At 39.5% G+C, this 288,358-nt stretch overlaps 1 long non-coding RNA gene and 1 other non-coding gene across 2 annotated transcripts; both read right to left on the minus strand.

Annotated features, from left to right (window-relative positions):
• Window positions 1-3,588: 3,588 nt before the first annotated feature.
• Trnas-aga lies at window positions 3,589-3,661 on the minus strand. Its single transcript has one exon. It is a non-coding gene; the product is annotated as a tRNA-Ser (tRNA).
• Window positions 3,662-36,648: 32,987 nt separating this feature from the next.
• LOC110675652 lies at window positions 36,649-172,597 on the minus strand. Its single transcript, XR_002499677.1, has 6 exons — window positions 171,513-172,597; window positions 119,117-119,815; window positions 96,135-96,178; window positions 74,018-74,047; window positions 46,958-47,417; window positions 36,649-36,795 (listed from the first exon to the last, which is right to left on the minus strand). It is a non-coding gene; the product is annotated as an uncharacterized LOC110675652 (long non-coding RNA).
• Window positions 172,598-288,358: the final 115,761 nt, after the last annotated feature.

A 288,358-nucleotide genomic window follows, 5' to 3' on the forward strand; every position in this document is an offset into this window, starting at 1 on the left:
AACAGGACTGCTAGGAAACCTTATAAAGGAGTGCTGCTGTGAATTCAAGAGCGAAGAAGAACTGGGAGACGCGCTAAAAAACTGATTGACATAGGCTGTTGAGGTGGATGAATATTCACCGGGTGAAGGACCGGGAAAGTGTTCGGCTGCTCACAAGATTAGTCTGCTGCTTCCGGCCGTGCAGTTTGGCATTACTACTGAACAGGCAGAATATCTTGAAGGAACATCGTTATGTACAGGAAACGAGTTCCCCGCGGATGGTTTTGAGAACCGAGAGAGATCGGAATTTGAAACGGGTTGATGTTTGGTTGAAGAAGTCTTCCTAGTAACGGTTCCGGAATTCCCAGGTGAAATCCGCGTTGAACGATTGTAACGAGCTTTGTGTAACAGATCATAAAATATATTGAAAATTGATCACTGTTTCGTTCCCGATACTAGTCGATCGCGTTCATATGAGCCCAGAATGACAAATACACTTGTTGAAACCCTAATGAACATAATTGCAGAAGGTTGTATCTAGATTTAATCTCCTTTTCATAACCCTTACAGTTGTTGAAAGTTAGGCTTAGATCAGCACTCCCGTACAATCACTTACATGCATGCGCCTTGTGCAGCAGCTCGTCCAGCGTCATAGGTTACTATAGTGCGCTTAGTGGCTACCACCAAGCTGTTTTTGAGAAACACTAAGCAATTTTCCTGGACCAAACAGTAAATGATGTATTGTTTCCTTTATGTTTGAGCTGCAAATCCCATATTAGTTTCAATTCAAATGCACCAGCTCATATAACGACCAAATGAGCTGTTTTTTTTTCAGAAAGGCTTCCTCTAGCGCCAAGCAATAATCCTGGGGGTGCCCCGTGGAATCTTACAACTTTATTTATCTCCCATACTAAGCTGGGCCAGTGTACTGTCTAAGCTCCTGGACAATGTACGGACAACAACGGTACAACCATCCAATTCTCGGAGTACCTCTAGAAGCTCACCAGCGGAACCGGCTTTGTGGTAGCCGGCGAACTCAACGCACGTCATACCCTATGGTGAAACCACATCTGCAACAGGAACGGCAACCTCCTTGCCGACCACCAGAGCGTTTTCCTTTCGAACCTGGACCTCTCGAGGCCAGTCACCCACCACGACCTGAGTTCCGACCACTATCCGGTGGTATGTGAGCTCGACTGTAGCCCAACACTGGCCGCGCCGACTATGAGATGGGATTATCATCGAGTCGTCTGGTTGACGCCCGTCCTCCTGAGGATCCAGAGCTTCAAAATTCCGAAGCGATCGAGCACCAGCTCGGCTTGTTCAAGGAGGCCGTGCCACAGAAGACGCCTGTATCCGCTGGGTACCGATGAGGAGACAATTCACCACGATTGACGCCCACACAGCTAATCCAGCAACGCAACACTGTGAGGGGGAAATTCCAGCTTAAAGGATGCCCCATGAAGAAGCGCGAACACTCGCTGCTCAACAAGCTGATTGGGGACCGGATGACCACAATCCGGAATCAGCAGTCACCAGCAGTTCATCAACAATTTCTAACAGATGAATGACCACTCACGGCTGTTCTGGAAGGTGGCGCAAATCCTGAAGAAATGGCCAACTGCGATACCTCCACTAAATGACGACGACGGTGGCATTCTGGTATCACCATGTGAAAAGGCAAGCGCTATCGCTGCACAGTGGCCCAAGGCTGGCCGAAACTAAAAAAAAAAAATAAGTTTGCAAATTCCTTCTCGATTTTTTTTTTTTTATTTCTTCAGTATTGAATAACAATTCCCCAAAGTTTCAGATCGATCGGTGTATTTACCGTTTTTTCACAGCATGTGACCTGGAGAGATGTCAGCTGAAATTGACCCTTTTGAATTTTTCAAATTTGGTGAAGGTTGCTCTATAGCAATTGCAGTTTCTGTACTAAATCATGACCGAATCTTTCTCAACCGGTCTCATTCGAAAAAACATACTTTAGGCTTTATTTTTAAGATATTTCGAATCATATTTGACATGTTTGCCATTTGAGAATTGCTTCAGAGCTCCTTTTCAAAGGTAGAGCAAGATATCTGGGAAACGTTCTAAAATGATCATTAACCCCTCAATGTGTGGCAAATATTCCATAGTATTCGATGTACTATGGCTTCATTTGCGCTCTCTTGCGCCAAGAAAAAAATAAACATATTTTTTAGTTACACTGCGAATCAGCTCATTAGGTCATCATACAGTCAACCCTCAATGAGTCGATATTGAAGGGACCATCGACTCATGGAAATATCGAGTCATGTAACAGCAATGCCATACAAAGCTATCTGAAGGGACCATGATAGTAACCATGAAATTTGGTTTCTAGTATGGTTCCATGAGTGGAACATCGACTCATGGAGGTTTAACTGCACTTGTTATATATATTGCCTTTTTTCTATTGTATGCTCTCCAATAGATTCAAAAACTACCTCGAGCTTGCCCACGATATTTAAATTCAAATTGGCATGGAAATAATTACGTTTCATTTGATTTTAAGCTGGATACGAATTTAATTGATTGAATTAAGAAAATGTGCTTTTTTAAACTAATGCTGTCAAATGTACCTCTATGTTATCTCTACAAACATGTTTTGTCAAATATTTAGCATTTTTGAACTTTTTTATTGAGAATTGTACTTTTGTCCAGCATTTGTATGGGATGCGATCACTGTGCGCTGGCAAGCTTGTTCAAGCGCACAAACTCGGCGCGAACATGGTAAGCCCGCATGAAGCCACGGTACAGAGAACCATCAACCAGCAGGACGAAGTTAACGGCGTCCCGTGCACCGGCCAAGTCACTGAAGACGAAGTTCGCTCGGCGGTGAAGCGAGGAAAGGATATGAAGGCCCCCGGAAACGATGGCATATTCAACCTGGCTTTGAAGAAGCTCTCCGGTAAGGCATTCCGGCTCCTGGCAGCAAGCTTCACGAGATGCTACCAGCTCAACCACTACCCGACCAGGTGGAAGATAGGGAAAGTCATCCCTATTTTGAAACCTGGAAAGGACCCAACTGCCCCCACGAGCTACCGGCCCATATCAGTGCTGTCGGCAGTCAGCAAACTCTTAGAGGGGCTCATCCTTCAACGACTGATGGTGCACATCGAAGAGCATCAAACCATTGTCCCGGAACAGTTTAGCTACCGGAGAGGACACTCCACCGTCCACAGGCTGATCCGGGTGGAGAACATCATCCACCAGAACAAGGCACTCTCCAACAACACGGCCATGGTACTCCTGGACGTCAAAAAGGCCTTCGACAACGTCTGGCACGACCGTCGCGACGGGCTTATCCATAAGCTGGTGCAGGCGAACGTCCCAGACTACCTAGCGAGGATGATAAGAAGTTACTTCGCTAACAGATCGTTTCGAGTCCATCTTGCAGGTTCATCATCGGACATCCAAGAGATTGCCGCGGGCGTGCCTCAAGACAGCCTCCTAAGGCCCATCCTGTACAATCTGTTTAACTGGGAAAAGTAAATTTATTAACAACTACCGAAAAGCTAAACATTACATATAATTTGCAATTGGATTAGATGGACAAATTGATGTGAAGATTTGCGAAAAAGTTACACGTCTTCTCAGTGAGAATCGAACTCACGACTCCCCGATCTCTAGTTGGGCGCGTTAACCACTACGCCATGAGAGGAATCTTCACATCAATTTGTCCATCTAATCCAATTGCAAATTATATGTAATGTTTAGCTTTTCGGTAGTTGTTAAACTTCCACTCGGCTGGTTAGCCGTAAACCACGATTCATAATTAAAAACAAGTATGTAAATTTATTGCTGGAAAATATGACTCCTGTAATCTAATTAAACTTGTAAGTTTAGAAGTTGACTGCAGATGTTTTCTTGTCTACCCTTGACAAGTACTGGAGAAACATTTCAAAAGGGCACATAAATAAACCAAAAGGGGGTCGTCCGTAAACCACATGATCATTCATGGGTGGGAAGGGGGGTAGGGCTCATTCGGGCCATAGACCATTGAACAGATAGCCGTAGCGGTAAACGCGCAGCTATTCAGCAAGACCAAGCTGAGGGTCGTGGGTTCGAATCCCACCGGTCGAGGATCTTTTCGGGTTGGAAATTTTCTCCACTTCCCAGGGCATAGAGTATCTTCGTACCTGCCACACGATATACGCATGCAAAAATGGTCATTGGCATAGTAAGCTCTCAGTTAATAACTGTGGAAGTGCTCATAAGAACACTAAGCCGAGAAGCAGGCTTTGTCCCAGTGGGGACTTAACGCCAGAAAGAAGAAGAACCATTGACCATGCAAATTTGGATTACAGTCGACTCTCCATAACTCGATTTTCATGGGACCTTCGACTTATAGAATAAACTGACGCAAAAAATCCCAAAATCAAATTTTCATGTTCTCAATACATATATCATTACTTCTTTAAGAATACAGCATTTTATTTGTTAATAGTATTTTACAAACTATTATTTGAATTTTCTTTTGAAATGCTTGAAAAATCACGTTATTTTTACTAACAATATTTGTTTTTTATTAAAATGTTTTTCAACTTTTATTAGAACTTGCAAGTATTTATTCACCTCCTAACATGAATCACTACAAGTTTATAAGAATAAGAAAGATTTTGAAAGGGATAGAAATTTACCTTTCACGAGGCATCGACTATAGTGGTGATATCGAGTTGTGGAGAGGGAAGGCTGTGGTCTGAAAATCAAAAAAAAAAATGAACTCGTGATTAATGGACAGCCTCTTTTTGGATAATTTGGTTCACAACTTTGTACCAAAATCAAAACCTGCTTAATCAAGACCATTTTTGAAACACCTGCTAGTTACGAACAAATATTCATTCTCATACCGGTATCAGAGGATTGTAAACCAAAGCGCGCAAGCTTCACAGACTAATACCTTTGTAACGGTCAGCGAAGCATAATGATACAGGGCAGCCAAATGTATTATACCCTGTTTTATTTTTCATGCCGAAAATGGGAAATAAAATCCTCTGTTGGCGCTATCCATGCGCTATCAGCGTCCACATAAATAACACTATCATCACAGAAAGATTCATGATCTATGCTGGAAAATTTTCGCGGTTTTTTTTTTTGGATTCAAAGTGTTTACATGCTTTTACCCTTCGCTACATTATTCATCACCCGAATGGAATCTAGTTCATGATCTCAAGACAGTTAAAAACGCCATTTGTTACATTTATGTCGGAATCTTGCGCAAAAGATTCACAATGCGAACAACACCGTGAATTAGCCACTTGGGCAGTTTCCATCCGACAAGCTCGATAAAGTTTGAAAGTAATGGGCTTATGGCGCTCGGTGGTCAGGTTGGAATTTTCCTAGGCAGATTGATTATGTATTCGAAAGGGTATGATGTTGTTACTTTATTAAATTCATTTATTTACTCGTCGGTGTTATAAGTTTTCTGTGCATGGTATATTTGGTGCAGGAGTGAATCTATTTTGAACGCAGTTTCTTCTGGATTCTATTGATAGAAAACGTGTGCCAGTTTTTCGGGATTTTATTCATATTCAAAAGTTTCTTTGCTAAATCGTCTTTGGAAAATCTCTGCTATAATTCATTTGGACATCATTTTTCCGATTCTTCCAGGGCTTACTCCAGGGTATGCATTATTCCAATGTTTGTTCCTGTATTTTTTTTTTGATTCTTAAGCAGTTTTTTTTTTCTAAAAATATTCCGGAGTTTGTTCTTTACAAGCCTCTCAAGTTCCCCAAGTAATCTCAACATAACTATATTATTCTCCGTGTACTTCAGGAATTCCAGTTGCTGTTCTAGGATCCTTGTGGGATGCGTTATAAAAAATCTGGGAACTCGTTGTTTTTTTACGTGATGAAGTCAATTACGCGCCGGCCACGTCCTTACGGTCATCGGGGAAGGGAAGAATTGTTGATGTGACATCCATTGTTACTAGAGACCTGCATCTCCATGGCTGCCACGGGAAGGAGTTTTGGTAGTGGGGAGAGATGAACTGGATTCACCTTGATAAGTGATGCGATTCATGCAAACTCAGTTCAAAAATATCCACTATGGCGGTACACTGTTTACATATTTCGTCAATTGAAATAATACAAGCAAAGTTCGAAAATTTCCACATGCAGCAGTTGTTAGTTTCATGACAGATATGATAGTTTCAGCGATAGGGTAGGTGTACCAATTATTGGATTGATTCACTATTTCGCAATACGTGATAATTATCAAATTGTCTATTTCATCAGATTCACAAAGCTTCAAACTAGTAATTACCATCAACAAGTCATGCTTACGTTTTAAAACTCGGCCTGAACTTTTTCATCCATAATTTGTTCACCTACCCTACCTACGACATCTCCACAACTCCCAACAGCATCGAGAAAATTGTCCCGAACTCTTCGTGTCAGCTCGATCAAGTTCGAACACTTTCGACTTATCTCGCTCGGCTTTCGATCAGTTGCTGGACCCAAAAGTCCAAACCTTCGCTGCCCATTGACGCGCTCAGATCGCAGTCACGAAATTTATTAATAAAATATGATAATTTTATTTCGAAAATATTTAAATACCTAATGAGTTTAACCGAACTGCTTGCGAGAAGAGAAAGATGAAAAAGTAATAACAGTAAAAAGTAATGATACACAATAAAATATGAATGAGATGATAAAGAAGGGAAACAACAACAGCAACAGGTCAGTCGCAGTGATTGTAGACGTACGGGAACGGCCTAGTCGGTGGAATTGGACGAGAAGTTTCCGAAAACAAGACAACGAATCGCCATTCGAGGCGATGGCTTCTGCAGGCGAGAGCGAAATGATTAAAAATTTATGACCCAAATGGTCCCTGTCTCTTTTTACATGCACGAAACTGATAACGAAGAAAGGCTGTAATGTGGCCAAATATATTAAAAAAGACTGAACCTGAACTTGCTCTCTTGCTCTACGCTGCGGGACGTTCTAATCAGTGGCTAATCTGTTTTGGTTCAAAATTTATGGCTAGTTAATTCGGCAGCCAACGTGCGCTAATGGGAAAAGTGGGCCTATTATTTGGACGTGATTGAATGTTCCTACTATGGTAGTAGGGGTAGATCCCCCAGTACCGGACAGAACCCAATACCAAAAGTTGTTGAAAAATGCAAAAATCTTGATCCAAACATGATGGAGTACTAGACAAACAAAGCTATTCTGAAGGACAAAATTACTCATGTTTTTGAAAGAGTAGAGGATTTTGGAAAACCGATAGAAAATTGGTACCATTCATTTTGTAATCATAAATTGATTGTCTTAGGTGTCCGGTACTGGGAGATCTCCCCCCATACGCGATCACTCCAAAGGCAGGCGTCGTCTCGGATGAACCGATATCGGTAATAAGATCCATTCCACTTGGCAATCAAATGCGCCAGATCATTGTCGTTCGTCGCATTATTACCTATTTGACCTCATTCCGGGATTGCATTCCTTTGCTGGGCAGTGCCGAAGAGATCCCAATCGCCCTCCGTCAAGCCAAACAACCATCATCCATCAATGATTCACGGGGCGGTCACCGTCAGGGACCATCGGATGAACGTGAACGCAAACAAATACACAAGTGCCTCGGCCCAAGTCACAGTGGTTTGAAATGCAAAAAAAAATACAATAATAATATTTTTTGCTGTCAATATATTAAAATATTGCTATACCATGTGTGGCAAATTAATTGCATATCTTAAAGTGAAGATGAATCGAAGCCAAAGTTCAAATTTTCATGAGCACGGATCTGGAGAACCAAACATCCGTTAGAGCTGAAAACAAAATCGATTGGTCACTAGCTGGTAATGACCAATCGATTAGGTTTTCAGCTCAAACGGATGTTTGGGTCTCCAGATCCGCACTCTTGAAAATCTGAACTTTGGCTTTGATTCATTTTCACCTTAAGGGGTAAATATTGTATTTTTCACGTTTTTTATTGTTATTTTTCTCCTCCTCTTCTTCTTCTTATTTTTCTTATAATTTTTCTTAGCAAAATGTCCCCACTGGAATTGAGCAGCACTTACAAAGATAGGGGTCGCTCATGAACCTGGTGATAATTTTTGAACACTTTCTCCCTCCTCGTGGATCTGCGTAGCTTCCCTTTCCTCCCTCTATGATCATTTGGTTTTTACGAAAGAAATATATTATTCGAAAACATAGATCAACATTCACTGTTAGCGTCAATGATTACAACCACCAGAGTCCAATTTTTTATTAGGGTGACCATTTCCGAAATAGAGTGACCAGAAAAACAGCGATCTTGCAAAAATTTAATTTTAAAAAAAATTATAGCTTTTTAACCACTTGACCGATTTTCAATTTTCTGGCACAAAATGGAAGCTAAACATTTTGACTTTAAAAAAGTATATATAAAATTTCACAAAATTTGTTTGTTTTACATGAAAAATAAAATAAAAATTTTACGTTTTTTTCGTGTTTTGAAGACCTCGGGACAAAAAGAGCTATTAATGTTCTAATTTTATCTTGAAAATTCAGAAAATTTTACGTTAACTGCCAAACTTTCAGCGATTTATGATTTTTAGTTCTTTAGATATATTTTTTTAAAAATAACTGATTTTTTTTTATTTTAAAAAATATATATCTCAAAAATTAAATAACATACATCGCTGAAAATTTGACTGTAAACGTAGAATTTTCTGAACTTTCAAGAAAAAATAAGAACAGAAATAGCCCCTTTTGTCCCGAAGCCTTCAAAACACGCAAAAACTGTATTTCTTTATTCTTTTTTCATGTAAAACTAAAACTATTTTTGTGAAATTTTAAATTTTTCTTGAAGAGTCAAAATTTTTAGTTTTTATTTCGTCCAAGAAAATTGAAAATCGATCAAACGGTTCAAAAGTTATATTTTTTTTAAATATTCAAAATTTCCAAAGTCCGACTTTTCTGGTCAACCTATTTTGAAATTGGTCACCCTAATCAAAAAAATCCAAAAACACGTGTATCCTTATTTCGGATAAGGAATAAAATAGCAAATTTTCATGGAATTTGGTGACCCACTAGATCGGTTTTTCATGGAATGGCTGCATATCTAGAATAACTTGGCTGCGGTTATAAACAACCTGGTTCTCCAGAAAATCCAAATAATGAAAGTCATCCTGGACAGCAAACTCAGCAGAATTAATTTTCAAAGAACGTACCTAATAGATAGTTTTATTATCGACATGAGTGGAAATTATAACGGCCTCTGGAAGATGCGGAACATCCGTAAAAATGGTAATTTCGTGAGAAGCATCCTAGACCACCGAGGTTTTTTCCAATGATTTAAGAATTAATAATTTAGAACATAACGGATGACTTTGATTGTTCATGTACATAATCAGACATACGGAAGGCCGGTTTTGTGGTCCCTCATATCGATAAACAATTTTAATCTTCTGTTACATTCTTTTAAAATATATTTTGATGAGTTTACAAAAAAAAAAAACGCAGCTTTCTAGAATAACTTTTATGAGTTAGCCATTTTTACTGATATTCCGGATTTTCCGGATAACTAGGTTCTTTACTATCAGATCCAAGTTGTTCCCGAGATATGTGTAAGAATCCCTTCGAATTATTTGCATCTGCAAAAAAACGGGGAGCATTCCTCCTCAACGCTTAACATTATAACAACTATTCCCTTTCAATAAAAGCCAAAATTTTCGAAAATAGGTTGGAGTATTGCTAAGAACGAGCATTTTAAAATTTGTAGGTTCATCCCGACAATTTACGGGTTAATTGTTTGCCAAAAACCAAAATTTAAAGTAATGACATGTAAATTCATTGGCATGAATTTGATTACAGTAGTCCAGAGAATACAGAAGCAGAGTAGCAGAAATTCGTGATCATACTATTTTTTTTATAAAAACATTTCAGGAAATCTTAGTTTTTAACCTGATTGCATAGAAATGAAATTCCAAAGTATGTACTTTTTAAGCATAAACTAGTTTGTACGAGAATAAACCAGTTTGTAAGCGTTCATATGTTTGAGCAAGAGTTATCACACTCAAAGCTTCTCTTAGCGTACTTACGGTATACTTCGTAGATTGGATACTAACGACATTCATGTTTCTTTTTGATAATCTCATTCAAAATGCTTTCAAAAACAATGCTGAGGAATGAAGCTTGATCCAATCATAAACAAGAATACTAATAGCATGAACATCGCTATTCCCGGCCACAGCCATCTTTACCGTAACTTGGGATAGGGGAAGGAATTTTGATTCAGCCTTAACTTAATGAGAGGCCACATGGAGTGAGCTGCCCATAAAAGCATAACTGTTTTATACACTGAAATGAATTTTATTATAGAAACTACTGAATCAATGGTAAAATTAAGAACTGCACCAACGATTTTCAACCGACTACATTACTCTGTCAACTCTACGAAAACATAGTCAACATCACTACACAAGAAAATATATTCTGTTTATTTAACCAGAGTTGCAGTATTTATGACTAGAAATATTCTTGATTTGACAAGTTTTACATTGTACTTTTGACCACACTGTGTTGTACGGTGGCTGTCACGGATTGAAATACAATGCTTTGCAGTAGATGCTACTATGAACATGGTCACATTTACTGCACTGCTTAGTGATCTTTACCAGATTATAGTAAACTTTTAGGGTAAAGGTATTCAGTATCGGCAGATAGAGATATGTTTGCCAAATTAAGTGTAATTGTGGCAACATTGTGCTAAAAGATTATGTAGCCGGCGGGACTTGAACCCACAATTTCCATTCTGTACACGGACGCATTACCAATTATACTACAGCTGTGTACGGCAGCAGCCACGCACCTATTCTTCAGCCGAATCGACAACCCGTACATTCTTACAAGTTAAATGGGTGCGTTTTATATAGGCGCACAATACAGACAGACAAAACATACCGTTTTGATTCATATTACGCACACTTAAGGCCTCAGTGAAGAATAACTCACAAAAAAGCATATAAAATAAATCACTCCATATGATTCCTCCTCGTTATCGAAACTTCAAGCCTTTTAACTTTCGAATGGTGAGTGAAGATTTCGATTGCGAAACATGAATAATTTTAAATAAATAGAGCTTTACATGATTCTTATTCCGGACGCTTCCTTACTTTTGCCTCATATTTCGGACACTTCGATTCGAATTCCGGACAGGTCAAACAAATCATAAAGAGAAAAGTCAAATCATCAAATGAAATCGTTAAACCACTAGAGAAACGCTTAAGGAAGTTGGATAGTATAAATTTTCATTGATATCTATAGAAAATTCTTGTTAAAACGAGCCTTGAAATGAGAACTTTTGAACGGCGAAAATTGAAACATTTCGTATGAAATGTTTCCCATACAAAGTAGAGTGTCCGGAATTTAAAGCTGTCCGTAATATGAATCAAAACGGTACAATAGTTATTCATTACGCGCGTTCGCTTCTCAATACAGTTTGGCGCGCTGTTGGGCTGGCGCCTACTGTAGAGGATGCACGATGACTGGCAGTGGATTATTCCACAGCAGCCATCAATGGAACAATAGATATCGTCCCTGAGTGTTATACAGTTGATTGATATTATATACATGCAAATACTTTACTGTATTCTTCTAAGCTACAATTAGAATTTATATCAAACTTCGTCTTGCCATCAAGTAGGCTGTTGAAAACCGCTATGAATCGTTTTTCCTACTTTCCCGGTGAACATCCTGGAACTTTTATACACACAAACACGTCGGAACCCTTGACGAACAAAATGGAAAAAGAATCATCCAAATCCGTTGCCCCGATCGTGAGCCATTTCGTGACATACAAACACCATTCCATTTTTATTGTTATAGATAAGCATTGCTTTCAATTAAAGACTGTTAGTCTCAATGGTAAAGGTTACGAACAAAGGACATACAAAACACCCAACAGACCAATGGAGAGTGCTCCAATTGACGAAAAGCTTCTTCTGACTGGAAAGGGAAGGATGGGTTACTGCGTTACACTTACAATGCGTGTAAATTACTGCCGCCGTTAGCGCACGGTTATGAGCTCCACAATAGAACACATTTTCCTATGGGAAGCGCTCGGGTGGTCATCGGTTTTTCAGTTCTGGCGCCTAAACGGTAAAAGATACCACTTTGGCGTCTATGGACGGAAGTTAGAGTATGGATTAATGAAACAAAAAATATTTTTTTGAAAATTTTTCATGATACAGACGATAGTTTTTTTGCTATTTTTCCGACAATTTTCTGCATGGTGAAAAATTTTCCGGGAAATGTTTTTATTTTTATATTTTTAGAGGATTGCTGAGAAAATTTCCTTTCGATTTTACTAAAAGACTTTTGTTCTACAATGCATAGTTCAGGAGATATGAATTTTTAAAGTTTGAGGTATATAGGAAAATCGTGAAAATTCATCTAGAGTTTTCCGGGAAAATAGGCCACTATGATTTTTTTGAATTTCACTTTTGGTCATATATCCACAAGCTCTACCTCTGGTGAAAATTTCATACAAATCGGAGGACCTCCGGCCCAAATTTTCCGATAATCAAAAAAAAAATCCCCATATATTACACTCTAAGCATCTTTTACTTAAAAAACTTACGATTAATCTCAAATTTTTATCCCGTTTGCTCATAATATAATATTGAAAACAAAGACATGCAGTTTTTGTGACATGAAGAAATAGTAATTTTAAAATTTTACGAAAAACCTATTTGTTTCAATTGTGTGCCCTCAAACAAGTTTCACAGCGTTGATGTGTAGTTTTACTACAAAAAATTGATTTTACTAGAAAATTACCTATGTTTGAGCAGAAAGAAAAAACTTAAACTTCGTTTTCTTGAACAAATACGAAAACCTTTAGTTTAAGAACTTGTAAATCAGAATCGGAATCGACTAAGTATAGTTTTTCCAGCATCTTGCTTCTAGTATGGATCTAGTGAACATGTTTAAGATACAATAGAAATGTTTGATTACACTCAAAACTTCTACAAATATTTTTTTTTCTATCTCTGGAGACAACCAGCCATCGTCTAAAATTCTCGATTGTTAAAATAATAATATTATTTTTTCTATCTTTATTAACGCAATTTTTAACCCTGGGCTACGGGACTAATGACTTTATTTTCCTTCCAAAATAAGTCATCACAATGACTTTTTACCTCATAAGTGACTATCGTGTGGGTGGGATTCGATCCCAGGTCCTGGGAATGAGAGGCGTGAGTTTCTACCACTACACCAGGCCCGTCCTCACATTCTACAGCTATAAAAAAATTGAAAACCCCTTTTTATACCTGAACATCTAAATTGAAAGTTTTTATTCGATGAAGAGTAAAATAAACAAATTTCTAACTTTGATAATGCATGTACTGTTTTGTCTCAAATTTTGAACAGACTAATATTCCGAACATTCACTTTTTGTATGGTGATGTGGTTGAAATGTTTCGCTGATATATGTCATCAAATTACCAGGAAATGGGAGTTCAATTTAATCATCTTTTATTCCTCGGGAGAAGTGATGATTTTCTAGTTCGAGGCCAGTAAAACTAGCTCAGATAAAATAATCTGCGAAATTATTAATTTAAATACGATATATTCGTGCTGATCGGAGTGTCAATCAAGGTGTTCGGAATATGAAACGAAATTAATGCAGGGTTCGGCATTTGTACCAAAACATTGTTCCATACTTTTACGAAAACAAAATGCTGAATAAGTTTAAATATACATTTTTATCGGCACACTTAACAGCTAACAGATTGCGAAGAAATGTCCATCAAATGCATTTGAAGTCACTTTTGGCATTAAGTGTTCGGAATATGAATCAAAAACGGAATACGCTTAGAGGAACAGTTTTCCAAATCCTTACAACAAAAGAATCAAATACGATTACAAAATCGACGCACACCTGAAAGTACTCGAAATAAGCAGTCTATTTAAGTTATGTAACTAAATACACTTTCTGATATTATTCGATACGCTGTTTTTCACGCAAAAAATATGGCATTTTTTAGTAGTTTGAGAACTCAAATAAACAGGTTTAGAAAAAGAAAAGAAATTTTTGACTAAACTCGCTTTACTAAAAAATCCACTAAAAATTATCTCTTTCAAAAGTGGTTGCCTATGAGTCAATCTTCAATCCGATAACATGAAGTTTTATTCAATATAAATTCAATTGAGGAATCCCAGTGAACATGTTTGAACAGAAATAGAAATATAACAATAGTGGAATTAAAAAGTTTAGTACTGAATTCGATTTTGAATTTATTCAATCCAAATTCATTCTTGTTAAAAAAAAAAACTACGAAAACCCCTAAATCATTAACCAGATTGGTTAAATTTTCAAATTTATAGGGGTGTAATATGTATGTCGTTTACTGAAATTAATAAGCATAGCATAGCATAGCATAGCATAGCATAGCATAGACTGACTGTACATGTCAATGTTTGCTACTTCGTGATTGATCGGAACTGGTAAGAATTGCACTTAGATCCAAATGAATAAGGGATGGGAGTTTCCGCTTTCTCTCGAAGTGCAATTTTAGCAGATCTCATATTATTGATCCGGCCAAGTCCTCACAGTCAGTTGGGATGGAGAAGGAATCTTAGGGTGTAATGATTGTTGCTTCTAAGGACCGAGAATACCTCTACATCTCCACAATCACCACGGGAAGGGTGTTTATTGGTGATAAAGGAAAAGATCTGGGAGTCACCTTTGGTCGGTGATACGATCCATGGATAAGGAGGGAAAACGCGACTTTTACTTAAAACTATTCTCGAATCTTATCCCGCGATGAAAAGATATACTAATAAGGAAGATTAGGAAATTACGTAATTTTTAGTAATGACAATTGAAGAAGACTAGGTGCAACAAAATTGTATTCAATAAGAATAAGCAAAATAATAATAATAAAATAACAATAACAAAACTATCATACTCCTAGAACCTGTTGCCCTTACCCACAATAATATCTGAGGCCATTATTTCTCGCGTTCAGTTATTTACTTTTTGAAACAATATTTCGATGAGAGGCTTTTTTGAAAAAAATGAAACGATTCGGTGTAATCGTTTCTGAGATATGAGCATTTATGTTTCTGGTACCACTTTGGCCGTAGAAAGGCCTTAAAAATTAAAAAAAAATCATATCATAGCTAAGAGATTTCTTGGAAACAACTCAACCGTTTTGAATGATTTTTTCAGAGAAGCTCCTTTTTACCTAACATTGTATAGGCGTATTTTAGTTTTTTGGTGAATTGACTGAAAAACAAAATCAAAATGACGGGAAAAAAATTTTATTTGGGGAATGTCGGTCCCTCAAGGAACAAAGGAATAACTTCAAAACCAGATGACCAGATCGATGCAGATTCTGGAAATAGAAGAGTTTTTTGAGAACTTGTGAAAAAATGGTGCTAGCTATATGTCATTGCGTTGAATTTTCGTTCATTGGCAACAATGAAGAAAAATGATATTTTATGGATCTTCTCAATAACATACATTTACAATCAATACAATACATTTGTATTGAGATAATTTGAACACCTTCAAGAACAAATTTTTCCTTCCGTAAGAAACGATGGAATATGGTCAAGGGAAACATAAGAATGGAATATGGACATCGATAGAACCGTTATGAATGATTGAAATCTAAGGTACAACGGGGCCTCTAACTCTTTAACACTTCTTACCACTTCTCTGGCAACTGTTCTGTTTCCCAGATCCCAGAAGCTGTATATTTCTTGAGCAGGTGAACAGCTCTTTAACCTCCATTAAAGTGATGGCTGATTAGGTTTCATTGCCCGCAGTACTGGCAAAGACATTTCTTCCATTGTGCTCGTGCATTTTCGCCTTTCAAACCACTGTGCAAGTGTGGGTCATGTCCACCACAAGTCGAGGCAGAGATCGCGAGCCCCTTCGCGCCATAATTATTCATCTTGTCATTATTCGTTACAGATGAAAAAGACTTTATCATCCGCGACCCATCGGGAACTGGCCACGGCGGCGCAACGAGCTGACTACTGCTGCTGCTGCTGAAGTCAACGCGAGGAAAATGACCATCCGCAGTCCTATCTGAAAAACGCTTTGTACGAGATAAGTTTAAATTATTATTTCGCAGAATTAATTAACGGCTTGTCTTGCGAGAAAAGGGTTTTCGTCTTTCCTCTTGGGGCCCTTCCAGTAGCTCCAAGCCAAGTCGATCCGTTCCGGAGGCCAGCAAAAACAAACAAACAAAACAGTGGACGGCATTATTAGCGTTTTTGTTTCCTCTCGCAGTTGAATGTGCAATTGTGCAACAGCACGAGGAGGAAGGTAGGTCAACCAGCACTACTGGCGGTGCAGTGCAGTGCAGTAATGGAAGGAATGAGAGGATCGTCCATTCGGAGAAAGCAATTTGCAGCCAACATGCAAAAGCGACTAATCGCAAACAGTTGTCGGTTGATCATCGTGTTCATCTTTGGCCACGTCACGCCACGACACGGAGTCGTTAGTCAATCGGGATACGGTCGGTGTTGGGTGGCGAATCCGAATGATGAATTGGTGGTGCCGAAGCAGGTTACAGAATGTTCAATTAGGTACTCTCTGTAATCACGGTACCTTACGGATGGAATTGGAATGGACCGAAAGTCTATTGATTATGAGTGAATGCGAACTTCCACAAACTTGCAAACCGATGAAATGTGAACAAGTTATACCCTCTTAAGGTTTAGCATCCGAATTACCCTCCTTCTTTTGAGTCTTCTTTTTGGCAGCTTTTCTGGTATACTAAAATCTATTTTCACGTAATGGGTCGGGAGTACGTAAACACAACTAAGCGTAAATGAAAATCATTGCATAAATTACATACATAGAGACTGCTTCTCAAAGTACAAACTGAGCGCTTTGTTCGCCAAAGTTGCCATTTTCACATTCGTGTGTCGTGTGTCAGGAACGATGATACTTTATGCCCAGAGAAGTCAAGGAAATTAATATAATGAAAAGATCCTGGATCGACCGGGAATCGAATGCAGACACCTTCATCAAGGCTTCGCTTTGTAGTCACGGATTCTAACCACTCGGCTATGGAAGGCCCCTAAGTCTAACATATATCCTTGTGTTTGATGATGAGATGATGGTCCTGTTGAGAAGCAACTGAGTCTAAGAAATTATTTTTTCTTTGCTACCAAAGTAATCCTTGTAATTTGTACCCAGTACCAGAACTACTTGCTACTCGTCTACCATCTCAACATTTACTTTCCTTCGGAAAAATTCTGCGCTTCTTCGTAGATGAAATCTAAACAATTTCATGTTCCCCTCTCCTCGGTCTCGGTCCTACCGAGGAAATTGAAAATTTATCACATCCACTTTAACAGTCATCGCTTTAACAACCTCGAAGTACCAGCCATGTTCTTCAACGCTCTACTAGGCAACCGAACCAAACCAACCACGGCGAATCTTATCAGCAATATCATTCTGGAAATAAGTTACCATCTGAAATGGCTTACAAGAAGTTGTGTGGGTCCCAAAAGGACGGTCTGCGTTCTAAGGGGGGAAAGGGGAATGGGGGTTCAACGAGTGCACACAGTTGCATACATTGTGCCTTCGAAAAACCGTACTTCCTTCGGTGGTGCTGGAATTCCCTGAAAGTCGGAGGCAGTTATTTTTTTGTTGCCATTTTTCAGTTTCCTACCCTACCGCCGGGCCCTGAGCCGCCATCGTGTAGCCACGGTGCTTCATTTACCGGTATTATAAAAAATATATTAGCCAACAAAACGAAAACCACCAGATGGAAGAAAATAACGATGCCAGTTCCTGTCAAAATAAACAGATAGCAACAGTTGTGTATTCAAATTTACTAGGAGATTTCTTAAATGAATTTACCCGTAAATGACTTATTGAAGTCTGATAAAGATTAACTCATAAAAAGTGGAGAATATTTTTTAATAAGGATTGTAACATTTAAAAAAAAAAATAAAAATTGAGAATGCACTTATTTTAAATGTACTCTTCATTATTTTTTGCTGCTCCAATCAAAGCCAGAGAGACAATATTTGACATTTTGTTTAGCGAATTCTGATAAATGCTTACTTGCTATATCAAGCATTGACTCTGAGTGAATCGGGTTGTTTGATTAGTATTTTTTATAAAAAGTATTTTGAATGAAATCTTTCAAAAAATGTTTGTTTGTGAAAGAATCAGAAGAACTTAGAAGAGTGGATTTTGAGACACACATGCGTAAATTCTTGTTATCTGGGTGTTATTTTTCTTCGAAAATACCGGAAAATAAAGCACCGTGATATAGCATCGAGAGATTTTTTTTCCGAACTTATTGCCTACCATCAGCACACTTTCTTGCGCCGAGTTGCATATGTACGAACAGTACCAACCAACATACAACATTAATAAGTGGATGGAAATTATATACCGCACAAATCTCGTGTTTATTGTTAATAAATTATACACCCGTAACATGTATCAAAGGTATTTTTCATAATATTTTTACTCCACTTTTTTTTCCTCTGTCGAACGAAGCAGTTCTTTCTTTTCTCTCGAGGGGCTGTGTCGTTGTCGAGTGGCACTTTGTAGCTGATGGCCCAATCCCTTCTCCTCTAAAGTGCATATGTAATGTATAAAGGAACGTCGTCGTACACGAAGCGACAAAATGTTTCTCTCGATTTTCGGCGGTTTCGTTGTTGGGCAGTCTCCTCAGCGCTGACGAAGTCGAAGACGATGACCTGCCCATTTTGTTTTATTTGTTGCGAATATGCCGGCAAAAGGCAAAACGAGGCAAAAATAAATGCACTTTCGTGAAGGCAGCAGCATTACCACATCCAACAGAGAGTGCAGTGGCCGGCAGCCCCAAAGGAAACGAAAATGATGATGATGCATCTGATTTGCACTTACTGGTTGTTGTACTTCGTCCACTACCTCCTTCTCCTTCTTCCTCTGTAGGTTTCGCTTTATCAGCCATCCTTCGTCGTTTCCGCCTCCTCCCACCAATAATGGACGATGAGTTTATCATATTTCTCCTCTTTTTGCAACTGAGTCAAACCATTTTATAGTTGGCTGCAAATTTTCGGTTGAAAGATATATTTGTTCGACTGTATCGTAGAATGTACATATGTAATGAAAATAGCCAAACGCATTTCCAGTTTTCTACTATTTTTTTCTTTTTTGGAATTGTAGATTTGTGTCTATAAAAATGCACCGATTTTTAATGACCAACATTATTATTAAATCGTGGAATAAAAACATACAACTTAAATATTTAAGATTTAAGGATTTAGAAAAAATCCTGATGGAGAATACTTAATGCGAAACCCACTATCGAAAACAGGCTATCTTCTATGGTGACAGAGAGCCCGATTAGCTTATTAGATGGATTGGGTAGGGACATCCTGTCTACTGCGAATCACTGCAGTTGATACAGTCCACAGTCTGATCAAAAACGTACTTCGATACTTGCTTCAATATCCTCTGGAACACATATGACATAGAAGACGATGTTGTTTTGGTCAACTTACGATTTATTTTGACTTTTTTTTTCTGAGAAATTTACACCTCTAACAGATAAAAGGGTATCAACTCGATCAACTAATGTTAAGAGTTTTTGGAAAGAAGCATGAGCATGAGCATTGATAACCGTACAATTCGTAGTTGCTTCTCCGTGATTGACCAGAATAATCGAAATTTTTACTAGGAATCATCAGATGAAGCTTGGGAGTAGCTTACCATCTTCAGTAAATAATTTTAAGAATTTCAAATATTATAATAACGGCACTGGCCACGTTCTTACGGTCTTCGGGGAAGGGATGGAATGTTTGTGTAAATCCATTGTTACTAAATATACATCTGCATCTTCATGATCGTCACTGTAAGGAGTTTTTGTTATTGGAAGGATTCAGAAGATACACAATCTGGATTCACATAGGTAAGTGATACGATTCGTGTAACCTCAATTTAAAAAGCTATCATTTACATTTACATATTCTTCTTCTATTCTTTTCTTCTGTACAATTTGTACATTCAAAGAGTAGATTACGTTTGGCAACTGATCAGATTAATGAAACATGAACCGAAATTATCTTGCATCAGTTTATGAAAAAATCATCGACACTTCTTGTATCGAACTATTCAAAGGTTTGTTTTGTAATTACAAACAGAAGTAAAAGTATGTGTCATGCAATATTTATAATATACAATATGAATTATAGTACGACGACTCTTGGAGTATCGAACTATTCATTGTTTTGTGAACAAATTCCTAAATACAACATACGCACCGTTTTAACAAATGTGAAATAGAAGCATGAAACGAGCTCACCAATTAATGGTCCATCGTTAACATCACTTTAAATTCATCACCAGCAAACCTAAAACATATGTGCTGAATAAATAACGAGAAGCTACCAAACAAGATACGTGAAACGAAAAAAAAAAATTTATTTTCTGTGACGCAAAAGCGAACCGCTCTGCTTGGGCTTCACGAAATACTCATTGATGGTAATAGTTTATGAAAATCAACCTAAACTCTTGAATTATATCTGAAAATCTTTGGGATTCATCAAGTTATTTTTTAGGGATTACTTTCCAAAAATGTCAATCTTTTTCATTTGAAAATGATTTTAAGCTTTGGTGAGAAATCTCAAAATTAATTTTAACAGAAATTCTACAAAAATCTTACGCCTGAGGTTGCTTTTCAAAAATGTTTGCGGGTAAATTAATAATAAAGAAAACCGATAAGCATTTTCCTTTAAGATTCAATGAGAGTTTTCCAAAGCCTTTTCAATAGGTTTTTCAAGTAATTCCTTCATACACTCTTCGAAGGATTCCTACCGGATTTCTTCAGGGATTACATCCGAAACCCATCAAGGACACTAACCAATCTTTCCATAGCTTCGCTAAGAATTTCTACCACAGGATTCTTCAAGAATTCCTCAAAATTAATTATCTAGTAATTTCTTTCAGACTCTAGAGCTTATTACAGAAATTTATCACTAGAAAACTTGTTCAAAACGTTTCCATAATATTGACTATATATAAACTATCATATAACGTTTAATAATGGAAGCCATAAAAGACGATTTAAGGAATTCCTAAATCTTGAAGTTTTCAAAGAGATAATCTAGTTGAAGAATTTGTAAAAAAAAACTACCATAGAGAAATGTATATAAAGCATGAAGAAAAGTTTTCCTAAAGAAACACCTGCCAACATGTATGAATAACAATTGAGTCAATTTCAGGAATTTCCATAAATATATACTCTAGAAAGTCATTGAGGAATGTTTTGAGGATTCCATAAGGAAAATTCGCAAAAGTGTGGTTGTAAGAATCATGGAAAGGGTGAATATTTCTACTCTGGTCCTTTTGGAGCACCGGAATGGCCACCGGGAAAACCGTAATATGGGACCACAACAACAACAAAAGTAGGCATGCGACGGCTCAATCTTCATGATTTTAAATACCTGTGACTTTTCTAGTTTAATTAGAGATAAATGACCACTCTGACTTATTTTGACCATCGAAATAAATCAGAAACTGATTTTTGCGAGCTGTTTGAATTTTTCGGGTCGAAAATGACCCTAAGTCACAATTTGTAACTTTTTGCTAGGGACTAAGGAAGGTATATATATGCTACATAAAGTAACTGTTCAAATGTCTAAATGGCATTTGAACGATAAAAGTTTTCACTTCTACATACCAAAGTCTGTAATAATCATTTAACGCTTGCATGGTCAAACTGGGTGCATATATGGTCGGGGTTCTGCTAAACCGCACCAAGTGCCATTTTTTCTCAAATTGAGTTTTATACAGCAGAGGACTCAAATAATCATAACCCTTCTACCATAAAAATATCAAGTAATTTGAACAGTCCCTCGTAATCTTAGATCACGAATTTTCTTTGGAAGGACACGTAAAACTGAAACTTAGTTTAGCCAGAGCGAACCATTAACCGACGCACGTCATCAGAGGGAATTCATGTTTCAGATATAAAACTAGATTTTTCCTATTTTTTCAATTCAATTCAATTTCCTTACAATTTATCAATTTCAAGCAACTCATAGAAACAGAGGCCAGTAGGATTGGGCAGCAATTGGCTAATTAAAATTTAATATTTTTTCGGTGGCGTTGATCTATTTTATTTGAAATTTTATCCAGCCAAACCGCACTAAGTACTGTTTACCTGGAATTCACATTTTGACATGAAGTGAAGACATTGACATGCAATAAATAGTTACATTTGCTTGTTATATAGTATGTTAATCAAACAACACAAAAGCCGTAATGAAAAAACGAAATAATTTAATCTGATACTGTGTGAACAACTGAGGTGGACTTGGTGCGCTTTAGTTGTTCTGAAAATTGCATTATCGCCATCAAACCCCGTCAGACAGAGTGCACATAACTTGTTTCAAGTTTATCACTATCAATATAACAAGTGAAGATAACCTAGTGGTAGCACACTAGATTACCACTCAGAAGGCACGAGTTTGAATCCTGATGAAACTTTTTGTCTGTTCTATCCGATGGTAATGGCAATCAAACAACTTTAAGATTATCTAGTTATTTTTATATTGCAGTAAAACATCAGCAGGTTAATGTACAGCTGAAATGATGGTCATTCCTGGTGAACACTTCAAGCATTGAACTGTGAACTTGATCAGAAAAAATGCATCAAATGGGAGCAACTTGGTGCACTTTGGCAGAGCAAATTCATGGTTTTCTTCGATTATTTAAATCTTTGTATGAACACGTGAGGACCTTGATTCAATGCAAACGATTCCTTCCCAATCATAGTACATAAATACTTGTGACATGGATTCAAACATGCATGGTGATGATAAATATAATTTGTCTCTAATTTTACTAGTGTTGTTGAAAACTATGAAACACATCCAGCCATACCGAACCAAGAACCCTATTTTTCAATTTTTGTTTAGCCAGAGCGAACTGAGTGCTTCATATGTTTTAATGAAATCCAACTACATCGATAATTTATGATGATTTACTTGTATATTTAATTTCGGTTTACTTATTGGACACTGTTAATTGCATGTGAGCGATAAAAAAATTAAATTAATCGTCCGCGATTATCTAGTACAGGAATACTTTGAAGTAAAATATCTCGGAATAAAGTTTTTGGCACTTGGTGCGGTTTAGCAGAACCCCGACCATATCTAAGTATCGTTAATTCTTCAATAATCCAAATCGTCAATACCGAAATCAGCGGCATTACGATAGCTTGAAAATTAAGGTTATGCAGGGGATTGAAGACCAGAAATATTGCTTTTCAACAGTTGTACTATGGGCCAGAAATCAAAATTTCGCGACAAAAGTCCAAAAATCTTTATTCAATAAAATTAATTATTGAAATGATTTTTTTATTATTGGGAACATGTGTGATTGTATACCAACTATCTTATTTGATTTATTACATTATTTCATTGTACTCTATGGAGGTCAATTTTGTTTAAACTGAAAAACTTGTATTTCAGCCTATTATTAGAAAATTTGGTTTGAGGGGAAAAATGGCAAGAAAAATAATTGTGTGTTCATTTTTCGGAAGTGAATTGAGTGCATTTCACATGTGTGATATAAAAATAATGGTAATTTTAAATTTAACCATTGATTTTACATTGTACCATTAATGTGTACTATATTTTTACTAGTTCGCCTTAAAAGTTTAGTTATTCCACCGATTTCGGCTAGCAACCAGTTTGAGGTGGAAGCCTAGACTCCACTCTTTCTTGTGGTACCAAAAGTTTTTGCATATATTTGCGGATGGCCGAGATACAGCGGTTCAAGTACAAGCGATAATTTAGTCAATTTTTCAACCCTATATTTTAAACTTTGCTGTTGGTTGGGTTGTAAACCAATTGAATAAGTTTGATTGGTATAAAAAAAACTAAAGCTGTCATAATTCATTACTTTTCAGCAAATGTCCATTCATGAGCTAAGTGACATTCAGAAATCTAGGTAAAGTCGGTAGAAAAATCACACAAAACTTATTTTTTGTAATTTCCATAACAGAGGAATCTGTTTGAGGCTCCCATTATAACGACTTAAGCGTGGTTTCTGGACAACCTCCATGTTAAGATAAAAGGCTTTTGAAGAACTATGAAACGGCTGAAATTGTTGTATGTCTATGTTTTTATACAAATCGCAATGGCATCAATTTAATATAGACATTTAGTGAAAATTTTCTATAAATAATCTTCCAACCCTGCTGATTATTTTTCAACTAGGTTTGAATCATTGGAATAACATTTTACAAAAGTTATAAAAATAAAGTAGAAACATCCATAACCTGCCCGTTTTTAAATTTGATGGTTCACTAAGAGTGAATTGATATTAGGAAATAAGAGATAATAAAAGAATTAGGCAATATCACGTACTATCCTCCTATTGGCGATCAAAAGTGAGGCTAGTTTGCGAAAGTTTCTTAAATTTTAATGAATACTTACGGTATCCTGTGCCTTAAATTGCAAAAATCTTGTCATTTAAATAATTGTGGTGATTTTTCTTCCAAAGTTATCACTCGAAATTTTGATTACGGTGCACTAATTGCTATTCCAGACGAGTGCCATCTGCGCATTTTCGCTTTCCCTTAAATAACCAATACTACGTTGGAATATCAGAAAAAAGGAAAATAATAAAAAGATCAAAAGAAAACAACACTTTAAACCAGGTCACAGGCCATCAATGAAAAAAAGTAAAAAAATCATTTGAATCCTTTTAAATTGCTGCCAGATATATTGGCAACTTAAGCGTAATATTTTCGGGAGAATGTTAGTAGTTTCAGCATACCTACCTTGATACCTTGATGGCTACAGCGTGATGCACGCCATTGCCGGGCGTATTGTGGAGCTCAATCTTCGTCGGTCTTGGGCGAAACTTCTTCAGTTGCCCCGAACGTTTAGGGTCGCAAGGTCCTCTTCCACTGCGTACAGCCAGCGTATTCGTGGTCTTCCCCGAAGCCGCCGACCTCTACCTGGTTCCCTGCTGAATATTATTTTCGCAATTCTTTCTTCCGACATTCGCACTAAGTGACCAGCCCACTGAAGTCTGCCGTATTTTACACGATTGATAATATTCGCATCTTTGTACACTTGATACAACTCGTGATTCATGCGTCTGCGCCACACACCATTTTCGAGTTTCCCACCGAGTATTGTCCGCAGCACTTTACGCTCGAAAACACCGAGAGCTTTCCGGTCTGACTCTTTCAACGTCCATGCTTCGTGCCCGTAGAGAGCCACCGGAAGAATCAATGTTTTATACAGGGCGAATTTTGTTTCGGTTTGCAAGCTGCGGGACCTAAGCTGGTTACGTAGTCCGTAAAAGGCCCTATTCGCAGCCGCAACACGTCTTTTCACTTCGCGGGAAACGTCGTTGTCACATGTCACAAGTATTCCAAGGTAAACAAATTCTTCAACAACTTCAAACACATCCCCATCAAACACTACTTCAGCACTTACACCACCATGCCTGACTTTATCTCTACCTGCAACCATGTACTTCGTCTTGGTAGAATTGATGGTCAGGCCTATCCTCGCTGTCTCCGTCTTCAGAGGCACGAAGGCCTCTTCCACTGATCTGCGATCGATTCCAATCAGGTCTATATCGTCCGCAAAGCCAAGGAGCATGTGCGACCATGTGATAATAGTGCCATTTCTTTGCACGCCAGATCTCCTAATAGCACCCTCAAGTGCAATGTTTAACAGTAAATTCGAAAGTGCGTCTCCCTACTTCAATCCGTCTAACGTCACAAACGAGGTTGACACCTCGTCTGCGATCCGAACACTTGATTTCGAACCATCCAGCGTAGCACGTATCAGCCTAATTAGTTTCGCCGGAAAACCATTTTCAGATACTTGTTTTAATTATGAATCGTGGTTTACGGCCAACCAGCCGAGTGGAAGTTTAACAACTACCGAAAAGCTAAACTTCAGATATTATCTGCCAAAGCTCATTTCTTTTCACTGAGTCGTACGCCACCTTGAAATCAATAAACAGATGGTGAGTCTGCAAGTTATACTCCCGGAATTTGTCTAGGATCATTCGCAAGCTAAACATCTGGTCCGTTGTCGAACGGCCCTCACGAAAACCAGCTTGGTATTCGCCGACGAAGGACTCTTCGAGCGGTCTCAGTCTGTTAAACAGGATGCGCGACAGAATTTTGTACGCCGAATTCATCAGGGTAATTCCTCTGTAATTGGCACACTCCAGTCTGTGCTCTTTCTTGTAGATAGGGCGGATGAGGCCATCCAACCAGCCGGTGGGCAATTCTTTGTCCTCCCATACCTTCAGAAGAACTCGGTGGATCGACTGGTAAAGCTGCTCGCTTCCGTGCTTGAGAAGCTCGACCGGGAGTAGTTTCAGCATATGAATAATTAAATTGAACATAAACGAATCATCTTATTTCGTTTAAATAAATGAAGATTAAGAATTCTGCATGATTTATTTCAATTTAAAATCAATCATATATTAAGGGGCCTATTTTGTAAATCGAGCAGATTCATGTGACTCGTCTATATTCATTGTCGATCAAAGAATGCATGTATATTTCAGATGTCACCTGTCGACTCTCAAACTGTCGGAAAACTAGAGTGACAGAGCTGAGTCGAGCGATTTTTTCGGTCGACAGTGACTCCAGTCGAGTCATTTTGATCGACTCGACTTTTAAAATAGACCCCTAAATCTACACAAAAATTCATTATTATCATATAACAATTTCCTGCATGTATTAATGTAATGATGTCCAAAATATGATGTGAATCGGATGCTCTGATGTTTGAACACATCAAATAAGGCCTTCATTACAGCTAAAGTATTTCGGACCATAATGTTTTGAAAGTGAATTGGTCACCATTTAAAACAATATAGCACCTAAAAATATATAATTCAATGAATTATTAATTATTAATTCATATTAACTTGTTCCATTTTGGACAATGCCTTTACGACTCTCTGATGGTTTTATGGCTTTATTTTAGGTTATGTACAGTGAAAGCAAAGCGTTATAAAAATTTATTAGTTTATATGATGAATTAAATGCAATTATACTGTGAAAGACTAATAAGTATGTTGAATTAACAGTTGTCAATGCATTCCAAACAACTATGACTTCATGATCACATTTTTTCAGGCATTTTCAACTGTTCTGAGAAATTAATAGTGTACCTTCAGAATACTTTTAAATGTATGAATCATGTCTTTGAAAATGTACAATGCATTTTGTGATATGATGTACAAGCGAATTTGAATATGTAATGCCTTAATTAACATATTTCTCCAAATATTCATAATCATTATAAATATTCTCAATTTGATTTAAAATGCATCTTAGTCGTCCCAAACACGTCTTTTCTATGTTTTCTCAAGTTTGTTTTACTTTTAAGTTGGTTTTTGTTCTTTTTTAAAGTGTTTGGAATTTTGTCGCGAAATTTTGATTTCTGGCCCATAGTGAGTTGGTCCGCTATGTCTGCAAAGAAATTGTTGCAATTTATGACCACTCATCCAAATATGGTAAATGGTCAAAAATCAATATCAAATGCATCGAATTAAGTAATATTTATAAATTTCTATTTATGGATACTTATCCATTCTACTTAAAAAAATCATTACATGTGGAAAAATCTGACAAATCTCTTGAAATGTTTTTCATTTCCTCGCGTTCCTCAACGCGCTGATCTTTTTCACTGTTATGGTAATATGTTATGGTTTATCGATGTTTATTGATCATCCAAAGTAAATTTGTTCTATATCTCTCGCAGTATACAGCACATATCAAATCTGATCAAAGTGAATCGGAGGTAAGGTAATTTCGCATCTAATGAGAGAATAATCCATTTTTCCCAAGTTTTGTACTTGGTCCCCTCTGACTTAACGCCGTCTATTTGAGAAACTAAAAAGTAGATTGGGGTACCTTGTACCTTTTAATTCCGCCCTAAATTCGTATTTTTGACAGATACGCGTATTTCAACTACCACTTGCAGATCCACAGTGGATACGAGTTACTGACACTGAAGAAGATCGCAAGTGGTAGTCGAAATACGCGTATCTGTCAAAAACAAGCAATTAGGACGGAATTAAAAGGTACTCCAATCTACTTTTTAGTTTCTCTATTGAGACTGCTCAGAGGGTTCGAATACATTAAAAAGAGTATTTATCATTTTTGTAATATTCATACACACTCGATCAATGTAGTACTTATTCTTGTCATAATGGAAGATGGAAGAAACTGTCATGTCTACCTATCTGAAGTGATATTCCAACCATTGACATTGATACCTTTTACTTGTTCGTACCTACGCGATTTCTGAGCTATAAATTCTGGCTGCTGTAGGCACAGAAGATAGACTTCTCCGACTATGGACTGATTAACATATTGTTTTAGTCTTTATTTGCAGGATATAAAAGAAACGATATGGTTTTCCATGGTATTCTCCTGGTAAAGTGATTGTACATGACCCCCAAAGCTCGTGAAAGTGCTCGATTAAGAATATCTAATTGCTACAAGAAACTTCTTCAACCGTTAGACAAACAAATGCCTTCATGACATTTCTGAATGAGTCGATGGATCGTTTTTTAAAAATATCCACGACCAACCCTTATGTTTATTCTCCGGGACAAATTGCCTTGAGAAGTTCCCAGAGAATTATCATAAGATCATAAGATAATCTATGAACGAAGTAATGGATTAACCTAATACCACCCAGACAACCAAAATGTACGTATAACGAAATCACCTGGAGGCTTTGTATGTGCAAAATTTCACTCATAAGATGTCGCGAAAAGGCCTTCTACGTACAAAAGTGGAGGCGATATGCGTGCAAATATTATGTGATGAATAATAACATACATTGCGAGTGTATACATATTCTACCGAACTAACCTGTGATCTTATGGGACTTAACTTATGATAACAAATGTTGATTTGACAGCTGCTACGATTGATTCGACTTACTTTGTACGAGTGTACGAGACGAAGCAAAATGTTCAAATGAACTCAGAAAAAAAGTATTTTATGCGAGGAAGCTCATCAATCTGACGAGTTTATCCACGGTGTTTTGCGGGTTTGATATAATTAGTATGAATAAACGAGTTATAACGTGAACTTCCATGCGATTTCTGGTTGTCTGGGCAGTCGTTTCGTGTTATTCACAGCATGAGCGTGATGGTGCTAGCGTTCACTCTGGATATAATCTATCTAACCATTGCTGATTCTTTTGACAGCACTCTCTAAAAGTTCATGACTGATTCAGAATTGTCGTAGAAATTCCTGGACGAAGTTCTTAGTTAATTCCTAAAAAATGATTTCATCGAATTTCGGCCGATATTTTGTGAGATAATTCATAAGAATATTGAGCGAAGATTATGACGATTTCTTAAAATATTGTTTTTTTTTTCCGAATTGTTGAACAAATTCCAGCGAAATATTTGAAGGAGTTTCTGTGCGATAAAACATTTTTCTAGCATCTTTAGTTTGCCCTGAAAACTTCTGCGATTGCCTGGGTCACTTCGGTGCAAAGAGAAAAACTACGAATTTATCGCACAATTTTTGCTATTTATCCATTTATTATCAAGAAGTAGATGCAGAAATTACGACAACTTCATTAGTTGCAGAAGTAAGTAGTTCGGTCTTCTTCTTCTTTCTGGCGTTAGTCCCAACTGGGACAAAGCCTGCTGCTCAGATAAGTTGTTCTTATGAGAACTCCCACAGTTATTAACTGAGAGCTTTCTTTGCCGATTGACCATTTTTGCATGTGTATATCGTGTGGCAGGTACGAAGATACTCTATGTCCTGGGAATCGAGAAAATTTCCTTTACGAAAAGATCCTCGACCAGCGGGATTCGAACCCACTACCCTCAGCATGGTCATGCTGAATAGCTGCGCGTTTACCGCTACGGCTATCTGGGCCCTATTTTTGTTAAATTAAATTAAATTGATTCACAAAGGACACAAATATAAAAAAATATTTATGTTTTTTTAATATGAACAAACCACTAAATGATCCTAAAGGCAGGGCCAGGTAGGTTTTTCGGTGATTTGGTTTCTATTTTAATGCAAGTCTCTAAAAATTTTCTATTTTTAATTGCAGGCCTCTAAAGTATATATTTTAACCAAAATGGCCTCTAAAATCTCTTTTTTCCTTATTCTGTTTGTATTTGAATCCTGACGCAGAATTGTAAAGGCTCCAAATAAACCTTCAGAGACTTATTTCTCTACCAATGCTCCCAGAAATTATTGCAACGATTTTTCAAAGAACGCTTAGAACAATTTCTCTACAATTCGAAAAAATCCATGAGAACTCCTGATGCTCCTAGTAATTTCCTGAGTTTTTGCCGTTATATTTTCTTCCAAAACAATACTATAAATTCCTCAAAATATGTTTACATTGATTCTTCTACCAAATTTTTCAGTTGTTACTCTAGGAAATCTTCTAAAGATTTCTATAGCATTTCTACCGATGGAATTTGTGGTTTATTCCGGAGTTTTTGGAAAAAAAGCTTAAGATTTTTTTAAGAAACTCTACAAGAATTCTTCCATCTGTTCAGATTAATTCCTTCAAGAACTCATCCACGTTTCTTTCTAGAAATCAAAAATACCTTGAGCGGTTCCTCGAATCTATTTTTTTTTTAATTTTCTACTCCTGCAGTTTTACAAATTTATTAATAAGGTTCTCAATAAATTCCCATGCAATATTCAAAAGATTATTTAAGTTCTCACTCCACATTATTCTACAGCAAATTTTCCAATAATTCCTCCGATCCGAATTTTGGTTAGAGAATCTGTCTTATGTTTTTCGAGAAATTTCTTTAGGAAATCCTGCAGAATAATATCCCGGGATTCGATTCATTTTTTTCTCGATAATCTTAGCAAATTATTTAAAAACCGTCTAAAACTTCCTCAACAGTCCAAGACTTTTTCAGAGATCCTTGTTCATTAAGGGTGACTTTAAAATTTAAAAGTTTTATCAGAGGTTACTTTATGGTTGCATTTTCCATGGAGTTATTCCTGAAAAAAAATCAATGATTACCGTTTTCATTCATACAACGGACACTTAAGGCCTCAAGGAAGTAACTCAACAAAAAAGCATATAAAATAAATCATTTTGTATGATTTTTCCATGTTATTGAGCCTCCAAAACACTTAACTTTCAAATGGCGGGTGCAGATTTTTATTCCGCAACATGAATAATTTTAAATAAATAGAATTGTGTTGATTTTTCATGATTCTTATTCCGGACGGTTCCCTACTTTTGCTTCATATTCCGGACACTTTGATTTGAATTCCGGACAGATCATGTATATCATAAATATAAAAGTCAAATCATCAGTTGAAATCGCCTGATCTCTAAAGGAGCGCCTAACGCAGCTAAGCATTAAACATTTTCATAAATGTTCATGGAAAATGTTTAATAAAACGTGCCTCAAAAGTAAGAACCTTTGAACCGCAAAAATTGAAACATTTCGTGGGTAATGTTTCCCATACAAAGTGCAGTGTCCGGAATTTGTAGCTGTCCGTAATATGAATCAATACGGTACTTGAGAAAATATCAAAGAATCTTAGAAGGAATCTCTGGAGCAATAACTGAATGTATCTTCAAAGAAATTCCTAGTTGAAATCTTTTTTAAATGAAACTCAATTGTGAAGGAAATCCCTAGAAATTTCTGTAGTCATTTTTGATTGAATTTTAGAAGACGTTATATTCGGGGCTCCTAGGGAAATTGATGGATAAATCACTGGATAAAATCTTAGCGGACCTTTTTTGAAACAATTTTCGAAGAATTTTTGGACGAATTACTTTGGAGAAATTCATTTGTTGTGGCTCTCCTTGGGAAACTTTAGGTGTAATTTCTGAAAATTTGGGTAAATTCCTGAATAAATTTATGATGAAATTCCTAGAGAAAAAACAACATACAGTAATAATTGTCGTAATGTCACGAGGAATTCTCAAAAAAGTTTAGAATCAAAGAGAAATGTCTGCTCTGATTCTGCAAAGAATCAATTTTTTACTCTTGGCTGCTATTAGGTTTCGTTTGTTTTCTTAATCCCTTTTTGGTTTCTTTTCGGCCTCTTGTTGGTTCCTTTTAGGGCTCTTGTGGGTCTTTTTTTCGGGCATGAGGTTTCTAATCTCGATTTTTTAAAGCACACAGTCGCCACCGGCCATGTAAAGACGAAAAGCTTTCTTATGGGGACTATATACCTTGAAAGAAAAGTAATTCCTTATCTCCATGCACGGGAAATTTCTTGCCACAAATTGTTTAAAAAAGCATTTATCTTTGATCGCAGTATGCAGTTGAAAAGCAATGTACTTTTAAATGGAGCTCACTGTAGATAATTTCTTACCCTTTTCCTTTAAAGAAACTTTTACTTTTCTTGAGCAGAACATCAAACTTTGCTTTGGCTAATTTATGCCCACCATGTGCATTTGAAGTCCCTGTTGGCCTTAAGTGTTCGGAATATGAGTCAAAACGGTAATAATCTACTTTAAAGTTTTCTCAATAATTTTTCATTTTATACTAATTGTATGTGAGTCGAAAAACAATCCAGTCTTCTGAGACTTATGATTTTTTTTATCTATTCAGTGGAAAAATCTCCTGAAAATATCATTAGAACGCTAAGAAACAGTACAATTTTCTTAACACAACCCCTATACACAAAATATATGCCAACTTTTATCCTGCCCTGATTTATCAGCTTACTGTTCAATTAGAACTTCCACAGTTATTAACTGAGAGCTTTCATTGTCAAATTGCCATTTTCGTATTCGTTATTCATGTGGCAGGTACGATGATACTCCATATCCTTCGAGGGTTTCTGAAGGAAATCCCATAGAATTATCTGCCACCAGAATAATTATCAAGTCAATTTCAAATCAAATCAGTTAAATGTCCATGTTGGTAATCGAACTGTTCATTTCCAAACATTGAATTTTCAATGATACGAAACATCTGTCTATTAAAAAAAATAATTTCAAAGAATTAATTCGACTAAACGTCAGCAAGAAATATCGGCAAGATTACAATCTGGTTTTAAAATTTACCTTTTTTCATGAAAATATTCCAACTGAAAACATTTGTTGATTATAAATACATAATAAGACTCATCGCCGTCAGGGGCATTCAAACTTTTATTTTTTTTAGTTATATTTCTCACGCCTTCAAAGTTAGTAGCCCCGGAAATAATTACTTGGTTGAGAATGCTTTCGGAATCCTCAGAAACTGAATTTTCATTTGTACTAGCGTGACCTATATTGAAATTATACAAACTCCATAGGAAGTTTTTCAGATTTTTTACTTTTGATGAATATAATTTGGTTCTCCTGATTTTTTCGGGAGATTTTTTTTTTCTGGAGACCCAAAACATTGTCAAAGTTTAGTTTGCTAAGAACTTTAAGATTCTATGTGGGTATTGCGACTGAGAGTAGTAAGTAAACTCTCGGATTTCCCATAGATGGATGTCGGATAGATCACCTTTTTGAGGTGCGTTACGGGGTAAGATCTACCATATTGTACTCTTCATCTGTTCATGTTAATACTTATAAGTTACGGTCGAAAAAGTATAATAGGGAGTCGATGCCGGTTATGGACCCTTTGCGTATTATGGACCCCCTACAGAAAATATAAAATTAACACTCAAAGCGACTTTATTCCTATGAAAATCCACCGGGGGAACTTCGATTACATTGTTAGTCAGCAGTTTCAGGCAAAATATTTGGTTTGAGACGCATAAATACAGATATTTGAACAGTTATGTAAATGAAACCACACAAGAGGGTCCATAATACGCATTTCCAGGTGGGTCCATAATAGGCTCGTCGGCAGCGAGCCGGATTACATGGGAATCAAATGGAGGGTCCATAATACGCAACGTCAAATTTGTAAACAATCCTATTATGGACCCCGGGAGGGTCCATAATAGGCATTCGGACAACAGTTTTTCAAATGCATATTTCGCTGGAAAAATCGAATGATTTTGTATGTTTCATAAACGTACTATGAAGTAAAGACATTGAATTTGTTGTTAGACTCCACAAAACGTATATGCGTCTGAAATATCATTGCGGAAAAGCGTCTAGAATGAATTTCAGCTACTAAGGGGTCCATTACTAGCATTAAAACCCTAGAATAACTAGCCATCAAGACCCACCTATTTGTTCTAGGTGATGAGGAGGTTCTAGTGGAAAAATAACTCAGTCAACATTTGAGGCTGTTTTCGATTCATGAGAAAAGTTGTTTACGAGTTCAAGTGCTTATCTTTCGATAACTAGGAGGAAAACGATTCCGAATTAGTGGAGTAGCAGACCTCATACCTTCTAAAATAAGCTTCTTGTTTCAAGGAATCTTCTTCTTTTCTGGCGTTACGTCTCCACTGGGACAGAGCCTGCTTCTCAGCTTAGTGTTCTTATGAGCACTTCCACAGTTATTAACTGAGAGCTTACTATGCCAATGCCAATCGCATTGACATACCAATGTTGCTTTTTAAGTTAGAAAAAATAGGATTTCAACCGGACCTTCTTAAATGGGTAGAGTCTTATCTTACTAATCGCCAACAAATAGTTAGATACAAAGGAGTAAAATCTATTCCAATTAAAGTTACATCGGGAGTTCCTCAAGGGTCTCATTTAGGGCCATTATTTTTTATTTTATACGTTAACGACATTTCCTTCATTCTGAAAAAAGTGAAAGCTCTCATATATGCTGATGACATGAAACTGTTTCTTGAAATAGTAAACGATGAAGATATACATACTTTTCAAAATGAAATTGATATGTTTTACAAATGGTGCAATAAAAGCCTTCTTCAATTGAACGTGAAAAAATGTAATTCAATATCCTTTAGCAGAAAGCGTAGTATACCTAACACAACAGTCTACCTAGGGAATCAACTAGTAAAAAATGCGTAAGAATAAGAGATTTAGGAGTGATTTTAGATTCCAAAGTTACTTTTATAGATCACTATAATACAATTATCAACAAGGCAAATAAGATGTTAGCATTTATAAAACGATTTAGCTATAATTTTCATAGAGAAAACACGGTACTCCATCTACTTTTAAGTTTCTCTATTTGAGATTCTGCTCAGAGGATTCGAACATTCATTAAAGATTTATAATTTTCATGATCCATACACTATAAAAACATTATACATAACCTATGTGCGTTCAATTTTAGAATACTGTAGCATAGTTTGGTCACCATTTTTATCAACCCATGAAAATCGTATAGAATCAGTTCAAAAACAATTTCTGTTGTTCGCACTTCGAAAATTAGGTTGGACAAGGTTACCTCTACCATCTTATGAAGCACGATGCATGCTCATTAATATTCAAACATTGAAGAAACGTCGCGAATTTGCAATGGTCTCGTTCGTAAACGATATAGTTTCGCATCGTATTGACTCGATGACACTTTTATCAAAATTAAATTTTTACGCTCCTTCAAGACAACTGCGAAGTCGTAGTATTTTTTATACAAACCATCACCGCACAAATTATGCCAAATTTGAGCCTTTAAATCAAATAATGTCTGTTTACAATAAACATTGCGAAACCATTGACTTTACTATGACGAAATCGGAACTAAAACAAAAATTTATGTCATATTAAAATTCGAACTAGATTAAGAAAATAACGTTTTCAAACTATATAATATTAAGTGTAAAATTGTAACAAAATGGTCTACTTCTGATTGACGACATGAAATAAATAAATAAATAAATAAAATGACCATTTTTGCATGCGTATATTGTGTGGTAGGTACGAAGATACTCTATGCCCTAGGAAGTCGAGAAAATTTCCAACCCGATTAGATCCTCGACCGGTGGGATTCGAACGCACGACCCTCAGCTTGGTCTTGCTGAATAGCTGCGCGTTTACCAATACGGCTATCTGTTTCAAGGAATCTAGATGTCTAATGCGGTGAAACCTGTTTACAGTTACAAAAAACGGCTTTGAACCTTATAAGTAGAAGCAATAATTTGATACTCTAGAGTACAGATGCATGGTCAAAATCAGTATCATTCAACAAGGTTAGTGGCCAAACTTGGATGTGGGTCGCGCTTTGGTCACAAACTGTTTTCTCCAAAAGGTATTAATAGCGGTATCTATAGAGGCTCTATGCAAATGGTAAAGAATGATAATTGTATAAAAATCGACTACTTTATTATTTCTCAATAGTAATGAAGTAGAACGACATGAGTTAAACAAAGGTTACGGGTATATCACAAAAGATTAAAGAAAACTGGTCGCAGTGGTGCATCCCGAACAGAAGAAAAACCGAAACAGAAACTCTTGGATTTGTAGCTCAGTTTTAGATTTGAATCGAATAATGTTGTTTAACCAGAAGTTTCTGCCGGTTGAGGCTTTTTTTTCAAATAAAAATATCATTTTTGTCCTTACTGATTTAGAGGTTTTGGGTTGAAGGAAAGTTCGGATTTAACAATATCAACAGTTGTGTTGCAATGTTTCAAAATATTTCTAAATTATCTGCAGTGCACTTTTATTTTCGTATTCAACGCTTTCACGTGTTCAACTACCGGTGTCACGACATCATTTTTATCACTTTCAAATTTTTGCATTTCACTTTGTCACATTTGTCGCACTATCGGATGATTCACGGCTAGCCAAGAGCACGGTATGAAGTTCCTACCAATTTCGCACACGCAACGTAGGAACTCTATACCTCGCTGATGGCAATCACCAGTTTTACGCAGGTTATAACTGGAAGGACTGGATGTCACTCTCTTCGCCAAGTTGTCGTCCATCGCACCGGGTATATTAAGTCATCACCGACTCGGAAAGTCTCGCACGAGCTGCGTTTGTGGACCATTTGGGCTTAGTTTTCGCAAAGCTGAAAATAGAAAAGAAACGACTCACGATAAATCTCCGCTGATAATGATGATAATGAGCCGAACGTGGATCCACAGTTCCATAGTCTGAGCGACTCCAGAGTTAGCAAGCGGTTGAGAATTAATTATCTCCAATTAGCGGTGCGAGTGAAAGAGTCGGAGAAGAAACGGCCGAAACGTTAATCGATTTTCAATTTCTTAGGGGAGCTTTGGTGAAGCGTCAGAATTGTGTGGGGCTGATGGTAATGGAGACTTTGATAGTCGGTGCCAATTCCGGGGGACTCGGATAACCACTTAACCACGGTTTGATGGAGAGATGCCGTCAATGGATGAGATTAAAACGAGTTTGGGCTTTAAACTTTTGATTCAATTAACTTCATGCTTTGCAGAGCGGCACGAACCTGAAGAAAAATAGCAGCAACTTGCAATAATATGTGTAAACTATTTTGTTCATGAATCCGCCCATTTCACTTTGGCCCTTCAGACAACCAGTACCTGTATGGATTTTTCTAGCGATTCACAATTTGTTCCAGAAATTATTCCGCTTGAACAGGAGTTGAATTCAGATAAAATTTAGGAACAATGACATTTCTTACAGGCTCAAGTGCCTTTATGAATTACGGAGCCGAATTCGAGTTAATTCTTCTACAGATTTATTTTTTGCATATTATGAAACTATGTTTAGTATTTTGCTTGATCAAGTTTTGAGAATAAAATCATTATAAACGAGTTGGTTTAAGCTCAAACAATTGTTGGAATAACTACCGCTAATGATTATGATATTGTGCACAAGCCTAGATGTAGCAAGATAGTGCATCTCAGTGTAAACACAAAATACGATTTGAAATCTTCTATTTAATATTCAGATTCAAAGAGCCTAACAGCTAGCATTCAACTGTAAATGACGTCAAAGCATAATAAGTACTTTATAAAAACGACTCATTTCAGGCCCAATAAATCCAAACTACAAAACAAACCCCAAAGCCCACAAATTGACTAATTTCCCCCAAAAGTTCCTCTACGGCTGCCGGCATGCAATCCAAAAATGTTCATCTCGTTACCCCGGTTAATATCGTTATAATAATTTATTCGAATTAAACTAGAGTCGGAACAAAACTTTCGACCTCACGGCAGCCCAGCAGACCAGAGCCGAATCCGTGCGTGATCCCTCCGGTCCTCACGTGGCAGGGATAGGAACACCCAACGACGACGGTCTCGTTTTGTAGCCATAAAACGGTTACCGTCACGAAAGAAAAGAACCCGCCAAAAAAAGAAATGACTTCTTGCTCATGAAACACGGGTCATTGACCTGCAAACTGCTCCTCCCCTGCACACGGATGACTACGGATGATGAGTCCGTAATTGAGTAATTACTATCTCCTCCTCTTGTTTTCGCCTTCGTTCTTTGAGCACTCGGAAAGTCAATAGACTCAAAAGCCTCGCCTCGGCTTATGACAGAGGGGCGCATCATCGCGAGGATCATCTTTCTGGAGGGAGAGGTCACCGAATGATGTCACTGTTGTTGTTTACGTTGGTGGTGATCGCAGAAGGCCATAGTCAACATAACGGTTGCGAATGGCTCGCTGAGGCCTACTCCGATGAAAAATTCAACGATGAGATCATTAAATTCATCAGCTCATCAATCTCCGGCTAGGTTCGAGTCGCAGCAGGCCGCGCCGCCGCCGCCACTTCTCCGACGAGACCATCGCTCATTGAGTTGAGTCGGAGCGCCGCAACAAAAGGCGACCTGTTGGAGTGTTTGTTTTTTGAGTGGCGATCGCGCCGACCGACCGATTGTACCACCGCAAAGAGACGCCTATCACACCGCAATTAGCTCATCCATAGTAATTTTTTACGACTTACAAAAGGAGGGTCGCGTGACTTTACAAAAAGGCCTATCTGACATTGAGAGTCGCTCTTTGATTAATTTCTCTGTTTAACCACTTACAATTACAATCGGAAGAAAGCGAGAGAGGAGAGAATCTCTCATTGTTACATAGGTCCTTTTGAAAAGTGACGCGAGAAGTCGTCTTTGAGGTCTGCTGATTCGCGGGTGCGAGGGACGACGACGACGGAAGGTTGATTAGAAATTACAAGAGGGTTGTCTCTCGTTTCGAGTTTTCTTTGATGAGGAATCTCCAAAAGTGATTTTCAACGCAACAAAATTACTCTTGCGGACAACAAGAGTGGCTTCGGCGGAATGTGATTTCGGGCGCCAACGGAGGCTACGGTTTTCACACCTAACGGGCTGCCCGCTCGCGGCTTTTCTTAAGGGGCAGAGAGTGGAGGAGATGGATGGCGTGTTAAAATTCCATTCCGAGCCCGAGGCAGGGCGGTAAGCTTAATGGGGCCGTTCGAGCGGTCGGTCAAGCATGAAAGCTGGGCTTTCGGGGCCTAAAATCGTATACATCATTTGAGGCGGAGGCGGCATGCTTGATGTGCCCAAACAGGGGGAGAAAAGTGAACCAGGCGGACGATTCGATGATTGATTGTGTTGGTTTGAATTTTGATTAACCGTTTGAGGAAAAGCTCGTAGCGTCTGAAAAGGTCTTCTCCAAAAAATTCTGACGATAATCATTCAAGCGATTCCTTAGGAGAAATTCTCTCAGGAAACCTGTAGAGGATTCCTCAGGAAACCTAACGAAGATTACATTCAGGAAACCTGAGGATGACTCCTCTCAGGATACTTGAGGAGGACTCTTCTCAGGAAGCCTTAGGACTCATCTCGAGAAACCTAAAGAGGACTCCTCTCAGGAAATCTGAGAATGACTCCTCTCAGAAAAACTGAGGAGGACTCCTCTCAGAAAACCTGAGAAGGATTCCTCTCAGAAAGCCTGAAAAGTACTTCTCTCTGGAAACCTGAGGAGGACTCCTCTCAGGACACTTGAGGAGGACTCTTCTCAGGAAGCCTAAGGACTTCTCTCAGGAAACCTGAGGAGGATTCCTCTCGGGAAACCTGGAGAGGACTCCTCTCAGGAACTTGAGGAGAACTCCTCTCAGAAAGCCTGAGAAGGACTCCTCTTAGGAAGCCTGAGGAGGACTCCTCTCAGAAATCCTGAATAGGACACCTCTCAGGAAGCATGAGCAGAACTTCTCTCAGAAAACCTGAAAAGGATGCCTCTCAGGAAACCTAAGAAGCACTTCTCTCAGGAAATCTAACGAGGACTCCTCTCAGGAACTCTGAGGAGGACTTCTCTCAGGAAACATGAGGAGGTCTTCTCTAGGGATACTGAGTAGGACTCCTCTCAGGAAACCTGATGAGGATTCTTCACAGGAAGTTTGAGGACTCCTTTCAGGAAACCTGAGGAGGAGCCTGATGAAGATTCCTGTCAGGAAGAAGGAAGAAGGATTCCTGTCAGGAAGAAGAAGCCTGAGGAGATCTCTTCTCAGAAAGTCTGAGAAGAACTCCTCTCAGGAAGCCTGATGAGGCCTGGGGAGACCTGAAAGACTTCTCTCGAGCAACCAGATCAAGACTCTTCTAAAGATCCTAAGGAGTATTTTCTGAAATTCTGAAAAGATTTTTCTCGAATATCCTGAAAAGGAATTCTCTCAGAAAATCAATTTTTCTCATAAGTTCTGTAACAAATTTCATTCAGATATCTTGAAATGTATTTCTCTCAGAAGTTCTGAGAAAAATATTGTACAGGAATCCAGCGAAAGAATCCTTTAAATAACTCATTTCAAAATCCAAGAAGGATCGCTTAACAAATAAGAGGAAACCTGAAGAGAACTGCTCTCAAAAAACCTGAGAAAGACTCCTCTCGGGAAACCTGAGGAGGACTCTTCTCAGGAAGCATGAGGAGGACTCCTCTCATGAAACCTGAGAAGGACTCCTCTCAGGAAACCTGGGAAAGATTGCTCTCATGAAACCTGGGAGAGACTCCTCTCAGAAAACCTGAGGAGGACTACTCTCAGGAAACTTGAGGGATTTCCACTCTGGAAACCTGAGGAAGATTCCTCTCAGAAAACCTAAGGAACACTTCTCTCAGGAAATCTGAGGAGGACTCCTCTCAGGAAACCTAAGGGCTCCTCTCAAGAAACCTGAGGAACTCCTCTAAGGGAACCTTGAAAGGACTCCTCCAAGGAAACATGTGCTCGCAGGAAATCTGTAGGGGACTCCTCTCAGAAAAACTGAGAAGGATTCCCCTCAGAAAACTTGAGAAGGATTCCTCACAGGAAGCCTGAGAAGTATTTCTTTCTGGAATCCTGAGGAGGACTCCTCATAGGATAATTGAGGAGGACTCTTCTCAGGAAGCCCGAGGACTCCTCTCAGGAAGCCTGAGGACTCCTCTCAGGAAACCAGAAGAAGATTTCTCTCAGAAAACCTGAGGTGGATTCCTCTCAGGAAACCTGAGAAGAGCTCCTCTAAGGAAGTCTGTGGACTCCTCTCAGGACACTTGAGCGTACTTTTCTCAGGAAAGCAGAAGAAGACTCCTCTCAGGAAACCAGAAGAAGACTCCTCTCAGGAAACCAGAAGAAGACTCCTCCCAGGAAGCCTGAGGAGGACTTCACTCAGGAAGCTGAGAAGGACTCTTCTCAGGAAACCTGAGGAGGATTCCTCTTAAGAATCCTGAGGAGGACTCCTCTCAGGAAACCTGTGGACTCCTCTGAGGAAACCTGGGGAGGACTCCTCTCAGGAAACCTAAGGAGAACTTCTCTCAGGAAACCTGAGGAGAATCTTCCTCAGGAAATTTGAAGTGGATTCCTCTCAGGAAACCTGAGTAGGGCTTCTCTCAGGAAACCTGAGAAAGACTCCTCTAAGGAATCCTGAAGAGGACTCCTCTCAGGAAACCTGAGGAGAACTCCTCTCAGGAAACCTGAGGAGAAATCCTCTCAGGAAACCTGAGGAGAACCTTAGAAGGACTCCTCCATGGAAACATGTGGCTGATTATTCTCAGGAAATCTCTGCAGGACTCCTCTCAGAAAACCTGAGAAAGATTCGTCTCATAAAACCTGAGAAAAACTCCTCTCACGATCTGAGGAGGCTCCTTCTCAGGAAATCTAAGGTGCATTTCTCTCAGGAATCCTGAGGAGAAATCCCTTCAAAAAACCTGAGAGAAACCTTTGTCATGCAACCTGAGAAGAAATCCTCTCAGAAAACTTGAGGAAAACTCCTCTAAGGAAATCTTAACAGGACTCCCATCAGGTAACATGAAGAAGAAGGACTCTTCTCTTTGGAAGCCTTAAGTTGTTTCCTTTCAGAAATCTTTCGCAGATTTCCTCTCAGGAATCATGAGATAATTTTCTCTTAGGAATCCTCAGAAGATTTTTTCTCAACAACCCTGTGCTGCTTTTCGCTCTTGAGGAGGTTTCTTCTTATTAATCTTGAAAATGTTCAATCATAGATATCACTAGAAGGTTCCCTCCCTGGAGTCTTGAGATTGTCTCTTATGAGAAATCCTAAAAAGGTCTCCTCTTAAGAATCATCTAGAGAGTTTTCTATGATTCTGAAAAGATTTTTTCTTGAAAATTCTAAAAATTTTAGATTATCTTAAAAATTCTTAGATCTCTTTTTCTTATACGACAAATTTTTTTTTTTTTTTCCTTTCTTTATTTGGTAGGCACTCCGTGTTATTCAACCGCTACTGTGCCGAGGCTTTCTATAGGTATCTGTCTGATTACTCCTAGCCATACAGATTCTATTATTAGATGCTCTATTGCTTGTGTATACACTATTGTGTATTTACTTTGCCTACTTCACAATCCACGCTCGATTTGAATTATCGAGTAGGTAGGAAGAATTATTCGAGCTGTTTTTTGTTTTTGCTGATGTTCGTTCCAATCCATTCGTCCGTATGCATTGCCAGCGTTCATAGCGTGAAGGTCCATATCCATAGTTCGGTGTGATGAGGATTTTTATTATCCACGAAGAAATGCCAGTGTCGCAGTTACTTCCGATGCGTTTTTCGAGAGGAGATTCTGTCCCATCCATACAGTGTCTATCCTTCGTGATGCATCTCGAGTAACCGGACGAGAGTTTTTTGTTGGAGGGGCTGGGAATCAAACCCATGACCATCTGCTTATCAAAGCAGAAGTGTAGCCAACTACGCCACGTGACCCCCCTACGACAAATTTTATTCAGAACTCTTCAGATGGATTTTTTTTTCAGCATTCTTAGAAAAGTATCGTTCAGAAATCCAAAGAACGAATTCTTCAAATAACTCAAAGAGAGAATTCACTCAAAAATCAAAACGGAGCTGACTGACATTCTTTAAGGGTTTTTCCTGGTAATCTTGAGAAAGTAGGAGCCGGCTTGTCAGAAGATCCTCTGCGATGCAAAAATGGAGGGATTTCGAGATTTTCCTGAGGAGTGAAAACTAAACTCAAAATTTACAACACAAACCCTCAAACAGAGTGTCGTATTTCTCATGTATACCTGAATGAGCTAGTGTGCCATGTGATATTCCATATCGCAGCTCACAGATTATGTGAGACACGAGATGCAGATACGTACAAAATATATCCTAGTGAGCGAGTCTCATGAGACATCTCGTGAGGCTCGTCACATGCGATTACTAGGAGTACTTTCATGCAGTTATGTTTGCCTAGTACAATGATCCCACTGAAGCATACGAATTCGGTCTAAGCCTATGCTTCTTCGGTGGCCAGCCCAAGTTTTTCAATTCAGATTCTAGAATCTTAACCGCGTTGAATCACGTCAGTCCTTTGAAACAGGCAGTTTGATCCATAGTTTATTCCCTTTTCCTTGCTTCTGAAACCTTCTCCTGCGAGGCTCAAATGCACTGTCACATTGAGATTTTCTCATGAGACGGCGCATGAGCCAGTGCAGATGTGATCGTTTGAGCTAGTACATTGCTACATGAGATCTAAAAAAATGTGTCTCACCATAGCACGTGCTCAAGCGCGAGGTTATTTTTGTGCGCTCATGGCAAGCTGATCTCAAGCTCTTGATGTGAAGCGCGTATACATGATGTCTGCCCTCAAACGATTATCTCTTTGCGCTATGCTCACTTTTACTCATGCTTTATAAGAATTTTTGAGTGACCCGCCTGAACAAAACAGGCCTCGCGGAGTTCTGATGGCACTCACTTTTGATGGAACCTTCCTCTATTGTGTATTGTGCCGCATCTTCCTAAGCCTCTCTGCTTCGTATGCTTTCGCTCTCTCACAAAGAGGCAAAGACAGCACACTGCTCAAGAGCATGTCACCGAACTCTGTTGATGTTGAGGAGTATTATCAAGCCTGAGTTGGAGTCTCGAACGTTATTAGTATCCAAAGAAACGTATCACTCAGATTATCTGAGCAAAATTTTCCTAAGATATCACGAGGAAAGTTTCGCTCGCAAATTTCGAGAAAGATTCCGTATACGAATTCCGAAGAGTTTTTCTCTGAAATTCTGAATGTCTGGATGTCTCTCAGTGGAAGGATTTGATCGGACACATTGTTAAGGATTTTTCTAAAAGAGATCTCTTTCATAAATACCGAGAAAAAAAAATCTCAGAAGCTCAGTAAAGAATTTCTGTTAGACATTCTCCTTAAAATATTTTCTCTCTGGCTTCATGATCTAGAAAATCATGAGACATATTTCTCTCAGAAATCCTGAGATGGTTTTCTCTCAGTACTCTCGAAAAGCATTCTTTTCAGAACGATGATTTCTTTCAGAAATCCAGAGTAGGATTTCTCTCAGAATTACAGAATAGGATTTCTCTCAGAACTCCTGAAAACCACTTCTCTTAAAAATCCTAGGAACGATTCCGCTCAAAAATCCTGATAAGGATTTCTTTCACAAATTCTGAGTAAGACTTCACTTAGTAGGATTTCTTTCATAAATCCTAGGTAGGATTTCTCTAAGAAATCCTGAAAAGGGATTTCGCATGGAAATCCTGAAAATAATTTTATTTGGAAATCCTGAGAAAAACCTCGTATAAGTCCTGAAAAATATTTCTCTCAGAAATCCAGAAAAAGATTACTCTTTGAAATCTTGCTACGGATTTCTCTTAGAAATTATTAAGAAGTTTACTCTTAGAAATCTTGAAAACAATTTTGATAGAAATTTATTTAAGAAATCCTGAAAAGCTTTTCTCTCTGAAATGCTGGAATGAAATGAAATAAAGTAGAAATATTACTTTCAGATATCCTGAGGAGTGTTTGAGAAATCCTGAGTAAGATTTCTGTCAGAAATCCTAAGTGTCATTTCATTCACAAATCCTGCATAGGATTTTGCTAAGATATCCTAAAAAGTAATTCTTTCCGAAATGCTTGGGAGGATCAGTATCAGATATACCGAGGAACATTTCTCTCAGAAATCTCAAAAAATTCTCAGGAAAGATTTTGCTCCTGATGAGAAGGATTTCTCTAAATAATTTTTATCAGGAATTCTAAAAAAGATTTCCCTTGGAAACCTGAGAAAGATGTCCCTTTAAAATTCCGAAAGGAATCGCTCCAGAGTAAGATTCCTCTTAGATTTCCTGAGAGAATCCTGAAAAGGAATTGAAAGCGAATTCTTGACCCCCAAATATTATTCGAATCATATTCAAAAGAGTCCTAAGACTTTAAAAAAAAACTTTGTTTTTTTTTTATATATATATTCACACGATAAAGTGTGTCCTTGCTAATACTTTGGCAAATACAACGGCTATGTCACATTTAAACTTTAATTTGAAAAATGGGTACACTTTTTATCACGTTTAACGTTCGCTTAGTCGACAAAAACGCCACAGGGGTTGTCCCTATCTGGCATTTCGGTAAAGGCACGAAAAACAGAATACACCCGAGTAAGATTTCTTTCAGAAACTTGAATAGGATTTCAATAAGAAATACTGAGAAGGATTTCTCTCAGAAATATTGGACAGGGAATGTCTCAGAAATCCTGAGTAGGATTTCTTTCAAATAGCAGGGTTTTTCTTAGGGACCTGAGAAGGATTTCTCTCAAAAGTCCCAAGAAGGAGTTTTTGCAATTTCTCTGAAAAGGATTTGTATCGGAGATGATGACAAGGAAAATTCCCAGAAATGTTGTGAAGGATCTCTCTTACAAATTCTGAAAAGGGTTTCTCTCAGAAATCCTGAGTAGAATTACCCTCAGAAATCCTAAGAAAGATCACTATCAGCAATCCCGAGAAAGACTTCTCTTAGAAATCCAGAGATAATCCTGCACAGGGTATAAGAGCAGATTCCTGACTCCTAGATAATGTTTGAATCATATTCAATAGGGTTCTAAAACTTTTGATAAAAACTTGTTTTATATAATAGTACGATAGAGAGTGTTCTAGCCACTACTTTGGCAAATTTTCTCGCTCAAATAAGTGCTTCAATTTAAATAAAATGTGTACAAATTTGAACCTTGACACTTTTAATCGTGTTTGCCATTTGCTTTGTCGCCAAAAACGCCACAGGGATTGTTCTTATCTGACATTTCCGAAGGAACACGGAAAACAGAATACACGCAAACTTGAGTTTAGACCAAGGTGTGTGACAAAATCACAAAAATCCGAAAAAAATGGGTTTTGGACTTAAACAAACTTTTCAAAATTGAGTAAACATGGGTCTTTAGTCTGAACATAAACGTTTGGTATCCAAATTGTGACAAGTCTTTAGGACCCTATTCTATAATTCGCTCGATTATAACGCTCAACGACTTCTACATTGTACTGTTAGACCCACAACCGGAAATACATACTTTGTTGGGCAAACAAATCGATTCACCACCCAAACTCAATTACTTTCCCATTCATTACCAGCCGCAAACGACAACACCAACAACCATAACTGATAAATGTTCTAGGAAACGTTATAGATTAGGTTTGCGGTGACACTAGGTACCAACTCGACAGCAAATTCGATTCCAATAATGCAAATAATGCAAACCCGATTCGAAACTGCGGTTCGCAAATATTTACCCGCATTCGGGATGTTGTTTCATATCCCCACCCTCTACTATCGCTGGGCATCCTATCCCTCAACTCCCTCCTATCATGTCAGTTTTGAGAGATCAATGACAATTCGAAATCATGGCTCACGTGCTCTGGAGCAACGCACACTCGGATGGATTTTAGGTCACATTGTAACCCTTTCGGGTCACTTCGATTCAGTTTTGCACGATGTGGAAGTCCCGAGCGTATCTGCATGGTTTTCTTCTGCCAGACGAGGGGGTAACGCGAACGGGGGGCATCAAATTTATAGAAGTTATGGTCATAAATTGCTTACATTTTTTCGTTGCTGTCCAAGCTCGTGCGCGCCCGTAATAGAGAGAGAAACAGAGTGAGTCCGTAGTCATCGGCACCGGGACCGATTTTATTTACGACTCTGCACATTCGGGGAAAAGGAGGAAAGGGCCCACTCGGCGTGGCAATAACCGGCAAGAATCGATTTCGGGCCCCCAGGTTCGAACGGCCATCAACGCGCGGGCAAGCGTGGAGGATCATAAATTTTGCTTTTATTGCCCTTTATGACTTAATTTGTAACGGTGGGTAAGGGCTCGCGTCGTTCCAGAGCCCGCAGTTCCGGACAACGAGTGCGAAAGTGAGAATTTGAACGCTTTCGAAGTCAATTACCGCCCTGTGTGGCGTGGGAGGGTTAAGGGCAGCGTGCATGGAGGGAGAACCTGCCGTCATCCCGGCCGCCAGATGTCAGCTTGCGAAACATGAGATCACCGCACGTGTTGCACCTGCAATGGAAAACAGAAAACGAAAACCGCCATTAGAGAAGAGTGCAAAAGGCGTAAACAAATATATCAAATTAATTGTAGCATGCTCGGGCATAACACATATGGACAGATATCAACAACATCGACTGAAACAATAACAACAACAACAGTCAATGCAAAGGCTGAGTCAAGCGCGCGTCATGTCAGTGAAGCCGCGCGGTGCGTCAAGTGCTTGCACTGCAAGGTAATTGAATTACTGCACTCACTCCACTCAACGTTTTAACGCGCGGGCGAAGTGCCCCCCGTTCCGTTCGTGTCCCCCGTCAAAGGGAGCAGCTAGGGAGGGCAATAACAATAAATTAGAGCTGATCTTCGAACGGGCGGCAGCAGCAGTTAGGTAGTTTCGCAAAGAGGTCTCGCGTTACGCGCCGGGTGCGATTATTTATAAATCAATAACAATAAATATATTTATATGGCGGAAAACAACCAGGCGGTGGCGCAGTTATGCACAGGGCTAGGCTGCGGGAAAAGGTCGTTGCGAATCAAAACGAGCGGTATCATCGACACTGCTGTGTAGCGTTGATGATAACACAGCTATTGCGCTTCGTTCCATTTGAATGCGACCGTTGGAGCGTAAAATTTCCTAATCGTTGCGCTTTGTTTCGATGCCGCGCACGGAAAGCTTAAGGCGCGATGACACCGCTGAAGTGAAAGTTTGTTGCCGAATGGGTTCAGTTGCATTCGTACATCAGCTTTAAACATATCATTCGTATTAAAGCTAACAAAAATCATTTCAATCCCATCATTTTAATAATGCACATCTGCACTTCCGTAGCAAAATATCGATTTTGCGTTGGCAAATTTTGTCATTCGCTCACGGTACTTTTCGTTCCATTCATTCGAAATGACGCGACATGGTTTTTCATATTTTTGAATTCGCTTTTTTTATCATTTTTGTGTACCACAGCCATTGCCTTACACATCCACACACACGCACTTATACCGGTTGATGGAAGCGAAAAAAATGCGGCTCTTTCACTCGATCTGCTTTCGTACTAACCCTCTTTCCGCGTCACTTTGCAGCGATACAATAAAAATTGGTGCATTTTTTTGAAGTCAGATACCAGGAACGCTCACAACGATTCGTACTCTTTGCTGAGCCGTTAAACCGCTATCAGACGTCCACGCCCTCGGAACCACCGATTTACCTGCCCACCTCCTTTCTATAGAGTCGGATCTACGGGTTCCGTTAGCGAGTTGAATACTTTATTCGAGTCAGAGCTCCAACCCGGCAGCGATTCCCTTATTCATCAAACCGCGCCAACATGGAGTAGATGACCCCTCAACCGAATTTCGATGTAGTAAAACTATTTATACCGCACGGATTCTAGTAGGCGAGTCCAACCGACGAATGACGACGGACGGCACGTAGATTCCGAGATTCGCCACGATGAATCAACCGGTGGAGCGTACGTCAGCCTAATTAATTAGCCCCTTCGTCGTGTCGGTGACATTTCGCACAGTCCCACTAACAAGTGACACCCTGCTTACGGTCCGTGAATAATGGCGGGGTTAGCTTAGGGAGAATGGGGCTACGCAAGCCAACGCTAATGCGAAAATGAAACGTGTCGAATGAGTGCGGTTCTGGCTCGGTTCTGACTACGATTGGTTGTGTTGAACAGGGATTGCACGATGATTTCAACTGTCAAACCAGAAAAATTGATGTCATCAATCTCAGTTGAAACAAAACTGATCTATAAATGTCAAATGATATCGATTCACAACACGAATCAACTTTGACAATACTCAAGTTGATTTGACAGATTAAACACAGACAAACGGCAAAGCTGTTCTTTCATGATCTGTCAAAATGAACTGAGCACGTGTCTAGTGTGAACGTTGCTGAATGATGCAATCTTATTTGATGGCATGAATTTAATCCTTATTGAAAATATATCGATTAACTGTCAAATTTTCTCGTTTTTCAAAGAAAACAATGAAATGAGTTCTAATTCCAGTGTAGACAACGCCGTGAGTCATGGCGGTGCGTTGCAACGTGTCCATTCAACGGGGTCACCGTGGCAAAGTGACCGGCTCGCCTGTGAAGTGAATTCTAATGCGTTCTTATCGCATTAAGGCGAATTTCGAACGCTATTAGTCATCGGCAGTTTCATTAATATTCCACTGGTGGTTGGAACGAGGCGGAAACATTGTAGACGGCCAACAAGTTGATTAGTATCCAGGCTTTTAACGGCGATGTCGAGCTTTGGAAGACAAATTGATCGTATCGCAATCTTTCGCCGTTTACATTGTTTCTCGAAGTCAGATTTAATCTTTTAATCATCTTCATCCTGAAACAAACTTATTATTTCAAAAGAAATATATCGTTTGCTTAAAACAATGGCTGTAATAGCAAAACATGTAATGAAACTCATCATTCAACGGATTATGACAGTGGTCTTTCAATTTATCTCATGTCATGTCATGTCAGTAGCTCTTGAAGAATTCCTAGTGGATCTCCAAAGGATTTCCAAGAAATAACTGAAGGAATTCTTCAAAAACTCATGGAGAAACTGTGAACTTGACGGAAATCCGCAGGAATTCCAGGTGGATCTGAAAGGAAATCCGAAACATTTCCATGAAGAACTCTGAAGAAATTCTTGGAGGACCCTGAAAAGAATTTCTGGAGCAACACCGAAGATTTGATGAAGGAATTGCGGAATATTCTCTGGAGAAAACAACGAAGAAATTCCTGAAAGGAACTATGGAGGAATTTCTGGAGTATCTCCAAAGGAATCCTGGAAGAACTCCGAGGAATTTCTGGAATAACTCCGAAAGCATTTCTGGAGGATCCATAAAGGAATTCCGGTGAAAATTTTAGAAGAATTGTTGGAAAATTTCAAGAGAAACTACGAAGGAATTCTTTGAGAAACTCCGAAGAATTCCCTGGAGAAATTCCTGAACAAACTCGGAAGCAAATCCTAAAAAGGACTATGAAGAAGTACTTGGAAGTACTTACTCTGAAGGAATTCTCAGCGGAGTTCCAGAGGATTTTCAGGAGGGTGTCTGGAGGAATGTTTTCCGAATGAAATTTCCGAAGCAACTCAGAAGGAATTCCTGGAGGAACTCTGAAGTAATTTCTGAAAGAACTACGGAATGATTCCAAAAGGAGCTATGAAGGAAAATCCAAAGAAATTCCATGAGGAACTTATGTAACTCCGTAGTAACTCCGGAGGAACTCTGGAGAATTTCTCGGATAAAATCCAGATGAATTCCCGGAGTAACTCTAGAAGAATTCCTAGTGGAACTTCGAAAGATTTCCAAGGAATTACTGAAGGAACTCTGAAAAACTCATGGGGAAACTTCGCACTATGGCGGAAATTCCCGGTTGAACTCCAAAGGAATTCTCGGAAATCTGGTGAAACTTCTGTAGGAACTGCAAAACATTTCCATTGAGAACTCTGAAGAAATTCTTGGAAGACCTCCAAATGAATTTCTGGAGGAACACCTATAGATTCGATGAAGGGACTGAGGAATATTTTCTGGAGAAACTTCGAAGAAATTCCTGAGGAAATCCCGGAGGAACTTTCTGGAAATTTCTGGAGGATCTCCTAAAGAATTCCTGGAAGAACTCCGAGGAATTCCTAGAGTATCCATGAAGGAATTCTCGGCAAAAAAATCAAAAGGATTTTCGGAGAAATTTTTAAACAAACTACGAAGGAATTCCTGGAGAAATTCCGAAAGAAATTCCTGGAGAAACTCGGAAGCAAATCCTGGAGGGACTCTGAAAAAAAAAAACACTTGGAGGAATGTCCGGAGTAACGAAGCTATTCTGAAGGAATTCCCGGCGGAGCTCTGGAGAATTTCCAGGAGGATGTCTGAAGGAATTCCTGGAGGAACTCCGAAGGAATTTCTGAAAGAACTACGGAATAATTCCAAAAGGAGCTATCAAGGAAATCCAAAGGAATTCCATGTGGAGCTCTGGAGGAACTCCGCAGGATATGCTGGGTAAAATCCAGAAGAATTACTGAAAGAACTGCGGAGGAATTTCTGGAGCAGCTCAGGAGGAATTACCGATGAAGCTACGAAGGGATTCTCGGAGGAACTCAGAAGGAATTCCTGGAGGAACTCTGGACAAATTCCAAGAGGATCTCCAAAGAAAATCCAGGTGGAACTACAGAGCAATCCCTGGAGGAACTCCGGAAGCGTTTGTGGAGAAACTCTGGATGTGTTTCTGGAGGAACTCCAGATGAATTCCTGGAGGAAGTCTAAAGGAATTCCCGGAGAAACTCTTGAGACATTTCCTTATTCCTTAAAAAACAAAGAAATTCCTGAAGGAAGAATTGCTGAAGTAATTTCTAGAGAAACTACGAAGAAATTCCTTCAGAAGCTCCGTAAGAATTCCTGGAGAAATTCCGACAGAAATTCCTAGAGAAACTCGGAAGCAAATCCTGGAGGGATTCTTGAAGAAATATTTGGCGGAATGTCCGGAGTAGCGAAATTATTCTGAAAGAATTCACGGTAGAGCTCTAGAGCATTTCCAGGAGGAATTTCTAGAGGATTGCCCGAAGCAATTCTGAAGGAATTCCTGAAAGAACTCTGGAGGAATTTCTGAAAGAACTACGGAATAATTCCATAAGGAGCTGTTAAGGAAATCCAAAAGAATTCCATGTGGTGCTCTCGGAGGAACTCTGAAGGAATTCCTGGAGGAACTCTGGACACATTCCAAGAGAATCTCCAAATGAAATCTTGGAGGAACTACAGAGCAATTCCTGCAGGAACTCCGGAGGCGTTTATGGAGAAACTCCGGATGTGTTTCTGGAGGAACTCCGGATGAATTCCCAGAGGAAGTCTAGAGGTATTCCCGGAGAAACTCTTAAGACATTTCCTAAGGAACTCTGGAGGAATGCTCGGATTCAATGTATGGAATTTTTCGAAGGAATCCCATGTGGAACTCTGGAGGACCTCCGGAGGATATGCTGTATAAAATCCACAAGAATTACAATAGCAATTCCTGTATGAAATCACCGGATGAATGCCAGGAGCATATCCCAGGAGGAATTTTATGAGGAATCCCCGGAGAAATCCTTTGAAAAATATCCGGAGGAATTTCTGGAGGAAATCTATGGAGGAGTTCTTGTAAAAAAATCCATAGGGATTCCTGAACGAACTCCCCGAAGAAATTTCTGAACGAAGACCTCGAGCAAATCGTTGGAGTATCTGAAGGAAGTTTTCAGATGAATTCCTGGAGAAAATCTTCGTAAGAATTTCTGGAGGAAATCTCTAGAGCAATTTTTGGGGAAGAATTCCTTAAGAAAAGTCCCGGAGGAGTTTTTGAGGGATATCGCCGGAGGAATCTTTGAACTCTTCGTAAGAATCTCCAGTGGAATTCCTGGAGAAATTCCCGGAGGAATTCCTGGAGAAATTCCCGGAGGAATTCCTGGAGAAATTCCCGGAGGAATTCCTGGAGGAAATCCCCTAAAAATATCCTGGTTTGAAGCCCAAGAAAATAATCTGGTACTCTCTGGATAAATTCTCTAAATAAATCCCCGAAATAATTTCTTGGAAAATATTCGGAGGAATTTCTTTATGAATGTTTGAACGAAATCCCAAGAAGAATTCCTAGACAAAATCCCCCTAGACAATGCTATTGGAAACCTCCTGAGGAATTCTTGGTGAAAATAACCGGAGGAGTTTTTAGTGGAAATCCCCGAAGGAATTCTTGGAAAAAATCTCTGGTGCAAATCCCCAGCGAGATTCCTGGAGCATATTTTTAAAATTCTCCTCTTTGCTTCAACTTTTGCACCTCCACCTGTTTCAGAGAGAAAAATATCGATCTGGTAAATAAGCAAGTGTCAAAACTGGATGAAATTAAGATGAATCAACACTCATCGAGCTCAAAACACAAAACATTGAGTTCATAACTTCAGATCATAAGACGAGCCTCAGAGCTCACAATCTCATTTCTGTTGAACTTCTCGATAACCTCATTTTCCACGGCACAACCTTCCATCAAACAACGATTAACCTAGAAACTTTTGCATCCCATTTCAAATCGCTGAAGTACCTTCCGCTTCTTCCCTGACCGCCGTCACCACTCCGAGAAAATATCGATTTCCTCCGCCGAAAATGCGCCCTAATCTCTCGACTCGAAAGGTCGAAAACCGTACGAAAGCAAACACGAAATGACGACGCGCAGTAATACTTCCACCTTCTTCAAGGTAACAAGGCCAAGCGCATCCAGCAAGACCGGAGACCGGAAAACAATTCCATTCGGATTAGTTCCCTGCTTGATGGACTTATCCCACCCCTGCCAACTGTGTTGTTAGAGATTCTTTAGGTTGGGAACCACTATTGTCCCCAACCGGGCTTTTCCTGGGCCTCAGGGTCGTTTATAAAATTGCTCCAAGAGGAAATTGGGGGTATGGGCGGAAAAACTTCCCTTTAAAAAAAACCTGGACGTAGTCCTACGTCAAAATTTATTACTCAAAAGAGACAAAACAAAATGGGAGGAAATTCATGGCTTTGCTATCAATATTAAAAAAAAGATTCAATTAGGTAATCAGATTCATTTTAATTAGAGCGCATTTTGAATTTTACAAATACAGGCAAATTGGAAGGAAAAAGGGATTGTCTTGCTACATTACCACACAGCTTCTTAGGGGGCCTGAACCGTCTATCAAGGCGTTGTGGGTCTCGGCACTATTCACCGCACGGTTGGCTTCGTTCCTGATGTCCTCAATGGCGGTCGCAATCATCGGGCGGGTCAATCTTCAGCTGATAGGTCGTCAAACAGCCAGCCGGGCCAAACGCGCACAGGGCACACCGGAGACTTCTTCACTTTCACACGGCTGGCTACACACCGGTCACCAAATCGCGATGAACATGCACAATCTTGCCGGAAGAACTTTATCCGGTTTAGCGACACACGGGAGGCTTTCAGGTCACCACTTGGCTTTTCCGTTCACTGTTGGAGGAAAGAACAGAAGCGAATAAAGCGCGCACTACTTTCGTCGTGAAATTCGTTCACCTATTAGAGACCGTTCGTCTGTTGACAAACGGTTTTATTAGATCGCTGCTGTCGAATCGCTACCAACGTCATGACAGTTGTCGCTGGTAGCGGTGGTGTGTAGTAGTAGACGAATGGGAATAGGGATGGTAGTAGAATGGGAATAGGGATGGGGATGTTCATGTTGGGTTTATTTCGATGTTTTTTTTTTGTATAATTCATTTTTTTGTAATTTCATTTTATTTTAGGTATAAGTATTTCAATTTCAAATTTTAATTCATATTATTTTTAACCAGCCGTAATTTTAATACAAATGATAATAATAATAAGGGTAGTAATAAGAAAAATAATAATGACAAGGATAATAATAAGAGCAATAATTAGAATAATAATAGAATAATAAAATAATAAGAATAATAATGAACAAGAAAAAACTATTTACAGGGAATATTTACAAAAAGACAAATGTAACCATTTTGAGAGGTTACATTCATCCCCCACTACAGAATAAAAAAAAACGTTGTTTTTTTTTTTTTTTAGAGAAGTTGGGAATGGGAATTTCAGGATAAGGAATTTTGTGGCCCTCCTCTTGTTAAGTGTTAGATTGATTTTGTGCAATGATTTGTCCATGGAGAGGAGCTCTTTTCCACAAAATCACGTAACACTTAATAATAGAGACTGTCCACTGAAAAGGAAATCGGTCAGGGAAAAAGGTCAGTGTGGCCCTCCTCTTGTTAAGTGTTAGATTGATTTTGTGCAATGATTTGTCCATGAAGAGGAGCTCTTTTCCACAAAATCACGTAACACTTAATAATAGAGACTGTCCACTAGAAGGAGAAGGTCAAGTAAGGAGTTCTTATTTGGCAGCTCTCTTTTAGCTGAAGGTTATTTTGATTTAGTGGAATGATTTTTCCGTGCAGAGAGGAGCTCTTTTCCACCAAATCACCTAACATTCAACCATAGAGTCTGGCTGCCAAACTACGAATCTTATTTCTTCTTAGGGTGATTAGTTCGCAGTAAACCTTTTTCTCTTGTTGGTGACTTCCAATCTGGAAAAGTGATTGTTTCCTCGGCGGGAGCTCTTCTTTTCGAGATTAGTAGTCACTGTTTAAGATCGAAGGAATTACCGGGAGAAGCGAACTTTCACGATCCACGATCAAATTAGAGAAGCAGGAGTCCTACTTCTCGAATTCGTGATAGATTCACTGAAAGCTAGTTCTCCTACAGTGGCTCTCTCCCCTGCAATTTAAGTGATAATTTGAAGCAATGATTGATCACAAAAGGAGGCTCTTTTCCTTCAAATTACATAAAATTGCAGAGTGAGCCTGACCACTGTACTCTCTAATTACCATAAGCTGAAATAAGAGGACAATAATTGAGTTGTATCGAAACAATAAGTGAATCTGGAAAATACAGCCTTCCAGAATATAGGTTCGTCAGAATAAAAGCGTTCTTATCCATCCTCTCATCATCAAATCTTTATAAATTAAACTTTTATTTTAAACTAACTCAATTATAGCCTATCTTAAAACTAATCTACTATTAGGAGAGAAAATAAACTTTTCGGAAATCTCTTCTAAGAATCATCACCGAGATTTTCTCGGAATTAAAAGTACGCATTCATTCCCCCCACCTTTCATACAAATTCATTCAAACATTCATCTCATTCATACGGTTGTCTGGGATAAAACTTTATTTCCCAAGACAACATGCAATTCATTCACACGCTATATATGCTAAACTAAGATTCTAGGGTACCCTATTCTAAATCATTCTGAGGAGGCTTAGCAAAAATCGCTGTAGACCCCTCGGTTGGACCGACGAACAAATCGATCGAAATTCGCCACTTGGGGGGCGTTACGAAAAAGGAAAACATTCCCCTTAGTTCGACCCTGGCAAAAAAGGTAAACATGGGGAACGGAAGAGGAAGGAAAAAGAAGTGGATGATGCGAACTATGTCGACGAGGAGGACAATCAAAATATTATGGTTCTGACGACGACGACGGACAGGCATGAATGAATCAGAAACAAAACAAAGCAAACAGGTGAGTATTCGGATGTTTTCACCGATTTATTGAATCCTGGTTAGGCGATTTGAGATTGGAGGTCAGGGAAGAAAGGCGATGCAGATGATCACCCGGGTTTGAGATGGACGGCTGGCCAAATGCCCAGATTTTTCCCACTGAGGTCTTCCAGCTCGTAGGAAGACGAGCCAATCTTGGCCTTGACTTTACAGGGTAAATACTGCCGCCCTAATTTGGCATTGTAGTTTTCAGCAGCCGAAGACTGCTTCATGTTCTTTCGGTAAACCAATTGACCTACCATGAACGACTTCGCGAAAGTACGGTTTCGCAGGTTATAGCGATCCCTGGAAACCTCATGAGATTTTTCAAGGTTCTTGCGAACAATCTCATGGATTTTGGTGAACATCTGCTTGCGTCTTTCCTCCCTGTCTTCCGCAGAAAGTTCCTCACCGTGTCGAGAAAGACGATGGTCGGATCCCTGTTCCGCTAGCTCTTGTCCGTGGGTAATGAAATACGGTGTGAATCCCGTGGAGGAGTGAACACTAGTGTTGAGCATCAGCTCCACCTCCGGGATCTTGGTGTCCCATATTCGCTGGTCCTCTTGGACGTAACTGCGGACGGCCGCGTTTATACTACGGTTCACGCGCTCCACGGGATTCGACTGGGAATGATAGCGGGAGTTCAGCCAGTGCGTGATCTTGAAGTGGTCTATGAGTTCCTTGAACTCTTTCGACACGAAAGAGCTGCCGTTGTCTGTGATAATGATTTCAGGGACAGAATTCCTATAGAACCACTGATTTTTCAAAATCACACACATGGCTGAACTATCCAGCTTCTTCACCGGCTGAATCATTACCCACTTTGAGAAGTAGTCACAGATGACTAAGATGTGCTGATTCCCCTTACGACTACGTGGCAGAGGACCAATGAAGTCCATGGAAATAATCTGCCACGGTCGGGAAGCACAGCGCATTTTACCCATTTCCGGGGTAGTTTGTACGTAAGAGGGCTTAACCTCCTTACAGGTTGAACAGGCCTGTATATAGGCTCTAATATCTTTGGCCATTTTGGGCCAGTAATAGCGCTGTTGGACAAGAGCTAGCGTTTTGTCGAAACCGGGATGAAACTTATCATCATGAGCCTGTTTAAGCACTCCGAAAACTTCCTCTGTTGGCAAAACTTGCTTCCACTCAAACCGAGAGTCGTATGGCACATTTTTGACGGCGATAAACTTGTAAAGTTTGCCGTCTTCGACCTTGAAATCGACATAGTCGTCAGGCCGGCGGGTAACCTTCTCCATCAGAGAAGTGTACCATACTGAAGTTGGTGAATCTTGAACTACAGCAATGCTACGCGACAGGGCATCCGGAACGACATTCTCCTTTCCTTTCCGGTGTACCACTGTCATGTCAAACTGCTGAAAGTCCAAGCTCCACCGACTACATCGAGAACCGACCTTCCACTTCGTTTTAAGAATGTGGGTGAGGGCGGACGAATCCGTCACCAAGGTGAAGTGGTAGCCCTCGATGTAGCCCCGGAATGCTTCGATGGAGAGGAGAGCGGCCAGAGCCTCTTTTTCAGCAGCGTGGTAGTTCTTCTGCGGGGTGGTGAGCTTCCGGGAGAAGTAGGATATCACCCTCTCACCATCCTCCTGCTGCTGAGTGAGAACTCCGGCGACAGCTACATCGCTAGCATCCGTCTGGATAGTAAACTCCCGGGAGAAGTCCGGGCTACCCAGAATCGGTGCACTGATGAGCTGCTCCTTGATGCGACAGAACGCCCCCTCTGCGGCTTCATTCCAGCCGATGATTTTGGTTTTCGACTTCAGGAGATCCGACAAAGGCCCACAAGTCTCGCTGAAGTTTGGGATGAACCGCCGGTAATAATTCGCCATCCCTAGGAATCTTCTAAGTTTAGTGATCGTGGTGGGCCTTTCGTACTCGACGATGGGTCGAATCTTGTCAGGATTCCCACGAAGACCCTCCGAACTCAAAAGATATCCCAGGAAGGGAATTTCCGGCACCCCAAACTGAGACTTCTCCATGTTTATCATTAGGTTGGCTCTGTTTAATCTGCGTGCAATTTCCTGAAGGAGCTGGACGTGATGCTCAAATGTCTCCGTTACCACGACGATATCGTCGAGGTAAACGAAGACATAAGGCTCCAATACACCGTGGCCCAGAACCCGGTCCATCAGTCTAGCCAACGTGGCCGGACTATTGACAAGGCCAAAGGGCATTCGGGTGTATTGAAACAACCCCTTACCTTGCACGCTAAAGGCCGTATACTTCCGCGAAGCCTTTTCAAGTGGAACTTGAAGGAAAGCTTCCGACAAATCAATCGTCGATAAGTACTTCGCCTGCGGAAGTTGGCCTAAGATTCGACAGGGGTGCGGCAAGGGGTAAGCATCACGAACAGTTCTTTCGTTAATCTTGCGCGCATCCAAACAGAGCCGAACCTTATGAGGTTTGACGACTGGTACACAGTTTAGTGACCAATCAGAGTTACTGGGTTCGATGATACCCGCGTCGAGCAATCTTTGCAGCTCTACGGACACCAAACCTTGAGTTTTTGGAGACATGACGTACGGGAACTGTCTAACCGGAGGCTTATTCCGCCATTCTTCAGCGAGCTCAATTTTGTGCTCCGCCAGTGGAGTGGTGGACAGTTTTCCCGGACGAGCAGGAATAAAAAGGGATTTTATATTGTCGATTGTCTTCTGCTCGGAAGCAGAGAGGACAGATGGTGTACGCAACGGAGACGGAGTGATTTCTGCCCCGGTATATTCAACCATAGCGCACCCTACAACGGTGGGTTGGATCCGGAAGGTCTTCCAGAAATCCATTCCGCAAATGCAATTGATAGCTAGGTTTGGAATTACTAGTGTTGGCACAACCCGAACCACACCGTTCCATGAAAATGGTAGATAGACCTTCCCACGGATCGTGAGCGCTTCTCCGCTCGCCGTTCGCAGGTTGGGTGGGTCTGGCAGTGGAAACAGTTTTTTGGGTTTAACTCTATTGTACACTGCATCATTTATGAGTGTGAGATTACTTCCACTGTCTAAAAGGGCAGAAACAGTAATCCCATAAATGTCAACCGATATGTAAGGACGGTTGTCGTTCGCACGTGGGTACGTAATGGTGTACGACGCCGGAGTCTCCGAATAAAGATTCTCCGAAGCCGGTTGAAAATACGAAGAAGAGTTTACGCTTAGTAGTTTGGGTTCAGCGGGCGGCGGTTTTGGCTCGCTACCAACGCGTTTTTTTACGCAGTATGGACAGTTGTTTGACGGATAGCCTCGAAAACCGCAGTTTTCGCACAGTACCCCTCTCGGGAGCCTGCATTGGTCCATCCGATGCCCAAACTTGCCGCAATTGAAGCAATGTCGGCTTGATAATGGTTGATGAGACTCGATCAAGTCTTCCAAAGTGGTTGGTGCCCGTGCTGATCCGCGAGGAGTATCGGTTCCGGTTTGGGAACCCTTACGACTCTGATTGGTCTGTGTAGGAGGAGTGTGGGCCTTTGAATTTCTCGACGAGGCTTGTTGATGTGGAGTGGGTGGCTTATTGGGATTATCCTGAGATGTACCCTTTTTCGGTTCAGAAAACTCAACCGTGTTAACCGACTTCTCAGGTCCAAACACTTTGTTGTAGACTGAGAAGTTTACGGCATCTATTTTCTGGCCTGCGGACACAAGTGTCGGAAGGTCAGCAATAGGGATGAAATTGAGCTGCTTTTTATAATCAATCCTCATATTCTGAAGAAGGATTTGGACCTTATCATGTTCCGGCAATGGAACACTCATTGTTCCAAAAAGCTCTTCCATTCCGTGGTAAAATTGAAGGAAGGTTTCATGGCGTGCTTGCTGACGCTGATAAACCTTCATTTTTATTAAGGTGTCTAGGTCGGGATGCATAAACGTCCGCCTAAGCTCTAGCACCAAATGCTGCCAGTTGACTAACCGGCCTGTAGCGCGCATGGTCATGTACCATTGCAGTGCTGGACCTTTGAAAAGGTGAATCGCTGAATCAAACAGTTCAGCTTCCGAAGCATGTTCAGCAACAGCCATCGCATGAACCATTCCAAGGAACTGGTTCAACTTCAGCCCTTGATCTTCACCATCATATTTAGCGATTGTCCACTTGGACATCGGCAAGGTGTGACGCACCTGATTGCCAGACGGAACTGGATTGAAAGGAACGAAGCTAGATGAAGGAAAGGCAGTTGTAGTTGAAGCCGAAGTCCCTATAGGATTTTTCCATGGATAAGCTGGCTGACTGACGCTTGGAATCGGATTCCCTAGCCACGGATTCGAAAACTGCCCACTATTCAAGACCGAAGTCCCGAGGCTCGGATTTGAAAATGGTACTGAACTTGCAGCTGGATATCCTAACCACGGATTGGTGGTTTGCGGATGAATGGAAGGATTATTCTGCAGATAGCTATGCCAGGTTGAAGGCGGCTGCGGCTGTGTTGAGAGATGGCTCTGCGGTAACGAGAAGGTTACGCTAGTGATCGGCCTAGAAGGATCGACCGCCCCCGAAGAACTCTGACCCTGTGAAAGGTTCGGGTATATCGGAAGAGAGGGGAAAGAGGAATGAAGAGTTGGAGGAGCTTGACTAGCCAGCGGCGCGCTCACTACAGGCTGCCGACTTCCACTAGGAAGCTCGGATTGTCTGCGTTGAGACTCTTCCTCGCACTGTCTTCCCATTTTAGCCATCTCCGCTTCTAACTCTTTAATGCGAGCTAGTAAAGAGCGCACACAGTCACTGCCTTCAAAACGAGAAGCCACCGAAGTATTTTCTGAAGTAGTATTCACACCAGAAACTACTGTACCTGAATCTGCAATCGATCGGGGATGGGCATCAGGAACAAGCTCAGTACGGAACAAGTCCATTAAGGTTTGATCCACCAGTCCCTCTCGATTATGAGATTCAGGTTCAGTTGTTTCAGTGTGGAAATACTGCTTCAGGAGGTTCACCACATCAACAAGCATTTCCTTGAGGAAGCTTTCTGTTTCCCCCGAATCCCTAACCTGATTCAAAAGAAGGACTATCCGATGACCGAAATGCAAAAGCTTTGCTTGTCCCCTCACCCTTAAGTTTTTGTCATTCTGTTGTAGGCCTGCCGACAATTCGTCGAAATTTTGTCGACAAAACTGTATTGTCTCCTCCCAGTTCACCTGTAATTCCACTGCTATTTGATTCTTATCCTCTTTCTCCAGCTTTAGGTGATCCCTAAGACTCCTACGCTTTCTAGAGTAGGTGGGATCATCCCGAATAACGATCGAGCGAATTTTCAACTCGAAGTCCAACTCCTCAGGCGATAAGTGGTCCACCCTTAAGCTGTGGTACCACTCCCGAATCTTTTCAACAGCGTGTGTGAATTGGATTTCCAGTGATTCAGCCATTTCTCACTTGAGAATAAACAACAAAATCGAAAAAAATGCTTATAAATAAAAATTCAATCAAAAAATATTTACAAAAATTTTAAACCTACCATAAACTAAATCAAAAGCTACTTTTTGCTTAAAAATGCAAAAAAAGTAACAAAAAATCAGAGCTTATTTCTAAAAAAAAAATTGAAAAAATGTACAAAAAGCAAAAAATTTCAAATAAATTAAGCATATATTTATGCTTTATCATTAAGCTAGGCACTAATAAATTAAAAAATAAAAAAATAAAATAAAATAAAAATTAAAAAATTATAATTTTGGACCACTGTGTAAGACACAAAAACATTTAAAAATAAAAAAAAATAATAAAATAAAAATTAAAAAAATAATAATTTTGAACCACTGTGTAATATAAATTTCACTAATTATTTATTTAACTCTACTATTCAGATTAATTTATTCTTTTGCTATAAAGAGATAACAAGGTTAATTTGTAAAGATGAATTGAAAGGAAAAGAACGACTTACAGCAGCAGTTATCATCATCCGAACGATTCCACGAAAAGAAAACACTTTCACTTATCCCTTTCTTATCCCGATACAACTGAATACAATAAATCCTGTATAATAGAACAATTGGAATAAAGGATTCCAATTCCTCCCGGAGCTTATCTGAAAAGGGTTCCACTTCAGTATTGAAGTGGAATCCTTTTCTTATTGTTTTTGTTGGGCGCCAATTGTTAGAGATTCTTTAGGTTGGGAACCACTATTGTCCCCAACCGGGCTTTTCCTGGGCCTCAGGGTCGTTTATAAAATTGCTCCAAGAGGAAATTGGGGGTATGGGCGGAAAAACTTCCCTTTAAAAAAAACCTGGACGTAGTCCTACGTCAAAATTTATTACTCAAAAGAGACAAAACAAAATGGGAGGAAATTCATGGCTTTGCTATCAATATTAAAAAAAAGATTCAATTAGGTAATCAGATTCATTTTAATTAGAGCGCATTTTGAATTTTACAAATACAGGCAAATTGGAAGGAAAAAGGGATTGTCTTGCTACATTACCACACAGCTTCTTAGGGGGCCTGAACCGTCTATCAAGGCGTTGTGGGTCTCGGCACTATTCACCGCACGGTTGGCTTCGTTCCTGATGTCCTCAATGGCGGTCGCAATCATCGGGCGGGTCAATCTTCAGCTGATAGGTCGTCAAACAGCCAGCCGGGCCAAACGCGCACAGGGCACACCGGAGACTTCTTCACTTTCACACGGCTGGCTACACACCGGTCACCAAATCGCGATGAACATGCACAATCTTGCCGGAAGAACTTTATCCGGTTTAGCGACACACGGGAGGCTTTCAGGTCACCACTTGGCTTTTCCGTTCACTGTTGGAGGAAAGAACAGAAGCGAATAAAGCGCGCACTACTTTCGTCGTGAAATTCGTTCACCTATTAGAGACCGTTCGTCTGTTGACAAACGGTTTTATTAGATCGCTGCTGTCGAATCGCTACCAACGTCATGACAGTTGTCGCTGGTAGCGGTGGTGTGTAGTAGTAGACGAATGGGAATAGGGATGGTAGTAGAATGGGAATAGGGATGGGGATGTTCATGTTGGGTTTATTTCGATGTTTTTTTTTTGTATAATTCATTTTTTTGTAATTTCATTTTATTTTAGGTATAAGTATTTCAATTTCAAATTTTAATTCATATTATTTTTAACCAGCCGTAATTTTAATACAAATGATAATAATAATAAGGGTAGTAATAAGAAAAATAATAATGACAAGGATAATAATAAGAGCAATAATTAGAATAATAATAGAATAATAAAATAATAAGAATAATAATGAACAAGAAAAAACTATTTACAGGGAATATTTACAAAAAGACAAATGTAACCATTTTGAGAGGTTACAGTGTGGAAGCCATCCAACCGGAGGATGGGGTAATCTGTTCGGTCAACAGTGACCCGGACCGGTTGAAATCAAAAAAGACCGGTTGAAATCAAAAAACGAGGACACATTTTAAAGTTGTCGAAAAGTTTTGCGGTTGGGACAAAGACAAAGCCCATGACAGCTCGCTGTCCAGCGACCGGGTACGATTTGTCAAAACGAGGGGTATCGCATTTCACGCATCGGGTCGGTCGATCGGATCAGTCAGCAGTGCGCTGGTCAGTCATTACCGCTCCGGATCGCGCGAGGTTTAGACTATAATTTATGGCTCAACGGTGCGCTGGGTTGTGCATTGTTATACGCGTTTTTATCTCCGCGACACGGAGAAAGCACTCGGGAAAAGCCCCTCGTTCGCTTTGTTCTCGTTGTCGGGACGTTGCGTGACGCTTCGTTCGCCTTTAAAACCCAAAGGTTGCTTGGACGCATTTCCAGAAGTTTCTTTTATTATTCAAAATTTGTTCGAAATTGATTGCGCGCGGCAATTTGGAGTACGGGCATCTAAAATTCAAATTAGTCCCGGCCAATATATCTTCCGTCCTTCTCGGCCTTTGCGTGTGCGTGTGTGATGCTTTCTCCCGAAGCAACAACCGCATGAAATGCGCGCATAAATTCTGGAGGTAGACGGAATAGCCCCCCGCGTACCACGACGGGCATTCGGGAGATTATCAGTTTCCTTTTCCCGTTTTCTACGAGTAGAACCCTAATCACCATGAAAAGGTTGGCATCAAACGAGGATAGAGAGAGAGCGCGCATTAAATGACGCTTGGAACTGGGTCCGGAGTTTGTTCGTGTTATTGAATTTTAATGACGTGAGCCAACCGATTAGAGATCTCAACGGGTCTCCTTATGGTCCGGGTTTATCTGGACACGTCCAGAGTAAATTTAAATATTTTATAGTTTGGAGAAGGCTCGTAAATTTGGCTGAAATAACGAAGAAAATACGAGCGAGATTCGAAGGAACCAATCGAAGAATGGATTAAGGCTATAACATTTATTGAACAGGTTTTTTTCCGGGCTAAATGATTGCCTTTGACGTAAATTTGTTGTCGAATGGCGTGAGAAGAACGGTAGAGAATTTGGGAGAAATGTGTCTCAAGAACGCAGAGTGTGTTAGTGTGCGGGTGTCACCTTTCATTCAGTGCCCAGGAAGTCATCCTCTCGCAGGCAGCTGCCCTTCGGCTCGGTTGAGATGTAATCGATATCCTTCACTTGCACAAACCGTGATTTGTGTGAGCGTGTGGGAAGACCTAGAATCTAGGAATTTGTAGAACACACGCAGCAAGCGGTGAAGCAGTCTCTTACCGTCATCATTGCTTCGTTGTTGTTTTTGTTGTTCTGAGGTTTCCCAGCTGTCAACGCGCCGCAAAACGGTGACAGCTGCGGTGATTGATGTGTGAAAAGTTTCGACTGTGCATCGGAATTTGTACGGGTTCGGGACTTCCTTGTTGTGCTATTCGTTTTCGTTTTCTCTCAAAAGGGGTTAATTGGATGGTTAGTGAATAGGGAATCGTTGGATTCGCATTTGAGGTAAGTACGAACAATACAATAGATGTAATTCACATGTCTGTCAATCTGTCAACTGTCGATCTGTCAATATGTCGCTGAGGTTTGAATACCTCTACAACAGCCCAAGCTCCACGCTGAGGCGTCAACGCACTTCGAAGCTTCTGACAATCGGTAATAAAAATGTAAATAAACCACTCCCCTGTCTGCAAAATAAGAAAACAGCTCAGCCTACGACTGGATGTCAAACGAGCGCGAGACAACGTGCGGAGATTCTCTCGGGGACAACACAAATCATAAACCTGTTCCGAGGCCGGGCCGGGAAACCTGCTTCTAACCTCAAAAGATCGCAACGACACGCGCGTGCGATCTCCGAAGAAACGGGTTCCAGTATGGAAACGAGAGTCAACAAAATTTATGCTTTTGCGTCGTGCAAAATATCACATCTACCTGCCAAACCGAGGTCAAAAATCGATAAATTTATGTGCGTCCGTCCGCGGTGGTCCGTCAGGGGACTGGAATGCGTGATTTATAGTTCCCTTCTCAATTATCCAGCTCTCAGCAAAGGTTAACGACCCACTCGAGAGAAACCGAAAAAAAGAAGACAAATCCCAAAAACAAACAAAACAGTAGCAATGACCCCGAAGACCCGAAAACAGAACAAATAACACAATGAGCAAATTGCAAGAGTGAGACCCCCTGCCAGGGGTCGCCACTTGAGGACAGAAAAAGGAAACGGCTCCGGTTGTGCCTTTCTTTCCATTTTTTTTCCTTTTTCGCTACAGTCGTAAACTGTCATTGATACAATTGTTTACTTTTCGCTCGGTTGGCAGAAGAGGATATTGTCGATTGTCGTTCGTTGTCGTCGACGACGTCGTACTTCGGCACACTTTAGGAACCGCTCGGCAGCCACGCCGAGCGAACGCAAATGGAAACAGAGATCGAAGGTCCCGAATGCCGGAGAAGGATCGCCCTCCTGCCGCTCTCGATGCTGCTCTTTATTAATAATCGATAATAAAAACATAAAGAAATTAAAATGTATTAATCGAATCGGCCCATTGTGTTGGCGAGTTTCCTTTTGCGGTCGGTTTTTCTTTCTGGGCGACGAAAATGGCAATAATGGACGGCCGCAATTGTAAAACAATTTGGTCGGGGCACGTTTGACAGTTGCAGTTATGGGCAGTGCAATGGCGATCGCGAAAAAGGGATGCACGGTGAGCTTTTTTTCAATGTTTTACTCTAGGAGAGAACTCTGAAGCCCTATCTTCATTTTTATACTAAAAAATGTGCCTGTGTTCCGAGTTTTTTTTTGTGCAATTTGGGGTGAATTATGTTTTCCGTGTACCTTTCGAAATATCAGATACTAGGTATTCAAAAGGGAAGTAGTTCAATCTGTCATCTTAGTATTTCATGACAGTTAGTGACTTTGAGTGATGCTAGAGAAAGCAAAGTCTCTCAAATATTTCTCGAGTTAAGTATCATTCAGGCGTATCTGCAGTGAGCCATTTCTCTTCGTCGATTTACTGTTTGTAATTTACGTATTCTCGACAGTCTAAGCCGATGCCGCGCTTCTTTTGTAGTTTCCTCGGACATCAAAAGACAAATTACGTGTTTGTCTGTTTACATTTATGCGCTGCTCAATCGTCTATCGATTCACACCGACAGGATTGTTACAAGCTTATTGGAAACGTTTTTACAACGCTTCAAACATCTCTTGTCAATGTGACTATTTTCGGCATTCCGTTTTCTTCGGCAGCTTTCCCATAAGAACTGCAAGCAAATCTCTTCAGCAGCTGCAAATCAGCCGCATTTTGAGGCGTGTTCATTTGAAATGATGACATCTTAGGCGAAATTGTTTGTTCAGTTTCGGAAAACTTGTAGTGGGAAACTGACAGAACGAAGAATAATCTAAATGTTTTCATTGGTGTGGTTTGATACAAAAATACTGTGTATGGTGCCGAAGTTGTAAATTACCCTTCTTAAATTTCAATCGATGCAAGATGGTGAGGAAATCTTTTAAAAATTCTTTGATGACTCCTTTTGGAAATTTTCTGAGAAAAAAATTCTCAGGGTATCATCGGAAAAAGTTCTGGTTGAGTTTTTCAAGGTGCCTCAAATGAAAATTCTGGAGGAATTCCTTAGGAAATCTGTGAAGGAATCTCTCAATGTACTCCAGAAGAAATCTTCGAATTGATAGTTAAAGCAAGCTACTTTCGGATGGCTTTCTCAGTCTGGAAGTCGAAAAACGATGTTTTTACAATCCTGACGTTTCGGCCGATGGGTTTTGGCCTTTTTCAAGGGGTGTGAGGTCTATCGTCTCCCGTTATAAATAGATTGTCGTCTGATTGGCGACGGAGAGCGAAGAGCCTGCATTTAAATTTTTAGGTTTAACAACGGATTTTATATGTACAACACAACACGACACTGCAAGGACTTTTTGCAAGCTTCAAACAAATACCTGAATTATATTCTGATGCAATTTCTGAATAGAATCCTTTAATCCCACAGAAACTTATAGAAAGATTGTCTGGTATTTGAGGAATCCAGGAATCCTTATTGAAATGTGATTCTTGTTCAGTCTCATTTTGGTTTAATTTTTCAGCCATGAGGTCTCCAAAGTTCCAATTTTAGACACTTAGCCGTTATGAGCCCTGAAGTGTTTGTTTCGATATATTACTCTTCATTGATTGACATTTTGTTTACTAAATAAAATTGAAGACAACTTGAACAATATATGAACACAAGGTTCATTATTTTCAATCCCAAATAATAATGTTGATTGAAAGTATATTATTGTTATGATTAATAGATGAAGAAAGATCGATCACGCGAGTAAGGAACGTAAGTAAGGAAGTAAGTTCACACCTGCCTGCTCGGGAGAACATTTCAAAAGAAATAGACAAAAGTTCGTGAACATTTGCTCGCAAGTAATCGAACAAGGTGTGATTCATCATGGTTTTGACAGACAAAAAATTTTATATCCATCAAATCGACAGTAAACTACCGGTTTGTAATAAAAAAACACATGAAAACCACAAATTTCGAACCTTTTTCCCCAAAAGCGCAATTTACTCTGAACAGCTTCCGAACACGGCGCGGTAAATGGCTGGGCATGGCGTACCATTGGTACCTCGTGTACCTGCAGGAATAAAATAGACCCCTTTGTGCGGTCCTTAGCCTCTTGCCCAGCAACTCCTATCCCTACCTCCTCGTGGTACTGGCCGGGGTACGAGTAACCTTGGGGAAGATCGGGTAACCAACCCCCGGTGGGAACTTTGGTCGTATGCTGACAGGGAAGGGGGGGTTTGCTTCTGCAAACCTGGAGCGTCTGTACTCCACGTTAGGAGCGGCTCACAACAGCGTCTGTTCCCCATGTCAGGGGCGGCTGATCATCGTCCGAGTGCCAGAGAAGGACTCTAAGCTAAACTGCGCACTATGGCCCTCCGAACATTTAGGGGGAATGGTCCTCCGGAAATCTAGGGGGTTGGTGTCAGGCCCTGCAAGCCAACCGTAAAAACACATCAGCACAGGAACGTCAACGAGAGAATACGGACCGGAACAATCGGCAAAGACCACAGCGACGAAAATGGACTAGCGATTGGAAACTCGGTACGTGGAACTGCAAATCTCTCAACTTCATTGGAAGTACTCGCATACTCTCCGATGTACTGAAGACCCGCGGTTTCGACATCGTAGCGCTGCAGGAGGTGTGCTGGACAGGAGCATTGGTGCGAACGTTTAGAGGTAATCATACCATCTACCAGAGCTGCGGCAACACACGCGAGCTGGGAACATCTTTCATAGTGATGGGTGATATGCAAAGGCGCGTGATCGGGTGGTGGCCGATCAATGAACGAATGTGCAAGTTAAGAATCAAAGGCCGATTCTTTAACTTCAGCATAATCAACGTGCATAGCCCACACTCCGGAAGCACTGATGATGACAAGGACGCATTTTACGCGCAGCTCGAACGCGAGTACGACCGCTGCCCAAGCCACGACGTCAAGATCATCATAGGAGATTTGAACGCTCAGGTTGGCCAGGAGGAGGAGTTCAGACCGACGATTGGAAAGTTCAGCGCCCACCGGCTGACGAACGAGAACGGCCTACGACTGATAGATTTTGCCGCCTCCAAGAACATGGCCATTCGTAGCACCTATTTCCAGCACAGCCTCCCGTATCGGTACACCTGGAGATCACCTCAGCAGACAGAATCGCAAATCGACCACGTTTTGATCGATGGACGGCACTTCTCCGACATAACCGACGTCAGAACCTATCGTGGCGCCAACATTGACTCCGACCACTACCTGGTGATGGTGAAACTGCGCCCAAAACTATCCGTCATCAACAATGTACGGTACCGACGCCCGCCCCGGTACAATCTCGAGCGGCTAAAACAACCGGATGTCGCCAATGCGTACGCGCAGCATCTTGAGGCAGCGTTGCCGGATGAGGGCGAGCTCGATAGGGCCCCTCTTGAGGACTGCTGGAGGACAGTCAAAGCAGCCATTAACGACGCTGCCGAAAGCGTTGTCGGATATGTGGAACGGAGCTCAAGAAACGATTGGTTCGACGAGGAGTGCCAGGAGGTTTTAGAGGAGAAGAATGCAGCGCAGGCTGCAATGCTGCAGCATGGTATGCGGCAAAACGTGGAACGATACAGACTGAAGCGGAAACAGCAAACCCGCCTATTCCGGGACAAAAAGCGCCGCCTGGAAAAGGTGGAATGCCAAGAGATGGAGTTGCTGTACCGTTCTCAAGAAACGCGGAAGTTCTATCAGAAGCTCAACACATCCCGCAAAGGCTTCGTGCCGCGAGCTGAGATGTGCCGGGATAAGGATGGGAGCATCTTGACGGACGGACGCGAGGTGATCGAAAGGTGGAAGCAGCACTACGATGAACACCTGAATGGCGCAGAGAACACAGGCACAGAAGGTCAGGACAGCGAAGGCGATGGCTACGTCAGCACAGCGGACAGCGGAAATCAACCATCTCTCACGATGGGGGAAGTTAAGGATGCCATTCAACAGCTCAAGAACAACAAGGCCGCTGGCAAGGATGGTATCGGAGCCGAACTCATCAAGATGGGCCCGGACAGGTTGGCCACTTGTCTGCATCGGCTGATAGTCAGAATCTGGGAAACGGAACAGCTACCGGAGGAGTGGAAGCAAGGCGTTATATGCCCTATCTACAAAAAGGGCGACAAACTGGAGTGTGAAAATTATCGTGCAATCACCATCCTAAACGCCGCCTATAAAGTGCTATCCCAGATTCTCTTCCGTCGTCTATCACCTATAGCAAACGAGTTCGTGGGAAGTTATCAAGCAGGTTTCATCGACGGCCGCTCGACAACGGACCAGATCTTTTCCGTGCGGCAAATCCTCCAGAAATGCCGTGAGTACCAGGTCCCTACGCACCATTTGTTCATCGATTTCAAGGCGGCATACGATAGTATCGACCGCATTGAGCTATGGAAAATCATGGACGAGAACAGCTTTCCCGGGAAGCTCACAAGATTGATCAGAGCAACGATGGACGGTGTGCAAAACTGCGTGAAGATCTCGGGCGAACACTCCAGTTCGTTCGAGTCTCGGCGGGGACTACGACAGGGCGACGGACTTTCGTGCCTGTTGTTCAATATTGCGCTTGAAGGTGTCATGCGGAGAGCCGGACTTAACAGTCGAGGCACGATTTTCACGAGGTCCGGACAATTTGTTTGCTTCGCGGACGACATGGATATTATTGGGAGAAAATTTGAAACGGTGGCAGATTTGTTCACCCGCCTGAAACGCGAAGCAACAAGAGTCGGGCTAATGGTGAATGCGTCGAAAACAAAGTACATGCTGGTTGGCGGAACTGAGCGCGACAGGGCCCGCCTAGGAATCAGTGTTACGATAGACGGGGATACCTTCGAGGTGGTGGACGAGTTCGTCTACCTTGGATCCTTGTTGACGGCTGACAACAATGTTAGTCGGGAAATACGAAGGCGCATCATCAGCGGAAGTCGTGCCTACTATGGGCTCCAGAAGAAACTGCGGTCAAGAAAGATTCACCCCCGCACCAAATGCACGATGTACAAAACGCTCATAAGACCGGTAGTCCTCTATGGGCATGAGGCGTGGACTATGCTCGAGGAGGACTTGCAAGCTCTTGGGGTTTTCGAACGCCGAGTGCTAAGGACGATCTTCGGTGGCGTGCAGGAGAACGGCGTGTGGCGGCGAAGGATGAACCACGAGCTCGCTCAACTCTACGGCGAACCCAGTATCGTGAAGGTAGCTAAAGCTGGAAGGATACGCTGGGCAGGGCATGTTGCAAGAATGCCGGACAACAACCCTGTAAAGATGATGTTCGCCACGAATCCGGTCGGAACAAGAAGGCGTGGGGCGCAGCGAGCTAGGTGGATGGACCAGGTACACCAGGACCTGGAGAGCGTGGGTCACAGTCGAGGATGGAGAGAAGCGGCCATGAACCGAGGGAATTGGCGAAATATTGTTGGCGAGGCTTTATCAAGATAATTGATGTAAAGCCAAATAAGTAAGTAAGTAAGCTTCCGAACACGTTCACGAATTACTTAAGCTTCGTTCACTCGCGAGCACAACAGATGCGAGTAAATCAGCAATCTGATCACAAGCATTTTCTTTTGGCTTAGTTACGATTTAACAGACATGATATGACCAAAATAGCTTTCAACTTCATTGCTGAGAGAATTATTGGTATTTTTCAAGCTATTTCTGTTAATACTTTTAGCTATTTAGTTGCTTAGCTATCCAGCTTTTTACGAGCGCTAATGGCTGCCACAAACAAGCTCGCTTTCTGGTAATGATCAGGCGATTTGACGATCGGCGATTTGACGTTCGGCGAGATTTTTTTCAAGTGTACCATAACGGTTATTTTCAAGAAATCCTTCTAACGTCCCCTACAAAATTGTTCTAAAAAGTCCGCTAACACATACTCTAGTAAGGGTTTATTCATAAATTTCATAACGATTCAGATATCTTTGAAGGTATCAAAATATTTCACGGATTGCTGTGGAAGTTACCTCAGAAAGGAAGTTTCGCGACAAGTTTCGAAAAAAAACCCCAAAGGTATGCTTGGGCGAACCTGAAGGATATTGACATATATATTGATGGTTTCCTGCAGAAGTTTTATGACCTATTTTCAAACGAAATTTTGAAGGAATCCAAAAATTTATGGAACTCTGGAGGAATTTAAGAAAAATCCTCAAAAAGAGGAGAAAGATTTCCCGAAAATACCGTGGAAAGTTCTTCAGGAAACCCTTTGAAGAATTTCAGAAGCCATTTATGTAGGAATCCCAGGAGTAAAACACCCAAATATATGTGTGGAAATTCTTTGAAAATTTCAACAGGTCATCGAGAAGAACAGCACTGAGAATGATTTGAGGAAAATCTTCTTAGGATTCCCTGGATGACTTCTTAGGTTGACCTTAGCAACGGTTTTTTTTGCAATTTTTAAGGCTTTTTTGGCCAACAGCAGCGATGGGCGTGAGTTTCACTGTCTTCACTGACCGTGATTGGCTTTGCTTGGCTACTCTTGAGTGAATTTCAGAATTTTTCCCAACCCTGATCGAGATACCGATTATCTAGTAAGGAAGAGTTGATTATGTATTATATTTCAATAGAAAATTGAAAAAATATCATCTAAATTTCTGTACAAATTCTTAAAAAGATTTTCCTTTCATATGTCTTCCATTCCATTTCAATGTCATCCTATGAATGACAACCTGGCATCCCTGTAATTCTCATTGCAACCGTCGATACCGGTGTGAACGAAGCTGAACCCAGCCGAGAGGGCAACGAACGATCTCACCACGACGCAACTCAGCTTAGCACTCGCGAGCAAAATATTTACATTCTCGAAGAGTGAGCCAAAGCACTTATTCGATATTTACATTTCATAAACGTACGGCGTCCGGGATTCTAATCGTCCTCATCGTCGTCGCACCCAAAAGTAGTGAATAAAACAATCCCCACGCGGCTCTGCTGCTGCTGGCTGGAAAGGCAACGTAAACAAAACGCCAAAACGAGTGTAAACAATTTGGACGCGCAGCAGGCGGAGAAACGAGAAACAACTTCAAACAGTCGTAAAAGCAAAAGTTTTTTTTTCGGTAAACTATTTCGTCTAACTTGAAACGGTCGGTCGATGATCGTTCGACGTCTCGTCTTAGAAGTGGGAGGGGGGCAGTGTTGTGTAATAATAATAAAAAAGTAGAATTAAACTGAAATATAATAATAACAATCAAAGAATTAAAATAAATACATGTGGTCGAATCGTAAAGCAGCCAACTTGGATTCCGAAGTCGTGAGTTTTATAGCACGACACAAGTACTGACAGTTGGGGAGAGGGGGGCCCTACGGTTGGTCCTACACATTTGAGCTCTAATAGGAGACCCGTGTTTGGAAAGTTTGGCCGTCGTTTAAGGCGCGCGAGTGGGTGGATGCCGTGCCGTGCAACGAAAAACATATGCGTGAGAGTTTGAATAAACAATAAGTTTGTTGCCGAGAAATGGAAAAGTTGCTCCATGACCGGAACGTTCAAGCTGCATCGCCAGAAAAAAAGATACGGTAAAGTTTGTCTTTGTTCGTGAGTTGTGCAAAGCCATCGTAAATTGTTTGAAAGATTTTATCGTCTATTGAAGTGAAATGTAAACAAAAGTTGCGTATTCGTTTTGGACGGAACATGTTAAAAATCGTTGATCAAGTGTTATGGAAAACATACCTGTTTGACAATAGACGGCCATTATCCGATCTGAAAATAGATAGAAAACAAAAACACGTTAGATTCTACGATAATTTTCGACTCCAAGACAGCAATCTTCCTTGACCTACACGGAGAAAATGAAGTACTCAAAAGTGAGTTCATTCCACTCAATTCCGGGGGTTCGTGCGTTAACCTAATTTTGAGTTGATGGGGTAGAAGTTGTTTTCATTTGCAGCCATGCAAAAAAATACCTTCCGGCTAAGTTCTTTTCACTCAACTGGCAGATCAAATAACTCAACTTCCAGTACTACGCCACTTACTCAAATTTGAGGTAACGCACTAAGGTTCGGTTTTTGGGTTGTTTTGCTCTTCGCTCTCTGACAACAATAGAAGGAGCGAATGAAATAGGGAGAGAAAAATAACTCAAAAGTAAGTTAAAAAATACTCATATATGGGTTTTTCGTTTTCTCCGTGTAGTCAAGTTGAGCATGCACCCCTTGTAAGTCATCTGTCAAAATGTATGTTTCGCTTCGTGCTCGCTTCTACCGTTGCGTCACGGGGGGTCCATCAACCCTCCGCAATCGCCCAACCTCTCGATAAACATCTCTACACAGCACACAATACAACCTTTTCCCTTCGAAAAGCTAAACATTACATATAATTTGCAATTGGATTAGATGGACAAATTGATGTGAAGATTTGCGAAAAAGTTACACGTCTTCTCAGTGAGAATCGAACTCACGACTCCCCGATCTCTAGTTGGGGCGCGTTAACCACTACGCCATGAGAGGACTCATGAACGCAGAAGTTAACCTGAATTCGATTTCAGCTCAATAATCACGTGGTCCTCTTTCGCAAAGTGCACCTCTTTCGGAAGAATTAGATGCCCATCCAAACACAACGCTTTCTATATATATCCAATGCCTAGCCCGAGAGCGCATTGTTTTTTAGATATAGGAATAGCACACTACACTAGCCAGCAACTGCGCTGGCTGAGGTTTCTATTGTGTGGGCTTCCAATGGGTCGCGACGTTCTCAAACGACCGGTTACGGAACATGAGTCCGTTGCTCGATAAATACTTGTTTTAATTATGAATCGTGGTTTACGGCCAACCAGCCGAGTGGAAGTTTAACAACTACCGAAAAGCTAAACATTACATATAATTTGCAATTGGATTAGATGGACAAATTGATGTGAAGATTTGCGAAAAAGTTACACGTCTTCTCAGTGAGAATCGAACTCACGACTCCCCGATCTCTAGTTGGGGCGCGTTAACCACTACGCCATGAGAGGACTCATGAACGCAGAAGTTAACCTGAATTCGATTTCAGCTCAATAATCACGTGGTCCTCTTTCGCAAAGTGCACCTCTTTCGGAAGAATTAGATGCCCATCCAAACACAACGCTTTCTATATATATCCAATGCCTAGCCCGAGAGCGCATTGTTTTTTTAGATATAGGAATAGCACACTACACTAGCCAGCAACTGCGCTGGCTGAGGTTTCTATTGTGTGGGCTTCCAATGGGTCGCGACGTTCTCAAACGACCGGTTACGGAACATGAGTCCGTTGCTCGATAAATACTTGTTTTAATTATGAATCGTGGTTTACGGCCAACCAGCCGAGTGGAAGTTTAACAACTACCGAAAAGCTAAACATTACATATAATTATATGTAATGTTTAGCTTTTCGGTAGTTGTTAAACTTCCACTCGGCTGGTTGGCCGTAAACCACGATTCATAATTAAAACAAGTATTTATCGAGCAACGGACTCATGTTCCGTAACCGGTCGTTTGAGAACGTCGCGACCCATTGGAAGCCCACACAATAGAAACCTCAGCCAGCGCAGTTGCTGGCTAGTGTAGTGTGCTATTCCTATATCTAAAAAAACAATGCGCTCTCGGGCTAGGCATTGGATATATATAGAAAGCGTTGTGTTTGGATGGGCATCTAATTCTTCCGAAAGAGGTGCACTTTGCGAAAGAGGACCACGTGATTATTGAGCTGAAATCGAATTCAGGTTAACTTCTGCGTTCATGAGTCCTCTCATGGCGTAGTGGTTAACGCGCCCCAACTAGAGATCGGGGAGTCGTGAGTTCGATTCTCACTGAGAAGACGTGTAACTTTTTCGCAAATCTTCACATCAATTTGTCCATCTAATCCAATTGCAAATTATATGTAATGTTTAGCTTTTCGGTAGTTGTTAAACTTCCACTCGGCTGGTTGGCCGTAAACCACGATTCATAATTAAAACAAGTACTTTTCCCTTCGCTCGCTCAACAGCGAAGCCGAAGCGTACAAAAACTCCCACCACCACCGCAGCGCACTGAAATTATGTCAGAATTTATTAAAGATTTTATTTTTATGATTTATTCAACTGAGCGTAAACGAAACGTTCAAGACCCATAGCAATGCGCTCCTGTCCGCAATTCGCTTTTCATCTTCTTCTTTCCTCGGTAGCCTTCTTCGATGCACAGCTTCATCTTGGCATCTCGCATCACGGCCTACTGTTTTTCTGCCCGTTTCGCTTCTCTGCAAATTTGTTTCGCTTGCGTTCCCTATCCCCCAAAAACCAGAGACTCGCCCCGTACCGCGCCAACGACCGTGCAGTGGTCTGACATTTCCAATTCTGGTCGCTTCGTTTTCCTCTGATTCTTCATTACGATTGCTTTTTGGTAACAAGTTAAGGTAACAGTTTCGAGAGGAGCCGCGCCGATAAGAATTCCCCATCGCAAAAATGCACCAGCCCAAACCGGTCGGTTGTGATAAATAATCGACCGAGAGAAATCGTTGGTCAGGCAAAGGAGCAACCGAGGTTTGTGGGGCAAAGAGATGGAAGGGCGGAATGGGAGGAAACTGGAACAGAAGCTTTTTTCGGCTGGTTTCTTGGGTTTGACGTGAATTTGGATGCATCGATAAAGCGACGTTGAAATATTGGTTGCTTCATCTGGGAAGTGAGTTTTTAGGGGGCTTCGATTGCGGAGATAAAGACAAATTTATGTTTGTTCAAAAGTTGGAAGAGGTATTCAGCGTGAATGAGGCAATCAAGTGTAGATAAAGTGTAACATACTTGTTTTTAATTATGAATCGTGGTTTACGGCCAACCAGCCGAGTGGAAGTTTAACAACTACCGAAAAGCTAAACATAACATATGATTTGCAATTGGATTAGATGGACAAATTGATGTGAAGATTTGCGTAAAAGTTACACGTCTTCTCAGTGAGAATCGAACTCACGACTTCCCGATCTCTAGTTTGGGCGCGTTACCACTACGCCATGAGAGGATTCATGAACGCAGAAGTTAATTCCGAAAAACATATTCAGGGGATTCCGAAGAAAATTCCTAAGGAAATTTCAAAGAAAGTTGCAATGGAAATTTTAAAGAAAATTCCTAAGGGAATTTGAATGGGAATTCTATAGGAAATTACTAAAAATTTCAAAACAAATTTCCTAAGGGAAAATTTTGAAGAAAATTCCAAAAGAAAATTCGGAAGGCATTCCAAGAGAAATTCCGAAAGAAATTTTGAAGGTAATTCCGGAGAAAATTCTAAAGGAATTTTCGAAGGTAATTCCAAGCAATTCCGAAGGAAATTCTAAAACGAATCCTCAAATGAAATTCCGAGCGAAATTCCAAACGAATTTCCAAAGCAATTTAAAAATAAATTCCAGATGAAATTCCGAAGCAAATTCTGGAGGAAATACCAGAAGAAAATTTCGAAGGAAATTTCAAAGGAAAAAAGGAAATTATTTTTAAGGAAATTCAGAAGAAAATTCGGCCAAATTCCGATGGAAATTCCAAAGGGAAATCCGAAGGAAATTGCGTGAAATTTCAATGAAGATCTGAAAGAATTTCCTAAGGAAATTCTGATGAAATTCTTCCAATTCCATTCTCATGCATGAAAAAATGTTCTGAAGAATTTTCGTAATAACTTCTGCAGGAATTCCCGGTAGAGTCATGTGGGAATGCTTCGCAAAATTTTCTAAAGAATACTTGAAGGAGTTAATGGAGAAATTCCATAAAGGAACATAAAGGATGCCATGAGAAATTATTGGACGGATATTCCGAGGAACTTTTAAAGAATCTTCCGTGAATTCTTGGAATAATTTTGTGGAGAAAATTACTAGATGAATTCCTGAAGATATTTTCGAAGCATTTTCTGGGGAAATCGCGGAGACATTACAAAAATGTCCTGTATTATTCCTGAAGGAGAAATCCCAGAAGCAAATCGCGCAACATTTCGTGCGTGTAATTGTTAGTCGTGACCGCAATATTCTCACCGCTACTGGTCCACTGCAATTTTGCCCCGAAACACTCTTCCCGATCCGCCACGTCAAAATCGCACCGACAGCGCGAAAACAATCCGTAAAATATTGCTACTGGTTTCGGTTTTTGAGGCCGCGCCGTGTCATCAGCGAAAAGCGCAATTTCATGCGTCTTGCAGCGCAGCGAGAAGGCCCGGGGCCAAAAAGCCGTGTCGTTCTGCATTGACCGAACTCTCTTTCGACGAAACTCATCATCATATTTTGCGCACGAAGACGGACGGACGGCAACAGAGGCCACTGAACTCGAACTCCGATGCAAGTGTAGTCGGAGCTGAACCCCCCTCGTTTTTCGATGGTCGCAGAAAGGCCGCGCGTCACCGCAATTATAGCTCGAATTTCTGCCTTGTTGGCAGGCAATCAAACGATCCGGAGGCATTCCTGCACGCCAATAGTAGTCCCTTCGGCCGGCAGTAATTGCAGGGTTGGATTCGGTTGACAACTGTACCGTTTGGCATCGGTTTCAATAAAAATGATAATTTTAGGTTCGTCCGATCCGAGATGGCCGCCGTCGCAGATGGCTGCGAACAACAGCTAACGGCTAACTAGATCGTGATGGATTACTCACCGGGACGATTGGGACGCGCTCGGGCTACTATGTGATGAGTTTTTGGCCGAATGCCACGGGGAAACAAGAGACAATTACAAGCTAGGCAGCGCGGTTTTCGAGGTTAGGTGTCAGTTGTACGAGCTTGAGCGATCGAAGCGACCTCCAACCCCGAATCGAACCGAATGTCAATGTCAGAAATGTACCCGAGACGTAGTCTGGTGGGCCCACCAGCTGCGCTCGGATCTTAATTTGTTTACTCTCGTGTTCGACTTTCAATTGTTTCTAAATCGGATGAGCGAAAGAGCCCGCTTTGGGGTAGAGAGAGAGAAGGGAGACCCCCAGCTGCAGTTTGATTTACGACTTGTGAGTCATCTCCGCGTCTCGCTCGGGTTTCTGTCGCTGCATGCCGACGGAAAGGGGCGAGACACATTTTACGAGATGCAGGCGAACAAGCCAGAAATTTGGTTAAACGAGGTAACAAATGATGATTGAGTTATTTTCCGATCCCTCTACAGGCGATGCGTGGGAGCGAAGACAATGGGAAGGAACGCTGTGAGCGAATGGTTTATCCCAAATTAATTAAGACAAATTCGTTTGTCACATTAACTCGGCAAGGGGACATCCGAGAACGGAATGCAATTCAATTGATGCAGAGAACTTCATTCGGTGTACCATTTGTCTTCGGTTTCCGAACTGACAGTCATCAATTTTGTTTCGAACGGTGAAAGCCCATTGGCTGACCCCTCGTATTTAAGCCTCTTTAACATTTCGCAATTTTTGGCGCGAGGGGTGATTCGCCATGTTAAAAGTCATTCTCGCGATTTTTGGACATCTGCCAAACTGCTCTCGCCGTAAACACTGTTCCTTGTGCACAAACGACGATGCGTAAGGCACGGCGCTCGATATTTTTGGCACGCCGTGTGATGAATGAAAAACGAAATGAAACTAATGAGCTGCTCTTCTTGTCGGGCTCTCTAATGAAAAACAGCTTCTTAATTTCCACACACACTCATCCGTCATCGAAAACCCATTAAAAACGCCATTTATCAACCCAATGGCCTGCTTGGTTTGCGAACAAATTTTGGACTCATTGGACCGCCCCTCGAGCGTAACTACCTGTCACACAAATCGCTCGCATTTGAGACCCTTCACTCGATGATCGATTTTTGAAACTCCTCCCTTTTCCCTTGTTCGAAACCGTTGCGACGTATTTTTGCGTGCATGAGCATGATTGAGGCTTTTCGTGAAAAACAACGAAGGCGACGTCGCGATCGTCATCATCATGATGAAACTCCAAAACAAAAACCCGAAGCGGAACCGAGGGGTAGGAATGTGAGTAACACGCGAGGGATAGACCCCAATCTTGGGGCAATCAACTCTCCGAGAGAGAAGGCACGAACTGATGATTGGGCTGGACCGGTCCCGACTCGGCAGCCAGGAAAATTTTTAGGAGCTTTCAAAATATTTGCTTTTTTGGTTTGGCATCTCTCGGGGACCATCTCCGAGGCGGACGAGAAATTAACTCCATCCCGAAAAGTGCCTCATAAATTCATAAGATTCGTGCAACACGATTTTCCCGTTCGGTTTCTTCTCTCTCTCAGGCTCCATCACGCGTTCGGTTCGGATGAGGCGGATGAAATTAAATCGATTTCGAACTTCGGTCTTCACGGAGTGGGTTCCGAAGGGGGACGGGACGGCCGAGAGGAGCGGAACCGCTCCAGGGAACCAGTTTTTGTCTTGGATGAAATTAAATTTCGGTCCGTAAATGAGGAAACACGACTCTCGGAGTCGGCCGTGGCTGCCGCGGACTGCTCCCGAACGGGTGGAGCAGAGTTTATGCAGATCAGCGCAGTTTAAAGAACCGGTCACAACGAGCAGTCCGATTTGAATAAATTAATTGAAGATTCGAATGAGCTGATAAGCGGGGGTTTTAGGTTTCAGAGTGGGAATAGCGATGGTTTCGGTAAGCGCGGAACGTGGAACAGAAAATAGAATAAAAGGACCCTTCGGCGTGGAAATTCGAGATGTTAAGGTTCGTTTACACTTTTTTAACGTTGCAGTTGGATGCAGCGTATAAAGGCTGTTATCAACATCCAAAGTACAGAGTTCAAATCAAATTTTCTACCATACACCTTGTAAATGGGGCCCAGATAGCCGTAGCGGTAAACGCGCAGCTATTCAGCATGACCATGCTGAGGGTCGTGGGTTCGAATCCCGCTGGTCGAGGATCTTTTCGTAAAGGAAATTTTCTCGATTCTCAGGGCATAGAGTATCTTCGTACCTGCCACATGATATACACATGCAAAAATGGTCATTCGACAAAGAAAGCTCTCAGTTAATAACTATGGAAGTGCTCATAAGAACACTAATCTAAGAAGCAGGCTTTGTCCCAGTTGGGACGTAACGCCAAAAATGAAGAAGAAGGCACCTTGTAAGTACTGTGTAAGAGGATGTGAGAGGTAAAGGTCAAGAAATGCTTTAGTTATCTAAATCATTTGGGCTGTATCTAGTTGGCAAGTAGAGACATTTGATGGAAGAAGTTTGAGAACTTACGAAGTTTGATAAACGCGGGTCACGAACTGAACGCCCTGGCTATGGTTCTGGAGAGCATGTCAGAATCCTTCGATCGCCTCATAACTGCGTTGAGTTATTTAACTCAACAGCGGTCATGCCTTCGGACATCTCCAGCATCACCACGCTCGGGCTGTGTATAGCAAGCGAGCTATTTTCATGGTGCTTGTACTCAGTACACGATACTACCGATCTTGGGTATAAAATAAGTTGTTAGAAGAAGTATTGAAAAGAATGGAGAAGATGAGTAATTTCTACACGTTGGTTTCGTGAAGAAGATTTCTTGTCGTTGATGTCGGAAACCGAGTTTCGAACCGACCTGAAAAATCCTGGATCCGATAGAGCTAGATCCTAGACCAACCGGAAATCTAATCCAGACACCTTCAGCGTTGCTTTGCTTTGTTACCGCGGACAAAAGGTCAGGCCATCAAAATTGTGACGCTTTTCTGGATTTACGAGTACTGTGCTGAGGCAAAGATTGCATGAAAGCCTCATCCACGAAAAACGGAGAGACAGCCGACAACGATCCTGGATCTGGTACATACGAAAATCTGTGGTCCCATGAAAACGGTGACACCGGAAGGATATTTCCATACTATGATAGATGACTTTAGTTGCGACATGATGGTTTCCTGAAGCAAAAATCGGAAGCTGCAGACGTAATCGAGGAATACGATACCCTGATCTAAAACAGTTTACGACAGGTTACTCTTAGCAACAAAACGGAGTTCTTCTACTTTCTTCTGTCGTTACGTCCCAACTCAACAGAGCATTCTTCTCAGCTTAGTGTTATTACAGTTATTAACATAGAGATTTTATTTCCAATTGCCAATTTTTGCATGTCACATCCCACACATCCCACGTTATACAGGAACAAGTACGAAAATAGTCTATGCCCTGGGAAGTCGAGAAAATTTCTTGACCGAAAAGTTCCTTGACTGGAGGGATTCGTCTTGGAAAGACATCTCCAACTCCAGGATAGCCTATTCCAACCACAAATAAAAAAATCTAGTCCATTATCTGCAGATAGCTACTGACTGATAAATCAATTAGCAACTGCCGTTCCTTTTTTTTCATCTAGGTATCTACAATGCATTCTTTTTCTCTAAGCATATAGAATACCTCTAAAAACTACCACCGACGATACCCGTACATTCTACCTATAAGTGCGACACTGATTGTAGATTGACACTAATTGGGATTACCCAACACTCCTCCTTAGTGTACTCAACTACTAATCATCCAGATTGCTCATCCAGTCGTCAAACTTCTCGTCAAGATCCCCAAAGTTCTTCAAGTCGTCAAACTCCTCGACTAGATCCACGAAGCTCCTCTAGGTTAAACTTCCTCGTTCACCAAAAAGCCTTTCCGGGTTCTACCTCCTAACTGATCACGAAGCCCGTTCAGGTTCTACCTTCCCTAGATTATTATATAGGCCACTTGCCTCGTTTTTAGATAATACGCGAATGAATACTGGTTTCGAGCAAGTACCAAGGCCCCCGAAGTGGAGTACATCTAGGGATGATGAGGCGTTGGTATAGGACAGTCAGACAGACGGGACAAACAGATGAGACAGAGAGATGGACAGAACAGTAGACTGGACAGATGAACAGAACGTACAGACGGGATAGAAAGATGATACAGACAGGACAGAGATGGAACAGATAGCTGGGATAAGCAGAAAGGACAGCAATACAGGCAAGATAGATCGACAGAATAGGCAGGCGGGACAAGCAGGCAAGACACACAGACGGGACAAACAGAGACGAACGGATACGTCAGACAGACGGGACAGCTAGACGGGCCATACTGATGGAGCAGAAAGGCGGTATAGCTAGACAAGACAGACAGATGGAATAGGCAGACGGGATAAGCAAACAAGTGATCCGACACCGATGCTTGTACATGCTCCGATTAGCCAGTAGCTCCTCATACGGGTAAACTCACAGATGAACCGTTTCTGGGCCCACGACCTGTTGGAAAAGCACGAAGACAACCCCAACTCCAGGATAGCTTATTCTAACCACAAAGAAAACAAGATAGTCCATTCTCCTGTAGGCAGCTTCTGACTGACCCCTAAACACTACCACCGACGATACCCGTATATCCTACCTACGGTGCGACACCACAATCTTGCTGAATAGCTGCACGTTTACCGCAGGCTATCTGGGCTCCATTATAGAACGGAGAAGCGGAACGTAAAAATGAGATATGCTGACAACCATTATGCCTTCTGGAATATAGATCCCATCACCGACTAGATTCTTGGAGAGCAGAACATTACACATCCTGCAGCGGAGATGTCTGGATTGTAGAATAGAGATAACCAAATAAACATTATAATATAAAACCAGACATTGAATAAAGAAGAGGTGCTGACTTGGTAACGATAACAGTCAGTAGTCTGTGATTGGGACGAGTTGCTTGACTGTTTATGTAGTTTAGTTTTTCAACAGGTTATGGGCCCAGGAAAGCTTGGAGGACGCTGAGGCCACTTTGACGAGGGACTTGGACGAGGAGACAGAATCTCAATGAGGAGGCAGAATCTCATCGAGGGGGTAGAGTCTAGATGGGAGGTGACTGAAGCGTAGCCAAGAGTCGAAGGCCAAGGCTGGGCAGGTTCGGACGCTAGCTGATCACACGACGAGCTTGAAAGAGCTGGAGGAACTCGAAAGTTAGGAGAAGCTTGCAGGATAGCGCAGTTCAGCAAAAAGATGATGGTACAGCTGACCAGGAGAAGCTCTAATCTAGGAGGATTTCGGATGCAAGCCGGAGCTCGATGCCAGAAGAGGTATAGAGGACAGATGGAGCTCGGTGGCAAAGGAGAAAGCATCTGGTTGGGAGGTAGCTTGAAAGTGAGTTGAAGGCCATGATGCTGGTACTCATCGGACCGATCGGAGGACGAGCTTAGTAGAGCTGGAGGAATTCAAAAGTCAGGAGGAGATTGGAGGAAGGAAAGGAATGAGCTCAAAAGACATCTCATACATCCGAAGGAGGCTTAGACTGCGAAATGATGATGCCATGTGCTTTGGGGTAATCCAGTTCAGTTCGCCTCCGAGCGCCGGAGCAAAGACGAAATAAAGACCTTCATGTCCCTTGCAGTTGTCCAAAATTTTATGGCACTTAAAGCAATAGAGTAAATTCTAGAATAACGTCGAAAGTGTACTGCGATCTATCAAACTTGGGTACTGTGGTACAATAAGCACGCCAAATAAAACTAACAGCCACTCTGTTTGCACACTGTATTTATTATGATCTTCTCTGCTCATAGAGCTTTCCCATAGATTAGTTACAGACGTATCACCACATCTCCCCTTGTTTTAGATACAAGATTTCACGGTTAAAATAATGTGACATTCAAATAAAATCAATTCACACAACCAAAAGTTATACACTACAAAAACCGACTTGGCCGTTTAATAACACGTTGCGGTCGATTGCGTCCTGCTGCATCGTGTTCGCTATGTTTCGGTGAGGCAACTTGTAGGCTATCCTGCTCGATTTCCGCTTCATTAGAATCTCCTTCTTCCTGCTCGATCTCGCGAGTCTCCCTGTTCATTGTAGTCTCGTTGGAGACTGTTTCGTTCGCATTGGTACTGATCCTTTTCAGGTGGCTAGAATTTCTGTCGTAGGTCTTCCCAGATAACTCATCCTGCACCGTTACACGTGGGCCTTGTTTATCAACAACGGTCATAATAGTGGGGCTGAACGTCGCAGTAAGCTTGTTACCGGGAAGGTTATTCTTCATCAATACCTTGTCTCCAGCAACAATCTCCGATTGCTTTGCCTTTCGGCGGTGATCTTCCGCGACTCTTCCTTTCTCCTTCATTTGCATGTCTTTATCCCTGTAGTCTGAAAAGGTCTGTGTTGCGTCAGTGGTAAAATCTTGCAACGATGGTAATTTAGTCCGTATAATTCGTCCAAACATCAATTCGCTAGGAGTTTTTCCCGTCGTGGTGTGGGGCGTAGCGTAGTACATAGAGAGATAAGCACCTAAATCAGCCTTCCAATCGCTATTTAGGGTTTGGCTTATTTTAAGCCTTTTCACTAGCGATCGGTTTTGGCGCTCCACGAGGCCGTTTTCTTGCGGCCAGTATGGAGTCGTTTTATTAAGTGTTATTCCTCGCTGCTTACAGTACTGGTCAAAATAGGTACTCACAAATTGCCTTCCGTTGTCGAGAGTAATTGTTCTCGGATACCCAAGCCTTACAAATATTTTTTCCAACCGCTCAGCTGTCTCATTTGCCGTGATCTTCTTTAGTATTTCGACTTCCTTATATCGGCTAAAATAGTCGATAATCACCAGTAAATAATCTCCCGACGGAAGTGGCCCAAGGAAGTCGTTCGCTACGTCCACCCACGGCTTCTCTGGTAGAGCCCTCCTCATCATAGGCTCTGGTCGATCTGGCTGACTCACTAAGCGACAACCCGTGCATCTCTCCACCATCCGAACAATAGCTTCGTCCATTCCTGGCCACCAACAGGTACATCTTAGACGTTGCTGCATTTTTGTTCGCCCGGGGTGCCCTTCATGACCTAATTCAAGTAGTCTTTGACGAAGGCTTCTAGGTATAACTAACTTGCTACCTCGAACGACCATATCTCCAACTGTCCCCAATTCCAACCGGAACGCGTGATAAGGCTTCAATTGATCGTTTGCATAGTTCCAAATGCCCTTATCCAAACATTCTTTCAATGCTTGCAGTTCTGGATCATCGCCAGAGGCGATTTCAACTTCGTGAACGTCGACAGCCGTATGTTCCATCACGTTTCTTATGTAGACGTCGGAATCCGGATCGAATTCTTCAATTTCTGCGGGACGGGAAAGACGGGATAGCGAATCTGCAATATTCGATTTCCCTTTCCGATATACGATGTCATAACTAAATGCTTGGAGTCGAAGGACCCATCGCTCAATCCGCAAACATGGAGAAGAAGTTGGAGTGAAGATCGATTCGAGGGGTTTATGGTCGGTTTCAAGTTCGAAACGTATCCCGAAAAGATAAATCTGAAATCGTTCCACGGCCCAAACAAGCGCTAGAGCCTCCTTTTCCGTTTGCGCGTACCTACACTCCGTGCTGGTTAAGCTTTTACTGGCATATGCTACAAGCTTGGGAAGATCTCCATGGAACTGAAGAAGAACCGCTCCTAGTCCCACTGGAGACGCATCCGCTACAACTCTAGTCTTAAGGTGCGGATCGAAGTGGGCAAGCGTCTCAATATTTCCAACCAGACGGATGAGTTCATCAAAAGCTTGTTGCTGATCATTTTCCCAGACAAACGTAGAATTATTCTTGGTCAGTTCACGAAGTGGAAACGAGATTGTTGCTAAGTTTGGAATAAAGGACCCAACGTAGTTAACAAGTCCCAAGAAACTGCGGACTTCCTCACTGCTTTTTGGTGGACGAAAACTTTGTATGGCTTCAATTTTACTCTGAGACGGTATCATTCCATTTTGATTGAATCGCTGGCCGACGAATTCAATTTCAGTGAGCTTGAAAGCACACTTCGATTGATTTAAAAGGACCCCATGTTCATTAAGCTTCTTCATAACTTTCTCCAGAGCTGCATCATGCTCTACTTCGGAACTACCCGTCACTACAATATCGTCGATAAAGTTCACCGTGTTTTCACAATCCGCCAAAATCTGCTCGAGGATTTTCTGGAACATTTCCGGCGCGCAAGAAATGCCAAAAACTAAGCGCTTATACCGGAAAAGTCCACGGTGGGTTATGAAAGTTGTTAGATGTTTGCTCTCATCGTCAAGCAGAAGTTGATGAAAAGCGTCTTTTATATCAAGACGAGAGAAAAACTTCGCCCCATTCAGTCTCCAACGAATCTCCTCGATCGTGGGCAACGGATGTGTTTCACGAAGTATTGCCCTGTTAAGCTGTCGCATGTCAATGCAGAGACGAATATCTCCGCTGTCTTTGACTACTATGACCATCGGAGACACCCAGCTACTTGGTTCATAGACCTTCTCGACGATATCCTTAGAAAGCAATTCATTCAGCTTCTCATCAACCTTGTCTAACATTGGCAACGGTAAACGTCGGAGACGTTGGGCAACTGGTTGCACCGACTTATCTACAGGAATACGAATTTTCACTCCTCGAATAGAAGGAAAAGATCGGCAGGCTTCCATATGATGAACCGTTTCTCTCTGGCTAGGCAATCCGACCAGCAACACCCCTAGCTGCTTCGCTGTTTCCTTTCCAAGGAGAGGCTGAGGACCGTTTTCCACAACATAAAACCGTGACACAGCCTTCAGCTGTTTGTCCCCATCCAGAATGGTTATTTCTGCATCAAACATAGCGATTACTTTCAAGCAATCTGCTTGAGCGTAAGCTTTGAACCTAAGAAGAAAACACCGAAACTGACTTAAAACCATTTTTTTCAGCCAGCTGCATTTAATTCATACCTTCGATCAGTTCCTGTTCATTGTTTCCCACGTACGATCGTCGATAATGTTAGATTGAACCCCCGAGTCAATCTGCATCTCAATTAATACACCGCCCACTTTCGCCCAAATCAGCTCATCCGAATCGTTACCAGAAGAAACCATCTCAACAAGTTCGAACTTTTCTTCATCATCTTCGATAGCATGTATCTTCCGAGCGAACTGCATTGCTTTCTTCTTTGGAACGGAAGTCGAAGTCGAGTGAAACGTTTGATCATATAGTCGTTTGAAGGAAGGTTTGTTGTGTTTGCTGCTATGCATCGGTTTGCTAGTTGATGGATAAACCGGGGAAGAATAACATGCCACGGCGAAATGGCCTCGCTTTCCACACTTCGCACATGTCTTATCCCGAGCTGGGCAAGGCTGCTGTCCGTGCGATCGGGCGCAGAATCTGCAAGATGCCGCAACGTATTGAACATTATCCGTAGGTCGACCTGCTTGCAACGGGACAGTCCTTCCACTCATTTGATCGTTGGCTACACGTGATGTTTCAAACGCATTTACTTGCTTGATCACCTCCCCAAGTGTAAGATCTTTTTCCTGGAGCAACTTTGCTCGGAGTTGGCTGGGCACGAATTGGAGCATTTTGTCGACAATCGCGATACCGGAGCTCTCTGATGCTGATTTACCAAAATTGCATTTGGATCCATGCGCTTGAGCCCGCATCAAAATTTTTCCAGTGTCTCTTCCGGCTCCGGTGTCATGGCCCAAAAGAGAAAACGTTCATGGGCTTCATGGCGTTGGGGGGCAAAATAGTTGTCCAGCCTTTGCATCGCCACCTCGTAGGGATCAATTCCTTGTTCCGCGTCGGCAGTCACGTCTGCACCAGGTATACTAAAGAATATATCTTGGAGCTCAAATGAACCGCACGCCAAGAGCATGTCCTTTTTTTCCGTCCCGTCTTCCATTTTTGCTGCCCGCAAGCAAATTTCAAACCCTCGCTTCCATGTTGTCCATCTATTCCTGCGGTCTGTCAAGGGAACTCCCACGATAGAAAACGGGGGCAGCTTAGCAAATAATCTGTTTTCATCCATCGCTTCGTTAACGAAAGTTTCTCCTCTGTGGGTGCGTGTTTACTCAACACTCACTAGCACGAATTGTCTCACCTAAAACATAGTTCTGTTAGTACACACCATACAACAGATTTTACTGTCTTTTTTCTTCTGCTTACCAGACGCAGCGCAAATAAACTCGATGATCTCCTCAGATCACAATTCTGTTCTCTTGACACAGAGCCGATTCTAAACGGGTGGATTATCCGAAACCGCCAATCGCTTCTTTTTTCACCGCTATCGTGACGCGGACTCTTCTGTTTACAAGACACAGAGCTTTAATTGCGTGACCTCTTCTGTTCACCAAACACAGGCCTAGTCGCAACTCACTCGCAACTAGTGAGTTTTTTCTCCTCGAGCTTTTTCTCTGCTTTCTAGACGCAGGCCTCACACACACCTGTAAAATAACTATGGTGTGAGCTTTTTTCACTACTGAAACGCTTCGGCGCTGAACATGTTTAGTTCAGATTTTCTTTTACAGATCGTTTTTATTGGTATTACAACTTACCGTAACTATTCCTTTGCTATCGAAAACAATTTGACGCACAAAACTCGGCAAAAATCCAATCCTGTCGCCAATTTGTGGTACAATAAGCACGCCAAATAAAACTAACAGCCACTCTGTTTGCACACTGTATTTATTATGATCTTCTCTGCTCATAGAGCTTTCCCATAGATTAGTTACAGACGTATCACCACAGGTACCTTTTGCAGTACCAAGGGACCAAATGCAGTACTAGAAGTGATACCCAATCTGAACCCGAGCACCTGGTCGGAGTCTCTCAAGGGGCTTTGCAGCTTGAAGCGCCCATCTAGCGAATAGGGAGTCGTGGGTTCGATCCCCACCGGAGCATGTGGTTTCTTTTTGCTGTTTAAATTTCAATTTTGACATTTTACACGTGTTTGCCTTCAAAACCTTACAACAGCAAAACTCCTTAGTCTGGGATTGCCTAGAACTTGACAAATTTATTGCTGTTTGCGTTTGACGTGCAAATCCAATCTAACTGGGCTTCAAATGCGGCAACACAAAGCAACCAAAGGATACTTAGCAATAATGATCAAAATCACCGCCGACCTAGCAAAGAAAATCAATCGGTGACATCGCCTTCCTTGTTAAAAATCTTACCGCGTTTGGTCTTCCCGCATTTGATATTTGCATTTCAAACGCACACAGCAATAACTGTGAAGTTAATAGATAGTCAGCCTTTAATGACTTGTGGTGTTCAACAGTTTCAAAAGAAATCCGACATTCATTCACGTATGCTGGTCGAATGGCGAATTAAGGTATTTTATATCTGAGATTGTGTTCACGATTAATTCTATTAATCCACTAGCAATTTTCCACCGCAAACATTTCGGTTAATAAATCAAAACCGAAAGCTACTTCTGCACAAGTCTCCAGTATTCTAAACATTGACGGAGCTTAAAGCTGCACCCCAATCAACAACCATCCACACAATTTGCGACTCCAGGCTCGAAGATTGTTATCGGCAACACCTCCTCGACCTTCTTCGGCAGAATGCCTCCCGTTTCGAGCCAGCTGATAATGGCGATGATTGCCGCACATGGGAGTCGTCGACTCGTATCGTGTCCAGCAGATCCGATCAACACATAATTCAAATCCTACACGGAACCACACTCTTCGGCCACACCTCGAAAGCGCGTGCTGAGTGACGCGGCGATGACGTAACAAGCACCCATAGAGTCCCCTCGAGGGGCGAGACACCCAGAACGGTTTGACGTTTATATTTCGGGTGGGAGAGACACAGAGCGGGACCAGCGCTGGCTGGATAGAGTTCGCGTAGCGTGCAATTTATAAAATGATGATTCCTCATCGCATGCACGACCGCCGCGGTCAGGCGGCTTCTGTTATCCAATCTGTGTGTGCGGGTAGCGACCCGGCGAGGGGGTCGAGGGGTTCTTCCATGCAACATCGCGCGCCGCCAAATCCCCCCGCCATGAAAGGAAAATCGATCAATTGAATTGAATTGAATTGAGAGATAAGCCGCTTCGGCCGAGAAGCCGTTGTTGCCGTCAAAATAGAGTCTGCTGGTTGCGAAAGAAAAGGCAACCACAATCGAAGAAGGCGGCGAAGACGTGGGACGAGGGGACGCAGAATGGCAGCACGAAAGGAAATAGTGTAGTAGTAACTCCGCGCGCGCCCCTCGGCGCTGACCTTTTCCGCCTTCGTCTGGCGCGGTATAGATTTTCGAGAACCGGGAGAAAAGCCGAGAGCATGATTATGCATAATATCGACCGACCGTGTTGAAAGGAAACGAACGGAAAAGAATTACCTCGCAATTGAAGCATACCACGTAATTTTCAGCCTGTAGCGTCGGTTCGCGACTTGTGCCCCCCTTCCCCAAAGGCTCGCCCCATCGTTGGATAATAGAACCCGAATAGATAGATGTGTGAATTAAAACCGGTGTACGCGATTAAAGTCGTTACGTAAATGGAAAGCCGCCCGTCTAGCTAGAAGAGTTCGGTCTTTCGGCAGCGACGCGTCAATGATTCCGAAAAATGAAGCGAAGCGGCGTCAACGGCTGCTGGGGAGAATCAATCGCCCGAGAGCACTGCGGAACGAAACTGACCTCATTTTCGGCTTTGGCGGCAACAAAGTGGGACTCGGCCTGCCGAAAGGCTCCCAAAAAGGGGAAAATTCTGCCTCTTGCCTGTCATTATTGCTGCCCGACTACGGTGACGGAAAAACGTTCCACAGCACAATCAATGTCTGGAGGGGGTGTTCCGATTAGATCAGGGAAAAAAGGCCACAAAAACCCGTCCAAGGAAGCAATCGAAATGTACACTCGCTTCACCACCAATGCTGAAATGCATATCTTTTGGGTGCGCGTTTGTGTTCATGTTTTTTATCCTTGGAACGGTCGAAGGACTGGACGCCCGAAAATGGATTAGAGATAGCGATCAGCGGTGCACCCCTCGGTTTCTTTGCCGAGCGAACGTTCACCTCGCTTTTCATATCTGGCTAGTCATGATCCCTGCAGCTAATGGCGATTCATTAGGCAGGATAACACACATGCAAGCGGAATTGTCTTAATTTTTCTCTGTCAATCGACGGCGGGGAAGATCGTTATCGGTGATCCCCTCGTCGTCGTCGTCATCGCAGCAGGCACTGAGCTCATACCAAGACTGGTTACCATATTTGGCCTACTGAGAAAGCGCAGCGTAGAGAGGTCGGCTTCCCAGAACTGTCACCAGCTGTTGATCCGCAGGCAACTCACTCACACACATACAACCCCATCCGACAATCAGTCTAATAACGTTTTAATGACCTCATTAACAACAGAGCGCGGCCAAAGCGGCATGTTTTCGAAGAAAAAAAAACAACATGAACGGCTGCAGCGCTCGATATACAAGGAAACGTGAAACGGCGTGTGTTGTTTCCTCGGAAATTGACGGAGCGAGAGAGAGCGAAGTGGCGTTGCCCGACAAGTGTGCGTGCAGATTTCCCAGAAATCGCAACGGCCCCATCGGTGGATCGTGAGTTTCATTTCACTTTGAGGGACAGAAAATTCCCTCGGCAAACGGATTCTCGGAACTCAGCGCATACCGCCGTGTGATGATTTCAAGATGTTCGAGTGATACCATCTCGAAAGACTTCCACGCGGGAAATGACCAATTGACGGAGCTTCTGCACACCCCTCGTTGCCAACTGTCAAATCGCAGCGGAATCGATTAGGAAATTCCCACACTCGAATCGACATTGCGTCACACTCGCTCCAGGTGCACCGAATTGCACCAAAATCATCGTGGGAAAATCGTTCACCTACCGAAAATTTGAATAAATTAGGATCCATCAAAGTAAGCCGGAGTCGCGGCTCGCGCAGCCTGCTTCGATTTGAATAACAAACGCTTCTGCTGGCAGAGCAAAATAATAAGAGCACTCTCAGCACTCTTTCACTCGGCGCACAATACGCTGGTGAAGCGTTTCTTTTGACAGATCGTGGCCGATTCGAGGGGGTTAATATGTTAAGTAGATTCCTGTCAATGGTGGCAGCGACGAAGACGACTACGGACCGGAATGTGTGCTGAATCGTAAACATACGAGGCACTCGGTGTTGTCTTGATTTGAATATTTTCCACACGGGGTACATAACTTTCCCGGCGCAAATCGAAACCCGGAGGAATCCGGGTAAAGGTGCTGCCGTCACATAAATAAACGAAAAATCAAACAGATACAAAAAAGATGAATGGGCCGAAGAGAAAACCCAGCCGTAAACTTCGGCCATTGTGATGCTAATCGCAGGGAAATTAGATGCATCTATTCCCGAACGGAACGGCACGACTACGGACCGAAAAAAAACCCTGCAGGAATTTTGACACGTTGCACCTTTCCGGGTTGTAACTGTCACGGATTCCCGGCCGCACCGTCACGGATGAATAACGCTCCTCGGTGGCGGCCGGTATCTGTGTGTATGTGTTAGTGTGACCCGGGCTGAGGGGCTAGCCGAAGAGGTAATTTATGCATCCGATAATCGTGTCCAACTACGGCGACCGTGGCGGCGTCGGTTCTTTCATCCTCCTCCGCTACTTGTGCCGGTCCGTGGTCGGCCTATTTGACGGTTCGAAATAGGAACCATCCAGCGGTCTCTAGAACCTCCCGAACTCCGACCGGTTGTCGTCGCGCATTTATTATATTGTTTCGATCATTAACATTTTGCGGGGGTTTCTCATATTTTATACCGACGGCCGCGTGGAAAGATCTCGTCCTGCTGATAAGATTGGACGCGACGACGACGGCTGAATCTAGAAAGAGTAGGCGAGTCGGCAGCGACCCATACCACAAGTGCAGTGACACATAAATAGAGCGCACTTGTCGTACCCCTCAGCGAACGGGGGACACTTTTGACAGATGGGTTTGTTTACATAGCGTATTGCAAACTCCAACCATATTGGTGAAGTTTGCTACATTTCAGCGCGCAAAGCGGCGAAAACCGAAAAACTGCCGCTGGACAGAAAGTAATAAATCCAATTATCGTCAGAAAAGTGCATCCAACTGACTGGGTACATGTGTTTTCGTCAGTCGACCAACTATCATTATTCTTTCCGCAGTTTTTCGGCAATTGAAGTAACTGCGGTAAGTACGAAGCATTCTCAAACTTCACGTGTGTCGCTCCCTTCTGGTAGCTCCTGTTAGCTTTCGAATACCTCTAAACAAAAGGTGTGTTATGCTTGTGCTTCCCTTCTATTCGTTCGGGGAAAAAACCTAGCTGAAGGGGAATGCCTATCGCTACCATAAGCCAGAGCCAGACTTCGAAGGTTAACAGTAGATAAATCTAAATAATAGGTTGTTTGCTTCGATATGGCGCATATAGGCGAGCGCGCTCGTTGGCCTTTAGGGCCTTTTGCGCGGGGTGAGTCACTGCAGCAGCAATGTGCATTCAGCGCAAAAATACCGCTGCATGATGCCGCTGTTTTCCTCGTGATCTCTCGCACTGGCATGATTTGGCATTCACAATTCAATGAATAATAGCCGCGCCAAAGGAGCACAGATCGCGCGCGGCAGACAGACGTTCCAAACTGTGTCGGAACAAATCACCCGAACAGCATCATGCGTTTTTTTCTGTAATTTGCTTCCTTCCGAAATCCCTTCGGGGCTTTCGCTTCGACTTCTCGCCTTCTGACGAACCTATCGTTTGCTGCTTCTGAGGAGCCATTTTCATCGCTCCTCGGGCGCTTTCCACATCGCACTAATGATTGCGTTGCAGGAAATTTGAAAAGTGTTGAAAAATTAGGCCTTAACTTACGTTTTGTGGTGAAAAGCGACAATACAGCTGTCAAACTCAGTAACCTGACCAATTTCATGTTGCTCTCAAGTCCAAATCGCGGCCTACTTCTACAAGAGACAAAAGCAAACGCGGTGAGAGCGAAGCTACACCAAACCAAACAAACTCCGAAGTCTCGGTTATTTGTTTATCAATTTACGCTTGCGTCCGTCCCTGCGCGCTGAGCGTGTGATGACGATACACGATAAGGACGCTAACGATGACGGTAACAAGTGACAGCACGACTCTTCCGGCCGTCCGTTCGTGCGTGCTTTCTCGCGTTCGAGTGCCCCTCGTCGCGAGCATCGCCAGGGAAAGGAAAATATTTACTTTTCAAATTTCAAGTGTGTCTATCCCTTCCCTCGCTTCCACCCTCGCCCCGCTCGTTGAACAGGTCTCATTGTCTGTTTACAGTCCTCTTCGCGCGCTATACGACGCAGAGAATACATGCCTTTCTCCTAGAGCTTGCGTTTTTTTTCCTTCCTTCTCCGCACACAACTGTTTGCATTAGAAATATTCTCGTCGAAGCGTAAAACTTGCTTGCTTTTGACAGTCCTCCTCCGCTCCACCATTAAATTGTGCACTAAATTGGCAGTTTCCAGCGCGGCCACTTCACTCCATCGGTATTCGAACCACGCGGGAATCTTTGGCTATTCAGCCGTTTCAAATTAGCACTTCTGCGAAGCTCTTCGGCCACGGCCGTCCATCCGTCAACCACTTGCTATGCACGGCGCAACGTTAAGCCCCGTATCCCTCCCTCCTGTAGCTGTCAAAAGCGACGAAAATTGATTCTCCGGCGATGGCCGCGAATGTGCCGGGAATGACAAAATATGAATAATAAAAATATTTTCTTTCTATCAAACTGTCAACCGGGTTCTGAGGCCCGGCTTTGCGTCTTTCCGCCTGCACAATCGATTGGCCATAAGGTTTCTTGGGGAGCCGAGAGGGACTGGTGGCAACGGGACTGAACATAAATCATTATTTTTCAATGCGTGGCACGACGCGACGCGAGCGCGTTGACCCTTTTCTTCGCGTATCGGCGATGAAAGAGGAAGATTCACGGAGGATAGGTGCGAAGGAATGCCGCGAAGTGCCTAATTTGCATACAACAGACACCACCGGTTAAAAATGCTTATCTAATTAATTTATCTAGGCATTTTTCTTTATTCACACTTTGGCACTCGCGTTTGGAGCGCCGCCGAATGTGGCGGGAACCATTTTTGGGGAGGCCCCCGAGTATTATGGGCCCTCTAAGTAGACAGTGAGAAATGGGGGAAACGGCCATTGCCGGCCGTGGATGGAAGCTTGGCAGAAGCGCTTTGTTTTCGGGTTAGCGAATGATGGTTTTTTTTTCTGTTAAGGAGAATGGTTTTCATTGTTTGGGTGAGAAATTACCTACCTTTTTGGAGTCGAGGGTTTGTGAGCCGAAGTTGATGGGGGATTCTGAAAATGGAAAAAGAAAAATGAGACATTAGTATAAGTTGTTTGGGGAATAAAACAAAAACGAATATATAAAATGTTTGTGGACCCCTCGGTGATGGGACGTCATAACTGTTAAATTTCTGTTTTGCTACACTGATAAAAATCCACACGCTCGATCTGTGTGTTTAAAATTATGGATCGATTCATGAACGTTCATATCGATTTGCTATGATTTTCTTGCAAACTTCGTGTGTGTTACACATTAAATTCCTGTGTTTTGCTTCATGGATTAATTCATCAACCGAAAACAGGGATTCCATATTTTTTCCACATAAGTTCCCGAAGCTTTCTCTTCAGATTCGTATGTGTCAACCTATGGACGCATAGATCATCACTCCAACACGGATTCAGTGTGTTTTGCTTATGGTTATCTTGTGTCATAATTATCATGTTCAAGTTGGTCGATTCATTGATTTGCGCAATGAGATTGTTATGATGGAATACATGAGCTATGCTATCGCTTTCCATGTTCAAAGTTTCTAAATTGTTTGGGATCAACCCATGGGATGCATAGTGATCTGAATTGCGGTTAGACCTCGTGTCGAACGACAGTCATCATCATGCTTCCAAAGAGAAGAAGCAAATTTTGAAGCTGAAAGTGTTAGATGAAAATTTGTGAATTCTACCTTGATTATAATGTATAGTTTAGTAGAAAAATCGGATTCCACTAAAAGATTTTCCTGGCTTTCAGTTTCGAAAATAAATGGAATATGCTTATCCCTGGCTTCCCAAATTATGGATTTGCGGCGCCTCGCTTGTTGCTGGCTCAAGGGTTTGAAAAAAAAAAAATCAAGAGAGCTTGCGACAAGCAGAGGAGCCTCGGATCCATATTTTGGGGAGCAAAAGTTTTTCTACCAAATTTCTTCTTTCAGTCCCATGACATTTATGTTCTATTACACATGACTATCTAAAGCTACTACATTTCGAATTCAATTAGCAAAACAGTTGGTTTTCATGATTTAATATCTGGAAATTCATGTTTGTTTCACATGACAACCTAATGTTGATACACATGTTATTATACCGTGAAATCAATGATGAAATCCATATGGCTACCACAATCAAATCATGTGGTTTTTCTCATTGCGCAAATCTATAAGTAAAACGCAAGACCTTGACGTGTAGATTTTTCTCAGTGTAATAAATGGGAAGGATTCACATCGTAAAGCTACGACAAATATTTGGCTTGAATTGATAAAGAGCTAAACAGATGTTTAACATCGTAATGATTTAGTTAGAGCTGAAACCGATATTTCAAGCGTGTGCTAGAATCAGGGCGTAAGTCGCATGATCGATTTCTCGCGTAACAATTCAAAAGGGCCAATCCTCAGATCGTTGACTCTGAGAAAATTCGATTTCAATTTTACTCACCACATTTTCAATTCCTATTTCTCAGTATTCAAATCAATCAATGTGATTTCTTGCTAGTTGAGTGACGATTTACTATTACTACACGCTAATTATTGCTTTGTTTTTGAAAACTGACAACAATGTGGAAAAAATGATGGGTTTAAATGCTTGGCCCATTTTCGATTTTCAACAAGGCCTGGGCCTTTTTATTGGCCAAAATTGAATTTTATTAGCGTTCTTGAGAGAGTCATTGGCCTCTCAATATGTTAAGGTCAATGACAGTTTGCGAAATTTTTCGATTGTAGGCCCAAGGGTGGTACTGGCTGCTCTTTATTGCTACCCCAACGTGTCGCTGGTTCTAAGCTGTAAACAACCATACAAAATAACGACCAAACAATGATGATAATCAATTTTCGCGCAAACATCTATTCTGGAGATTCATCAGAATTTTAATTTAATTGCTTGCAAACAATTTCTTTCAAGCGCATTGATTACCTGTAATTTTGCGAAGAATGATTATTACTCTTCCGCGTTAAGCCTTAAAACTGGTTCTGGACTTAGGTTGGCGGCTTTTCAATAGGGTCCTAAAATGTTCAATGAAATCTCGTTTTTATTTATTAACACGAAAAAGCATGTTACCACAACTACTTAAGCAATTTTCCCGCTCAAATAACGGCTATATTATGTTTAAACTTCAATTTAAAAATTGGGTCCATAAATGAACCTTGACACTTAAGATCATGCTTGACGTTCGCTTAGTCGACAAAAACATCACAGGGGTTTTTGTTTCAGCACTGGGGTTGTTCCTATCTGACATTTTGAAAGGAACACGGAAAACAAAATACACCCAAAAATTTGAGTTTAAGCCAAGGGGTGTGTCAAAATCTCAAAAAACACAAAAACAAACTTTTCGACTCAAACAAACGAAAAGCATCAAAACATTGAGTAAACATGTGTTTTTGGCCTAAACTTAAGCGTTTTGCTCTAAAATTGGGACAGGGCTTTAGGACCCTATTTTACTCCCTGTTGACAGCCACTCTCCACCCTTGTGTAGGCCCTCTTGATAGAGCAAGAACCGATCATTGGCCGTTTCAAGCAGTGGGCCAATGAACGATTTGGAAAAAAGCGATTATTGGCCGTTTTGAAAATCGTGTTCATAACGTGTGATGACTAGATGCAAGTTTGTTAGTATTTTTTCACTTTAAACCATTTGGTAGCGATGCAACCTTGTGAAAAAATGCAGACGAGTTTGCATCTTGTCACTTTAATTCACAGACGAGATGATCGAGAGAGAGAAATCGATCATGCGACTTACGCCCTTATTCTAGCACACGCTTGATTTGCACATTCGGCAAAGCGTGTACTGATAGCTTAAGTATTGTGCTAGGGCAAGTGATGTTCAGCTGTCAAAATTGTTTGCGCTGTATCCAGTTTGGTAAGTAGAGCAATTTTCGTAATGTATTCCCAAGTGACTCCAAGCAATATAACATTGCACGTATTCTACTGTATATCAACAATGCTGATACGACATTGCTTTTATTCGACAAATTACAAGAGCTGTCAAGCAAAAGCATTAACGCTACATTACAAATGTATTAATGAACTAATATTACTTTATGAATTTCTTGGTTGCTTTATAATCATTCTTGCATTAGTTCGACTATATCAGGGCCTTTTTCAACTTTTAAACTGGTAGGTTTATGGCAATAAGGCTATCCATGAGGACTTTCCGTGATTGGACTGACAGCTAAAAGTGTGCATGCAATCGAAGCGAAGGGGTAAACAATACATGCGAGTGTAATCAGAGCTTTACTTTTTCTTTTGTAATCGAACGGTCACTCCAATCGCGAAAAGTCAAAAACTCATGGTAAACAAAAAACCAGCTGATCGCAGCTGTCTCATGGATTGCCTTATACAGCTGCTTCATAAAAGAAATTATATAATGCTCCATGGTTAATTGGGTCGTTACGCCTGTTGTGCAATTCAAATGGAGCTTTTACGTGCGGAAAACCAGAGAATTTGTTTATATAGAGAAGCGCGGATTCTGAAACCAAAGGTTCCAAATGAACCGTCAAACGTAGTTCCAGTCGAGCAAATTCAATGAGACTCAAAGTGATGTTACGCAAAAGAGACGTTGGATATGTGTAAGTGAAAAGTGATACGAAAGTGACGTCATTGATAAGCTTGGTTTCTTGTAACGACTGACAGGATGACACGCACACTGAAATATTGTTTGAATGACCTCAATTATTGATAGTCATTGCAAATATTGTTTATAAACAAAGTCAAAATCCTCTCCGCGTTTCTCTAGTACAATCAAATTCTCTACACTAACAAACATGTTTCGTAATAGAGCGCAGTACAGACTTCAAAAATTAAGCGCTATAGTACAATTTCTCCTCATTACCAAAGTAATCTTGATCCAGTATGAACGAAATATCACTTTTACTTACGAAATAATTGAGCGGAACTCGTTTTTTTTTTCGGAAAAATGAGAGCTCCTTTTGAATCCAACGGCAGGCGTTACCGACGTTACGAAATCAGTTCCACTTATCCACAGCTTACAGCTCAAGTAATTCCGATAGCGTAATCATTCCTCAACCGTTTCTTGTCCTATCTTTTGCACAATACTTATAAACAGCGTATTATATTTGAACAGTAAAAGTTACATTAACTTTTTTGGCTGTCAAAAATACTTTGGTAATTAGTAGAAAATTATACTTATTGATCAACTTGGGATCAGGATATCACCTTTAATCCCAGGTAACATTGATATCTGAATAACAGCTTATCCAGGCGAAACAAGGCTGTATAAACAGAATTTTAGCTGAATAAGCTGCTATTCAGCTACCAATGTTATTTGGGATGTGTTCACAGAGCTCTATTCAAAGTTTGAACGCAGTTGTATCACGAAGATAATGGGCTATGGGATATGGGACAAGAATCACCCTAGGAAAGCCTCTGCTACCAACAGTACTTGAACAGTCCAGAGCTTATAAATGTAGCGTTTAGAGTAAAGTGATTATTCATATACTTTTCACGGATGTTTTGTAAAAGTTACATATGATGTGGATGTGTACTTAGACTTAAATTTGAGAGGGCTACTAGTAGCATTAGTCTGCGATGGAAAAAATGCCTCTCTGAGAGCCTATTTTTGCATTTCAGCAGGTTATGGGCCCAGAAACGCTCTGTAATAGATTCTGAGGCCTATTTCGACAAGGGATACCATAAAGGAAGCGAAACCACCTAAACGAGAAAACCCGACTTTATTAAGGAGCATAGTCTGGACAATGAAGTGTAGTCAGGACAAGTAGGTGACTTGGAGAGGAACCAAGCGATGGAAGACAAAATGCGGTTGTTGAGGCTGTAGAGATTCAGTTTCTGAATGAAAGGAGAACGAGATCGATACTGCTAGAAGGAATTCGGTCGTCAGAGGTAGCTTTATCCAGTTAGTCCAAATGAAATAAAGACATAGTATTCGGGTTCAGAATGGGTGTCACTTATAGTACAACATTCGGTCCCTTGGTACTACACTAGACACCCAAGATACTTTTCACAGCATTCTAGCTTCTGATCTATGACCTAATATGCACTGTGAACAACGTCTTTATTTTGCCTTTGGTTGGTCAGAATGATCTCAAAGCTAGAAGGATTTCTGTGCCAGAAGAAGTTCAGAGAACAAAGAGTGCTTTTTGACACATTGTGTATTTCAGAGGTTATGGGAAGAGTAGAAGCGTTAAAGTGTAGTCATGTAGCACCAGAGAACTTGGTTACCATATAGTGCCTTGAACAGTTTTAAGAGGTGGAATAGATGAGTTATTGAGTGGATGGAGAAGACAATGACTGAACAACGAGTTCAGAAACCTCAAGACAGTCGACGACTCCATAATAATTTCTTTTTCTCAAAGTTCGTCGACTGAAACGGGCAGAAATTGAAGGCTAAACTTAAGAGTTAAAGCGAAGAGTTGTTGAAGAAGAGTCAGAACAACGCTGATTCTGAATAGTATTAGTAGACCGAGTTCCCTGCGGTGTCCCGGTGTCCGCCAAAGGGCGATCCGATACCGTTCCAGTCAGACCAGGACACGCAGTAGATCTAACATAGCCGGAAGAAGCGCTGTGGTTCACTTATTTAAGTGCGAGAATTTCCTGGCCACGAGTTGTATTGGTGGGCGTGCAGACTCTGAGGGTTTTGAGTCAGTGAATCTCTGTGGTACGCTTGATTTACTTATCCGATAATTACAGTCTAGGCCAGCTTAGAAGGATTTTTTTACTTTATCGGATCAGCCCACGTTTAGCCAAAATCTTAGCAGATACCTATCTTTCTGCATTTTGGAATACAGTCAACTTTCGTTCGTTGCACTAAGCTTGTAGCCCATTAGTGAAAGACTTTCACTAATCGGGCTGAGTTTCGAGCTGTCAAATATCAAAGAATAAAAGAAAAACAGAGCTACCAACATTGATAAATTGCGTCTTATGTCAGAAAATGACGTTTGCCTTCGCTTTAGGTGGGCTATAGCCCAACTAACGGGATCACAATTAAAACGTAGCCCACTTAAAGATAGTGCATCGAACGAAATTCGACTGTTTTGCGATTACTGATCCTCAGTTCTGGATTCATCAGAATGGATCTGAACAAGAGAATCAAAAGTGATTGCGCGAGATGTTTCAAGGATTGATCATTCGATTATTGATTCAGAGAAGTTACCACAAACATAAGAATCATCTAACAACAAGAGGGCATTGAATGCAGAGCGGTTCAGCGAGCTAAACAAACATTGATCTCATCGTTTCCGGACTAGAAAACGCCACATGTAAGAGTTGGAGTTTGAACAAATGGAACATCTGTGTTGCTCTCAGGATACGCGCTAGTTGCTCCAGGAACTTATGAATCCCATCAAAACTTCGTACCGCAAGCTGAAATGTATCCGGATAAGGATGAAGGTGTACCAGAATTGATTGAAAGGTGGAATCCGTGCTACGATGGACACTTGAATGGCGTGAAGGAAGACCATAAAGATGACAAAATACTTGGTTACACACACTAAGCTCTTACGATGAATTTCACCGTAATCTAAACAGCTGAACAGTTCGGTGAAATAAAACACCGTAATTCTGTCGGAATTTTACGGATACCGGTGAATTTTTACCGAACACTGCAAAAAATTACCATACTCCGTTAATTTATTTTACCGAACCGTTCAGCTGTTCAGATTTCACAGGAATCCGTAAAATAATTTAAATGTGCAGGATGCTATCATACAGTTCAAAGGTATTTAGGCAGGCATATTGTGTTTGATGTTGTTCATTTATGTTGTTGAAGATCAACTATCAACATATTGTTATACGGAAATATACTGAAAGTCATCATCAAATTGGATGATTTTTGTTCAACATTTGATGATATTGTTTAATAACCATTCAAAATGAGGAATATGAAGATTTGCAACCATGTGAATTGCAAATCATTTAATTTTAGGCAGGAGCTTTTGTTCAGTGTAGTTTACTGAGGAATCTTCATTATCTTTATTATTATCTTCAAACTGGATTGTCCACTTTCAGCGTGCTTTCACAGCTTCGCCCAGCTTGAAATGCAACTTTTTGGAAAACTCCCAAAATTTCCAGCCGCCCAGACTAACCGGTTCAAGTGGAAATTTTCCTACCTCTTCCAAACTAAATTGCCCGAACAGTAGTAGTGGCCATTTTTTATGGTAATTCATCGATAAACTCTCCTCCCATAAAGTCGATGACGAGACCCAGAGTGGAGGCCGCCTCACGTCCGAATCGGGTTGTTGGCCGCTGCTCGAAGAAAACAACTATTATGAATTCAACATCACAACAATTTATATGTAAATTCGGGACATCGCTGGCTAATTTATGCCGGCTCCGTACTCCGCGTAGAGCTCTCGGCTGGGTCCACCACCATTAGAGAGCTTTGGAGCATGCGAACGGACGGATCCCCTGAGCTGAGCGTTCCTTTGATTCCGGAGAGCTCGGAACAACTTAACGCCAGCGTTAATAATTACCCTTTTAAGTGATGGAAAAGTGGCGAATGAACAACGTTGGTGAAGCGGTGAAAATGCCGACGAAACGAAACGGCTTGCATCTCAACACACTTGTTGAACTTCACTTTACTACAATCTCAAGGACACTCGTCGCCGTCGTTTTTTGTGGGATCAAGTTTTCTGCGGTTTCCTGAGGAGGGGCAGGGCGGTCGAAACCACACGAGAGAACGACCTCGACCGCTTCGGGACCTCTCTAAGCGCGTTTGGCCGTCCGTTGATCGGGTTGTGAACTTCTAAAAATAAGAGAATCCACAAAAAAGAACGCAGCAACATAACCTCTTCTTGGGTTTCGAAACGGCAAGAACCACCACCAGCCACACACGAGAAGAAAGATTGCTTTGGAAATAACGCAGGAGGAAACGACGAAGATGACGACCAAGAAGTGGATGATGAAAAAATGTAATAAAATCCACTTGGGTCTGTGTCTCGCCCCTTCTCCTCTGTGTCTCGACTCCGGCCGCGCTCGCGTATTCTCGTGGAGTATTTATTTTTTTTGGTGTGTCTTACCCCTCGCCTGCCGGGGCGTCGGCGAGGGGTAAGACACACGCTGCGGTAGAAAACGGCTTAAATTTCTTCCCGCCGTCTTCGGGGGCTTCACAGGCTTTTAAATATTGTCGCACCGCCACCAAACCGGATCGCGCCAGTGAGACTCGCGATGCGCCTCAACTCGCGCGATTTTGAAATCAGTTTTTTAGTGTGGCGCTGCATTCTTACGATTTTTATGAACACAGCGCACTATTCACATATTAGCTGCGACGCACGGGGCCCGAGAAAACAATAATTATAAATAAATGTTGGTCTTGATTTCTACCGGATACATAATAGAAGGGAACGAAGCAGACTCGCTCTCCTCCGGTCGGCGGCTGGATGTCTTCTTGGCGGAGGAGTTTTGGTCTTCGCCGCCGTCGCCCGCGTTCGTTGTGGGATTCCTCCCGCCGAGAATCTCCGACCGCTTCAACAGTGCCCAAATATGACGCGCAGTCTGATGGAGGCGTTTCGATTTTCGTTCCCCGAAAAATCGAAACGCCAATTTTTGACAAATCGCCCGTTAATAGAAATGATCTGGCTGGGCGAGAGCCAGGAGGCAGATGTTCGATTTGAGATGGGAATTGAACGTCGATATGGCTTCCGAGCGAAACACAGACCAGACTAGATAGTGCTTGCGGAGATGCGGCCGTTCGATGCAACACTCTCCGAATTAAGCTTAATTAAAATTAAATTAAATAATAATAGACCACTGTTCGTTTGCGGCCGCCGCCGCCAGCTCTGTTTGCTTATGCCGTCGTCGACGAGTGATTAAGTTCAGTATCAACAACAACCGCCGCCGACGTTGCCGCCTCTCAGTTTCCTATCCCTCACCAATAGTCTGAAACATGTGTTTCTGACCCCCCAGCCTTCCTCTGAGCAAGAACAGGGCACAGAATTTCTTGTAATAGCGATCAATTCCATTGATTTGGACAACTTGCTTGCGTACTCCGCGAAGACCTAGACACTTATCGGTTAACTCGACCCAGTTGGTCTCCATCTATATCTGACGGTTGTCTGCGGGTCAACCGGTCCCATCAAACCACTCCGCCTTTCGAGTAAATGATTGTGTTACACACAAAATATTGTTGTTGATAACAATCGAAATACGATAAATTCAATATCTACGCGTCAACTTCGTTCCACAACGACGACGTCTGGTCCCGTCCTCTGACTGCTCTGCAATGATGCTGTAAACTTGAAATCCATACGTCTGGCACCCTTCGCGCCTCTCCACCGAACCCCGATAATGAAATTAAATAGGAAAATAATTTAATGACTTTTCGTTGCGGCGCGCCTTCCCCCCTCGGTCCGTCCGTCCAGAATCCGCTCCCATCTAGACGCTTCGAGCTGGCCTTCGACCCCGACCGCGACCAAGACCCGAAAACAGTCAGTCAGCAAGCAGCACCATCAGCATCAGCCTCTGACTCTCCTCGGATCGATGATTAATGTTGTTGCCATGGCTTGGAATGGCTGGATGGATGGAAGTCGTTGTTTTGTTGCTCCCCAAAACTGAACGGTGGGAAAGGGGAGATTATTCCGCCTCCCTGAAGGGTTTCTTCTTGCACTCAGCGTTCGATGTTTGGGGGGTTTTGTTTTGACGGAAATCGATTGCACTCGAGCAGAATTGCACTTCACTTGTTGAGATGTTTGGCCGGTGTAGATAATGGCGGCAAGCGTTTGGTGAAGGTGGATTCATTGGATAGCCCCTCGCTAAACGAATCTATGACAAAAGGTCGAAAGGACAAAAGGTCGAAGAACAAAAAAAGGAGGGACAAAAGGTCGAAAATCTTTTTTCAAAGAAGGAAAAATTTCCCACCAAGCAAATCAATTTCAACCTTTTGTCCTTTCGACCTTTTGTCCATAAACCATTTTGCAGTGTAACCAGAGCTGAATTTGGAGTATTATGTACGTGATAGCGTTTTCGTCAAGTTCAGAAGACTGGCTATTTTTTTCTTCTCTCTGGCGTTACGTCCCAACTATAACAGAGGTTAGTGTTCTCATGAGCACTTCCAGAGATATTGAATGAGAGCTTTCTTTACCAATTGACTATTAATGCATTCTAGTATCGCGTGGAAAGCGCGAAGATATTTTATACCTTGAGATGTTGAGGAAATCTCAGCAAACCAAATTGCTGAGTTTCAGTAAAAACCTGCTGATTTTTAAGTGTACTATAGTTCAGGGATCAGCCATTTCGTTTACTTAAAATGTCAGCTCGTCAAATTCCAGCAAACATTTGATAATTTTAGCTAACAACCCAGGTACCAGCAAGCATTGAAGTAAGCCTTACAACATGTTGTTCACAGCATTTGGATTGCTTACAGTCCTATTAATGCTGTTGGATGGCTTAGCGGTTGTTGATTTACAGAAGCATTGCAATTCAGAATTTCTCTGTTTTTATAATCATTTCCACAGAATGCGTCGTTTTCAAAATGCTTTTTTGCGGCTTTACAAGAAAAGAAGAGTTGAGATAATTTGTTACTATTAAATAGCAGTTTTCATTTGTTTCACACTCATGCTTCGTTTGTTGAACTTTTTCTGACACCTGATGAAACGTATAAAACCAACAAATCCATATTTGGCTTGCTTTGGTTGATATTGGCTTGCTTTGGTTGATATTGTAAATTGACGCTTATATTGATATGCTGATATTGATTTCGTGTAAAAATCTTCAGACTTATATGTGTCGACCATCTGTCTTACCTTGGCGGAGCATTATTTTAAAACCAGGAGCTTTGTTTTGCTGAGAGTATCTTATGGCTCGAAGAAATCATCTGACTGCTTCATTGAGTTTGGAATCGAATGAAACATCATGAAAATGACTCACTTTGAATTTTCCTGTTCAATTCCTTTCAGAAATTTTATCGGCCTTATCAGTCTTGAGGCTGCTAAAACGACTTTTGCTTCTACTTCTCCGACGTTTCGGCGTATATTTCACCTTCTTGAAGGATTTAAAGGCTGCGTTTAACCTATAAACCCTTCGAAGAAGGCGAATATATACCGAAACGTCGGAGATGTCGAAGCAAAAGTCGTTTTAGGTGTCTCAATATTGATAGAGCCAATAAAACTCCAGAAATAAATTAGTTTTCTCAGTGGGAAGCATTCATCAAAACAGTGCAGTTCTATTGTGATGAACTTTGAACAAAACAACAATTTCTCTAGACCACTAAATGATTTCATCCAAATTCAGTAGCATGCCTAGAATATATTTTTATCAAACTTCAGATCTTCCTATCACGCCAAAACCTTAGGTATCCAATGAAGTCTTATGTTAAGCTCTTTGTGTACGCTCGAGCATCCCTGAAAGATGGCATGATTGTTTTTCAACTAGCTGTAACAATCTTACTCATCTATCATAAAAGTCAATGGAAAGTATCAGAATTCACAGAAATTCTTGGGATTATGTTAAAGCCTTGAGGTTTTTCCGAGTGTTCGCTGAATAAATCTGCTACATCCGAAAAGCACAAGCTACAGTAACATGTCTATCCTAATTTTATTGGTTTAAAAAGTTATATCTGTTGAAATTCAAAACGATCGGCGAGGCTTCAGTTTTATCGAAAGATAACAGCCAACCTCTCTTCCATTCAAACCTTTATAAAATCATTCAATTGATGGCGGGAGATTTCGTTCAGTATTGTTTGAACAGTAGCCAAACCAACTGATCATATTCATCAGTCTGGTACAGTGAAATGAGTATGCCGTGGGCTCTCATTCAATCATCAAACATATGTGCAAGTGATTGATCTTTCAAAGTCGTTTTAAAAAAATCGATGGTTTGACATTATGTAGAATTGGAAGCTATTTTGAATGCCACATAGTAGCCTCAGGTGAGCTCAAGTTCGGCATTTACTGCGAGTTATTGTTTCATTTTTCCCGGATCCCATTTTCTTATAAAAATTCGTAATAATTGTAAACAAATTTGAACAAAACGAGCCAGACGAATATCATGGTTGAAACTATATAGATTTTTTCTAAAAAATATTTAATCATTAATCGAAGACTGAGCAAGCTACGTATATTCCACTTCAGCATTGGAGGGTCCATAGGCGTAAAATTGAGAAGAATCATGGCCCCTTCTTATTATAGGTAGTAGATTGTATAGGATAACTTTATAATCCTCCAATATAACTTGTGAACCGATTATAGTAGTGCACTTTTACACAGAGGTAGATGAAAACCTGCAAAGTTTCTTAAATCGTTTGATAAATTATGCCTCTTTCCCGGGAAAAAAGTGAACGTAATTAAAAAAAAATATGTTGTGGTAGGGTAGGTGTACCAATTATGGATGCAATATGTCAACAGTAGTAATAAAAATCAAGTTGTAACCGCGTTTCTAAAACGCATGCATGACTTTTTGGTGTCAATTACTAGTTTAAAGCCTTGCGAATCTGTTGATTTAAACAGTTTTAGTACTAAATTTACTTTAAGCTTCTAAAAATGGATTTTAAAAAGCGTTGTCTTTGTACCAATTATGGCAATAGCGTTCCTAGCATTCGACATAAAAGTGTACCAATTATGGACTATCGAATATTTGCACGAAATGAACTCAAACGCCATGAAGAGCGAATGATAATGCAACGCTAATATGTAATGAAGATATCGCTCATAAAATTTTCCAAAAATTTTGGGTTAAATAGATGTTAAATCATTTTTTTGCAATGGGTTCATGGGAGAAAATTAATTTTCGAAAAAGAAGTCAAAATGTAGTGTAAATGCAAATTATGATACAAAACAGCATTAATGATCTCACATTACCTTTCCAGTGCCAATTTTTAACGAAAAAAGAGGGAAAATTCAAAAATCGAGTGTCGCTGAAAACCCCTCTCTATCATGAAATTAGCATCTTCCGCTCGCGAACGTTTTCGAACGTGTGATTGAAAAATCTTAGTAATTGAGTACAAAACATGAAGATAATGCCTTACCGAACCGTCCCGTCGTGGAAGTCACCCGTAAAATAGCTTTAATTCTTTTATTTTACTGATCAAAATATGTAAACAAACCGCCTCCAGAGTATTGCCATAATTGGACTCTCATACATTCTTTGTACCAGTTATCGACATAGTGGAAATAACACGATTTCCAACTTAAAACAGTAGAATTGATTGCATACCAGCTAAATTTATTCATTTGTTCTCACTAGGTAACATACATTCATCTGTTGAAACAGTTTATCCGGATGAAAACATACATTTCGTAACGGAGGTCCCTAAGCCAACTGCTAAGAAGGTGACATGTATGTGAGGCAAAATTTTCAAATGTTCATTTTTCGAAGCTTTTTGCACGAATGTTCTTTTCAAGGTTTAGTTACCATCAAAAACAAATAGTTTAATCATTCCTGTGAATATAAGCCATTATAGTCTAGTGAAACAATAAGAAAAATCTCTTTTTGTTCCCACTATTGCCATAACTGGTACTATAGCCATAATTGGTACTTCTACCCTATATATTTTTTATGCTTTTACTGGAAATACAAAGATCTAAAAAAAACTTAAAGCAGGACACAAGTTTACCTTTTCAATTCGGTTTGAACCAGTAGAATTATGAAACAGGATGCAATTTCAAATGTTCGATTGGTTGAATCATTAAATAAAGTAAAAGATCAATGTGAAATTTTAACAATTCCAGCCTCTTGAAGTCAAAAACAAATGCCCTTTTAAAAACATGAATTATTGTTGGCCAGCATTTTGGTAATTAAAGTGAGTGATTTATTACTGAAAACCTCAAAGGTAACTAATAAAATTTTTGGAATTTTCAAAATGTGAACATGAAATTGAGGGCCCTATTTTATAAGTCGTGTCGATCAAAATGACTCGACTAGAGTCACTGTCGACCAAAACTTTCACTCGACACAGCCCTGTCACTCGAGTTTTTCGACAGTTGTCACTTTATGTGACTGGATTGCTATGGGAGTCGACGGGTGACATCTGAAACATGCATGCTTACTTTGATCGGCAGTGACCACAGATGAGTCACATGAATCTGCTCGATTTACAAAATAGACCCCTGAATATTTTTTTTTGCTTCAGTTAAACACTCGCATTGAAGAATTAAAACTTTTATCAAATGAAGCTGTCAATATGTAATTTGTACGGTAATTTTAGTGGCTTGATTTTTGGGCTACCAAATATCGTAAAAGAAGTCTGTTCATTTTTAAATTATAAATGTAAGACTGAGAAATTTATTTTTACTGAAAAATACATGAGCTCATTCTAACCAACGTCTGTTTCATTGGACTTGGTTGAATAAAGAATCTGAGTCGAGAGAAATTTTAGAACATTTCACTATTTTACATTTCTAATATTAGCGTGACTTGCAGAAAATCCTTTATGTCCACAGATTAGAGACAAATGCCAGAGTTGTTATACCAAATTAAGGGCCTTATTTTATAATTCGAGTCGATCAAAAACGACTCGACTGGAGTCACTGTCGACCAAGCATTTCGCTCGACTTGGCTCTGTCACTCGAGTTTATCGACAGTTGTCACTCTATGTGACAGGATTACTATGGGAGTCGATGGATGACATCTGAAATATGCATGCTTGCTTTGATCGACAATGAATACAGACGAGTCACATGAATCTGCTCGATTTACAAAATAGGCCCCTAAAAAATGTTTTAAAAATGACTCCACAGCGTTACAAAGCAATACACCATCGATATCCCGTAATCAATCTAGAAGCAAATTTTATATATATTTCTTACAAGTAACATCACGTCTTCTAATTACAGACAGAACAGAATGGATGTAAAGTACAGTCATCTTTCCCTTACTCGATATTGAAGGGACCATCGAGTTAGGGAGGTATCGAGTTATAGAACACAAAACCAGTGCAACTGCGATCTAACGGACCATCGAGTTAGGCCCCAAGCACAATGTGAACGGCAACGCGGTACAACGGCAAAACGGCATGCCCATCTTGATCTACACTTTACTTTTCAATCCAATGTTGACTAAATCCTTTTCAGCATTGACTTGACAAGTAGAGTGTAGCTCAAGATGGGCTTGCTGTTTTGCCGTTGTACCGCGCTGCCGCTCACATTGTGCTTGGGGCTTTAGCCATGAAAACCAACTTTTACTATGGTTCTCTAACTCGATATCGAGATACGGAATATCGAGTAACGGAGAGTTAACTGTATATACACAGATAAGTATATATAAATCTGATTCACATATTGCCCATATTGATCACAAAATATCGATGCTTGTTTTAAAACTTGTAATTATACTTAAAAGCTAAAGAAAATTAGATTTTAGTATTAACAATACAAATACAAATGGATCAAACCTGAGGAGTGTGGTCTACAACATTTAGGTCATTCAATTTGACCAAAAAAAATTCTACCAGTGCTAACCGTTGTTTGTTTGCTTGTCCCGCAGGAAACTATTTTCAAGATGCACTCTTAAAATACTTCACACAAAGCTTCTGCAGTTTTATGCAGGCAATTAGTTCAGAAATCAGCTTAAATAGATAGTTTCTGACCGTACGTTAGTTAAAAATATATTTCACAGAAGTTCTGAAAAGCTTACGCAAGTAAACGTATTTCAACAATTGATAGTTTTTGTGTCACATAAAATGTATAGCAGTTTTTAGCGTGATGATCTAATGACCGCACACCTAGGCATACCTAAGACAAGACGTGTCAGGTCAAAGTACAAAAACGAAACCAATTGCCTGTCAAAAAAGACCACTTCTCATTGGTCGTATTGGCAAAGGCCTACTTTCACATCGTTGCGTTGGATTGCAACAAGGCACTTTGACGGTTTTGAAAATAAACCTGATTTTTAAAACCGCTAGCATCGTCTATTGCACTAAATTAATAAAGCGTGAAAGAAACAACAAAATTATGAGCCTTGATATTTGAATTTTTTCACAAGATTTGCCTCAAAAGGATACTGGTAGCACTGGCTTTCGTATCGTCAAGGTTATCGATTGAAAAACAACGGGGCAGTCTCTGTTGAGCTGTCACGTCCTGTCCTAGAGGCAGACTCGGATCATTTTGATAAAAATTTTTGCTTGACAGCAGCCTGGCTGCTTGTTGATATCCAGTTCGCACCCCAGGATCAAACCAATCCCGCCAATCCTTAAGAGGAAACATCTCAGATTCCAAAGATGGCTGCCACAATGGCCGACTTGTGCCCCTGCTCACGTTTTCAAGGGCACTAAACTGGGGAAATAGTTAGCAAATGTTTCTGATGTTCTTATTTTAAGCTTTCTGTTAGTGCACGAAGCCAAAATAAAAAGTACATTGTTGTTGGATGCTTTCTTCGCGAGGTTTGGGCCTTTGAAGTTTTAGTGCAATCTCAGAAGTGGACTCCAAACTGGTTTGATGAATTTTAGCATCGAAAACATAAAGGATTGAACATAGGCAATATGGCATTATTAGACGGGACTTGTAAATCTAACAGATTTGTTTGGCTCGTATAACAAACAGATAACAAACATTTAAGTTCGACTTCAAACTTTGTAAGTCAATTAACGGTCATTTTAAAAGGCAACACAGGTAACAACATCGTGGTGGCGCTGTTATCGCTAAGTTCCCATGACGATGTAAGTGGTGAATATGAAATACATCAAGATTTTCATATTCACCACTGCAGTGCACTGTTTGACGCAATAAGCTGTGGGGCAGCGCTAATGATTTCAACGTGTTTCAATTTTAATATTCACACAGGTTTTCAGAAGATTTTTGTTCTAACATAACAATCTGTGACTCAAGTGACAGAGCATTGTCGAGCGAATTTTTTGGTCGACAGTGACTTAAAAAATAAGGCCCTACGTTTTGCTATTTCCTGTCAAAAAATGATCATTCAGAAATTTAGATGATTCATATTCAACATGAATTTCTCGCGTTCTGTATCATAAGGGCGCAACTGCAGTGATCGAGTTCTCTTCATCGATTTTCTCTTTAGCTACTTATCGGATTAAATATTTTCGACTGTTATTTTCGATTCACTTCTCATGGTCCCTAGATCGTAAAATGTTCCACAAATCTATTCATTTTCGTGTACTATTCCAAAGAGAAAATCGATCACTGCAGATACCCTGTATTAAAGACGAAATAAAAACCTTGAAGTACCTTGCAGTTGTCCAACATTTTATGGCACATGAGGTAATGGAGCAAAATCTAGAATGCTATGTGAAGAGTGTTGTACGATCCGTCAAACTTGGGAACCTTTTTCAGTACCAGGGGATCGAATGCAATACTAGAAGTGATAGAATAGTGCCCGATTACTTTGTCTTAATTGGTCTTTACCTGTATGATGCGAAACGCGAGATTTAAACTGTGCACTCATTTCTTTTCCGAATTTCTTTAGAGGGCAGCAAACACACGTTTAGAGAGTGCCATGGAACCCCACATTCCCCCTTATTTAAGTCAATGGGAGCTGCGATAGCAACTTTTCCCTTAGAAATGGGCAACTTTTAAAGAGCAACATGATATTAATTAAAAAATTAAGCTAATACCCAAGTAACCAGCCAGCACTTAAAACAGCACTCGTTCAGCATTACATGCGCCTTCAAGGCAAATCATTTAATGCTCTTAAATCGTATAGCTGCTGGTAGTGCTGCTTCAGAGCAGGTTTTGGCGAAATAACGTGCTACTCCAATGCTGCACCTTCACAAAATGTTGATTGTCGCTGTCAAAATATGTAACGCCTACAGGAGGAACAAAACAAAACAAAAACATATTTCATCTCCTCTCGTCTTTTGTCTGTTGTGATCTGCGAATCATTTTTGCCTTCCATTAGGTTTTTGCGATCCAAACTGATGATCTGGTGATTTCCGATGGTGAGGCTCCACGCTGCAAGCTCGGCTACAGCTGATGTTGTTCCAGGCTCTGATTTCATATCCTACATAAGGTACGTTCTGCTCAAAAGTTCACCCAATTAGCTGTCAACGAGCAGATACGTTGCGGAAATTTCTTATGCGAAACAATCATACCAATGTCTGATAAATCTGGAATATAAAATCTAAATCATTTGCATCATTCACTTCAATAAAATCAGCTGTTGAATCTATCGCGCGTCGTTCAATGAAGCATAATATTATTGCTTCATTGAAAGAATATTGCGGCCTGATTTTCGTCGCGGAAATCATGTTTGCAATGTTTGCACGGGAGTATGAGAGGGACAACAAGTGAAGTCAAACGAGTAACACATAATCTGCACTATTCTTTCATTGCATTGGAATAGCAAGGAAACAGCATTTGGATTGCTTGGAAATAAAAGTTGCCCACGCAGTTGAAATAGTTATTAACAACAAGGAGATTTTGACTAGCATTACTTCTTCTGATTCATGGCAGCTATGTAATCAAACTGCTTCCATAAGGCAGCAAGCAGGTCAAATGCTGTAAGCAGTCTTTCGTGCGGCTTATTTTAGTGCTTGGTGGTTACCTCGGTATGATTACTAATAACCTACAGTGTGACTTAAGTGAATTATTGTATAAGAAATTACCGAAACGATTTTAGTTGTTTTCTTACTTTTTTTATTTGTTCAAGCAGCAATCAAGTAACTCCTTAATTTTTTATGAGCAAATAATTACTTAGGCACTTCCATAATTCACTTTGGCTTTGCTCGGACGAACTTTGTCAAACTTTGCAATAAAAAGCACATCAATACACAAATTGTGGCCAAATATGAGCTTTGTAGCTTTTGAATCAAGAATTCCACCAATAGGATCCGGCTCCCTATATCGAATATTATCGAACATATTTCTGATCAAACCGCCAATACATTGGAAAAAAAACGAAAAGATACTCGAAAATATATTATGATTCACGTAACGTCAGAAAATTTCATTCCACTCAGAACCCACCTGTTTTTTTTTTCTATTTGTATCTAAAATCATACAAATAAAAAGAAACAATAATTTCGATTGATTAAGGACTTTCGAACAATTTGTTGAAATGCATTTGGAGTAAATGTAATAGAAAAGTTTCTGGTTGCAAAGTTTGTTTCACCGTTGTGTGATAGTTTTGCTAGAACTGTGCTTGCCGCTTCGATATCACGATGTCGTCTACAAACCCTGACAAACTTTTCAAACCTGAAATCTCTCAATTAGGGATCAAAAAGCAGCAGAAGGAAATACTCGTTTTATATTCGTATCTCAAATATGATTCGCGTTCAGTATCATAATCAGTGCAGTTAAATGTCATGAATCTCACGTAACTCTGACAATTGAATGCTGCGATTATCTTCCTACTCCGTTAAAAATGTCATCGAAAAATGTCATTTTCTGTGACTATTTCTCAAATACTATCAGTTAGTAATACTAGCTTAAGCCATATTCCGCTTGAAATTGTGTGATTGGTTTTTCAACTTTTCCAGATTTTGAACTTCAACCGCACCTGTGATCGGCAGCATCGCAATTTTAAAGCACATTGAAACCATGTGTAAAACACTTTGCTATCGGATCTAAACCAAACTTTATCACAATTACGGAATCACACGTTGAAAAGGATTTGGATCGAACTTGTGGATTATTTCCAGTGCAGTTTGACTTCTTAATGGTAGTAGAGAAGAATTGATACATCTCTAAATTTCTCTATAGAGATCATTAATCCCACTTAACAAAAATATTCTCAACATTTATTTCCATTTAGATTGTTTTCCTTAAGAATTGTTTAATGTTTTTAAGAGTTCAAAACGTTGATTCAAACTTCGTTACTCTGACTGACAAAACTTGTTATGACTCCTTATATATTTTTATCTTTTGTTTCAATGCATCTTAAATCGATAGAACTAGAACCTCCCGGTTTTACCTATAGATTACTCCTTTTTGAATTGATCGCCTTCTTGATCGCAAACTTTTGATTTTTATCGTTGATTACTGTTAATTTTACCATATAAGTATCTTCGTCGATCTATGAAACCTAATGAGTATCTTTTTTTATCAAACATACTATATATATCTTCAACCAAATGGTACTAAATTTCGTTCAACCATGTTTTATCTTTAGGACTATATTAACCCGCATGGATATAATGCAACGACTGATGTTAAAGTAATGTTGCATATTGACAACAGAAAATGAAGCTTGGGATCGAGGGATCTTTTGCACTATTTTTTTCGTATAGCTGGTATTCTGGTACATCAGTTGACAGCTCTTGATGTTTGGATTCTCCGAAGATCGGAATGTTTGATACCGATACTTATTGCTCTTCCCCCATATTGACTAGGGAGACCATTTCAAAGAGATTCAAAACCAGGAGATTCTACAATTTTCACAACTTCTCTTATCGTATCATTTTTTCGAAGACACTGGGTTGTTTCGATTACGCATGTCAAATGAAGTCGATAAAAACTCGTCAAAAGTTCATCCATGATGTTGGGTATCTGACAAGAATTTTCTCATGGTTATTGTTTGAAATCTATAAAAATCCACAGTAGCACTCCTTTTTTCAGACTCTTGCTTAAAATTACATCAAGCATCTTGCCAGAAACTCACCAAAAGGAAATCTTTAGAAATCGGTCGAGCACCTCAACGAATCCATTTAGATATCCCAAAAAACCCTGTAACAATCCCGCTAGAAATTCACCGATGAATTTAAAAAAATCTGATCATTGCCTCGCTTGGAAATTATTACGAATATCAAACTGAGTTTATTTTATAGAATCTAACAAAATTTTTGGAAATTAACTACAAACCTTTACGGAGACTTACTAGAGATCATAAAAGTAGTTGCCGCTAAAAATCTGCCTAGATTATTTTTGGGAATTTCACAAGGAAGCTTCTGTTAAGTTTCCATTGAGATCTCTTTCTAGAGAGAGAAATCTGGCAAGGATCTTCACAGGGAACCATTGAGAGTGTTTTCTGATAACCATTCGTTAAGGTTCTAACATGTTTAATCATGATGAGGAGTGCAAGATGTTATGTGGTAATTAATTTATTTTAAATTCATCCAAACTTCCCATTGATACTAGACTGAAATTGTCAGTTGTAATCCTTGAGAACATCTTCAATGCGATGCATAAAATATTGGAAAAAGTTCCCATGATTGCCATCATCTGAGCTGAAAATCATAATCGGTGTTTCGGAGATCTATATTTACATGACTTTTTAAATTCAAATGCCAATCAAACAGGTATTGACAAAAAAGTTAATAATATACATCGATAAATGGACGATGTTCCCATGGAACCTTACAAATGTTTTGGTACATGATAAATTCAAATGCCAATCAAACAGGTATTGACAAAAAAGTTAATAATATACATCGATAAATTGACGATGTTCCCATGGAACCTTACAAATGTTTTGGTACATGATATTTTTTGCAGGTCAAATAAGCAAATGAAACCCACTATTTTGGTATCGAAAGTTTTGATAATATTTCCCGAGGACACAATTTCTAGACGATTCGATAACGAACGCCATCGATTTGTTACATGAGTGTTTTTAAAACTCGACATAACGTAATGTGAACAAACTTAAAATATTGTTTGATCGGGTTCAGGATCGGGACAGTTTTAATGATAACTTCAGAAAAAAATATCAGAAAGTTTTCTTTTATACACAAAGTTACATTTTCATACTCCAAGAGAATTGTACAATCACAAGTACGTTGAATCTCACAGAAACTTGATAGCTTCACCAATTTATTGAAAGTTACTATCTTACCATTCGCTAGTGGAAAGGTGATAGTGGTTTTCAATATCACAAAATCGCTGTGAATGCATGTTATAATGCAAAAATTACTGCTATAACAAATGATATTTGCAATCTACGACACTGATAGACCTAAGCTCGAAAGATTAACACCTAATTCTTAGAACTGTTTATCGCATTAATCATTTTGCAAATGTTATGACGGGTAGCTGTGCTCTCACTTGGCTGTAACTTACTCATAATAACTTAGTAAACTAGCGGCTGTAACACTATCAGAATGAAACATTTGATTTGTGGCGATAAATTATACGATTCATTACAGAAGGAGAAAAGTAAACCTTCTGACATTTTTTTTTTCATCGATTTTAGAGTCGTAAATTCTTGGTTTGAATGATTTCTTATCAAAACCAAGGTCTACTCGCCAAACCTATTCAGCAATATAACGCTGAAATTCGCTGAGCTTAAGCGTTCAGCAACAATTTGGCGAAAATCGGCAAAAAAGTTGCTAAAATTCAGCATGCTGACAATGAGCATCATTTGCTGAAAAATTCATCAAGGCGAAATACAGCAACATTTTGCTGAATCCACTAAAAAAAATTTTGGTTTGAAAAACAAATCCATACTGCTACAATATTTAACTCCATTTCATTCACATCGTTTTTTTTTTGCCAAACTGTTATGTGCTTCCGTCGGCTTTTTAGCGTCTACACTTTGAACACAGCTTTTCGAGTCCAATTAGCACCTTTTCACAGATAAAACGAAAATATCATTTGCCCTCATGGCACAAAACAACACTTTTTCAGAAATAAACCACAACTTCTGCTAACAGCTTCAAAACAATTAGCCTCACTTCGTTAGCGCTCGTCACTGTTTTTTCCCTCCTCATCCCCGTTCCTCATCGAAAAACACTAGAAATTTTACCACCAGTCGTACGTCCGCGTCTGTACTGCGGCAAGGAACCCCGAACAAAAAACCACACTCGAAATTACTTTCACCTTTCCCCCTGGTGGGCTTCCTTTTCGGCTAAACTCAAGAAGCCTTGCTGCACTTTTTTGTGGCTTTTTGGCCGCTTCTTCGCTTCCTTCGTCCGACCGATCAACCGACCCGAAAAGGTGTCAATTTTGATCTTCCTCGCCCTTCTTTCTAGAACACATCTTAAAGGTCGAGGAGGAGACAACCGAGTCGCAGTCCTCATCGCCGGCATGTGTGACAGGTGAAAAGTTTTAATGTTGCATTTTTTTTTGTTGATTGGTGACTCAATGACAGGTCCTTTTAATAGGGCTGATTTTGATAGGAGTGGATAAATTTTAGAGCAGTGTCACCTGCTCGACTTTCGGGGGAAGAAATTCTTACCGTGGATGGAAGTTGTTCGATGAATCACATTGCGCTGGATTTTGAGTTGTCCATGATTGAGACTGGAACACCTCACTTTGGATAATCCCAGTAGGCCGGGGTGTACACCGTAATTATCACTGCACACTCAGTCACATATCACTTTGATCGATTTCAACGCAGAGGATTGTCATTTGAGGCGCGCTAACTCAGGAATCGGATTCGCGATTTTTTTCCATGGCGTACTCGTTAATGACGATCAAACGACTAGGGTTCACGAATTTCACGATTATGTATTCTTCTAATTCAGGCTAGCGTTTCGCCAAGCCTTCCGATGCACACTGATTTTCGTTTTAGTTTGCTTATTTTTCACTTTTTCCACCGTGGTATACTTTCAGGAGCGACGACAGCGAATGTGACGTTTTGCACACCAGTTTCGTGTGTTGTAACCAGGCACAGTAGGCTAGTAATAGATATATAGTTCTTGATGGTGGTTCTGTTCCACGATCCACACTTGCTGCGCTCCACCGAGCAACTGCCAGAGCAAAAACGACGTTGACTGCACGAAAGGCTCCACCACACTCAGTCCAGTTCTCCGAGGGGTTCCGGGGGTCGACTCGGCGCTCTCTTTCTAGCCATTTCCGACACCAAGTGTGTGCTGGTGATCCAAGTGCACGCGATCCAAGCTCCAACCAGAAACCGTCCACCCGGTGCGAATGTCTGCGAACGAATGAAAAGGAAAATTTCTGTTAAAATGCTGTTTTGTGACGACGGTGGCGGCCACCGACTGCCGCCGCCAACTCACTTCGGCTGGCAATCAAACACTCACACAATCGTGCAACCGTCGATGCTAAGTGCAGGAGGGAGAGGGAGTTGCGGTCGGTTTGGTGGGCGCGAGCGCGAAGCAAATATGAACGGTTACGCGATAAAGCGAGAAGGGAGACAGGCACTTGCCAGAGCGCGCGTTCGAAGTAAAGGCAATCTAGCAATCGTGGGGTTCGTAATGCGTTGGTGTGCGCTTGTGTTGCTACACGACTTCGTGTACGGATACGGGACTATTCGTACGTGACTACACGTCGTGTCCGTACACGAAGGAGCGCCTGCGCTCTGGCAAGTTGAATCGCAGATGGCGGTGGCGTTGCGAGGACCGTTGGAGGGGTCGCCCGATTGGGAGTGTGAGTAGTCGAGCCTCGCACATGTTCGAAGTTCGACGAGAGCGACAGAGAGGGGCCCGTAGGCGTTCGGAGAGAAGAACTTGTATGACTTCATCCGCATTTGCGCGTCGTCGTGGCAGAAATCGTGTGTGAGGGATTTTTCCACATATCGGGATGACCCCTCTACCCACTGATTCACACCCTTCTCCGTGCCCGCAGCTCGTGTAGATTTGTCCCACACCCTAACCCGAGGCAGAAAATGGAAGTTCCAAAATCTCCTTGAACCCCTCGCATCGATTATCCACACAGTTTAAAAACAGACACTTTTTCCCGTTCCCTCCCCCGACCCAACCCCGACCGAATTATTCATATTAAATTTACTAATTATTCAGCCGAATACGGGTCAAACCACCCCGCCCCTCTCGCCTAGCGACTGTCTGGAGGAACCGTCTCTAACTTGGTTTGGTTCCGATTTGGCACGCATAGTGAGGATGACGTAGTCGCAGAAATTTGTGCACGCACACCGGAGTCCCGAACCTTCGGCACGCAGATCGCAGCCGAAAATAAAAACTCGTGATAATTATGTTAATTAGCATTCATTGCCCCCTCGGCACGATGTGAGTGAGGCACAGCACTACTAGCCCAAATCGAGGCGGTAGCGGAAATTTGGCGGTTTTTTTCCGTTCGATGTCGTGCTTGCAAAAATCTACAACACTGGACTAATTGATGTGATTTTGGTTTTCGGTGTTGTTGTACCTTGCTCGAATTTTATTATGGTTTTCTTTTGCCGCTTGGGCTGCAGCGATGCCAGATCTACGGAATTGAGAAAAATACTATGAATCAACTCTATCGAAGCAGTCTCTAGCTATTCGATTCAAGTGAGGAAGCAAAGGGTGCCGCCAATCGTGGTCAGTATTTTTGAATTTGATAGATATTGACAGAAAATACCAAAATATACCAGCAAGAATTTTGCCAGAGATTGTGCTGTATAAATTCGTTTGAGTTCCTTTAAAAGTTTTTTTTGCAATTTCTCTTCGTAATAGTCTGTTTTTCATCACGCCAATCTGTCATGAAACGGCCTACTTTCCTGCACTTAAGAATGCAGTGCGGGAATAGCCATTACGCAATTGAAACCAGTGCTGTAATGATTCATTACGCAACGCTTTCTCATTACGCAACTGTTTAGAGTTGCGTTATGAATCATAATCATAACAGTACAAATTTTGATAGAAGTCGATTTTTACAGCACGAGTCGTAAATTTGCGACGACATCATTCTGCAACTTGTTCTGTAAACTACTATCACAAAACTATTGAGCATTTTGCAGAAAATTTTTACACAGTGAATATTTGCACACCTCACTCATCAGTCTAACAGCATGCTTTGATAATAACTTTGTTCGTCTTTGTTTTGATTCAGCGTTATTGAATTAGTGATTAAGCCCTTACATAATTGACTTATCCACCGGTGAACTAAATTCGATCGATCCAGGAGTGCAATCCGAACATTGCCAGAAACGCTACCGAAAGAATGCTATAGTGCATTCACACCTTTTGATGACGAGTTGAGTTCGTTCCTCAACTAGACTATTTCAATGAACTGTTAAACAACGACAAGATCAAGTTGATGAAAGTTCTTCCGTCAGGAGGAATGCCGATTCAATAATCGATTACATCCTGAATCTGTTGTAAACTGATGCTGGATACGATTTAGATGATTCTATCATTTTAGATCCAGAAACAATAGTTTTCCAAAGGAAAACTTCCCAATGAGCCTTACGACTGCTGACTGTTGTAAAATGCTTATCCCCTTCCCAAATCTCCCGGTTGCCTTTCGCGCTTTCAAGGGCCATGTAAAAGGAAAAATGTAAAAGAATTCTGTTAGTGGGGTGTAGCTGGCAATACGGTGGAGACTTTTTACATCAATGCTGGTTGCTTTCAAATAGGGTAGAAGCACCGGTTTTGGCGAGCCTAAGAGAAAATGTCGATAAAAATTAAATGGGAAGCCGTTTTTATACTACAAATATGTCAAATGCAAGCTTCCAATCCATATTATGTGTATAAAATATCAAAACTGAGCTTTAACCATTTTTTTCGTTTTGAAAATCCCGTTGGTTAATATAGGCCAACGGAACCAGTTTCGGCCAGAGATTTAACTTCGGTTCCTAAACTGGCCATTCGCATTGATTTCTCATAAGAGTGGCTAAATTTGGAGTGCCCTGGCCAAATTAGGTGTATGGGAGTTAAAATTATAAGCAAAATGATTTGTTTTCCTTATGTTTTGAATCAATTTAGACGAGTAAATGAATGTAGCTCTATCATGTGAATGTGATCTACTGAACACAAAAGGTTTCATGCTGATTGGCTATATATAACGGTGTATAATCCTCTATGGCTACAACTGGCGTATGGCCAAAACCGGTGCTTCTACCCATACCACACCGAAGTTTTCACCTAATCTATTTGACTGTTTTGAATTGATTTGAAACGTCATGCAAAGCTTTCAAACCATACGCCTGCTGATGTCAATGAGTGTGCAAATTGCCTCCAGCTCATGAACAATTTCATTAGAATCTAAAAATTCGTGCAACGGTCAATACATTCAGGAAGTCTTCTAGGCATTAGGTTTCTAAATTTTTCAGGTAGGTCTGGTTATCATGCATATTCTTGACGACACGCCAAGAAAAAAATAGTGAGGATATTAGTGAGGGCGGGATTCTAACATAAGTGGTGAAAAAGATTAGACATGCATCCAATTCTACTCAGATGTAATTCAGAGGAATATAAACATTTTTAAATTCATGTTGAAATAATCATTTATCACAATAAAACAACTTCTTACGGTAAAACAGGTTGAAATCCAATTTAAAGGCACAAATCTCACAAAACAAGCAACAAGAAAAATTAAATTTTAATGTAAGCTTTGGGCATTACATAAAAAGCTTCAAATAAGAATAGCAGGAAGATTTGTTTACTGTTTCATCATCTCCACACAAGTCGGTCATTTTTGGATTACTTATTTTTTCTCCTTAACTTAAATAGGTTTTCAATGTAACTCTATTGTTTGTTGTAAACATTTTCCACATTAAGATTATTCGAATTTTCTCAGCAACTATTTTGCTAACTTTTGTCGAGGAAAAAATTTCAGCCAAAACTTATTCTTATTTCTATGTTTGTAAGAACAATAAGTGTGGTGTCCAGTCTCGCGTCACGTCTTGTGAGTGTATTCTGCAAAACTTCTATTATCACGAAGTGCAGTAATATTTTTTTTCGAAATATTACATTGACCACACTAAATGTGCACGTTTTGCTTTCTATTAGAAATCTGTACTTACAATTTGATTTAAATGTGAAAATAATCCTTATATTTTCGCATAGTTTTTGAAAAATGATGTATAAACTCGTTTTGAACAAACGAATTTGGATTTTTTGTTATTGATATTTACATTCCATTTTCCTTGATTGAATTGTTAAATAGATTTTTTCGCATCCCACCATAACCTTGGCTCTCGCAACCCCCGAGCTGTCAGCGCCTCGATTTGAATATACTGTAAAAAGCGAGCTGACGAGACGTTGTGGGGTCGCGAAAACCAAGCTTGGGAAACGATGCTTTAAGGTGAAACATCTCGAAATCCAAAGATGGTCGGCACAATGGCCGACATGTGCACCTACTCACGATTTCAAAGGCACAACACTGGAGAAATAGTTGGTAAACGTTTTTGATCTTCTTATTTTAAGCTTTCTGCTAGTGCACAATGTCAAAATAAAAAGTACACTGATGTTGGATGCTTTCTTTGTGAGATTTGTGCCTTTAAAGTTTTAGTGTAATCTTAGAAGTTGATTCAGAACCGTTTCACCTTAAGATGTATACGGAAAGAAGCCACGCATGGACTTTTTATGAGCATTAATCTAGAACATCGGATTGGGCTCTGCGTTGAAAATGTTAAATAAATCTCGCGTTAAAAATGACCCAAAATTAACTCAAAATGACATTGAGAGGCTCTCTTTGTCTACTTCATCTTTAACCTTTGCGTCCCTCACCCATTTTTACAATCACATTTTTGTGATCGTCTTGTGATAATTTTCAGACGATTTCAATATAATTTTGACACAACACCACACTACTATTCAAGTTTCGTGACCTGTGCTTGGAACCTCAGTCCAGGTGGTTGATTTTGGATTTATACGTATGTTCCGTTGAGTCTGTCCGAAGGTCATTAGAGACATTTCCATCACTCTTTTGCACAGATCAAGCAAAACTATAGTGTTTGGAATCGAGTTATAAACCATTAGTATATTTCAACTCTTTTAATTCATTCTGGCCGGTTCTGGAATCCTTGGAACCGGTACCTGGGGCATCCATTGGGAATCTAAATTTGATCAGCACAAACCATATCATGTGACACACCCGTTTGCAAGATCTACAACTCATATTGAGTAATTGTATGTAACATAGAGCCAATTCCGGAACCCTGGAAAAGGACTTCAATACGATTGCAAATACTATCATGCAACTTATCAATGTTCAAGATTTTTCGCAAGAGGTATAATACGATGCGGATTGAGTAATTGTATGCAACATAGTATCATTGACAAGTACTTCCGGGATGTTCTGGAGTCGATTCAGGGACCATAATTCGATGATTTCAAACCCTATCATGCGATGATTGTGCAATTTTTTCCCATATGTCGTATCCCCGAATACAAGTTCTCCGAATGACCATATTCCCCGAATGACCGTTTCCCCGACAAGTGGTGCAGTTTAAATAGGTGCTATAATAGTCTTCAGTGGCTGGATGGTAAACGAGAAAGAACGATTAGCAATCAAAAGAAGGAGGTGTTCTGTCATTCTCGACTATACACATGTTTGCAAAAATACTGGGGACGGTAAAACTCGAAACAACCGTCAATTAAATAAAGAAGGGTGCAGTTCGTTCTTCTTCTTCTTCTTTCTGGCGTTACGTCCCCACTGGGACAGAGCCTGCTTCTCAGCTTAGTGTTCTTTTGAGCACTTCCACAGTTATTAACTGAGAGCTTACTATGCCAATGACCATTTTTGCATGCGTATATCGTGTGGCAGGTACGAAGATACTCTATGCCCTGGGAAGTCGAGAAAATTTCCAACCCGAAAAGATCCTCGACCAGTGGGATTCGAACCCACGACCCTCAGCTTGGTCTTGCTGAATAGCTGCGCGTTTACCGCTACGGCTATCTGGGCCCCGCAGTTCGTTCACCACCCTCAAATGTATAAAGTTATAGCAATTATGAGTGCCAAAAACTTTTTGTGGGAATTGGGCTATTCGGGGAAGCGGGATATTTGGGGAACTGGCATTCGAAGAACTAGCATTCGGGGTAACGACATTAGGGGAAAAGTAGCACAACCCATCCGAGTAACTGCAGTCATCGATTTCTATTTTCGCTGATAACTTGAGCAGATCAATGTTATCGATTGCCAACCTTTTGTCAATTTTGATAGAAAAAATATCTAAAAATATAGCTCCAAAGAACAGCCTATGCATAAAAGAAGGTGAAATTTATTTAAATTTTAAATCAACAGTTTTTATCCCTAACCAAACGATTTCATGCCAAATGACCATTACGCCAAACAACTTTATGCCAAAGAGCTTTACGCCAAACGATTTTATGCCAAATGACCTACCACCGTAATAACAATAACTGGTTTTGCATCATGTTAAAAAAAACAATATTTGAAAAAAGGTTAAATTTGAGATGAATACAGTCATACCTCAATATAACGTAATCTCCTTATAACATTACTCGCTATTAAGTACCTTTTAGCTCAATAGAACGTAATTTTTGTTTTTGGTTCCCATTTATTTTAACAATTTTTATTTTAAACATTCTTTATGAAGTGAAACATACATTCTTCACGATTAAATCACCAACCAATATCAAATCAGATCAATGCCAACGTTTACTATCGTGAATGTCGATTGCTTGAAGCTTAACAATTACAAAAAAAAAATCAATATTTTCGGATTTAATGATACTTGTAGTATAAACAGTCCAAAAACAGTGTTTTACAAAATCCGTCAGATGGCTGTTTACGACTAGTCCAAAACATTAGTTTTATTGACGCGGAGAACGAGAAGTCGGAAAATGAACAACTTTGCAGGAGAAAATTTTTTTTTTGCTAAGACGCCCCTCCTATCAAGAGGTAAAACTGATCTCACTCAGGTTTATTTTATCTAGATCGAATCTGAAGGAGTCAAAATGTAGTTAAAAATATTCCATAATACTTTGTCGAAAACACCAAACCACTAAGATGCATATCTAGAGTACTAGAGGTTTTGACCGTCTTAAACAGCGATTTTTCCCAGTGTTGGACGCAAGCCCATTAAAATTGTTGAGAAATCCTCGGAGGAATTATAGAAGAAATCTGTTTTTTTGAAAAAAAAAGCATGTTGAAGAAGCTTCAGAAGTCTTTGTCAGAATTTCGAAATGAATTTCAGATGTACATCTTGGAAACTCTCCAGACAAAAATTAGAAAATATCCTAGTCATTTATTTTTTAAGAAGCCTGAATTAATCCCAAGATAAACATTTAAGTTTTAGAATTCTTGAATCTCTTATTTACAAAATTCTATGGAAGCTACTAGCGTTAATTTGAAAAACATAATAATGGTGATTTCGAAAAGCGTCGTTTTGAGAATACGGAATTGATACGTTTTGAAAATGAATACCGGGTACCCCCGTTGGTTTGACCACATTTCTCGCGGAACATTACTAAAGGACCTATCTAACATTGAGAGGCTCTCTTTGTTTACTTTCTCTTTCATTAATAACTGAGTCACATTAACCTCTTCTGTTGCGTTTTTTGTATGAAACGCTAGTCAAGGGAATTGACTTTCGATCTATAGTGAAAAACTTCCCAAAATCATTAGTATTCCACTGTTATAATCGAAAGAGAACGAGAGAGGAGAGAATCTCTCATTTGTACATAGGTCCTTTAGTAATGTTCCGCGAGATTTAATCTGAACACTTTTTAATTCGTACCCCGCTAATTTGCACATCGTTCAGATTAAAATAGTTCAAACGTCATTTAGCTCATGGAACGGAGTAAAGTGGAATGGAACGCTGTGGAACGGATCGCAGAATCAAAAAAAAAACAGTGAAAGAGGTAACCAGAAATACGTTTCTAGGGTGACTAGATGTTCAAATTAAAAATGAACCCCGATGGTTTGCATGAGGTACCGTTCAAATAAACGGGGGTGTACGGTACCTAGCAGGATCAGAGCGGAATGTCTAGAGCTTTGTTTATGAAATACGATGAATCGATATTCTAAGTTTGTTAACTTGTCAGAGCTAAGTCTGTTTGAATGCTCATTCGAGATCTCCAGTGTTCTATCAAAATTATAAACTTCTTTTTACATTCCTAGCTAGGGTTTCGATCTAACCGTTATTATTCGTCGTTTCAAGCTTAAAACTTTCCACTTAGGCGTATATTCAAACTAACCATGTTGCAGATTCATTTTCCAAGTGTGTTTATGAAAACTGTTATGGTTAGTCCATTTGTACATATGCCAAAAATGCACTAAACTATTGCATTTCGATAAATAACTTCAGTTAAGTTATCCACTTTGCATTATATTTCATTTTGCTGAAGGAATGGAGGGAGATTCCCGTAAGTCTTGATATTACATTTCAGAACATTTTTCATACTGTTTAAGGTGAAGATGAATCGAAGCCAAACTTCAAATTTTCAAGAGCACGGATCTGGAGAACCAGGCATCTGTTTAAGTTGAAATCTTAATCGATTGGTCACTAGCTGGTGGTGTTGTATTTTGACCACTCACAATAGCAACGGTTTGCGACCTAAATGAAAAAAGATACGACGAATAGAGGCAATGGTAAGCAGTAATTTCTGTGCATTATTTTCAATAAACGATCAAGATTTACGAATATATTATTGCTCAATACGGAATCCGTCTTGGGAAACTATTGTTTAGCACCGGTTTGTAACAGCAATGAGTAAATTGCAGGTTCTTACTGTTCAAAGCTTAATACGATGGATATTAGCACATCACTCTACTTCGAATTATTGTCCTCTGGCTATAGAACCTCAAGTTCAAGATCAAGCTAGTGTGATTTTTCAACATAATTTGGATTAATTCCAATAGAACATATATCATATGCAGTGTTGGGAAAAATTCAATTTCTCATAACTCACGTTTGAGATTTTTCATGCGCGAGTTGTCAATCACGTAACTCAGCAGTCAAAAAATCATGGATGAGTTGGCTCACCTGTTTGGCTCATTGTCTCGTATTTCCACAGTTTACTCGTACGTGGCAATAATTTCTTGTTAGTCTGGAGCATTATAGTAATCCTTTCTAACCTAAACAACAACATTCGGTTGTCACGAGTTTTTGACGGGTTTTGTGACTGAATCATTTTTTTACGGTTTGAGTTGATTGAGTGATTTTGCATCAAAATCTCAAGCGTGAGATTTGCGAAGCAGATCTGTGATGAGTTTGCACTTACGTATTGATTGAGATTTGATTGTGAGTCTATCAACACTGATCATATATAGTCAAAATTTTCGTAATCAAATCTCCAACAATCTGGCATCGCTGGATGGCTGTCTCTACTCTGTATTATGAGGGGAGCAACAGTTCTCGAGGTCGCGGTCAAATTAAACACAACGGCTAAAACAGCGCAAATTATTCAGCCATAATAAATGAGCGAATGTCACACGCAAACGTCAACTGTCAGGTTGACAGTTGTTGTTGTTTGCATTGGGTTTTCGTTGATTGTGAAAAGTGCAAATGCGCTCCTAATTAGGGCCCGGTTGATTGCTTGTTTTATCGGACCTCTTTTGCAACATTTGACCAAATGTCGGACCGAAACTGTGCCACTTTCGGAGCATTGTCATCTACGCTTTAACGACCCATGTCCCAATTCGAATTGCGCTCGGTTCGCTGACCTCGCGCTGATTAAAAGTTTTACGATGCCGCCGCGCGCGAGAAACCCTTCAGCGCTCGCAGGAACCGCTTCCCAGTATGTAGGTATGCTGCGACGTTGCGACAGCTTCCTATTCGCGCAACAAGTGAAATTCGCGCGCTTCCAGAAATAATCGCGCGGACATGGCGAACCCTGCTGGCCCGCGGGCTGCCGATGACGATGGCGGTGTGATCGTATAATTTTTGGACGTGCAATTAATTGAAGATTAAAGCTGCTGCAGTGCCAAACGGCAATGGCGGCATCAACAAAGTTTTGGCGTGGAACGAACGTCGTTGACGAAGACCGGAGTAGACGCGGAGATGACTCCGTGGATGACATTTGGCAAACTGGCAGAGGCGGCGGCGATTACCCCGGAGCAGTGGATATTGCCCGAAATTAATTGCGCTTGCGGTTTTATTAGATATGAAAACGACCGGCTGTCGAGAGCTGACACATCTGGGTTGGCTACGTTTGGATGGTAAGCGGGGATGGACATTATGAGGAGAGAGGATTATGTTTGCTTACGTACGTGGCAAATGTACATTACAATTTGTGCTGGCATGGTGGATAACTGTGCCAAAATTAGGTGATTAAGCTGGGCATTATATGATGGTTAACAATGTTGTTCACATTTGAAACAAGTCAATTGAAATCTCTATAGGGCATTGAATCAGAACGATAATTTCAAATTTCGAATCTAAAAGAAACTCAACGAATCCCGCAAAAGTTTTGTGCCGCGAGCCGAAATGTGCAGGGATATGGATGAATGTATTTCGACAGATGAACGCGCCATCTCACGATTGAAAGCCGGAAGCAGCACTATAATGAACACCTGATTGGATGAGAGGCAGAAAACCAAGATAGCAGGAAGGATGGCTTCATCGATGTGGTGGATGAAGAAAACGTGCTAATTCCTTCAAAAAGTGAAGTTTAGGGTGCAAGGTGTAGTTCAAAGTGGTAAGTTGAAATGTGAGAGCGAACACTATTTTTAACTACATACAAAGGTATCGACCGTGATAATTATATTATTGAAATTGTTTACCGGCATATCGGTCTATTTTGCTCGAAGTAAGAGGGAGCATGGAGACGAAAGCAATGAATACTAGATGGATAGGTACCGTAAAGGAACGGCGAGAGAAATTGGATTAGATGTTGAAGAGGGCATACCATATGAAACAGTATTACTTGTGGCTAACATCCCCTATGGGAACGGCTTGGTGTGTTTTTGGAATGACACTACCAATGCGTTATCGAACTCGTTTGAAACTTTGTCCTTTTCTCTGTCATATGTGCAGCATTTCGCAAGAAGGTGCCATGAAGAAGTGGTAACTTTGTTGGAGCAGAATCTTTGAAGGTGAAATGCAATGGTTTTTAAAGTGATAGTACAGTCAAATTTACATGAGTCGATATCTGAAGGGGCCATCGACTCATGGAAATATCTAGTCGCGGATCAGAACTATATAGTTGTTCAACCAAATGTATTTTTTGCTTCTAGGGCTCATCGATTTGGGACATTTTTCACAACGTGTATACTGCTGGAATTGATTACCTTTATTTTTCCCCTTTCTAGTGTTTTTTTTTTAAATATAAATAATATTACTTTGAAAAGTTATACACTAGTTGTATCGTTGCGAACTTTCCGTTACGGTTCTTACCAGTTTTATTGATTTGATTAGGTCGATTTTATACAATTTCATATTCACAGCAACGGAAGAGCGAACAACATTTTATGGAATTTTTAATATTGTACATCTCAAAATCCATCAATCCCTCGACCGATTTTTTTCGTTATGGTTGCAAATGAAAGGAGCCGATGTTTTTGTTTTAGAATTGTACTATGCTTTAAGAACTGAAGTGAAATATTGAATTTCAAAATTGTTTCAGTCTGGCAGAAGTTCCAATTACATCCAGCTTTTTACGCTGGCTATAAAACGAAAAGGGGTGATTAGATTTTGACATTTCTTGCCTTCGATTTTATAGCAAAGCCATAGCAGGCCATGATCTAAGTTTATTAATTGGATTGTCAAAAATTTTCACAATTCTTGTTATGAAATTTTCCACATTAGAGGTTTACAATTAGTTTTATGTTTTAGCTATTTTAGACACTATCTATTTTTATATTTTAGGTAACCAGAAGATCAAACATCTACAACGAATGACGATAAATGTACGAATATGGGATAGTTGATGTATTCAAATTAAATTAAATATAGGGAGTAGGGAATATGTTGCAGAAGATGCTGGTTTTTTTTGGAGAACCCCTTTTGATGTTTATTATTTTATGCACACTAAACTATGATCATACACAACACCTAGCTTCATGTTGTGTAATTCACTAATGGTGGTAAGCTCCATCGAAGTTAATACGCCAATCGCGTATTAACTTCGATGGAGCTTACCACCATAAGACCACAAAGACATACTAAGAGGTTTCAAGCTTCTCCAAATTCGGCCAAATCATATAACATCGAATCAAAAAGCCAAACTCTACTACCTACAGATTGAATTGGCCATCGCAAATTCTAAACATCCGATGAAGATGTTACTATTATTATGCCAGAGACAATGAGTGACAAGAAGATATAATTTTTCATCGATCTATTTTGACCTGATATTGCTCTCTACATCCTTAAGAACCTTTTTAAAATGGCTTTTTAAAACGGATATTTACGGTTTGCTTTCCAGCCAGTGGCATCATTAGAAGTAACTCGCCGATTAGTGATTGGAAAAATGTCCGAGCATATAGTCGCTTCAATGGGTCATTGAAATAAAACACCGCTATAAAAAGCACAGATAGCGCCACCGTAGTTTTGTATGTTTGACATAAAAGCGATGCTGTCACAATGTCACAATGTTAAACCACATATACGACAGCGCCACTCTTTTGATGCGGTGCCAAAAGATTTACCTTCAATGATCCATTAGCAGTTCTGGTTAGCAGCTCCTACTCCCAAGCTAAAATGTATAGACAAAAGGTTACATTTTTTATCTTAATTTTTCGGGTCAAAAATTATGACGTTTAATCGTCAACAACAAAAACTTTCATCATCACAAAGCATGCTTTGATTAAACTATACAAATTATAAGGTAGGCAAGAAATGTCAAAAGGGGGTGATTTGCCATTTATGGCGAGCTAAGCGCAAAAATATGGATAAGTGTGTACTTCGTTATGATCAATGCTGTGAATGGTAATAGTAGAAGGCTTGAATTTCGCGAAAATCACGTAGCGTGAGAGAGCAGTAGTTTGAAATCGTGAATCTCATCAAGTAGCCTATATTGGGTACATGAATTTCTCTAAATCAGTAGTGTCATTGAAGGCTCTAAATGCGGGAAATGCAGCGGGAAATAGAACATTTTTATACAGTAATTTTGGGTTGCCCTTAGCAACGGGTGTTTTGCAATTTTCAAGGCTTTTTGCCTACAGCAGCAATGGGCGTGAGTTTCACTGGCTTCGCTGACTGTGATTGGCTTTGTTTGACTACTGTAGAGTGAATTTTTTTTCCCAAAAAGATTTTTTCCCAAATCTAGTTATGATAATAAAAGCTGTAGCATTGATTTTGAAGGAAGTTGTCCCAGAATTTAGGTCTGTTTGTCTGTGTCAAATGTTTAGAGCAGATTTTGCACTTATCGTAGAGGAGCTTTCATTACAAACGACAAATAATAGAACGCAAATTGGAGCCGAGGAACAAACGGCGACCAGCATACTGGTGAAATGACCCGCTTAGCACGCTTCGCGATACTTGTCTCTGAGCCAGAAGGTGGGCTCAGAGATCAGGAACGGAATTGGAGAGAAGGGAGCGAAGGACGGCTTTTGGAAAAGCTGGGACTGCACTCAAACGGGAGATCTAGATTAGTAAATCTAATTGCTATAAGGAGCTGCGTCGCGATGCAGACACCAATCCGTGGGGTATCGAGTCATTATGGCAAAGATCAAGGGCCCTTCGACACCAGCTGAGATATGCCCAGACAAACTGAAGTTCATCGTGGAAGGTCTCTTCCCGAAGCCTTCTTCCCGTCCTGGCCACCAACGCCGTACGGTAAAGACGCAAAAGTAATCACTGAGGAACGGCAAGTGTCTAACGACGTGCTTGTCGAAGCGGCGATACGACTTAAATCGAAAAAAGCCTCTGGTCCAGAAGGAATACTGAACGTAGCGCTAAATATCTGGACATGTTCAGGAAGGTGTTGCAGAAGTGCTTTTCCAGGAATATGGAAGATCCAGAAACTGGTACTACTGCCAAAGCCAGAGAAGCCACTGGGAGAGCCAGCCTCGTTTAGGGCCATTTGCCTGCTGGATTCGCTTGGAAAACTCCTGGAAAGAATCATCCTTAAGATGCTGACGAAGTGCACGGAGAGTGAGCGCGAGTTGTCGTAAATGCAGTTTGGATTCCGCAAAGGTTTATCGACGGTAGATGCAGTTCGAGCAGTACTCGAGTGCAGTGCCGTAGCGTGCTATTGGCCAGGTTGGCACCCGCCAAGGGCGCCAGCCTTTAGGGGGCGCCAAAATGCGTGCCATAATTTGTAAAAATTTAGAAGAGACATATTTCATTAGGGGGTCTCTCAAAGAGACAGTTAAAAAAACTCTAAACATGACCATGCAAATTATGGGACCTAGATAGTCCTAGCGAAAAACGCGCAGCTACAATGAGGGTTGTTAGTTTAAAACTTATATTCTCCTGGGCATAGAATATACGAATATACGTGCTTGCCACACGATATCCAATCCAAATGCAAAATTGGTCAATTGGCAAGTATAGCTTTCAGTAAAAACTGCGGAAGTGCTCATAAGAACACCACTTAGTTTAGGCAGGTTTATCTGAAAAGCAGGCTTTGTCCCAGTTAAGATGTAACACCAGAAAAACAAGGTGAAAAATGAGAATTTGAAAATAGTGTTACTCAATTGATTTTAATAAAATATTTTTGAAGAATCTTGAAAAAATGCAGAAAAATTAAAAATATAGTTAATTTAAAACTCCTGTGACAAACCTCAAACTTATCAATGTACATTAAATAAAAACTTTCCAATTCCAGCAATGATTTGGAGATCTCTACACAAAAATAAAGGTAAAGGCGAAACAGTTAAGAAGACAAATGAAATATTGAATCAAAACTTTAAAGGCACAAATCTTTTGAAAGAAGCCGCGAACAACAGTGAAATTCTAATTTAAGTATTTTGTGCACTAGCAGAAAAAAAGGTTTGGTCAATTAATTTACTATTTCTTCAGTAAAAATGAAACAGTAGGATTCCACATAATTATTACTCATATTATCACACAAATCAGGACATAATGTCCATTAAAAAATCTCTTTTAAAATTTCCACATAGGTATACATGTATGCAGTGCCGGATTTGGGATTCATGGGGCCCGGGTCAGATCTCTTGAAGGGGGTCCTTGACACAAAATGTGCAGGAAACGTTTAGTATAGGCAAGTTTAGTATTTTGAAAATGATATATTAGGAAAACTAAAAAAATGTATTATCACTCGAACATGACTATACCCACATCACTTCGTTAAGGTTGCGCAAAATTAATCATCAGCATAAAATACTTGCACATGAAGCAATGAGAAAATCGATAAGCTATTTTATTTTATTGTGTAGAAAATTTCTGATCTCCCACCATCACTGTTATAAAAATATGATCCTAAAACGACTGGATTGAACTATACGCTTCAAAAATCAATTTTATGTTCGTAACGGAAAAGGAACAAACGATTGTCTAGCGTTGCTTTAATCAGATATACAACTAGTAATTGCGGACAGGAAGCAATTGCTTTCAGAAAAGCACATGAACTTCACTTTTGGTCAACTAACAACTTTCAGAATTAGCTATTTGAGCCTTCCCCAAGGCTCATGTCTTCAGAAGGCAGGCTCAAAAGGAATGTTTATAATTTTTATGGCCCAGATATTGACAACAGTTAGTCCTCGAGCGGAAATTTTACAAACACCATATCCAAATTACCTTGGGTTAGTAATTTGGGGATCAGGGAAAATATATAACTAAAAATATAACTAAATTTAAATAATGTAGATTTGGGTCAGACATTTTGGTAAATTCTGAGCTTTGGTAAATATTGATATATTTAAACAAAACTATGAAAATATTAAAACAAAATTATAAATATATCACAAGGGTACAGTAGAATAAAGAAATATCGAATTACCGTTTGAATTTTGAATGTTTTTGATAGAATAACAGCTTCAGTACCCTGGTAATCAAATACAAAAAAAATGTGAATTACTTAGTGTCTTAGTCTTTTAATGATCATTCCAGGACATAAAGTACTGTAATTATGACAGTATCTTTCCAGAAAACTGTGACAGTTTGCTGTATAAGAAACCAAAAAGAGTTTTAAAGTTTTCGATATAACTTCGATGATTTTCATCAGAGAATTGCAATGTTTTCATTGATACTGAAAAATTCAGTTACATGCGATTTAATTTACTACTTACTTTACAATAATATAATTTCATGTCATAATACATCTGTTAGAAATCGTTTCCGATATGTCTTTAAATTTAAAATCATTGATGTAGAAAATATTTCATTAATTTGTGTTTCACTTTTTTCCCTTCTCTAGGGGTCCCCTTGATCGGGGGGCCCGGGGCATTTGCCCCCTCGGCAAACACCCCCCCCCCCCCCCAAATCCAGGCCTGCATGTATGTGGGACTTTGACAGAATACCATGCGAGTTTTTGACAAAATTTTAAGTAGGATCCCTAGTCAGCTTTGGAGGGCGTTTTCACGTGATTTTGAATCGAATAGTATCTTATTCAAGAATCAGATCGAATATTCAGAACAATTCTCACATCATTCCGTATCAAGCTATTAAAAAAATATTTGACATTGAAATGAGAACAGTAGTGAAAAGCCATAATACTAAGTTTTACTCTATTGGACAAGAATTTAAGAAACTTAAGCAAAAGTATATGGGTCAGCAATTGTCAACAAGCATTTCTTAGGGAATATACACTATACTGATATTTCAATAGATCCCAGTGGTTTTAACAGGAAATGTATTAGAAAATTCAATAACTTCCGGGCTATCAGATAATCCTCCTGAGTATAAAATTTGGTATGCTGTGTATTACTTCTTACAGAACTTTATTCCATCATTGAATGTCTGTATACAAAGTTTTAATAAACAGCAATATCATAATCCTTGAGAATTTTGATGAACCATTTTTACAGAAGTCGCGCTAGAATTTCGCGTATTACAGGTAATATAATGCTTTCTTAATATATTTAAAAACAACTTGAGCTTCAAACAAGGGGCGCTCAAATGTCGGTTCGCCAAGGGCGCCATGAGACCGCGCTACGGCTCTGCTCGAGTGTACTGAAAAGGCGTCGAAGCAGGAACGAAGAGAACATCGATACTGCCCCATTGTTACAGTATATGTGAAGAACGCATTTAACAGCGCCAGCTGGGAGGCTATCGCCGCAGCAAGTGACAGCGGGCGGCGTCCCTCAAGGTTATACAGTCGACTCTCCACATCTTGATGTTCTACATCTCGATATCTCTCCCTATGTCGATGATTTCATAAGTCCCTTCAGTCTGCATACATTTTCACTCTCCATATCTCGATATCCTCCTTATCTCGATATCTCCATATCTCGATGTGTTTCTGTTGATTATTCGTTCTCAATTTTCTCTCCGTATGTCGATATGATCAATATCGAAGGTTACTAGACCAAAGTTTTGGGATTCAAAACAAATTAGGAGTGCAAAATGACGGTTGTTTGTGTATTACTTTCTTGGCAACGGAGTGTTTTTCAATCTAGTATTCATCAAAAATTTGTTCTTTGTCTCGATTAGAGTTACATATTTCTCAGGAGCACATAAATGTACTGACGAGCCTCCAACCAAACCGTCTCTCAGCTCATCGGAATCCTAGTGTGCTGCGCTAGACTGAGGCTCACGAAAATTCTAAAAGCGCGCGCTAGGTGATGTGCTCTCGGGGAGACTCGTCTCATGCGCTGCTCGGCGCTATGGCTCGCCATCGGTATCCAAGTCGTGAAACAACTGCTTAGTAACGAAGAACCTCTACAACTATCTTCGCCTCGTTATGCAGGTGTTTAGATGGCCTACATGATATGGTCGAAGAATCGAGATCCAGGTGTTACAATTTAAATCCTCGTTGAACTCTTTTATAATCACTTCAATTATTGCGCTGAATTTTAAACAGCACATGTGACGGAGCGCATGAGACCGCAGTGAGACACATTTCAAGCAAAATGAGGCGCACTAAAAAAGGTCTCACGATGTACTGCACTCCCGTGCGCTGGCAAGCAAAGAGGCTCCTGCACCTAAGGCGACAGCACGTGCACAGTAACTCTAGTCTCGATCTCTCCCTATCTCGATGGTCCCTTCGATATCGAGATGTAGAGAGGCGACTGTATTCTCGGTTCAACTCTTTGGAACGGGATGTACGACGGAGTCTTGATACTGCGGCTACCCAGGAAGGTGAGGATTGTTGGTTTTGCGTATGATGTGTCACTAACGGTGATGGGTGAGACGCTAGAAGAAGTGGAGATGTCAGTGATGGATTGACGCAATCGAGGGCTGGACGAGTGGAGTCAAACTGGGGTACTGCAAGGCTGTTCAGCAGATGGAGGTCAACGTCGGAAGGTATGTGATTTCACCGAAGCGCCTTTGAAGCACTTGGGAGTTATGATCGACGATCGGCTGAATTTCAACAGCCACGATGATAACGCATGCGAAAAGTCCGAGAAGGCAATGAATGCAACAGGGAGAATCATGCCAAACTTAGGCGGTCCAAGCAGCAGTTCGAGGCGTCTACTAGCTAACGTCTCGTCATCGATACTGAGGTATGCAGTTCCTGCTTGGAACCAGGCACTATAAACAAAGCGGAATCGCGAAGAGCTGAACAGAGCGTTTCGGCTGATGACAGTGCGAGTTGCGAGTGCATATAGAACGATATCGTCAGATGCTGTATGATAGATAGCCTTGGTGGAGGATATCGAGTGCTACGAATGAAGAGATCAATGGCGAGGTGGCAGCACATGTGGGACCGCGCGAAGAAAGGAAGATGGATCCACCGGCTCATCCCAAACCTATCGACGTGGATAAATACGAGGCATAGAGAGGTGAACTTCTACCTGACACAGTGCCTATCAGGCCATGGATGTTTCAGAAAGTATCTCCATAATATCGAGCAGCGGAATCACCACAATCGCTGAACCGACTTCGGCACTCTACCGGCCAACAACAGCATGAGAACAGCGCGTAACTTTACCGATTTCGGTAGATATTCCTCCGTCGGTGAACTCTCTATCGGAGTAGGCTAGCCGAGTAGTATCGATCACAACGAATCGCTGGCGTTGGGTCGTCGAGGCACTTGCGCACTGGAAGTCACCCCTCAACCGGAATCGCAAGACCGACCTCGGCATCCAACCGGTCCGTCCGAAGAGCATGACGAGCAGTGCAGAAAAGTCCAGAGAACCATCAAGCACAGGAGCATCTAGCATAAAAGTATCACATGGCCCAGGGGTGTGGCCTGCCTCTAAATGTAAGCGACGGAGCAGAGACAAATCGCGGCCAGAGCAAATAGAGCCAGAGGTGACGAAACGGCGTGGAGGCATCAAGCCCTCAGCCCCCTGAAGTAATACCATGAGTTAGTTCCCGGGGGACATCGGACTGGAGGTGTATTACAGAGTTGTTTTCCCCTTTTTTTTCTCTATACCACACTCGAGACGTGCAAAAGGCAAAAACAGCGCCCTAAAGAGGGCACTGCAAAACGCATGAGCGCGTTAAGAGAACCTATACATCATCACCACAGCGGGTTAAGAATAACATAATGTCCACAATACCTGAAATCAGTTTCACTTAACAAGTGTTTACCAAGTGATTGAAATCGGAGTTGCGTTAAAAATGGATAGTTACATATCAGGTGATTCGAAGTTCCATAATAGGAATCACAGCTATCATACACACATTAGCCGCCAGCACGCTGAATATTTGCCATGTGATAGTTGAGTCGGAAGTGGCCTGTCAACGCTCTGACCAAAAGAAAGCAAATTTGCTTTGACAGATTTGTAAAATTCTTTGCCACCCTTGGACATGGCTCAGTTTGTTTGATGACACGACTCTAAACTATTCCATTTTTGCTTGTGCTGAGTTACCGCCCAAGAATTTTTCTGAAGATTCAACCAGTACTTCGAAATTGGAATAGCTGGCTCAGGACCAATGAAGTCATGCGATGCTCCATCGCGAGCTAGCTCATCAGCCAATTCATTTCCAGCGATGGAATGTGTACAGAGTACACTGAATTCAGTTCCTCAAATTGAGTTCGACATGCGATAACAAGCATCGAACTTGAGTTGGGCGAAGCAAGAGCCTTTATAGTAGCCTGACTATCTGAACAAAGATATATGGCTTTGCCCGTTACGTTGAAGTGTTGATTGCACTGCACACATAAGATCAAATATTTCCGCCTGAAAAATGGTGCAGTGTCTACCAAGTGAGTAAAACTGATTCATCCTTAGCTCATGAGAATATACACGAGCACCAGTTCTACCTTCAAAAAAGAAGCTATAAGTGTAACATACTATATTGTTTGATATACTAATTAAATGTACTGTAAGGAAAGTGACAAACAATTGTGAGATCACTTGGAGCAAGGACAATTTTTCCTCAATTCACTTAAAGTGGAAACAACGAAGTGTGTGTAGATCTACAATTCACTGGATTTTTCTCTAGTAGATCCAGTACCCATAAACGTTAAGAGCAAGAAAGTGCTTCGTGTTTGAGATGTATGTGTAGTGGCTTAACGTCGAAAAGAGACTCAAGCGCTGCCGTGGGAGTCGTAGAGAACGCACTAGACATTGCCATAAAGCCCAATTTTGATTGGATTGTTCTCGTTTTGCCCTTTTGCCACCACACAAGACATCCATATGCCAATATTAGTCGAGCAACTGTTGTGTAAATCCATTTGATATATTTGGGTTTGAGGCCCCAGGTTTTACCAAAGGTTTGCCGGCATTGACCGAATGCCATGCAAACTTTTTTAGACTTTGAATAAAATGTGAGGTGTTCACGAAAGTTTGGAATCTAGAACGATTCTGACATACTTTACCTGATCAGTCACATTTACATCAGTGCCAAAAAGAAGAAAAGGTTGAATCCCAACGCGATTTCGTCTTTCCATAAATATTACTATAGATGTTCTGTTTGGTTTAACCGAAAGGCCATATTCGAGACACCAACTCTCGACTACCTGAAGAGCACTTTGCATCAGAGTCGAACAGGGTTCTTATGCACATACCAACTACCAATATCCAAGAAAACACCCAAGCAGTATTGCTTCTGATCGAATGCTAACTCGATATCGTATACAACTTTGTGTACAAGAGTCACTGTGAACTTTACAGATTGTTGATGCATATTGAGTCACATGAAAAGGCATGTTTGCCAAATAAACATCACTGATGTGATGATCAATAAGGCGCTCCATACATTTCAGAAGAAAAGAGGTCAGACTGATTGGTCTAAATCACGCCACGATCTGGGAACATACCAGGTAACAAAACTGTTTACAAGTAGCTTTTTCAAAACATGTTTGATAAACTTAAATTCCTTCTGGAGCAGAACAAGATAAATTCAATCAGCTCATGGAGTTTTGTAAGGAGCAAAGCTATTGATTGCTCATTGAATTCAGCAGTCATGAAGTTTTATCGTTAAATTGTCAATGTTCAACTGTCAATGTTCAACCTTTGATCGTTAAATAAAGTATTTTGATCAAAATCTGAGCTCCATTATGGCATTATTTGAAAAAAAAAAAAATGGGTCAGATCCGTTGATCCCTCTTCAATTAGAATGAGTTACATGCTGATGTTTGTTCTGTGAGATAGATAAAAGAATTATCATTCCAAACAAAACCCGCGGAAATGGAACGCTAGAACAATTTACAGGCACGAGCTTTGAATATTGCATAACAAAGTCCATCCAGAGACCCCGTTTGCTGCAGCAACAACAGCTGCTTCACCCAGGCAACTTTTGACGAATCACCTCGCGCAACCCATCAAATAAAAAAAGCAATACAAATTATACATAGGTATAGTTGTCGACATCACCCGAAAAAAAAATTGTTCAGCCAAATCCAAATCGAGCAAACTGGTTTAACCGGTTCCTCTTTCCCCGATCCAGCCCACCGTTTAAACCGACGGCGACGACTGACGGATCGGCCGCTTGCACATTGACTTGTAGCGCCAGCCAGTTCCCGCGCCACAATGGTTCGAAAGTGGCCAAAATCTCACAAATTCCAAGTTGTGTCATCTGAATAACTTCCTTAACACTTTTGTGGTTAAAATACGAAATTTAAAGCACATTCATTAGATTTTGAATTGTCAACATCAAGATGTATGTTTCATCCAGTCGGCTCAAAAGTAATTGAAAGTGAAGTTGATAAGATTGAGAATCTCTTCATGGGATATTTGAAATGTAACAGGGACATCATCAGAATTAAATGCAGCGTGAGTAACTAGTTGGCTATAAAGGTGAGTAGAGTCGATTAAGACCAAATCAATCGTAGAAGGGTTTCTGGAAGCAGAAAAACAAGTAGGGCTATCAGGGTATTGAATTGAGAAATATCCTGAAGAGTGCTCATCAAATAAAATTCTGCTTTTGGAATTGATTTGCGAATTAGTTCTTGAGCGATGTTTTGCATTAAATTCACCAATTGCAAAAAAATTGACATATTGCGAGTCAATTTCCGAAAATCAGTTCGAAGCAAATTAACTTGCTTCTCAGTGCATTGAAAAGGCAAATATTTAGCTATGAAAGTATATTTACCAAGCTGTGTTCCAACAGAAACATCCAAAGTTTCAAAAACTTTGGTTTATAATGACGAAAAATTTATGTTTTACACGCCAAGGAATGATGATTTCAACTTCACCACATGCTCCATCCAGTCGATCATTACGATAAACAAAGAAAGTTTGGATCTCTTATGAGTTTGGATCCAGTTTTCAAATAATTTGCAGCATTTCAATCCCACATATATTGCTGTGTGCGTTTGAAATGCAAATTTCAAATGCGGTAAGATTTTTAACAAGGAAGGCGATGTCAAAGTTTGATGTTTTTGATGGGTTGGCGGTGATATGGGTCATGGTTGCTAAGTATCCTTTGGTTACTTTGTGTTTCCGCATTTGAAGCCCAGTTAGGCTGGATTTGCACGTCAAACGCAAACAGCAATTTAAATATTGGGATCCATTAGAGTAATGTAATCCAATAACAATTTTATTTGTAAATTTTACACTAACTTGGACTGCTTCAGCCCATGTTTTGAACATTGCGTCAATCATTTGGTTCAATTCAAACTAGTTATCAAAAACTTCTTAGAACGAAATCATAAATTAAGCGAGAAATCTACAATTTAAGCCATTTGAACGACAGTTTGATGCCTTGACCGAAATTTGCTCCAAATCGAACCACTGTGCATCCATCAGAGGAAGCCCACCAGTAGGCAAAGGCAGATCGCCCAATTTGCCTATTTCCCTGTTCCTGTGCCACGTGCCAAAATGTGCCACGCCGGCCGATCAGAGCAGCCTACTTGGTTGGGTGACCGAGCGAGTGAGCAAAATGGAGTTGGACAGATTTGGGATTTTTTTTTTCGGAAACGGACGAACCTGAATCGATTCAAGGACGACATCACTGAGGAAAGCAATCGTAAGACTGTCATAAGATTTGCTTATGGAATTACGACACAAGAAAAATCTTTGAAATTCATAAGACCATCGTATGGTTTTCGGCAGATGTTGTTTCCATAATACACCTCGAAGGAATTTCGTAAGATGATCTTATGAACCAGCATTGACTTGATAACAAAATCCATAGATAGTCTTATGAATTACGTTCTGATCCATTCTTGGTTCCATAAGACTGTCTTGTGTAATTTGAGCTTTAGATTATAAATTTCAATGAATGAATAATACTAATCCGCGTTGAAAAATAGGTTAAACAACTTGGGAAAATCAAATTTTTATCCATTTTGTCATGTCGCAATTCGATTAAAGCACTTTACTGTAAGCATTAGAATCGATTTGCGATACGATAAAATGGATGAAAATTCTATTTTCTCTAGTTGGCTAACCTATTTTGAACGCGAAGAAGTATATTATAGCAGCGAAACATTATTGAGAAAAGTTGTGAAGAACGCCTGAATTGGTGCAGGTTTACGTTAGGGGCGGATTAATGGATGAGGGGGGTTTGTGATTTCTTCCGCGTCATACAAATTGTTTTGAATTTTCATCCAAAAATCTTATTCTTTGGATCCAATTCCTTAATCTGATTGAAAGAAAGTGTTAGTTACAGCGGAATTGATGATAAATAGAAAATGTTTACCCTTTGATGCATTAAAAACGGAGTCAGCCAGCGACAAATCAGCAAACACGTCCATTTCGGAAGCCATATTGAATTTATGATACACTGAGGCAAAAATCTCGCATGATTTTCATAAGATCACACTAATGAACGCGTTTTTTATTATTTTTTTGTTGGTTCATAAGACACTTGCGTATTTCATTCGACGAGATTGAGATTCATAAGACAAGTGTAATTTTTTCATAACAATCAATTGTCAATGTCGTACGAACGCTTATGAACCCCATTGCTCATCATTGTGAAGAACCACGTGAGGCAAATTTTCTCGGTACAGCCATTTCACTATCATAAATTCAATATGGCTTCCGAAATGGACGTGTTTGCTGATTTGTCGCTGGCTGACTCCGTTTTTAATGCATCAAAGGGTAAACATTTTCTATTTATCATCAATTCCGCTGTAACTAACACTTTCTTTCAATCAGATTAAGGAATTGGATCCAAAGAATAAGATTTTTGGATGAAAATTCAAAACAATTTGTATGACGCGGAAGAAATCACAAACCCCCCTCATCCATTAATCCGCCCCTAACGTAAACCTGCACCAATTCAGGCGTTCTTCACAACTTTTCTCAATAATGTTTCGCTGCTATAATATACTTCTTCGCGTTCAAAATAGGTTAGCCAACTAGAGAAAATAGAATTTTCATCCATTTTATCGTATCGCAAATCGATTCTAATGCTTACAGTAAAGTGCTTTAATCGAATTGCGACATGACAAAATGGATAAAAATTTGATTTTCCCAAGTTGTTTAACCTATTTTTCAACGCGGATTAGTATTATTCATTCATTGAAATTTATAATCTAAAGCTCAAATTACACAAGACAGTCTTATGGAACCAAGAATGGATCAGAACGTAATTCATAAGACTATCTATGGATTTTGTTATCAAGTCAATGCTGGTTCATAAGATCATCTTACGAAATTCCTTCGAGGTGTATTATGGAAACAACATCTGCCGAAAACCATACGATGGTCTTATGAATTTCAAAGATTTTTCTTGTGTCGTAATTCCATAAGCAAATCTTATGACAGTCTTACGATTGCTTTCCTCAGTGTAGTGAAATGGCTGTACCGAGAAAATTTGCCTCACGTGGTTCTTCACAATGATGAGCAATGGGGTTCATAAGCGTTCGTACGACATTGACAATTGATTGTTATGAAAAAATTACACTTGTCTTATGAATCTCAATCTCGTCGAATGAAATACGCAAGTGTCTTATGAACCAACAAAAAAATAATAAAAAACGCGTTCATTAGTGTGATCTTATGAAAATCATGCGAGATTTTTGCCTCAGTGATCGGCAACATCGACAACGACGACGACTGCCAGGATGAATTGAGAGGCATCATCGCACTTTTTATTTACCCCGTGGCGGAGATACACTGAGGAAAGCAATCGTAAGACTGTCATAAGATTTGCTTATGGAATTACGACACAAGAAAAATCTTTGAAATTCATAAGACCATCGTATGGTTTTCGGCAGATGTTGTTTCCATAATACACCTCGAAGGAATTTCGTAAGATGATCTTATGAACCAGCATTGACTTGATAACAAAATCCATAGATAGTCTTATGAATTACGTTCTGATCCATTCTTGGTTCCATAAGACTGTCTTGTGTAATTTGAGCTTTAGATTATAAATTTCAATGAATGAATAATACTAATCCGCGTTGAAAAATAGGTTAAACAACTTGGGAAAATCAAATTTTTATCCATTTTGTCATGTCGCAATTCGATTAAAGCACTTTACTGTAAGCATTAGAATCGATTTGCGATACGATAAAATGGATGAAAATTCTATTTTCTCTAGTTGGCTAACCTATTTTGAACGCGAAGAAGTATATTATAGCAGCGAAACATTATTGAGAAAAGTTGTGAAGAACGCCTGAATTGGTGCAGGTTTACGTTAGGGGCGGATTAATGGATGAGGGGGGTTTGTGATTTCTTCCGCGTCATACAAATTGTTTTGAATTTTCATCCAAAAATCTTATTCTTTGGATCCAATTCCTTAATCTGATTGAAAGAAAGTGTTAGTTACAGCGGAATTGATGATAAATAGAAAATGTTTACCCTTTGATGCATTAAAAACGGAGTCAGCCAGCGACAAATCAGCAAACACGTCCATTTCGGAAGCCATATTGAATTTATGATAGTGAAATGGCTGTACCGAGAAAATTTGCCTCACGTGGTTCTTCACAATGATGAGCAATGGGGTTCATAAGCGTTCGTACGACATTGACAATTGATTGTTATGAAAAAATTACACTTGTCTTATGAATCTCAATCTCGTCGAATGAAATACGCAAGTGTCTTATGAACCAACAAAAAAATAATAAAAAACGCGTTCATTAGTGTGATCTTATGAAAATCATGCGAGATTTTTGCCTCAGTGTAACCTCTCCGATCCCGCGAATGGTTCGCCCGAAGAGCGCACAGATCATCGATTCGGTAGAGTCGGGGGAACGACGACGAGTCGAACAAGAGAGGCAATGCGTCGAGACGAAAGAGCGGAAAGAATTGATGAAACCAGTTTATTTCTGCTGATTTCATGCTTGTTTTATTTTAATGGTGATTATCATTTTTCAAAAAATATATGTGTGCGTCCGGTGGTGGAGGGAACGGGGCATAAGGGAGGAAAGGGCGAACGAAGCCCGCGCAGATAAACGCTTCACGGTGCTCCGTAGACCGTTATTATCAGAAAATAGGTCTTAACAAATGGAAAAATGCCGAGGTTGTACTAAGTTGTCGTCCAATCAGTTTCATTTCAGGTCATTTTGAATAGAATGATGGTCAACATCGATGAAAATTCAATTTTTGCCAATGAATAGTTCTGATTCCACCATGTACATTCGACCACTCATCAACTTTTACGTGTAACAAATTTGATCCGTTCCAACAAATCTGAAAGCTATTCTAGACATAGAAAAAGCATTCGACAGTGGCATGAAGGTTTGATCGTAAAATTGGAAAACTTTAATTTTCCAACATACATTGTAAGAATAATTCAAAGTTGTTCCGTCCCGACGTCACAAAATTCAGTTCGAGAAACGCTGGCAGCAGGCAGCAGCGGAATATTCCATCATCAACATCCTTGCATTGTGCTACCCGGTTTGCAGCATCAAAATAGAGAGCGGAAAATACCCCAAAGGACAATTTGCGTCCCTTTTCTGTTCATTCAATTGCCATCCATCTAGCCAGCTATGTATAGCGTGAACGCATCAACCAAACAGATTGCACCACCACCAGCACAACCATCATCATCATCATCGAACCCACTACAGCATCTTCCAGGCAGTGGAAATTTCCATCATTCCCCACACCGCTGCGCATGCAAGACTTCGTTTACCTGCAGCCTATATAAGCAGCTTGCATGCGCAAGAACATCATCAGTTTCAATCCAAGCATCAGTTTCGAATCAGTTTCCAAATCAGTTCAATCATTGTAGCGTTATCAAGTAGAGAGAATATACAGTAGTTCAGTAGTCAAATGAAACAAACCGCATTTTCCTCCTCCACCATTGGAAGCCAATGAGCCTTCCGTGAAGGCTAGAAATCGTTTAGAATCCATTTCAGTCGAGCTATCGGTCCTTGTGCCCTGTTGCACCAAGCAACAGGTTAGCGGACGATCAACAGATCGTTCCGTTCAAGCTCAACAGAGCAAACCCCCGTTGCACGACGCAACATATGGTCCAATAGAGCCGGATACAGTTCCTTGAAGGCTGCAACAGCAGCAGAGTCAGTCGTCAATCAACAGATTGAGACAAATCATTCCCAATTGCTATCGCCGATAGCAATCAGCATTCCTACCGAGAGGATTGCTGTAGTTCCTGCCCCCGGTAGCTCGACTCAAAGTTCAGAACATATTCCTGGTTTCCATTGGCGGAGAGGAAACGAAATTGCCAAGCAAGCAAAGTGGTAGTGAGTAGTGAAAAAGTCCAAATCAAGACAAGACGTGCGCGTGTGAAGTGTTGCGAAATGGCCATCGTGAAAAGGCTGTTCGCCGAGCGTAGCCTCGTCGAGGCCAAAGTGAAGAAGATCCAGCAGCAGTTAGTGAGAGACAGTAACGATCAACCGAGTTTGGCACATGTGAAGATGTATCAAAGAGAACTCCAGTTCCTCTACAAGCAGTACCAACGAGTGAACGGTGAGATCTTGTCCGCAGTCCCAGTCGAGAGGTATTCGGATGTGGATAAGGATTATGAGCGCTTCGATGACCTCCACGACGATGCCTGCCTACTGGTGGAGACCATGTTACTTTCTTTCCCGAGCACCAGTGACAGGTATCAGATGTATCATTCACCATCATCCAACTATTTCGCTGCAACCACTGCGCCACCTTGGCGCACCCCACTGATTCGAAGCCGATCACCGAGTCCACCGACGGAACAGTCCGTTCCGATTCCAGACGTGATGGAGAAGCCAAACACGTCGCCACCGAGAGAGATGTCCCCAGAGCAGCTGTTCCCAGCCCAAGCCAACGAGTTGAAGGTGAGTCAGTTTGCCATTAACCCAATCCATTCCGTGCAGCCACCAAGCGCTGAAACTTCTGCCATGAAGTCAAATCCTGTGTGTGGAGCAGCTTTGGTCCATTCCGAGGGTGATCTAGCCGAGGTCATCAAGTGCAAGTCGGCATCCACGCCGATTGCCCTGCCTTCTGTTGCTCCAATAGCTCAGAAGTGCCATCGAGAAGGAGAAGCAACACAACGAGAGAAAGTATCAACCCAACGAGCAAGAGTGCCAATCCAACAAGGAGAAGTGCTTACCCAATGTGAGCTACCAAAGCTACCAACCTATGAAGATTCCACCCACCGTGAAGAGGTGCCAAACAGATGTGTAGAGGTGACAACAGTTGCCTACCAAGACAAGTCCAACCTTCCGTGCAAGCAGAGTGAGCATTCTGCTAATCCAGGAAATCCGACATTAGCAGCGGATTTCAACGTCGGCAATGAGACAACCAAATTTGTCGACAACGAGAGCAACATCCCATCATGTGAAAGCTACCAACCATACGATGATGATCCTGCAGCAGTTCATCAAGCGACGAACACGTTTCCAATTCCAATCAACCAGGTTGGAATCCATCCGAGGCCGACGCCATTCGAGAGAATTACCGGATTTGGTGCGTTGCCGAAGACATTCCTCGTGCCACCCGGTTTCCATCCAACGCCTAGGTTGGCACCAATGCCAACTGAAGTACTTCAAGTGCCCAAGCGAATCCAGTATCCAGTAGTAAGTTCGTTCCATTGCGCAACCGGATCCCGTCCGGTGCTCCAGCGGATCCCTTGTGTGACTGGATTCCGCTCAATCAACAAAGAGTTCCCAAGTGCGATCGGATTGTGTCTGGTCGCGAAGCGATTCCCATGTAGGACCAGATTCCGTCCAGCGTCCAAGCAATCATCCCATTTGACCGGATCTCATCAAACGCCGCAGCGATTCACATGGGTGGCCGGATCCATTCCGGCATTGAAGTTTTCATCCAGCCTGACCGGATCCATTTCGGTAGTGCAGCCTTTCCAGCGTGTAGCAAGATTTCAACCAGTGTCGAAGCATCCCAGCTTTGTGACCGAGTTCTGTGTGAACTCGGACCAGCATCTGAATGTAGCCGGATTCCTTCCGGTACTGAAGCAACCATCTAGTGTGACCAGATACCAGCCGATGTCCCAGCGATTTCCAGCTGCAAGCGAGTTCCATCTAGTGCCCAAGCAGTTCATGTGTGTACCCAGCATCCATCCGATCCATAAGCAGCCAGCTTGTGCGACCGGGCCTCAACCGGTTCTGAAAGAGTTCCTGTATATTGTCGGAACCCATCCGATTCCAGAGAAGCCTCCAGATTTGACCGGTATCCATCCTCCGGTTCTCAATCAGCTTCGAACCGAACTATTTCCAGAGCTCAAGACGTTCCTGTTGCTGACCGGTATTCCTCCGGTACCCAAGCAAGCTCCTGCGAGTATCAAGCTGAATCGGATGTCAGCCGGCATCCCTCCGATGATCAAGCCAACCCCGAAGACGAACGAGATGTGTCCAGCAAAGAAGTCGTATCCAGAGTCAACCAGAAGCCATCTGGTATCCAAGTGGTTCCAGCGTTCAACCACAATTCCACCGATCTCGATGTCAATTCCGACAACAGCCGTAATCCGTTCGGTGAGGGATGCAATCATGTTGCCTACCAGATCACGTCCGGTATTGAGAGAAGCTTCGTACCAGAGATCGATCGAGATGATGCCACCGGTCAAACCGACTGGTGGTTCCCAGCACCCCCATACCAACTCAAGGAAGGAGAAACCACCAGATAAATCCACCATGCAATGTCGAGTCAGCGAAGCCATCCCGGAGTGCGTATTCCGTACGCATCCACCCAAGAAAGAGTTCATCCAGAGCATACCAACCGAGGATCGTGAGCAGCAAGTACCAATCAACGAGTACAGTCCTAACAAAGTCAGCAAGCAACACCAGCCATCAGATGCGAGTCAATCCTCCAAGCATTCCGCCACCATCAAGTCATCAGCAGAAATTCATCCAAGTATCAGCCAGCGATGTTTATGCCAGCAGTTCAACACTTCATCATTCAATCAACAAGATTCCATCCTTCCCATCGAGGACAACATCAACCTTTCGCTGCAAGAAATTGTTGATACGAGGTCTCAACCGGGGGGAGAATGTTCCGTCCCGACGTCACAAAATTCAGTTCGAGAAACGCTGGCAGCAGGCAGCAGCGGAATATTCCATCATCAACATCCTTGCATTGTGCTACCCGGTTTGCAGCATCAAAATAGAGAGCGGAAAATACCCCAAAGGACAATTTGCGTCCCTTTTCTGTTCATTCAATTGCCATCCATCTAGCCAGCTATGTATAGCGTGAACGCATCAACCAAACAGATTGCACCACCACCAGCACAACCATCATCATCATCATCGAACCCACTACAGCATCTTCCAGGCAGTGGAAATTTCCATCATTCCCCACACCGCTGCGCATGCAAGACTTCGTTTACCTGCAGCCTATATAAGCAGCTTGCATGCGCAAGAACATCATCAGTTTCAATCCAAGCATCAGTTTCGAATCAGTTTCCAAATCAGTTCAATCATTGTAGCGTTATCAAGTAGAGAGAATATACAGTAGTTCAGTAGTCAAATGAAACAAACCGCATTTTCCTCCTCCACCATTGGAAGCCAATGAGCCTTCCGTGAAGGCTAGAAATCGTTTAGAATCCATTTCAGTCGAGCTATCGGTCCTTGTGCCCTGTTGCACCAAGCAACAGGTTAGCGGACGATCAACAGATCGTTCCGTTCAAGCTCAACAGAGCAAACCCCCGTTGCACGACGCAACAAAAGTTATCTGTCAAATCGAACACTTCAGGCTAATTATCAGAACTCCGGATCTGAAGGACTTCCTGTTAGAGCTGGTGTTCCTCAAGGCAGCATTTTGGGACCAATATTATACAATTTCAAATCTGACTTACCAAGGTGCCTATCATAATTTCAAATAAGTTTGGATACTTTATCTTCGTACCTGCAAAAATGGAAGATTTTTTCTAATGCTTCGAAAACTCAGCTAATAATATTCCCATATAAACCAAAAGCTTCTTATTCGAAACCTTCAAGTAGACTTGTTGTCACGATGAGAGAAGTTCCAATAAATTGGTCAGATGAAGTTAAGTATCTAGGGCTCATGCTAGATAAGAGTTTAACTTTCAAATATCACATTGTTAAATGCCCTCAAATTTACATTTGAAAGCCAAATGTAACAAATATATGAAATGTGTGTATCCACTTATTAATATAAAATCGAAACTTTGTCTTAAGAACAAGCTTTTGATCTTTAAACGAATTTTCAGGCTAGCCATGTTGTATGCTGTACCAATATGGACTAGCTGTTGTAATACCAGGAAGGAAGCTCTGTAGAGGATTCAAAATAAAATTCAAAACATGATTCTGAAGCTCTCTTCTCCCATGAGGATATCCAATGTTGAAACATTGGAACAAATTTTGAATCAAGTATTTTAGACAAAAATCGTTGCAATCTTCTATTGCCACTATAAATGCGTAATGTATTCAGGTTAAACTTATTGAAAGCTTTTTTTTTTGCTTAGCAGTAGGTGAACTCAACTCACAAAACTCAACAAAACAATTAACAAAATCTTAAAAATAGCATCATTTTGTTGAAATTAGTATAATAATGTTGCGTAATACAGAACATCTAGATATTAGAAAGGAATTTTATGTGGAAAATGATACTTATGCAGATATTTCAAAAAGATTAATTGTTTCAGTTATTGTAGCAAAGAACATACTGGTTCATCCACAGGGATTTATCGAAGTATGATAACACTTGCGGAAATTCTTCTAATGTTTTTTCTAGGGAGTTTCGGTCATGCTTTTCCTCTTGAATTAAACTAGAAATTACACTCATAAATACGATTTTGGAATTATGTTGTTTAATAATCACTTCACGAATCTTTACTCTTTTATTCCTTGTAAAATTCGTTGGTTTGTTGTTGGTTGTTCAGTAACTGTTCAAGATTTATATTTGAAATACATACTGACTAATACATACGTAACGCCAGAAAGAAGAAGGCTTCATAAAGTTCTTTTAAATCAATGTTCTTCAAACTAAAAAAAAGTTTGTTCCGTGAAACCTCTGAGAATACCTCCAAGAAATTCATTTTTCTTCTGCAAATAATATATAATTTACACCAAACTACGAATTTCACTTTGAAAATGTCCAAGCTATGCCGTAGGCCGGTTTTTTTTTTTTCAAAACTCTACTCCAAGGATTTTGCTAGTCTATCTCCTTAAATGCTGATTGATCTGCTTCAAAGAAATTTGCAGAAGTCTTGAGATAATTGCAATTTATTAAGGAATATTTCTAGTACATATATATTTCAAGCATTTTGTCTTTGTTTTTCAGCAATTACTCCAGTTATAATATCAATATCTTTTTTTTTATTCTCCATTTACTTAACTTATTGAGCTCTTATTACTCAGCTTGGGCGAGAGTAATTTCAAATTGACAATTGTTCTTCTTAGTACATTGTCTGTATTCCTATATGTTTTATCGATTAAATCTATTTGTGGATCTGATCCGACGCTACGTTGCCTCCTTATATCAATATCTCGTAATCTTATTATAAGAAATGTCTTATCATTCCTGCAATATTGTACAGACATTTCTTTACCATCAGAGATTTTCTGACGAATAGGTTTTTTTTCCGATGGCTTTCTCAGTTTGGTAGTCGAAAAACGATGTTTTTCTTGTTCCCAACGTTTCGGCCTATGCGTTTTGCCCTTTTCAGGGGGCGTAAGGTTTAACGTCTCCCATTATAAAAAATATTGTCGTCTGATTGGTCGGTTCCAGTAGGGACGTAACGCCAGGAAAGGGAAGAATAAGAAGAAAAGTATACGTAACCTAGTTTTAGTAGTAGCCTCGAAAATAAATATGTTGAGAGCTCACAAGGTGCAAAACTCATTCTGCTAAATACTCAGAATAAAGGTGGCGTGAAAGTCCAAGATGACCACCAGATTTTTTCTCTTAAATTAATGGTGTTTTTCTTAACTTGACTTGAAGAAAAAGCTATATTCTATACGATGTCACTAAGTTTGCTATATGTTCCAATGGAAATATGAGACATATCATGTAAAAAAATATCTAAGACTTGGGCTTTTTCGCAAACTTTCAAGCTAGCTGGCGTACGAAGGGTCCACCAATTTAAGAAAAGCGAAAGGACCACTCTTTAGTTTTATTCAGCGAGAATTTCTCTCCTGCAATAATTTCTCCACCAGAGTTATTTAACAATCCTACGATGAAGAGAAGATCATTTTATGTCTACCAGTGGTGATAGATTTTATTTTGGTCCATTCATTCCCTTAGAAACAACGACCTAACATTCGATTTAGGGCGAGATCATAAGGTATGCGAGATTTCTTGAATTTGAAAAATTCAAAGAGATCCAAGAGTTTAAAAAAAACTACATTAAGTGTTATCTTTTAATTTCTTCCCGTTCCAAAAAAGTTAATCTAAAACATCTCATATTGTTTTCTCCAAGGATAATTCTTGTGACTTGTCTAAAATATTTTGTCGCAAAAATACTTTTGGAATGGTTTTCTCGGTCTAGAGGTTATTAAAACAGCTAGTTTTCGAGAACTCGACGTTTCGGCCGTTTCTTTACCTTTATTGGTGATTTTTCCCTTCATGAGGGTCAAATAAATCTGGTTAGTACGTCGGGTAATCCAAAGCCAAGACTGAGAAAGCCATTCCGAAAGTCAACTTAAGTACCAGTCAATAATCTTCAATTCACCGCATTTTTTTTTTTCAAATATTGAAACAAGAATTTTTCCAAAGAAACATTGACAGATAGTCAAGAGATTTCTTCAAAACTTGCTTCAATGCTTGACCGAATGGTCTTTCCTTAAGCAAATCTGCCAAAAATCAATAAGCAGAATCAATGAGAAAGTTCACAAAATGTTACTGCTTCAATTCCATAAATTTCTGCAAGAGATTTAAAAAAATCCCTTAACAATCTTTGGAGGACTTCCTTATAGAATTTCCGAAGAGTTTTAGAAATTACCGATTGCTGAACAGACTCCTGGCAGAATTTTTCAGGAAATCTTGGGAATATTTACATAAAAATGGAATACTACGAAGCGTTTTGGAGAAACTAACTGTTGGTAGTTTCCAAAAAAATCCACAAAGAAGTAGTTCTTGATTCTTGGAGTAGTTGTTGGTGCCGAAAATTAAAGCTACGCCCTTGCCCTTGTACCGGTTTGGTCACTAAGCTGGTTGAATGGTTCTGGCGCACTCTGGGGCAGATAATTGTCTTCGGCGGTCAAAACCTTTAGCAATCTGGATATGCACCATAGCAGTTTGGTGTCTGCAACAATGTTTTTTGAAATAATTTCTACCTCATTTTGACTCTTTCTTATTCGATCTAGATCGGTTTTATCTTTCACTGGCAAATTTTTGAGATTTTACAATACTCTTGGTAATAAGAGTCCAACAACAGTTATTCCAAAAAACTTTGTTGAAGACATTGAACCTCTAGGATGCGTATCCAGAGTACTTGAGGTTTTGGCCCGTGAAAACAGTTATCTGTTTCAGTGTGTGGCTCAGGACTTCCCAATCGGTGGTCCACGGACCCCTTAGAGGCCGTGCCGACTTCTTAGGAACCCCTAAAAGTAATTGAGAACGAAAAATTTATGATTTTTTTGAATTAATGCGAAGAATCTCTTTTCTATCTTGTTTTGTAAAAGAGAAAAATTAGATGTTCTTTAGTGTAATAAAATTTTTCAAGAAATATTAAAGGGTGGCTTCAGAACTTTTGAAAATCTCTTGAAAATGAGTCAAGTAATGTTGTGGGACTTGTTCATACTTTAAAAGCTACTTTTTATGTCTACTTCTTATTACCAAATTGATTCCAGAATATGTTCACGGATTTACCTAAAACATGTTACTTAAACTTTCAAAAGTTCAGTTTTCCCTCGCAATTCATCCAAAAAATTATTGATTCTGTAAAATCTTATAGTGAGATATAAGTTCTACAAGGAATCCTTCTGTGAATTCCTTTAAATAGTTTCCCCAGAAATTTTATTACAAGTTTTTCGGCGAAATTCATCAAAAACCCTTAAAAAAATTGGGTCAAAAATTACTCTATGTTTTCTTTTTCTAGAAAATTCGCTTCAATTCCCCGGATCATTAAAGAATTGAAAAGATAACTGTTTTTGGAATGTCCCTTGCCTTCGAATCTTCAGAGGAAATTTTATTGAAAAATCCCAGTAAAACTTTTGCTTTCAAAAGAAGCACAACACAATATGTAGAGAAACATGTAGCAAAATAACAGGGAAGAAAGAAAGGGTTTATTATGATATCCATAAAGGAATTTGTATTGATCTTCCTTAAAAAACTTCTTCAGAAAAAATATACTTATTATAGGCAGAATCCATATTCTTGGTTTGAATTTTTGTGCGATACGATGGTAGAATTATAAGGCTTTTGAGTAGAATTTCATAAAAAACAGGCATCAAGGAAGGATAGATTTCAATGACAATTTCTAAGGAAGATTCTGATGAGAAATTTGTTTTATTTGTAAATTCATCGGAAAGGTTTTAACTATCCTGTAATTTACCTGTAGAGAAAAGGTAATAAAAAAATTATTATACTTTCAGTGAACCATTGCCATCTATTGTTCTACCTGCTTCAACATTTTGTTCTTTCTCCTTTCTTCGCATGACGCTTTGAGGAACTTCTTTCCACACTCAAAAAAGCAGCATTTCAAAGAATCTATAAAAATATAAATCATAATAGTTTAGAAAAAATACAGAATTTGTATGCGTATAGTTTTTGATTTCTGAAAGTCCATAAGATCCACTGAATGCATTCCGTAATGTTATTAAAAAAACCGGCAACATTTTCACGGTTAACTTCTAATAGTCGAAAAAAGATCCTCCAAAAAAGTTTGTTTTGAATTTCTAAAGGTAGAAAAATGAGTTCTACATATGTGCACGATAATATCATGAAACTGTCGAGTTCATACAAGATATTATCTACAATTTCAGTCATTTTAACACCAATCATTTTCTAGCATAATAGACGAAGGAGAAAAAAACAAGATTTTTTGTAGTAAATCCTACATAGCTTTAAGCTTTTCTATGAGGTACATCGTCAACAAGTTTAAGAAATTCTACGATATAATTCTTGAATTTAATGATAGAAAATTAGTAAATTTTTGTATTTCAGCTGCAATTATTAGAAAAATTATCAAAAAAGTTGTTTCAATTTTATTTTGTATGTGTATTTTTTATGAAGGTAGTCGTAGTGGAGTTTGTAAAGCAATTCCTAAAAATATCAAAATTTTCCTAAAGTAGTGTTTGAATCCTGAGATTATCATTCGGAAAAAATTGAAGTTATTTCTAGATCCCGAATCGTTGGAACTGTATCTCAATCGTTGAAGAAAAATTAAAGAAAAAATCGCTGGAAAATACTTAGATGAGTCTGTGTTAAAATTTCCAGAACAATCTTAGGGAAACAATAATGTAATTATCTGAAAAATCCCTGAACGAATTTCTCGTGAATTCTTTGAGTATTTTCGAAAGTGAAAGAATACTTGAATGTATTCCACTAGCAAATTCATAGGAATGTTATAGTTCTTTATACATTTATTAGTTGGGCATTTTTGGAAAAAAAAAACAAAAAAAATAAAAAAAAAAATATTTTTGGGAGGTTTTAGAAGAATTTATGGAATGAATCCTTGCTTAGTGATCTTGAAGACATTTTTGGTGAGACTCCTAGAATTGTTTGTACTATTTCTTGGAGAATTTCTCAGTAATTCCTAAAAATCCTAAACAAATTATTAATGAACTACTGGAGTTTGAAGAATTAACTTACAACTGGAATTTATATGTTATTAGTACGTAGAAGACCTTTCAGAAGAAATCATTAAAAGAATTTCTAATGTATTATCTGGCAGAATTCTTCAAGATTTTTAAGCAATTCGATAGAGATTCCTCGAGAAATTTTATGGTTAGATAAGAAAGTCTGGGAATGATTTTCCGTGTGAATCCCAGTATGAACTCAGTGAAAACTGCTAAAGGAGTTCTGAAAGAAAGCACTGAAAAGTACGAAAATAATTCATGAATAAATTCCCGTTGGAATTCACAGAGGAATCTTTTCAAAGCACATGGTTGAATACCTGAAAAAGCGTGAAAGAATCACGTAAGACATTCCTTGTGAGTTGTTTTTTTGCTATAATACTTTTTTTTCGAATGGATTACAAAAAGAATGCATTTTTTCAGTAGCGAAAATTGAAATTATCACTGATGTGTCGTGAAAACAGACAAAATTACAAATAAATAAAATCAATCTGCTAAAAGTACAAAATTTGTGAACATTTTAATTCTAACTACGCCAATGAAAAAATTCTGACGAATTTCAGATAACTTGATCAAGAAAAAAAAAACAATTTTAAATCATTTAGGTATCCAAGTGACTCATTACACTTATAGCACAGCATGATCTTTTGTTGGATATTTTCAAGATTTATTATGGCAGCTCAGCTACGAATGATACTTGGTAGACTCCTGGCTAATTGTAGACTCCTTCAAGTGACCACAGCGGAAGTCTTGTATTATTTGATGGAGCAGACATGAGTTTTGCTGTGCCTACCTACGTATATCTGTTTAATCATTCTAAGATCTTCAACAGGTTTCCATGAACATTAATAAACATCCATTTTAAGGGTCCGCGAAATGTTTGTAGATCTTGAAAGAGGGTCGTAGCTTCGAAAAGGTTGTTCTAACTGCTATAGGGATCTATTATTTAAAAATCTTTCGGAGGTTAAGAACACTTAACCAACCAAATTTTGATGGCATGTTACTTCTGATGGTAATATAAATACAAAATTGTGCGAAAAAACTGTTTTCTTCAAAGTTTGTAGACTATACCATCAAAAAGGTGTAACTACGATTTTTAAAGACGCTCAGCCATGCGGTTTAGCTAAAGGAATCGACTGGTGAACTTAGATTTACTGGGCAGTGCTGGTTTCAAAGTCGAAAGTGATTGGCAACTGCCTTATCAACGACGGATAATCTATAAAGTGGTGAGCTCGTTTTATGCTTCTATTTCAAATAAGTTATACATGTTTACATAGATCTTTTTGTGACAATGGTTTTGATGTTGCGTTTATGGATTTGTTCGAAAACATTGATTAGTCCGTCCGTACAAGTGGCGGCATGTTCTTATTAATGTTTTTCATAACACATGACAATAAACATACATATACATTGGTTTTTGTGATTGAAACAAACTTTGAAAAGTTTGATACTAAGAGGGTTGATGTTTTCTTTAGATACCGATAAAGGGCTATCTATTGAAACTATATAATGTAACTTGTGAAATCTCCCCACTGAAAGAAGCCTCTTCTTATGATAACCATGGATGCAGAGGTATACTCGGTCTTTAACAAAAACACAAACAATTCTTTCTTCACCTAACGACCGTAACATGAAAACACATCACACAAGTCTCTTTTTATATTTACAAAATCTTTGAATGGTTCGTCACCATAGGGGTCGACATATTTTATATTAAGTCTTCATCAATGCCAATAGATGACTGTTTTTTAATAGACGTAACATGAATACAAAGGTGAATCCAGATCGTGTAGCCTCTGAACCCTTTCCTTAACAATCATGAAGATGCAGAGGTATACTCGGTCTTTAGTAACCATGAACGTGGCCAGCGCCGTTATTTACTCTCTGTAACACTTGTAATACCCAAAATTGTTCATTGTAGAAGGTAAGCTGCTCCCAAGCTCCGTTGGTTGGTCCCTTGTGCAATTTTGATTTTTCTGGTCAATCACGGAGTAGCACCTACGAATAGTACGGTCATCTCTGCTCATGCTCAGTAAACGACTGCTGAGCATCGATTTGATGAAGATTTTTTCCTGACAATAACGGCCCGGGAAGCACCGTGCGCTTGCGAATGCTGTGAGAGTCGTCGGACGGACGGAGCAAATGACTCGGGTAAAAGAGCCCACGAAATTTTCGGAGTATTTGGACCGGGAATTCGTGTAATGTTTTTGCGCCGCGTTCGGGGCCGAAGCGGAATTCCAGAAGGAAACCCAACTATGCCGGCTATTCGGTGATCGGTTTTACGGTGACCGTCGTCATCTTGGTCGTCGTCGCCGTTGAACCCAACCGTGCAAATCATCAGAAGAATTTTCTTCGGTTCCGCGCGGTTTCGAGCGAGAAACTGATCTGCGATCGTCTGCTCGGTGACTCCTCCTCTCCGCAACGGGGTTCATTTATTTCAATTAACCTCCGCTTTCGATTCGCTTCAGCTGTTTACGCGCCCGGACACGGGCATTGAGACGACGACGGTTACTCGAATATCATAGACAAGTTCTGGCAAGGTCGTAGCTGGAGCCCCACTTCTTGGTCGTCGGGCCTAAATTCAAAACAAACTGGATTTCGAATTGAATTTGTTTGAAAAAGAAGGTGAATTTCTTGAAATTGCACTAAAAATCATGCTAAAAAAATATTTAAAAACATCTGTCAGGAAGCCACAACGTGTCTTGCAAATAATCTATTAAAAATTGTTTACACAAATGACTTAATCTTAGTCTTGAAACAAATGTTACCTCAATTTTTATTAAATTTTGTTTTTCGTGTATCTCTGAGATTGTTTTAAGATATTGATGAAAAATGCTTTTGAGATCGTTTGTTCTCTCCTGATCGCAATCCAGACTACGCCCATGAGCTCTTGCACAAGCACTGACTGGGAAGATCGCTCGTCCACAATTAAACAAGCAATTTTATAGCAATTTTCCTATCGTTTTTATCGAATTTGAACCATCTTGGGACCCCTCGCGACTCACCTAAGCAAACTGCCGCTCGCCAGGCTTCGGGAACAGATCACTCAGGAAAAAAAGAAGAACCCCAACCAATCCATATGCTCATCCACGAATTATGCTGAAAGGCGCACGCTTCTTCGCCTAATTATAGATGTTTAAAAGCAACCTTCGGGCCTCCTGCTGCTGGTGGCGATGATTGCCGCCGATCAAGAACACTACTTTTCTTCGCCGAAAACCCATCTCCAAAAAGTTGAGAAAAATGGTTTCATCGAACAACCAACGCCTGGTCCGCGCACAGCTGTAACGCGCAGTTGTTACCGAGTTTTATCATAATTTTAATAGGATTCAATTATCTGGTACCATGCGCGCACTGGGACTAAATCAAACTTCTGGCCATAGGTATAATCTTCAGCGGAGTTCCAACCCGTTGTGGATGACGAAAGAATCCAGAAACAGAATGATGATGGACAATAACATCAGAAGAGACGGGAATGGAAACGCGGAACGGACGAAGAAGATTTGAAAGGGTCAACAAACTGACCTCGCTCGTTCGCTCGCTTGTGCCAGGCCTGCTGGCAACACTTTCGCACCGATTTGACAGCTGTCTGTGATTGCAGTCAACGCTTCAGTCACATCATTGTGTGCTTTTGAGCGAGGAACAAAGGGCACAGTGGAAAGCGATGAAGAACGGACAGAGAGAGAAATGGGGAAAATGGGTTTGCAAAAGGGGTGTGTGTTAATTTGTGACAAGTGAATAATACAGAGAAGAGGCGGTTGGTTTTCGAGGATCGCTGATTCGGAAAATTTGCGCCGGTGAAGAATGTTTACCTTGGTAAGAAGGTGGTGGCCATTCGTCATTGCGGGGGAATTGATGTGAAAGGGGAAAGGGTGTTGGAAGATGAAGTGTTTCTGTGAACTTCTTGATGGAAGTTTTAACACTACCTAAAGCAATGCAACTTCTCTATGCTACTAGAATAGTACTAGCTAATCAGCTCGATGTTTTGACAAAATTTCCGAGATGCAAATTTAAATAGACTTCCATCCAAGCTTTCTCATTCAAGTGAGGAAACAAACGGTGCCGCTAATCGTGGTCAGTGTTTTCAAATTGGGTGAATTTAGGCAGGAGATATTAAGGTTAATCATGCGAATCAAAGTACTTTACCAAATCGTGGAGGAAGGAGACATTTCTCAAATATCTTGAGAAAAAATGAATACGTTTTTCACTTATGACTTAAATTATACTTTTGTGTAGGTTCGCTTTGAAAGGTTGTTCAAATAATCGCAATGAAGGCGGAATCTGACGTGCCAATCGTCAGATAGGTCTTTCTCAATCCTTTTATTTAGTTCGGCTTTACAAAGATAATCTTAAATACTAAAAACATTAGAAAAGTAAAAGTAATACACTAAATCCATGAAATATAAGAACGTTTTAACACTTTTTAAATTGTACCCCGCTAATTTGCACATCGTTCAGATTAAAAATGGTTCAAACGTCATTTAGCTCATGGAACGGAGTAAAGTGGAATGGAACGCTGTGGAACGGAACGCAGAACCAAAACAAAGAAGTGAAAGAGGTTACCAAAAATATGTTTCTAGGGTGACTAGATGTTCAAATTAAAAATGAACCCCGATGGTTTGCATGAGGTACCGTTCAAATTAACGGGGGTGTACGGTACCCAGAACAAAATTCTACAACTTTTTTTTGTACCAAAAGATTTCAAGCAACCGAACATTATTGAAGTTCGTCCGGTTGACCATCTTGAAGGCCAAACTCCATAATACACCTAAGGTATTCAAGAGCAAGCTCGTTTTGAAGAAGCAATAGGTCAAAATATCAAGAGAAATCAACGCCACCATTTTCCATTTGGGTCGTCTGAAAGGCAAAATACGGGCATTCGATAATGGAGAGGAAATATTGCTACAGTCGAAGCTTGTTATAACGACATCGCAAGGGACCGTCGTAATAGAGAAATGTCGTTATAAAAATAGTGGTTACATTAAAATCTTTTCCAAGGGACCGAAAAATGTCGCTATAGAGAGTTTTGTCGCTATAAAAGTGGTCGTTGTAACGAGCTTCGACTGTATTTTTATTGGAAAAATCACTATAACTAGTTCCTTGTGTGCACAACCGTGAATGTAAGAATTTCTCCAAGACTCTTCCAAGAATGATACCTGGATGACTTTCAAAGAAGCTCAAGAAAAATATCGAGATAATTTCTTGGTGGAGTCCATGGGTAAAATATGCAAATTAATACTCATTAGATATTTTTTGTATTTTTTTTATAAATCCGGAGGAATTTTTCCAGACAAAAGGCTTCCTTCGAGAAATCTTGGATGAACTCTATGGACTTCTTGTATTATTTAACAGTAGGGTGCGGCTCATTTTCCAAAAATTATCAAAATCGAAAATTCGTTTGGTCTGCTGAATTTGAATCACTTAACAAGAGACACCTCAAAGTTTTAGTCATATAAAAAGATTCAGAGGTGGTGCAAGCGACTTGAAAGTGAATTTTCAAGTTATAACATATAGAATTTTTCAGCCAATTTTGACATCATTAACTCACAAATTTAATTTATGAAAAGTTCGTAGAACATCAAATACAAATAAAATCAAAACTTAAAATACTCAAACGATTTCAAATATGTTCACATGGTTAAAACAAAATTTTAAATGTTAGAGTAACAAAAACTGCACGCAAACATGAAATTTTAACAAATAAACCAAATTTTGCATTTTTTTTTGTCAGTTAAACGAAAACTGAACCTCGCTTTTCCAATGTTATAAATCATTCAAATGGTCTTATAAACAATTTTATTTATTTTGCAACAAACATTTTTTTGCATTTAATGAAACATTTATGCACTGTTTAACTCATAATTACAAAAAGAAGCTTCATATACTTCTCTTTAATAGTAAATATGCAACTTCCGGCAAAAATCGTTGATTAATCCAGAAAATTTTATTTCTCACAAAAATCTTTTTTTTTAGCAGTTATTGCTGAATACCTAATTCAAACATCAAATTAATTAAATATGTTGCATGCACAGTTTTAAAACAACTAAAATAGCTTCAAAAGCATACAAGAATATCAGAAATGAGCGGTTCCACGCCAAATCGGTAAACGATGAAAATCGACTACCTTGGATTCAAATGGCATTTTGCACATAGTTTCGATATAATAGGATAAGTTTTTTCCACTGGTGGAGAGATCATTTAAAATCAAGAGTAACTTCTGATAAGGGCGTAATTATTTTTAGCATCACCATTTAAAAAAAATGTACCTCGGAAACCGTTTGTTGTCAAATAGGCTTTGTAAAAAAATATACACTGGAAAAAAAAAATACTTTTATTTTCATGAAAAAATCGAAATTAAACCTTAAAACACAAATTGCAAAAAATAGGAATCTTCGATTGTTTTCAAATTTTTTCTGTAAAATTTCAATGTAAAACCAGATGTTTTAAGCACAGTTTCAACATGGTGCAATTTAAAATAAAAAAGTTTTTCCAAGAGCAACTTTTGGTGCATTTCTGAAAATTCAATTTCTGGCCGTAGAGAAGACGTTTTGATGCTGTAATATGATTCTTCACCCAAAAACAATTCAAAATGCTGATAACAATGATCTTCCTAAAATTAGTCGTTTTCAAGATATTTAGGATTCAATTATATTAATATCATAAAACTTAATAATATACGCCTGTTTCATAAGTTACTCCAGATGCTCCACCAACAATGTTACGTTTATCTCTTTCCACATTAATATCCCATCTTTTAAGGGCAGTTTCAACATGGTGCAATTTAAAATAAAAAAGTTTTTCTAAGAGCAACTTTTGGTGTATTTCTGAAAATTCAATTTCTGGCCGTAGAAAAGGCGTTTTGATGCTGTTTTATGATTCTTCATCCAAGAACAATTCAAAATGCTAATAACAATGATCTTCCTAAAACTAGCCGTTTTAAAATGCACCAAAAGTTGCTCCTTGAAAAACTTTTATATTTTAGATTGCACCATGTTGAAACTGTGCTTAAAACATCTGGTTTTACATTGAAATTTTACAAGAAAAAATAGAAAAAAATCGATGATACCTTTTTTTTGCAATTTGTGTTTTAAGGTTTAATCTTGATTTTTTCATGAAAATAAAAGTATTTTTTTTTCAGTGTATATTTATTTTACAAAGCCTATTTGATTGTCTACCATCCCTCCTCAGACACTTTTTCTCTATAACAAACGGTTTCCGAGGTACAATTTTTTTTAAATGGTGGTGCCAAAAATACATACGCCCTTATCAGAAGTTACTCTCGATTCTAAACGATCCCCAATTATATGAGATAATTTTCGTCTCATATACTTCATACATTTGCGCAGTTTCATCCAAATCGGAATGGTACATGTCAGATTTCAGCATTTTATGGACGATTTCGTGTGGAACCGCTCAAATCGATCAAATATTCAAAAAGTTATGGTCAACAATTTTCTTTGTTGTAAGGTGACGAAAAGTTTGGAACATAAAACTACCTTTAACTAAGTCTTTGTCATAGTTCGTTCTCGCATAGGTGTGATTTTATATCCTAGCTTTGCGTGTTAATGCCAAGATTGTGATTTCAGTCAAGGATGGATTATCAACTGGTGACCTCGTTTTATATTTGTAATAACGCACATTTGTATCTAGGCAATGTTATGTTCTTCTTAATCGTTAAACAAACTATAGATGGTTTGTCACTATAGGCTACATGAATTGCATTACTTACTTATAAAACTTCTTTCTGTGATGCAGAGGTGATCATGATTTCTAGTATCAATGGGCGTCGCTCTAACATTCCTACCCTTCCCCGATGACCGTAAGGACGTGACTGTAAGTCGTTTTTCAAAACATAGAAGAACACATGTGGTTTAAAAATCGTTTTGTCTTTTGTTTGTCAAAAACAACACGAAAACATGCACTTTTTACGAACAATAAAAAAGTATTTCTTTGTTAATTGAACGTTAGTACGAAAACTGAACCTCGTTTTTCTCATATTAAAATTTTTTAAAATGATGAATTTCGAAAAATTCAAATTCACGTTTATGCTCTATTCAACTCGCAATCATACGAAAAGCCTTCATGAACTGCTATAAAATAATATATATGTAATTTCCGTCAAAATAAACTTGAACAATCGAGAAAAAAAAGGTTTTTAAACTTAAAATCGTGTTTTTGACTAGTTTTTGTTGAATAACTAATTCATACCATTTTTTCAATTGAATGTGTTGCATACACCGTTTTAAAACTAATTAAATTACTTCAAAAACATGCACAGAGATTAGGAATCGACCAATTATTTCTAGAGTAAAAGTCAACAATTTTTTTGTTGTAAAATTAGGAAAAAATTGGAAAAAAACACCGTTAAATAAGACTAGTTTTGAATGTAGGAAACATATGCATGCTACAAACTTACCATAAAATTAATTTTGAAAATAATGATGCTTTAAGTCTAAAAAATGGATGGAAAATAACAATGCTATGAAGACTTCACTGAAGGTCATATGTCATAACATTAAAATTCACCTTCAAGTCACTGGCGCCACTTCCAAATCTTAATATTTTTGGCTCAAACTTTAAGGTTTTTCTTTCTATAGGATTTGAATTAAGAAGAGTACACACATTTTTGGTTTTGAGAACGCTCGAAAAATAAGCCGCACCCTAACTCAACAATGATGTGCTATAAGTTATGCAGGATGACTTTGGGCGTCCAAATGAACCCGGTTGATAAGCCAAGAAATTTGACTAACTCGTGTTTTGGATTCTACTTTGCTTACTATTATGAAATGATTCTGAACCTTTCAGGAGTCGAACCTCCAGGATGCCTTGGAAACTTTCAGCATTACTTGGATCTATAGCTGTCGACATTATCACGAGGCTTAGGAGTTCCGGGTCATTTGGCCGAATGCCATTTGACCGAATGCCGTTTGGCCGAAATTGAAAACAATACTGAATATCGGTTAGCATACATTTGTAATGAATTTCAAAGCTGAATTCCAAAGAACAGTTTATTCTGAAAGAAGGATAAATCATAATTGATATACAGCTCTTTAGTGTAAGTTCATTGAACAGTCAATGCTGAAAGAAGAATATTCTAAATGTAAGCAATTATTCACTTCTCTGCTAGCAGTAATAGCTGCTATCATAGGTTTTTGCATTGCGTTTGTAGTTAGTAAAACGGTATACGATTTATTCGTCTTGATGCTTCTGATATTACTTAATTATTCAATTTTTTAAATTATTTTAAAATAATTCATTTCTGGCAACCACAAGTTTGACTTCTTCTTTTCACAACGGAGAAACAGTTAGCTGCTGTAACGTAAGTGTTCACCGAGTCGTTCGATCTAATTTTTAATAAGACTCTATGAACGTATAATAAGCCTTAGTTCCATTAACTATGAAAAATATTAAAATATGAAAGAACAGCCCATGATCAAAAGTAGGCAAAATCTCTTATAAACGTTTAAGCTAGTGTAATGCAAATAATTGTTATATCAGTATAACTATAAAGAACTGCCGGTTACTCAAAGAAGGTAGAATTTCCAATTAAAATATAAGCTTCATTATTTCCAATAGTAATGTGCAAGTTGAATTGAAGAAGAAAAAATTTCATATGTAATTATCAAAAACATTTCAATCCCTAGCATACAGTTGATAGCCCAGAGACGAGCCTCGGAGGCGAAAATTGAAGCTTTATTTTTGAGGAACATCCTGTACAACCCAGATGGAGATGATACATCAGTAAGTTGTAAGTTTTAGAAAATGCACTCCTAAAGTAGAGCAAAACATTTTTGTCAATTGGGCAGGAATATGGGAAAACATAAATATGAGATTTATTTTAACCGACATAAGATCAATGGTATTTTTTTTTTGTTAATGACATCATTGCAAATGGCAAGAATCTCTCGGCTTATAACATTCGCAGTAGCCAAGGAAATTGTCGTAGGTGTGGAATCGCAGATAGCAATTTTCATCGATCAAAAGAATATCCAAAAGCAAAGATCATTTGGTTATGGCGCAGTTCGAATGTTCAAACGCGTTATAAAATAAGTGTAGTTGATTTGGAGGATCTTCTTTAATTTTCGATATGTAAATCATCGCAGCAACAAAGAGCTGCTTTGTGGCTGACCATGAAAGTGATTTCATTCAATTTGAGATTTTCAGAACCATCACTATTTGTTTTTTTATAAAGGAGATAAGGGAAGAAAGGTGGAACAACGGATTTTTTTTTGCTTTGGAATTCGGATCCAATTTGAACATATGCTAAGTGTTAACAATCGTAGATGTACTTAGGGTAAGAAGTTTTTAACTCAAATCCTGTTTCAATAACAAAAAAAAAACAGATATGAGCTCAGAGTTCTGACGCGCGCTCACAACTTCGTCCTAAATTAACGGATAGTTATATGTATTCTCTTGGAGCACTTATATAGCGACAAACATAACGTCCCGCCACATCATAAAGACCAACAAGTTAACTAGCAGATTAGTTAGTGGGCTACACTTATGAATCCTACACATCAGCGTTGAAAAAAATTTGAATATTTTTTCTGTGCTTGATTCAGATAAACGGCTTTCGGACAAACGGCATTCAGCCAAATGGCCGGACACCTTTAATTTTTTTTTTCACTTTTTTTTTGAGCTCTTACCCTCTTCTGTATTTCATCAAGCAAGCCACAATTTGCAAACTATGCCGGTCATAGATATTTTTTTATTTGTTTTTTTTTTACTTCATGATTTTTTTTCAGCTAATAAATGATTCATCATCAAAATATAACAAATACTGCAATTCCTGATGTCGACAATTTTTTTTGCCGGAATTGTTTACCGAGACTAGGTTGCACATAAAACTTGAATCAAACTGAAATCACGAGTATGAGAAAGGTCTATTCTGGCCTTAAATTCAGAACACCAATACAAGTCCGTCGAAATCCCTCATTGTATGGTGTTGATTTTTTTTATTCTAATCATTTCGTATAATAAGCAATTCAAATGTCATGAAAAACAAAACATTGTTATATGCATCGTGATCTTTTGTCCGGTTTTTACGGTGTAGAATTTGCTGTGGAACTTTTAGTCGAAAAATAATTTAAAATATTCGAGCCATTTTTTCCAAATATTCTCAAGAAATTGTTTCGGTGAAAGTTTGCAAGAGCTCCACCAACAAAATCTGGAAGATGTTCGCCAAAAAATTTTGTCAATCGCTTTTCCTGAAGAAATTTGTTAATATAATATTCAATTTCTTCGTAGGTTTTATGACGTACTGTCATACCTCGATATAACGGTACACATTTAGAACGTAACACGACATAACGTAACTTTTACCTCGATATAACGTAACTGTTTTGTTTACACCTATTTATGTTTTCAATTTTTATCAAAAACATGCTTTATGAACTACAATAAACATTCTTCAAGATTCAAACACCAATCAATACTAAATCAGAGCAATGCAAGCGTTTACTGAATTCAGTCATAAATCGGTATAGGGTGAGCTATAAGCTCAATGTTGAAACTACCGTTTTGTCATTGCTGTTCATTTAAATACATCATTCTTCTTAATTTTTGTTGCATTTACGCTCCCACTGGAATCAAACCTGCTACTAATTGAATTTTATGAAAAATTTTTTTTTATATTTATTGATTTAGATTTTACATTCAAAAATACTTGTTCATATTTAGATTAGACTTGTGTGCCACCAGGCCACGTTGCTATCGCCGATCCATTTAACGTATATTTGATAATACTTTTTTTCTAAATATGCTTAAGAAAATATTTGGATTTTGTTTAAGGAATTCCCATTGATTTACTTCAAATCATTTTTCCAAGAGTTTTATGTTTCGCCTTGAATTTATCCACGGATTTCGATTAGAATCATTCCAGATACGTTCTGAGATTCCACCAATATTTTCTTCATGGACTCATCTTAAACCCTCCCGATATTACGACATGTATCTTTTAGAAATTCCACTAGTTAATCCTCCTGATATCCATGTATAAAAACTACAGGGATTTTCTTCAGAAAGGATTCCAGGGGTCTCACCAGATTTTTTCAAAGCGGTTTCAGAGACTTCTCTAATTTACTTAACGGATTCCCGTCTTAAGGATTCCTAGGGGAATTTCATCTGAAAATTCTCATTAAATCCTCTAAGAAGTGGTTCAAACATCCTACAGAAATTTCTCCAGAATATGGCCAAGAATTGTTTCCAAGGGATTCTGAATTCTAGATTCAAAAATTTTGAATTTCTCCAAAAGTTTTAAATATATTTATCGGTATTCATTGTTGCTGAGTAAGAGTTGATCAAATCACTCCTCAAAGCTTTTTCAGTTTAATAAACTATTGTTCAGTTACAAAGGTTACTTGGGTTCTACTGTGATCAAGAATTCCACCAAGTAATTTCTCTAGGGTATAAAGTGGATTCAACTATGAATTATTAAAACTTTTCCGCCTACGATACCTTATTATTTCCGGAGTCGAGAGATTCATTCATTATTCCAGCAATTTTTCATGAATTCTTCCAGCGACCCTTTTAAAGAGCAATCCAGTGATAATTCTTGGAGTGCTCTGAAATTTAGAATTTATTTTAATTCCCTAGTTCCTCCAGAGACTTCATGTAGAATGCTGCCGATAATCTCACCAAATATTCGTTCAGAAACTTTTCCATGGAATATCCCTCAATGATAGTTCTTATTTTTAATGGAGTTTTCCTGTGATTTCTTAATTAATTATCTTATACATTTTTTAAAGAATTCTTGGGATTTTTTGTCCAATACTGTAGCAGGCAATAAAACCCAAAAAACAAAAAACACTTAAGAACAAAAACCTTTTTTTTATTCAAATTACTTAATTATGTCGGCTCATAAGCAAAACCGAGAAGAAGTTTGTGCGGCAAAGTTGTTTCTATGATCGTTTTCTACAACTTTGCTCAACATACGATTCCTTAAAAAAAGTTACTTACGATTCCTTAAAAAAACAAGTTAGCGTATACGTCACTCTTGCGATCAACGTAAATATTTTTTTGATGCATACACTTTGTAGGGTCGATAAGAACAAATATTCGTATAAAATAGAAAATTAAAGCTGCCGGCATTTTTTTACAGCATCTGAAAGCTTTTCATCTTGGTTTTGTGGAAAAAATATGAAAACTACAAAAACTCACATTTTTGTTTTTATTATTGCTTGTGTCACTATAGTGAAACATGTGCCTATAGTAGCACTAATTATTATTTCTGTTCCTATAGTAGCGCTATCCTCACGGCCTTGGCAAAATACTCATTAAAACTGTATTTTTACAAAATTTTTATATTTTCCCTTCAAAGTGTGGATCAAAAGCTATCCAATGATTAAAAAATGTTCTTATTTTCTAAATTATTTTGTTTAACAAGAAATACTTTCTCTTAGTAGTGCTACTATTTGCACAATAGGTTAACTATAGGTGCAATGGAGTCTTAATTAAAAAAAAAACTATTTGTTTCGATCATTTTTTGAAAAAAATCCAGCTGTGTATCTTCTGACCTTCATGTCGAAATTTGCAATACAACAATTCATAGCAAAACGGCCGTAGAAATACAGTAGTGCGACTATAGGGGACTGTCTACTAAGGGAACACCGACAGTACTAGGGAAAAATCTGAACAAATTCTCAGAAGCAACTATAGCTCTAAAATCAATAAATCGAGACGAAAACCTCATGTCCGTCTGAATTAGCTTGCTGGACCAGTGTGCGTTGTAATAATAGCTCAATATTATACACTTTATTATATTCAGCTATGTCAGAGGGCAGGGATTGAATCCTTAGAAAATTGAGAGAATCTCTCGCTTATCTTTCTCTGTAACAATCGTGATTTGCAGCACATTATAAGAGACTATTTATCGTCAACTGCTACAGCTCTGATTAGATCGGGGGGATATCCCCAATGGTAAACAAGCGAGAAAAATGGATTTATCATCGCTCTCTCTTTGGGCTCTTGTTCGCTGCTCTGATTTATCAAATTTGTTACTACTTGCGACACATTGCTGATCATGGACCAATGACCAATGCTGGTTCTCAACTATTGGTTTTATTTCAAAGTAAGAATATGATAGATAAGACTATGAACTAATGGCGATCACCTCATCACTGTCCCAAAATACCCCAGTCTTCCAATATATAAAACATAAGAGCATTAACCACCGCAAACAAGCTCATTGGTTATAATTTCCTAAGACGCAATTCAAAGCATCTAAACATTCTAATCTCACTAATCCGACCGTTCCCCCGACGATCGGATTTGTTTGGATTTTCAAAATTCAAGAGCACCGACCAACTCGGTATCTTATCAGTCGATTGCCGCTTTCTATTAGTCATTGCACTCCGGAATCAGTGCTGTGTCATCGATTGCGCTAATCGCTTGACACCTCGCGAAGGCGACCTTTACAACGGTACACCCCTTGACCGGTTATCACACCAATAAAATCATGTGTACTTCAATCACAGTGATCAACCGCCCCTTTTCCCTGGGGAACCCCTTTGCGTAAACAAAACATTTGTATCAACCAACCTTTTGCTTCGCTGTAGCCTCCGCAAGCCGCCCGACGATGTTTTGTTGTCACTTTAACAAGTCATTCACTTGTCAGAACAGAGTCTTACGGAGCCGCTCTTATCAGGAAGTCTCGTCGTCGGTAGCCACCGCGGTCTGTGTTATCAACATCATTTCACTGGAAAACCACTCACACGTGCCCGCCGTTAGAGAGTTCGCGGAGTCGCCGATATCTGGACGAAGCGTCCCATATGAATCATATCGAGACAACCACATTTGACGGCTGCCCAGATAGGATTCGCTTTCACTTGACGCGGACCGCACAGCTGTCTTATCGTAGCCGCCCAACCGACCAATCGTTCTGCAGATAAGACAGCTCGTCTGCTGCTTCTTCTACTTGTTCTTGCTGTCGAAGGCGAGGCGAGTTTGCGGCTTTCTCCACCGGATGGCGACAGTTGCCCAACGCGCGTTGCAAGTGGCGCCACTTCTGTCGAGGCCCTCGCGGAATTTGTCACTTTTTGTCCGCTGAACTCCATAATTGTCACTAATTTTGCCTCCTTAGCGCCGTTCGCGCTCTGCCTCTTCTTCTCCTTCCAGCCCTTTCCAGCGCACACACAGTCCACGGGCGGCTCTCCCGCACGATTCGTTTCGCAAGGACTTCTGATGATGAACTGGCACCCGGTTTGGCACTGTATTTGTCATCTAGCTGTGCCACCGAACGGCACCCCCGCTTTCAATCCGCACAGGACGATGCTCACTCTTCCTCTCGATTGAAAACGGGAAAAAAATCCAACTCGCGCATGTTACGAAGTCAACTGTTTTTTTTTCTTCCGTCCACCAAGTAGCGCGATATCTCGCCAGGAATCAGCATGATTACTGGCTATAAAAAACAAGAAAAGACTCAAGCACTCACTCACGACACGCTGCTTGGTTCTTATTTTTCTAGTCACAGCGCCCGGTTGCTTCCTCCGCTGCTCATCCTCGCTCTTCTTCATCCACCGCATCGCGCTTGGCACCGTGACTGCATCACACTCACACATTTGCACGTCCCCAGCCAGCGCGCGTGAAAAGCACCTCTCATACCCCCAATCCTTTACAAAGCGAGAACCGCCACCACCAACACTTCGAGGACGACGCGACGCTTCGCTGATGGACGGTTCCGCACTGTCAAGCATTCAGCACCAACGCCATTCAGCGGCACAGCCAACGTGTGCCTCTCCGCCGCGTTCTGCATCACCGCTTGCTGAATCTTCCGGAAGGGCGCTGCGCTTCACTGCACTCTTCACCGCCAGGCACCGCACACACCACGGCAAGCGCAAGTGTAGTCGTTGTTCGCCACGCCCACTTTTACCCCGTCGCTGTAATCGAACGGTGCAATTGCGACGGTCGGTGACAAAATTACCTGCGCTTGTTGTGCAGGGAAGTTGGTGACGGGTGGTGGTCGGAGCGGGGTTCCGCTACCGGAGGGGAATCGTGTGCGATTCTGCGCAGAAGGAACGACGGTGAGAAGCAGAGAACAAAACTGAACGATGGGAACTGGATGGTGGCGCCTCTGGTGGATGATAGGGGAAGTAGCGTTGAACATAATGGATAGGCGAGTTCTCATTCGAGAGGTGCTGCCGCGGGTGGTGGTGGTCGGTTAGGGAACTATATCTCAATGAAAATCGTTGGGAATTAAGGGATGAAATCTTAGGGGATGAAACTAGCATTGGATAGAAACTGGAGTTATACAAATTGGTGGAAATTGAATGGTTGGGAAAGTGTGTGCCTTTGCTTCGTTCAGTTTGTTGTGTTCTTAAGTTTATGTACAGCCCTAAAATTTGTAAGGTAAAGGGGTTTAGCAAATATTAAAGCCTAGAGCCACTAATAACATAAATTAACCGATGCGGCCATGTTGAGCCAGTTTCACACAACTGAAAAATGTTTTGCAACACCACACAAACAAGATTCTTTTTGCACTTTTTGTACTGACTAACAGTAGTCATTGCATAGCAACAAATAATTTTATATCAGTGTTTAGAATTGAATAGAACGCATTGTGTGAATTGATTCCAACAAACGCGTGACGTAGTTTATGAATGTTCTTTTCCAAATTCGTTTTGTAAAATGCAAAAAGAAAATTAAGCAGAAACCAAAAGAAGGCTGAAATGGTTCTGAACAAAATTTTGAAGGGACTCAGAGCCGTATTTCGCATCAAATTAATTGTTCAAAAGGTTTTGAAAAAAATTTTATGAGAATTCTGAACAGGCCCAGATAGCCGTAGCGGTAAACGCGCAGCTATTCAGCAAGACCAAGCTGAGGGTCGTGGGTTCGAATCCCACCGGTCGAGGATCTTTTCGGATTGGAAATTTTCTCGACTTCCCAGGGCATAAGAGTATCTTCGTACCTGCCACACGATATACACATGCAACAATGGTCATTGGCACAGTAAGCTCTCAGTTAATAACTGTGGAAGTGCTCATAAGAACACTAAGCTGAGAAGCAGGCTCTGTTCCAGTGGGGACGTTAATGCCAGAAAGAAGAAGAAGAAGAACAGAAAAAAAACCTTGACGGTTCTGAAGAGAACTCTGAAAAGATTTTGAAGCGAATTTTAAAGTGATTCGATTAAAATTTTGGAACAATTTTTCGAAAAATCCAGGGAAACATCTGAAAAAAAAAGAGATGAAAAAATGAGTAAAACCTGGAGACTGACCTGGTGTAGTAGTTAGAACACACGCCTCTCACGCCGAGGATCTGGAGTCGAATTCCGTCCCGAGATAGTCACTTATGGCAAAAGAAGTTATAGTGAAGACTTTCTTCAGAAGGGCTTTCTTCAGCCGTTGGTCCCGAGATGAAAAAGCACAGGGCTAAAAATCACACGACACTGAAGACGGCCTTACAGTTGAGGTCGAAATACGCGTATCTGTCAAAGGATACAAACTTTAGTAGAATTATATGGTATAGTACTAAATTCGGTTTTTTTCATCTACTAAAAATCTCGTTAATAAAAAAGAAAAACAAATGAGAAAACCTGGAAATTATTTTTAAAAGAAATCTGAGAAAATTTAAAGAAAATTATTAATTGAATCTTTGAGAATTTCGAACAGACCTGGACTGGTCTTTGAAAACGATCCTGACATTTTTTTTTAAATTCGTTTAACAATTTAAAAACAGTTCTAGCTGTACTTCGAAGAGCATCTAAGTAGAATCCAAAAAAGATTATTAAGAGAATATTGAGAGAATACAGAACATCATTTTGAAACGAAATATTTGGTCACAAAGGATTCTGAAAGGAATGTCGAAAGAGGCTTGAAGAAAAATACCGCTACAATTCAGAAGAAAGCTACGAGAAGATTCTGAAGAGCATCTCCAGATGATTCTGGAAAAATTCTGGAAAAATTTTGCGAAAAATGCATGGAGAACTCTTAACAGAACAAAGAAATTCTGAAAGGATTCTAAAAGAACCCAGAGAGAACTCTAAAGAGGATTCCAAAAAGCATCCTGAAAGAATTCTATTAAGGATTCGAGAGAGATTCCTGAGATGATTCTAAAGAGAATGTTGGGAGTATTCTAAAAGAATGCTGAGAGGATTTTAAAGACAATCCTGAGAGGATTCTGAAGAGAATCCTGAGAGGATTCTGAAGAGAATCCTGAAAGGATTCTAAAGAGAAACCCGTGAGGATTCTAAAGAGAATCCAGAGATGATTCTGAAAAAAACTCTGAAAGAATTCTGAAGAGAATCCGGAGAGGATTCTGAAAAGAATTCCGAGAGAATTCATAGAAGAATTCTGAGAGGATTTTGAAGAGAATCCTGAGAGGATTCTGAAGGGCATCCTGAGAGAATTCTGAAAAAAAAAATCCTTAATGTATTCTGAAGAAAATCAAGAGAGGATTCTCTAGAGAAGCCTGAGAGGATTCTGAAGAGAATCCCTAGAGGATTCTGAAGAGAATCCCTAGAGGATTCTGAAGAGAATCCCGAAAAGATACTGAAGAGAACCCTGAGAGGATTCGGAAAAGATCTCTGAGCGGATTCTGAAGAGAATCTGAAGAGGATTTGAGGCGAATCCCGAGAGGATTCTGAAGAGAATCCTGAGAGGATTCTGAAGAGAATCCTTAGAGGATTTTGAAGGGCATCCTGAGAAGATTCTGAGAGGCTTCTAAAGAGAATCCTGAGAGGATTCTGAAGAAAATCCTGAGAGGATTCTGAAGAGAATCCTGAGAGGATTTTGAAGAGAATCCTGCGAGGATTCTGAAGACAATCGTGAGAGAATTCTAAAGAGAATCCTGGGAGGATTATGCAAAGAATTCAGACAGGATACTGAAACCAATCCTGAGAGGATTCTGAAGAGAATCCTGGAAGCATTCTAAAGAGAAACCCAAGAAGATTCTAAAGAGAAACCCAAGAGGATTCTAAACAGAATCCAGAGATGATTCTGAAGAGGATCCTGAGAGGAACCTGATGAGATGGCAGAGGTGATTCTGAAGAGAATCCCGAAAGGATACTGAAGAGAATACTGAAAGGATACTGAAAAGAACCCTGAAAGAATTCTGATTAGAATCCGGAGAGGATTCTGAAAAGAATTCCGAGAGAATTCATAAAAGAATCCTGAGAGGATTTCGAAGTGAATTCTGAAGGGCATCCTGAGAGAATTCTGAGAGTATTCTGAAGATAATCCTTAATGAAGAGAATTCTGAGAGGATTCTGGAGAGAAGCTTGAGAAGATTCTGGAGAGAAGCTTGAGAAGATTCTGAAGAGAATCCCTAGAGGATTCTGAAGAAAATCCCGAAAAGATACTGAAGAGAACCCTGAGAGGATTCGGAAGAGAGCTCTGAGCGGATTCTGAATAGAATCCTGAGAGGATTCTGAAGGGCTTCCTGAGAGGATTCTGAAGAGGATTCTGAGAGGCTTCTAAAGAGAATCCTGAGAGAATTCTGAAGAAAATCCTGAGGGGATTCTGATGAGAATCCTGAGAGGATTCTGAAAGCAATCGTGAGAGAATTCTGAAGAGAATCCTGGGAAGATTATGCAAAGAATCCAGACAGGATACTGAAGCCAATCCTGAGAGGGTTCTGTAGAGAATCCTGAGATGATTCTAAGGAGAATCCTGAGAATATTCTGAGGAGAATCTTGAGAGGATTGTGAGAAGAGTCCTGAGAGGATTCTGGAGAGAATCCTGAGAGAATTCTGAGGATAATCCTGAGTGTATTCTGAAGAAAATCCTGGGAGGATTTTGAAAAGAATCCTGAGATGATTTTGAAGAGAATCCTGAGAGACTCTGAAGAGAATTCCAAGAGGATTCTGAAGTGTATGCTGAGAGTATTCCTAAGAGGATTCTGAAAAGGATGCTAAGAGGATTCAGAAGAGAATCCTTTGATGATTCCGAAGAAAATCCTAAGAGGATTCTAAAGAGAATCCTGAGAGGATTCTGAAGAGAACCCTGAGAGGATTCGGAAAAGAGCTCTGAGTGGATTCTGAAGAGAATCTGAAGAGGATTTGAGGCGAATCCCGAGAGGATTCTGAAGAGAATCCTGAGAGGATACTGAAGAGAATCCTTAGAGGATTTTGAAGGGCATCCTGAGAAGATTCTGAGAGGCTTCTAAAGAGAATCCTGAGAGGATTCTGAAGAAAATCCTGAGAGGATTCTGAAGAGAATCCTGAGACGATTCTGAAGACAGTCGTGAGAGAATTCTAAAGAGAATCCTGGGAGGATTATGCAAAGAATCCAGACAGGATACTGAAACCAATCCTGAGAGGACTCTGAAGACAATCCTGAAAGGATTCTGAAGAGAATCCTGGAAGCATTCTAAAGAGAAACCCAAGAGGATTCTAAAGAGAAACCCAAGAGGATTCTAAACAGAATCCAGAGATGATTCTGAAGAGGATCCTGAGAGGAACCTGATGAGATGGCAGAGGTGATTCTGAAGAGAATCCCGAAAGGATACTGAAGAGAATACTGAAAGGATACTGAAAAGAACCCTGAAAGAATTCTGATTAGAATCCGGAGAGGATTCTGAAAAGAATTCCGAGAGAATTCATAAAAGAATTCTGAGAGGATTTCGAAGTGAATTCTGAAGGGCATCCTGAGAGAATTCTGAAGAGAAACCTGAGAGTATTCTGAAGATAATCCTTAATGAAGAGAATCCTGAGAGGATTCTGGAGAGAAGCTTGAGAAGATTCTGAAGAGAATCCCTAGACGATTCTGAAGAGAATCCCGAAAAGATACTGAAGAGAACCCTGAGAGGATTCGGAAGAGAGCTCTGAGCGGATTCTGAATAGAATCCTGAGAGGATTCTGAAGGGCTTCCTGAGAGGATTCTGAAGAGGATTCTGAGAGGCTTCTAAAGAGAATCCTGAGAGGATTCTGAAGAAAATCCTGAGGGGATTCTGATGAGAATCCTGAGAGGATTCTGAAAGCAATCGTGAGAGAATTCTGAAGAGAATCCTGGGAAGATTATGCAAAGAATCCAGACAGGATACTGAAGCCAATCCTGAGAGGGTTCTGTAGAGAATCCTGAGATGATTCTAAGGAGAATCCTGAGAAGATTCTGAGGAGAATCTTGAGAGGATTGTGAGGAGAGTCCTGAGAGGATTCTGGAGAGAATCCTGAGAGAATTCTGAGGATAATCCTGAAAGGATTCTGAAGAGAATCCTGAGAGGATTCGGAGGAGAACCCTGAGAGGATTCTGAAGACAATCCTGAGAGGATTCTACAGAGAATCCTCAGAAAATTCTGAAAAGAATCCAGAGATATTCTGAAGAAAAACTTGGATTCCGAAGAGAAACCAGAGATATTCTGAAGAGAATTCTTAGAGGATTCTTAAGAAATTCCTGAGAGGATCTGAAAAGAAAAAGATTCTGAGAGAATCCTGAAGAGAATCCTGAGAAGATTCTGAAGAGAATCCTGAGAGGATTCTGGAGAGAATCCAGAGAGGATACTGAAGACAATCCTGAGAGGATTCTGAAGAGAACACTGTGAGGAATTTGAATTGAACCCTGAAACGTTTCTATAAAGAATCTTTAGAGGATTCTGAAGAGAATTCTGAGAGGATTCTGAAGAGAATTCTGAGAGGATACTGGAGGGAATTCTGTAAGGATTCTAAAGAAAATCCAGAGAAGATTCTGAGAACAATCCTGAGTGGATTCTAAAGAGAATTCTGAACGGAAATCTGAGAAGATTCTGAAGGGATCCCGAGAGAGGATTCTTTATAGAATTCTAAGCGGATTCTAAGAAGTATGCTGCGTGGACTCTAAAGAGAATCTTAAGAGGGTTCTGAGTGGATTCTGAAGAAAATCCTGGGAGGATTTTGAAAAGAATCCTGGGGCATCCTGAGAAGATTCTGAGAGGCTTCTAAAGAGAATCCTGAGAGGATTCTGAAGAAAATCCTGAGAGGATTCTGAAGAGAATCCTGAGACGATTCTGAAGACAGTCGTGAGAGAATTCTAAAGAGAATCCTGGGAGGATTATGCAAAGAATCCAGACAGGATACTGAAACCAATCCTGAGAGGACTCTGAAGACAATCCTGAAAGGATTCTGAAGAGAATCCTGGAAGCATTCTAAAGAGAAACCCAAGAGGATTCTAAAGAGAAACCCAAGAGGATTCTAAACAGAATCCAGAGATGATTCTGAAGAGGATCCTGAGAGGAACCTGATGAGATGGCAGAGGTGATTCTGAAGAGAATCCCGAAAGGATACTGAAGAGAATACTGAAAGGATACTGAAAAGAACCCTGAAAGAATTCTGATTAGAATCCGGAGAGGATTCTGAAAAGAATTCCGAGAGAATTCATAAAAGAATTCTGAGAGGATTTCGAAGTGAATTCTGAAGGGCATCCTGAGAGAATTCTGAAGAGAAACCTGAGAGTATTCTGAAGATAATCCTTAATGAAGAGAATCCTGAGAGGATTCTGGAGAGAAGCTTGAGAAGATTCTGAAGAGAATCCCTAGACGATTCTGAAGAGAATCCCGAAAAGATACTGAAGGGAACCCTGAGAGGATTCGGAAGAGAGCTCTGAGTGGATTCTGAATAGAATCCTGAGAGGATTCTGAAGGGCTTCCTGAGAGGATTCTGAAGAGGATTCTGAGAGGCTTCTAAAGAGAATCCTGAGAGGATTCTGAAGAAAATCCTGAGGGGATTCTGATGAGAATCCTGAGAGGATTCTGAAAGCAATCGTGAGAGAATTCTGAAGAGAATCCTGGGAAGATTATGCAAAGAATCCAGACAGGATACTGAAGCCAATCCTGAGAGGGTTCTGTAGAGAATCCTGAGATGATTCTAAGGAGAATCCTGAGAAGATTCTGAGGAGAATCTTGAGAGGATTGTGAGGAGAGTCCTGAGAGGATTCTGGAGAGAATCCTGAGAGAATTCTGAGGATAATCCTGAAAGGATTCTGAAGAGAATCCTGAGAGGATTCGGAGGAGAACCCTGAGAGGATTCTGAAGACAATCCTGAGAGGATTCTACAGAGAATCCTCAGAAAATTCTGAAAAGAATCCAGAGATATTCTGAAGAAAAACTTGGATTCCGAAGAGAAACCAGAGATATTCTGAAGAGAATTCTTAGAGGATTCTTAAGAAATTCCTGAGAGGATCTGAAAAGAAAAAGATTCTGAAGGAAATCTGGAGAGGAATTTCAAAGATTCCTGAGAGGATGCTGAAGAAAATCCGGAGAGGAGCTTTAAGAGATTCCTGAGAGGATTCTGAAGAGAACCCTGAGAGGATTCTTAAGAAGATCTTGAGAGAATTCTGAAGTGAAACCTGAGCGGATTCTGTAGAGAATCCATAGAGGATACTGAAGACAATCCACAAAGATTTTGAAAACAATCCTGAGAGGATTCTGAAGAGAATCCTGAGAGAATCCTGAAGAGAATCCTGAGAAGATTCTGAAGAGAATCCTGAGAGGATTCTGGAGAGAATCCAGAGAGGATACTGAAGACAATCCTGAGAGGATTCTGAAGAGAACACTGTGAGGAATTTGAATTGAACCCTGAAACGTTTCTATAGGGAATCTTTAGAGGATTCTGAAGAGAATTCTGAGAGGATTCTGAAGAGAATTCTGAGAGGATACTGGAGGGAATTCTGTAAGGATTCTAAAGAAAATCCAGAGAAGATTCTGAGATTAATCCTGAGTGGATTCTAAAGAGAATTCTGAACGGAAATCTGAGAAGATTCTGAAGGGATCCCGAGAGAGGATTCTTTATAGAATTCTAAGCGGATTCTAAGAAGTATGCTGCGTGGACTCTAAAGAGAATCTTAAGAGGGTTCTGAGTGGATTCTGAAGAAAATCCTGGGAGGATTTTGAAAAGAATCCTGAGATGATTTTGAAGAGAATCCTGAGAGACTTTGAAGAGAATCCCAAGAGGATTCTGAAATGTATTCTGAGAGTATTCCAAAGAGGAGTCTGAAAAGGATCCTAAGAGGATTCAGAAGAGAATCCTTTGATGATTCTGAATAAAATCCTAAGAGGATTCTGAAGAGAATCCTGAGAAGATTCTGAAGAGAATCCTAAGAGGGTTCTGAAGAGAATCCTGAGAGGATTCTGAAGAGTATTCTGAGAGAGTGTTCTGAAGAGAATCCTGAGCAGATTTTGAAGAGAATCCTGAGAAGATTTTTAGGAGAATCCTAAACGTAAATTCTTAAAGATTCTGAAGATAACCCTGAGAGGATTCTGAAGAGAATCCTGAGAGGATTCTGAAAACAATCCTGAGAGGATTCTGAGGAGAATCCTGAGAGGATTTTGAAGAGAATCCTGAGAGGATTCTGAAGAGAATCCTGAGAGGATTCTGAAGAGAATCCTGAGAGGATTCTGAAGAGAATCCTGAGAGGATTCTGAAGAAAATCCTGAGAGGTTTCTGAAGAGAATCCTAAGAGGATTCTGGAGAGAATCCTGAGAGCATTCTGAAGAGAATCCTGAGGATTTCGAGGTGAACCAGCCACGGGCTGAAAGCCTCGTTAATAAAGACAATAATAATAATAATAATAAAGAATCCTGAGGGATTTCTGAAGAGAATCCTGAGAGGATTTCGAAAAGAATCCTCAGATGATTTTGAAGAGAATCCTGAGAGACTTTGAAGAGAATCCTAAGACGATGTTGAAGTGTATTCTGAGAGTATTCTGAAGAGAATTCTAAGAGAATTCTGAAAAGAATCCTTAGAGGATTCATAAGAGCATCCTTAGACGATTATGAAGAGAATTCTGAGAGAGTGTTCTGAAGAGAATTCTGAAAGGATTTTTAGGAGAATCTGAAGTGAATCCTGGGATGATTCTGAAGAGAATCTTGAGAGTATTATGAAGAGAAAAAAAAAACACATCGTCGTACGGAGTTATAGGTTTATGGACAAAAGGTCGAAAAACAGAACGTCGAAAGGACAAAAGGTCAAAAAACAAAAGATCGAAAGGACAAAAGGTCGAAATAATTTTCTTGGGGGGAAATTTTTGCTTCTTTGAAAATATATTTTCGACCTTTTGTCCCCTGATTTTTGTTCTTTAACCTTTTGTCCTTAGGACCTTTTTGCTTTCGACTTTTTGGCATAGATTTTCAATCATTCATAGCGGCACATACTGTAACTTAACATTTAACTACAGACAATCGTGCTCCAATGGCACGGCTGGGAAACGTTCCTGACGTAAAGTTTCAATGGCTCAAGCGGGTATCAAACTCACCACCCATGACACTATGCACGGCAACAATGTCTAGTATAATGCCCATGCAAGAAAAATGAAAACCAGGAATTTAATCCTGAGAAAATTGAGAGAATTTAGCGCTCTGTAACAATCATGATTTGCACCACATCATGAGAGCCTTTTTATCGTATACTACTACAGATCGGGGAGATAGCAGTGATGATGAAACCTATCCAAACAAGCTCTAAAACTGGGAGACACTTTTGCTATCGGATGGTTGGGGATTGTTTATCGTGCCAGTGAAGTAAAACACCTACCCCCAATGGTTAATGAGCGAGAGAAATTGGTTTTATTATCGCTCTCTTTTTGGGGTCCTCAATCACTGCTTGCTATTTATCAAGCTTGTTACAACTTGCGAAACATTGCCGATCATGAACTGATACTGATACTGATACGCTTGCTTTGATCGTGCTTCTAAATCAAATGAGAACAAATTCTGCAATGCCTGATGAAAGCAATGTGACATGTTTCAATAATATTGTTTAAATAGCCACTGATGATAGATGACCAAAGCATATTATTAGACGTTTCTATTAAACATGAAATGTTTTGAAAAGGGCGGTTAATGTCACTTCGTACGGCAGACTTTAGCAGTTGAATCATGCTTAGTGCTTGGGAATCAAATATCAGACACTGTACTCAGAATACTAAGCTGAGAATAAGATCCTTTTGAAGAAGATAATGTGAAACTATCCTACAGTTGTTGAGTTTTGTGGCCCTTCTTCTTCTTCATTGCATAAAAACTCGACATCGAAAAACAACATGTCCAATATCGAACTTTACACCTGTTTTGCCCGTAGTAAAACATAATCTCACACCCGCCAACGGAGCCCACTCTATCTATATTAGCAGCTGCCCTACTGCACTAGTCGCGCCACCCAGCCAAACCCCGAGGTGCAACAACGACTGCTCTATGCTCTCCATGCTGCTGCTACGGCCCGTTGTCGCCAATGTGACACAATTTTATCTTGTCCTCCCAATCCATGTTGTATCTCATTCCACTTTGCACTTGCCCATTGCAGCATGCACTTTACACCTTCGCGCTCGCGCTGCATTCGATCGACGATGGCGACCGCCCAAATGAAGTTGGCTTTTGTGTCTTGAGTGGTCGCCGCCCGACTAGAGGTGCATAACAAAATTGTGTCAGCTTATGTTATTATGATACAGAATTTTCTTAATATGATTTTTGAAAGTCAAACTTTTATCTAGCATTAGAGCTTATACTTAAATTCATCTGACAAATTTATTGGTACCACTCTCATCGTGATGTCTACTAGAAGGTTTCCAATAAAGAGCTTTTAAAAGTTGAGTTTTGGAACCATCAGGAAAAATATTCCATTTTTTCAAGCTTGTAGAAAAAATTTTAAACCTTATTTTGATCTCCATTCCAGATGACACGCAGGCTAAAAAAGATTAGAAAAAAAAAACAAACAAAACAAAAATCTAATAAACGCAAAATGTTAAATGTTTGTTTTAATATTTTCTCTCCCCATCTTAATTGTCTTATTATAAGATGTGCATTTAAAATAGTAATTCAGTTTTATCATTTATTTTGTCATGCTCCTCGAATCGGGATGGGCCGCCCGCTCGGTCGTGTGGATCGAGCAACTGTTTTCTGTGTGCACTAATCTTCCTTTTATGGACATGGCAGCCCGTCAAGATATGAGTTTTGTGCAGAACTAACCAATCTACCTACCTGTCGGAGGTGGTGCTGCTGCTGCTGGTGCAATACATCGCGCGCGAGTGCTGCAAATTCAACTTAACTTGGCAGGTATTCACACCTTTTGGGGTCACACAGAAGTGTGGCTTTTTTCTGTTCAAAAATTTTGCATTGTGAGCTTGACAAGTGCAAGGTGCATGCATGCAACCATTTTTTTTTCTTCTGTATTTAGTAGTGAAGTGTTGCAGTAAAACTTAATTGTTGTACATTTTTGTAGGGCTTTGTTGGAAAAAAAACATTAGTCTGGGCTTGAAGGGATTCAGTGTGAAAAAACTTATTTGCTTACATCGACTATTTAAACCGTGCATATCAATTTTAGCCGAGTGGTTAGAGTCCGCGGCTACAAAGCAAAGCCATGCTGAAGGTGTCTGGGTTCGAATCCCGGTCGGTCCAGGATCTTTTCGTAATGGAAATTTCCTTGACTTCCCTGGGCATAGAGAATCGTCGTACCTGCCACACGATATACGAATGCGAAAAAGGGCTACTTTGGCGAAGAAAGGTTTCAGTTAATAACTGTGGAAGTGCTCATAAAAACACTAAGCTGAGAAGCAGGCTCTGTCCCAGTGAGGACGTTAATGCCAATATGTAGAAGGTTGGAGTACCATGTACCTATTAATTCCGCCCTAATTCCCGCTTATCTTTGACAGAAACGCGTATTTCAACTACCACTTGCAGTTTTCTTCAGCGTCAGCTACTCATACTACAATAATTAGTTACCGAGGTGAAAACGGTCTTTGGAAAAGTTGAAGCCGATGAATTTATCTACATGAAGAAATCAGACTAGCCAAAAAATAAGTTCATTAAGGTGATGATGAATCGAAGCCACAATTCAAATTTTCAAGAGCACAGATCTGGAGAACCAAACTTCCGTTTAAGCTGAAAACTTAATCGATTGGTCATTAGCTGGTGGTGACCAATCGATTAGGTTTTCAGCTCAAACGGATGTTTGGTTCTCCAGATCCGTGCTCTTGAAGATTTGAACTTTGGCTTCAATTCATCTTCATCTTAAACTCAACCTAGTGTAAACTGCATTTAGTTTTTACCCACGGTTGGGTTGTTTTGCATCTCTTGCAACAGCAGTGTTGTCAAAAACAGAGAGAGACGCACGGACCCAGTGTCAAATGTCTGTAAATCTAGCATAATTAGGGTTTTTTCGAGTTTATTTAAATTTAAATTGAGTAGATTTTTTTGCACTGTGTTGTTTGAGCTGTTTACACTGAGCTGAATTGAGTCAAAAGAAATCAAAGTTGGGATGATCTGTGCCTCCGTGTAAAAGAATAAGCGTTGCTCTGACCCTCAAGAGTACGTGAGCAAACACTATTACCGTATGAATGAATTGCTTGCTTTTCCCATATTAGTCACCATACCAACTTTGAAGGGCTTGTGCAGTCTCAGTTTTCATCCAAATGAGCTCAAATTGTGAAAGGATTTTTTCAGAATTTGATCTCGATTTGAATGAGCGGTGTGGAGCAAAACGGATTTTTTGAATCACCCTAATAACCAGTGATCAATTCTTTTTAATGTATTCGAATCCTCTGAGCAGAATCTCAATAGAGAAACTTAAAAGTAGATTGGAGAATATTGTAACTTTTAATTCCGCCCCTAAATGCTTATCTTTGACAGATACGTGTAGTGGATACGAGTAACTGACACTGAAGAAGACAGCAAGTGGTAGTCGAAATACGCGTATCTGTCAAAGATAAGCATTTAGGGGCGGAATTAAAAGGCACAAGGTACTCCAATCTACTTTTAAGTTTCTCCAGTGATCAATTAATGGTGTTTAATGTAGATTTAAGTACAAGGTCTGTTCAAGGCTATTCAAGAACTACTTGGAAATTAGGTCATCAGACCTATACACGTAACGAGTGAGCTTGCAGAACATTGTCAACCCATACCCTTCGATACCATTGCACTGTGTTTTATTTTCTCGATTTCATGCGCTTTTTGAATAGCGCCCAAACCGTTGATTTTAGCGATATAGTTTGTTCGGAGAAGTTTCTTGGTATATTAAAGCGCAACTTTTGACGAAAAAAGTTTTGAGATCAATCCACCTAGCAGTGAGATAGAAAAACTAATTTTTCAAAACTTTTAGACAGACATATGGTGTCTTCGGCAACGTTGTAGAATTGACAATTTGAAACAACTTTGTCGAAGACACGATTTTTCTATCTCTTATTATTTTTGAGATACATGCCGTTGTATGTGAATGGCCCCTAAAAATCATACTTTTTATCATAACTTTTTTCCAAGATTTTTAACATTTTTTGTGTTTTCTACAAAGTTATTTGACATGAAAAAACCGTGTTTTTGCTGAACATATCATCACCCTATCTTTTGAAGTAACAAAGTTATTCATGAATTACTCTTTTTTCAAGGGGTAGTTTAGGCCTCTATAACAGGCTTCGGTGCAAAATGGCGCAGACAACTCTTACAAATCATGAAAGTGCCATATCTCCTCTTTCAGCATTTGATAAAAACTTTTGTCTGTAAGCGTCTTTACATAGATTTTTACTGTCAAACCAATAAGCCTTATTAAAACTAATTCGACTGATAATTCTTTTAATTTAAGAGATAGAGAGGAGCGATGTTCAGAAAAAACATGCGTTTCAAGATGTTTAACAACTTTGTAGAAGACATGAAAAATGTTAAAAAATTAAGTAAAAAGTTATGTACAAAAATGATTTTAAACGAGTTTTTTCATACAAATTTGTGTACCTTGTATTAAAAAAATTCGTAACTCTTTTACAAGATTTTTATCATTTTTTATATGTTCTACAAAGTTGTTAAACATCTTGAAACTTGTGTTTTTGCTGAACATCGCACCTCTCTATCTCTTAAAGTAAAAGAATTATCAGTCGAATTCGTTTTAATAAAGCTTATTTGTTTGATAGTAAAAATCCATGCAAAGACGCTTATAGACAAAAGTTTTTATCAAATGTCGAAAGGGGAGATATGGTTCTTTCATGATTTGTAAGAGTTGTCTGCGCCATTTTGCGCCGAAGACTGTTTTAGAGGCCTAAACTACCCAAGTAACCATAAGCACTAATGATAAGCCCTTAATCAGCATCATAGATGCGTACATGCATTATAATAGCACCACAAATGCTTACACACCTTATAACAGCACTTCCGCTGCAAAGAAACTATATTACAGCATTATTAATGCTTCTAAACCTGATGCATACAGGCATTAAATAAGCACTATATTGGCTTTATATTCGAATACAGGGCATGTTTAAATGCCATCCAGTGTTTTGACAGATATACCACGTGCTTTGTGTTTGCATATAGTGGTAAGAGGGAGTCAAATATAAATCTTCTCACTACTACAATTGCAGGTTTTATGACGGGGAAAAGTGATGGTTTAAATTGGTCACTTTTCTTTCCAATACTACTCATCTTATGTGGCCGTAGGAGCAAAGGAGCAGGACAACAACTCAACAGTACGGGCGTTGCAGGTTCGAGACGCAAAATGAGGAATTTCATCATCATAACAAGGATCAAAATGTGGCAATTGCAAGTCCTCAAAAAGATGAAAACTACCAAAACGAATATGTCTGATACGGAGAAGTACTATCTGTATCATTTTATTACATTTTTTTGCATACTATTAGAGGTTTCCGTTTTCAGTCATTCATTTATTTACCTCGTGTACCAGTTGCTTGGCCGCATACGCGAAAGCTCTCTGGCTGCGTACGCAAAAGCACAAAATATTCGCCCTAAAAACCTGGCGAAAACAACTGACGTTTCTCACGTGGTCTTATATCAGCATTAGTGGTGCAGAGAAGCACGATTATATCTTGGCACTATAATGGCACGCTATTTCGCCTTTTCTGGCATTATAATAGCATTATATGCGTATATAAAACTGACATGCATCAAATGATTACCCTATATGCGCATATAATGCTGTTACCGTGCCGCATTATCTTGGTTACTTGGGTACCCCTTAAAAAAAGAGTAATTCATGAATAACTTTGTTACTTCAAAAGATAGGGTGATGATATGTTCAGCAAAAACACGTTTTTTTTCATGTCAAATAACTTTGTAGAAAACACAAAAAATGTTAAAAATCTTGGAAAAAAGTTATGATAAAAAGTATGATTTTTAGGGGCCATTCACATACAACGGCATATATCTCAAAAAGAATAAGAGATAGAAAAATCGTGTCTTCGACAAAGTTGTTTCAAATTGTCAATTCTACAACTTTGCCGAAGACACCATATGTCTGTCTAAAAGTTTTGAAAAATTAGTTTTTCTATCTCACTGCTAGGTGGATTGATCACAAAACTTTTTTCGTCAAAAGTTGCGCTTTAATATACCAAGAAACTTCTCCGAACAAACTATATCGCTAAAATCAACGGTTTGGGCGCTATTCAAAAAGCGCATGAAATCGAGAAAATAAAACACAGTGCATTGGTGTCACTCTCGAGCGAATGGCAAAACAGCTGGTGAATATGGAACACCATTACAACTCCACGAGAATCATATAAGTGGACAGTAGAACAAACAGATGCCTATAACAGAGGTAAAATTGCTGTCAAAAAGTCTTACAATTCAAAAGATGGACCAAAAATATGTACCTTGGTTGGAAAGAAAGAAAGTAGTAAGTAAAGCAAGATCAATGTATGCGTTTTTGGAAAAATATAAATAAATTTAATTTTGAAAATCTGTCTTCTCCCACACATGTTATCGCATTTTCCCTTGGTACTTGACAAAACAATGAAAGAGAATATTATCGATGAGGTCTCATTTCTATTTTGTTTTGTAATGCTGTAAACTCTGTATATGATGTGCTGAGGAACGCGTCGGAAGCGCTTGCTATAAAGAGTTCTCGATTATTTATGGTGAAAGTTGATTGAGTACGGAAGCAAAATGTTGCCAACCACGCGAACCACCCACTAAGTACTACCTGCGGAGTACAGTGGTTTGTAAAAAATCAGCCGAATGATTCCCGATCAGTGCGAAAACGAACAAAAACAAACTCCGCTAGCACGAAGCCAATCTGACTTTGAAAGCGAATACGACGAGAAAAAGAGCAGATGCAACACATGCACACATTCAGTTTCACCCACTGTTGGTGTCATTTCAATATTCAATTTCACCTGGAGATGTAAGAAAACGGCAATGTGTTGCCTCCAGTTGATGAATTAGGATTGTCTTTCAAGAAAAAGGTTCACCTTATGCAATTTGAGGGTGTTTTGTTGGGTATTCTAATAGAAATGAATTTTTTCACAAGTGAAATTGAATTTGCTGCCATCGAATGTCAGTAGGTGGATGAGAATCAGTGTAGAAAAAGTAATTGAAAAACTGAATGTACGCTCTACCAGATTCGTGCATGTATTATTAAAAACATTCACACAAAAAAGAAATCAATAGGACGGATCCTACTGAGGGTCGGCGTTGTTTTTTGTATATTGAAATATGTAGACACTGATTGTTGCATTCGACTCTATTTTTTTGCTTGCCTCAAGATCATTCTGGGCAACTGGGAAAACCGATACTTGTCACTTTCAACAAGGCTTAGAATGTAACAATGACTAATAAATGTTCCTTTAACTACTATAACACCCTGTTCTCTTCGTTTGAAGCAGTCAGGACTAAAGTTCACTGGTAGATCTTAACCCCACAACGCCCTACGAAAAGGTGATAATTTAATGCTATTTTTTTTAATATTGTTCTGCCTACAGCTACTACTAATTTCAACAGAAATTTTCCCTTCTTCAATTAGATACATATATATCAATAAAAATAACACAGCTACTGATACTTTAAGTGAATTTTGTTCTGGTCATAATATGCTTCAATTTTTTATTGTAAATGCAATGCAAATATAACAGATTCAAAAGTTTTAACCCAACATTTTCAGTGCTTTGTTTCTTATCTACCCTTGATAAAGATTTCAATAATAGCGTTACGTAATAAATGGATACCGCCTAAGCCAAACAGCCATAAGCTAAACATATCGCTGACTGTCATCATCAGCTTGCTTTTTCAGGCTATAACATGGACGATTTTTAAGTTGTTTTGAGTTCAATGCACGCGCACACTATTTTGAACTCCAGTTACTTCAAACACATGGATTTGATAACAAATGTAACACATGTTGAACACCTTTTGGCAGCAGGATTATGAATAACTTTCAGTATGTAGCTAACATTCAGATTTTTTTCGGGGAAATGGTACATTCAGGGAAAAGGTTTTCGGGGAAATGTTGGACAATTATTTCTAATTTTGAAAAATATGATTTAAAATTATTTTTAAAATCATAAGTTTCACAACAAGCTTCTACAAGCTTGATTTTTTTTTATCAATATGCAAATTTTTTCAGAAAGGCATTTTAATTCCTTTTTGAGATTTTTTTCTTTAATAAAATATTATTATTTTTGTCAAAATATGAGATTTTAAACATCTCAAAAGTTTGTGTATGAAAAACTCTGAATTTCTAGCTTGGCATATTTGAAGTTAATTTCAGGCTGCGTTAGAAATTTTAAGTTAATTAATAGTCTTCTAGAAGTTGAAGGCTTCTAGAGGTTTAACCATTTTGTATGTAAAAACTACCAATGCGAACTTTATTCTGTCCAGTACTGTTAGTAAAACTTTAATGTGTGTTCAATTTGAACAGTAACTAAAAAAATATGATTTCCTCTCTTAAATTAGAATTTGTAAGCGATATTCACTGGATTTTTTTTGTTAGCGATTTTCTCCATTTAGCCGTTTTTTCAGTTTTCTTTAAAAACATTTTTTCAAAAAGAATCAATCATTATTTCAAAATGTGGTTAATTCGTATTAATTGAACTCTGAAATTTTGTTCAATATACTGGTTTTATTGAGGGACTCACTAATGTAAAATAACCCACAATAAAGTACACATTGGGGCTGCAAAATGGTGAGTCGACAATCAGGAAGGAGCGACCAACACAGCTCTGGTCCTCACAAGTTCCTACCTCGCGCTTCCACGGGTCAAATGATGACAAAGACCGCCAGCTAAGGGTTGCGTACTTAGCTGGTAGTGCAGCCTGGGCACTGTTGTCCTTCTGACATCAGCTAGAGTGAGGAGGTGCGTCTCGAGCGTCTATACACCAGGAGGTGCGGCTCAAACAGCGTCCATTCTGGCATCCAGCGGCAGAGTATGAAACGCTGTATCACGTCAGCTACACCTAAGATGGCAGTCCCATCAACGTGATGTAGGTAGCGCGACCCCGGTAAGGTAGCATACCGAATTCATTATCCACCACGAAAAATGGAGAAAGAAGAAGAAACGAACGTTATTTTCGGCAACCAACCTGGCAACGAAATAAAAGTACACATTGAATTCTTATTAATGTTCGAATCCTCTGAGCAGAATCTCAATAGATAAACTTAAAAGAAGATGGAGTACCGTGTATCTTTTAATTCCATTCCTAAATGCTTATATTTGACAGACTACCACTTGCAGTCTTCTTCAGTGTCAGTTACTCGTATCCATCGTACACATTGAATGTTATTATAGAATATAATTTCGAAAAAGCTTATAAATATTATATTTTTCAAGATTGTTAAGTTTTTGGAGCAATTGTTGTATATCAATTGGCATCACGTCAGGGAATTTTATAAAAATGTTCAGCTAACGTTTGTTTCGTGATAGAAAACCAGTTAACTTCTAGCAGGTCATTTTTTTAAAGTTGATTTATATAAAAATCGCTATAATTCAAACAGGGTCAGTGTTAAGTCAGGCTGGACTACAGTCACTCTATTCACAGTCTGGTGTATAGAACTATTGGAGCTAATAGGTTCGGAACCATTCCAACATGACAGATAGAGAGTGCTTGAATCGGAGGGCAGTATTGTGACCGTAGAGATATTGAAATAAACAAAAAATAATAAATAATTAGCATTACTGGAAAAATTAACAAAACTTTATTGGTATTGAAACAAAGTGCAGTTCAAAAATATTCGACAAAATTTGACATTAATGAAACTTTTTGATTTATCTGGAAAAAATATTGTTTTGTGATTGTTCAAACAAGAAGGTCACTTGACGGGTTGAAATAATTGTTCAGTTGCCAGCGATTTTAGTAAGATAATCGCGTTGCCAGGTCTTGTGATTTTCTATTCGCCAGACTGTGAATATAGTGACTGTAGGCTGGACTAAATGCTTTTCAATGAATTGAAAAAGTTCAAACAAGTGGAAAAAATTGAATCAAAAGATTGTATCATCCATAAAATCTAAAAAAATGAGACGCTACTTATTGCTTGCAAACCTCGATTTAACAAATCCGAGACAAATTTTCTCTACAAAATGTGGACGCAACATTTTTCTTACAACACGTAATATTTTGTTCACATTTTAGGTTTACCAGTTTATTCGAATAAAAAGTTTTACAATAATTTGAAACATTGTTTTCAAACATATTTTTTAAATAAAATTGTGTGTTATCAGTGTTAGATGTTAACTGAATTAAAAATGAGATTGATGCCAGTTATTCTTTTCTGCTCGATTCTTTCGATCCCAAACACCTTCAGGATTGTTTTGCTACACAATCGTAACTAAAAAGAGCCACTGTATGGTTGTGACTCATATTCCGAACATGTTCAATACTCTCTATGAGAAATCTTACACTTGAAATGTTTCACAAAATGCCGTTCAAATGTTCTGAATATGTAAGGGCGTTAAACAAAATGTTTTCCATTGATATTCATTAAAATTTAGAGTGTATAGCTAGTTGAGACAACGGCTGGGTGAGCCTTATTAATGGTATGGCTTTTTTGTTAATGCATGTTTCCATGAGCTGTCCTGAATTTGAATCAAAGTACCCGGAATGTGAAACAAATGTGACATAGCGCCTGGAATAAGAAACATTTGAAGGCCACCCATTTGCTTTTATTTAAGGTGATTCAAGTTGCGGAATCATTACGTTTATCCACAATTCGATAGTTGCATATTCAAAGCATATTGGTTTTATATATACGCTATTCGATGAGTTATACTTCACTGCGGCCTGAAGCGTTCGTAATAATTATCAAACGGTAAATGATCATTTTTATCTTTCTATTAAAATATCGATTTCCAACTGATCGTGTGGGCACCATATGGACAATTTGCGAAAAAAAAAAAAACGATGAACAAAGTAGCACTTCAGTTACCGAACCCTTTTGTAAGTTACACAATACACCTATTAACTAGCAATCAACCAATCAACTCCTAGTTATGCCCATGATACTCGCCACCGTTTCAAAATCGTTAGTAGTTATCTCGTCGAAAATATCTTGAAAATAAACCCAAGTGAGATGTCCCCTTTGTCTATGACGCACGAGACAGAATTATTTAGTCATTATCTGATTGGGATCTCCGAAACGGATTGATGATCGCGGCCGGCCGAAGCATTCCATCTTTGCGTCCGTGGATCGTTTCGAACTCTTGGAAGCTAATTAATTGCGCGTATTTTTCTGACCCGTCATCCAAGAAGCCTTTAATTGACGTGAAACGATTGCGTTCGTTCCACTTGGATGCCATTGGCTTGACTTTGGAGCTTGCAGCAAGTGGCAGTGCAGTAAGCGATCTTGGGAATTTTCTCCTCAGCTAATCACACGACACATCCTGCCTGCGATCAAAGTTGTTAAAAAATCTTAATTACATGTATCCCACACCACAAAACCCACGCAAAACTGCCTGCTTCCAAATCGGTCGAATTAACAGATCTCCTGCTCGATTGTCCTGCTCATTATGGCAAACTCCTTTCCTCAGAGACAGCTCCAACTCCGAATCGTTTAATACCTGGTGTTCATGTCATTAAATCCACCAGCCATAAAAAGAGGAACCCCACCCGGCGCGACCATTGGACATCTCGTTTTATTGCATCCATGCACTTTTGCAACGCAGCGCAATTCGTCACCCGAGTTTACTAGCCTGTCCAGCAACCGGCAAATGCTACCGAGTCGATCGACCTGTGCTAAGATGGGAAGCAACCGCTAGCACGGTGATCATCAGACCGTTTTTATCAGAAAAAAATCATGGAATCTGTCGATTTCAATAACTTTACTACATATCTTTGTACAATAAAAAAAAAAAGAAAATCGTAGGGGCAGTTTTGTTGTAACACCTATTTTATAGTACAAGTGAACAATTTCTAAGGAAAACAGGTCTTGGAAGCACCGTACCTCCGAATGGGAAGAGGAAACACCTGTTTTGAAGGCGCACAACAAAAGAGCCAATGCACTCCGTTCGGGTTGCCTCTCTGCAGGAGCTGTCGCCATCCTCTCGCCTTACCTCGCTCTTAATTCACAAAGCACACGATCATCGTCATGTTGATCACGATACGATGGCGATCTTTGGCTTGACCGCGCGCGAACTGAGAGACGATTCATCGCCGCCCCGTCCGGTTAAGTTAAGGTGCGGTAGTAAAATATAATGATAACACTGTCACTTGCATATTAAAACTTCTAAGGGGGCTGGGGGCAAGAAGGACACCTTAAGATATATAGGTTCAAATCATGGTTGATTAGCACAATTTTTGAAGATTATTCCAGTGCAGGGGCAAGCTCACCTCTTGTTCTAAATAATGTTTCAATAAGATTTAAAAAATATAAGAAACACATGATGATTTGAGATTTTTGAAAATGTCCCTTCTTATGAGGTTTTTAAACGAGGCACGGGGCAAGAGTGCCACTCGTATGGGGCAAGAAGACCACCAGAGCAAAATGCCACAAATTTTGTATATTATTATTTCCCCGCCTAAACGATAAATTGTAGGGTAAGTAAAGATGAAAACTGAGGGATAAAAGTTGACTTATAGTTAAAAAGTAATTTTACGAAATTAATATAGTTTTAATCTTATTTGACTGTAACAATAATAGTAAAAAATTCAGAAACCATTTTGAATGTCCAAGATGGTTTATTTTGATTTTATTTAGTAGGAAACATTGATTTAATGCAATATTAAACAAGAAAAATAAAAGTTCATTTGATTTTATATGAGAAAATTGCGGTGTCCTTCTTGCCCCATAAGACATATTGTTATTATATATGTAAAATTTAATGTCAAAAGGACTTTTTCAAAAAAATTTCCTCACAGCTATATTAAACAATTGAAAATCATCAATACTGTGCGGAAAAATCAATATGTTTTGTATTTATTGGGAGTCAAACCTTGTTTTCCAGTCTTACATTCTTATAATATTTCGCATATTTTGCCTTGGTGAGTTAAAAACATTTTTCTAATTTTTTGTACTAAACATTTTTAACTGTAATATTTACACAACCCTCAATTAGTACTCAATTTATACTTATCCTGCGTTAAACATCAAAAAATTGATTTGAACTACGTGAAATTAGAGGTGGCACTTTTGCCCCGGGTGTCCTTCTTGCCCCATGTCCCCCTACTTATTTTTCGCTTGGGGCCCGCGGCTCCAGAATGAAGAAATATAACTTTGGCAGAGTCGGTCGTAAATGTTAAGAGAGCTTGTGCTGTGGTGTTGTTTTGTTGCTCGGGCACTTAGCCAGCCGGTCAGACGGTTGGTCAGTTCATTACACTCTGTGGGACATAATTGGCAAACAGAGGCACGTGTGGTTTTGATTTGGATGTGACTATTTGGCTTGAGTCTGGTTAGATTTCTACTCTTAAATTGGATCGACATCTATTTTAGTTGCTAAGAACTGCCTCCAATCGCTAATTGGCTTAAATGCTATAAAAAATTTCAACACACAGTCAACTATTTACAACTAAACATTGATATCGTGAAAACCAACTTTTAATATGATATTTCGTATCTTTATATCGGTCGGGTTCTGCTAAACCGCACCAAGTGCCAAGTTTTCATTAATAAGTTATTAAACTAGAGGATTCAGTTAATCATAACCTTGCCCCATTAAAAGTATCGAACAATTTAAACAGTACTTCGTTGTGTAATTTCATATTTTTTCTCTGGCAGGATTTGTAAAACTAAAATTGTATTCAACCAGAGCGAACCATCAACCAAAACTTGTCATTGGAGGTAATTTATTATTCTGATGATAAACGGACTTTTTCATTTTCTTTTCCTGAAAGCTTGTAATGTAGCTATTCTGGATAAGTTACAGGAACGAACGCCAACGGATTTAAACATGTAATGTTAGCGAACGTCTATGTAAAATAAACTATTGTTTCGGTGGTGTTGATCTTTTTCCACTAAAATTTTGTTCAGCCACACCGTACCGAGTGTTATTTTGCATTAGTATTAGCATTAGCATTAAGCAATTCGTACAAATTCGAAGGTGTTACTGCAGCGGTTTTCAGATCGTGCTCCCCGAAGCACTTGGGGCTTTACGAAACCTTGATAGGTACTCCGCGATTGCTTAAAATTTCTACCGATGCTCTCTAATGTCTTAAACCTAAAACCTTTATTTTAGAATAAACTGTAAATTTTGTCTGATATGTTTAGAAAATATATGTATGAACTCTACTAAAACTCATGATTGCAAACAAAAGATTAATTTTGCGTTATAAATACTCGGCTACGAATAGCAAAAGCTAAGAATGCAAAAACATTGCCGAAAGATGAAGTCTTGCACTAATGGGGAATACAGGAAAAAAGACACGCCTCGAATTTCGAAGAGCACAAATCTTAAGAACAAAACAACCTTTCGTGTTTTTACCTCCTCCCCCCGCCCCTTCGTAACGTTTTTTGTATGACAAATTTTAAATTTTTGTATGAGTATATATCAAAAGAAATTAGTAAATCTTTTATACGTTAATATTTAAACATCGATATTCTGTCTCTGATTGATAAAACTGCCTTAAATATGTTGTGCTTTGGATTTGAGCTTTTCTGGCATGATGTTAGCAAGAAAGGCATTAATTCATTTAGTTTGTTTTTCAAAATTCTTGATAAGATTTTATAATCAAAATTGGTCTAATCGATTCTAGTGTATCAGATTTATTCTTTTAAGTCAAAACTACGTAGCTTTTTGCAAAATCTGGATTGATAATACCTTGAATTGCATCATTAAGTACGTAAGTAATTTGTACAACAATAATTGGCCAACATCTCATATAAAACTCTTTGGTCAAACCGTCTAGCCCTGGAGATTTCTTGGAAGCACTCGAGCAAATTGCCTTATGCACTGCATCAATCGTAACTCTGTTCATTAGATTTTCGTTAATGTTGCAATTCTTTGGAATTATTTTATTTGGCAAAAAGTGTTCATCATGTTCTCTATCATTATCTCGAAATAGTTCTGTAAAATGTGTTTTTATTGTCAACTCCACTTGCTGTGAGTCTTCAATAGTCAAATCGTTAACAATCAATTTATCAAATCTCGATTTTTTCCGCTTTTCCCTTGCACATATGTTACATTTGATTTTGTGTAAAAGTAAGAAAATTTTCTTTGTAGAGTCAGCATATTGGCTTTTATTTTATTGATATTTTAAACGTGATTTTTGTCGCTTCTGAAAGAGACGTAACATCTTTTTAAGCAAAAATAATTATATACCTTTGCATCATGAAATACCTTGTATATCTGTTTAGATTTTCATGTTAGAAACGATGTATGTTTTGTTTTTGTGAAAGAAGTCCACCAATCCATCCACGAATTGTAGTATCTTCTTCTACTACTTCAATAAACCCATTTTGATTGCAGTTCAGTTAATACCATGACCCCACAGTTATGGATCAAATAGTGTGGAGTCCAACCTATAAAATTCAATAAAACGACATGGAAAACGTAAAATTGTAATTGAAAAGCACGAATTGAATCGTTTCAAATTGGAACTTCGGTTAGTAAACTGTTTTGAGTGTAATATTTATGAAATCCTATAAAAATTAAAAATTGCATCGGTTTCTGAAAACCATATTATGGATCAATTTTCATATTATAGATCTAATTGTGACATATTACGGATCAGTGCGCAAAACCAAGAGATTTTAAACTCAATGCATCTGTATTGCATGATTTGGTGAAAGTTAACACTGTGTCACATATTACTGCAAAAAATAGCATTGTTAGAGCTGGAAACAAGGGTAAAATGTCCTTTTTTGTGATGTGCTGCATTGTAGTAACTGAGACACGAACTGTTTTCGCTCTACACCAAGTTTTCCACCCATTTTTGTCTGCTAAAAATGAAATTTTCCAACCTGGATGTTGTATTAGTTTTATCCTTAGTGCTATTGACTGAAAATGTCGAATCCAATGCTTAAAATGGTAGAAATCTACATTCTTTGGTAGTGATCCATAACCGTGGTAAACAATCATTCCCTGGTCCATATTATGGATCACTAGTTAGAAGTGCTAATATTTGGTATTTAGAATCAACAATCAAGAAAACTGTTTTCTAAAGATGAATTCACACTAAATCGAAGCAAACGAGCATGTTTTATGCTTTTAAATATGAATTTTACCACTTGTGGGAGCTTATGAATGCTGACGGCACTTCTTACAGAAAACGACCATATAATGATAGCTGTGTGGTATCAACTAAACATTTGCCAAATACATCGTTATTAAGCGGTTGAATGTTGTGCTTAAGTTTACAAATGGTAGAAGACAAATAGTATAACATGGGAAAAATATGTTTTACGTCAACGTTTATGTCTTGAGCGAGTTATCCGATGTTGAACGCCAAAGTGATCCGTCACTGTGGGTGATCCGTAACTGTGTGGGCATGGTACATCTGTATCTAAAACTTCAGGCCTACATTTTTATAATCTTCTACCACTTGTTTGGCTACATTTTACTACCTTCAATCTAACTATGATCGCTTTATGGTCTGTAAAGCAATTTTCTTGTAACCTTGCATCAATAATGTTTTCCCTTAACCTTGAATCTACATATATTCTATTAATTCTTGATCCGCAATTGGATCTGATGAATGAATAATCAATACTATTCTTATGACAAACTTCCCACGTACCAAAGAATCGACAACTTTGGATTAATGTTTTCAATTGTGGACTAACTCCATTTCCACTCGAAGAATCTTTACCAAAAATAATGGAATTGAAATCTTCTCCGATTACTAGCGAATCCCAGGCCTGTTCAAACAAAACGGTTGTGTCGGTCTAAAGAAATCTTCTCTTGCTCTTCGAGTTTGGCTTCCGGAAGGAGCATACACCGAACAAATTAAAACATCTTTATCAAGCAAAATGGTCTTTATTCTTGTATCGAGACTTCTATCAAAATGTTTAAATTTGATATTCTCTTATAACATTATGAAATTACCACGTCGCAAATGATCAATATAATATATTACTTTGTATCCAGCCAAATCGAAATGTTGTCCATGAACTTCCTTGAGTAAAACTATATCCAGCTCCATCAATCTTAAAAAAGATTTCATAGCATCAATTTTTGTCTGATTGTAAAATCCGTGCAAATTTATACTACCTATACTGCCGTGAATCGCAAGTCAGCCCATCTGTAAAAAGTAGGCATTGGGAAAATGAGCTGTGAAGTTTCTGAAGTCGTTTTCCATACGAATATTCAAAAAATTCTAGAAAATTAGAACATGTTGAAATCTTAATGAAAATTTCCCAATTTGCTTATCACGACTATATCTTTCCGAGTAAAATAAAAAGATTATCAAAAGACCGTTCATTTTTGGGTTACCTGGTGCAAAAATCTGTGGTGGGACTGACATGCGGTTACTTTTCATTATGGGACAATTTGACTTGGTGTTTTTTCGTAGGTTTTCTGAACAAATCATATTATCACATTAGTGCAGCTGAAAGAGCACTGGAAGATACGTTGAAAATTGCACATAACTCAATTTTAACGAAAATACAGATGGGACTGACTTGCGATTCACGGCAGTATATTGTACGTCAAAACATCCATAAAATCAAGTGAATTATTCTATGCTAATTTTGTATCGAATCTTGGCCAATCATTATTAGATCTACCTTTTCCTACGCGGCCTAAGTTTGCCTCTGTCTTCATTTGTTGTATCTGTATCGGATAACTTATGCTTCGCTTGTATCTTTTCGGTTTTGTTAGTTATGTTAGTAGTCATTCCTTGAATAATTTGCTCGTTAAAATTTTGTTCTGTATTAGTGTCATCTGAACTTTCCTCAGAATCCAACTCCATCACACCCGCTAGTGTTAGTTTTTCTATGGGTACTGTTTGTGACCCTTCCATATCACTTTTCACCGATCGTAATTCACTTAAGGTGCAAGTAAAAATGAAGCAAATGTCAAGAATGAAGAAGCAGTTTTCGTCCTTGAAATCAACAAATCGGAAAAAATAAAAACACACAGCCTTTTTATTTTTCAAATAAAACAGCTGTGTGTTTTTATTTTTTTCGATTTGTTGATATTAACGGCGAAAACTGCTTTTTCACTTTTGACATTTGCTCCATTTTTACTTGGGCCTTAAGTTCATTTGCTTGTTATCTACTGCGCATTGTTCATTTCCCGAATTCCTAACCTTCGTATTTCCGGTCATCATAGTACTACCAGCCACCTGTACGCTACTTCCAGATTTTTCGTTTGGATCTTCTACACCACACGCTTCTTTTTCTTCCTCCATCCTCTCCTGATATTTGCTTTTTTCTGCGTTTTTTTGTGCTAGTTGTTACGATCTCGGCATACGAAGTTCTTGCCCTTTCCATTCTGTTGTTAAGGGATATTCCTTCTTTTTTTCCATAAAAAAAGCTTATTTTCCGTCACGGCACTGGCTTGTAGCTACAATGTAGGCACGTGGGCATTTGGTTTTTATTGGTTATGTACGTTTCTTCACCATGAACTGTTATGTATGATGCAATAGCCTTCTGCAACTTGATTTAGGGACGTTCCGATGTATCGAATCATTTTGACCAATTGATTCCTTTTTGCTGTTCTTGAATGTACACTTTGATGTTTTTGCGTCATGCAACATTTTCTACCAATAGTTCAATGTATAAGGATTATCGTAGTGATGAAAAATGTTGAAAAACATTATTTTACTTTTGGTTTTTCGTATGTAAGTGTTTCGATATATCGAATGAAAAAAATATCGAAAGGATTCCAAAACACAAAGTTCTATATTGTTGCGTAGGTGTTAATTATTTTAATGTTTTTTAACGCTTATGATGATCATTATTCATTACTTTATTGAATTAAAATATTAGTTCTGCCAAACATATCGATTTGAGTAGTCACGAGCAGGAAAAAATAATTAATTGATGAAACTGATTCGATATATTGGAACGGCCCTAACTTGATTCTTACAACGCGGACACTATTGTCTTTGTTTTTAAAGAAAACCTTCTCATTCCACTTGAAATCCCGAATTGAAATTATTTCACCGTATTGCGACATCCACTCAACAATCAACTTGTTATCTATCTTTGGTGGCAGATCATGGATTTTGACATCATTTCCACCATCATCCATGCAGAGCGAGATTTGACACCGTTTCTCAACTTCGATGAACTGTTTCTTGTCATGTTTATTGACCGTATTGATAGCCAACTGCATGCTGGCACACTCTACAATTAGAGAAAACTTCGAATTACTGAGTTGAATTGAATCGACATCATCGTACCCCAGGTTTAGCTTCTGGTGTACGAAGAGATGGGCTTCTTCTTGTTTCGGTAGTTTCGGGAGATTGCTGAAGTCAATAAAAAACGCATTTTTCATGAAGGCCGACATGGTCGGACTCAAACACCACCACGACTACACGCAATCACACTGGTCGTTTTCCTTTTCACCACTCTCTATACAGAACAATCCGCACTGCTCACCAGTCGAAATGTGTATAACGGTTTCTTTTTTATGTAACTTTATAACAAAAAAATCGGCACGTCTCGGATTTGGACCGATGACAGCGAAGACCTTCCTCTTTAATTTGCTACCGAAATTAAAATAATCGATCGGGGGGTCTAGTGCAACTTTTTTTTGAAGTTTTTGTTGTTTGTAATATAATTTTGATTACACCGCAAATCAATAAATTAAGGTATTGGTGCAAAAAGTTAGTTGTCAATGTCTTGCAGATTATACTCTAGACCTAAAAATTCACAAGCATGGGTTCGAATAGCCCTCCTCTCCTTTGCATTCATACATTGTTAAAATTGGTATTGCTTTCACAACTAAGTATGTCTTTTAAAACTTGGTTTGTAATTCAAAAGCAATATTCATCGTCCTGGCTTGGCTTAGGGACAAATAGTCGAAAGACAAAAGGTTGAAAATCATTTGCATTTTTGGAAATTGGTACACAATCGAAATAAGACATTTAACTCTTTGCCCCTGTTTATTCCTTTTCGACCTTTCGTTCTTTCGACATTCCGACATTCGACCTTCTGTCTTTTCGACCTTTTGTCATAGATTCCAGAATATTGACAAGTTATCAATTGTGGCAATGACAGACGCAATGCAAATTTTCATAAATTCAGTACTTCATCCCAATTGCCTGCATAGTAGTGCAATTTTGACACAATTATCTTTGTTTGTTGTGGAAATTGACAGAACCTTGTTTTTGTTTGCTTTGGAAAAGAAAACATAAACAGAATTGCTTACGAAACACACTTTCTTGTTGAATAAACGTTAGAATAACGTTAAATTTAAACAAACATCGATATGTTTAATCCATAGAAAATCTACCGGCGAAAGAGCTATCGTGTGATAGTGTTAGTAACATTTTGCTTGGAGACCTAAATGAGATGCTGTAATGTTTAGTTCTGCTCAGTATTGTGAAAAACTCAATTTCTCATAACTCACGCTTGAAATTTTTCATGTGTGAGTTGTCAGCCACGCAACTTTGCAGTCAAAAAAAAAAACATGGATGAGTTGGCTCACCTTTTTGACTCATTTTCTCGTATTTCCACAGTTTACTCACATACGACAATAATTTGTATTTTGTTATTCTGGTAAAATTATAGGAATCCTTTCTAACGTAAACAACAATATTCGGGTTTCACGAGATTTTGACGGGTTTTGCGACTGAATCATTTGTTACTGTTTGAGTTGATTGAGTGATTTTGCATCAAACTCTCAAGCGTGAGATTTTCGAAGCAGATCTCTAATGAGTTTGCTCTCACGGGAGAGTGTATTGATTGATATTGTAGTGTGAATTTATCAACACTGGTTCTGCTATATAGTTTTAACAGGGTTGTACGAAGCTCCGATACTATAACATAAAACATAAATAAATCCAATTAGGTTAGAAAATGTTACTTAGAAAACTTAAACTGTCATATATATCCAGATCTGAAGAACTATGTTTCGTATAGCTGTGTTGTGTTGAAAACTTATAAAAGCGCCAACTCGAACGTCTTTTGATAGAAGATTAGACCTATTGAAAACAAAATAAAAATCAGTTCTAGTCTTAAACCACGAGGGAAAAAGAAATACATATTTTGTTTATTCAATTTAGCTTAAAATTTGATATTAATTTGCATACCAAACAATAGAGTTTAGCATGCACTGTTTGCACTTCACTATTTTGAGTGAATTACTTTAAATTGTTACAAATATAAGTCGAGCTATAAAAGAAATAAATCAACTATGCTCATTTAAATTGTATACCATAATTAGCATTTTTGATCTGTTTAATAAAATGTTTACTCGACTGGATTTATGAAACAATTATACGCATATCAATCAGATTAATCCAAAATCGTCTAACAATGACAATTACAAATCTCCCAAAGTTTTAGAATGTAGCATCTTTGAAAAAGAAGGAAATTAGAAACACCACTTATTATTGCAAAATCTACTGCATTGTATAATTGATTGTCTTCCATGTTCATTATTGATCAAGTAAATTAAATAAATTTCTAACACCTAATTTACAAATACTAACAGCTGTTCCACTAAATGCATTGTTTGCTTGTAGGACTTTTTGACTTGATAGATTTTTCACAATTTATATAACGATGAAACTAGTTACCATGATTTTCCTACTAGTGTAACATAAGTATTTCTTGTGTTTTTTCGTTTATAGTATTTTCACTTATGCACTGAATATTCGGCTGCCATAGTACAAGTGCCGAATACCAATGTTCGGTGCACCAATGTTGTTTTTTCATTTACTTTAAAAACACCTACACATTAATGCTTTTAGTGGTCATTTTGCCCTTTTGTGGAAGCATCACACTAGAAAACGGATCAATATGCAACACTAAATGGCATAATCGGAAAACATTCCTCGCGAAAAGCTTACCGGTCTGAAGTGGGAATCGAACCCATCCACTTTGACACGATAGGAATAAAATCCTGATGACACTAACCACATGGGCATGAACCCCACGTGTCCAGTTTTTAGTATTTAATTGGGCTCTTTAATGAATGTTCGAATCCTCTGAGCAGAATCTCAAATAGAGAAACTTAAAAGTAGATGGAGTACCGTGTACCTTTTAATTCCGCTCCTAAATGCTTATCTTTGACAGATACGCTTATTTCGACTACCACTTGCAGTCTTCTTCAGTGTCAGTTACTCGTATCTACTGTGGATACGAGTAACTGACACTGAAGAAGACTGCAAGTGGTAGTCGAAATACGCGTTTCTCTATTTAATTGGGTTTATTTTTTTAACAATTTTGCACACACCTCAACTTTAGATATCCTTTTGATGCTTTCGACTGGTATGTTTCGCACTGGGGGATTTTTTCGGCAATGCAGTCTTAGGAGCAATTAAAACGACAAAATTTGTTCTATGCCCGACGTTTGAAACGTCGGGCATAGAACAAATTTTGTCGTTTTAATTGCTCCTAAGACTGCATTGCCGAAAAAATCCCCTCAACTTTAGAGCAACATTATTTCCAGTTTCAATATATAGGTTTTTTCAAAATTTCGTAAAACAATTGAAAAACAAAATTTTGCTCTAGACCCCTCGAACGATTATTTTCGTTTTGGTTGCAAATGAAAGGGGGCAATCATAGCTATCTTGTGTCAAAATTTCAGACATGCCGATTTTTTTGTTTTGAAATTGTTCTACAAAACACATCGTGGAACACCCCCTTAGTAACGCTTTTTGTATGAAAATTTTTAAATTTTTGTATGAGCCGTAACGCTTGAGCTTACTGCCCCCTCCCCGTAGAGCGTTACGTAATTTGTGCACGGCGCCTTTTGTAGAACACGCTTTCAAATTGTTCCTTAATGTTCTTTAAATTTCATTCAAACGAAGATGGATAATGCAGCGTTATTCCTTCTTCCATTTTACCATGATTTCAATAATGAAAACTACTGAAATGCATCAGTGAAAATAAATATGCAAGTTCATTCTATCGTGATATATATATATAAATATAGAGCAACCGTCGTCGACAAAGTTGATAAGGAGATCAAGGGCTCACGGAATTTCACCACCAGGCAGCGCTAGTCAGCATGGAAATTTTGTTTTGCAGATATCTGAAGATACCGTCGTCGGCAGAGTTGCTCACTAGCTCAAAGGCTATCTATATTTGAGCCATGTGTTTCGAAATTTTGCCACCAGTGCTAGTAATCGTAAAACTTTTTGTTCTGCAGATGTATCAGAATCCTGGCCGCACAATTATTGAGGAAATTTTCCAGGAAAGTTTTCAAACTATTTACAGGCATTTTTCCAGAGATATCTCCAGAAAAATATCAAAGAATTTTTCAAAAAATATTGGGTTAATTGTTAAGAAAAAACTGGATTGAATTTCTAAAGAAACCTCTGTTCAATCGTTTGAAGATTCTGAAGTACACGTTGATTAACTCCAATTCTAAAACGATAACTGTAAAACATTGGACGAAATCTGCCGAAATTTGTGGTAGAATGATTTGAAAAAACGGGGTATCTTTGATAATGCGGGTAACTTCGATAGTGCGAGACCCACGACATACCTAACAAAATACCAAAATGTTAATCAGTTAAGCAAAACGAACGCACAAGTAAAAAGTATTAGTATGACAGTTCATGTCAAAGCTATTTTCGTTGGAATTTATATGCAAATTTTAAAAATTTATAAGATTTTGGCATTTTTGAAACGCTCACAAACAATCTGTTCTACGATCACTAATTGATGGAGTCATAATGAGTTCGTCGCTTATCCTTGAAAGCCGAGTTGTGGTAGAACATGAATTCGGTCTCAAATCTCTTAACGAAAACCATTTTTACTATCTGGGACGATTTTTGTTATCTAAGTAAGAAATTTCCATATAGCGTTAAACGCCTAGAGGTAACGCCCTATAAATGTTCTGTAATTGTTTCAATTTTGTTCGATTTATACTCCATTATCAAAGTTACCCCAAAACAGAAAACCGACTTTCGATTATATGAAAAATTTTATATCCATACAGAATAAATCTTTTGGCAATCTATCAACTGCAATCGATAGTTAGGATACCAGTACTTGTTTTAAAAATATAAATTATAATTCATTGAAACAGCATGCCTAAACATTCAAGTTTTCTTCGAAATAACTATCGAAGTTGCCCCGTTTTACGGTATTACTTGAATAATTGCTGTAGTACTAATTATTGTGAAATCTCAAAGAATCCATGAAGATTTTACATGATGAATTACTCGAGAAATGTTTAGCAGATAAGAAGGAAGCCCAAATTTGGGAAATCCGAGAGAAATTTCTAGAGGAAATCCATGAGAAATCCCAGGTCAAATTTATTGAGGAATTCCTAAAAGTTCAGGACTTGTTTATTGACTTTTTCGAAAAATTCTTGAATCCTTGGAGGAGTATTTGGAACAACAATGGAAGCAACTTTGGTTGTAATCTTGAAGAAAAACAAATAAGAATGCCTGGAATAATGACAGAAATAGTGGTGTCGTAGAAATTCTTGAAGGGTTTAAGCGACAAATCCTTTGACGATTTTTTTAAGGGCTGTTTACGCCGTCTTCAGACAAAGGCTGAACAAATTGAATAATCACTAACGTTAGATTACGGACAACACGAAACACACAGCAGCATAGTAATCGTTTTTTTTCTACTTCCGCCGACTGGCGTGAGAATCGAGCCTACACATTCAAAATATTTTTAAACGTCTGACGTCGCGAATCATATGGCCAAGAAGCCCACTATGTCTTAAACAACTCAGGAATAAACCTATGTAGATTTTCTTTGAAGAACTCCTGTAGGAATATTTAAAAGATCTACTAGAGTAATCACTGGAAAAGTCGGAGAAAGAGTTTATAGAAAAATATCTGGGTCAAATCCTGAGATTATTTCTAAGAAAAAAATTCAGAGCATTTTTGAAAATTTATCAATATACTGGCCTTTGAGCGCTTAATGATTTTCTGGAGAAAATTCACGAAAAAACTCATCAAGGAAACTCATTCATAGAAAAAAGACCAATAAATCGGGGAGAAAAAGAAGGTGAAACTCTTGCGGAATTTCTGGAATATTCCCCAGTGAAGTATTTGAAAGTACTCCAGAATAAATCTCTGAAGAAATGAAAGTTTTTCCTCGTGGAATATGAAAAAAAAAACAGTAAAACAGTTTTTGAATGTTTCTCTGCAGCTTTAACATTTTTTCTCCATATTTCAATGCAAACAAAATGAAATTAAGGCTATAGGGATCATCCATTAGAAATAGAGACTTGCATTGAAATAGTGACAATCTTCTAAAAGGAGCAGGTCTCCAATCTTGTGTGACATACAAATATCAATACCTATTTATTTATATAGATATTCAGCCATTCCATGAAAAACCGATCTTGTGAGTCACTGAATTCCGTGAAATATTTGATAATTTGTTCCTTATCCGAAATAATGGTACACGTGTTTTTGGATTTTTTGATTAGGGTGATCATTTCCAAAATAAAATGTCCATAAAAATCGCGATTTTGCAAAATTATTATTTTAAAAAAAAGTGACCGATTTTCTTGGACGAAATGAAAACTAAAGATTTTGACTTCTCAAGAAAAATTTAAAATTTCACAAAAATTGTTTTTTTTTTACATTAAAAACAAATATTTTTTCTTCGTTTTTTCGTGTTTTGAAGGCCTCGGGACAGAAGGGGCTATTGCTGTTCTCATTTTTTCGTGAAGATTTAGAAAATTTTACATTGACTGTCAAATTTTCAGCGATGTATGTTTTTTTTTCAGTTTTTGAGATCTATATTTTTGAAAATAAAATATCATTCATTTTTCATCGGCACACACTGCAGGTCTCAGCGCATTAGATTTTTTATTTAAAAAAATCGAAACATATGAACAGATCAACTCTTTTCCAATATTTTTTCATGGCTTGACATTAAGATTAAAAATAAAAAATACTCCGAAAAAAAATTATACATGACTAAATATAAAAAAAAAACTGTTTTTTTAGGAATGTTTTGTATTTTTTTTATTGTTTCAATCATAGAAATTTCTCCAGAAATATCATTTGACCTTGAAGGAATTTGAGGAATACCTCCCATAATTGGACTTTGTGTAGGAATTTCTTCTGTGCATATTTTTGGGCATTCTCTTAAAAAGCTTGAATAACGAATCCTTAACGCAGTTTTTTGGAATTTCGTCAGATATTTCTACAACCCTTTCTGCATTTCTCTTAATAGTTCTTTGATGATTTTTAATGAGATTTCGGATTCTTTCAAGAGTCAGTCAAGAATTAAACCTGTAGTTTTCCTAGAAAAAGTGTAATGATTTTTAAAAGGATTTCTCCAAATATTCAAACAGAATGCGACTGACATTGTTTCTGAGATTTTTCAGGATTTCATCCTATGCGTCCTTCAGGGTTTACTGTCATTTATCTATGAATGCCTCTCAGAAAACCAAAACTTCCTCTGTAGAATTCCTAGGATTTCTTTTAAGAATATTGACAAATTCCATCCAGAATGAGTCGAAAAAAAAAATAAAAATCGTGCTCTTTTATCTTCGATTTGGATTAAATATTGCACATGTTTTTGGTATGATAGAACAAGTGTTTTCCACAGGAAAAAAAATATCATTTTGAATCAAGAATAACTTTCAAAAATGGCCTATAAATTTATGCATTCAACTTACTTGAAAAATTCTAACTCCGAAATTGTTGATTTTAGAGAAAAAATGTTCTATAAAGAAGTTGTAGTGAACCGTTTGGGCTATATGAAAAATAAACACACTGAAAAAGAATTTGATTTATTTTCATTGAGAATTTAATATGTTTTATATATTTTTAATGGGGACGTACCTGGTACAGTGGTTAGAACACATGCCTCTCACGCCTAGAACCTGGGATTGAATCCTATCTCCGAGATAGTCACTAAAAATTTCAGTGATGAGTTCCTTCGGAAGGGAAGTGAAGCCGATTTTGAATATTTTTCAAAAATTATCACCATCTTGATAATAAACTGCCTGAGACAAAGTTTCATGATGGAGAAATTTTGAATGGAAAAGTTTTTCTAAGAACGACTTATGATCGATTTTCAAAATTTTGATATTTTACCAAAATAAATTCGTTCTGATGATACAATCAGAATCTAAAATTTTTTCTCAACTTTAATGTGAAATAGAATAAATTAAATAATTAAATAGGCCATTTTTATTTGTTATTCGCGATTCTCCATCAAGGAAAACAAGTAAGTGAAAAGAAATATAGTCATTACTCTCGAAAACGTATCGTTGTTGATGAAGAATCGCGAATAACTAATGAAAATGACCTATTTTAATATTTTTTTTACACTAAACTTAATGTATTTTTAAAATGAGTACTTCTAAAGAAGTTATCCAGGTAATCATTATTGTTAAGAATAATTTCAAGTTTCTTATTGTATCATCAGAAATTATTAATTTTGACAATTTTTTTTTTTTGAAGATTGACCAAAAATTGTTTTTAGAAAATCTTTCTTATTAAAAATTTCTCCATCATGAAACTTTGTTCCATCTGTTTACTATCAAGATTCTATGATGAAAATTCAAAAAATATTGAAAATTGGGTTTTTGTGTTATTTAAAATTTAAGTCTAATTATTGAATTTTCCATGAAATAAACATAACATATTTTTTCAGTGTATATATTTTTTTGTAGTCCGAACGGTTCACTTACACTTTTTCATAGAACATTTTTCTCTAAAATTAACAGTTTCAGTGAAAGAAATCTATATAAATAAAAATGGAATGGTGTTTGTATGTCACGAAATGGCTTGAGAATGGGCTATCGGATTTTGAAATTTTTCATTAAGATATGATCCTGAAGTGTTCCAACGTGTTTGTGTGTATAAGAAACTCAGGGTGTTCACCGGGAAAGTAAGCAAAAACGGGAGTGAACGGAGCTGCCAGTTTTGTATGGGGCGTTCCATGACGTTTCTCAGCAGCCTACTTGATGGCAAGACAAAGTTTGCCGGGACCACTAGTTTTCAAATAAATTGTATGCAAACATTTATAGGCCTTTTGAAAAGTTATTCTCGAATCAAAATGATTGATTTTTCTATGGAAAACACTTATCATGCCATACCACATAAAAACATGTGCAAAATTTACTGCAAATCGAAGATGGTCGAGTTCTGTGAGTGATCGATTTGACATGGAATTCGTCTATTGCGTCTTGGCTTCATCAAGTTTCTGCAAGGGATATTCTTAGAAAAAAATCGGGATAGATCCTTGGAGGAGTAACTAAAATACATTGAGCATGAGCATAGATGATCGTACAATTCGTATTTGCTCCTCCGTGATTGACCAGAACAATCGAAGTTGCACAGGGAATTAATTAACGGGGCTTGGGATTAGCTTACCATTCTTCAATGTGCACAAATCGAGAGCTCAAATATTAAAAGTCAATAACGGCGCCGGCCACGTCCTTACGGTCATCTGGGAAGGGAAGGAATGTTAGTTAGACAACCGTTGTTACTAGAGACCGAGTATACCTCTGCATCTCCACAGTTGTCATGGAAAGGATATTGGGTTAGTGGGATAAGGTAAAGATCTGGGAGTCACCAATGGTGATGCGATCCATGATATAATCACACCTAATTAGACTCGCGAAATAATTCGATTATCACTACTACGTGAAGACGTGCGACTTGTTTGATCCTGCCCTCGTGCAAGTCTCTATAAATCTCCATTTGTAACAAAAGATCTATAAAGTCTCTATTTTATTCAAAATTTTCTCTAACGTCTCTGTTCTTCCTTATTCTGATTGAAGTGAATCCTGTTAGTGATTTGATCAGAGATTTCATGTGGGATGCTTTCAGGGACGTCTACAAGGATCTCTCAAGAATATTTTTCAAAAGATTTTCTCTGACAATTCTCTCAAAAATTCTTCCAGAGATTTTTCAGAGTTTGCTTAGAGGTTTTTCACCTTGGTTTTTTTTTCAAATACTACGGTAAAATGGCGTGTTAAGGACTCGAATCAAGTTTGACAAGTCACAAAAACGTCGAAAGTCAATATATCAGTAATCTGAAATGCTTTATTTGTGCGGAAGATTGTGAGCTGCATTTTGAGGTAGGGGATGTTTTTTAAAATAATGTTTTGTGGAATCTAGATATTGAAAACGTTTTAAAACATTTTTGTTCGAACTTTATAAGCTAAATGTAATCTAGAATGGTCTACAAATGCTTAACGTCAAATAAATTAATAAATAAATAAATACATTTAACTACAAAACTATAAAACAATATAAAAAAATGAATGAGTTACTTAGAACATAAGTATATTTGTCAAATTTCAAAAATGTATGCAACTATGAAAATGATTTTAAAATTAAAGCAGAATGGCACTTTTTCCCATCCTCACATGGAAAAGGTCCTTGTGATGGTATCGGTGGCAACATTAAGCGAATGGCTAGAGATGCTTGTATTAGAAAGTCAGCAGAAATTAATAACGCAAAACAATTTTTCGACTGGGCTGTGTCGCAAAAGGTGAAAGACCAATTTAAAAAAGATTGGGAATTTATCTATGCAACTGAAAATGACTATTCAGAGGCTGACAAATTTCTTCAGGAAAGAATTTCTAACCTTGTTCGAATTCCTGGAACAAAAAAATATCATTCATTTATACCAAAAGGCGAACGAAGCATTTTTGCTAGTGAATTCTCAGATGCACATGAAAACCAAGAAAATACAGCATGCTATGTTCTTAACAATACAAAGAAACAAAAATCTTCTGGTGTTAGCAACCAAAGACAATCTTCCCGGTTGAAAAAATAGATAGTATTAAGATGAAAATGTAAGTTATATACTGAATAATTGAATAAATAAAATTAAAAAAAATAATAATCTTGTTTGTTCCATAGAAAAGAAAGAATCTCTTTTCAGTGTAATGAAAAATTAAGGCAGAAACAGTTTTTTTTTTCAGTTTTTCTTAGCGGTGTAATTTTTCATGAAAAATATCATCCATTCCGACTTATACTTCATTAAAACCAATTCCATATCTTTTTTTCAGATGTTTTAGAAAATTTGCAATTGCTTTGATAAAAAATCTTTGTTTTTCAGATGCTTCGATTGAAATATGGGTTTTCAAAGAAAAGGCTAATATTGTCATTTTTCACGAAATTGGGCATAACTAAAAAACGAAAAATAGTACATTTCAAAAATTTCAGCGATTAAAGTTTATGAAATTACCTTCTCAAAAATATTTTTATGAAAGTTTTCCACTATTTGGAACATAGTTTTTCCGGCTTTACTTTACGAATTTTCTCAACGGTGGAAAATTTTGTGGAAAACTTTTTTCAGTTAATATTTTTTTTATTACTGAGAAAATTTGCTTTCATTTTCATAAAAAAAAATTGTTTCTACGATGCTTCGTTCTTGAGTTATGATTTTTCAAAGTAAATAGTGTCAGAGGAAATTAAAAAAATTCCAACTGAGTTTTCCGAAAAAATAAGCGACCCTGATTTTTTCTCAATTTTTTTTATTCATATTTTGATTTTGCCTGTGAAAAAAGTTTCATGAAAATCTGAGACCCTTCGGCACACTTTGTACGGAAATTAAAAAAAAAATCCCCTCTAGTCACCTTTGTATCCAACTGACTGTGAAGAAGCCTTTCTTTAACTCTTGATCCGTCTTGAAAAGGGGAGAAGAAGGCTATAACTAATTCTTAAGATAAAATTTCGTTTCTTAATTGAGTAAAACTTTTTTTGCAGATCCTATATAATATAATTTTCATAGCGCTCGCGACCCTGCTATGAAAATTATATTATATAGGATCTGCAAAAACAAATTTTACTCAATTAAGAAACGAAATTTTATCTTAAGAATTAGTTTTTGAATTTTATACAAAAAAGCAGGCGAGCTTCGTTGTATTTTGTACCAATATAGAGTTAATTTTGAAATGAGAAATGTTGTTAAAATAAACTCATTGAGCCTCTAGCAAGAATCTATTCAAACAATGCAACGACAATTTCCAATCACATCAATTTCCTGTGCATTAGCGTACAAAAGGTATAGTGTATATTTATCGTAATAATCCTATTAATTCAATGTTTGAAATTATAAACCCATCAAAAACCTCGCACAAAGGAAAAAAGAGACACTACCGACTTCTCTCCAGTAAACACACCAATTTTCTTTGTTCGGTTCTGGGTTTATAATATCATAAAGTAACAACAGCCGCAGGTCATCAATGCAGCCAGCGTCTGACACAAAACCAACGAAGTGTCTCTTCCCCCTTTTGTCAATCCCATTTGTTCGTTTTTCACACTTGTCCCAAAAAAAGAAAGGAACAAAAAACTGCACATCCAACTACACAACAAAAAGCTGCATTCAAGAAGCATTTAATTTTTCATTAAGTGACAAGCTGACCGATTCATCCTTCTTCTGCTTCGTTCGTCGGTTTTTTTTTTTGTTTTTATGGGAACCCGATTCTGGTGGGCAGCTAATTTGACAAGCATTTAGAGAAGGAGCATTCTTAGTTTTATAAAAATAGTAAAATCTAAATAAGCAACAGTTTGAACAATTTTCGCGATTGAAAAATTCAAAATAGTTTGAACTTGATTGGCCGCCTGTAGTTGCTACTCCAGTATCGCTAAATCAGCTTCACTTACACGAGGAACCAATCAGATGACTGCTTGGGACTAACAGACAACCTCAGGATATAAGTGCTGGTAATCTTTTAGTTTAAGGCAACAAGGACGCCTGCCACGTCAGAATTCAGGGCAATGAGTGGAAGGGAGAGGAATTTATGATGCGGTTGGAACTGGCCCACAGTCAACCGGATATACCGCTGAATCTACGACAGATGCGGAAAGGTGAAGGGGTGATAAATTTATGGCAGAAGCTTGCTATTTGGTTAGCATTCTGCCTATGTTCAGGCGTAAGGAAAGGCGTGCTATAATGATGGAAGAATTGAAGCGTAGGGAAACGTTTTTTTTCGTCTCTGGTTCCGGCAAATGTTATGTATTAGGAGTGGGAGATAGAAGTAAGTGAAAGATGCAACTACAAAGTACGAAGGGAGGGACGGGCCTGGGATTGAACCCATGACTTTCTGCTTAAGAAGCAGAAGTGATAGCCATAGAACCACTAAGGCCGTCTTTGTGTGAATAAAAAAATTCAAATAGCAAATAAAATGTGTTTTTTATCGGTTAATCAATAACATAAGCAATGATCAAATGGAAACTAGCAACAACAACTCTAAAACATTGAAATAAGCACTTACTAGTTAAAAATTAGCTCTAACAAATGCAAAATGTTCCAACAAAACATTGATGACTCACACTAAGTATTTTTCTTTTAGATTTTTGTAACAAAAAATATCTTCTTAAATGCTTTTCTGTTGTTGTACATTGCTAATTTATACTCAATTATTGCTTGTTTAGATTTTTTTTTTGTTTGTGGTGGCTATCTTTATCTTAGGTCATGATAATATTTTCCCCATTCTGTTAGTACCCAAAGCAAGGTGTCTCGGAGAGGTCTCTCTCCGCGGAGCCCAAAACCGGTGTCGTTTTAGATAATTTGTCTGCCGTCCATTTCGTCCATTTCTCCGCTTACGGACAGTGACTGTGAATTTCGGGGGATCAGCCGGCAGAAAAGATACTAAATTTATGATACGGTAGATTGAGATAACACCAAACACCGGTGGATAGATAGAAAGGCATAAGAGTGGTGTTTTGTCATTTTTGGTCAACGGGTCTTCTTGAGCAGTGAAGAGAAGAACAAAGACACAAATGAAGATGACGATTGGACGAACAAACGACGCGTCAGGAAGTGGGATCAGATAAGTTCGTCAACAGGAAACATAATTAGAATTGATATGTTTTTGATAGGTGTACGATTTGAGGGTACGCTGGCGGCATTTTTTTACTAGGGAGAAATTAAATGAGAAGTGAATAGACGTACACAGGGATTGCTCATAGGAGATTCGCCTATTTTTGTAGGGCATCTATTCATAAGCATAAGCATGGGTATTTCCATTTGAATTGATTAAATACGAACGTTTATTATATATTAGATCGTGAGTGATCGATAGGTGCAAAACTAACACTGTAAAGTGTTTTTTTAGCATTGAGAAGTACTATTTTATTGCTTAGGTAATTTTGAGAAGTGTTACTGATACTTTACTTACCTAAAATTCCTTCTTTATCTGAAGAACTAAGTTCAGTTGCATAAAGTCATTATAACTGAAATTCCGAAACAAGCTTATCAAATTGAACAACAGGTCTTCCTTCGCTGAAAAGCGCTAACTTTACTCGCCCTTGAATGTTCATATCACCGCTTCATTTCAAAATTCTAGAAGCCACTTCCTCGTCGCTAGCTGCTGATCGAAATTTTTCGTTTGTATCGACTCCAATTTCATTTCCGTTGTTGCTAACTCTCTGATAGCTGAGCTTCTCCTACGTATTATTATTCCTTCTACTTGGAATGTTCATTCCAACAACAACGAAGAATTCACTTGATTTTTTTATTTCACTTCCATCACACAATCTCTCCACCATTTGCAGTCACTCATCAACTTCTCAGAAATCGCGTATTTGGCAGAAAATTGATAAACAAACAATCGAAGACCCGCGATGTTTCTTCTTCCTTAGCATAGCCTTTCTTATGCTACACATTCATTGCACTCGTGTATGTCTTTGAACTTCTTTTTTCCCCTGAATGACCATCCCAAGATAAACGGAAGCCGCGAGGGAACGCGAGGCAGCGATTTGGCGAGTAGAATGGATTGAACTGTTTCGGCAAATAGACAATACAAGTCTTTATATATGCGCACAAGTGCTGCAATCAATGCATAGTTTTTTTTTTTGGTTGAACCGAGGAGTAACTGCAGCATGCCAAACGATAGAATGCCTCGAAACTGGTGGCCCGGGTCGGTGCAACACATTTGTGCATGTGCAATGGATTCGTTCTTGAACATGTGGTGTTATTTTTTCGGTTTGGAAGGGATTTTTTTTTATTCGATCGATGCAGCTGATCGAGAACGGTGACCGTTCAATCACGTAGAACAAATTTATTTGCTCCAAATTTTCCTATATAATTTATATTTGTTTGTTTTATTTTATATTTTATTCGTTTGAATCGTTTCTTTCAATTTATTCGTTTCATTTGTTTCCATTGTTTCATTCATTTTATTCGTTTCATTCGATTCATTCGTTTCATACGTTTCATACGTTTCATACGTTTCATTCTTTTCATTCGTTTCATTATTTTCATTCGTTTTATTTATTTCTTTCGTTTCATTCGTTTCAATTATTACATTCGTTTTCATTCGTTTAATTCCTTTCAATTATTTCATTTGTTTCATTTGTTTCATTCATTTCATTCGTTTTAATCTTTTCATTCGTATTATTCGTTTCATTCGTTTTATTCATTTTCTTCGTTTCATTCTTTTCATTCGTTTTAATTATTACATTCGTTTCATTCAATTCATTCGTTTCATTCGTTTCAATCGTTTCATTTGTTTCAATTGTTTCATTCGTTTCATTAATTTTATTCATTTCATACGTTTCGTTCGTTTCATTCGTTTCATTCGTTTCATTCGTTTCTTTCGTTTCATTCGTTTCATTTGTTTCATTCGTTTCATTCGTTTCATTCGTTTCATTCGTTTCATTCGTTTCATTCGTTTCATTCTTTCCATTTATTTCATATGTTTTATTCGTTTCATTTCCTTCATTATACTCATTTGTTTAATTAGTTTTATTTGCTCTATTAAATTTATTTTCTCCATTTCTCATTCGTTTCATTTGTTTAATGCGTTCAATTTGTTTCGTTGCGTTCCTTTCATTCATTTCACACGTAAGAAGACATTTCATCACTGATGTATTACAACTTCTGACATTAATCGCAATTATGTTCAAATAGGGCTCCGGTAAATTCTCAAGAAATTTCTTCAGGAAAACCTCCAGAGAATCCTTCAAGAATTCCTCTCGAAATATCTCCAGGGACTCTCTCAGAGATTTCTTCAGGTATTGCTGCAAAGATTCCTCTAGGGACTTTACCAGAAAGTCTTAGATAATCTCTACCGTAATTCCTACAGAGATTTTTCCAGGGAAGACTTCATTGAAGAATCAGTCAGTCAGTCAGTCAGTCAGTCAGTCAGTCAGTCAGTCAGTCAGTCAGTCAGTCAGTCAGTCAGTCAGTCAGTCAGTCAGTCAGTCAGTCAGTCAGTCAGTCAGTCAGTCAGTCAGTCAGTCAGTCAGTCAGTCAGTCAGTCAGTCAGTCAGTCAGTCAGTCAGTCAGTCAGTCAGTCAGTCAGTCAGTCAGTCAGTCAGTCAGTCAGTCAGTCAGTCAGTCAGTCAGTCAGTCAGTCAGTCAGTCAGTCAGTCAGTCAGTCAGTCAGTCAGTCAGTCAGTCAGTCAGTCAGTCAGTCAGTCAGTCAGTCAGTCAGTCAGTCAGTCAGTCAGTCAGTCAGTCAGTCAGTCAGTCCATCCAAATCCAATCCAAATCCAATCCAAATCCAATCCAAATCCTATTCAAATCCAATCCAAATCCAATCCAAATCCAATCCAAATCCAATCCAAATCCTATTCAAATCCATCCAAATCCAATCCAAATCCAATCCAAATCCAATCCAAATCCAATCCAAATCCAATCCAAATCCAATCCAAATCCAATCCAAATCCAATCCAAATCCAATCCAAATCCAATCCAAATCCAATCCAAATCCAATCCAAATCCAATCCAAATCCAATCCAAATCCAATCCAAATCCAATCCAAATCCATCCAATCCAAATCCAATCCAAATCCAATCCAAATCCAATCCAAATCCAATCCAAATCCAATCCAAATCCAATCCCAAATCCAATCCAAATCCAATCCAAATCCAATCCAAATCCAATCCAAATCCAATCCAAATCCAATCCAAATCCAATCCAAATCCAATCCAAATCCAATCCAAATCCAATCCAAATCCAATCCAAATCCAATCCAAATCCAATCCAAATCCAATCCAAATCCAATCCAAATCCAATCCAAATCCAATCCAAATCCAATCCAAATCCAATCCAAATCCAATCCAAATCCAATCCAAATCCAATCCAAATCCAATCCAAATCCAATCCAAATCCAATCCAAATCCAATCCAAATCCAATCCAAATCCAATCCAAATCCAATCCAAATCCAATCCAAATCCAATCCAAATCCAATCCAAATCCAATCCAAATCCAATCCAAATCCAATCCAAATCCAATCCAAATCCAATCCAAATCCAATCCAAATCCAATCCAAATCCAATCCAAATCCAATCCAAATCCAATCCAAATCCAATCCAAATCCAATCCAAATCCAATCCAAATCCAATCCAAATCCAATCCAAATCCAATCCAAATCCAATCCAAATCCAATCCAAATCCAATCCAAATCCAATCCAATCCAAATCCAATCCAAATCCAATCCAAATCCAATCCAAATCCAATCCAAATCCAATCCAATCCAATCCAAATCCAATCCAAATCCAATCCAAATCCAATCCAAATCCAATCCAAATCCAATCCAAATCCAATCCAAATCCAATCCAAATCCAATCCAAATCCAATCCAAATCCAATCCAAATCCAATCCAAATCCAATCCAAATCCAATCCAAATCCAATCCAAATCCAATCCAAATCCAATCCAAATCCAATCCAAATCCAATCCAAATCCAATCCAAATCCAATCCAAATCCAATCCAAATCCAATCCAAATCCAATCCAAATCCAATCCAAATCCAATCCAAATCCAATCCAAATCCAATCCAAATCCAATCCAAATCCAATCCAAATCCAATCCAAATCCAATCCAAATCCAATCCAAATCCAATCCAAATCCAATCCAAATCCAATCCAAATCCAATCCAAATCCAATCCAAATCCAATCCAATCCAAATCCAATCCAAATCCAATCCAATCCAATCCAATCCAATCCAAATCCAATCCAAATCCAATCCAAATCCAATCCAAATCCAATCCAAATCCAATCCAAATCCAATCCAAATCCAATCCAAATCCAATCCAAATCCAATCCAAATCCAATCCAAATCCAATCCAAATCCAATCCAAATCCAATCCAAATCCAATCCAAATCCAATCCAAATCCAATCCAAATCCAATCCAAATCCAATCCAAATCCAATCCAAATCCAATCCAAATCCAATCCAAATCCAATCCAAATCCAATCCAAATCCAATCCAAATCCAATCCAAATCCAATCCAAATCCAATCCAAATCCAATCCAAATCCAATCCAAATCCAATCCAAATCCAATCCAAATCCAATCCAAATCCAATCCAAATCCAATCCAAATCCAATCCAAATCCAATCCAAATCCAATCCAAATCCAATCCAAATCCAATCCAAATCCAATCCAAATCCAATCCAAATCCAATCCAAATCCAATCCAAATCCAATCCAAATCCAATCCAATCCAATCAAATCCAATCCAAATCCAATCCAAATCCAATCCAAATCCAATCCAAATCCAAATCCAAATCCAATCCAAATCCAATCCAAATCCAATCCAAATCCAATCCAAAATCCAATCCAAATCCAATCAAATCCAATCCAAATCCAATCCAAATCCATCCAAATCCAATCCAAATCCATCAAATCCAATCAAATCCAATCCAAATCCAATCCAAATCCAATCCAAATCCAATCCAAATCCAATCCAAATCCAATCCAAATCCAATCCAAATCCAATCCAAATCCAATCCAAATCCAATCCAAATCCAATCCAAATCCAATCCAAATCCAATCCAAATCCAATCCAAATCCAATCCAAATCCAATCCAAATCCAATCCAAATCCAATCCAAATCCAATCCAAATCCAATCCAAATCCAATCCAAATCCAATCCAAATCCAATCCAAATCCAATCCAAATCCAATCCAAATCCAATCCAAATCCAATCCAAATCCAATCCAAATCCAATCCAAATCCAATCCAAATCCAATCCAAATCCAATCCAAATCCAATCCAAATCCAATCCAAATCCAATCCAAATCCAATCAAAGTCCAAATCGAAATCCGATCAAAGTCCAAATCGAAATGACGATTGAATCATGTACCAAATTGTTTGCCGTTCATCCGAATCACCGAACTTCTTTTACCGCCATCGATAAGGTTCAACTTCGTCATCGTCGTCATTATCTTTAACGGCAGCAGCTAAATTAAGTCGATCCAAACAGCGGGCAGTATCTGATCGTCGCCATCAATCCACAGTAAGAAGAGTAAGCCCATACGTCATCACTCAAGTCTCGCTCGGACAGGTTTCGATTTCATCAGCCAACACAACTCTATAGATGGATCACGATCGGACCGTGTCTTTTGTTGGCATTTAGCTATGCCCGTTCTTCGACGGGGCACGGCTGAATTATCGCATTGATGACTGATGATCGAAATTAACTTGGGCCAATGGTGGCTGTGCTCGAGGGTTTTGATTGGTGGAAAACTAAACATGGAATTAAAGTTGTTCTGATTACTACACCGATACCTCCAAGTTTTGAATTCATCGATTGTTTGTGATTATCCAAAAAGTTCCTTTAGAGAAGGCCTTCGTATCTGCAAACGTCACCAAAGTTCTCTTGAAGTTTTATTGATGAGGTACAATAATAAGATACAAGAATAGACTTAAACATAATCTATCAAGTTTTAAGTCTCATGGCAGATTTATTCAAAAACTTCAATGAGTACAGGACTTTTTTCGTTAATCTATATGTTATTTTAAGCAAAGTTCCTTCTTTTTCTTGGCATTACGTCCTCACTGTTACAGAGCTTGCTTCTCAGCTTAGTGTTCTTATTAGCATTTCCACAGTTATTAACTGAGAGCTTTCTTTGCCAAAGTTGCCATTTTCGCATTCGTATAACGTAAGGAAGGTAGGATTATACTCTATGCCCAGGGAAGTCAAGGAAATTTCCATTACGGAAAGGTCCTGGATCGACCGGGAATCGAACACAGACACCTTCAGTATGGTTTTGCTTTGTAACAGCGAACTCTAACCACTTGGGAAAGGAAGGGCCCTCCGTTGAGATAAGGCCTGCAAATTTCCAAAATCTCCAATGAGAAGGTTAATGAGTTATGTCCCCAATATAGATTCCCCAGGAGATTCCATCACAGGAAATTCCTCCCATACCTGCAATTCCTCCAACGCATTTCCCACGCATAAATCCTTGCAACACTCCTACACTCCGCCATATGTTGTTACCACGTTACGTCGGTCAACATGCCAATTTATCTCTTAGAGAAAAAACCCACCCGCAAGCCTGCAATCTTCGGTTGGCCGGCTGGCGGCACGTCCCAAGTCTCCGGCCAACTCATTACTTCAACTTTTTTATTCATAACAAATTAACACATTTATTGCTATCTGACTCTCGAGTAGCTCCCAAGCCTTTTTGCACCTGAAAAGCAGCGAGTCGGACACTGTTAGGGTATGCGATATGGATGTTCTACTTATAAATATAATACGAAACGATACGTGGAATTTTTGGCTCTGCTAATGACAAAATTGAACTGAAAAGTTAAATGTTTTTTAGAATTGGAATGATATTCCTAGGCGCATAAAACAACAACTTTTTTCGTAAACTAAATCTAAAGATTAACAAACAATTAAGAAAATTGCAACCATTTTTGTCTATTGCCATGATAAATGGGTTATATATTCAGGATAAGTAATGTTTAGTTAATAGAAACTACGACCGCTACGACAAATGAAATGTAATATCTTGTTAACAAAATCTTAATAAGAGCTTAAAATAGTTTTACTAAATTTAAATGATAGTGTTGCCTAACACAAAACACCAAGATATAAGAAAATAATGTAATGTTTGAAATGATACCAATAAAAATTAAAACAAAAATCTATATATCTCATACCTCAACCGGAGAGAGACAGCGGCGAAGGAGATTTATCGTTATCGATGAACGAGCCCACCCCCTCGTCGTTTGCATCGTCCGCCGAGGGCCAATACAATCACTTTGCCCTGAGAAGTGGCCCAGGTCCGCGTTCGAGGCAGCTACAAATTATGTATAAATATGCAAAACCACAAATTGAACAGTTGTTTTTCGTTGCTCAAAGTCATATATTTTATCTGGCGGGCGGCTTTACGCAGGTCGCGTTGTTGCAGTCGATCAGAGGAGACTTGATCAATGGAAATCTGCTCACGGGGAGTAGCACGTGCGTGTGGGTCTGTGATGCGAGTGCTCGTGTGGGCATGGGAAAAAAGATCTCCACTGTGAGGGTAAGATGGATCGCCTTATCCCACCCGCAACTGTGGATGCGGGTTGCATGAAGATAATATTCCTCTGGTTAGGCAAAACAGAGTGTTTTCACTGCATTGCAGAATCTTTCAATGAAACCTGAAACAGCAAGAAATATTTTCCAGATTATTTACTTGTAAAAGCCTTCCACAAACTTAGCGTATGGGGATTTTTTTTATTTCCTATCTATCTATCTATCTATCTTTATTAACGAGATTTTTAGCCCTGGGCTAGTTCATCTCGGGACTAACGGCTTTACATCCCTTCCGAAGGAAGTCGTCACTGAAATTTTTAGTGACTTTCTCGGGGATGGGATTCGATCCCAGGTCCTCGGCGTGAGAGGCGTGTGTTCTAACCACTACACCAGGTCCGTCCCTTTTTTTTTGTTTTTTTGAGAAAAATTCAGGGTCGCTTATTTTCCCGGAAAACTTAGTTGGAATTATTTTGTTTTCCTCTGACACTACTTACTTTGAAAAATCATTACTCAAGAACGAAGCATCGTAGAAACAAAGCTTGAAAATGAAAATGAGAGCAAATTTTCTCAGGAATAAAAAAATATGTTAACTGGAAAAAGTTTTCCACAAAATTTTCCACCGTTGAGAAAATTCGTAAAGAAAAGCCGGAAAAACTATGCTCCAACTCGTGAAAAATTTTCAAAAAAATATTTTTGAGAAGATAATTTCATAAGCTTTAATCGCTAAAATGTTTGAAATGGTATTTTTTTTTTCGTTTTTGAGTTATGGCCAAGTTTGTAAAATATGTGCAAATGTGCCATTTTGAGCCTTTTCTTTGAAAAATCATAACTCAAGAACGAAGCATCGTAGAAACAAAGTTTTTGTATGAAAATGAAAGCAAATTTTCTCAGGAATAAAAAACAATTAACTGGAAACAGTTTTCCACAAAATTGTCCACCGTTGAGAAAATTCGTAAAGAAAAGCCGGGAAAACTATGTTCCAGTTAGTGGAAAACTTTCAAAAATATATTTTTGAGTAGGTAATCTCATAAGCTTTAATCGCTGAAATTTTTGATATGTACTTTTTTTTCGTTTTTGAGTTATGGCCAATTTTGTGGAAAATGACCATATAAGCCTTTTATTTGAAAACCCATATTTCAATCGAAGCATCGGAATTTTTTTTTTTCAAAGCAATTGCAAATTTTCTAAAACATCTGAATAAAAGATATGGGATTGGTTTTAATGAAGTATAAGTCGGAATGGATGATATTTTTCATGAAAAATTACACCGCTAAGAAAAACTTAAAAAACTGTTTCTGTCTCAAATTTCATTATACTGAAAAGGGATTCTTTCTTTTCTGTTGAACAAATAAGATTATTATTTTTTTTTTTTTTGCAATTATTCAGTATATAACTCACATTTTTATCTTAATACTATCTATTTATTTCAACCGGAAAGATTGTCTTTGGTTGCTAATACCAGAAGATTTTCGTTTCTTTGTATTATTAAGAACAAAGAATGCTGTATTTTCTTGGTTTTCATGTGCATCTGAGAATTCACTAGCAAAAATGCTTCGTTCGTCTTTTGGTATAAATGAATGATATTTTTTGTTCCAGGAATTCGAAAAAGGTTTGAAAACCATTATGTCCATAACTGCTATACCAGCCCTAATTGAACTAGCGATTAGGAACTATAGGTACGTGGAACTGCAAATTTCTCAACTTCATCGGAAATACTCACATACTCTCCGAAGTACTGAAGGGCTGCGGTTTCCTAGGTTTTGGTGCACGAGGTTTGTTGGGCATGAGCAATGGTGCGAACGCTTAGAAGTAACCATTCCATTTACCAGAGCTACGGCAACATACGTGAGCTAGGAACAGCTTTTATAGTGAAATAATGTGTATGTTGAGAATGAAGGGCCAAATCTTCAACTTCTGCACAATCTACGTGCATATCCCACACTCCGGAAGTACTGATGATGAGAAGGACGCATTTCACGAGCAGTTCGAATGTGAATGCGATCGATGCCCGAACTACGACGTCAAGATCATCATAGGAGATTTAAAAGCTCAGGTTGGCCAGGAAGAGGAGTTCAGACCGACGATTGGAAAGATCAGCGCCCATCGGCTGACGAATAAGAACTGCCTACGACACGGATAGATTTCACCGCCATCAAGAACATTGCCATTCGTAGCACCTATTTCCAACACTGTCTCCGAAACTGCGCCTAAACCTCTCTGTCATCAACGGTATACAGAGCGACGCACGGTACAACCTAGCGCGACTGAAACAACCAGATGTCGCAAATGCGTTGGCAAAGCATCTTGAAGCAGCGTTGCCGGATGAGTGCAAAGTCGATAGGGCCCCTCATGTGGACTGCTGGACAAAAACATTGTCGGATACGTGGATCGAAGTTCAAGAAACGATTGAATCGACGACGAGTGCCAAGTGGCTTTAGAGGAGAAGAACAGTGCGCGAGCTACATCATGGTACGCGGAAAAACGTGGAACGATACGGACTGAAACAGAAACAGCAAACTCGTCTATTCCGGAACAAAACACGCTACATAAAAAAGGTGGAATGTAAAGAGATAGAGTTGCTGTACCGTTTCAAAAAAAAAAAAAATAAAATAAAATAAAATAAAAACGCGGAAGATCTATCAGAAGCTCAACGTCTTCCTCAAATATTTGCGGAATGTGGGAGCAAATCAGACTGGACTTGAAAAGATCAACTTGACTGCAATTAAATACGTCTTTATTAGTTGGTAGTATAAATCGAACTAAAAATATAAATTGAAAATATTTCAAGGGTTGCTTTGCTTGTCGATGGCATGATGCGTTGCATTCACTCGAAACTCCTCCTCAACGCTGCTGCTGTAGACCGCACTACTGTCGAAGTACCTTGATAAGGTTTCGTGGATCCGCTGTCATTCTTTCAGTAGGACAGTATTCGTACTGAACATTTTATTTTTCATCTTCAAGTCCTTCGCATAATGGAATTTGGTTGAAATGTGCTTCGTACGGGTATCGAACTTTTCGGAGTACAGCATCTTCGAAACAACTTTGGTTTTTTTTCAAATAACAATACTTTTGTTCTCTCACCTAGGTCCTCCAAGTTTCTGCAGCCATACCGCTTCTTGAGACGCTTCGGAAAGAACCTTGAATTCAGCCTCTGCTATGAACAAAAAACGCAAGATTGCTTCCGATATTTCCACGAAATTGTGCCTCCACTGTAATGGAACACGTAGCCATTGTTTGATTTCCGATTTATTTATTTACTTCGTCACCACCTAGACTTCATACAATAATTGATTCGACATTCTGCCCAATCGGCATCGGCGTATCCAACCAGTTCAGGTAGCGAACCATTCGTTTCAGTTCGTTCCATTCGCGTTGAGTTGGACAACTTACCTTACGACTCAGGATTGAAACTGCCGCTGCAATATCCGGTCTGCTGTTGACCGCTATGTACAGCAACTGCCCAACGACCTTTCGGTACTCCAGATTGGTTGGGAGCAGCTCGTCATCATCGTCCGTCTTACCGTACACAGGATCAATTGGCACGGTTGACAGTTTTGCGTCTTGGAAACCGATGACTGATGAAGAAATCTCCATTATGGTCCCGTTCGACTTCCATTCCCAAGTAAATCTTGACGTCACCGACACTGATATTTCGTAAATTTTTCGACAGTTTCGTCTTTAAGGCACAGCGGACAGTGGAACAACCAGCTCCCAGGATGGAGGAATTTATGGACGCCATTCAACTGGCTAAAGAACAACAAGGCCACTGGCCAAAGTCATCAAGACGGGCCCGGAGAGGATGGCCGCTTGTCTCTGTCGGCTGATAGTAACAATCTGGGAAACGGAACATCTACCGGATGAGTGGAAGCAAGGCGTTATATGCTCCATCTACAAAAAAGGCTACAACCTGGAGTGTGAAACTTATCACTATCCTAAACGCCGCCTACAAAATGCTATCCCAGATTATCCTCCGTCGCATATCACGATTTCGTGGGAAGTTTCTTTTCCGTCCTTTCTAATCCTCCGAAAATGTCGTGAGTATCAGGTTCCTACGCCTACCACCTTTTCATAGATTTCGAAGCGGCATACGACAGTATAGACCGTGTAGAGCTATGGAAGATCATGGACGAGAACAGCTTTCTCGGGAAGCTCACAAGATTGATTAGAGCAGCAATGGACGGTGTGCAAAACTGCGTGAACTGGAGTGTTCGCCCGAGATCTCACCGGGGACTACGACAGGGCGATGAACTTCCGTGCCTGCTGTTCAATACTGCGCTTGAAGGTATCATGCGCAGTACTGGGCTCAATTTTTAACGAGATTCGGATAATTTATTTGCTGTGTGAGATATTATTGTGAGAAAATTTGAAAAGGTGGCAGATTGTTTCACCCAATGATGAATGCGTCAAAAACAAAGTACATGCTGGTTGGTGGAACTAAGCGTGACAGTGCCCGCCTGGGATGCAGTATCACAATAGATGGGGATTTTTTTAAGGTAGTGGGCGAGTTTGTCTACCTCGGATTCTTGCTGACGGCTGACAACAACGTTATTCAAGAAATACGAAGGCGCATCATCAGTAGAAGTCGGACCTACTATGAGCTCTAGAAGCAACTGCGGTAATTTTTTTTTTTTTTTTTTTTTATAGAGGCTTTAAACAGTCATGTTCATTCGCCTCTTAGAAATTAACGGATTCAAATTTTATCATATAGATTACATTTTTTAAGGTACTTCAAAACTTTAGCTTCTTCGTGTTTATCATTCCCTAGAGCTATTTTTACATCACTATTGATTCGTAATTCTTCACGAATATTATCATATTTGATACAGTTAAGCAGAATACAGTGCTGTTCTGAATAATAGCAGCGCATGTCGATTTTCATACAAAATGCTCAACTTTGACATGCTGTAGTTTTGTTTCCTTTCAAGCAATCGAGCTGAAATTTTCTCCACAGAACTACAAATATGATCAATTTTGTAACTACAAAATTTCAGTTTTTTCTGAATCCCTGCCGAAAAGTGAGACACTAGGTGAAATTTTTCGAAAAAATAGCAGTTTTTCATTTTAAAATTTTTCTTCTACAAATATTTTAAACATTTTCGGTTTAGGTGTAGGTTTGATAAGTAGGGGGAGATTGTTCCAATGGTAAGTGATATACAATTTAAAACTATAATGTCAAGCCGAAAATCAAATTTTTAAAACTGCTATTTTTTCGAACAATTTCACCTAGTATCTCACTTTCCGACAGGGGCTTAGAAAATTTTGAAATTTTGTGTTTACAAAATTGAGCATATTTGTAGTTCTGTGGAGAAAATTTCAACTCGATTGCTTGAAAGGGAACAAAACTACAGCATGTCAAAGTTGAGCATTTTGTATGAAAATCGACATGCGCTGCTATTATTCAGAACAGCACTGTATGTTCAACAGTGAGTTCAGTATGGCAAGTATCACAATTTTTGGAAATATTTTTATCATATAAGTGCTCTTTAGTTAACCTAGTGTGGCCAATTCTACATCTGGTTAGTATTTGCTGCTCACGTCGATTTTCTCTGTCGGTCCATTTGTTGATAGCACTTTTACAACGCTTCAAGAATGTTGGGCGGTGAGATTCCCAAATAGTTTGAAAACTTTCTTGGAAGAGTTGGTGAACCCAGTTGATGATATCGGAGGCTGGAATAGGGCACTGCATTGGTAGGTGAGTTCTTCCTTGATCAGCAGCTCGATCGGCCTTTTCGTTCCCTCGAATTCCGGAATGTCCGGGAATCCAGCAAAAAGTAATGTCTTTCTGGAAAGTGTCTTGCTCGGTTGCCTGTATAAAAGGGTGTTTGGATTTTCCTTTGTCCAGGGCAGCTATGCAACTTGCAGAGTCCGATAGAATAATGGTTGGAGTGTTGGTAGCTGTGCAAACAGCGGTGTGCAACGCGGCTGCTTCGGCTGAAAATACGCTGCATTGGAACGGTAAGCTTGACTCGATTGTGGTGTTATTTCCTACAACACCAATGCCAACGTGATTATCGCATTTCGACCCGTCGGTATATAATTTATCATGCTCACTGTATTTTGTGTGCAGAAGATCATGAACGAGAGAGATTGCAGTATTAGAGTTTTGACCTTTTTTGAACCTTTGCTGTATAGACCGATCCACTTTAATGGATTGATACCACGGTCTATTAGCCTTACGGTGAAGTTTCGCAATATTAGGGATTTCGTGGCCTGTTTGGTCATATAACGCGGCATTAGCAGCTTCGTGAAGGTATTGGTGATCAGATCCTGATTTTTCTTCTATTCGGCAATATCTTTTAATTAGCGTTTCGGACATGCGAAGGTGCAGTGGTAGTTCACCTGCTTCGACCACCAGACTAATGACAGGAGATGATTGGGTCGCTCCGGAAGTAATTCTGACGATTTTGTTGAAAGTGGTTTGAAATGCTTTACAGAGTTCGAGGCCGAACAGCTCGATTCCATAGAACAGTTTTTGCATGCAGATTGCATCGGCTATTCGCCGAAGAATTACTCGGTTTGCCCTAGGTGCAATAGCTTTGAGGTATTGTATACGGTTTAGCAAGGCTTCTTTAGTTTTTGCACCGTGAGCGGAAAAGTCGCCGCGGCGATTAATCCATACTCCAAGAAATCGGGCAATATTCACTTCTGGGATGCATTCGTTATCGATTTCAATGTTTAAACGACGATTGCCTCATCTATGCTTGCGTTTCTTGCAAACATGCAGGATGCATGATTTGGAGGCAGAGAGTGAAAATTTTACGCTTTTGGCCCATGCGTTGACGGCTTCGACAGCTTTTTTCAGGGCACTGCGGACTCTAGGTAGGTGTTTCGATGAGGCTATAAGTATGATGTCGTCGGCATATACCAGTATGCGAACATTACTTGGTACTTCATCGAAGACTGGATTTATTGCCAGTAGAAAAAGCGTAACTGCCAAGACAGAGCCCTGAGGTACCCCACTTTCTTGGGTACGCTCAACTGATGTTGCTCCGCCGTAACTCACACGGAAACGTCGATCCTTCAGAAAGCTGGTTATGCAGTTCCGCATACGGTGTCCAACGTTAAGGTTTTCAATCTGCTTCAGGATATTGGGTCGCCAGGTTTGGTCGTACGCTTTTTTAATATCGAGTATGGCGAACTCGATATGGGAGCCGGATCGTTCACCCTCGTTTAGGATTTCTTTGAGGTCAGAGAAATAAGAGGATGTGCCTCGGCCAGCCCTAAAAGCATGTTGATTCTCATTTAACACCTTATTTTCCTCAAGAAAGGTAATTAAACGATGATTGATCATGCGCTCATAAATCTTTCCAATACAGCTGAGTAGTGTAATGGGACGATATCCGTCTACATTTTGCTGCTTTCCTCCCGGTTTTGGAATAGGTACAACCAGTCCTTGCTTCCAGCATTCAGGGAATTTTCCGGCTGACCACACTGAGTTGTAGGTTTGAAGCATCGCTAGTTTTCCTGCCAGCGGTAGATGCCTGATCATAGGGTATCCTATGTTATCGTTTCCGGTGGAATGTCCTTTTGCTGCGTCAATAGCCCGGAGAAGCTCCTGAATAGAGAAATCTTTGTTCATGTACGAAGGTTCCTCACATACTTGGACTTGTTCTGCTTCTGATTCGAGATTTTGCTGTACACTTGATGCAGATATTTGGTGGAAAAAGTCGGCAAAATGCTCGGCTATTTTAAACGGATCTTGCACATGGCTCCCATCGATTGTGAGCCCTCGTAGCATAGTTTTTCTTTGCCCGTTTAACCGGTGAAAGTTATTCCACAGTATGTCTACCGGGGTGTTGGGATTGAAAGATTGACAGAAGTTGTTCCACGAATCATTTTTGGCTTTCGAAATTGCTTGTCTTGCTGAGGATCGTGCTTCTTGAAAGGCTTTTCGTGCACTTTCCTTTTGTGGGTCATCAGGTGGAAGTCGTTTTAGTTTTCTAAGCATTTTTCGGCGCGTTTTGACTTTGGTTTGAACTTCGTTTGTCCACCATATTTGGGATTTTCCTCTAACATTACCCGAGGTTTTTGGGATAGAGGCATTAGCGGCGTCTAAAATTATCTTTCCGAGGTTTTCTGTTGATACTGTAGTTCCTCCGCTTGGAAGGGCTTCTAGTATATTTTGCTCAAATGTGGGCCAGTCTGCATTTTTATATAACCAGCGCTTTCGGCATCGGAGCTGTGGAGAAGCAGTTTGCAAACGTACTTCGATGGGAAAATGGTCGCTACCATAGGTATCATCTTTAATTGACCAATAGAGCTTACTAGCCAGACATTGCGATACCACGGTAAGATCAATAGCTGAGGTACTTCCGTGAGCAGAACTAATAAATGTTGGCTCTCCATTATTGAGAACAAGAAGCTGGTGATCTACAAACCATTCGAGAAGTAACCACCCACGTTTTGATGATTTTTCGCTTCCCCATGCTTCGTGCGCAGCGTTGAAATCGCCTCCAATAATGAATGGTGGTTGTAGATTGACTACGAAGTGGTCCAACGTATCGATTATATCTGTATCCGTGGCGTTTGGTGGGATATATATTGAACCGATTGTCATGTTATATGGGGCAAGCAGTCTAGCAGCACATACGGGGATTGCTGAGTTGATTTGTATTAGCTGATGGGGGATTTCTTTGAGGATTCCAAGGCCCGCTGCGCCAGCTCCTTGGCTGTAGTGTCGATCAGCAAGTATCCATTCGTATTGATTTCTGAATTTGTTGGTCATGTTTCTAGCCATCATTTCCTGCAGACCAATAGCAAGAGGTAGCTCGCGATCCACAAGTAGCGACAATTCGGTTTGGTTAGACTGCAATCCACGAATATTCCACTGCAGGAGTAGAACTTTCTTCCCAGGGCTGGTGTTGCTGCTGTTTTCGTCGATTGAGGTGGTACTGACTGGTGAAACATCTCTTATTTCTGCGGTCCGTTGACTGCCTAAAAAGTGTGCCTCGGAAGTAAGGTTTGAAAAACTGCAAGTTAATGGAGGAGGAAGAATACTTGCCCGAGATTGGTTGGGGTCCATGTCGACTGCCGCCAGAGGCTCATCGGAAAAATCCGGAACATCTCTGGTCAGGGTCGACATGGAATGCCTCGCGCTTGGCGAATCAAGTGATGCTGGCTGCAATGCTCTGCTGGTTGATGGTTGTGTCGTTATATTCCGAAGAAGGTCGTAGGCCGCAGAGTTCGATTTGGCGAGGTCTGGTAAGGTATGCTTCAGGTGTGTGTCAACCGATGATAGTTGTTCAGCGTGTAAGGCAGGGTCGGAGTTGACGATGTTCGAGACAAAGTTGATATTGCTTGTTTGTTCCATTATTTGAAAAGTTTGACGGGAATGCTGGTGACGGGTTTAACTAGCAGATTGTTACCCTTGATGCCATCGATTAGGATAAGTTTTGCGTTCCGCATTTCTTTGAGTGATCGATGTATCTCTGAAAGGCGTAATACGGGGAAGCAGTAGGTTGCACGGAAAAACATTATTCGTAGGTGTATACTTGCCTGACAATGGCAAGGGTCCATGTTGACTGCCGCCAGAGGCTCATCGGATAGTTCCGGAACATCTCTGGTCAGGGTCAACATGGAAGGTCTCGCGCTTGGCGAATCAACAGGTTTCGAAGCAGAGTAAAGTTTATCGTAGTTGAGTAGCGGATGAGTCCATTCGGTAGCGGCCGAGCTGTAAGTTTGGAGATCAACGGGTTGGGTGATGACGTTCCGGACCACCTCCCTTATCAGCATCGCTTCCTGAATCGGAAGTGAAAGGGGTACTTCACATTCCCCACTTTCAAACCGCGAATCATTCTTTGGCGTGGGTTCCAATTGGTGTCCGTTATCATAATCCGTTGGGGGGGAGCTAAATGGTGATAACATTTGTTCGTTCGTTTTCAGGTCCAGGTGCAATGCAAGGTCGGAGATAATGATGCTAGGGTTACGTTTTTGGTCCATTATTCGTCGATATCAATGGAGGCACTATTGGCCGGCTGAGCAGAGAATCGCTTACCCTGTGAGTTGTCGGTTGACGGTGATATGTCTATATGACGTTTACCACTACGGCTGCGATTTCGGAGATCGTACGTTTTCATATCATTGATGTTTGATGCCAACGTTGGTGGAGAGATATACGATTTGTCTTTACGTGATAATCTGTTGCTTTTGTTTTGTGCTGGAGCAGGCATGGCTGTTGAGGAAGCGTTCGAAGGAAGTGACGGCTGGGCTGTAGAGTTTCGTGGATTTGAGGGCTTAGTACTTGTGCCAACAGAGGATTGACCATGAGATTTAGATTTGATTACGCTTTTCAGTTCGTTGAGTTCTTTCGCTAGAGTGGCTACCTGCTTTTGTAGTGCTGCAATCATTTGATCTTTGATGGCTAATTCGTGATTCAGACGATCTTGGACAACGTTCGCAAATGAATCTTTTTTCGTTTCTTCGCCGTATATCCGTCTCGCTTCCGGGAAAGAAATCCCCCGATCGACTTTAAGGTGGATAATTCATTCCTCGGATTTGTATTTTGGGCAGTCTCGCGAAATGACAGCGTGCTCTTTCTTGCAATGTATGCAATGTGGTGTTCTGTTGCATTTTTCACCTTGAACGACTTCGTGTGTTTCGGAACATTGTAGACAGATGGCACAGTTTTGGCACATTTTTCTGGAGTGGCCGTATTCACCGCAATTGAAACAAATCATTGGGTATGGATAATAAGCTTTAACTTGGATACGCAGGAGGCCGAAATATACGAATTGTGGCAGTTGTGTACCATGGAATGATAACACTAAGAGTGGTGTGTTCTGAAGCGTATCATTCACACGTTTCTTTATTCTACGAACCATGTGCACTCCTTGAGATGTCAAGTATCCTAGCACGTCCTTCTCGTCCATGTCTTTGGTATCTGGGTCATATACGGTGCCTTGTACTGAGTTTAGCGTGGGGTGCGGAATAATTTCGACTTGAGTGCCATCCGTGAGCTCCGTGATCTGCAGTAGTTTATTGTAGACAGTTTTCGATGATGTTCGGAGGAGGTATCGCGAGCCACGCCCTTCGCGCGTAGCTTCTACTTTAGATCCGACTGCCAATTCGATCGACGTTCCAACAATAAATGGATTTGAGAGAGGTTGCATTTCATTTCGATTGCCTCTATTCTCCTCTGCATCTTGGTTTGCTTTGCGTCGCAATAAAAGCACCATAGATCCCATGTCGTCTGCGTTTCTCATCCAATTAGGTTGTCTGCCCGGTGGCTCATATCTAGGCCCCCCTGGAGGGCCCGATGAGCTGCCGGCCATATGACCGGAGCTTGACAACGCTATGCACTAATATGCAGCCAGTTATTTAATGCACGAAGTACGCACTATGCCAAAAATGAACACGCTTTGGTTCAACCCACCACTCGGGTTAGATTACTAATGTACACAACAGATACACACGTCTTTGGCGGGTATTGTTTAGCCACCACGTTGTATTGGCAAACTTTGTATCGTTATTTTCGTACGAAACAAACGATTTTTTTTCCTTAACTGTAACTTTACTTCAGTCACTCCGGCGATACCTTCCAAACGAATGTAGTTTGAAGGATTTTAAACCGATATTTCCACCCAAAAAACGGTTGCAAAATAGAGAAATCCGCGCGCGCTGTATAATAACAGTAGCCCGACTGAACTGCGGTAAATGAAGTTTCACCCCTGCACCAAATGCACGATGTATAAAACGCTCAAAAGACCGGTAGTTCTCTACGGAAATGGAACGTGGACGATGCTCGAGGAGGACTTGCAAGCTTTTCGAGTTTTCAAATGCCGGGTGCTTAGGACGATCATTGGCGGTGTGCAGGAAAACGGTGTGTGGCGGCGAAGATGAACCACTTTTCATAATGAAGTGGTGATAAATTTAGTTTAATCAAAAGCGTTTCTGAGCATATGAGTTACAGAGGTCTCAAATTGACCCGAAATCCGCTTATACAATTAACCTAAAGGCGTAACTTTCAAGTGCCGCACCTAAATGTGCCCTATTCCCAAGAAGTAATACCGAGTGTTTGACTTCTTTTCAATTTTCAACCTTTTTGTAGGACTTCTGCTTCTTCAATAGCACAGCATCCAATCGAAGGGAGCCAATATAAAGTCATTATTACAATCACCGCGCAATCGATGTCGCTGCGCTTCATTACGGCTGCACCTTGCACAAAGCTCAGAAGCTTCTTACCTGACGACGGCCGCAAAGGAAGCAATCTTTGAAATTAACGGATTAGTGTAAATTTGTTTTGAGCCTTAATGATGCCGTTGTATCGTAACAAATTGCTATCTCTATTCGCCTGCCGTTAGCTTCGGGTGGTTGCGTCTTGGGGCGCGATTCAAACGCGGCGGGTGATTTTCGATATGGGACTAATGATAATTTATTTGCGCGCCGCTAATTTGCCCTCTTAGGACTTGGCCGCGTTTGTGGGATCACAGTTATTTTGTTTATTGCGATTTTATTGCAGATTGCACCGTTGATTGCAATTAGTTGTTTTATACGTGCTTTGAGAATCCAATTTCGACTCATCCGCTTGCAGTGGCCAATAACTCACACCACCCACATTAACGCTTCCAACTAAGGTGCTCGAAGCAGATAGCAATCGATCGTGTTCCCACACAAACACGTGTCGGCATCGCGACCATGGGCGTAGCCAGAGGACAGTCGGGAACTGCTGCCTACCTTGACCTGTTAGTTATCTTGGAGAATTTTTGGAGTCCCCCAAACAGCCCTGAAAATTGTTCGAAAGATTTAACTACGGTATGCAATTGATCATGCAGGAAATCTGCAAAAAAAACCTGTTTTGCACCTCTAAGTTATCCTCCCAAAATCCTGACCACGTCTTTGCATCGAACTGTCGGTAGGTGCGCGAAGTCACCTTCGGCGGTAATCCAAAGAACCAAATCGCTTCCAGCAGATCACCCTCTCCGTATGCAACCCGTGTGAGGGAGGAATCTGGAGAGGCCTCCTCCGCTAAACCGGGAGGGATAATCAGCACTTGCAGCAGCGAGTAACGAGCAAAACGGCTACCCGATCGGCGAGTGTGCATATTGCTTAGTATCTAGCCTAAACTGATTTACATCCACCCATAAAGCAGTCAACGCAAAACGCGCGGTGTTGTGTTTTTTCATCTACATTCATTGACAGCGGTACAAGGCCAAACCACTCCACTTCAAACCGTGGGGCTGATGGAGAGTCGCCCACGCCGAGCCGCGAACTCGCCCCCGGAATAATCACCATCAGTGTCAGTCGGCCCGAATCGAACTACAGCTGTGCTCAGCCACTCCAGGGAATACATAAACTGTACCAGCGTGAAACACCCTCGTCCACCAGTTTGACCCTTTCGGGACGGCTGGGTATTATTGACCAGTATTTGGCAGTATTAAATCAATTCTTCTAACTTTTATCTTCTATCTTCTAACTTTTATCTTCTATCTTCTATCTTCTATCTTCTATCTTCTATCTTCTATCTTCTATCTTCTATCTTCTATCTTCTATCTTCTATCTTCTATCTTCTATCTTCTATCTTCTATCTTCTTTCTTCTATCTTCTATCTTCTATCTTCTATCTTCTATCTTCTATCTTCTATCTTCTATCTTCTATCTTCTATCTTCTATCTTCTATCTTCTATCTTCTATCTTCTATCTTCTATCTTCTATCTTCTATCTTCTATCTTCTATCTTCTATCTTCTATCTTCTATCTTCTATCTTCTATCTTCTATCTTCTATCTTCTATCTTCTATCTTCTATCTTCTATCTTCTATCTTCTATCTTCTATCTACTATCTTCTATCTTCTATCTTCTATCTTCTATCTTCTATCTTCTATCTTCTATCTTCTATCTTCTGTCTTCTATCTTCTATCTTATTATTATTATTATTATTATTTATTTTTAACTAAAATTTTGAAAGAGGGAAAAACCCCTTTGAGTGATTTTAATTGAAAATCTTTCTCAAAGAGGCACAAAACCTCTTTATCTTTTCGAAAAACGTTACAAATCAAACTTAAAACTAAAGGCTCACACGGTACTAAACCATAACAGAGCCGTAATCTTGGAACATTATAATCGGCGTTGAGTAAGGAGTGTCATCGAAAGCCAGTGAGGGAGAGAATCGAAATCGAATCCAACGTGACATCTGAAAATAAAAGTAAAAAAAAACACAAAGAGTATCAAACCAAATATGAGATTTCATTTAAAAACTGAAATAAAAGTTTCATTACAGAATACAATTTTGTACCAAGTATATCACGTACAGATAAAGGAATAGGTTGACCCAAATTTACTATATTGTTCATTAATTTATTTCTAGGAGTAATGAATTTGTCACACTGAAATACTATATGATCGATGTCTTCATAAAATTCCCCACAATCACATAAATTGGAATCTTTTATGTTGATGCGATACAAATGGCTGTTACAAATATAATGGTTTGACATCAATCTCGAAAAAGAGCAAATAAAATTTCTACTTGCTGGTATATTTTTGAACCATGGAAAATAATTGACTTTAGGACAAATAGAATGACACCAACGTCCTTTGTCGCTCGAATTCCAACACGTTTGCCAATCCAAAAGAGATTTTACTTTCAATTTTGGATAATATTCAGAAGGAAATATGTTACGGCTGTAAATTATTCCATGATGAACACCAAATTTAGCTAACGTATCTGCCTGTTCATTCCCATAAATTTTACAATGAGCAGGAATCCAAACAAACTTAATGATAAATCCTCGAGAACTAAGTTCAAGTAATAATCTTTTCATAATTAATATAATATGATGAATTTTAAAGTTGAAATTAATTGTATTTAAAGCCTGGAGACAACTCAAACTATCCGAACAAACAATATAAATATTTGGCGCACAATCTTTAATCAAATTGCACGCAAAGTAAAGAGCAATTAATTCTGCTGAAAAAACAGAACAAGGAGATTGCAATTTAAAAAAATGACCAGAAAATAAATTATAGACACCAAAACCTGCAATACCATCAATCAATGAACCATCAGTATAAAAAAATTGTGCGGGAGTAATTCCATTGAATTTGCGCTCGAATAAAATGTTAGCAAAATGAGAATGGTGAAATTTTGGAATTTGTTTCATTTCATGGAATAGAGACAAGTCAATTAATGGTTTGTATGAATGAATGGATATTTTTGAATTATAAAAGGTATACGAAGGAATCGGTTCAATATTTTCTGTAGAGCAATGAATGAATGAATCCAACATTTTGCTCGTAGGATTAATATCAAACAAAGATTTCAAAAAATCAATAAGAGGATGATTGTTTGAAAAACAATTCATCACAAATTTGCAATTCAATTTTTGAAAACGAATTTTCAATGGTACTATACCAGCAAGAACTTCTACTGATTGAGTATGTGTTGAATTCATAAGTTTCAAGCAAATTCTCAAGCAGCGAAATTGAATTTTTTCAAGTTTGACAAAATATGTACGTGCAGCGCTCCCGAATGTAAAACAACCATATTCCATTACTGAACGAATAGTAGTTTTGTAAAGTGTAATTAAATCAGAAGGATTTGCGCCCCACCAAGTCCCTGTAATTGTACGAAGAAAGTTAATTCTTTTTGAACAAACTTTTTGAATATATTTTATATGAGCATTCCAGTTCAGTTTAAAATCAAACCATATTCCAAGATATTTATATTCATCAACTTGTTCAATTTCAATACCATTCAAATATAATACTATTGAAGAAGTTGCATATTTTCTCGAAAATATTATATATTTTGTTTTTTGAACAGAAAAAGAAAAACCATTTTCATGAGCCCACGTATCAATATTGTTCAGAGCACATTGCATAAAATGTCTTATAATTTCTCTATTTTTGCCACTGATAGAAATGACATTATCATCAGCAAATTGTAATAAATAACATTCATTAGGAATAATTGAAGCAATATCACTTGTGAATAAATTATACAAAAAAGGACTTAAACAAGATCCCTGTGGTAGACCGAAATAACTATAACGAATTATTTTCGATTTACCATTATGATAAAAATTCATGATTTTGAAAGAAAATAAATTGCAAATAAAATTTGATATTAGATTTGGAATTTTCAAATTATGCATTTTCTTGTATAATAAATCAATTAAAACAGAATCATAAGCTCCAGAAACATCCAGGAATGTTGACACAACATCCTGCTTTTTATTGAATGAAAGCTGGATTTGTGAAGCTAAAAGTGCAATACAATCACGAGTACCTCGACCTCTTCTAAATCCAAATTGAGAAGATGAAAAAATATTATTGTCCTCAGCCCATAATTCAAGGCGATTTAGCATCATACGTTCTAATAATTTTCGCAAACATGACAATAAACTAATAGGTCTTTGACTATCAGCAAATGCTGGATCTCTACCAGGTTTGACAATATTTATAACTTTAATGAAACGCCATTCAAAAGGAATAATATTTTGACAAAAGAAAGTAGATGAAGTTTTCCTTCGTATGGTAAATTATTTAGTACAATAAATTTAATGTTGTCAATACCTGGAGCAGTATTTTTGGTTATTGATAAAGCCATGTCAAATTCAGCTATTGAAAATGGATTACAAAGTTCAGGAAAGTAATTAATTGAATTAGTTTTGTAATCAATAGACGGAGGAACAAAATCAGGACAAATTTTCGAAGAAAAATCATCCATCCATTGTTCTGAATATTCTAAAATAGTGGATGGAGAAGAATTATAATTTCTTAAATTACGTGCTACGGACCACAAAGTTGACAATGAAGTCTCTCTGTCCAAATTTTCAACAAAATTTTTCCAATAATTTCTCTTTTTAAATTTAGTAAGTCTAGTAAACTGTGCTTCAGCTTTGCAATATAGAAAATAATCATTTCTGGAGCCTGATCTGCGAAATAATTTGAAGGCTTTAGATTTATTTCTTAAAGAAATGGAACACTCATTATCCCACCAAAACGAAGGACGATTTTTTTTTGTACTTTTTAAAGATGGTTTATTATGTTGAGATTTTTGCAAGCAATCTACTAACAATTTTGAAAAAGTATTGTAACTATCAATTGGAGTATCTGAATTGACAATATTGATTAATGAAATGGAAACAAGATCAGAAAATTTACTCCAATTAACATTTTTACAAATATCGGGAGTAAAAACTTCATAAACCAATTCATTGTCTTCAGAAGTTTGCATATTAATCAAAATTGGTAAATGATCACTACCATTTTGATCATGAATAGTTTTCCAAGATGATTGCATTGATAAATTATTTGAACATAAAGATAAATCAACACAGGAATGATTATTAGGAGGCACAGCAATCCTAGTAATCGATCCATCATTAAGAATATTCAAATTCAAATCATCAATCAAATCCATAATTAATGAACCTCTACCATCAGTTTTTTCACTACCCCAGGCGAAATTATGTGCATTGAAATCTCCTATTATATAAAATGGTGATGGGATTTCATTTAGGACGCTTTTAATTTCTGACAACTAAAACTTGCATTTGGAGGTATGTAAAAACATATAATTGAAAACTCATTTTTCCCATTTCTAATCGTAACAGCCACATATTCTATTTGTGTTTGGAAGGATACATTTAAGTATTTAAATTCAATATTATTACGAATTCCAATTAAAACTCCGCCAAATGATGTATCTCTATCTTTTCGAATAATATTAAAATTAGGGATACGGAAAAATCTAGCTGTACCTAACCACGTTTCATTTAAAGAAAACACATCTACATCGAAATTACTCAATAAAACTTTTAATTTATCAATTTTAGGAATAATACTACGACAATTCCATTGTAAAATGTGTAATTTCTTGGAATTGATTGAAGCCATTAGGACGAAAATAGAAAAGAAATAAGGGGAACAAATGAATTCAATTTATCTAAAAGAGAGGCCAATAATGGTAAAATCAATTTGATTATTTTTTTCCAAAAATCACTCAATCCCAAGATATCAACAATTTCTTCCAAAATATTCAAAATTGATTGATTAGAGTTTTCATTGCTTTTGTCACTGGAAATATTGTTCGAATTTTGATCATTTTTGTTAATTGAATGGGTAGAATCAATTCTTTGAAATCCAGGAATATTATTGAAGGGAACGGATGCACTAAGGGGAGGAAAATTCGTATCGAAAGAAGTAGATGGTTGAGGTTCAAAAAACAAATTATTGTTTAAAGATTTATTAGAAATTCGTTTCCTCTTACTAGGAGGTTTATAAACATAACTATTCAAATTTTGTGATGGTTCATTCTCAACATCATCATACAAAATATCAAATGAATTGGGAGATGAAAAACTATCAGTGGATTTTGTTATTTCAGCGTAGGACAATAAATTTTTATTTCTAATTTTTTGATTGAATTTAGATTGATTGTCAATGTAAACAGCACATTCTTTCAAAGAATTGTGCTTTTGTTTACAATAAAAACATACATCCGAGATTTTATTACATTCGGATGACTGATGAGGTTCTCCACATTTAGAACACTTCTGTTTGTTTGAACAAAACTTTGAAGTGTGTCCAAAAAGAAGACATTTATCGCAATGCATGAGCTTTGGATAATAAAGTCTCACGCTAAATTTTACATTATCAATCATAACGTAATCTGGAAGAACTGATCCGGAGAACGTTATTTTTATACAATTTGAATGCATATATTTCGAATCATTACCAGCAAAGAATAATTTCGATAAACGAACACAATCCAAAACCTTAACAGGAGAAATGGATTTGTTCTTAAAAATGCCTGAACCATGAATTTTAATATCTTCACAATCCAAAGATTCATCATATATAATTCCATTAATTTCGCATGCATTAGAAGGAGCATAAACGCGATAGGAATCAAAAAATAATTTGGATTCAAGAAGAGCGTTAGCATCATCTCTTGATCCAAAAACTACACGCAATTTGTCCAGAGAAATTTTTTTAATTTCTTTAACGGACGTGTATAATTTATATATCTCAGAAGAGATCAATAAAACATTGATTGGTTTCTCTTTCTTACGAAAGTAAACTACAAAAGGTCCAGGAAAACTAGACGGATAAACTTTTACTCGAAAGGATTTATTCGATGAAGAGGAATCACTAGAAACAACGTTTTCTTTTGACCCCTCTCCATCATCAGTTTCCATGACGGAAACTCAACAGTTAATATTAAAGTATTATTATACTTTAAAATAGAAAAAAAAAATGAAAATAAAATCAAAAGAATACTTAACAAACTTCAGCTGAACCAAACTGCAACCAAGGTGGTTTCAATTTTCAAAAATCCAAGGCGAATAACGTCCTCTTGAAATACTCCTTCCGCGCCACACAGGAGTTGTATCCTCCGACACCGAACTAAAGGGCAAAGATTCACCGCCCTTGAATTACTCCTACCGCTTACACAGGGATTCTTCTTCTACCGCGCCACACAGAGAGTCGACTACCACCGCACCACACAGAGAATCGTCTACTATCGCACCACACCAAATCCAATCTTCGTAGGTCTTGAAAATTTTCTCACCTAAAAAAGAGAAAAAAATGTCAGTCGTTAGGAAAATAACGTCCTGCCAGTTCAAGGCCTACTACACCAATCTATCTTCTATCTTCTATCTTCTATCTTCTATCTTCTATCTTCTATCTTCTATCTTCTATCTTCTATCTTCTATCTTCTATCTTCTATCTTCTATCTTCTATCTTCTATCTTCTATCTCTTATCTTCTATCTTCTATCTTCTTTCTTCTTTCTTCTATCTTCTATCTTCTATCTCTTATCTTCTATCTTCTATCTTCTATCTTCTATCTTCTATCTTCTATCTTCTATCTTCTAGCTTCTATCTTCTATTTTCTATCTTCTATCTTCTATCTTCTATCTTCTATCTTCTATCTTCTATCTTCTATCTTCTACCTTCTATCTTCTATCTTCTATCTTCTATCTTCTATCGTCTATCTTCTATCTTCTATCTACTATCTTCTATCTCCTATCTTATATCTTCTATCTTCTATCTTCTATCTTCTATCTTCAAGTTTTTTTTTAATAATCATCATCATCATCATCATCATCATCAACGTCGGAGGACACACAATCTCATCGAATCGCTCTCTAAAGCACCTTGGATTAATGGCCCTTGGAATTCCATCAGGAGTTCCTTCAGAGATAGTACCTGGAAACCTTAGAGTAATTCTACCAAAAGTTTCCCTAGGAATTCTATCTGGAGTTTCTCCAGGGATTATATCACAAGTTCATCCAGGAATTCCTTCAGAAGTACCTCAAGGAATTTCATGAAAAGGTCTTCAATAGATTTTGTTAGAAGTTTCTGTAGGGATTGCTCCAGAAGTTCTTCCATGAATTTCATTTGGAATACTTCTAAGATTTTAATATGATATCCTCCTGGGATTCCATAAGAAGTTTTTTGTGGAATTCTATCAGAAATTCTTCTAAAGTTTCCTTCGGGAATTTCTCTAGGGTTCTTATGGGTTCCATCAGGTTATTTACTACGGATTCCTCCCGGGATTTATTAAGGAATCTACCAGAATTTTTTTCCAGGGAATTCTTCCGGAGTTCCTCAAGGGATCCCTCCCGGAACCAATCAAAGAGTGACTCCCAAAATTCCTTAAGGAATAAATCTCGAAATTTCTTAAGGTTTTCCTCCCGGATTATCTCCAAGAATTCTTGAGGGTTATCAGGAATCCTTCCAGGGATATTACCAGAAATTTCTTATTAAGATTTCACTACCGCAATTCCTCGTGTGATTCCTCCTGGAAATTCTTAAGAGTTTTCCCCCAGAATATCTCCAGAGATTCTTCTAGGATTCGAAAATCGAGATCCTACAAGGATTCCACTAGGAATTCCTTCAAAAGCTGCGCTAGGATTTTCTCTAAGGATTTCTTGTAAAAATCTCCCACATAAGTCCTCCGGGAATTCCTCTTTTTGAATATTTTTCCGAAGAATTCAAACATTTTTCCAGGGATCCCGCCAAGGTTCTCCAAGGATCCCACAAGAAATTTCTCAAGGGATTCAACCATTGTTTCCTATTAGGATTCCATCAGTAATTCCTTCAGAGACTTCACCGGTATTTTCTTGATCTATTTCACCAGCTTTTTTTTTCGAGAGAAAAGTTTTTTAAGCAATTTCCCCGGCAGTCATTGCAGGGTTAACATTGGGAATTTCTTCAGAGTTTTGCCAGATTTTCAAAAAAGGTCCATTCAGAGTTTCGTAAGAAGTTCCATCAGAAAAACCTCCAAAGGTTTGACCATGATTTTCGCGCAGAATTCAACCAAAAATTCTCCCAGTATTGCATCAGAAAGCTTCTACTAAATTCCAAAGGATATTCCTCCAGGGATTCCACTGATATTTTCTCTGAGGATTAAATAAAGCATTTCTCCTGAAGGCATCCATTCAGGTTGAATCCTGAGGTAACAACAGGAAGAATTTTTGGAAAATTTCTGGAAAAAACAAGGAGCAGTTTCTTTAGAAATCCTTCGAGGAATCACTATAGAAATTGCTGGAAAAATTGACAGAGAATTCCATGGAGAAATTCCTAAGCATATCCCTGAAAGAACGTTTAAAACAAACCCTGAAGTTCTTAAACATTCGTTAATGTAATTCCTGGTAGATTCCTTGGAGGAATTACTGTAAGAAATACTCAAAGGAAGTGATGAAAGTCCCTTCAGGGCTACCAAGAGAAATTTATAAAATAATGTGTTGAAGATTCCCTTAAAGAATCCCCGGAGCAAGCAGAGCCTACTGGGGAAATCAGTTTTCTCAATATATCATTTTTTTTTTCATCCACTGCGCTGTCCTTCCAGCATGGAGCCTACTGAGGATATTTTTTCTCCAGCTTTATTTTCATCCACCACCTTACTCTACTTTCCCTCCGTCAGAAAGCCTACTGGGGACATTCGAATTCTTTTCCTTTCAACCATCAGCCTACTCCACTGCCTCTGCATTGGGACTTTCCTCCGCTTTTTCCCAAACTTACCATAAACTATTTGATTCGCAACCAAGTAAACGCTTTTCTAGCTTCTAATGGCTGCGCCATTGTATCCGGATTTCTGAAGGAACTCCTGGAGGAACTCTTGAAGAAACTCTTGAAGGAATTCGTGAAGGAACTCCTGGATGAATCTGTGAAGGAACTCCTGGACGAATCTCTGAAGGAACTCCTGGACAAATCTCCGAAGGAACTCCTGGAGAAATTCTTAAAGGAAGTTGAGAAATCGCTGGAGGCATTCCTGGGAGAATTCCTGAAGAAACTCCTAAAGGATTTCCTGCAGGTACTCCTAGAAGAATTCTCGAAGGAACTCCTGGAGAAATTCCTGGGGGAACTTTTGGAGGAATCGAGAAGGAAATCCTAGAGGAATTCCTGATGATACCCCTGGAGGAATTTCCGAAGGAACTCTTGGAGGAACCCATGAAGAAACTCCTGGAGAAATTCCTGAAGAAGATCCTGGAGGCATTCCTGAAGGAACTCCTGGAAAAATTATTATAGGAACTCCTGGAGGATTTCCTGAAGGAACCCCTGGAGGAGCTTCTTAAGGAACTCCTGGACGAATTCCTGAAGGAACTCCTGGAAGAATTCCTGAAAGAACTTCTGGTGGAGTTCTTGAAGAACTCCTGGATATATGTCTGAAAAAACTCCTGAAGAAATTCTAGAAGCAATTCCCGGAAGAATCACTGAAGGCACTCCTGGAGGAAATCTTGGAGGAAATAATGAAGGAATTCCTGGAGTAATTCCAGAAGTAACTCGTGAAAGAATTCCTTAAGCAACTCCTGGAGATATTTCTAAATGAATTCCTGGAGGATCTCGTGGAGGAATCCCCAAAGAAACTCCTGGAGGAATTCCTAAAAGATCCCCTGGAGAAAATCCGGAAGGAACTCCTGGAGGAATCGCTGGAAGAACTCTTGGAAGATTTGCTGAAGAAACTCCTGGAGGAATTCCGGATGATGCTCATGGTGGAATTTCTGATGGAACTATTGGTGCAATTTCTTAATGAACTCCTAGGAAAACTCCTGAAGGAAGTCCTGGAGAAATTCCTAGTGGAACTGCTAAAGGTTTTCCTGACGGAACTTCTGCAGGAATTGCTGATGCAACTCTTGGGAGACTTCCTGATGGAACTCCTGGTAGAACCCTTGAAGGAACTTCTGGAGCAACTCTTGGAGGAATTCATGAAGAAACTCCAGGAGGCATTCCTGAGTAAACCCCTAGAGGAATTCTTGAAGAAATTCATGAAGTTACTCCTGGTAAAATTCTTGAAAGAACTCCTGCAGGAATTTCTGAGAGAACTTCTGGAGGAATTTCTAGAGGAACATCTGGAGGAATCCTCAAAGAATTCCTGGATGAATCCCTACTTTAGGAATTCCTGATGGAACTCCTGGAAGAATTCCTGGAAGAACTCCTGAAGGAATTCCTGCAGGAACTCTTCGAAGAATTCCTGAAGGAACTCCTGGAGGAATTCCTGAAAGAACTTCTGGAGGACTCATTGAAGAAACAACTTGAAATTTTTAAGGAATTCCTGGAGTAATTCCTGAAGAAACTTGTAGAGTAATTCCTAAAGGAACTCCTGGAGGAATTCCTTAAAGAACCCCTAGAGAAATTCCTTAAGGAGCTCCTGGAGAGCGATTCCTCCGGAGAAGCGAAACTCCTGGAGGTACTCTTGAAAGATTTGCTGAAGGATCTCCTTGAGAAATTCCTGTGATACTCCTAGAGGAATTTCTGAAGGAACTACTGGTGCAATTTCTGAATGAACTCCTAGAGGAATTCTTGAAGGAATTTCTGAAGGAATCCCTTGATGAATTCCTGAGAGATTCTCTTGAAGGAATTTCTGGAGGAAATGCTGGAGGAACTCCTGGTAGAATTCGTGAAGAAACTCCTTGAAGAATCGCTGAAGGAACTCTTGGAGGAATTCTTGAAGGAATTCATTATGTTACTTCTGGTAAAATTGCTGAACGAACTCCTGAAGGAATTCCTGAGAGAATTCTGGAGGAATTCCCAAAGAATTCCTGGAAGAGTCCCTAAGAAAGTTCTCTAGGAATTCCTAAAGGAACTCCTGCAACAATTAGTAAATGATTTTCAGGAACGCATGAAGGAATTCCTGCAGAAACTCTTGAAGAAACTCATGGACGAATCTCTGAAGAAACCCCTGGAGAAATTTATGAAGGAACTCCTGGAAGAATCGCTGAAGGCACTCCTAGAGGAACTCTGGGAAGAATCGCTGGAGGAATTTCTGAAGGAAGGACTGGTGAAATTTCTGTATGAACTCTTGAAGAAATTCCTGAAGGTATTCATGGAGGAATTCCTAAAGGATCTCATGAAGGATTTCCTTCAGGAAATTCTGGGGGAATCGGTGGAGGAATTTTAGGGGGAAAGAACTCCTGGAGGAATTCCAGAAGAAACTACTGAATGAATTCCTGAAAGAACTTCTGGAGGAAGGAACCTGGTTACCTCTTTCACTGTTTTGTTTTGATTCTGCGTTCCGTTCCACAGTGTTCCATCTCACTTCACTCTGTTCTATGAGCTAAATGACGTTTGAACCATTTTTAATCTGAACGATGTGCAAATTAGCGGGGTACAGATTAAAAAGTGTTCAGATTGAATGAGGTAGAGGAATTCATGAAGCAATTCATGAAGTAACTTCTGGTAGAATTCATAAAGAAACTTCTGCAAAAATGCCTGAGAGAACTTCTTGAGGAACTTCTGGAAGAATTGCAGAGGGCACTCGTGGAGGGATTCCTGATGATACTCCTAGAGGAATTTTCGAAAGAGCTCCTGGTTAAATTTCTGTTTAAACTCTTAGAGAAATTCCCGAAGAAACTCTTGGAGGAACTCCTGAAGGATTTCCTGACGGAACTTCTGGAGGAACTGCTGAAGGAACTCCTGGGGGAATTTTTGAATAAACTCAAGGAAGAATCGCTGAAGGAATTCTTGGAGGAATTCTTGAATATACTCCTAGAGGAATTCTTGAAGAAATTCATGAAACTACTCTTGGTAGAATTCCTGAACGAACTTTTGGAGGAATTCCCACATAATTCATAAAGGGAATCCCAAAGATACTGCTGTAGGAATTCCTGAAGAAACTCCTGGAGGATTTCCTGATAGAACTATTGGAGGAATTCCTAAAGGAACTTCTGGAGCAATTCCTGAAGGATTTTCTGGAGCTCCTAGAGGAATCCCTAAAGGAACTCCTGAGGGAGTTTCCTTGAAGAATCCTTGAATAAACTCCTGGAGGAATTCCACGAGAAATTCCGCTAAGATAACTTTTGAAGAAACCCCGAAAGAAATTCTCGGAGGAATACCTAAAGGAACACCTGGAAAAACTAGTGTTGGAATTTAAAACTACGTTAGTCGAAGTCAGAGATCGAGACGATAGAACAAAGGCCATACGGTTACCAGAATCGATAGCCCCGCAGTTAATCCCAAAACTACCCGTATCGTCTTCATTCTCAAGAAATTTACAATATTCAGCCAAGCAAGTCACTGTTTATCTATGGAATCCTCCTCTGGGAGCTCTGGGAATGTTCCTTGGACAATAAAAAAAACTTTAAGAAATTCCGATAGGAGATTCCACGGGAACAACTAGAAGAATTTATGAATTAATATTGATTAATAAAGAGATCCCAAGTAAATTTGCTAGTAGTGTAGGTTTTCTTGAATAAATCTTCTGGAAAAAAAAACCCCTCTGGGAACACCGGGAGAATGTTCGAGCTTTTTTTGTTATTCTGGAAACATTCCTTTACGGAATTATTGAAGAAATGTGAAATATCCTAATCCAGTGGTCACATACCGCAGAGCACTTGATTCCTAAAACTGGTCCAAATTGTTTGCATACAGATTTCAACTGAGATGCCCACATCGTAGATGAAACTTTGTAGAAGACGAAACTTCACCTCATGCAAAACCACACACTGTATTGATTACGCCTGTGTTTTTGTTTATCAAAGTGATGGGCGCATCTGAAATCGAAATCAAAACACGGCGAGAGTAAACGGCGACACTGCAAACAAAACATAAACAAGGCGTACATAGCGGGCTTAATTGAAACCAGAATGAAAACACGACGCAAAAATAATAGGCGACACTGAAAATAATATCGATTACAGGCTCATAACATTGGGCGATACTGGCATTATTGAGTGCGTTTAAGGCGAAACTTTATAATATTTTTTCATTACGAAATAGCTAGGAAAATTGAAGGAGATGTGTGTGGTATTGATGGGGATTTTGGAACTAGGTTTATGAAATGTGTATTAAAATGAAATAGTTAAAGTTGGAGTATATTTTCTCCAATTGGGATTAAAAATTGCACATGAAGATTTCATTGGTTATTTTCTCATTGTTATTGATTTGTCAGATAGGCCCTTATCGCGAATCCCTCTCGAACTGATTTCTCAACCACGCGATGAAGTTCAAACCGTTTTTCGCGTTTATTGTTTTCCGAACTGTCAATTGAAAACACGCTCAAAAGATTCATGTCAAGTAGATTGTACACTGAGAACAAAAAATCATGCAAACTGAAATAAATACATGACATACATACATAAATTCTTAACTTGTCAGCTCTGGCTACCACAATAGAGTAGCTCATGTATCTCCATATACAGTGGGATTCCGTTTTTGGCAACAAAGTTGAAATTTTCAGTTGCCAAAAACGGAACCGTGCCAAAATCGGAACCCATATTTCAAATTTTATTTTTCAACTATTGGTTTTGAAAGCATCATTACAATGTTTATACATCATTTTTATGGAATCATGAGGCGTTGAGACTTCGAAAAGGTTCACTTCGAAGCATTTTCCCGAAGGGTTATACTATGCTATGAATCTATAGCTCCGTAATATTAAATCTGGCAAACGATTTTCTGGTCGCGTTTTTACGCCTCAACGTCAACAATTTTTTTTTAGAAGTTTTATGCATAATTTTTGTATAAAAGGGCCTTGTAGATGAGAGAAAACGAAAAAAAAATGTTTTCTTTTAAAGACGTATTTGCGAATCAAAAGCGCTGGGTATTGCAAAACGGCATGACCTTTTTTTCTAATTAAATGAACATTTAAAATCAGTTTAATTTTTGGACTTAAGCGTAAAACTTGAAAAATTAGGTAAGTTTGGAATTGCTCCTTCAATTTATGTTTCTGATAAAGTAATAATGATTGGTTACCTGTATCAAAAGGACAAACATGAGCAGAAGATGCGTAAATGTCTTGTAATTGTGTAGAATTTAATTTTTCCTTGAAATAATTTTTAATTCAGCTTGATATATGTTTTACACCTGCCTTATGAAATCAACTGAAATTTACAGGATCCTGTTATGAAACCTCAAGAACCTTATAGGAATCTTCAGGTTCTCATAAGGAATCTACAGAAAAAAACGCTTGAGCTCTTAAGCATCTTGCCAAGCATCATGCCAAGACTCCGTAGGATCTCGCATAGAGTTTTGCTCAGGATCTTGCTAAGGATTTTGCTATGAGTTAACATCTTGGAATTCCGCTGCGATGTTTCCGAAAATTCTCAAGTCTCCGATGAAAAAAATTAAAAGTTTGTTATTATTAGGCTACCACTAGCACACCTCAAATTCCGCTGGAAACCTTTTCAAAATCCTCAAGCTTTCGCCGGAAATATTAAAAATACTACTAGAAATTCACATTATCCCGCTTAAAATTTACAGTACGCCCTAGAGTTTATTAGGAATCACCAGCTTTTGGACATAATACTCCATAACCAGTTATACACTCTAAAGATCCCTCAAGAAGCTCTCAGTGTCCACTTGGAATCTGCAGATATCCTCATGAATTCGTTAAAATTTCTGAAAAGTCCCACAAGAACGAAGAATCCCTTAAGGGTTCTCCAGGTTACAATAGAAAACTCATAGACAGTGATGGAAAGAGGCGATCATTTCTTCTGAACTGGAACAAAAACAAAACCAAACGCTCCCGAGCGTCAGAGCGCTGGTTTACTCGCATCTGTCGTGCTCCCGAGTAACCGATGCTAAAAGTGATTCGCGAACGTGTTCGGAGCTGTTCAGAGTCATATTGTGATTTTGGAAAAAAAAAAGCTATTTCCCCTTCGAGATTTATGGTTTTCAAAAGTTTTTGACTACAAACTAGTAGTTTACTGTCGATTTGATGGTTATACCACGTTATACAATTAATTTGCCTGTCAAAACCATAATAAATCACACCTTGCTCGGTTACTCGCGAGTAAACGTTCCCGAGCTTGTTCTTACTTCTTTTGACATGTTCTCCCGAGCAGACGGGTGCGGACTTACTCACACCTAGCCAGTTCCTGAGTCTTTGTTGTTTGTTATGCGATGGTATACACTCGTGAACTGCTTCGTGATGCGAACTTTTCCAGCACTGCTCATAGACTCAGCTCGTAAGGAACATTTTGATGATGTTGAGACCCGTATCCTTGATTAACAATCTTGTACAGAATTCTGGATCGTTTTTTAACAAATCTAACGCCTTATAGAGTCTATAAAAAAGAGAGAACGTAGCTTTAAATAGTTGACGCAGAAAGATCAATATATACACCAATACCACAGACAAAAAGTAAAAACACTCTCAGTCGTATTTATCGCAGCTTCAATGGTATTATTGAAAATAAATTGTAATTTGGACTGTATTCGCATTTGTCATGTTATTAAATGAAATTTAAAAGAAAGTTATGATACACGACATTTTGCTGTACATATTTGTATCTATTGTTGCGGTGTGTTTTAACATACGCAATGTATATAAATGCTGGTGTTTGTTCGAACAAGCTGTTCTAAATTTGAAGATCAGTGTTTTTTTTATTGTATCACCTACTGGCAGACTCAAGTGGGCTGGTCACTCAATATGAATGCCTATGAAAAGAGATTGGTCTTAAGTTGAGATACTGGTGGAGAATATTGGTGTCATGAAACGTTGCCTATGTATGACCAATGACCATTCTGAAGTAAATAAACGCGTACGCGAGTCTTTAGTAGTTGGTGAGATTTTGGGAAACATCGACGAAAAAGGAGATCTGGAATGTAATCGGTGTGGAGTTGACATGCTATTCAAGTGACTAAAGCAACAGACACGATATTATTTACAAAAATTTACAAATTTTAATGGAATTGAAAAATGTTGCCAAAAACGGATCCATTTTGTTGCCAAAATCGGGGGGTGCCAAAATCGGAGCATGCCAAAAACGGAGCATGCCAAAAACGGAATCCCACTGTAGTATCGAAGGACATATTATGGACATAAGTTTGAATTCCAAAACAATTTGGAGCAGCTACAAGATCTTGATTACCTTTTATGCTCTTGGACTGTCATGTATGATGTTCTCATGATTATTTGACATACTTTTGTAGGACGAAAAAAAAAAATATTTCAAAGTATAGGTATATTGCATGTTCTGTAACATTGATAATAATAACTCGTTATCCAAACGCAGAAAAAAAGTCGTCCTGAAAGGGTGAACCATAAGCTAATCTTTCGCGCTCTCCCGCCGGCTCCGTTGGCGAGTATTGCGCGTGACGATCAAGCGAACCGGTTGTCGATCTGAATGCATCTCAATTAAGCTTTAATGAGCTTGAATCACACCAACTACCGGAGTTCAGCGAAGCCCGCTGGCACCCATATTGACGACGACGACGACTGGGAGCCCTGATGAGATGCAAGATCGTGGAGCGATCCACGATTATGGTCCGGCCGCGAGTTTAAAGCGCATGTTCGCACCTTTCCAACGCGAGTGGAGCCTTGGGGCAACTTTTGGGATTTGCGTTGGCGGATATCGTCACCCAGAAGGTTGTTGCTTGGTGACAAGATCGACGCGTGATATGTATGATATTACGCGTCTTGTTGGGTGATCGCGTTAAACGCCTACGTGTAATGTCCGAGCTGTGCGTGCTTGGGCATAAATGAGAATATGAACATGAACTTCGTTGCAGATTATGGTTATTTTTATGGGTAATTTTTATGACATAATCTGCGCGAATGTATTCCTAGATGAATGAGCTTTCGAACTAATAGCGAAAACACAGCCATTTTCGTTAGGAATTTTTCTGTCAGGACTGACTTCCAATGCCTGAAGTATCATTTGTAGTGGTGCAATAAAAACTCAATCCATAATCAAAATCCATATGAGGGTCGTTACGAATTGCTTGTCATATTCTTGCTTAGCTGCAAGCCATCAAAATGTATTTTGCTAAAAAATGTACCCGCTGCAATAATAGACCCCCAGGTGCATTGATATTGCTACACTTGAGCCTCTGCACTGTGCACCAGTTTAGGCTAACAAATGACCGCTATGACAGGCGGCCAGACAGCAAAACATGTAGGCTGAACAAAGAGCTCCGTCAACTGACCAGAACCAAGTCGTTGTCCATAGTGAGTGAGGTCCCCAGAGTCCGGGCGGTTTCGCAAACCAACGCACATTGCTGCTGATAGAGGAATTCAAAGTATGCCAAGAACTGCCACCGCGTCGCTGGTTATCAGCTGCTGAAGTGGGTTAGCATTTTTGATTTAGAAATGCGGCTCGGTGACATGCCAAAGCTTTGCTGCCCGCTGGTCCGTCGACATGTTCAATGAGCGAATAATTTGTAACCCGCGCATTTTGCGACAGGAATGCAGGTTGTTAACCAACGTTTTCTCAGCTGCCGCGCTTTGGCCTGCTCGACAACGGCTTGGGAACCGAAAGGAAAAGTGCAATCCGGAGCCGTGTTTGAGCTTGTTGCGACATCGGCTTCCATGTTTCAAACCCAAAAGAGGGAACACGTTCCAAATGCCGGACCCACATTCATTCGGGAAGACAGCTCACAATTTATGACCCAATAAGTGTCAAAATATCGTGACCCGCCGAATTCAGCGAAGAGGGACAAGCTGGTTGGTTTCAAGCTCCTAATTAGAAGAAGTTTGCCGCCATCTCGCGGGTAATAAAAACTAAATCGCCTGTTGCAATGCATTTAGAGTGCATAGCCCGCGTGGCCTTTTTAGCAGCCAAATGGTTTCCCCCCGCTGTCTAAGAGATGCAAAACATGACGAACCCCCTCCGCATTGAAGCTCACCATATTCGGCCACCGTTTCTCATTTGCATATGGGCGCTGTTTTGCAACTGCAGCGCGCAATAAAATGTCATCCAAATTGATTTCTTTTATTTGTCACGATCGGAGCTGGCAGTGGCACTAAAGCTGCGCTAACCTTTCACGGCTCGGCTACTTGCTGTTAGGCCCTTTTGCCTACTCGGGTGATTGCAGAACTTATAGGGAGTTCGGTAGGAAATAAGAAGCATTAAAATTGAATACCAATCGAGGTTTAGGGCTATGAATCGAAAGAAAAAACTCCACTAATTGATGCAAATAAAGTAATAAAATTTCATTTGATGCTGCTGGGCGATTGTTTGATTTTGCGCCTGTTTTGTCTTCGGGTCGTTTATAGACTCCATGGATTTGGACTGTTTAGTAGGGTGCGGCTTATTTTTCAAAAGTTCTCAAAATCAAAAATTCGTGTGCTCTACTGAATTCAAATCACATTAAAAGAGAAACCTCAAAATCTGAGCCAAAAATATTACAATTAGAGGTGGCGCAAGCGTGTTGAAGGTGAATTTTCAAGTTATAAAAAATGACCTGCAGTTAAGTAAACATAACTATGTTATTTTTCAACCGATTTCAAAACTTTTAGCACCATTTTCTTTCAAATTAAATTTATAAAAATTTTGTTGAACATCGAATTTGTCTAAAATCAAAACTTGTCATAGTTAAAAATAATTTTATCCAAATTTTTCCTCATTTCGCTAAAAAAAATCATTTTTGTTTGACCATAACTTCATTAAAACTCAATAAATTCCAAATCTTTTTACATACTTTTGAAGCGAATTTATTTGTTTTCAAACTGTACGTACAACATTTTATTCTAAAAAATATTTTTAACTTAGGTATTCAACAAAAACTACCCAAAAACATATTTTTTCAATAAAAAGACATGTTTTTAGTGAAATGTGATATATGAAAGGTTTGAAAACAATTAAACTATCTTCAAAAGCATGTAAAAAGATTTGGAATCGGTTGAGTAATCATGAAGTTATGGTCAAACAAAGTTTAAATTTTTAGTAAAATGAGGAAAAATTTGGAATAAATTACTTTTAACTAAAACTTGTTTTGATTTTAGACAATTTTGGTTTTTACAAAGTTTATACAAATTTAATTTTAAAAGGCATTGATGCTAAAAGTTTTAAAATCGGTTGAAAAATAACAAAGTTATGTGTACTTCACTGAAGGTCATTGTAAATAACCTGAAAATTCAACTTCAAGACGCTTGCGCAACCTCTAAATGTTAATATTTTTTGCTCTGATTTTGAGGTTTCTCTTTTAATGTGATTTGAATTCAGTAGAGCACACGAATTTTTGGTTTTGAGAACTTTTGAAAAATAAGCAGCACCCTACTGTTTAGGAATGAAGGGTATTTGTCTATAATGGCCAATACGTATAGTTTACCAAACATTGACGGATTTCCCACACTCTCAAAAAGTCGAATTCCGAAACGTTGAAAGGAGAGAATTGGAAGAAAATAAAAATATCTTGGAAGAATGATTCTCTTTCGAAAGAATATATAATTCACCATACGTCAAATATTATTCAAAGCATGTACACGATGTGAAAATATCGATCTGGTAGACATCTCAAATTTGCTGTTAAAATCGAATGCTTTGACGTTTTGTCCCTCATCCGTAACGCAGGTAGATCAGCTTACGTGGTGCGTTACGAGGTAAGATCTACCAGGGCAGCGGGGACGAAAGTTCAGGGCCGCTCAAAGTACCAAATCAAAAGCAATGGTGATCTTTATTCGACCAGGTACTAAATTCTGGTGTGCTGCTTTAAGTTCGATTTTCCCACCGAAAAAGCTTCCAAAACTGGCTGCGGTTGTGCGGAAAAAATCGATCCACCAGACAGTTACGGGTTCCACGGAACACACTGGACGAAGGAACTGTAACAATTGAGTCCCTGAAGAAGGTCCCAATCGGATCGAAACGTTGGAAAAAATAAAAAAACCGTTTTTTTAAATATTGTCAAGACTGAAAAGCCAATCTATCATCAACAAGGAATCATAGTCGAACTACCAACGATACAACTTAAACCATGGCGGTTTTTTAATCAAATTGACCAGGAATTTGGAACCACGGTAAAACAAGACTTCAAACGTTATGCTGATGTCAACCACAAGCTCAGTCAAATGAAAACACCGAAAGACTTTCCTCTAAAAAGTCATCAGGAAGGTCTATTTCCGAAACATATTCAAAATTCGTTCAAATGCGTTTCCAAACTAGTTGAAGAGCGAGGTCCATATCTCAATAAGTTGGAAAGAGACATCATCGGATTCCAAAAGTCTATTTAAATTGTCAAATGTCAGGAAAACTTGTACTTCGTAATGTTTCCAATGTTCAAACTCCCGAGCAGCCTTAGATATACTCCACCACCCTAGACTACTCTACGCAGCCACCTACCCACCGCAGTGAAAAAAACCCACCACCAGAGTTGAGTTGAGTTCATGGAGAGGGCAATGACCGAGCAACGAGGTCAGGGACCACAAGACACTCGACGACTCCTTAATTCCTTCATTTGCCCAGAGTTCGTCGACTGAAACAGTCAACAGTTAAAGGCAATACCAAAAAATTGAAAGTGAAGAATTGAAAAGGTTAGAGAGAAGAAAAAGAGTTAAGACGTGGAAGAAGTGAAGGCGAAGTGGACTGCAGAACCCCGTCGCTTTAAAATACCATTCGTAGACCGTCCCTGCGGTGTCCCGGTGTCCATCTGGGCAGTGTTCCGGCAAAGAACCCGCTGAAAGCCGATCCGTTACCATATCGGCAGGACCAGGACACGCAGTGGATCTATGTAGCCCATACCCCAAGCCACTCCAGAAGACATCGCCGTGCTGCATCGTCGTCGAGGTAGAGCTCTGCACCGATCTACGTCAGAGAAGCCATCGTTGCAGAGGTCCGGTAGCAGTAAGGTGGTGGAGAAGAAGAGGAGCTCCGCTAAGGTTAGACCAGATTAAGAAATAAATTTGAATCAGGGGTTTGAATCAGGGAGTCTTTGTGGTGCTCCCGATTGAGTTACCCGATAATTACACGTTAAGAAATCGAAAATCTACGCACCAAAATTGAGCAATCCGTGCCGGAGAGAATGGCCAAAGGGTTTCTAGATCGCCAACTAAACTACAGATATCACCGGAAAGCCAAACCCGAACAAACAGTGGAAGGAAAGTTTCAGGAATTGGTCAATGTCTACAATCAATACCAACCGGCAGATACACCGTCCAAATATACCAATGCTATCCTGAACAGTGTTGATATACTCACATTCAAATCTTAATCAATACGCTCTCCCGTGAGAGCAAATCCGTTAGAGATCTGCTTCGCAAATCTCACGCTTGAGATTTTGATGCAAAATCACTCAATCAACTCAAACCGTAAAAAATGATTCAGTCACAAAACCCGTCAAAAACTCGTGAAACCCGAATGTTGTTGTTTACGTTAGGAAGGATAACAATAGTTTTACCAAAATAACAAAAAAATACTGTGGTGAGTGAGTAAACTATGGAAATACGAGACAATGAGTCAAAAAGGTGAGCCAACTCATCCATGATTCTTTGACTGCTGAGTTGCGTGATTGACAACTCACGCATTAAAAAATCTCAAGCGTGAGTTATGAGAAATTGAGTTCTACTCAACACTGATCCTGAACGCAACCAGCGTCGAACTACCAACCGAAATAAAACATCTGCTTAGTCTGGATTCAACGTTCGCGCTACCGTACAACAACTTAACAGAAATCCCGATGTACCATTTCATTGCCGACGTTGAATCTGTCATTAAGACAACCCGAGACACCGATTTGCAAGAACGTACTCGATGTGCCTTCGCAAATCAAATCAAAAACAAACTTCACACGCCGAAAAATGGAAGAGTCAGCGAACTGACGGCTAACTTCTATCAAAACGCTGAGAAACGCACCAGGATGATCTTCAAAGATCATCCGGAAATAATCGTGGTCAATGCCGATAAAGGGAATCGCTCTCTCGTAATGGAGCGAGAAGAGTATTCGAAGAAAATGAAGAGTCTGCTAGAGAATGACCGGACTTACTGTCGGGTAACGAAGGACCTTACCAACATGTACCAGAACCAGAATAAATCCATCGTAAAGCGGGCTTTAGGATTTGAAACTACTAGAGTTTTCAGTAGCATCAAAGTTCAAGCAATACAAGGCAGTCTGTCAAAAAATCTACGGCCAACCGAAGGCACACAAACCGCGATTGCCACTCCGGCCCGTAGTGCCTTGTATGACAGCCCCGTCGTACGAACTTCCAAAATTCGTCGGTGGTATTCTGGAAACCTCGCTGACAAAAAGAAGCGATGGTAATCGATACCCAAGCAGCACAGTTTGTTTCATTTCAAGAAAAAAATATCTATTGAAACTAATTAGAGTTGTCAATCGTTGGAAACATGACTTACAATTGCACTGAATAGCAACGCAAAAATTGCAAGAGGCGGAGTCTGTTTGCAACATTTTTATATTAAAGTGAAATTGTTTATTTGTTGCAAAATACTTGAAAGGAATAAAAAAATAAAAACAAAAATATAAACAACAATCGAACTTTCGACCTCAAGATCATAAATCTTCTCCTCTACTCACTACTCCACCAGATCTTCGAACAATTCCTTCACCAATCTACTATATAAGCGACCATATTATTATTGTTAATGAAGGCTTGTTGTTTGTTACTTTTACTGCACCCTTCGGTACATAAGCTCATTACTGGCAAAATTGGGCCACACCTCAAATAAACTAAAGTCATTGCAAAAACTTTCGCACAACATATGAGAAACACCATTTAAATAGACAAACTGTTGTTAGAATATGTTTTCGTAGTTACATGGCGCGTCATGTGAAACTCAACTATATTGCAATTGGATTGAAACAAACAAACTTCTAGCTGTCAAACACGTTGTTAAGTGCAACTTTCGCGTAACTGGGATGAATCTTCTTGAGTAGTGGGCATTGAAATGGAACTTGAATGCAATAAACTCAAGTTGAAGATGCTTTAATTAAAAGTAATTTGAAACATAACATTAAAATAGGCATTTTGGGAGAAGTTGCAAGAGTTGGTTTGTTGGGGTACTGAAAACATCTTGATAAACTTGACTTCATTGCTGTTTGCCAAGAACATATGCCACAAATCTCGTTGTTTCGATAAAGTCAAACGTCAAACAAGGGGTGAAATGCAAGTTTATTGGAACTATAATGCAACTATATGAGCTTTTGATATTAATATGCAACGGAACTAGAACTAGGTATGTTACAGATGCTTTTATTGATCATAGTTGAAACCATTTTTTAGAATGCATCTCTTTGAAAGATGTTTTGCGTGTTACTTGGGTGTTCAACTAGGTACTGAATTACGGTGCACAACTCTAATTTCATTTTTCCCACCGAAAAAGCTGCCAAAACTGGCTGCGGTTGTGCGGAAAAAATCGATCCTCCAGACAGTTACAGCTACCGAGCTACACTGCACGAAAGAACTGTATCAATATAGTCCCTGAGGAAGCTTCCAAACGGACCGAAACGTTGGACTAAATAAAATACTAGCTGACTTGCGCCAATCCGACTCTGGACATAGTATCCCGTTTTTTTTCCATGCAACTAGGAGTTTAAAAATCTTCATAGACTGGCCTGTATATGTTCATGCTCATGTCAGTGTAATTTTTGGCGCGGTGTGAGAACCACAAAGTGCCTTCCCCACTAAAAACACTCTCCTAGGTTTAGTACCATAACACTCCGGAACCACCTTCCGGTAATACTTCGGAGGGGAGGCTAACGTGCTGAGCGCACCTCTTCAATTTGTTATTCTACATGCTGAGCCCTTCGGCTCCTGTTAACAGTTTTAAAACCGTTCAACGTGCTAGCTTTCGGTTCACTGGTGCCCCGACGACCCTAAAACCGGCGCTATGACACGTCTACTCAACTAGTCCCCGGCGGTGAACCTAGCCTACACCGACGAAGAATTCCCCGGCGATGGAAGTTCTCCTGAGACCGATCCTCCTGCTGCTGCTGCTGCTACTGCTGATCTTCACTTTTTTACGGGGCGACCGGTAGGGTGCCGAAGTCAGTCCAGCGATTCCGGTGAAGCCTATCGTCCGGTACACTGGTGCCCCTACGACCCGGGACCGGTGCAACGCCGCGTCTACTCAGCTAGTCCCCGGCGATGGATCTAGCCTACTCCGTCAGAGAGTTCCTCGGCAAAGGAATATCTCCCGAAACCGAGCAGCCATTCTTCCTTTTCATGCGTTCACTCTAGCTAGCAGATCGTTGGTCGCTACGCCACTTCCTCTGAAGCTCGGACATTATTCTCGATACCGTGCTATCGACAGCGTTCCAGATGCCTTCTTCTCGGCACATCTCTACGACAACGTTATCGACACTGACTCCTCGCATGTCCCTCCTCACTTCTTTGAACCTAGGACATTCGAAGACTACGTGCTCCGGTGTCTCCTCCACATTCTCGTACACCGGGCAAAAAGGTGAAGAAGCATGTCCAAACCGATGCAGATACTTCCGGAAACAGCCGTGTTCGGACAGAAACTGCGTCAGATGGAAGTTCACTTCTCCATGCTTCCTATTAACCCACAGTGATACATTTGGAATTATACGGTAAGTCTACCTTCCCTTCTCCGCGTTGTTCCACTCTTGCTGCCACTTAGCCAACGAGTCCGTTCTGACGATCCTTCTCACATTTCTGATGCCTCTTCACTCATAACACTCCACGTCCTCGGCCAGGGTGATGCAGATGGGCATCATGCCAGCGATAACGCATACTGCCTCCGATGAAATCGTCCTATAGGCGCTCGCTACTCGTATGGCCATGAGTCGGAATGTGCTGTTCAACATCCTCCGATTACGCTTGGTTTTTACCGCTGCAGCCCAGACTGGGACTCCATACCTGAGAATAGAGACCGCTACACTCGCTAGGAGACGCCTTTTACTACTTCTCGGTCCTCCGACGTTCGGCATGATCCTCGTTATCGTGTTGACCGCCTTCGACGCCTTTTCGCAGGCGTAGTCTACGTGAGCGTTGAAGCTTAGACGGTCATCTACCATCACCTCCAGATGCTTCGAAGCACGTTTTGATGAAATGTCTTGACTACCGATGTTGATTTCAACCCTCTGAACAGCTTTGAGGTTGCTAACCAGCACTAGCTCCGTCTTATGATGAGCCAGCTGCAGTTTTGCTGCAGTCATCCACGCTTCAACCGTGTCAATCGCTTCCGTCGTTAGCATTTTGACCTCTTCCAACGTCTCGACAGTCACCGTTAGAACGACATCATCTGCGAATCCAACGATTTCCACTCCGTTAGGTAGCTCCAGCATTAATACTCCATCGTACATCGCGTTCCAAAGCGTTGGACCAAGAATTGAGCCTTGTGGCACTCCTGCCGTGATCCTGATCGACTTTTTACCCAACTCCGTTACATATACCAGGACTCTGTTTTGGAAATAGCTTTTTGGCATACTGCACAAGTAGCCAGGAACTCGCATTCTATGCAGTGCTAAGGCTATAGCCTCCCAGCTGGCGCTGTTGAAAGCATTTTTGACGTTAATCATCACTACGGCGCAGAACCGATTGTCTCTCCTCTTATGTTTGGATGCCTTCTCCGCATTCTGCACAACTGTCCGAATTGCATCCACTCTCGCTCTCTGTGCATTGTGTCAGCCTGTTAAGGATGATCGTTTCCAGGAGCTTACCAAGTGTGTCCAGCAAACATATAGGTCTATACGATGCTGGGTCCCCTAGTGGCTTACCTGGTTTTGGCACCAACACCAGCTTCTGAATCTTCCAACTGTCTGGGAAACAGCCTTCATTCAAGAGTTTCTGCAGCGTCGTCCTGAACAAATCCGAGAACGTCAATATCGCGGTTTTTAGTGCTACATTGGAGATCCCATCCGGACCGGGAGCTTTCTTCACCTTCAGACCCTTCGCCACTGCTAGTAGCTCTTCATTAGAGATTCGCACACCTCCGGGTTCTTCTTTCTCGTCTTCGTATGGCGTAGGTGGCCACACTGTTGGGTCATGATGCGGAAACAGACCTTCAACAATAATCCTCAACTTGTCTGGACATGTTTCGACTGGTGTCGCCGGACCCTTAAACTTCGCCATCACAATACGGTAGGCGTTGCCCCAAGGGTTTTCTTCGGCTTCTCGACATAGCTCCTTGTAACAGCTGGACTTGCTCCGCTTAATCTCTTGTTTGAAAGCAGCTCTACCTTCACGGAAAGCGATTCTCCGTTCCTCTCTCTCTACTTCGGTTCTTGCTCTCTGGACGCGTCTTCTGGCTCGGAAGCATGCAGCACGGAGGGTACTAAGCGTCTCATTCCACCAGTAGGCTGGGCGCCTTCGGTTCCTAGGCTCCAACTTTCTCGGCATCGATGCATCACAAGCCGTTGCTACCACTTCTGTCAACTCTTCTGCGTCAAGGTTCGCCCTGCTGTATGTTCGAAACGCCTCAATAAACACCTCCTTGTCGAAGTCCTTTGTCTTCCACTTCCGCTCGTATGTCCTCATTCTCATCGGCGCTGGGGAGATTCGCCGGCCGATGCTGTAGAGAATCGCCTGGTGATCACTGTGGGAATATTCCTCGCTCACCCTCCAACTCATGTCATCCAACAACAATGGGCTACAGAACGTAACATCGATGATGGACTCCCGACCGTCTTTACGGAATGTACTGACAGCCCCTTCGTTGCACAGCCTCACATCTAGCTTCGCCAGAGCTTCGAGTAAGCTGTACCCCCTGGCGTTGGTCAATCTGCTGCCCCACTCTAAGGCCCAGGCGTTGAAATCTCCTCCCATGACTACCGGCGTTCTTCCCACCAGTGTATCTGTGAGCAAATCCAACATACTATTGTACTCTTCGTCTGTCCATCTCGGAGGCGCATAACAGCTGCATACGAAGACTTCGTTGACTTTTTTTTCAAGGTGGAGCAGGGAAAAACCCATTGGAGGTGAACTTTTTTAAAGCTGCTTCCTCCAACAGGCACAAAACCTCCTCGTCTTTTCGTTTATTGAGAACAATTCATGTATATACAGCTCATTTGGAACACATTCCAGTGAGCAATGAGCTCTTTGAAGGAAGTGTTTTAGTAGTTTTCTGACAATTACTCTACATTAATCACAATATGGTTCACGTGTTTAAATGCTTGGTAGAATGACGATGATGATAGGCGATACGTAACTCGAAATCGACGTTGAATGCGGGAAAGCAAAGGGCGGCAAGTGGTGACGATTGTTGGTTGGCGGTTTGTGGTGAGCGGTTGACGTTGGGTGGTGGGCGGTGGGGTGTTGGCAGTTGGCGATGGGTGGTTGGTGGATGGCGGTCGGCGGAGCATTTCGTGGCGGTGACATGCGGGAAAGGAGGAAAAAAAGAAGCAAAGAGCGATTCAGTAAAGACTAGCGTTGCTGGATTTCACTCTTGAGGTATTGTTTGACAGATCTTTTGAACTCAGCAAGAGATCTAGAAGTTTTACAGGTCGTTGGAAGCTGGTTGAACAATTTACTTCCAATAAAAGAGAATTTTTTCCGACCAAAGTTAGTGCTGGGCCGCGGGAGTATGAAATTTCCCGCCTGACGCGAGGATCGATCTTGTCGATTGACGGTTAAGACTGTGTTGTGATGCAGAGTAGGATCCGTGATGATTTTCCTGATTTGGACTACTATTTGAAATTCATGCAGAGCGTAAATCGGAAGAATTGATTTATCGACAACTGAATACAGAAGATTTGTTGGAAACAGGAACGGTTTGTTGTAAACTATTTTCAGGCATCGATTCTGCAATACTTGCAACTCATTTAAGAGTGACTTGCTGGCTAGCCCCCAATTGGCGATAAGATATTGCAGCCGGGAATGTACTAACGAGAAGTATATCTTCTGCATGCAAGAGAATGGCATAAATGGTGAAACTCTCCGAAGCAATCCGCAAGCGAGCTTAACGTTTTTTTGAGTGATTTGATGTGGGCTGACCAACTCATTGTTTCATCGATGGTTAATCCTAAGAAACAGTACTCGGATGCTTTTTCGAGAGTGTATCCTCGGATAATAACAGGATCATGACTGGAAATGCGCCGACGTTTAGAGTGAATCACCATATACTTAGTCTTATTCAGATTCAACGAAAGCATATTTTCACTAAAGTACTCCATTAGTAGCTCTATATCCTCTTTAATGTACCTCAGTATGATGGCACAATCGTTCCCGTTGTATGATAATGACGTATCATCAGCAAAAAGACGAAGCTTACCATGGAGATTTAGTCTACACAAGTCGTTGATGTACAGCAGAAAAAGTACAGGACCAAGGTTACTACCTTGTGGTATCCAATTGCTATGGGTAATGGAGGACTCTCACAGTCATCCATATAGACATATTGAGTCCGTCCCGCAAGATAACTCTCCAACAACTGCTTGGACATTCCGCTGATTCCGTGACACTCGAGCTTTTCAATCAGAAGATTGTGATCTACAGTATCAAAAGCTTTCTTGAGATCGATGAATAAAGCTCCAGCGAGCTTCCGGTTTTCCAGAGAATCATAGAGATCTTCAACAAGGTCGCAAGTAGCAGCAAGTGTACTCGAACCTCTTCTAAAACCGTATTGGCGACTGACAACAAGTCTTGCGACAAGAAGTTTTTCCACGATTTTGTCAATTACAGACAAAGTTGATATCGGTCTATAGTTGTTCAGTTCTGTCGGATCACCAGATTTAAGAACCGGAATGACTCGTGCCTGCTTCAGGCAGCTAGGATATTGTCCAGTCTGGATAATTTCGTTAAATACATGATGCAGAAGTTTGGCGAAAAAGTCATGGTGAACCTTTACGAATGTAGTGGATATTTTATCGTGTCCTGCAGATTTTTTAATATCCAAACCGTTAATCAGCAAAATAATCTCATTAGGCGTTGAAGGTCGTAGGTACATAGAAGACGAGGCAGTTTGTATCGTATCGAACCGATGGATATTTTGGTTGCTCGGAATAGTAGACGCCAATTGATTGCCAATATTGCAAAAATATTCGTTGAAAGCGGTGCACATTTGTAACGGGGAAGTGATGGTTTGATCATTTTTTCGGATTTTCCTTACCGAATTTTTTGAAGCAGATCTTCCCGAGACATCTTTTATCAATTTCCACGTATTTCTCTGCTGATTCCTGTTTATAATACGCAGATAATATTCACGTTTGCATTGTGCCTTTTTCGATTGTAACATCTTAGATACGTGAGTCAATAATGTAGAAGCTCTCTCATCGGTGGGGTTCGCACGGGATATTTTCAATTGTTTATCTTTTACTTTAATTAGTCTCCAGAGTTCAAGAGTCGTCCAGGGACAGTTGTTTTTAACTTTAGCTTGGCATGGCACTGTTCTAGTACATTCTTTGAGATGTGATTTATAACGTTCAATCACATATTCCAGAGTTTCATTGGCAGTCATTGTAAGCGGTAAATTAATCATTGATTGGCGAAACAAATCATTCAATCGATTATGGTCTGTAATCTGCTTTGACAGAGTTTTTTTGGTGGTGTGGCATGACATATCAATGGATGAAACAACAAAAGAATGATCACTCAAATCAGTACAAATAGTATCATTCACTACTTTTTCGGCTAATGTATCTGTACATATGACATGATCAAGTACATTATTACTGGCGGGTCTAGTAGTATTGGTGTTCGTTACTACTAGATTGTACGAAGCAAGAAGACGTATGTATTCCCCAACGATATTGTTGCTAGTCATATTCGTAGGAATGTTTCTATCACCGACAAGGATGCATTTCTGCCCATTTCTTACTGCAGAGATAATGTTCTCCAATTCCGAGAAGAATCGACGAACCTCAAATCCAGGAGGTCGATAAACAGCTAGAGTTACATATTTCTCAGGAGCACATAAATGTACTGACGAGCCTCCAACCAAACCGTCTCTCAGCTCATCGGAATCCTAGTGTGCTGCGCTAGATGGAGGCTCACGAAAATTCTAAAAGCGCGCGCTAGGTGATGTGCTCTCGGGGAGACTCGTCACATGCGCTGCTCGGCGCTATGGCTCGCCATCGGTATCCAAGTTGTGAAACAACTGCTTAGTAACGAAGAGCCTCTACAGCTATTTTCGCCTCATCATGCAGGTGTCTAGATGGCCTACATGATATGATCGAAGACTCGCGATTCAAAAGTTACAATTTCGGTCCTCGTTGAAAACTTTTGTAATCACTTCAATTATTGCGCTGAATTTTAAACAGCACATGTGACGGAGCGCATGAGACCGCAGTGAGACACATCTCAAGAAAAATGAGGCGCACCAAAAAAGGTCTCACGATGTACTGCGCTCCCGTGCGCTTACAAGCAATGAGGCTCCTGCACCTAAGGCTACAGCACGTGCACAGTAACTCTATAAACAGCATGTAAATCAACTGGACTGCTCAACGATTTAAACTGACAATGTATGTGATGAAATCCGTCTATTGTTCTATTCGCAAGAACTTCTACATGCAGGTCAGCGCGAGTAAATACAGCCAACCCTCCATGAGACTCATTTCTGCACGAGTAGATTCCAACAAAGCCTTCAATTTGGTATAAATGAGTACGATCAGGTTTAATCCATGTCTCACAGATTACAACTACATCAAACCGCTCTCGACTTCTCTCAAGAAGCTCTTTAATACAATCAAATTTGGATAATACATTGATACCTCGTGCGTTTATTTGCAGAATCTTACAGTTGAGAAGAGCAAGTATACTTTTATTTGCAATCCAATCATCTACACAATCATAAGCTCTATTACAATACATGATAAATTAAAATACTAATTAAAGCGTGGAAACAGAGACAGATCTACAATCGTCGCTTCGGGTTCGGTTGTTGTTCATCCGGTGACGACGAGTTAGAGGCATAAATTCGTTTATTGCTCAATCTCTTCAGCGTTTCCAAGTCCTTCATGCTGCGAATCACCTTGACAGTCGAAGACTCGTCGGAGTGCTTGACTAAAACTACACCATTACGTCCGGGCCAGACAAATTTGAAGCCTAGTTGGTCTTGTGCATCCTTCGTTTCGTTCAGCAGTTGGAGTCTGTATGGAGTTAGCTCGTCCCGTATTATTACTTTTCGATTAGGTTCAGCAGTTGAAGGGTTGACATCCGACAGACGCAGCAATCCGTGATTTTTTTTCTTCGAAAGGAGTTCCTCTTTATGGCATACCGTCTTGAAGCATACTTTGATAGGGGCGGGTCTTGCACTGGAAGGCCTGGCGTCTCGATTTGCGTTCTTCGGCAGCAAGCTTTTGACATCAAGAATTGCGTCGTCAGGCAATTGACACCCCACCGCAGCTGCTACTTTACGCACAATTTCATTAGGATTCTCGTTGTCGACTGCTGGTATTCCAATAATTACGGCGTTTTGTGACACAGTAGAACGATTTATACGGTCCAGATCAAGTTCCAACCTATCAACACGATCACACACAGTTTGCTGTTGAAAAGTGAGATTTTCGACATCTGTTTTCAGAGCTTTGTGATCAGATTTCGTTGATTGAATCTCACCAAGCAGAGTGTCCAATTTCTCTGAAAGAAAAGATTGGAACTTCTCCATGTCTCCTACCGTGTTTTTGACTGCATGCATTTCGGCCCGTGTCTCACGTACCTCCTTTAATACTAATTGTATGTCTCGGTGCATCTGGGAATCAGCTTCAACGGTCGATTTCGTTTGTTGATGCAGCTCACTACATTGCAGGGAGAAGAAATAAGGTTGACTCCGTAGTTTCCGAACAGCGCTTTCGAAGAAATTCTAACAATCATAGTGCTCGCATTTGTGGCAGTACCCACATTCGATCACCTTCTTAACATCCTTTTCCTCCTTGCGGCACGTAACACAAATTATGCAATCCTCGAACATGTTGACGACGAGCTCCGTAACCCACTTATATTCACGAGCACTCTTGATAATTTGTGTACTACCGAAACGGATCGTGAAACACCAGCAGAATGAAAGTACCCGGATTACGTCATGAAATATTTCAATGTACACATTAGATACAGTGACAATGCCAGAACAATGACTGCATAAATACTGATTAGAATTTACCGCTGAACAGACCATATAACATGATATTATATATTTTTCTTCGCTGCGATCATCCAGATAATACCACATCCAAGTTACTATGCCATCATCTCGCCTTTCTCGTACAATTATCGGAGTTAGGTTGTTTATTTCCGAGGAAATGAACAATTTTATATTCCTTAGAAACAAGAGGGATATTAGGCTGGCAGTGCTGCCAGAAAAACTCAAACTCAATAACAAAACCGTCGTGCGAGCTATCGACTACTTTTTGAATGGGGAACCTGCCCATCACCTGTATTGCCACCATACCGGCTCTATCAGCCACCCAATTACCGTTTTCGAGAGGAACCCGATATGGCTCCGCAATTATTGCTACATCGCACTTGGTTTCTCTCGTGAACTGCCACAACAGTTGCTGTGCAGTGTCGCAATGATTGAGATTCACTTTCGTGATCTCCATCCTTATTGGCCCGCCTTCGCTTTTTTATACGCCGGGCATTTGAAGCCTCCCGTCGGATGATCGTTTCCGTCCTCCGGCATGCATAGCAGGCACCTAGTCCGCTTTGTACAGTCCCGAGCAACGTGACCATTTCCGCCGCAATTCCAGCATAGGTCGGACCTGTCCGGGCCCTTACAGTTTCTCGACTGATGGCCGAATCCCCTGCATTTGAAGCATCTCTCCATTTGCTTGGCGACTCTAGGTACCAATCTCAGTGGGCACACCGACCATATATCACCACTTTTATGGTTACCAATACATATGCAAATCATGGTCTTCTCCACCTGTTCTGTAGCTCATAGCTGAAGACTAGCCCTGCTGAGGCTGGTCCCTTGTAACATTGCTTAAGTCGGCTAGGCGAAGCCGTTTACCTAGGCTACATGTGCTGTGCTATACGCACTGGTCCCTCCCCGAATAAATACCGTAAGGTGGTTCCGGGGTGATGAGGGTCTGAGGCCAATGCTAGATTTGTAGCTTCAAAACGTTTGTGTCACAGTTGTATCAACACTTATCGTTCTATTTTTGACAGCTTTCATTTTTGCAGCGTTCGCCACTTCAGTTCAAATGTTATACAACACAAATCAAATAATATTGGCTATCATCAAATAATATAGCGCTGAGGATTATTAGTTGGGCACTTCTTTTGACTAAAGATACACAATTTCGCTGATCAATAGAGGCAAAATGAATTATCTTTGTGGTTGACATAAATCAATATAGCATTAAGAAATGTATCAGAAAACGATAAACATTTGTATGAGAAGTAGCGATGGGCGATTTTGAATCGATGTTCCGAAAATCGATTCTTTTGTTCCGATTAATCGATGTTTTGAATCGATGTTAGGAACACTCTAAATCAAGTGAATCGATTTTCTTCATTCGATTTTTTGTTTCGATTCAAATGGATGAAATTTATAAGTATTTTTCAATGAGTTGATGAACCATGAACCTAGTTTTGAATCAGCATTGAAGTAATTAATATCTGATTTTAAATTCCAAACGTTAAAGGAAATTACAAATCATATGAAATTGCATTTTGTCTTATTTTAAGATATTGTTTTTAAAAATGTTCATATGAACTTAAAAATCGAATCGATTCAAAAACATCGATTCAAATGATTCGAAAACATCGATTCAAATGATTCGATTAAATCGATGAATCGATTCGACATATCAAATTTGAATCGATTAAGTAACATCGATGTTGTAGTCAAATTTGCCCAACGCTAATAAGAAGGCAAACTTCGAACATTGAGCGTTATTTTCTTGATGTCTACTTTTCTCATATGCATATGGAAGATATTATTTTATGAGCAGTATACACTAGACTGATGCAAATTTTGAAGTTTTTGCTCCCCTATGCTTAAACGATGTCAATTATGATGAAAATGATCCTCCCAAAATTTTAAGTGATTCGGAAGAAATTTGGTTGTGCACAAGCTGTTTGAAGTTTGTATGGAAATTACTATGGGAAAGGCAAACCTTTTGTGTTCAGTCCTCTAACTGCTCGTCATAATAATCTATGGAAAAGTGAACACACTCATCTTATGTGAAAACTTCCCAGCTACAACTTTGCCGAAGACCACATTTCGATAAGACATAAGGATAATTTGTTATTATTGATAACAAAGTCTAAATCATGCTGAGATGATCATTCAATTACTTTCAGAGCAACACTGCTGTTTTGCTGTAGAACATAGTAGCCTGGATTACTTTGATCTATTCTTCCCGCCAGGAGCACCACTGTTGCCTGCCGAACAGTTGGTGAAGCATGCTACATGCAAACCAACTTTATGATGATGAATAACAATTTATCCTGAGGTCCAATCAAAAAGTGGTCTTCGGCAAAGTTGTAGCTGGGAGGATTTCACATTAGAAGAATTTGTTCACTTTTCCATGAAATATTATGACGAAGAGATAGAGAGCTGAACACAAAAGATTGGCGTTTTCCATAGAAATCGCCATATAAACTTCAAATGGTGTGTGCACAGCCAAATTTCTTCCGAATCACTTCAAATTTTGGGAGGATGCTATTTACCAGAAAATCGTTTAAGCATAAGGGAGCAAACATTTCAAAATTTGCATCACTCTAGTATACACCCACCTGAATTGGTGGTGAATGTATCAATGACAAAGTACATGCAATTTTAGAAAACTACTGGAAAGAGAAAATATTCTTGTAATGTTCAACTGACTAGCTAGTTAGAAGTTTGCTACTATTATAACCGCTATTATAAGCATTCCCATCATGTTTTAAGCATAACTCTACTTAACCCCTTAGATCTCAGTTATTTATTACTCCATCCATATCCATCCATATCAACTCATCTTTTCACAACTTCCTTCACCTTTTCAGATCCTACGCTGCCTGCCAGAAAAGCAAACAAACACCTAAATTGCAATTGAAATGCATTCGCCTTCATCAGTTTTGACGTTGATCCGTCGTTACGATCCGGAACGGGTTCGATTTGCAACGCAATCCATTTTGAGCTGTGGCATTGCGAAAAAACAACCCAACAGCTTCACGCTTCGAAATCCTTCTGCCTCCTCGGCATTCGTCCAACCGTAGAGAATGAACCCACCAAACGATTATTCTCGTCTTCAGCGCCTCGTGAAGGTCAGCTAAGGCAGCCGTGCACATTTTGGCGTTGGTGGACATGCTCGCTTGTTGAATTGACTGACTGACTAACTGAATGGTGGTTGAGCCGCAAATCGCCCAAGATCGTATAATGAAGTGCATGGGCAGTAGGGTGCGGCGTTGTTCGAAACATCTCCGCATAAAAAGCTCGTAAGTTCTATTTGATTCAAATCATATAAAAAACCTCATAAGTACACAAAAATATTTGTTTTTCTTTCCGCCATGACTAAAACATCTTTTGAATGTTTCGGTATTATGGACGTTGACATATTTTTTATCTTCTACTAAAAACTTTTCATCTTATGACAAAAATGCAAAACTAGTTTTGAGTAAGAGTCGTATTTTTCCTCCTTATCCATGGATCGCATCGCCGACAAAGGTGACTCCCATGTCTCCTCCTCCGTCACTAATAAACACCCTTCCCGTGGTGATTGCGGAGATGCAGAGGTATACTTGGTCTTTAGAAACAACAATCATTGCGCCCTAACATTCCTTCCCCATCTCAACTGACTGTTTTCGAAAAATAAGCCCCACCCTAATGGTCAGACCTCAGAGCAGCAGCGAGCGGCGTGGGTGAGTGCATTTGTTTTCGATAGAGAGCTAATCCTCATTCAAGCAGAAGGCTGGAATGCGGTAACAGCTGATCGCGCGTGGGAATATTGGAGGTGAGGATGGCGGGGAAGGTGTCAGGAAACTGTTTTGCAGAAGTAAAAGATTAATGATGCAGTTTTGTGTGCCGGAGCCGTAGAGCTTGAACGTGATCGCGGAGCGCTCAATTGGAATGCACTTCTGCCTCCCATATATGAACACCTGAATAGAGGAGGTTTATTGTTGGTTTGGGGCATTACAGGGTTTCCCAACCGGTGTACCAACGACCTCTAAGGGATCGTGAAGATTTCTGAACGGAGCCACGGATTCAATTTAAATAGGTGAGGTTTCTTAGTATCGTTGAATATTGTTTGTGAGAAACTCCATAAAATTTTATAAAATATGGCCAATGTACCTCTGAAGTTAAGATCCAAATATAATTTCTTCAAATTATGCGTCCAATTTTTTTGTCACCGGGGCTGTATATACTCAAAATATCAATCATAAATAACATGGTGAATGTATTTCTTGAAAACCTCAAAATACTAGCTGAAGTTTGCTAATTCCGCATTGTAGTTACAAATGATTGGAATTTCCTTGAATTATTTGTTGAAAACAATATTGTGTTTACCCTGGCAGCAGCTCCAAAAACTTAGGAAACCACTGGTGCATTGTCTCTCTCGAAGCGCCCTCTGTGGACGACCACACGTCTCGCTGAAATTGCTTGCCCACATCTCAATAATGGCTTATTATTGCGATCGATCGATCGTGAACTTGCTTTGACATCAGAGGTTCGGCGAGGGGTGCAGCTGCTGCTGCAAGTGCTGCTCAGTTGATGAGATTTCTGTTTCAAAGCGAAGACCGTTGTTGTTGTTGTTCGGTGCAAAGGATGAAAATGGAACTTTTCGAAAGGGGATTGGTTTGAGTGCTGGGACAGGTAACACAACCAGCGATGATTGATGATTTCACCTCTTCTGTGAATGGCTCAATTGGACAGTGGAGATTGCATCAGGTGGGTGTCGGACGATGCATGGGTGCATCGAGCACACGCGGTATCCGTTTTAGTTTAAGTTTTAGACTCAGAACTATAAAAAAATATGAGGATGATAAATTTATATGATACAGGGTATCCATCCTACTATGGAGGAATTTAAAACGATGTTCAAATCTTAGCCAGATGCTGATGGAAATTCTGCAGCTCTGAAATCGATCAAATAAAAACTAATGTGAATTCTGGAAGGACTCCGACGAGAATCTTGAAGGTATTCTTATGGAAAAAAACACAAGGATTTTGATGAAACCCCCTGTAAGGATTCTGACGAGCAACCAGAAAGGTTTCTCGTAAGAATCCTGGAGGGACTCTGATCAATCAACTCGAATCTCAATCAATTTTTATGATATTTCTAGTGAAAGTCTCTTACTTGAAAACAATTCCAACCACCATGACATTTATAAGTTTTGTTTTGAATTGAGCTAGAAATCTTAAAAAAGAAACTCTTGCCCCACTCGAACTTTTACCCCACTTTACTCTACACTTTTTCATGTTTTTTTTTTTTAATTTAGATCGTTTGTTTTTCGAATGTGTACTTTTTGATTGCATAAACATTGATTCCATAGTGTTTATCACACAGTTTTCAATCGGAAACATCTTGAAAAATTGCCTTTTTAAGCGAAAAAGCCCAAATATCCATATCAAATCCCAGCAATCTTTAATTCCGACACCTCCGTATTCTGAGGTCAATATGACCCGAGAGAGCTTTGAAAGGCTGTAACATTTTTGTTAGTGAATCGATTTGTTATTTTTTTCACTCGTCGGTGCATTTCGCATTGTTTTTAATTTGTGCCTGGATTTCTTTCAATTATCTGTAAAAAATATTTTCTAGAGTAATTTTCATGAAAATAGTACGTTGTCCGTGCATTGGGATTAAATTGACCCCAAATACAAACCACAATAAATTCGCAAAATTTGAACGGATTATCGATTTCTGCAGTTTTGTAAAACTAATTTAATTGAGTTTTACTGTAAAATAGCGAGTAAGGTTTTGTGAAAAAAGGTGTAAACATATAAAAAATCTGCAATTTTGAACGCTTTATTCTCTTGTTTTTATATCTAAAGTAATACTGTTTTCGGTGAAGATTTGCTACGGAGACAGGGCCACTATAATATACAGTGACTAGTTGGGAATTTCAGTTGGCGCTAGTCAAGAAAACATAACAATATGGAGGTCATATATTAGTTATGAGGTTGAATATACAGTCGCCTCTCCACATCGCGATATCGAAAGGACTAAGGTATCTAAGAGGGAGGTAGTTCAATGTGTGGAAATGCTTATTCCGCCATGTTGGAAACGTATATGACAGCTGGCTTGTTTGTTTTGATTAGACGGACTAGTATGCCATGAAATTGTTTGGAAGTAGATTCCAAACTCCTACAATGAAATTATCTAACAGTCTGAATCGAATCATTAAACATTTTATTATTTTTTCCTTGGAGCTTACTTTTATAATTTGGCCCGGAGGAAATTTTATTTGAGTTCACGATTAATTTAATTTACATGTAGAAGCAAAATAAGAACACGGTGTGAGTGCACTCCCCAGCGTTCATTTCCTTCCAATATCCGCAAAAGGTTGTGTTAGACAGGGAGCCTGTTCTGTATTACAGTAGCGCTTTCATTTAGTAGTGAATGCACTGCAAGTTGATTATGGAATACAATAACATCATCCACATCAAAAGTCACTTATACTATGTGCAGTTCTGAAAGGGCAGTGAATCAATTACGTTTCGCGATGTGTTTCATATAGCGTCTTCAAGTTGAGCTCTGCCAGTGTTTCAGTTCCATGATGGCCATCAAGTTCTAAAATATAAGAAGATTTACATGTAATATGATGCCACAAGATAACTGTTTTGAATAGGGTCCTAAAGCCCTGTATCAATTTTATTACCAAACGCTTAAGTTTAGGACAGAAACACATGTTTACTCAAATTTTTAATGATTTTCATATGATTTTTGAGATTTTGTCACACCCCTTGGTTTAAACTCGAATTTTGGGTATATTTTGTTTTCCGTGTCCCCGAAATGTCAGATAGGAACAATCCCAGTGTTAAAACTATATGCCTGTGGCATTTTTGTCGAAAAAGTGAATGTCAAACAAGATCACAAGTGTCAAGGTTGATATTTGGAACCGTTTTTAAAATTGAAGTTAAAAAATGATATAGCCGTTATTTGAGCGGGAAAACTTGCTAAAGTAGTTGCAACAACGTGCTCTTTCGTATTATTGAATAAAAACGAGAAATCATTTAACATTTTAGGACCCAATTGCTTTCTTCTCTAGTCAAATAAATCACTCAGCAAAGTATGGGTCAATATGACCCCAAAACACAGACAACGTAATTTGTTTTTGCACATTTCTGTCTGTGTTCAAATTTAATATACACTAGCCGTCATAAATACGGACTCACTAAAATAAGTATTGCAACACTCAGCTGAAAGCTCAGGTAAATTCACAATGCTATATCTCGAGATCCTTACGATTTGCAAAGATGCGATCTTCAGCAAAGTTGTTCAGGGGATCAAGGACATCCGGAAAGCAAACAGTTCAGTTCGCGATTTTGCCACTAGGTAGCGCTAGTGAACATGCAAAGCTGAGTATTTTAAACTAGTACTAGCTTGTGATTCATAAGAGATAGAAGTTCGGGTCTTCGGCAAAGTTATTCAGGGGTTCAAGGACATCCGGAAAGTAAACAGTTTGGATCGCGATTTTGCCGCTAAGAGGCGCTAGTGAGCACGTAAAATTGAGCATTTTAAACTAGTTCTAGCTTGTGATTTACAAGAGATAGAAAGTTCGTGTTTTTGGCAAAGTTGTTTAGAAGGTCAAGGACATCCTGCAGACAAACAGTTTGGTTCGAGATTTCGTTACTAGGTGGCGCTAGTGATCATATAAAACTGAGCATTTCAAACTTGTTCTAGCTTGTGATCCACAAGAGAGTCTTCGGCAAGTAGAGAACAGAAAGAAAGTAAAGAACATCCGAATAGCAAATTGTTTGGTTCGCAATTTTGCCACAAGGTTGCACTAGTGCGCATATTTAATTAAATAAATGAAACAAATTCTATATTTTGAGCCGGATGAGAAAGAAAGTTTGAGTCTTCGGAAAAGTTGTTCGGAAAGTCATGGGCATCTAGGAAACCAGGAATATGGAGTGATAAAAAGTCATGTCAAATTTTCTCCATGTTCATGTGACTCAGGATTGATTAATTTTATATTCAAAAGATTCAAGTTTTGTTCTCTCCATACCCGAAAGTGTTTCACATCAGATTCATTTTATTATCAAGTGATTCAGAATTGATTCATTTCATATTCAAGTGATACAGTTCACTCCATATTCTAGTGATTCTTATCTGATTCACTCATATTCGACTTATTTATATAAAATGCTTAGTTTTACATGCTCACTAGCGCCACCAAGCGGCAAAACCACGAACCAAACTATTTGCTTTCGGGATGTCCTTGATCCCTTGAACAACTTTGCTGAAGATCGCTTCTTTTCCAGTCGTAAGGATCGCGAGATATAGCAATGTGAAGATACCTGTTTTGAGGTGATGCTAAACTTTTCAGGGTGATTCAATATTCAGCTGAGTGTTGCAATACTTATTTTAGTGAGTCCGTATATATGACGGGTAGTGTAAACTCTAAAACTGAAACACTAAATAAATCGTACTTGCTCTCCACGCGTGAGTAGTATACATGAGATGGATGGATATGAGTTATGAAAAGGGTCTGTGTGATCTGTGGGAATTTGAACTCGAAACTTGCAACATTCTGAGTTATTAGGTCATCAAGTGACTCGGTAGTAAGGGTATGCGAAATACCGAATGATTCCGTCAAATAAGGTTCGAAACGAAATTCCGCGGAATTCCACGGAACTTGCACAGGCGAAATTTGTATTTTGCTATTTCGTTTCGTTTCGCCAAAATGTTAAAATATTTCCACGGAAAATTGAAAAACAACGGAATGAAACGGAATTTCGCGAAATTCGAGTTTAATTTCGAACAAAAAAAGGCAAAGCGTTCGCTTCTACTCCTAGCTACAGTCAAAAATAGGTCCGTATTACGGATCAAATCGACTCATATCATGCATCAGAACACTATAACAGCAAATTATCGAGGCGAGGCAAACGAATGGTGTGCTAGTGAAAGCATACGTTTTGGCGTTTCTTTAGGAATCGTCACGGGGAAGGGAAGGTCACGATGGTGTTACACGGGGTTTTCAACCGGACTATTTTCGTTAGATTCTACATGTCGAAATATGAAAAACCCCAAAGCCTTTCGGGTGATGGATCAGTGGTGTAGCCAGGAGGGGTTCTAAAAGGGGCAATTTTGTAAGTATATTATATTATTAAGCTATTTGGAAATATGACAAAAATATTTTTTTGTATTTATTGTGATGGTAGGGAACAGAATTGACATTAATGTATGTTTAAAATGTATTTTTTCCATGCCATAGGCGCAATCGGGATGGGTTTCTTATTGGTATACTATTCTATTAAAACCAAATTTGTTTTGGAGTCCATATTTCATGTTAGTTACGCCAATGGCATAAAAATACAGTATAAACATACATTAATGTCAGTTCTGTTCATAACTATCGTACTAAATATTGAGAAAAATCTTTTTGACTAATTTCCAATCGACTCAATAATATTATATTCGTACAAAATCGACCCTTTCAGAGCCCCTCCTGGCTATACCACTGGTCCATCACCCGAAAGGCTTTGGGGTTTTTCATATTTCGACATGTAGAATCTAACAAAAATAGTCCGGTTGAAAACCCCGTGTAACACCATCGTGACCTTCCCTTGTTAGATTCATAACTGGTCGGTGTTCAGATAGACTGAACCAAGTGTTTTTTCATGGTTCCAGAAAAACGTTCCCTAGGCATGCGAAATATCCAAATATTTGTGTTATTTGCTGTAATAATGGAACTTATCTATTTGATGATACATCTGTATAAAAATAGCATAAGAAAAATCACATTTGATTGAGTCCTTAACGTATCTTTAGAACGCCAAAATATCATCTAGTCCGATCTGTCTGAACACCGACCAACTGAGTTTTGGGTTTTGCTACTCTATTTGATGAGATATTCTCCGTTTAATCCAACTTTGATCCATATCTGTGTGCTATCAATAACTGTTGGATGACTGTAGTAATACTAATACAGTGTAGTATTGACTGGTCCGCAAGATATGATAAACTGCACTGCCGTTGTTAAGTTTCCAAAAACGCTCATTTGTCCTAAATTCCTCGCGGGCTATTTGGAAAGGAACAGCTGCGTTTGATGAACTACCGCAATGTTATCTTCCATAAGAATTAAGAAAACAAAACCACGGTTTCCTCCGGGAAACATCGCGTGTCCTATTGAGCAAATCCGTTAATATATCGCCAAAACTGTTTGTACACAAATGTAAAAAAAAAGCTGCGGAGCGTTCTGGATTTGCTCAGGTGGTGCAGATTATTGATGCGCGCATTAGTTCTCTCTCTTGCTTTCCCGCTATGACGTCACTTTTAACACAGCATAAGAACAGCTCTCCCAAATCAACGCGATTTTTTCCGCGATGGCGACAAAAAATCGCCGCAATTTCGTTGTTGTGTCATAAAACTCTACATGTAGCAGCGAAATCGCAGCGATTTTTTGTCGCTGTCGCCGTAAAAAATCGCGTTGATTTGGGTGATCCAAAGCCACTCGTCAAATCTTCAAGAGCTCAAATCTTCAAGAGCTCAAATCTAAAGAACCAGATGTCCATGGCCAATCGGTCAAGTGTTCAGCTTGAACCTTTGTCGGGTTCGTTAGATTTGTGCGCTTGAAATTCTGAGGTATGCCTTCGATTTATATTCACCTTAAACAAGGAAGATGCATACATTATTTTTTTTATCGAAAAGTGATTCTAGGTTTATTCACGCTGTACCACACCACCAACTCCTCTCTCCTCTTATAACGTGACATAATTTTCTCACGACCCCCAATTAAAAAAATGCGAATATTGATAATATATCATTACAAGTATTAGAAGCCAAATGCCGCAAGGCAAAAGTCTTAACCTTTTCAATACTGACATCAAGTTTCAAAATTCTCTAGTTTCGCCATCTGTCGATCCATTTTGATGATTTATTTCAAGAAAAATCACAAATCAGTTATAAATTTGATTCATGCACTGCATGCACCATCAAAATTGGTTCCGGATATAGATTCAAGTTTGGTGGGGTAGCTAGGGTATTTCACAATGGAAAAGCGCAACATTTTTTTTCGATTTTCACACATCTAAATTCCGAGAAAAATAAATGAGCCAAACATTAAATTTAGCTCATTGAAAGACGGATTGTCTGAACGAACATGGGTGAACTTGTCAGCCTTATTTGCGGTTCCTCTATGCTATGTAGTCCAGGTTCAAAACTTTTTTTTTTTCAAAATTTTCAAATATTTTTAAAAATACTCTCGAGGCTTAAAATTGAGTGAAAATGTGATTTTGTAGTCAGTATTAAACAAAGAATCTGAAAATGAGATAATATCAACAGTCCTTAATACTTCCAGAAATCATCCAGAAATTACTTCACAGATTTTGGAATAGGATCATTTCTCCAGTATTTGTTCTTCAAAATAATAGAAATACCTTCAGTATTTTCTACAAGGTTTACTCTAAAAGTTTGCTTTCGTCCAGATTTGATCCCTCCAAGAATTAATTCACAGTTTATGCAAGGCTTTTCCAGAAAATTTATTAGGAACTTCTAAACTAACCCCAATAGGCAATCCTGGTTAAGTTGCTGCCACAATATCTCTTGGAGTTTATTACTTTTGCAGTTCATTTTAATTAATCTTGATTGATTTCTTCGGTATGTGTTGATGGATTCTTTAAAATTTAATTTAATTCAATACTTCAGCAAATACTAAAGTAAATATTCCAGTGATTCCTCTGTTCTACTTATGTTTCTTCTTTTTTCTGGCGTTATGTTCCAAATGTGACAGAGTCTGCTTCTCAGTTTAGTGTTTTCATGATCACTTATCGACTTGTGTCCCCAATCTTATTCATTCATGCCACAAAGCATAAAGGACAGCAAAAAAAATGAATATCATTATTCCATGTTTTATGGTATATATAAGCATACATAGGGGGCCCAGATAGCCGTAGCGGTAAACGCGCAGCTATTCAGCAAGACCAAGCTGAGGGTCGTGGGTTCGAATCCCACCGGTCGAGGATCTTTTCGGGTTGGAAATTTTCTCGTCTTCCCAGGGAATAGAGTATCATCGTACCTGCCACACGATATACGCATGTAAAAATGGTTATTGGCACAGTAAGCTCTCAGTTAATAACTGTGGAAGTGCTCATAAGAGCACTAAGCTGAGAAGCATGCTCTGTCCCAGTGTGGACGTAATGCCAGAAAGAAGAAGAATCAGCATAACATCACATCCACATGATTAAAAAAATTGTAAGGCATTTCTAAAAATCAAATTAATTTTGGTCTCCTCTCAATATTTTTGAGATTGTTTTAAATGTTTGTAATTGCTTTTCGACCCACTTCTTAGTTGTAACATTGAAGGCTAAGTAGCCCGTCATTCGTTTTGGCAACAAAGATGCCTTTTCAGCTTGCCTTTCAAAATGAAATAACTAAGTCTTGATAGTTTATATCGACTTGAAAAAGTATCACTGTACGCGCTAACATGTATAAAGTATTCTGATACTTTTTCAGCTGTGTCAGTTCAAAACCAACTGGTTTTCTTTGATTCGAAATCGTGAGACGAATCAGCAACAATCATCAACGATGCGTACAAATTTCAATGACGGCCTACTTCGCCGTAAATGAAACCCACTCATTGCCTTGTGTGAATTTAAGATACAGTCATCTCTCCCTTACTCGATATTGAAGGGACCATCGAGTTAGAGAGGTATCGAGTTACAGAACACAAAAGCAGTGCAACTGCGTTCCAAGGGACCATCGAGTTAGCCATGAAAACCAACTTTTACTATGGTTCTCTATCTCGATATCGAGATACGGAATATCGAGTAAGGGAGAGTTAACTGTATGTTGAAATGAAACCTTATAAAATTATTAAGAAAATTTCAAACAAACAGAAAAGAGTATTACCAAAACATGTAAGGATTCCGCTGAGCAACACTAAGGTTTCCATATGGTAGAGGATTTAAAAATACGTTTTTCATGCCTATGGTCAAATTTCCAGCTTTTGACAAGAAAAAAAAACTTAAACGTGTATTCCGCGAAACAAATTCAAAAATTTCGTTTCGTTTCGAAAAATTCCGTGAGATATTTGATTTCGTATCGAGTTACACGAAACATTTTTAAATTTCGTTTCGTTTCGTCATTATTAGCGCAAGATATTCCGCGTATCGTTTCGTTTCGTATCGACATGGAAAAAATCCATATCGCATACCCTTGGTTGTCATAACTTCATATATTTCAGGGGGGTGAACGTACTGGTCATCTGATATGCACCCTTCTTTATATGATTGGAGGTTCTTACTAGTTTTACCGTCCTAAGAATGTTTGGCAACACATGTCAAGCCGTAAACGACTAAATACCTCCTTCTTTTGATTGCTTATCATTGTTTCTAATTCATCATCCTGCCACTGAAAACTGCGATAATTTGGTGCTATAATAACCTATTTGAACTGCCACACTTTTCGGTGAAACGGGTTATTCGGGGAAATGGCATTCGGGGAAACGGGTCATTTGGGGAACTGGCGTTCGGGGAACCGACATTCGGGGAAACGATATTCGGGGAAAAGTAGCACAATCGCGCATAATAGTGTATCATAAAACCAAAAATGTTACTTGGGTTAAAGAGACTATACTTTCAAGCTTTTTGCAATGATTTATTTTCATAAAACTAGTTTCCGAAAAATAACTTTGATGATAACACAGTGCAACATTTTCAAAGTCAACGAATGTAAACAAAATTCTGTCTTCAGATGTTTAATGTGCAGACCCATACTAGCAAAACTCTCTATGATTTTGGAACTCCATCACGACTGTCAGTGTTTATTTCGTGAAAAGGGGGGGTATTCTCGGCCTTAGCAGTCTCAGTCTGGTAGCCAAAACAGAGTTTTGTCTTTTAATCCGACAGTTTCGGTTATTATTTAATTAAAAGATTTAGATTAAAAGGCAAAACCCTGTTTTGGCTACCATATAGACTGCTAAGGCCAAGAATACCCCCCCTTTTCACAAAAAAAACTCTCTATGGATTTTTAAAAATCAGTTCGAAATTTGGGGTTTTGCTAGTTTTATTCATGCAGCTTGATTTTTCCTTAATACGGTTGTATTTAACAAACTTTTTGTGGTTTTGTGCGCATCTTATTCTTTTGAAAGAAGTGCGTTTTCAAAAAAAACACGTTGTTGAATTGAAATCACTCCTCTCGTGGCAGTAACAAACCCTGTGTAGTTATTTGAGAGTCGTGAGTTCGGTTCTAACCGAGTGAAATCGTGTAATTTTTCCATAAATTTCGCTTAAATTTTTCGATATCGGTAATGTTAATATTTCATTATCAATTTCATCATTTTGTCATAAATGAACGCTTCCAAACCTTTAGAAAGCTGAAATATTGCTTTTAAATGCATAGTTTGTATACAAAATTCGTTAATTCTCATTTTGATCCATGACACCCAAGCACCGCGCTGATGTGCAAAGAGCAAGGATTTTCCACCTGTTTGTGTACAAAGCATAAATGGTGCTCTAAACATTCGATAGTTTGCGCGACGTTCATTTCGTTGCAATAGTCGGTAGTCGTTTTTTTTCTGCTTTTATCCGCTATCGTCATGTTTCACACACAGCTGAGCGGTAGAATGAACATCGAAAAACACAAAAAACTGTCAACTGAATGTAGTCTGACACGATGACATTTGCATAAATCATATGTTTGTATAGAATTCAGACATATGGGACCATAACAAAATGAATAGTTTGATCTTGCTTGTTATGTGTGTCACATACAGTGGAAGCAGAGCTCATTATAAAAAAAATAAAGAAACAATTAAAACTGTAACGTTTCCTGACGAAGTTTTCGTGGTCAGAGGCATTCAATTGACAATTTTCTTTCCGACATTCGTTTGATCGCTCGTGTTGTGAACGTTTAGGGGAATATCAGTGCAAACATGTCGCCTACCATGATTATTTGCAACACTGAGCACATCAGCACCAACATCGAAGCGTTAATATGACCAAAACAAGAAGAAGGACTGTTCTTAGTTTATCAAAGTTACTCGAGTTGGTAGTAGCATTTTTTTGTGGAAAACTGTCATGCCTATGAAATGAAATGAGGACCAAAAATGTGAAATATTGTTATTTTTCTCGCGATTTTGCACGAAAATACTGCCAAAGGTGAATATACTTCAACGACATACTCACAGAAGAAGTGCATTTTGGAGTAAGAACATTTCGTCCGAAAAATGAACTAAGGATTACATTGTGTGTGTTGCAGTCCTTTACTGAGAGCTTTCTATGCCAAAGATTTTCGAATTCGTATATAGTGTGGCAGGTACGATGATACTCTATGCCTACGGAAGTCAAGAAAATTTTCATTACGAAAAGATCCTGGACCAACCGAATACCTTCAGCATGACTTTGCTTTGTAGCAGCGGACTCTAACCACTCGGCTAAAAAAGCCCCATATATGTATGTGCTTTGGCCCATTGTCACCTCCAAAGGCGGAATGTCTATCGTTGTGGATAAAATGATCTGATCTATTTTTCGAATGCACTTCTTTCAACACACTGCTGAAATGGCACTCTTCCGTTAAATAGATCAAACAACCTCTAAAATTATCTCTATAAGGATAAAACCAAATCTCAACCGGTTCGAAATTATCCGTGACATCAACCACCACAGAAAAGCTTCCTTGCTTCTATAAATTCATTTCTAGGATATCCTTGCACGTCAAATTCATTCATACCGCTTCACACTATCCCTTCCATGCTAGCCTTACAAAGGACCTCCCAAATGCTGGCACTCAAATCCAATTTGAAGCAGTAAATTAATTCCCCCTTCCCAGTTCGTTGCTGCATAGCTGCAATTGAGTTCATTTCAACAAAACCAACCCCTCCCCTAATTCTCGATGCCATTTTTTCGTCTATTTCCTTCCTGGAGAACGCTTCTTCTGCGGTGACGTCTCGCCCTTCGTCATTCGGCAATTAATTGCCGTTGGGTGAGGTCTGGGCTGTGATCATTGGTTTTTCAAAGTCACACGATTTTCGTTCCGTTATTGCTACTGGACGCAGGAAAGAGGGTGACTTGGTGATTTTTGGCGATGATCGGACGCAAGTGACGAACGCATTTTTGCTGTTTTGCAACTGTTTGGTTGAGGCGTATTTGATAGGTGGTCGAAGTGAAGTGAATTAAACCATATAGTTTTAGTTACGCAGAGATCAGCAGAAGCTTTGAGTCATTGATTGATATGAATCTTTTGTTAAAACTTTCATTGTAAGTTGTGTCAAGGATGCACTTGATATAATTGTTTGAAAAGATTAAAATTGTTGTGCTATTTTTTTTCTTGTAATAGTGTTGCTCCATCGTAGAGCAAATATGGAACGGTACAAAAAAAAAACAAACTTCACGAGAACAAATCTTAAAAATCACAACGTTCAAAACAACTGATTAATCATGAGTTTGAAAGGTTGCGATAATGTCACATCCTGTGTTTTGTCATGACAATTTCTCTTGAGATTGTATACTAATCTGCAAAAATAGGGAGAAATGATTGTGAGCACGCTTGCTTTGTTGTTTGTTATCCATCTGCTTCGATGACAATTTGATTCATTGAATTAATCAATTGATCAAATTGTCATCAAAACAGACGGAAAACAAACAGCAAAGCAAGTTCGCTCACAATCATTTGCCCCTATTGTTGCATATTAGGATACAATCAAAAGAAAAATTGTCATGACAATCGCAGGATGCAATATTGTCACAACCTTCCCATCTCGGGATTAATCAGTTGTTTTAAATCAGATTTGTTAGATTATGTGCCAATGTTTACCAGCAGGGAGAAAGTTCTCGAAATTGGTAATGCAAAGCCTAAAAAATCGTCACGCAATCGGTGAGCGATCATTATCACTTTCCGATTAGGTTTTGATAAACTGTTGTTACGGAATAAGATTGTTGCAACAAGAATAGGAGAGGGCAATGTCTTTGTTGCTGCATATTGGCTTAAAATTGATTCACTTAATTACTTGTTGATGGTGACTAATCTATCAAAATTCCAGCTCAGTTTTTTTCATTTCAATTTTATTGTTAACGGTTGCATAGTTGAACAAAGTCAAATTTAGTACACGACACTTAAGACAACCTTCCATTTCAGGTTGAAATACGCGTATCTGTCAAAGGATACAAACTCTAGTTTACTTGACGTGCTTGAAACAGTTTTGAAAAATTTCGCCTTAGTGATTTCTATTAACTCCTACATTCATTCCTCGTCGTGCGCTCTATCGAGACGGTCGACTTTATTCCGTGCTCTGAACCATTCGTTTTTTCGGTAGAGTTTTTCTCCAAGTGGAGTTTTTATATCATTCGCTCATCCTACCAGTGAACGAAACGGTAATCGCGCATCACGTGGAAGCAGCTAGTCCTGGCATAGTCCTACGGCTAGACTGTGCGTCGAAGCATCATCGAAGGGCAAACCGAGGGTCCCCCCTTCCCGTCATCTATCGTGCCCATCGCAGACAAACATCAACGCGCTTTCATCGTAGTAGCCAGCTCCAGCAGATCGAACGAGCCAAGGTCATCATACGAGAAAACGCCTGTTTGACTACCTACAGTAAGCAGAGGAACAAGCTGTAGCACGCTGTGGTTAGGTAAATTGTTCCTTTTCTTGGTTGCATTGTTTGCCGTCGGTCGGACAATTTCATCTACGTTGATTTACACAGTGGTCTTGAAGTGTTTTTTCCCTTGAAATTTTTTTTTTTTTTTTTGCTGAATTATTATTTTTTTTTTAATAATTTGATTTTTTTTTCGTGTTGCATTAATATTGATTAACTCACATAGCAGTGCAAAATCAATCAAATCACTTTTTTTTTGGGTTATTGCCATTGTTATTTTCCTCGAAGCGTAAACAACGCTACATTCTGTGAGCTAAACCAATAGAATAGAATAATATTCTGTGAGCTAAATTAATAGAAGTTCACTTGTAAATATTAGTTAGGTTTTAGATTTTTTCCTTGTGTTAATATTACAACACAATGGATCCAAATGATGAAGGCGGGTGCGATTCGCAGTTTCTGATATCCTCCGAAGACGAGTCAAACAATAATTTTGTTGAAAATGTCTCCCCTATGGAGACCGGCGTATTAGAAACAGGGTCTTCTCCCCTACAAGGAGCGCCTGAATTACAAACTCCAGTGAGGTTGCCTGAAATCGAAAACTCCATTACCCATCTTTCTGAGGATGAATCTATTGAATCACCATCGTACGAAACATTGGTCAGTCCACAAGTACCCATGGAAACATCATCTGTGAATTCTTCCTCTGCACATCAACGGCAAGCGCTCCCCTCCACCCCTGGTAAAGCGAACCCCCGCCAGAAAGCTTACCCGCCCGGATCTAAGGGTCCCTTTCTGGTTTTTTTCCGGCCCAAAGGTAAACCGTTAAACAAATTGCAAATCGAAAAAGATTTGGCAAAGTCGTTTCGGGGCATCGAGTCTGTAGATGCACCCAGTCGTGACAAGCTCCGAATCACTGTCAGTGATCGTGAACAGGCAAATAGAATTGCTTCCTACGAGCTCTTCTCGATGGAGTACAGAGTATACATACCGAGTCGAGACATTGAGATCGCAGGGGTTGTCACCGAACCGTATTTGAGTTGCGCTGACATCAAAGCTGGTGCTGGAGGGTTTAAAAACCGTGATGTTCCCCCAGTCACTATCCTTGATGTCAGACAAATGAATCAGGTGGCTCCTGATGGCACAAAACAGCCCTCAAATTCGTTTTGCGTCACATTCTCTGGATCGGCGCTCCCGGACTACTTGGTGATCGGGAAACTTCGGTTACCCGTTCGCCTCTATAAACCTACGGTCATGCACTGTGATAAGTGCCAACAGATTGGTCATACCACACCTTTCTGTTGTAACAAACCACGATGCGCTAAATGCGGTGAGCAACATGTTGAGGGTGCCTGCAGTACAGAACCTAAGTGTACATGCTGTGGTCAAGCTCCACATGAGCTCACCACATGTCCTAGGTATATAGAGAGGGAGAAACATCAAATTCGATCTCTACAGCAACGGTCGAAGCGTTCTTACGCAGAAATGCTGAAGAAGATCGCCCCAGCTGTTGCTCCGCCAGCCCAACCAATAGCTAGCAACAATATCTTCACCTCCCTAGCTGACGATGAGCAAGGTTCTGACTCTGAGGAGGGTGAAGAGTATACTATTGTGCAAACAGGATCAAAGAGAAAGCGAGCTGTTGCTAGACAGCTGCGACATCGTCAGCAAATTTCTCAAAACGCACAGCAGGAACTCCGACCTTCCCTGAAAAAGTCAAGAAGTGGCGAAAATGCTATTAAAGCAAATCCACCAGGTTTCCGACTTGTCCCTGGAGATTTTCCGTCACTTCCGGGATCATCTAAAACCCCAGATATCCCAGTTTTTCGCCCAGAAAGCCAACACGCAAATATTCCTTCGGCTCGACAGGAAAGTGTCGAAACTTCCGACAAACTAACACTTTCTGGGATTGTGGAATTCATCTTCAAAATATTGGAAGTTTCTCCCACAACAAGAAACCTCATTAACATGGCACTTCACTTCGTGAAACCTCTTCTGAAACGTCTGTTTTCACAATGGCCGATTCTTGATTCGATCATATCTCTCGATGGATAATTTAACCAACGAGGTCGGGGATATGATCGAAATCCTACAGTGGAATTGTAGAAGCATTCTTAAAAACATTGATGCGTTTAAATTTTTAGTCCACAGCACGCGCTGTGACATATTCGCCCTTAGTGAAACATGGCTCACTTCTGATAAAGATATTTCTTTCCACGATTTTAACATTATCCGTCAGGATCGAGGGGACGGTTATGGAGGGGTGTTATTGGGGATCAGAAAACTCCACTCCTTTTATAGAGTTGACTTCCCCTCGATGACTGGCACCGAAGTAGTCGCATTGCAGGTCACGATACGAGGCAAAAACTTTAGCATAGCAAGTGTGTACCTGCCGCCGAGCGCCAGGGTATCTCGCAGAGACCTTGCAGCCATCTGCTGCGCTATGCCGGCTCCACGGTTAGTCGTTGGCGATTTTAATTCGCACGGTACAGCCTGGGGGTCAATGTATGACGATAACCGTTCGTCCTTGATATACGACTTGTGCGACGACTTCAACTTGACAATTTTAAACACTGGGGAAGCAACACGTGTAAAACCTCCAGCTCCTCCAAGCATGTTAGACCTCTCAATCTGTTCGAATTCGCTATCATTGGATTGCACGTGGAAAGTGATTCAAGATCCCCATGGTAGTGATCACCTGCCTATCAAAATTTCAATCACCAATGATTCGTGTCAGGCCCGCCAGATCGACCTAGCGTATGACCTCACGAAACATATTGACTGGGGAAAGTACGCTGAATTGATCATCGATGGCGTGCAGTCGGTCGAGTTACTTCCTCCGTTGGAAGAGTATCAGTTCCTATCCGAATTAATCGTCAACAGTGCTCTTCAAGCACAGCGTCGACCAATACCGGGATCGAAAGTTCGACGTCGGCCACCCACCCCGTGGTGGGATGAGGAGTGCACCGCTGTATATCGGGAAAAATCCGCCGCGTTCAAAATATACCGGAAACGCGGTTCTCGTGAAAACTACGAGCGCTATACCTCTCTTGAACGCAAGTTTGGTAGCCTTGTCAAAGCGAAGAAACGAGGATATTGGCGAAATTTCGTAAACGGTCTTTCGAGGGAAACGTCGATGACAGCATTATGGTCCGCCGGGAGAAGAATGCGCAACGCGTCGATGGTAAATGAAGATAAAGAACACTCTTCTCGGTGGATCTTCCAGTTCGCTAAGAAAGTGTGTCCTGACTCCGTTCCCGTGTACAGGACGGTTCGCGCTTGTTTGCCAGAGAGAAACGAAGTTGATAGACCCTTTTCGATGCTTGAGTTCTCACTTGCTCTCCTTTCATGTAACAACTCCGCCCCAGGAATGGATAGGATTAAGTTCAACCTGCTCAAAAACCTCCCAGACGTCGCGAAGAGGCGCTTGTTGGACTTATACAATCAGT

Source organism: Aedes aegypti, chromosome 2 (genome assembly GCF_002204515.2).
Source record: "Aedes aegypti strain LVP_AGWG chromosome 2, AaegL5.0 Primary Assembly, whole genome shotgun sequence".
NCBI lineage: Eukaryota > Metazoa > Arthropoda > Insecta > Diptera > Culicidae > Aedes > Aedes aegypti.